Here is a 260,207-nt window from a genome sequence, read left to right as displayed (position 1 = left end):
AAATAAAATAAACAGAAATTAATAAACGTATTTTGAAATTCATATGAATGTCATAGCGTTGGTTGTACTCTGTCAAACTGTCACAGAATGTCTTTGCAAAATGTTCTAGCAACAAGGAAAGTTTTTTATCAAATATGTGACATATTCAATATGTGCTGGCTCTAAAATAAATGCTGCTTTCAAATCATATTCTCTTTAGTTACATCAAAAAATTTTTGGTCATCGCTAAAGGCTCTAGCAACAAGGCAACAATACCAAAGTTTAAATTAAAAAGAATAAGTGACACAGACTGCATGGACAGAAACAATAGATAGAAACTGATAAAAACTAAATAATGAAAAAATAAATTAAGAAACGTTTTTTTTATTTTAGACAGTGATTAAAGTTAATTGTATGTATCACTTATTTATTTAGTTTCTCACACAAAAATTATGGCACAGGTGTTTTTGAAACTACGGAAACTGTTGTTTAAATCTATAAATCGGTGATTTCCACTTTTTCTGCAAAATCACTGTTACAGAGCTTGCGACAAAACGACAATAAATTTACACTTGTTGAAAACTGCTATCCCAAATCCCAATTCAAACAGGTCACGTGACCGATGATACAATTAATTGGTTGCCGATGAGTGATGACAGATCGTTTTGGGGACATCCAAACCCAAACACGCAAGTTGTATGTATAGCTAAACTGTATTTCACCATAGTATACTAACAGTATACTATGATTTCACATAGTATACTATGATTTCACACACACATTTGCGTTTCGACGCTATTACTTATGAAATGCCCCAAATTGGATAAATAAATTATTTACCGCAACCACAAGATGTCGCTTTTATTCGGTATTGTCAAATGTTTTGGACATTCACGTTCACCTGTTGTGCTAGTAAAGTGCAACGAAAACAAAGCAAGTTTTGCACAGGCGCGATTAAAACAGCCGTTGGTTTTTAAAGGCTATTTGGATTTAAGTTAAGTTGACCAAAGATGTATGTAATGGCTTAATCGTAATGAAATACAGAAAATACAAAAACGACAACATTTGGGCAATGTTTATATCCAGTGCCCAGTGGTGGGATTCAGCCGGTTCACGCCGGTTTTATAGAACCGTCTTACGAAATTTTATGGGATCACCGAACCGGTTAGCATTACTGGTCACTGTCAATGGACTTTTTGTAACAGAACCGGCTGAAAAATATGAATTTTGTGATAGAACCGGCTGACAAAAAATTTGAATCCCACCACTGTTTATATCCCCGTAGTAGGCCTATTGACAAAGTTGCATTTGGTAAAAAGGAGGACATGTCCTCTGACAATTGCTAGCTTCGTAGTTGACTAAGGTTTAAGACAGGGAAAACACACAAACGAGAGATTTATAAAAAAAAACTTGAATTTCTCTAAAAGGTAGGAATAACGGAGATGAGATATAAAAAACGAAGCGCTGCTGGGTGTTTTAGTTGATTACAAGTATGGACGCCAAGGATATAAATAAAAGACCCCACAAGCAAGCCAAATGTTCGAAACGAAAGAGTGATTTTCCAGTTTTAACAAATCCCACAGACAGAGGAACTTCTTCCAAAAAAATCTTTTCCGTCAATAGGCCACTCTAATTTGTCCAAGTCTCAAGCAGACTCAAGCACTGACGGAATAATTTAAAACATTTGTATATGCTGGAACTGTAGATAGTTTTGGGTGCCATTTAAATGCTGCGTAGATACAAATATATGCCCAATGCACGGATAAAGCCTACGAATTCCATACGCCTTTCAAAAACAAACTGTAACTAAAGTTCTTATGACACAAAGTCCACCAACGGTTTTGGAAAACGGTAGGTAATAAACAACAACGCTATTTCCACACAACAAAAACGTATTTTCAATAAAAATGACGCAACACCGTGTTCCACAAAAGTCAGGTTATAGGAACGAAAATAACAAAACAGCGTTGTCAAACTAAACTGGCAGTCAAGTAGGCTACGTCATCCAACTCAAAAGCTTGAGGAAGATCTGTCCTATAAAATACAAGTTGTCCAACCCATTGTTACGTGAATGAACCCCAGCACGACGCAATTTGGTGTCCAAAATAATACTACGGATTTCAGAAAAATTACGTAAATTGTTTGATTTCTCCAAACTCGGAGCTTAAAACGGATTTGATGAGTCAAATTAAACGAAACTTTAAATTCTAAGATTTAAGCGTAATATTACAATAAGTTACATCGTTATTTTTCATGTAAATTTCATGTAAAATTTGATTGTCTGGGAAGTGCACAGCTGGCGCTTAAACACACAATATAGACAACCACTAGGCCAGTGGTTCTTAACCTTATTGTAGTCACGCACCCATTTTATGAATTTTGTAAGTCTGCGGACCCCCAACGCCATTTACCATAAGTCTTTTTATGTTTCACGTTTCTTGCATTATACCCTGTCATGCTTTTGAAGCATTTAAATCCGCCTTCACAGTCCTTTAAAATCAATGACGTTTCTGTATTGTAGTGGCCAACGCATCGAATTGATAATATTTCTGGTATATATAACTTTACAAATAATAATAAACGTAATAAACAGCTAGCGTGCACTCGTATGCAGGATTGTAAAAACGGTTGAGAAACTTAAAAATATTCTTCTGTTGGTTAATGATACTTAACATATTTCCCTCCGTGGACCCCTGAAACCATCTCACGGACCCCTTGGGGGTCCGCGAACCCCAGGTTAAGAACCACTGCACTAGGCAGATTACGCTCACATTTTAAACAGCAAACAAGGACCCTTCTTAAAACATTTGCTAATAAATTCTGCACAATAAGTCTTCTACAGGTGGGATTCAGCCGGTTCAAAAGAACCGTTTCATGAATTTTTATGAGATCAGCGAACCGGTTAGCATTGCTGGTTACTGTCAATGTACTTTTTGTAACAGAACCAGCTGAAAAACATGACTTTTGTGATAGAACCGGCTAACAAAAAAATTGCTGGGCGTAAAGCAGTGTGTTCATCGCACTTCACCTTTTTTCGGGCCGTCAGTGATATTTAAGCGCAAGGAACTAGAAACAAGGCTCGTCCCATGTGAGCTGAATAACGAGTTATTTCCCCAGCTTGCAAAACGACACCAGTAACACATTTGGATGAAAGCATGTCGCAGTTAAAACATAAGCAAACTAATCGTTGGCCCCTGTAAAGCTAAAAACGTATATTTCGGGGTTTAAGGGGTGGATCCAGTTAAAAGGTACGAAATTATTAAGAATGCTTTACAATGCCAACCAACAAAGTATGAAACTCCTAGATCATATACTTTAGTCAACAAAGTCGTTTTCTTAAAATTACGTTTTTAGGCCTTTGGATGAATCGCTGGGTCATTCGGGGACACACTTCAGCAGGATTAAATTTGGACAAAAGAAAACCAACCCAGTGCAAAAATTGAACAAGTACGCAACACTCTTTCTTAACCAAACGCGTGGAACAAACGAGCGTCTAGACAGAAAAAAATACGGACAAAAGCAAGATCTGTCTACTACACAATATAAAATTCACGGTTGCGTCAAATCGTTTATATTATGGAACGCTGGAGTCGTGTTTCGTATTAACTATTTTTTTTTCATTTTTTTTCACGGGGTTCGAACCCAGGACACTCCCGGGGACGAATCCCGATCAAGTTTTTTTATGTATGTATATGGGTCAGGCGCGCCAGACCATTCGGCCAAGTTCCTGCTCCAGGGTAAATTTTTGAGCACAATTCGGATAGCTGTATCCACCAAGTGTCCAAATTTTCAAGCATAAATACACTTCTCAAATATCAATGCACCATTTCAATACTCTGAGAAGATTTATTTGCACATATTACAACAGGCACCAAGCACATGGATTCCAAGACCAGACAGAAAACTTCTTAGATTCATTATGGTAGAAGTTAGTCGCCATTGTCTTGAAAAACAGGTTTAGCTACTTAAATTCCGCCACGAAGACGCAACACCAAGTGAAGAGTGGATTCCTTTTGGATGTTGTAATCGCTCAGGGTGCGTCCATCTTCCAACTGCTTGCCGGCAAAGATCAAACGTTGCTGATCTGGTGGGATACCTTCGAAAAACAAAACAAAAATGAACAAAAAACACTATGTGGTTTGCTGTAAAGTAATGTTCTGTTGATTAGGCTTTTGTTACACACCTTCCTTGTCTTGAATCTTCGATTTCACATTTTCAATGCTGTCAGATGCTTCTACTTCAAGAGTAATGGTTTTGCCAGTCAATGTTTTGACAAAGATCTGCATTCCACCACGAAGACGCAACACCAAGTGAAGAGTGGATTCCTTTTGGATGTTGTAGTCGCTCAGGGTGCGTCCATCTTCCAGCTGCTTGCCGGCAAAGATCAAACGTTGCTGATCTGGTGGGATACCTGGGAGGACAAGAAAAACCTTTGAAGTAACGGAATCAGGTGCAGCCAAGAGCCTAAAAAGTATTTTACTTGCTGCGGAACAGAGGATGGTTTATTGTTAAGTAGGTTATATTACGTACCTTCCTTGTCTTGAATCTTTGCTTTTACATTTTCAATGCTGTCAGATGCTTCTACTTCAAGAGTGATGGTTTTGCCAGTCAATGTTTTAACAAAGATCTGCATTCCACCACGAAGACGCAACACCAAGTGAAGAGTGGACTCTTTCTGGATGTTGTAGTCACTCAGGGTGCGTCCATCTTCCAGCTGCTTGCCGGCAAAGATCAAACGTTGCTGATCTGGTGGGATACCTGGGAGGACAAGAAAAACCTTTAAAGTAACGGAATCAGGTGCAGCCAAGAGCCTAAAAAGTATTTTACTTGCTGCGGAACAGAGGATGGTTTATTGTTAAGTAGGTTATATTACGTACCTTCCTTGTCTTGAATCTTTGCTTTTACATTTTCAATGCTGTCAGATGCTTCTACTTCAAGAGTGATGGTTTTGCCAGTCAATGTTTTAACAAAGATCTGCATTCCACCACGAAGACGCAACACCAAGTGAAGAGTGGACTCTTTCTGGATGTTGTAGTCGCTCAGGGTGCGTCCATCTTCCAGCTGCTTGCCGGCAAAAATCAAACGTTGCTGATCTGGTGGGATACCTGAGAGGACAAGAAAAACCTTTGAAGTAACGGAATCAGGTGCAGCCAGGTGCCTAAAAAGTATTTTACTTGCTGCGGAACAGAGGATGGTTTATTGTTAAGTAGGTTATATTACGTACCTTCCTTGTCTTGAATCTTTGCTTTTACATTTTCAATGCTGTCAGATGCTTCTACTTCAAGAGTGATGGTTTTGCCAGTCAATGTTTTAACAAAGATCTGCATTCCACCACGAAGACGCAACACCAAGTGAAGAGTGGACTCTTTCTGGATGTTGTAGTCACTCAGGGTGCGCCCATCTTCCAGCTGCTTGCCGGCAAAGATTAAACGTTGTTGATCTGGTGGAATACCTATGAAGAAAAACAAACACATGAAATAAACAAATTAGACGTTGGCAGGAAACTTAGGGCAGTTTACTTGGTGTGAAATAATGCTTTCGTGAATTGATCTTTCGTTACATACCTTCTTTGTCTTGAATCTTTGATTTTACATTTTCGATGCTGTCAGATGCTTCTACTTCAAGGGTGATGGTTTTGCCAGTCAATGTTTTGACAAAGATCTGCATTCCACCACGAAGACGCAACACCAAGTGAAGAGTGGACTCTTTCTGGATGTTGTAGTCGCTCAGGGTGCGTCCATCTTCCAGCTGCTTGCCAGCAAAGATCAAACGTTGCTGATCTGGTGGGATACCTTCATGAAAAACAAAGTTAAATGAAGTAATCACATGTTAGCAGGAGCCTGAGGGCAGTTTATTTTTGTGTACAATATTGTTTTCATTACATACCTTCCTTATCTTGAATTTTTGCTTTTACATTTTCAATACTGTCAGATGCTTCTACTTCAAGAGTGATGGTTTTGCCAGTCAATGTTTTGACAAAGATCTGCATTCCACCACGAAGACGCAACACCAAGTGAAGAGTGGACTCTTTCTGGATGTTGTAGTCGCTCAGGGTGCGTCCATCTTCCAGCTGCTTGCCAGCAAAGATCAAACGTTGCTGATCTGGTGGGATACCTACAAGAAAAACAAAGTTAAATAAAGTAATCATATGTTGGCAGGAGCCTGAGGGCAGTTTATTTTTGTGTACAATATTGTTTGTTACATACCTTCCTTATCTTGAATTTTTGCTTTTACATTTTCAATGCTGTCAGATGCTTCTACTTCAAGAGTAATGGTTTTGCCAGTCAATGTTTTGACAAAGATCTGCATTCCACCACGAAGACGCAACACCAAGTGAAGAGTGGACTCTTTCTGGATATTGTAGTCACTCAGGGTGCGCCCATCTTCCAGCTGCTTGCCAGCAAAGATTAAACGCTGTTGATCTGGTGGAATACCTATGAAGAAAAACAAACACATGAAATAAACAAATTAGACGTTGGCAGGAAACTTAGGGCAGTTTACTTGGTGTGAAATAATGCTTTCGTTAATTGATCTTTCGTTACATACCTTCTTTGTCTTGAATCTTTGATTTTACATTTTCGATGCTGTCAGATGCTTCTACTTCAAGAGTGATGGTTTTGCCAGTCAATGTTTTGACAAAGATCTGCATTCCACCACGAAGACGCAACACCAAGTGAAGAGTGGACTCTTTCTGGATATTGTAGTCACTCAGGGTGCGCCCATCTTCCAGCTGCTTGCCAGCAAAGATTAAACGCTGTTGATCTGGTGGAATACCTATGAAGAAAAACAAACACATGAAATAAACAAATTAGACGTTGGCAGGAAACTTAGGGCAGTTTATTTTTGTGTACAATATTGTTTGTTACATACCTTCCTTATCTTGAATTTTTGCTTTTACATTTTCAATGCTGTCAGATGCTTCTACTTCAAGAGTGATGGTTTTGCCAGTCAATGTTTTGACAAAGATCTGCATTCCACCACGAAGACGCAACACCAAGTGAAGAGTGGACTCTTTCTGGATATTGTAGTCACTCAGGGTGCGCCCATCTTCCAGCTGCTTGCCAGCAAAGATTAAACGCTGCTGATCTGGTGGAATACCTATGAAGAAAAACAAACACATGAAATAAACAAATTAGACGTTGGCAGGAAACTTAGGGCAGTTTATTTTTGTGTACAATATTGTTTGTTACATACCTTCCTTATCTTGAATTTTTGCTTTTACATTTTCAATGCTGTCAGATGCTTCTACTTCAAGAGTGATGGTTTTGCCAGTCAATGTTTTGACAAAGATCTGCATTCCACCACGAAGACGCAACACCAAGTGAAGAGTGGACTCTTTCTGGATATTGTAGTCACTCAGGGTGCGCCCATCTTCCAGCTGCTTGCCAGCAAATATCAAACGTTGCTGATCAGGTGGGATACCTTAGAAATTAAAAAAATTATTAATCCAGACGGTATTTTACAACATGTTTTTGTTTCTTTTATGATAATGTTAGAGGATTAATACCAACGAAAATCATAATTGTTTTTTGCATTCTTTTTACACACCTTCTTTGTCTTGAATTTTTGCCTTCACATTTTCAATGCTGTCAGAAGCCTCAACTTCCAAGGTTATAGTCTTTCCAGTAAGTGTTTTCACAAAGATCTGCATCTGTTAAAATCATCTAGTTTAACAAATACGATAGATTATCTTTTGTCACTTTTTAAAACCTTGGTTCTAAACGCAGCGATGGTTGATGCGAAATATTGCTTATATAACGACAATATGTAATCAGTATACATACCTTGTAGACGTTTTTTCAACAAAATTCTGTATAGATACGAACAAACAGCTCAACGTAATTCTCTAAAACTTGTGTTAACTGTCGCTTCTCCTACAAAGCTTTTATATGGGCCGATCATGTGATGTGTGACGATGTCACGTGATTACTTGAAGCAATTTCATTGGCTGTCTAAACAAAGGTCGAGAACGGAAAGATCCAGAAGGCAGTTACGTAAGCCGCATCGCGTCAGAGAACGAGAGTTGATTACAAGCGCAAACAGTTGAATTGCACCATAAGTCATTTGATAGTAAGAGCATACGCTTATCTATTATTGTGTGGCGTTCTTAGAAAGGTGCTCCTTTTTTAAACACGAAATAAGTTAAGGTTCGAAATTATGAAAATGTTTGTCCTTGAAAACTTCCAACTCAATACTATATATTTGTGTTTGATTACACGAAACGAAGTGGTGATACAGCTGTTTTTTTGACCAACTGGATCACTAAATCGCCAGCGGAAATGTCTAGCACCCTCGTGGCGTAATGTCCTACATTGAGACTTCGCCGTTTTGTGTCGCGCTGGTGTGAGAAAGCTGATCGCACTAAGCCAGTTTCGGTACCGCTTGTGCTTTCATAGTGACAACTATTTCTGCCAACAGATTTACGCCATTGCCAGACATCATTTGTTGCTATGTAGGGTTGATCAAGAAAAAGTGACGGAAACCTGTAATCACCTACATCACAATATAGATAGTGACGTCATAAATAGACTGATTGCAAAATCGTTCAGTTTATTTGGTGAAATGAGTGAAAAATCAATCTGGACTCTTCAGGCGCCAGTGAATAGCATAACTTTAAACAAACCTGTTTCCTTACATAATCAATTTGAAAAATTAAATACGAAAAGACGTTTGGTGACCGTGGGTGACGGACCTGTGATGCGACCGTCAATGTCGAAAAACTTGTGCACCTGTCCTATGTTTTAGGGGTTTTAGATCGCGCTGGTTGGTCGAATACACTTTGAATGCGTCAAACAAATACGTGGACACATTTCTGACTACAATGCGCGTGTTTGTGGTAGGTGAGGTTGACGCGACAAGGAAAACAACATGTCATGCCCAGTCAGATCCGATGCTCAAAACGACAAACTGTCGGTTGCACGACCACGCAAAACACACACCAGTGGTCGGGGCGTTACAACATTACGCAACTTGCCAAACGATTAAAGCAGTTTTTCGATCTCAAATAGACCTTCTTCACGAAGGCCTGAAAACCTACTTTTTTAGACATTCTCAGTCCACTTCAGTCTTAGTAATTGTCTTCATTGCCTTTACACAAGTTTAGTTCTGCTAATGTTTGCGGTACGCCAGGTGTCTTATTTTTTCAAAAAAAAAATCAATATTTTTTTGTGCGATACTGCATGCTGTAAAGTTGTTGATATACGCTGCACCAAGGCAAAACAAACATTTCGTTCAATTGTAGATGAAAAGTATTTGAAAAATAGTATACAGAACTATTAGTAGGAAAACGATAGTCTGCTGGCTTCAATACTTGTTGCTGGAGCGTGATGTAATTTTGAAGGTTGTTTTTTTCTTATTTTATGTCGTCGAATCTTTTCCTCCTCCGCCCATTGTAATCCCTCGTAAATTCCATGACCGTACAGTGCACACGAAGGTTGGACATGATATGGCCTTCCTGATATATCCAGTTCCAATCTGCAATCGTTTGATCACAAATGTTGCTTGATTTGTAATAAGTATAACGACAAGCTCTTCCCTGTCCTGAGCTCCACTTTAATACACCTATAGCCTACTGTAGGCTAACTTTTAAATCTAACTTTCGTGGGTAATTTGGATTTTAAAAATGTTCAGCTTCAGCCCCGTTTTGAACTTGTACTTTGAGTTATTACCGTTATGGCGACAACTTTGCATTTCCAATCTCAATTGCTCATAAATGCGTAATCACATTGAGTTATCGTATTTCCTTCTTTTTAGCAAGAAAAATGTTTTCTCTTTATTACCAGTCCTATCGTTTTCTTTGTTTAATTTCATAACTTTATATAGCACTGTTGTGCCAGATAGCGTATCAACATTGGCCTGTTGATTATTCACGTCTGGAAATACATGAACCTGTAAGTCTGTTCTAACGTTTTTACCTTTGTACTATTTCGTAGGTGGACATTGTGCCTTCCAAATCTTGCTTGTTGGCATAAATTAGTAAAATACAATCGTCCATAACAGAATCCATTAAAATACTTTGCAACGCATCTTTTGCCTCATCAATCCTTTCTCTGCAAATCGAAACGTTGGGATTTATATTCGCTAAAACAAAATGATTTACATAGGTCACGTTATCACGCTATAATAAACCCTTTGGTCCACAGCTGGGCGCATACCTTTCGTTTTCTAACCGCAAATGTCTTAGCGTAGGATTTATTACAAGCTGGGGGGCAAGGACCTAAAGGATGTGCATATTTAGAGGACAGGAATCACATTCCGATGATATAAAACTCCACCCGATAACAGACCGCATGCGGTCGCGTTTACAAGTATATTCAAGATTTGAAACTTTTTGACCCCAGTAGGAAAAAGGGACGTTTTGGTTCAAATCAGAAGATTTTTTATTTTTTGGTTCAAATCAGAAGATGCCTTTTTCAAGCAAGTAGACGTACCCCGTGCCCAGCTAGCGGACGTTTTTTATTGAAATTTAGTGGACGTGTAAAAGGAACCTAGTAGTAGCAACATCGAAAATGAATGTCTGTGGGTTTGTAGTATTTAACAAAACATAAAAAAAATATATGGAGGCGTATTATTTAACATTGGTTTTCTGCTGTAAAACAAGGAAAAAATTGAAAAACGTGACTAAGAAAACCAAGGGGGGTGAATTAACATAACTTTTCGACGACACAACTTGGGAATTTATTTGAATTTATTTAAAGAGGTAATTAATTGGCACATAAAAAAGAGAATTACCTATCCGATGAGTCCACTACATAAGCTAAAACGCACTGATTTACAAAGTAGTGTTTCCAAAACATCCTCAACTTTTCTTGTCCTCCAACATCCCACAAAGTAAACTTTGTGCGCCTGATCTTGACCAAAAAACACGTTGTTATCCTTACATGTTTAAAACATCACAACACTTCGTTGTTAATAAAATAATCTATAAAACACGTATATGGAAAACGTGGCAAAATTACAAAATATGTTGTAATTTTTTGTGCACTATCACCACGGTGATAATAGGCGCACATTTTTGCATACCTTTATCTCTTCAACGTTGAACCCAATGGTAGGAATAGTGGTTACAGGCCTACCAGACTTTAAATAATTGAGAATTGTTGTCTTTCCTGCCGCATCTGGCCCTAAAATCAAAACCCGCAAACGCCGTTTCTTCAAATATCTCGTAAAACGAGATCCCATTTTTAGAAATAAATGCTTTCTCACAGTTAAAGATAGCTTCTGATACATACTATCTGTCGTATTATTGCAAAATTGACAATGAAAATGGTTCTGACATCATAAAGATGGAAAACAAACGTTAAAACCACTTCCAGCACCCAATTTATGATCACCGGGAATCCGGGATTTGTTAATCGTTTGACAACCGGCGACTAGAAGTGTTTCCTTTGTTAAAGTATTTCTTTTCCTGCAAACACTATGTGGGCTCAAATCACGTTCATTAATGTTATTGGTGGTTGTTTTCTAAAGAAAAATGTGGAGATTTGGCCTTGCACACCCGCATTTTGTCATCAAAACCTTAAGTCCTAAACTGAGAAGTAAGCCTGCAAAACCCATATTTCACAGCGCAACTGTCCTGGGTTGGGCAATTCCTCACGCGACGAGTGCGGCACACTGGTGTGCAAATTGTTGTGAAGGATTTCTATTTGCTGCAAATTAATTATAATACGCATGACTGCGCCTCTATCCCTAAAGTTTTGTGAAAAACACGTCTATATCATATTGCCATGGTTTTTTATTCTTTTCGATTTTCCACAAGGCTAAGCACAGTAAAAACACTTAGAAATCGCACTTGGTAACTTTGCAGGCGGTATTATTGTATGAGTTATATTGCTATACAATATGTTTTTACCGGTGACCGGCAATTTTAACAATCTTTCATTTTATTGCTTTATGGTTACACTAACGCTAAATAGGCATTGTATGATGGTGATGGATGACATGCATGCCACATACTGTTCCGCATGTGAGAAATATCAAAAGTGGTATCTAAGAGCAGATAATAGTGTTATTTTAATAGCAAATCACTTCTACCCAATCAAGAGCAGCACGAAATTGCATTTTCTGTACAAGGTATATATCAGTTTAATAATACTGATATTATGTGGTGACATCACTGACATGCTCTAACATGCGGTTTTTAGTGTCGCTGGTCATACAATAACATTAAAACTATTGTTAACATACTCTTTCTACAGTTTTCAGGTCCATTTGTTTCTGTACATTTTTTTTGTTTTGTTCAACATCAGAAAATTGCTGAATCTCTTTTAGACGGCACAGGCTTTTATTGTTATGTTTCAAAACATAAATAGCACTAACATTCAGTATTTTTCTATTGTTTTAGCAGTTGCCAAAAATTATTGTGTTGTAGTTTTGTCTATTTATTAGTGCTTCGAGTGTGGTTGCTAGTTCTATTCCAATGGGTGTTGGTGTATGTACATGAAAAAGGACTCATCATGGCTACTAAGAGACAGTTGGATTCAAGTGGAACATCCGATCAAGATGAACCCCAAGCAAAGAGGCCAAGTGCCATTCTTCCAGCTGTTACTTTTGGACCAGTAACATCATTGGTGTGTATGAATCACATCACAGCAAACCTTGTAATAAAATTAATAAATTGTAATATCTAACTTTTAAAGGATGAGCTGGACCTCAAAACTTTACAATTCCAAAACAAAAAGTTATGGGAACGCATTGAAGTTCGCAGACAGGCTGAATCTGAGCTCCTGGAACAAATTCAAACTATGGAAGCCAAGCAAACAGCCACTGAAGCCACCCTAAGTCTAGTGAACAGATACTGGGACCAGGTAGACATCGAATTTAACTGCTTATTTGCAGTAGTTTGTTTTTTGTTCACTCGTGGGGTTTGTCTATACACTTTTGCCAGTTACGGTTGTGGTAACACCTGTATGATATCAGAAGCGTTAGCAGTTGGGTGAAACACCATCAGTTACCCCACTAGCCCCTTTAAATGGGTAATTGAATAAGTTGAAATTTGTAGTTGTTAGATAATACCATTTTAAGTCATAGATTGTAGTGTTTCACTCCACTACTACTAATTTTTTAAACAATGCCTGAATTGGATGAAATTTTACAGTTTTAGCACTGTCAGTTTAAAGTGTTGAGTGTTGTGTTTCACCTTATAGTCCTACCATTTGCCCCCTCTGTCCTTTAAAATATGTCCAACTTGAACAGTGTCTGAATTGAATGAGGTTTGAAATTTGTATACATGTACTTAACAGAGCATGATGATTTAAACAGAATATCGATCACTGTGTTTGTCGTTACAACAACAAACTTTCTTATTGTTATTTCCTAAAATGCATTACTTACAACTTTGCATGTGTAGAGCATGGTCTTCATGTGGGGACAAAATATAAATAAGTATAGGGAACATTAGGATTTCAAAATAGGTTAAAGTGTATGTGCAATAGCATTATGTACTAAGCCACTTTTATAGTAAACATTTATTGTCACTAAAATTTAAATATTAAGCATAGTTTTTTAGTAGTAACTCTAAGTTTGCTTTTGCAGCTTGATGAGAATATGAAAGTTCTCCTGCAACGCGTTGGTGTTGAAAAAATTGAACAGGATGAAGCATCTTTACAAGATGATGTAGAAAGTGACAAAATGTGTAAGATATTGTTGTTAAGTGAATAATAAACCAATATATGTTTATGGAACTTGTAATTTCTCTTTTAGCATTTTTGAGGCTATTGGGTGACAAAGAATTTCAAGACATCAAGGAAAATGTGACAAGCCGCTTGGAGTTTTCCAAAAATTCATTCGCCAAGGCAATTGATGCCATAATGCAAGAAAATGATGCACGACAATTGATTCTTGAGTATGTTACAAAAAATGTGGTTGTAAGCATTTTTGCCTTGTTTGCATGTAACAAGTACAGGAGAATTTTAGAATCAGGTGGGTTTAATTTTTTTCTCTTTTTGTCACAGGGCAGTTGAGAAATCAGAATCTGTGGAAGAAAATGTCAAACAGACACTAACTCATTTGGAGGAAAGTAACACTTCCTTGCAACAACTCACCACAAAACTTCAGGTATTAACTTATCAATCAAAATGTAAGGTTCAGTCGGTTGGGCCTGTTTAACACCAAAACATTTTGGGGGCATAGTGTTTGTTATGACTCTTTTTTGGTTTCCATTTTTAAAATCTTATTTTAAAAAGGCTGAACATCACAAGTTCACACATGATCGATTGAAGCTGGAGGCAAAAGTTGAAGAACTTGAAGATCGAGTTGAAGAATTACAGGAAACTGCGGAAAATGCCAGATGGGAATTAAAGAAGACAAGATTAAGGGAAGACAGGTAATTCAAAAATACATTCATGGGTGACAGGTTTGTATTTATTTGTTAATTTTCTTGTTTTCTGACATAGACTTACAAAGCATTTGGCAGAAACCCTTGAAAAGCTAAGTAAAGGTGCTGTAATTGAGGAAAAAGCAACTACCTCAACATCTGCAACCCAGGACAAGGAAAGTAAAGTAAGCTAAGCATGTCCAATGCCTGCTTGACAGTTTCCCAATATTTTCAGCTGTTGCCTGCAAAAACTAAAATGAAATCATTTCATGCAGTGGTTTCCAACCTTTTATAAAAGCGACATAAATTTAAAATAAAATCAGCATTTACTTGCAACTCCATTTTTTCCGATAGGGAGAAAACTATTTCAAGAAATGCTTGAACTGAAACTATTTTTCATGGCTGTATATTTATGTAGACTTTGGTCGCAACTATGCGGTTTTGGTTTATCGCTCCACAATGATTACATTGTGGCACGAGGTAGCAAGCAGTATTGCAAAACATGAGCAAAGGTTGCAAACTAGAACGAAAAAGTATCATTTTTATGGGTCCCCTTCCCTGAAGGGGACACATATTGTTTTTGTCCGTATTTTTTTTTCTTTTTTCTGTCTAACGCTGGCTTGTGAGACCCGTTTGGTCAAGAAAAAGTGCTTGAAATTTATTGAAATTTGGACATATGTTAGATATTAATCCAAACTTGGTCCACCTGAAGTTTGACCCCAAATTACCCAGCGGTTCACCCACAAGCCCCCGAAACGTAAAATTTTTAACGCTGGTTTGTAACGCTCGTTTGGTCAAGAAAAAGTGCTTCAAATTGATTCAAATTTGGACATATCTTAGTTATCAATCTGAACTTGATTCTCTAGAAGTTTGACCCCGAATGACCCAGCGGTTCACCCACAGGCCCCCGAAACGTAAATGTGTCTAACGCTCGTTTGGTCAAGAAAGACACTGTAGGCAGAAGTACCAAGAAAGTAACTCACTGGTTTACGATAGCGGGAGGGCTCAGCTTGACGTCGGACAGATGTTATACGAGACGTCGTTTCAGTGATTAGAAATCAGCTGTTGTGCACAGCAATGCTATGTCATTTTATTAAGTTATCACTCACGTTTTTAGTTTTGGCGAAGGTTTTACACCTATGACGTGATTTAAACCTAATAACCGTGCTTCGGTTTTGTATATGTCAAGCAAAACTTTGTTAATCGAAGTAAAGATGAAAAAGTTAACTTGACTTTTTTGCCAAATAAATGTTTTTTTAAATGCTCGTTGTCAGGTTGGCCGCCGCATGATCACGGGTTACTTAAGGTCAACTAGTAGGTATTACAAACACAGTTCAGACCTTTCTTTCGTCATAACGTAGCGTTTTTTTGACAATCAATTTAGGAGTCAATACTCATGTATAAATTAGGCTTAACAGTATTGTTGAACACCAAGGACGGCGTGCTATTGAAAACGGTGTCAAAAGTCAAACAGTCGTTTGGCGTGTGCACACTGAGAGGTTACTACAGGTCAATGGTACTCGTTTTGCGAAACAAAGTTAAATGAAAAACAATTTGTTATGTACACACTTGTAGCAAATTGCTTTTTAATTTAAAGTGTCTGTAACACAACTGTTACAGCTTTCTAAAAAAAAATGTGTTGAAAATCCGACCTTGGACGACAATATCTGGGTCAAAGCAAGAGATTAGATTAAAGTATTTGTTACGTTTTTTAATGTTTTTGTAATTATATGACAATAAGAGTGCAAAAAGAATACGAACAATTTTTTTTGTTGGGTTAATGCTTTCTAAAAAATTGTCCTTAAGAATCTAAAAATCACCGCAACATTTGTTTACTGTAAATCTGCACAAACGCGCGTGTGGGGACCCATTTGTTTTTGTTTACAAAAACAATCATATGTGTAGATCAAATGATGTGTATAGTAAATTGGTAAATATCGTATAGAATATATAAAATGGAAGTATATCAGAAAGCCACTCTTCTAGTTTTAATTGAATTTGACTATAGCAACCCCAGAAAAAGTTTAGGCGACCCCACTTGATGTCGCGGCCCACAGGTTGAAGACAACTGATTTAAAGGATTAATATATCTTTTAATTCAACTTAAAGTTGTGATTTAGGGGGTTATTTAAACATATGTTAAACATATGTTAAGAAGTGTTTACCATTTATAAAACTGTTGGCTTGTATTTTTAACTTGTAGTGTATTTTTAAAGCCAAATGGTTCTGATGAACATCAATTAATTGCTGAAAGTCGGCTTGTAGAACTTGAAAAAATGAAAACTGCTCTCCAAGAAGCCTTAAAGGAACTTGAAAAGGCAAAGACTGATGTAAGAGTTTGATACGATGGTGTTAAATTGTTATATGACCCATTTTGCTGAAGGTTTTTTTGCACATTTTTTTCTCTTTTTACTCTATAATGCAGGTTTCATCTTCCTGTTATTATGGGTCCCCTTCCCTGAAGGGGACACATCTTGATTTCACTATTTCTTTTTTTTTCTCCGGTGAAGTTTGTCCATGCACTTTTGGCATGAAATCTTTGATGGATTTGGATGAAACTTTTACAGGTGGTAGATATGGTCAAGTAGATGTGCCATCTGCTTCGTTTGACTCGATAGCCCCAGTGGTTACCCCGCTAGCCCCAAAAATCTAAAACGTTAGTGTATGTTGCTGCGCACCACAAACGAAAAAATTTCTGTGGTGTAACAGTATAATAAAGGCAACAGAACACATTGTACTTGTGCTTGTGCATTGCTTGGTGGACGTTTTTGCACATACCAGTTGGAGAGGTGTTAACAGCCGTGTGACGTCAGAAGCCTTAACGAATGTTGCTAATAACACCTCTAGTGGTCAGAATTTTAAACATTGGCCGATTTGTATAAAATTTTACATTAATGTTGATTGGAACACTATATACGGATCTGTTCATAAGTTTAATGGTGAAAATAACGGCCCAAATAGACGTAAAAAGCGACATGCTTTATTGTTCAAACGTTAAAGCATGTCGATTTTTACGTCTATTTGGGCCGTTATTTTCACCGTTAAATGTTGATTGGGTCATTGTGGTTTCATGTTTTATACTTTTGGGTGTTGAACCCTATCAATTACCCCACTAACCCCCTAAAATGGGTGAATTTTTTTAAACAAGTTTAGAATTAACTGAAATTTGGACAGCTTGTAGAATTTGTCATTTGTAGGTGTCAATTGTTGTGTTTAACCCTGTAGACCGACCATATACCCCATGTACCCCTAAAATGGGTAAAATTTGTAAACAATGTCGAAATTGGATGCAATTTGGATAGTTAGTAGATTGTGTCATTTTTAGGTGTTTAATGTTTATAGCTTGAACATTTAAAAATGGGTGAGTTTTTTAAACAGTGTTGGAATTAAATAAAATTTGGACAGCTTGTACAATTTCCTAATTATAGGTGTTGATTGTTGCATTTTACTATATTTTGCCACTATTTACCCCTTCTTTCCTATAAATAGAACACTAAATAGGACAATGTGTTAATTGAATTAGATTTGCGTAGTTTACATGGTTAATATCATGATTATTTAAGCCAAGAACTGACCACAATATTTTTTAAAACACCAAACTGACTGATGGTTATCTCTTGAAATGCATTGTTTTTAACTTTGCGTGTGTGGGGGACCCATGAGTTTCTGCTTGCAGAAACAACCAAGGTTATAAAAGACAGTGGATGATATGGGACCCATTATAAAATAAGTGTAGGGAATATATTAATGTTTCAAAATAGGTTATAGTGTATGTGCAATGGCAATATGTGCTGAGCCACCCTTCTAGTGTTCAAGATAAATTGCTTTAATTATTATCAAATTTCTGCATGTGAATGATGTGATATAAAACTTTCCCAAGTTGATCCATGTAATTTACCCACATGTCTCCTAAATGTGAAAATTGAAAATGCTTAAGCACTTGACTCAAAAGTTCAGATAAGTATTTCAAAGCATTTTCTAACTTTTAGTTAAATTTGCCCATATTAACTGTATTGCCCCAAAATATTTTATTTGCACAGGCCATAAACGTCAAATTCCTAAAACACAACATTTTAAACAGTTGCTATATATAGGAAAGCTTCATTTTATAGTTTTTATTAAAAGATTCATAGCATAATGGACTTCTTTTGCAAAGTTATTTTGACCAAATGATCTGCCATTTATTGCGAGATTAGTGGCATCATCCTACCTTCTTTTTGCCCGGGGAGAGAAATAGCAACTCCCTGTTGGGTAAATTAAACTTCAAGTTGCAAACTTGCAACAAAAAAGCAGGGTGATCTTTTTACCTCACACTTTTTAACCTTCATGTTTATGTGAATGTATGTGCAAGAAAAATACTCACACATTTTTACCAATGTCTTTGAAGTAATAATATTGACTCTTCTTTTGTTTGCTTTAATGGTATTACACCATGTTTTCAAAAATGCCTTATTTTATTTTTGAGCAAATGAGGAAAATGTAAGAAAAAAAGCAGATAATCGGTAATACATAGAAAAGTCCCTTTAGTTTTTCACAATGAGTATCTAATAATTTCCTAAATCACAGACGCTAGTGCCTGAAATAGCTGACATGATTGTACGTGTGATTTTTTGTGTCATTACTATCAATACTACAGAACAATTCATCATATTGATTGTACTGTATTGATGGTGCAAAGAGATATAGCATCAATTTTGTCTTGTTGCTGACTTACTTTTTGTCTTTTTTATCTGCCCAGATATTTTCCAGCAGATCCCAGTAGCCCATTTATTCTCTAGTGTGCAGTATAACAAAGGGATACTGGCACCCACTTTAACCACAGAACAAATGGTATCAGGTTAGCTGGAATTATCTGCATAAAATAATGGATTTTATTTCCTTTACAGCTGAAGAACATTCCAGAGTCGCTCATAGTTCAAACAAGCGAGTACAAAATTCTTAAATCCCAATTTTCTGTTCTGTATCATGAGAGCGTGCAGATGAAGGTTATGTTGGATGAGTCAAGGGCACTGCTTCAACAATCTAGAATTTCACACACCAGACGAATTGAACAGATGGAGGTAACACATTAAATTTATTTCTGATATGCATTGCTGTCAAATATTGGTGTCCTGAGATGTTCGCCTGACATAACTTGCAATAGATGCTCGGTGTGTCACATAATTGTCAATCTGACCAACGTTCATAATGCTTTATGTACTGTTTAGTTTCTATTTACGTTTAAACCAGTATCCAAAAAAAACTCAATCACTGATGTTACAACCAGTTATTTTTTCGCATTCATTATTGCCACATGGCATTTTGGAAATTGAAAATTAGTTTCGCGAGTAGTTGAAACAAGGTTTGAAAAACCCTTGGTTTGAAATTTTTTATGTTTCTGTCGAATAGAAACATACATTCAGTTTCAACTGTGGTGAAAGAACATGGAAATTAATCTCCGTTGTATTAAGTTGGTAACCTGCACGATTTAACTTCATCTTATCCCATATGACACCAAAAATATGGAATTTTCTGTCAATATTTGTTATATCATATAATGTGGCATATCTGAAAACATTTCGTCTTTGTTATAACATGTAAATGTAGTTGTTGGGTATTTTTTAAGTACCTTGTAAGTTGTAAGTAAAAATTGTACCTTGTTTATTTTTTTGTTACATAAATTTTAAATATGTCGGGCAGTGCGATGAACTACAGTCCCAGAAAAAACTTCGAAATGAACTTATTCAGCTGGAAGACACTTTAGCCAAGGTAGATTTATTGTTTGTACTTATTCTATTCAAATCTCCCAATGAATCAAACAACATGCACATTTTACCATTTAGATTGGTTCTTAAACCCATACTTCGGGATATTTACTATGACTATTTTATTATGTCTGAATCCAGAAAGGTAGTAAAATACCTCTTGATAACCTGGTGCGGTATGACACCTTTAATGGGCCTGGTGTATTGTGATAACCTTGTTGGGAAAAAAATTAGAACCATCCGTGACTTTTCATACCTTCCACCAAATAGAACTATTTGTTGCTCTTTCTGTGTATCATTGTTACAATCTTTCTTCAGCATCATAATAAAGGTTCATAAGTCATACACCAACAGTGACATAGTGAATGCCATGCAGTCAAAACATGTAGTAGTAAGAAAAAAAGTTGCTGTTTTATTTTAGCCTACTTAACTTTAATTTATTCTCATTGTTCACCTGTCAAGTTGGAATAGCAGAAGTCCCTCCTGACTACTCTCGTGTAACAACACAAAAATATGGCCCCAGGATGAGAATCTCCGATTTAGATAGAGTGTATCAGCATTTTAAATGTCTGGTTTATCACAAAATAATATTTACAGGTGCGTCATGATTATGAAGCTTTACATGCTGAATTAGAACAAAATCTTGCAGCAAATGAACAAGCAGGGCCGGTGAACCGTGAAATGCGTCACCTTATCAACAGTTTACAAAACCATAATCGTCAGCTGAAAGGAGAAATACAAAGATACAAAAAGAAGGTGAAGGAACTACAGAATGACCTGTCGAAGGTAAAAGCCATGACTTAAATATAGTGCAAATTTGGCTGTTTTGTGTGTATTTTTTGCCAAATTTGAATCCACCGACAATGTGCAACTCACTGTTTTGTTAGCTGATAATACGTGGTTGTAGCACATTTAACTTTGATCCTCTCATGGCTTCCTCCAGTTTTTGCACTTTATAGGATTGCATAGCTGTTTGTACATTGATGTTACTGTTGCTGTTTCTTGTTTAACCTTGTGTAATATATTCAACTTAAATTTCTATTGTTTTTACTTACAGGCTAAACAAGAAGAATTGAGGAAAATGCAGGCTGGAATCAAACAGGAGGCTGATGGAAGTGAAATTAAAACAGAACCTAGTGAAGATTGTCTTACTGAAGTGAAAAAAGAAGCATTTGAAGGTGGTAAGAAACTTATCATCAAAAGTTTTGAACATTTGGTGCAAAACACTTGATAAAAATACTGTAAGTTAGGCTAAGATTTTTTTGTTTATTTAGATCTGAAAAAGGAAGCTTCTTTTACATCTCAAGAAGTTGAAGATTTGAAACAAAAACTACAGAATCAGGAGACAAAAATTGATGACTGTAGTGTTCAACTAAAGTATGTTGGTTGTCTGATATGTGTGTGTAATCTGTAGGAACAAAATTGTTATCATTTTAAAATTGGTAAAAATTACCAGTGTTTGTTACATTTCTTACCAAAGAATCTCGCTATTTGTTATTTGACAGATCGAGTCAAGATCAGGTAAAGGAACTCAAGCTGTTGTTGGATATGTACAAGAGTTTGTCAAAGGAACAAAGAGAAAAGGTGTGAATTATGGATTTGAGCATCTTTTTTGTAAATGCAAAATTTTTGTTTTGTTTTTACACTATCTCTTGTCTAGGCTGAGATCATGGCAAGTGAGAAGGATGCGAGGTCTCAATTCCAGGAACTTGAGGATCAATGCAAGACACTTAAGGAGACTGTTGCATCTATGGAGAAAAATGGGAAGATATTTGATGAAGAGCTAGCATCCACAAAGGAAAAATTAGAGAAAACATCAAAATTGTTAGAACAAGAGGAGATACGTGCTGACAGAGCTGAACAAAGAATGCCAAGAGGTCCAGATGCAGAAACTATGAGAAAGATTAAGGTTCTGTGATAATGATATGTCTTACTTCTGAAATATACAGATAAAGTCATTATTCTTATGCTCCAACTTATGTTGCGACTAAACTGGTTTGTTTGGCCCTGTTCATTTTTTTAGGTGAATTGGAGTTTTGTGAGCAACATAACAGTCGTATAATGACTTGATTGGAATACCATTTTTAACTAATTATGGGTCCCCTTCCCTGAAGGGGACACATATTGTTTTTGTCTATATTTTTTTTTTCTTTTTTCTTTTTTTCTTTTTTTCTTTTTTTCTTTTTTTCTTTTTTCTTTTTTTCTTTCTAACGCAGATTTGTTCCCACGTTTTGGTCAAGAAAGAATGGTTCAAACTTTTTAAATTTTACACATATTACAGATATTGGTCTAAAGATGGTCCATGTGAATTTTGACCCCGTTTGATCCCTCGGTTCACCCACAGCCCCCCAAAACGTGAAATTTTTAGCGCGGATTTGTTCCCACGTTTTGGTCAAGAAAGAATGGTTCAAACTTTTTCAAATTGACACACATAATAGGTATTGGTCTAAAGATGGTCCATGTGAATTTTGACCCCGTTTGATCCCTCGGTTCACCCACAGCACCCCAAAACGTGAAATTTTTAGCGCGGCTATTGTTTCCACGTTTTGGTCAAGAAAGAATGGTTCAAACTTTTTCAATTTTACACACATTACAAATATTGGTCTAAAGATGGTCCATGTGAATTTTGACCCCGTATGACCCAGAGGTTCACCCACAGGCTCCCGAAACGTAAATGTGTCTAACGCTCGTTTGGTCAAGAAAGACACTGTAGGCAGAAGTACCAAGAGAGTAACTCACTGGTTTACGATAGCGGGAGGGCTCAGCTTGACGTCGGACAGACGTTTTACGAGACATCGTTTCAGTGATTAGAAATCAGCTGTTTTGCACAGCAATGCTATGTCGTTTTATTAAGTTATCACTCACATTTTTAGTTTTGGCGAAGGTTTTACACCTATGACGTGATTTAAGCCTAATAACCGTGCTTCGGTTTTGTATATGTCAAGAAAAACTTTGTTAATGAAAGTTAAGATGAAAAAATTAACTTGACTTTTTTGCCAAATAATTTTTTTTTTTTTTTTTTGCCAAATAATTTTTTTCTTTTTTTTAAATGCTCGCTGTCAGGTTGGCCGCCGCATGATCACGGGTTACTTAAGGTCAACTAGTCGGTATTACAAACACAGCTCAGAACTTTCTTCATAACATAGCGTTTTTTTAACAATCAATTTAGGAGTCAATACTCAAGGCATGTATAAATTAGGCTTAACAGTATTGTTGAACACGAATGACGGCGTGCTATTGAAAACGGTGTCAAAAGGTCAAACAGTCGTTTGGCGTGTGCACCCTGAGAGGTTACTACAGGTCAATGGTACTCATTTTGCGAAACAAAGTTAAATGAAAAACAATTTGTTATGTATACACTTGTAGCAAATTGCTTTTTAATTTAAAGTGTCTGTAACACAACTGTTACAGCTTTCTAAAAAAAATTGCCCGACCTTGGAGGACTATATCTGGGTTAAAGCAAGAGATTAGAAAAAATGTTTCAAACTTTTTCAAATTTACACACATTACAGATATTGGTCTAAAGATGGTCCATGTGAATTTTGACCCCGTTTGATCCCTCGGTTCACCCACAGCCCCCAAAAACGTGAAATTTTTAGCGCGGATTTGTTCCCACGTTTTGGTCAAGAAAGAATGCTTCAAACTTTTTCAAATTTACACACATTACAGATATTGGTCTAAAGATGGTCCATGTGAATTTTGACCCCGTTTGATCTCTCGGTTCACCCACAGCCCCCCAAAACTTGAAATTTTTAGCATGGCTATTGTTCCCACGTTTTGGTCAAGAAAGAATGGTTCAAACTTTTTTAAATTTACACACATTACAGATATTCGTCTAAAGATGGTCCATGTGAATTTTGACCCCGTTTGATCCCTCGGTTCACCCACAGCCCCCAAAAACGTGAAATTTTTAAATCGGCTATACTTGCTAAAGCAGAAGCCCTATGGTGCAGAAATATTTGAACATTTTAACAATTGTTTAAGCAGGCTATTCGTTTAGTATTCAAAAATTTTGCCAGTTACCTTTACAACCCATAATATGTGTACGCTATCAGTCAGATATAAGTCCCAAGGGAGGAATTCACTGGTTTACGATTAAGGTCGCAGAGCGGGAGTGCTCAACTTGACGTCCGGACAGACGTGTTTTACGAGACAGTCGTTTGGGTGATTAGAAATCAGCTGTTTTTGTGTGCAGCAATGCTGTGTCGTTTTATTGACTTATCACGCGCATTTTCAGTTTTGGCGAAGGTTTTACACCTAAGACGTAATTTAATCTCAATAAACGTACTTCGGTTTCGTTTATGTCGGGCAAAACGTCGTTGATCAACATAAATATGAAAAAATATAACCACGGGTCACTAACGGTCAACTTGTAGGCATTACAACACAGTTACGAATTTTTCGTCATAACGTATCTTCTTTATTTTTGACAAATCAATTCAAGAATCAGTACTTAAGTCATGTATAAATTAGGCTAAACGGTATTGTTGAACACTGAGGACTGCATGCTGTTAAAAACAGTGTCAAAAGGTCATTAAACGGTCGTTTTTGCGAAACAATGTTAAGTGAAAAACAAGTTGTTATGTATACCTTTGTAGCAAACGACTTTTTTATATAGTGTCTAATATAACAGTTAAGGCTTTCTAGGAAAATTTATGTTTAAATACTGAACTTGAACGACAATATCAAGGTCAAAGCAAGAGATTAAATTGAAAGTATTTTTCCCGTTCTTTTTTCACCGTTTTTTTTTAACTATATGTCAATAATGATGCAAAAAGAATATGGACAAAAACTTTTAAAGTCAAGTTAATGCTTTTATCTACAAAATCTAAAATTAACCGCAACATAGGTTTACTGTAAATCCGCATAAACGCGCGTGTGGGGACCCATTCGTTTTTGCTTGCAAAAACAATCATACATATAGATAAATTGTGTATAGTGTAGTAAGTTGGTAAATGTCGTATAGAATATATAAAATGGAAGTATATCAGAAAGCCACTTTTCTAGTTTTCCACAGATGTGTTAGTTCAGGACAAATAAAGTAAAATACAGAATCCTAAGAACTTTGGCACATTTGAATACAAATTTGTTGTTTGTTTTGAGCAACAACAACTGACACTATGTTGATTCTTATGACATCTAATAATGTGTGAATTGGCTGTACTAGTTTAAGGCAGGTGGTATTTGCTAACATTCCATGTCATTGTTTATCTAAACCAGGGGTGGCCAACCTTCTACATACCATTCGCCAACTTTTTAACATACTGTGTTGGATGCGCCATAAATGTCTCGTAACCCCACCTTCTATGACTGCTTCTTGTATATAGAGAAAAAGAGAAAGAAACAACTTTTGCATGAGAAGGATAGTAATAAGAAATAAGAACTAATAAGTAAAAAATAACTCTGATAAACTATATATATATATATAATTAATAGGGCTGGCTTACTTTATTTATTTATTAGTTTATTAATTTGAATTTCGTGATTATCAAAAGAAGGCAATGCGCCCTTTCTAATCATGCAATGCGCCACGTTTGGCGCATGCGCCATAGGTTGGCCACCACTGATCTAAACAATTGTAAAAATAACATGATTGTTAATTGTAAAAATATAGGTGTGCTGGACAAGAGTCTACTCTAGATTATGGCAAAACTATGTTGTTGTTTTTTCCCCAGGTTTTTGTTGTGAAACTTTATCACAATTTTGATTCTACAGTATTTTGCAAACAACATCAATCACAAAATTTGGTTGAACGCTTTCTATAATTTTAGGTTTTGGAAGAAACGATAGCTGAATTGCGACGAAATGTTGCAGCAACCAAACAAGAAGAGGAGGCTTTGTTATCAGAAATGGATGTCACAGGGCAAGCATTTGAAGATATGCAAGAACAGAACATGAGATTATTGCAGCAGTTGCGAGAAAAAGATGATGCAAACTTTAAACTTATGTCAGAGGTAAATATTTAAATAACTTTCGGTTTGTGAAGACATAAATTTAAGTTGTTGTTATTTATTGTACTTTTCTTATAATTGTTTCAGAGAATCAAAGCCAACCAAATGCAGCGATTGTTGCAGGAGGAAAAAGTTGTTCTTCAAGATCAGGCCATGACCTTACACAGTCAGGTTAGACATTAAACCAATGTTTTAACCATTAAACCATTGTGTTGGGCTTCAGTCAAATGTGTCTTTTTTAACACAATAAGATATTTTGTGACATGCACTATTTGTTCATCATATTTTTTCCCCTGCAAACATGACTAATAAAGTCTTTGTTCCCTTAATACCAACAAATTCTCAAAAAACTGTGGGCTTATCATCGGAATTTAATTAGAAGCTTGATATATTTCTATTAAAATATATTTTCCACATTATGGTGGAAAGAGTGGATTTTCATCAGTTTCCGCTGATTCACTACAATTTATCATCTGCAGGTTGAGGCACAAAATCAGGTTGTGAGGAGACTGGAAGAAAAAGAAAGAGCTTTACAAACAAGTTTGAACACAATCGAGAAAGAATTGATGCTCCGATCACAAGCTATGGATCTTCACAAAAGAAAGGTTTTTATATTTTTTTGAAATATTTGTGTTTGAGTTCAGTTTTTTAAATCAAAGCTGTTGATAAGAATACTACTTTTTTGTGCTGATTTGTTTTAAAGTTTAAAGCAATGTTATTTGATGTGATGTTTCCCTTTAAAAATGTATCAGTATACTAAAACAAAAGTATTGTACACATGTTACTGATGATAGGCAGTTGAAATGGCTCAAGTGACGGAGGATGCAAAAAAGGAAATGGAGAAGCAAAAGGAGCGTTTAAACATTTTGGAAGAGTCAGTTGATCGAAAAGTTGAAAGTTTGGAGGAAGAGCATTTTAAATTGAGCAGATTACAGGTACAAATAAAAGTGTAATGGTTTTTTTGCATTTTATTTGTAGTAAAGAGAGCTTTTTAAGCTAAACTTTTGGGCATTTGTGTGATGTTGGTTTTGAACAAATCAACATAGTTCTGACATAATGAATTCTTTTGTTCTGTACTGGGACGGTTTGACCAAACTACTTTTGTCCCTGTTGTATTAAGCTAGTAACAAAACAATTTTTTATCAGGAGGATGGAGCACGGCTACGAAGGAAGCTTGCAAAGCATAAAAAGACAGAAGGATTGTACAGTGCTGATGAAGTGCTTATGGAGGAAATAAAAGAATACAAGGTTTTTATGTGATTTGATGTGTACAATTTTTGTCAGGCACAATATCTAATGTATTTTTCCTAAAAATCTTTATAATTCGAGTACAATTTTGCTACAGCTTAAGGAGCAATTATTGGTCAGATGTTTTTTTGATTCTTCTTAACAATTCTTTGCTGTGGCTTGTGTTTCTGTTTATTTTGACCTGCTGTGTTATAAAATATCGTTTTAATAAAAGGTTTGTTATGTTATTAGGTTTACGTTTATTATGTAATTGTGCATTCCACACGTTACAAGAAGCATTGGTTAAAACAATTGTAAGTAAAGTGATATTACAATAACATTCTTACCCACTCTGAACCTATCAAAGAAATTTTACTGCAGTATTTCTGACCATTGTGTATTCTTGCTTCATTGCCTTTCCATCCATTTAGATCAGTGGTACTCAACTCGTTTCAGGCCATGGACCACCAGTCTAATTAAATAAATATCTTGGACCAGTCCATTGTTAAATAAGGATAAAAACAACATTCGCAACAAGCATGTTGGCTTGAAATATATTCTTTTTAATACACAATTTAATTTTAAGGAGAGATAACCAATGACTTGGATAAACTTTTTTCGCGCTGAATATTCAGTAAATTATATGCGACTACCCTATCTTCAATTTGACACAAACTTTAATTCACGTCTTGTGGACCATTAAAAAAGTCATCATGGACCACCAATTGAGAACCTCTGATTTGTGACGAAGTTACAAACACGTGTTAACACCAAGAAAACCCTTTTTTTTTTCAGACAAAGCTTCGTTGTCCATGCTGCAACGTAAATAACAAGGACGCCGTTCTCACCAAATGCTTTCACGTTTTCTGCATTAAATGCATCAAAACAAGATATGAGACCCGACAACGAAAATGCCCTAAGTGCAATGCTGGCTTTGGTGGCAACGACTTTCACCGAATCTACATTGAATGAAAAAAAAACTTGGAAAACTCACAGTTTTGTCGCTTTGGTTATTAAGACGTTTTCTTTCAAAATCGTTTCGAAAAATCAACTTGCGAGAAATAAAGTATGGGAGCCAATTACAGTGTGTGCTTTTATATTCGGTCAAGGCCAAAATGTTTTTTTGTTTAAATCTGCCCCTGTTTAATTGTTTTTATAACACTGACAGAAAACTAAAAACTAAAAAACTGAGTAACAAAAACGTAATTTGTCCGCGTCGAGTAGCCTATTTTGCATCGAAACAATGGATTCGTTCCAAATCATCCAGGTAATTCCGAGTTTACGGGGAATATTGCATTTACACATTTGATATGTATCTCTAGTTGGAATTTTGCGTTTTTACACTTATAGTCTACTAAACTATTAGCCTTTGCCGCGAATTTATCAATATTTCGTTTTATTTTATAACATTCCTTAAATGTAAATCGTTTATTAATATATAATAATGGGTTGCACAACAAGTCTGTTCTCATAAAGGCAGGTTATTGGTAAATCACCTGTTTTTACCCTGTAAGTTAACGATTTAGCACAAACAATTTCAAGATTATACAACATTAACAGACGAAACAAAACTACATGAATTTTACTGTTACTCTTATGCAAAGTAATGCAGTAAACGAAATGAAGTTGCCAAATCGCCAGGATGGTTTGCAATACCTCCAGTTGAAAACGGTATAGCCTACTACTGGCTATTGTAATATAATATTTAGTTGAACACAGGCTAAGGTAAAGTTGTGGCTATTTTCAACAAACTCGATACTTACACGTTAATGATTAGACAGTGTCAAGGTTGTATTTGTTTTTCTACTGGCCCAGACTAACTTAAAAGATATCAAGTATCAATCAACACACCAGCTTGAAATCTCGTACCGAATGGCAATCATTGTTTACACAATCACTTGTAACGTTTACTCATTAGTTTAATCAACCAACTGTGCGAATCGACACTTTGAGTAAGATTGTAGCAATCTAGAGCAGGTGATCAGCCTATTTGTTTTTGAGCGCATTGCTATGTGTAGGCTATAATTTTCAGGTAGCCTACAGTGTTAGTAAAAATTTGTTGCTAGGAAAAATGGTTGCCAAAAAGACAAGATGGTCGAAACTGTTTAACATCGAGGTAGAGTCAGTAAATGCAATCAGCCAATAGTACATTTTTTTGCTGCGGAGTGGATAGGTTAAAACCTTATTTAAAATCTCAAATCTCCCTGCAGGATAGAATTTGTTGGCTCATAACTTGTCATAAGGGAATATCTGATGACCCGGTAATTCGGTGTTATATTATTATTCAAAACTAGTTAAACCCGCCTTTTTGGTATACGAGAACTGTTCCTAGGGGGTGCGGGGATGCTGAATCATTAAGACTGGTTAGGTCTATTCTATATAAATACAAAAACCCATGGGGGGGGGGGGGGGAGGGGTGCGAAAATTTGTGGTGATTTGAAAGGGGTGCAGCAAGAAAAAAGGTTAAGAACCACTGCTCTAAACAGTCGCGCTGCAGGACTTTTTATTTTGGGGGCAGGATGACAGACACGCAGCCGTTGGTAAATGCGACCGACATAATAGGTAGCCTATGGCTAAAGCATTCGATACAGCTTTCAAGTTGATCACTGCACCATCCGCAACAACCTTTAATTCCAGTTACTAGGGTAAAAAAGAGAACACTGTGTTTATAGCGTAGCCTATGACAAGTGTTAACAATACAATACTAAACAGAAGCGCTATCTTTGAAATTTGAAAACCAACGCAAAAGAGGGCAATCATATTTAACAGGTCAAAACAGATAAGATATATGTACCTACAAGACAAGAGTTGTTTGTTTTAGTTCCCCTTTAAATAAACGTAAGTCCACGTTAGCGATTTCCGGTCACTTGTGTTATCTTCGCAAACTTAGCTGAGTATTGGGCAGGGACAAAAGAAAGATGTATTTAATTTGGGGTCAGGCGTCATGTCTGCCAATTACTGACATCCCGCACGTGCCCAACAATCGTGTAAAATCGAATCGCGACACGCAGCCGATCTATTATTCTGTGTGTATCCAAAGAGATTATGTATCATAGACAATATTGTGTTACATTTTTGATGATGTTTCAAGGCGGTACATAAATAGACTACAAACATATTTGAAATTAAGTTGCTTTTTAGTGCAAATTGTAACAAATAGACATCACATAAGATATATTCGCTTGGCTACAAATAAAAAACGCATACGAGTGATCGACTGCCAAAGCAGACGAAAGACTACCCATTATGTGCACGAACATGATTTAATTTAGCAAATATTAGATACTTTTACATGTACCTGTGGATTTGTTTTTGGTTCAGACCTGGAATGGGTCAGTTTAAAGGCCGTTGTTTCACTTCGCTGTTTGGCATTTAAAGCGTTGAAGGTGACCACCTGAAATAATGGTTTCGACTTAAATCTATCACTGGCAGTCAGGCATGAATATGTGCCTCCTGTGGTCACAAAACCATTGTTTTGAAACAAAAGAAAACTGGGTGTTGGATACCATTTAACGTGTAACTTTGTTTAGTGTTGGACTCAGGTTTCGCACTCAGTGGTTAATGATCCCTCAGAGGGCAGGCCTCCTGAAACATTATAGTGTAAAGTTTTCCAAGATTCATTCATTCTTTTAAAATTGGGCCAGCTCTGGGAGGTTCAGCTGTTATTATGTACCATCGCCTTTTGGCCTTACACATAATCTTAGCTGTTAGATTGACACCGGTTTTGAAGTTTTGAGACAGTACTCTAGATTCTAGAAAACTGATCACCGACACCAAAGAGTGTGGTTGATGTTTAGAAAGCACTCTGCTTTTGTAAAATGTGACCAATTTTTTTTAAATATTGCAATAGTACAAATAGATGGAACAAACGCGTTATAAATAGCTAGTTTAGTCGGTTTTGTTGAATCTAACTGATTTTGTTGAGCCTGTTGCTTTACAGAAAAATTGGTCTGCTATTACTTCCACAGCCCAATTAAAACAGGGAAAGCAATGAAGGCTTAAATGACAAAACAGACATATGTGTTCAACTTTCGGACCAAACGAGCAAACTATCGACATCGGTCTTCAAAAGACGTAATTGAATGAGGAAGGATAAACTTTATTAATATTTTATCACTGTTTTGATTTGAAACACAAACACTGTTTTACGTGTAAGGTTTTTTTCTTACCAGTGCTAGTTTGGCGAGACAATGTACTGATTGTTGAGTAACAGTGATTGTTGAGTAACTTTTACCGCAAAAATCTAAAGAAAAGCTTTTGAGAAATACCAACGCAGTGTCATTTTATAGTTGCGTGTTCATGTATGTGCTTACTGTACAAAACATGTAATGCGGTTTTAAACCGTGTGGATGCTTCACATAAGCCGTTTTTAGAAAGCACCAAGTGGCAGGTATGTTTTTTCTAGACATAAAGTTGTACATTTAGGTTTTTGACTTGAACTATTTTTAGCCCTATGCACAGGGTTGCCATACCGTCCTTATTTCTAAGATTTGTCCTTATTTTGAAGGGCTATATCTTAGAAAAGTTCATTGTCCTTATTTCTAAGAAATGTCCTTATTTTTGACTGTAGTCCATATTTTGTCTTATTTTCCACATTTACTATAGTCAAATCCCTGCTACAAATGGAAGTGAACCTAGACCCGGCCTGTTGTAAGATGCACTTAGTATTTTCTACAAACAACGAGTTGCTGGAACAGATTGTTTCTGGCCAAAATATTGCAAATATTATGTCATGGCTCGTATAAATGCAAAGATTTGTTCAAAAACGTTTGTTTCGTTTAGCATAAAAATTTAATTTTTCGGTTGTCCTTGTTTTGGGTTTCAAGTCGATGGCAACCCTGCCTATGCAGTTTTAGCAATGATTCTCGTCACCAGAAAACTGCATGCATGCGCAAGGTACATCCGCATCGAGTTAACGCCTATACAGCCATTGATTTTGTAATTCGCCCGACTGACGTGTGGTGAAAAACACCTGTTGTACCATTTTTTAAAGGCGAGGGCAAAATGGCTGTGCTAGCTGGTCAGGTTGTTAAACAAGAAATTTATACAGATTTGTAAAGTTTTAATATTTAATGACATGCCAATAACATTTTAGAACATTAAGCAAATATTTGCTCGCACAGATTAGTAGTCTGAAGTTGAGATACAAAATGCGGCCAGCAGGCGAATGTCAAAAGACATCGATTCTATTCGCGCAAAGGCTGATTTGTCAGTAAATATTTCAGGGTCGTTCGACACACCTGAGAGAAAAAGTTTTAACTTTAAACGATTTCAAAGCCCAAAAAGTGATTGAGCGAAGTATTTTACATATTCTTCCTATCATATTTACTTCTCTATTTTACTCATTGATGTAACCTATGCTTTGTTTTCAGAAAACTGTTAGGAAATGTCATATTAATGAATTAAAATTGTTGCGATTTTTATCCCAGTGACAGGTCATGATGAATTCACGTTCATACAAGAACATGGAAAAAAGGCAAGTTATTGATCCTTATAGTCTCGCTACCCAAAGCACACAAAAGCAACACGTGGTGCATATTTAATACGCGCAACATTAGTGCTGAAAATCGCTGCTTTTCTGCAAACTTAAAAAAAACGGATAATCTTTAGTAAAAAGTTGCCAAATCAAGAAATATTCAGTGCAACACCAAGAATAAGGAACACAATAAAACACTTTGCTTTTTAAGGGGTGGTAACAAAGTAGTCGAAAGGGTCTATGTTTAAAACGTATTTTTCATGTTCTCAGCAAGCGGATTCGGCGCGAAAAGAAGAGCAACGTTTTACCCGCATTGATGCCACTAAAAGACATGGACAAACATCCGGTAAATTATAGTTTCTTAATTACGTACGTTAGGAAAGAAACCCCCTACTGGGTCTTGCATTACAAAAAAACTTGACTTTGCGCCCGATATACCCCTGCCAAACGGCCACCGGAGTACACTTGTTGTTTAAGTGCATTACTAAAATATATTTGTTTTTTTATAAGTTTGGCGCATGATTTCACTACAATATATTACATCCGCCAAACCACTTTGCCATAAAAGGTGCAAAATACTTGGTATGTGGCCAACGCTACTAAATGTGGATGGACTATTGTAAACAAAGAATTTTTATTTTTAAATTTATTTACTCGGACGAAATGAAAATTGTGTGCGCCAAGTCCTTAGATACTCGAGTTTTATTAAGCCCGTTCTGCTCTTCTCATTAACTGCGGTATGCCAAACCATTTTTTATGTTCGCCGACAAGACAAGACATGACAAGAGCTGGCTGTCCTGCAAGGGACTGCGCAAACACGGCACCCCAGCTTTAGGTGCGATGTTTGTGTTCAATTATTTAGCTTTGTTGTCTGGCTAGAGAGGAGCAGCACTTCAACGCTATTGGCCTTTTTTCGCTGTAAGAACATTAACCAAACCTTCAGATGCATATTTAAAAATTTGCCTATGATTTTTTTTTTCTTTTTCGGCTTTATCTGCTTGTACACAAGATTCGGAGGGTGGCTATTATCAAAACAATTAGTAAACACCTTAATGGCTGCTCCGATATACTTAAATATTCCAAATTGGTAAGAAATGTTTTGCCTTGTTCGGTTTAAAGGGCATTTTGGGCGATCATTGAGAACTAATTCACCCCAACCAGCGAGGCATCTTGTGTTTTCTTTGTTACGTATATGACGTCAATGGCTGTGCATTGGGCTTTCTCGTTTGAGGGATTAAGATTAAAGCTGCTGAGCAACTGTGCTTGGCCTGTTGTGTTTTTGGGCAAGTTCTTAAAAAACATTTTGTAATGGGTCTGATTAGACATTCTTGACTTAAGTACGTCAGTTTAAACCATCGAAATCGAGCCTTAACATTTGTTGCAAGAGAAAAACAACCAGGTTTTCTAAATTTATTCTGAAACATGGTAAAGTGGTAATTCGAGTAGTCGATATATTTTTAAACCGACCATGTTAAGTTATAGAAAACGTTTCGTGTAAATTAGTCCAAAGCAAATAAACCAGACGGTATATGGCATCACCCGTTGCGGCAAGCCGCTGTTGTCGTTTCACAGTCGGAGGGAGTGCAGAGAAAAAGGAGAGCACGGTCATGTTCTCTGTGCGTTGGAATTTGTCTACAGCGTGGTTTTCCAAAGCAAGTCGTGGAATTTTTGGATGGTTAGATTCACGTTGTTGCCGGGGTATTTTTACGCGGTTAGCTGTAGTTTTGTCGTATTTTTAACCTTTGAGGATGATAAAGTAATTACGTGCGCGTGGAAAGCTATGAACTACTCTGACAGCTCTGTTTGGTACTAAGCAGTTAAATTACTTGGTTTGCTGAAGTACGGCAGACTGTGGTCCACAGAGTTAGTTTTTACAATTCTTGTCTCGCATAGTGTTAAAGGCACTTGGCAGTGCTTGTCTAAATATTGTGGGTTTATAATGGAGATTACATTTATTTGCCGTTACGTAAACGCTGTATCAGGTAGTTGTAAATAGAAAGGAACGAATCCTTACTTCAGTGAGTGAACAATATGTGCATTCAACTTGAATTTTGGTGTTTTCTGTTATCTTGTTTAACTGCCTCTTAACTCGATTTTTAGTGTTTTTCTGTTATCTTGTTAAACTGCTTTGGCGTAATGACACCTAAGAGTAGTTTAAATATGACGGAAACAAATAAAAAGCAAATTGAAGTGCGCTACCCACCAAGGCTGGTCTGCGACGGTCAAAGAGTTAAACACGTGAGAGCTTCAAAACCTCGACCAATGATTGATCCGTGGGTTACAAAGTCGCCCACGATGTCCCCTATTCCACATAGCGTGGTTGAAAGACGACCTGTTTCGAAAACGAGTCCTGCGACACCGCCTGGTTCCCCCTCCCCGAGTCCGGCGTCAATACGTCGGCCCGATGGCCCTCTTCTTTTACGAAATAGCCTCCATTTGGGGCCACTAAAAAGCGCGAAAGGCAAACGGGTTTCTGGAAGGAAGAGAACGGTGCTGGCCAGCGTTGCTATGGCTAATGTATCTCACAATTTGCGAGAGAGGCAAGTTTGTGGCGATTGCGATTTGCCTTTACTAAGCACAACTGATAAGATAACCTTCCAGGAAATCTTCGGCTTGCGTCCTAATGGATACGAGGTAGGCAAAAATTCACCAGATAAGTTTCCCTTGCCACATTTTTAGATATTACTATGTTGTTTTCCGATAGTGTTTTACTTTACTGAAACCGCAGCTGAACAACCCACATATTCCATCGCTGCTAACATGCTAACAACCCACATATTTCATCGCTTAATTTATCCGATTTTTTTTAATTTAAATGTGCTGCTTTGTGATAGCACCCTTGAAAACGATTGCGGTTTGTTGACAATGTTTGTATATGCGATAACCCATACATTCTGCACTTGTTGAAACCCAATTATTACACTCTTGTTTGTTCAGTTGTGGCATTGCGTCATGTTGGAACGTGTTGAGGGCGGGCCTTCGCATTTTCGCGTTCATTTTTTTTGAGACGCATGTCGCTAAAAATAAGCGTTTACTTAGAAAATCATTTTTCCCATGCGATACGTTATGCGACTTAGAAACCAATAATGTATCATATTTTTTTACTTAAGTGCTTGCAATAGCTTTTGCGGGATGCCCCTAAACGATTTTGGATTAAAGTTGTTTTTGCATGTTTTACAAGGAAAATAGTTTGCTTTATTGAACCAATTTCCTTCCAGTAAAAATTATTAGGCTTGTATAAACCTCCAATAGGCTACAAATCTTTTAGCACGACTAAGCTGGGTTAATAACCTTTAGACCCATAAACCCACACTGCAAAGATTACGATGCCAGGTAGTGAACTTTTTGATCACTGTCTCGCAGACTGCAAGCTGGTTCAACCCACCCCGTGACTTCACGGCACGTCTGGACCCGAAATCGATAAAAATTGACAAGAGCTAACACGCCAAAAACTAGGCCACATTACAGAAAAACAATTTTGATGAAAAAACACTGAAAATAAATTTACTTTAATACACTTGACTCAATGTACGATTACCTATTATTTGTAAATTTACAGTATCCAGGCAGGTGCGGCGGATGTGTTAATTTTCCAGTGTATTGGTTTTAGCGACCCTATGGACAGTTTTGTTACGCATAGAAACCGTTCACATATGAATAAAATTACATGATTTGTCCAATAAACAGAGTAAAAAACACAGTTATGCTTTTTCAGACTTCAAACAGTTTTAGCAAAAGTCATTTTGCCTCCGGAGAGAGTGGATTGTCTTCCAATAAAAACTTCCAACAGGTAGAGCATCAGGGTTTATAACTAATGTTTGTAATTTCAATAGCAATAAATTATCTGGGACTCCCCACTCTCTTTTGTGTATAAATGTGCCGTATTATAGTTCGGGTCATCGTGCGGTTGATAAGTTTTTCGAACTAAAAGCGTGTAATAAACCGGCCAGTTGTCTGTTGACTCCCATTGTCTTCGCAAACAAAAAAACGGACGGGGCTTTACGCGCCCTGTTAATTTGAATTTACGTTTACTGAAACGACCGGGAAAAACTGGCAATTTGATTGCGGTCCTGGATTGTGATTCTCCCGTTGATTAAGAGTTACCTATGTTTCATCTTAAACACTTTCTATCATTTAGTTCGGCCTTTCTTCCAAGCGAAATACGGGCAAGCCCGGAGCTGTTCACCACACGCATGAGGTAAGTTCAAACCAACAATATATTTTACGCTAAATTTAAACTTTGCTAGCTATACTATTTCTTCTCTTTTACTGTTTATGTTGCAATTTAAATCCGACTTAGCCAAAGATATATTTACGGATAAAAGTATTTTTTTTTCAAAACTCATACCTCATTTCTTCAGCTTTAAATCCCATTACGAACTTAATGTAGACATAATTACTACTTTTAAATGTTTTTTTCTAGAGTTTTGCTTCCGGGGTCGGCCATCTTCCACATCTCATTGATTCCCATCATCACCAGGGAGTTCACCCCGGAGGAGGTGGATTAGGAGGAAATCAGGTTCAACTTCCTCCCACCAAACTTCCATCAGCAAAAGCTCTTGGTTTTAAGCCTATGAATGGTTCGGGACAACTTGCTTATCACCATGGATCAAAACCACAAGGTTTATTATTGCAGTTTCTAATAAACGTTGCATCAAATTAGTGTTTAATATCTCCGAACCATCAGAAAGAGCTAGTTTCACGTTTTTAATGACAACATTAAATTCACAGCGAAGACGCGTTTGCGTAGTAGATTTGTTTATGTTTTTGTTTTATTTAAAAGTGTTTTTGTTTTATTATTTGAAAGTAACAAAATCGCGATGTGTAAACGAGCGACAAGACGTTTGTATCAAGCATTTGCGTAATTAACACTTTTCTATTTTTGTATGCTTTTTGTTTTTTGAACTTATTCTATCTGTTGTTTTGAATGCAGAAAAATGTATTTTTTAAGGTTTAACGACTTTTGGTCTGAATACATGTTAATTCAACAATTGTGTGACCTAAAGTGTGGTTAATTTTGAATGTAGGTCACCAGAACCTTTTTAGCAAACCACGCCACAATCGCCACCACGCGGCGCCATCTTCACAAGGACGTGATTCGTTCGACTTCGCAGGTGCGGTTGATGGAGTCAATACTCGCGAGAACGCAGTTGGGCGAGTTTATGAAGGTCACAAACTTCCTATGAGCCCTGAAGGTAACGAACATAGATTTTACATTCTTCTTAATTATAAATCCTAACTGAAATCTTACAATCGTAAAATTTCCGGATATTGTTTATGAAATAAACCGTAGGCTACATATACATTTTTTCGTGTTTAAAGTTTTCAAAGGACGCAAAGTATATCACTTCATTTTTGCACAGAATCTGTTCGTGCTTTTGGTTCGCGAATGACCACCTTCGAACAAAACGAGATTCTGGATTATTCAGATGTTTGGTTTCTTGGGTTGGATGGCAAGAAAATTCAGGGAGTACAGGGCGCGTCACAAAACTGCGGATATGATGATGATAATGGCTCTTATATTAAGGTGACTTTACAAAGACTGGTTTGTTTTAAATCAAACCTTGCTTCTTGTTGAAACACCACTCCATCTTGAAACAAGTTTTTTTTTCCATTCAGACATGTAATTGTTATTATTTGTCATTGCAGGTTTTGCACGATCACATGATGTACAGGTACGAAGTTCTCGAGGTTATAGGGAAGGGATCGTTCGGACAAGTTGTGAAAGCGCTTGATCACAAAACAAACACCCTAGTTGCTGTAAAAATTATTCGGAACAAGAAGCGGTAAGTTTTACAAAAGGTGATTTTATTAAAAGTTTGCGTTATTGTAAAAGTGCAAAACAGGCACCAAGTTATTTGGACAAAAGCTTGTCTTTGTGGTTTGTGTATTTACATGGTAACATCTCTTGATGAAAAATGGTTGAAACATACTCAAGCCCTGCATATTTAATGTGGCATTTGTAAGCATTTATTTTTGTTTTTGCAAAGCATTTACTGTTGTCCTTCTAAAAATGTAGATAAATATTTTGCTTGCTGTATCGTAGCGAATGGTGCTAAAGAATATATCAAAACCACTCTAAATTTTGCGTTTTTCTTCTGAAGATTTGGACCATTTCTTATACTTCCCGCATGTTAAACATGATTAAGGTACACGCCTTAATGTACACAAACGTCGTTTTGTTATTTCATCTCTTTACACAAAATTGGATATGAGTCGAATGACTGGATTTGTCCTAAAAATTCCACGTTACGCTGAAAGTAGTCATGTATTGTTCACTAAACCACAAATCGTGTGCATACTTGTCCAAGTAAATACGATCAACGTGGTACAGATATTTCGCGTTATGTTAGATTAGGGACATTCATACAAAATAAGCATTTGTGGACACACAGTTTGAACAAATGTACAGTTTATAAAACAAATTTTCAGAGATTATGCTTCGCCTTTAGATTTCACCACCAGGCATTAGTGGAGGTGAAAATTCTCGATGCCCTGCGACGCAAGGATAAAGACGGAGGTTACAACGTCATCCACATGCTTGAATATTTTTACTTCCGAAATCACCTTTGTATTACATTCGAGTTGCTTGGGTAAGTTGAAAACCGTTTGAAGACGATAGTTTGAGAGCCATATGGGGGTAATCGTAGAATTTTACGACATTATTTCCAAACTTTATGATCGAAGTGGCTTTGTGCAAATGTCATAATTATTAATTGATGATCAAGTTGTTTAGCTAAGCAGCTGGAGGATCTGCTTAACCAAGAAACTAATTCCTGGTTGTAAGATAAATTTCTAGCCCATTGCGCTGTCGGTAACCCCTACAAAGATTTTTTAGTGATCTTTAAGTAAACTTCAGTGGTTACAAAAGCGCTTTAAAAGTTTAAAGTTAAGAGCAAAACTATGGGATCTTGTTGTTTGCTCTCTGACGTCACATTTTGATAGTAGTAAAGACAGCCTGATCTCGTTAAGAAGGTGAAAGCAGACACATTTTTTAATTTTGCAAAAGGAATATAGACCCTTCCCTCATACATCTTTCACCGATCACATATAGGCCCACGAATTTTTACTCTCTTGTACATGGCACATCTAAAAAGTCGATGCATTTGTAGAATGAACCTGTACGAGTTGATCAAAAAACACAACTTCCAGGGTTTTAACCTTTCCTTCATTCGACGAATCGCTTACCAACTTCTAAAATGTTTATGTCTCACTCACAAGGAAAGGATCATCCATTGTGATATGAAGCCGGTACGAAATTTTCTTTAGCAATAAGAATGACATTTTTTCCGAAGTAATTTAGCACTTTATAGATCTCATTGACATTATTCCTACATCTTTTTAGGTTTACCATCTTATGTTTTAAATTATAGAGCAGCGGCCGCAACAGTTGATTGATCTTCTAGGTTTAGTGTAATAAATAATCGAACCCATCGGTGTAAGATCTTAAATATTTGCAGCGCCATCTGTCTGACGAAGTTCTATGCAAATTAAGTTGTAACGGTATTCACATAAATAAGGCTGTACGTAAAAAGTAATCAAGAGCCATTGTCGACATCTTTACTACATTGATCATAGTTTTAACACCCACCCCATGGGGTGCTGTTAATTTATTGTTTTGCATTGTATCTTATTTTAGGAAAACATATTAATTCGTCAAAAAGGTCAAAGTGCAATCAAAGTGATCGATTTTGGCTCCAGTTGTTACGAGCATCAAAGAGGTATGGTTAATCAATAGTGCTGGTTGTGTATCAATAATGGAAAAAAAATGTTGTTGTCATACTTTTAATGCGACTGCGATTATAAACATAACACCAAAAACAAGCTTTGTTTTATTTTAAAAATCCGGTTGCCATGTGGTTGGAAACACAATAGAATCAACTGCTGCAGTTTTACCAAAAAATATATATTCTACGTTGTGCAGTTTACACATACATTCAAAGTCGTTTCTACCGTTCACCTGAGGTTATTCTGGGCCACCAATACAGCATGGCGATTGACATGTGGAGCTTTGGTTGTATACTCGCTGAATTATACACAGGATATCCACTTTTCCCCGGCGAAAATGAAGTGGAACAACTCGCATGCATTATGGAGGTTTGTTATTTTTCGGAAAATAATTTTAACAACAAGTGGAGAAATGCAATCGCTCACAGGCAATAATATTTGGTTTTCATTGCAATTGTATGGTACCGAATTCAATAACAAATAAATTGCGTGAAATAGTATTTCAAGTTGATTTATTTCTAATACAATGGCGTATTTTTTACGTTGTTAAAAAAACTAAATCTAAACTGACTTATTTTTTTAACATTTTTCTTTCAGGTTCTTGGTCTTCCTCCATCGGATTTCATTGAAACCGCGCAACGTCGAAGGCTTTTCTTCGGTGAGTTTAAGACCTTACAGTTTATTTGTTTAATTAAGGTGGTGATCTGAAACAGCCCTTGACGCACATTTCTGCAGAAGGACTTTGTAGTATATCGGACCAAGAAGTTTAAAAATGTGCAACTGACGAGTTTTTTTTGATGGTTTGTTTTTGACAGAAAACTCATCTTAGTTTTTACATAACACAGACAGATTGAGAATATGTGTGTTGGATACCGTTTATCGTGCCATCAAGACTACCCTGGTTGCAATGTATAAAGTTGCTTCTATAAACAACCCAATGTGTGCCATCGGTTTCGTTTTACCTGTCGAGTTCAAAAGGTCATCTTTTACCGCTTATGTCCAGGAATGTTTTATGAGATAATATTTAGTTGGTAGCCAGGTTAAACCAACTGTCTCCTCGTAGTTACCAAATGCTTTTATGTCCCGCTTTTGTGTATCTGCCGAGACCTTTACTCGGGCACAGGCTTTGATTTTGGCAAAACCTTAAGGGGTTTTTCGACAATAGTAGGTTTAAGCATTGTATTGTTATTGCAGTTTAAAATGAATTCAAGTTCATTACTCAGTATTGTGAAATTGAGACAGCCGTACGTATGATTCAGGACTTTTTATGTTTTAGTCTTTTTTGTATCCAATGGGGTCAAGAAAGAGGAATAGCCAAAAGGTTTTTTTAAAATGGATAAAAATACGACTGTAATACACATGTGTGTGTTTTTCAGTGGTTCTGTTTCATGGTTTGTTGCCATTATTTGCGCAGACTCAAAGGGAAATCCCCGTTGCATCACAAACAGCAAAGGTCGAAAACGGAGACCGAACTCGAAAGATTTAAGCACTGCTGTGCGAACCACCGATCCCGTGTTTCTTGATTTTCTCCGCCGATGCTTAGAGTAAGTTCAAAAGTTTGAAGTTACTTAAAAGACAACTTGAAAGCCATACCACATTTTCACTTTGAGTATTTTAAACCAGGGCTTTCCCAAACTGGGGGTCTGTGCGAACAAGACAAATTTAAATTTTGTCATTTTTTTTTACTAAAAACACATAATTGTCACTGAAAACACACGGTTTCCAAAGTAGCGTTTTCAACGTTGACGGCAATCAAAACAAAATACCGTTCCGGCTTAGGCAACATAGAAACAGCTTTAAGACCAGCACTATCAAATATTGAGCCACAGCTGGATTTTCTTTGTAGCAGAAAGCAGTCTCACCCATCACACTGAATAAATGTTTGCTTTTTTGTTTTGGGTAGTACTCTGAGTACCGGTAGCTTGTTTTTAGTTTTCGCTCGAATTAAGCCTTTAATAAAAACAACAAACGTATATTTTTCACTGTTTGTCATGTTAAGTATGAGGGGTCGCGGAAAATTTAAGGAGATTAAAAGGGGACGCGATCAAAAAAGTTTGAGAAGCCCTGTTTTAAACCATGAATTCCGTTTAAAGCTGGAACCCAAGTGCTCGGATGACTCCAGATGAAGCGATGCACCATGAGTGGGTGGTAGAAGGGCGGTTTGAGAAAACTAGAGGACAGTCCCGTCATGTGGCTAGGCGAGCTGCTTTGGCGCTTAGCAACACAAATAATAACAACAATACCGTGGCAACGCAAGGTGCTCTGGCGGCTGCCAATCCGGATACTGATGAGACTAATAAAGCTCATATGACAGTTAAAACAGGTGTGTTGGTCAGTTTGCCTTGTTTTTCCCCAATTCCTATTCGAGCTTAAATAGTGCGAACTTTTTGTTGCTCATTTGTTTATGTTTTCTCAAAACTGCATGCAGAAAAACCCTCACTATCAAGTGGCGACACAAATGCAACTAAACGAAAATCCGGCAAAGGGGCCAAACCACCGACGACGAAAGAAGTCACTATAAAAGGGGAAGTGAGTGAGGTGAAAACTTTGAACAAGAACACTGAAAAATCTCATTCAAACGACGACACCAATAACAGCTCAACAGCGACGTTCAGCGGAGACGAATCACAAGTGGCGCGTGAGCGTCTTCAGCCGATTGGGGCGTCAAACACAAGCATGTTGGCTGATGATGGCGATACAGGTAAGATTGTGAGTTAAGTTGTCCAATTATGTATGGAAAAAATTATGTATGGATTAAACCAGGTTGAAGGGAAAGCACGTATACAGTAATGTTTTTGTTGGGTCCAGGGTGTGCTTTTTTAGACAAGCGCATTCTGTGATGTTGCTTAATGACAAAATGTTGTTTCACGTAAAGATAAATCGCCAGTGAAAGAAATATCCAAGCACATTACCAAACAGGACAACATTGCTGATGGTAAAGAAGATGAGCCCACTGTCACTGAAAGCAACAAACTTCCTCCTATCGCTTGACGTCACCAGCCTATCGGACAGTGCTATATATTACCAATGAGTTTACCTGTTGCAAATCACGTGGATTTAGTGCCAGTCTGTAGTTTGCAATTGATTGTGTCGCGACATAAAGATTCGGGTCGGATTTTAAAAAGTTTATGCACATATACTATTCATACGGGATTCCTTTTTTATCAGAATCTATGGTCTTTTTTGTTTTTAACACCCTTATAGTGTTAATTGTTTTGTTTGACATATTTAAAAGTTTTTGTTTTTCTACCATTTTAGGTCGAATATTAACAATATCAATGCCTAATTGATTTCGTTTTTCTATCGCTATTCAAAATGGTGTTTAATAAAACCTTTTTATAAATTTTGCGGATATGACATTGGAACGCCGAACCGGCCTACTCAAGTAGCTAACTGAAATTGTCATTTTTGTTCCTAAAATAAAGTTTCCTTATTGCTCTGTCCCTAGTATTTTTCAACAACTTGATAACACCTAAATAATTTTTCGTGTTTTTTAACTGCCATTCGGAAGTGGACGAACATTTTTTTATGTCTAGACTACTTGCGATATGGTTTCGGATTTTGCTTTCACTGCAGATATTCTGGATTTAACAATTGAGACTGCGGTTGAAACGAAATCGGGCTATATATTAACAGTTACACGTTTTTGAATTTTAGTGTTTTTGTTCCAGTTTCTTTTTCAAAAAAGTTACTACATTATCCGTGGTAATTTTTGATCATTGTACTAAAACTCGCACCGATTGCCGTGTGAAAAGTAAAATTGTTCTTTTCCTCCAATTATATATACCACATCCGTTAGCTAATGTTATCTGCACTCTATGTTTTTTTTAAGAAAGCCATTATTGACCCTAATTACCTTAACGTCCAGACAAAAGGGCCATAGCTTGTTTAGCCACACCCCAATGATGTTTGCGTGCAATAGTGATGATGAGATTATAGGAGATACAAATCTAGTATCAGCGATAGCTTTTGTATAAGTCCAAAAATTGTTTTTGTTACAGTGCACAAAATCACGAATTGTTCATTTTGCCATATACTGTTCCGTGCGTTACCTTTTTTAGACGATAATACTTAATCGTACTACTTCGAGACATTCTCATTATTGTGTTGCCACCCTCTTATATAGCATTTGTAATAAAATTATAGAATGGATATTATGTTGCAGTATTACATGGTACAAATAGTCATAAGAAGCGATTTCAATAAGGTTGCTGAAACCTGATACCTTCTGGATAGAGTTTTCAACAATTTGTGTTTTATCAAGGTAGGATCATAAAAGTAAACTGAACCAATCCGGAATGTGCACGAAGGCTACTGCATATGATGTTTTCTTGATAATCTTTAATACTTTGCCTTTTTGTGCTTTATGACGTAACCTGTTATAGTTGTTTTGTTTCTGCGGCTGAGTTCAAAGAACACTATATATTTTTTTGTTACACTGTACAGTATGGTTAAAATTTTGGGACGATATAGCGATGGGCGCCGGCACCGGCACGTAAGGGCAAGAGGGTGCACTAAATCAGGGCTACTCAAACTTTCTTGCTCTGCGACCCCATTTGTAAACAGAAATTTCTACGCGACCCCTTGATGAGTATAGCTCAGGGGTACACAACCTTTTGCTATGTCGACCGCATATATATCTATATATACCATCTAATGGCGCCTGAAAAGCCTAAATTAATTTCTAACTTAATACACAAATTGATTATGACGTCAATTTATATTGTGATGCTTGTGGTTTTTGGTTTTTCGCATTGTTTGCACACAATAGGCATAAAAAGTCTGGCACATATGCCTACTAGACTGGTAATACTCTTTCAAGTTCCACAAAATGTGTTTAGAGTAGTTTGAAAATCAAAAGTTTTGGCAAAAGAGTTTTTATTTACGTCACGGCCGCCAGTACATATATATTCTAATAAACATGTTCACGGCCGCACAAACTCGTCTCTGTACGGCCGCAAGGCTGTGCACCCCTGGTATAGCCTCTACACGGGAATAATGTGGAAACTATAAATGTGCGCACGTATACCATTTATTGTGACTGACATAATAACGCAAAATGTTTCGCGACCCCAAAATTGACCCCAATTTGGGTCGCGACCCACAGTTTGAGAAGCCCTGCACTAAATGGTAGCCTACCATGGAAAACGTTTTTTTATTGTGGAGTGATGTAGGCCTTTTTATTTTTGCAAATATTTTTAGCCTATGGAACTACACAATAACGAAATTTGCCACAGTTCTAAAAACTAATTCATGTTGCCTAAAAATCCGTTCCACGACAACAAATACTTTAGCAATGCAACTAAATCTTTGGGTATGTTCATAACTTTTCTTATGTTTAAGGATTTTAACAAATTATTTTAGTGTTAATGATGATAACATTTCAGCCCTGACATATAAGTTTCATAGAAATCATATGTAAACAGCTGATTTATTACGTCACACGTAAGGCATGTTTTTTCATCTTGACGTTCATTTTGTCCGCCGAGGAGGAAGGTAGGTGAACGTTTTTTGTTGTCATGATGTATCTGTGGTAATCAGATAATATGTGTGGATAAATGCAGATTTATATTACCCCTTCCACAAAGAACCCTTTTTCTTTGGTTACGAATTTAAACTTGCCGCCTTGACTGTAATGTGTCCTCTGTTTACAAATATTTTTCTACATACTAATTGCAAAATTCTAGGTCGTGTTGATATTCCATATTTTATTCCAATTGAGCACTTTTTTTACTGTTTCTTGATAGTCTGTACTAGTATCGGACTTTTCATGTAAAATTCATATATAGCAAGATTACTTCTTTGAGAACTTTTTCAAAATCTAATCTTAAACACGATTGTAGATAAACTACAAGATTGTAAATGGAACCAGAACAAAGAGCCAGAGGAAGAGCAAGGGGTCGTGCACGTGGTGTTCCAACTGATGGTAAGCCACATGTTGTGCACTGTACTTAATTATGGGAGTTTCTGTAACCAGAATCTAACTTGTACTGTAAAACTTTGATGAGTTTAAATCTTTGGATTTTAGTTTGATTTTTTTCTACGTTTATGAATAACATTAAACAATACAGACAGATGTTAGCACAAAAATGCATCACTTAAAAAGGGTGGTACTAAATACCACATGTGATCACATGTTACCCCATGTTATTCCACTTAAAATACTGCATTGTATGTGAAATGTGGAAATACAAGCCCAACAAGAGTAAAATAAACCAGATTCTGGTGTTATTTAATTTACAAACCCTCACCCAACCTGAATAGTTCTAACCGTTAGCACTTCCGAAAGTCTGCAAAATTATATTTTCGTATAAGCATATTCAAGTCCTTTACATCTTCCTGTCATGTGATAACATGTGGTAACATGAGCTATCATGCAGTATTTAGTACCATCACTTAAAAACGGGTTGATTTGTCACAATAAATTTTAAGCATTGTTCTAAATGGGTAGTAATTTAACTCTCTGAAATGTCTTCTCTCTATTTATTCCCAAAACTACTCTGTTTTATGTTGCTGTGTATTGTCTTGCATCATGTTTTACAGTTTTCATCAGCAATAATTCCAGTTTTATTCGAATCAGTTGATTTGCACATGTGTTTGTTATGTACATATAGTACAGGGGTGGCCAGACCTGCTTCATGCTCGAGTCGCATATCACAAATCTAAGTTTTAAAAGAGCCGCAAGAAAAAAATCAAAAACAAATTTATTCACTTACAATAAAGTCTACGCTATCAAATAATGATTATTGTGTGGTGCTGCTGTGTGTCTCCACCTGGGCTGCAAGGTGTTTGAAATTAAGCTGATATGATGGGAAAGTTTTTGTGTTTAGCTTCGCAATGCAGCTTCAAGTTACTAGTTTTGTAATGATTGAGCGAAGCTGAACAAATAAGACACACAGGTTTACCTCCATTATCAAAGAAAAATTCTCCCATTCTGTTTTAAAAGTTACATTTTCCTGTTTATCTTTCTTTTTTTGCAGCTTCTCAACAATGTTTTTTTGTTTAAACTTTGCAGTTATTGCATGTGCCACATAAAAGAGCTGCAATCAAAGGCTCAAAGAGCCGCAATTTTGCCACCCCTGATATAGTATATTGTGGACTGCTTACAGTGATATGATTTTTAAACAAAAAACAGCATATGTATTTTTACATTTATTAGTTTGACAAGTGTACATAATTTTAAAAAACGGTTTACTTTTTGGGACAAAAAACTTTAGAGGAAAACATTTAAGTACAGAGCTACATGATTTTTTTGATTCGGAATACAATGAATTCGGCCAAAAGCATGCTTTAACTCCAGATCTAAAAAAAGCATGCTGATTTACTTTTTGCCTATGATAAAAAACAATTTTAACAGGCGACTCCCGTGGTCCCCCACTTCGACCTGGAGGTGGGGATGTAAAGCAACTTGGTGCTCAGCCAGGAGCAGGAGGAGAACATGCCCTTTTATCTAGGGGAGTTAAAAGAGGAGCAATGCAATCAAGAGATGGAGGTTAGTGTTTGTGCACAAAGAATCATTTGGTCTAAAAAAAACGAATTACAACTAAAGTTTTGCTAGTTGCAAGAAAAAAATTACGTATTCCGTATATTGGTCTTATATAAACATAAAAACATACTGTATTGGTAGTTTGATACCGACTACCAGGTACTCATCCCATCACTAGATTTTCCTTTTTACCTGTAGTTTGTCCCCACCCTGTTGCTAGATGCGCCCCCAAACCCTGCTAGCCCCTAAAGGGTGAACGGTTTTCATGTGCTTATTACACCCACCAATAAAGTATATTGTCAAATGGGGTAAAAAACATTTTGCTGAAGTTGGGGTAAAAAAAGCAATACCCTCACAGCTAAACCAAAAAAATTTTTTTGAATGCTTTGTTTTTCATAGGATGTATTTATTCTCTGCCTAAAAAATAAGCCATAAACCATTCTCAGATTTTGTTTCTAGGCAATGTTCTGCAGGTTGAAACAACAGTAGTCAAATTTGTATCTTAAAAAGTCTTCAACAACCTTTAGAAACTTTCCTGCATATTTTTTATTACAAGTTGGGTGTCAATGACCTTTGTTCTGTGTTGTGCCATAACTATGACCTATTAAACAAAAAAGACTCCAGTTGGCTAGCTTCTAAATTTTTTCAGATATCTTGTTCGTTTTTACCCCAAACGGTTCTATAGGAATGGGGTAATAAAAAACTATGTATTTTTTACACCCCAAAAATTTTTTTTGCCCAAACATTTTTATTTGTCAACTGGAAGTTTAGAAAATAAAAAAAGAAAGCCTAAAACATGTACTTAAACCAAAGTTACATAAAATTGCTTTGGGGGCCCAGTTTTGGAGGAATTTTTACCAAAAAGTATACCTGCATGGCTAAAAGTACAAATTGGGGTCCAGGCCTAAAGAAAAATGCTACAAAGTAAGAAAAAGAGGTTATCAAATCATTATGTGGTAATTCAATCAGTTTGGGGTAGAAAATTAAACTTTATTTCAATAAGGTTCTAGGTTACATGACCGGCCAGCAAGTGGGTGAGCTCTATTTAAACCTAGTTGCATGCCAACAAAAGACTGGTAAATGAAAAAATACCAAATCGAAGACAATAAATGCAGTGCAATAAAGGTACAAAGCCATGGAAAGTCTTAGCACCAATTTGAAAGTGTTTAATTAATTTACAAACAGTTTACTAACTGCTGTAAGTTTGGTTTGTAAAATTTCGAAAACAAAGAATTTTATGTGGCTTACTGTGTTTTTTTGGCTTATTTATTGTAACAGAGTTATTAATGGAATTTCTGTCTTATCTTTGACTTTAAGATGGTTTATTAAGTTCATATAAGTGAATTGAAGTTCCAACTGCCACTTAACTTTTTTTTAAATGGTCCTAATGTCCACTTGTTTTTTTTTACCCCGACATTGTTTTTTTTTTGTACCTTTTTTGGGTTAAAAAAGAACAACAGTTTTTGTCAAATATTTATGGGTCCCCTTCCCTGAAGGGGACACATATCGATTTTACTCGAATTGTTTTTGTTTTTCTTCTTTTTTTTTCTTCCCAAAGTTTGACTCGTTTTTCCATCAAATGTGTGATGGATTTGGCTGATATTTACACAGATGGTAGAGATAGTTATGTAGATGTGCATCCCACTTTGTTTTTGTTGATAACGCCAGTATTTACCCCGCTAGCCCCCTAACCCCAAAGTTTGTCCGACTCGTTTTTCCATCAAATGTTTGATGGATTTGGCTGAAATTTACACAGATGGTAGATATATTCATGTAGATGTGCATCCCACTTTGTTTTTGTTGATAACCCCAGTATTTACCCCGCTAGCCCCCTAAAATGGGTGAGGTTTTAAACAGTGTCAGAATTGGCTGAAATTTGGATTTCTTGTATAGTATGCCATTTATAGGTGTCGATTGTTGTGTTCAACCCTGTAGTCCTAACATTTACCCCACAAGCCCCTAAAGTGTAAAACGTATTTGTATGTTACTGGGCACCACAAACGAAAGATTTCTTTGGAACAATACTGTTACAAGGGCAACCAGTTGTATGTTGCTTGGTGGTCGTTTTTGCGCCATGGCAGTTAGGGGCTTGTTAACAGCCTTATGACGTCAGAAACATTAACGGTTGTTGCTCAAAACACCTCTAGTGGTCTAAATTTTAAACATTGGCGGATTGGGCTGAAATTGTGCAGTACTATTAATTGAGTCATTGTGGTTTTTATATATTTTTTAGTTTGTGTGTCGAACCCAATTAGTTGCCCTACTAGCCCCCTAAAATGGGTCAGTTATTTAAAACATTAAATAGGACATACTTCAAACAATATCTGGGGTGAATCTAATTTTATAGTTTGTATTCTACATAGTATTATTATTTAAGCCCAGTGCCGATCACTGTGTTTTACCTTACAACACCCGACTTTCTCATGGTTATCTCTTGAATTGCATTATTTTCAACTTTGCATGTGTGGGGACCCATGAGTTTTTGCCTGCAGAAACGACTAAAGTAATAAAAGAAGATGGCTAATATGGGACCCAATACAAAATAAGCATAGGAAATACATTATTTTTAAAATAGGTTATAGTGTATATGCAAGGGCAATATGTGCTAAGCCACCCTTCTAGTTTTTTTTGTTTTTTAGTGAAATCAAAAACTTGTCACATAACTATAAAAGTAGTCCTATCAGCTTTGTTGAGAAGAAAAACTGACCTTTTGTTGCCTAAAATAAAAGTTTGGCGACAAAGTTTCAAAAAATTGTTTTTTTTTACCCCACTTGACTATACTTAAACAAGTTTAGTCGTTTTTAAAATTTCACATTTTATGAAAGTCCTTTGGTAAAACACTTGGGCATCTGGGGTAAACCTTCCAGGATCAATGTAAGAGTCACAAACTAAACTTAAAAAGTTTGAAGCACTGTTGTTGACCAAAAGGGTGGAACCAACCAGTTTTAAAAAGAAAAAAAATTCTGGATGAGAGCAATTTTTTCTCTCTCATCAATAAAGAGAGCCTTGTACAAATAACATAGTAAATAAACTGAGTTTACTGGGTGTCGCAACAACTAAAAAACTGATTTAGGTTATCTTGCATCCATGTGGGCAGTTGGTTTGATGAAGTAAAATTTACCAGTGACAAAGTAACTGAATAAAATATAGTCAAGTGCAGTAAAAAACTTCTGGAAACTTTGTTTGCGGAACTTTGGTTTTTAGTATCGGAGATGAACTAAATAAATCATCTTATAGTCAAGGATAACACAGAATTTTCATTTATAACTTTGTTTCAATTACAATCAATAAGCCAATGTTTCATATAATGCCGAAGCTGAAACTATTTTCATGTAAATATGCCCGCTTAATTTTCAAGTAGACTTTAAATATTAGCATTCAGCATGCATTACTACGGTCAAATGTTGGAACCCAAAAGTTTCATTTAATTTGGCCCATCTAATTTGAGTTAAAGCTCACCAATTTGCAGAAATCAATAAATTTATGTGTATTTCCCCGTACCTGCTGTTTTATTTCGGACACAATATGTCATTCATGGGGCTCTATCTTGTAACAATGAGTTGGACAACTTGCGTTTTATACAGATTATTGCATCACAATGATAAGATTGTGACATGAGCTACCAAGCTGAACTGCAAAACATGACCGAAGGTTGCGAACTAGAACAAAAACATATCATTTTATGGTAATTAATTTAAACGCCAATAAATGGAATTTATAGCGACCCCACCTGGAGTCGCGACCCACGGGTTGAGGACCACTGATCTATAAAATACAAGCCATGTTATCTGCAAAGTATTACAAGTTTCGTAAAGCTTTCACATTGTGAAAATGAATTTGGTTTGTCATAATTGAGTTCACTCGCAAGAAGCTGTTTGGGGTAACATTGCACAACAGGATATATATATATCTGAAAAAATATACAAGCTAGCAAAGTGGAATTTTTTTTCAATAGGCCACTGTTTTGACACAATATTTTACAAAGATCATTGACACTAAGCTTGTGGTACAAAATCTGCAGAAAAGTTTCTGAAGGCTGCCCAAGACTTTTAAAGATATGAATTTAACTACTGTTGTTTCGAATAGCAGAACATTGACTAGAAACAAAGTCTAAAGGTGGTTTATGGCAATGGTTTCCAACTGTTTTCGACGGAATTCCTCCCTTTACAATTCAAAACATTTTCATTCCTCCCTAATCTACCACAGAGTAGATGCTAAACCATGCAAAAATAATTTAAAATTGGTCTATTATCAACTTTACAGGTCATATAACCAGAGCTTAAGTGTATATTGCCAAACCGCATGTAAAAAGAGATTCCTCCCCAACTTGGAACCACACTGGCTTTTTGTTCAGGCACAGAATGATTAAATCACATAAAAAAAGAAACTATTCAATTTGGTTTTGGTCTAAGGGCATTGTTTTTTTTAACCTATTTGACTATTTCCATTAAATATTTTATGCCGTGCACTGTTTACACAAAAATCCCTCTTTTTGACTACACAATTTGGTTAAAATTTGAGTCAAATGAATTTGTTTTGTTGTTTTCTATTTTTTCTCTGAAGTTTGCCCACCCTCTAATCATAGGCGCCAAGACCTAGGGTTTTTATAGCATGGTGGCGGCCACCGTGGATATTTTGGTTAGTTTGTCGCTGTAAACGTACTAAATATCGTCAAATTGTCTGCCAGTGAATGTTGGACCATTTCTGTGTGCAAATGTGTTGTAATAAATGGTTAAACTTGACTAAACAATTTTTAAACATTGTTAAGCCAATGATAGACGTTACAGCAACGTGTTGAAATCATCAACTAAACATTATTTCAAACATCTTTTTTTCTGATTTTGACGAACGTTGCATTTTATGGAAAGTTTGTTTGGCTTTGATATTGAGTTCTTGTAGTTGCACGCATTGGTCATGTCATATTTTATGTCCGCCACCTTGCATTTTTGTAAAACTTGTAAAACTAAAACTGGGAATGAATTGTATGATGTAATGGATTATATTTTACAGATGGTACATATGGTCATGTAGATTGTCATCTGTTTTGTTTGTCCTTATCACCACCACAGTATATATTATATAGTCAAGTGGGGTAAAAAAAAACAATTTTTTGAAACTTTGTTGCCAAACTTTTATTTTAGGCAACAAAAGGTCAGTTTTTCTTCCCAACAAAGCTGATAGGACTACTTTTATAGTTATGTGAAAATTTTTTGATTTCACTAAAAAACAAAAAAAATATTTGACAAAAACTGTTGTTCTTTTTTAACCCGAAAAAGGTACAAAAAAAACAATGTCGGGGTAAAAAAAAACAAGTGGACATTAGGACCATTTAAAAAAAAATTGGTGGCAGTTGGAACTTCAATTCAATTATATGAACTTAATAAACCATCTTAAAATCAAAGATAAGACAGAAATTTCATTAATAACTCTGTTACAATAAATAAGCCAAAAAAAACACAAGCCACATAAAATTCTTTGTTTTCGAAATTTTACAAACCAAACTTACAGCAGTTAGTGAACAGTTTGTAAATTAATAAAACACTTTCAAATTGGTGCTAAGACTTTCCATGGCTTTGTAGCTTTATTGCACTGCATTTATTGCCTTTGATTTGGTCTTTTTTTTCATTTACCAGTTTTTTGTTGGTATGCAACTAGGTTTAAATAGAGCTCACCCACTTGCTGACCGGTCATGTAACCTAAAACCTTATTGAAATAAAGTTTAATTTTCTACCTCAAACTGCTTGAATTACCACATAATGATTTGATAACCTCTTTTTCTTACTTTGTAGCATTTTTCCTTAGGCCTGGATCCCAATTTGTACTTTTAGCCATGCAGGTATACTTTTTGGTAAAAATGCCTCCGAAACTGGGCCCCAAAGCAATTTTATACAACTTTGGTTTAAGTACATGTTTTATAGGCTTTCTTTTTTATTTTCTAAACTTCCAGTTGACAAATAAAAATGTTTGGGCAAAAAAATTTTTGGGGTGCCAAAAATACATAGTTTTTTATTACCCCATTCCTATAGAACCGTTTGGGGTAAAAACGAACAACAAGATATCTGAAAAAATTTAGAAGCTAGCCAAGTGGAGTCTTTTTTGTTTAATAGGTCATAGTTATGACGCAACACAGAACAAAAGTCATTGACACCAGACTTGTAATAAAAAATCTGCAGGAAAGTTTCTAAAGGTTGTTGAAGACTTTTTAAGATACAAATTTGACTACTGTTGTTTCAACCTGCAGAACATTGCCTAGAAACAAAATCTGAGAATGGTTTATGGCTTATTTTTTAGGCAGAGAATGAATACATCCTATGAAAAAGAAAGCATTCAAAAAAAATTTTTGGTTTAGCTGTGTGGGTATTGTTTTTTTTACCCCAACTTCAGCAAAATTTTTTTTTACCCCATTTGACTATATTTATACTGCTGACCCCCAAACCGTAGAATGTTTTGTAAGCAAGGTTGAATGTGAAGGTGGGCTATGTCAACAGCGTGATGATGCGATGTACTTTACTTGTTGCTCTAAAGCAGTGGTTCTCAAACTCGGTTTTCGGGGCCGCATGCGGCCCCCAACTACTTATTTTGCGGCTCGCACCAGACCTCAGAAAACCACCAAACATTGCTATTTTACCTTTCAAAGTCATATTCTTTAGTGATTTTCTCAAGGTTTCGTTTTTTTTGCGGCTCCCCACACACTTAAAAAATACTTTTTGGCCCCGACAATAAAAAAGTTTGAGAACCACTGCTCTAAAGAGCTCCAGTTGTGTTTTATGGTTCTTAATTGGATGACATTTTTAAACAATCAACTGGATGAAGCTTATACAGCTAATAGAATATGCCATTTTGAGTCGTAGATTTTGTGTTTTACCTCGTAGTCTCAAGTCTCAACACTTACTGCCATGTGGACATTAAAATGGGTCACTTTTTAAACATTGTCTGGATTGGATGGAATGTACCCCTCCAGCTTCATAAAATGAACAAACAAAAAGTCTTGAATTGCATAAAATTTAGACATTTTGCCTTGTGCTGATTAAACTATTCTGGGGTGTTGGTTTTGTGTTAGCACCACCACTTATTCCACTAGCTACCAAATAGAATGATTAAATCACATAAAAAAAGAAAAAAAATTAGAAGTCAAATTTAGAAAATGTTTATGTATCCCTATGTTTCACCTCAAAGCATCAAGTTTTACCAGCTTATGTAGTAAAATGCATATTTAACTACTTGGGGACCCATGAGTTCCTGCTTGCAGAAACAACAAGGTTATAAAAATGATGCCAAAATATAGGACGCCAATGTTTAATAATGCAGTGAGCATATACGCCCTCTTTGTAATAGGTTACAATGCATAGAATGGTTTTATGTGCTGAGCAACCTTTCGAGTTTATTTCGGTTTGGATTTAAAAAAACAACAACCTTGCGCTCGCAGGCGATGGCATATTACTGGCCGTCATCCAATCTGCTTCCAGGCACAACAGTGGCTAGTTTTACGGACTACGATTCATTTCATTTCTTGCTATGTCACGATAAACTATTTAATGAGTCGGATAAAACAACCGAAGGCATCTCGCTTGGAGATAACCACTTTATGTTATGCACAACAGTGAACGAGACGTTCTGGCGTAATTGATCATAATAAAAATACTTGAACACCGGGGTCCGGACCAATAAACAATTCTGCGAATATACACAACTTGAATTTTCCGATTTCCTTAACTCCCCAAGGGGCACAGTAGCCCAACTGTGCTAATGGTAGCGGCGGGTGGCAAAATTTAAATTTATATTTCTAAAATTTATCTGTAATAAAAAACATTAGCGTGTTTGACGCGGTTTGGTAAAGTTGAAGCTTTTTGGTAAAACTGCGATTCACTTACTGGTTGTGCAAGGTCACAAACGCACCAAGGATATTTAGCAATGACCAATAATTTACTGGTAATTAATTACACATTTCACATCACTAGCCCAAGCATTTTATTGCATGAGGATTTACCACCTTGCAAGTTAACTTGTTTAAAGCAGGGGTTGCCCAAAGTTCGATGTTACAATTCAGGCAGTAGGCAACACCAGTGGTGGGATTCAGGCGGTTCACTCTGGTTCTATAGAACCGTCTCGCGAATTTTTATAAGATCAGCAAGCCGGTTAGCATTATGGCTTACTGTCAATGGAGTTTTTGTAACAGAACCGGCCGAAAAATACGACGTTTGTGATATAATCGGCTAACAAAAAATTAGAATCCTGGGCAACACCAATATTTATTTTAGAAATGTTTGCCCTGTTTTAGTGTTTGAAACGAGTAAACTCACTTATCTGGCTGTGGTGAGTTTTTTTTTCGAAAGTCAATTTGGAGTTTGAGCTGATTCTGGTAGGCTGTAAGAATAAACTCGTTACATGGTGTAGGCCTGTATTAGCATGTCTTTAATCCTGCCGTACTTCTTTATGTATTATTTCCAAGGTATCCATTTTTGGTATCGGCATAAATGCAACATGCGTCATTTAATCAGGATTAGGAACGATCAAGTGGAAACGAGGCGAAAAATCCGATAAAGATTAACCTCGTATTTCGTGGTAAACGCAACGGTCATATTGGATATTTTTCGCCTGCCCCAAATAAAATAATTTAATGTTGTCCATTGTTTTTCGAAAACTAAAAAACTTAGGGAACTTTAACGTAGTTTTCAGTAGGAAGCGTAATTGTATTTACTTAAAATAAATAATATGTGGCCCAGTTAGCACGTTATTTATCAAACTTGCGCTTTATACATCGCTCTACGAGCCAGTCACAGTGGCAGTTAAAAGTCTTGCAACATGTTTTTGTTTGGTAAAACCGAAATAGTTTATCCGACTCACAAGTCATGATGTGACGATTCGTTTCGCAAACAAACTGAGTAGCGCAACAAGTTGACGTTTCTAATTCTTTTTTACGATGATTCACAGAAATTAAAATTTATGCAAAAAACTGTTTGCGATTTGTCTGCGTTACTACAAATAGTGGAACAATTTATATTGAGTCTTTAACGCGAGTAAAAGTCAAGTTTATTTGATCGTGCCAATGTGTTTCTGGATGTTTCTAAAAACCATCGTTTCTGTGAAAAAGCGTTATTTATCACCCTCAACTTATTACACCGGTAGTAGATTACATGCGTCTTATACAAACAATTAAATCTACCGTGCTCATGTTTGCATGCGCTGTTTTTCCCTCGTACTTGCAACAATGGATTTCCGCCATTTCGCTATCGCCTCCTATTAATTCGAATCTTCAATATTCGACCTTTCTTCCACAACACTGTGAGTTACTTGTGCCTAATCTCCTTTTTCTAATTAATTCACAACGTGTGATACAAATCCTTGATATCCGGCTCCTTATTGGTCAGCCTCTTAAGCTCAATCCGGTGACACGGCCATTATGATTTTGTGCGCTTTGTCACAACGCTGAATTTCTTTTTTCTCGTACCGCTTGAGCCTTTATATGGCGGGTGGGGATTGGGAACTGGTAGTTGTGTTCAGTGTGTTGGCCTGGAAGTGTTCTAACAATGGTAAGTAAATGGCCTATAACACGGCGACTAAGTAAAGGCGCGTTTATGTTACTGATTTCATTTCCATTTTAGGAATGGCCGAAGCAACAAGAGCTGTGGAAAGAATGGGACTTGGGAGACAACAACCAGTCCTACTGGCACGGAGAAGCACATTTGATCCTTCATTGTTTGAGCCGAAGACCAAGCCAGCGCATATCACGAGCAAGAAAGGTGCGTTTATTCTTTTCGAGGTTTGCGCAAAGTTCCAAAACCTAAACCAGTGTAAAAAATATTGTTGAAGGGACGGGAGGTCGACCTATTCACCTGATTACAAACTTTTTCCCGATGGGATGTTCAAGAAACTGGGCTTTGTACCAATACAGGTTAGTTTATTTTTATTTGTTATATTTTTCCAAAGGGAATGATAATGTTTTAGTGCACTACAGTGTTGTATATATGCCTTACAAAGCAGATTAACTTTTTTCATGTTTATTGAACATAATTTGTTTGTTATCTTGTTTTAAAAGAGTCGTTATCTTTGAAACGGTTTGTTGTACTAGCCTTAGAAAAACAAAATTGCATACATCGCAGAGTTGATTTCAATCCCGAGGTCGATCACAAAGGAGCAAGAAAGGGAATGCTGAGGGACCACAAGGACTTGTTGGGGGATATTTTTATGTTTGATGGAACTGTTCTGTTCATGCCCAAACGTTTGCCCGATAAGGTACGATTTTAAAACGGTAACTTGCATCAATTACTTTACTACGACATTTACTTATGAAATACCCCACATTATTTGTGACCAAATTCTTCTTTGTTTCCTTGATTTCTGGTTAAAATTCTTGGAAATTGGAACTGATTATTTTGCGTTCACAGGAAACTGAGGTATTTTCGAAACGTCGTACTGATGATAGCAACGTTCGTCTCACTATAACTTTGACCAACGAGTTGCCACCGAAATCGCCCATTTCCATTCAGGTCTACAACTTGGTCTTTCGAAAGTAAGTTTGTAGTTTAAGTGTTTGCAAAATGTCAAATCGTTGAACAAAATTGATAACACGTTTGCGACGTTGGGCCGCTTTGTTGTTTTGTAATGTAAATGATATAATGTATTTGTTGTTTTGAAATGTAAATGTCGCACCGACGGAAAATTGTGTTTTTGCTAGCACACAATAATATGGCGAAGTTTATATGGAAATAAATTTGCTTGAAGGGTTTTGGATAAGATTGGTATGAAACAAGTTGGTCGCAACTTTTACAATCCAAGCATGGCCTTCACTGTCGAATGTGGAAGAGTTACTTTCGAAATCTGGCCAGGATTTGTCACCAGCATTCTTGAATACGAGACACAAGTGTTGTTGTGTGCGGAGGTTTCCCACAAAGTAAGCCGATGAGATGTTCCTTTAGAGTCCTAGCTTTGGTTTTATCCGCGACTGTTGTAGAACTAGTGCATTTGGCAATGAAATTATTCTCTTCTACCACAGTGATGTTGTATTATGTCATGACTCATATTACTTTCGCCTATAATTTCTGTTGTGCGTTTCAGCTAATGCGCAACGACACAGTGTTGGACGTGATGAACCAGATGTACAGAGACTGTCGTCAGCGTGGAAGAAACTTTCACGAAGAGGTGCAAAAATTCTTGGTGGGACAGATCGTCTTGACAAGGTTTTAAAAAACATGATTTATTGACTTGCTGTGACCCTAATTGCTGTACTTAAGGCTGTACGGTGCATGAAAGACAAGTGAAAAATGTCTTTTAGCTGCGTGTGCAAATTTGCAAGCTGATAAGTAACGTGGTTTCCATCGTCTAAATCGAACTTAGCACAATTGCTTATTCGAGCGTTGGTCGATTGACGGAGATTATCTCAAAACTAAGCCGGTAAAATTAATTGCGTGTGCGAAGCAATGCCACATGTTACACAGGATCAAAGGGGATTAGGTCCGGACATATTTTATTTGTTCGATTATTTTTTCCAAACAACCTAGCACAATTTGACGAATTCTGTTTATTTATTACAGTGCGCATTTCTAAAAGGAACCTAATTACTTTTGTTGTCAGCCAATTTTTGTTTGTTGTTCGTCGCACCAAGGTCATGTTATTGATTTTATTTCCAGGTACAATAACAACACTTACAGAATCGATGGTATTGAGTGGGATTTGAACGTGAGCATGACGTTCGAGCGCAGAGGCGAAGCAGTTTCCTATGCGAAATATTACAAAGAGGTACCAATTTCTTTGTTAAAAATAAGCTTTTTGCTGTTTTCTGTTGAAGGACAGAACTGTGTTTTACTAAAATTAATTTTGCGTCTTCATCGCCTGCAATCACCTGCTAATTTGAGTTTTATAAATCGACTTGTTTGCTGCAACATAATTATCGCCTCGCGACCTTGGTGAAGCATGTTATCGATTCGCTGTACACTACCTCAATTTCTGCCATGCATTTAGAAATCTTCTGGTTGTAGAATGAACCTGTGCAAAATTTGCTTCGTGCAATGTTTTAATTTTGTTTGTAGCAATATAACATCGACGTTCGGGATTTGAAGCAACCTTTGCTTTTGTCCCGGCCCAAGAAGCGAGAGATTCGTCGTGGTGGCATTGAAATTATTCATCTCGTTCCAGAATTATGTACAGTTACTGGACTCACTGATGAGGTATAACACATTTCTGTTCTTTATTGGCAATTATTTACTAAACCTGTGTGTTTGTGCAGTTACGATCCGACTTCCAGACAATGAAAAGATTGGCTACGTTCACCAAACAGGGGCCACAAAAACGCGCCCAGGTTCTGCAGGCTTTTATCAAGAGAATGACTGGGTTGGTAGAATGTTTTTTTATGTGGCTGATAAATATTGATTGTGTTATTATACCGCCAAGAAAAAGTTTGTTGTATCAAACATTTCCGTTTTAGTGGTTGTAGCAGATTATTTTAAACGTGTTTAAACGTTCAGAAACAAGGACATCCAAAAAAAGTTTTCAGAGTGGGGACTGATGTTTGAGGATCGTTTGCTCGACCTGGATGCAAGACACCTTGATTCGGAAAATATTATGTTCGCTGATGTATGTGTAGCCCACACAGTTTGTACTGTTTTGTAGTCAGGTTTTCAACTCAACTCGTGTTTTGATAGAATAAAGTTGTGTCATCTGGCCACCAAGCATCGTGGGACCGCGAGTTTCGCAACGCACGTCTACTGCGCTGCGTTGAACTTCGTGATTGGTTTTTGGTCCATTGCAGTCGCGACAAAGCCTGTGCCAATGATCTCATTCAGAAAATGTGCCAGGTTGGTTAAAAAATGGGAAAATTTGGCATTTCACTCGTTTAATTTATTTAAGTTTGTTACGTTGGTCAGGGTTTATTAGTTAATGAAATGTAGGTTTTTCCAACCAACACTTTGTCAGTTCTGTATTATCACTTTTTTGTGCGTAGGTTTCACGGGCGATGGGCTTCAACATGGCTCGTCCAACTGTGGTCGAATCTCCAACTGACCGCACTGACCAAATACAAAAGATTATTAAGGACATGGTGGCTCAGAATCAACGTACTCAACTGGTGCGTATTGATTTTTTACCATGTTACCTATTCCTTAACTTTGCGAAAGCCAACTTATTTTTATTGCCTACTGCAGGTGTGTTGTTTGTTGCCAAGCAACCGTAAGGATCGTTACGATGCGGTGAAGAAGCTGTGTTGTGTGGATTGCCCAATACCAAGTCAGGTATTTAGTTACGGAAAAAGATCTGATTTAAACCTGGTGCTAATTGTTTTCATGTGGTCAGGTTGTTCTGTCGAGGACTCTATCAAAGCCACAGAGAGTAATGAGTATTGCCACCAAGATCGCAATCCAGATCAACTGTAAACTTGGAGGGGAAGCTTGGGCCGTCAGAATCCCTGTAGGTTTTTGCTGTTGTTGTCGAAATAATACTTACAATCACGTTAGTGTCAGCAAATGTATTTCAACAAGAGGAATTTTCCGATTCCTAAAAGCTGTTTTCCTGTCTAGCGAAACCAGACACACCTCGTACTCACAAACTGGTTAAAAAATTGTTTTGCCTGTAGTTGAAAGATTGCATGATCATCGGAATCGATACTTACCATGATTCGTCGCAGAAGGGGAGATCGGTTGGAGGTTTTGTTGCCAGTATCAACTCCACATTCACTAGGTTAGCCTTGGTGTAAAGCCAGATTTGTTTTGTGACTTTTTGGATATGTATTTAAGCTCGTACTTTTTACATGCATACCTGTACTATCAATGTTTAAAAAACACACATATTTGTTGTTTAGATGGTATTCCAACGTAACTTTTCAACATACTGGTGTGGAACTCATTGATGGTTTGAAACGTTGTCTTCATGGTAAAGAAATCACAAAAAAATAGATTTTGATTATAATTTACCATTCGTTTAGTGCAAACAAAAAGTAGAGCGCTGACAAACCTACTTGTAAATAGGTGCTCTGCAAAAATACCATGCTTGGAACAAGAAACTTCCGGCTCGCGTGATTTTGTATCGTGATGGTGTCGGAGATGGACAACTCGAAATGGTGAAGGAGCACGAACTGCCACAACTGCTTGAATGCTTTAAGATTCCAGACCAACCAGACTACAAGTACGTTTATCCAAACAACAAATATTAAACTTACCAAACCGGACTTGGTTGTTGATTTTTGTTATGATTTCAAGGGGAAACAGTTACAGCTAACATGTTTTGACTTGAGACAGTGTTTTGAGGACTTTAACAGCCGAAATATTTTTTAGGCCCAATCTGTCTTTCTTGGTTGTGAAGAAGCGGGTGAATGCTCGATTTTTTGCTAGCGGCAGAGGCGAGTTGCAAAATCCACCACCAGGAACAATCATTGATGACGTGGTCACAAGACCAGATTGGTAATTGTAGACCTAAACTATTGATTTTACAACAATAGGTAAAGTGGCAAACTATTGTGCATCGTGTCATAGTGCAATTTGTTGTAGCTTGGTTTGATTTTCCAAGCACAACTTATATGGACTACCACACTTTTGCACATCATCGTCGATTAATATTTTTGTTTTAAACAAGTGTTCGTGAGGTCTGAGGTGTTGTTTTTTTCCTTAAAATTACACTTTTTTTGTTTAAGGTATGATTTCTATGTGGTGAGTCAATCGGTGCGTGAAGGCACTGTCAGTCCGACACACTACAATGTGATATACGACTCGTCAAACTTGCAGCCTGAACACATGCAACGGTTGGCATACAAACTTTGCCACCTCTACTACAATTGGCCGGTAAGATATTTTGGTAATAAAGTAAACTTTAAACGTCTTGTCCTAGTCAACCATGATCTCAAAAATGCAATTGGAATATGGCCTTGAATTGTTTTGAGGTTTTCTGTGGGACACACTTTACTTTTTGATGTTCTGATACAATGTTCATCTTTACGCTTTCAGGGCACCATTCGTGTTCCGGCTCCATGCTTGTATGCTCACAAGCTTGCATTTTTGGTTGGTCAGAGCATCCACAACCCTGTTTCCACTTCACTGAATGACAAACTTTACTTTCTGTAAACAAGATGCATAGAGCAGACAGTGGTTGAGTCGAACTGATTTCTTTTCCTCCCATCGTGAAAGATTATTGACTAGTTTCTCGCATGGGCGTGTGTGTTTCCTACAATGTTCGTTTGCTTTGTTGTGGATCGTCAAAAAGTTCAGCAGATTTATTACACTGACTATTTTGTTCGAAAAAAGGAAATTGTATACCAATGTGCCCTGGATTTATTGTGGTACCTTATTTGGATATTTTGGAGTTTTGTACATAATCCCGACGTCCAAAATTGTTTGCCTAAAAGTCAAACCTGTGTTAATCCACATCAACATCATGTGTATATTTGTCTCATTGCTGTTCATTTTTCGTTTCTTTTCTTACTGCTCAAAAGTTCAATTGTTTGTACCCCTGCAGGTGGCAGCTTTTCTTTGCATTAAAAGTTCATTTTACAGACCTTTTGACTCGTTGAATGTTTGTCTATTCTGGCCGTGTTAGGAATAACAGTACAGAGAATTTAAAACCCACACAACAACTTTTTTTGCGAAACAACAACTAAGAATATAACTAAACAAGTTAAAGCTATATGCAACACTGGTGCCTGCCTAAAATGGCGGTAGTATATTTTTTGATCTGACGCTTGTTAGCGTAAGATTTCTGAATTTATGAGTGTTGGTTTCCGATTCTTTGTTTCAAACTTTTGTTGCAAGTGGCAATAAGCTTTCTGTATGACTGAACCTCCTCCGAACTGGTTTCCCGCACAGAAACACACAACAGATGTCTTTTCTTGGTGTTATACTCACCTACACACCTGTACATCCGGCCACGACGCAATGTACTTAGTTTTCTGTCCTAAAAATCACCAAAGAAGTATGTGTAGGTTTGAAGTGTCGAGGTTATTGATATGTTGCGCTTACCGTTTCATAAAAAACGCACTCAATTGTTTGGTCTTGCCCATCTTTCATGACAAAACTTTTTGAATGTTCGCCAATTGTTGTCACCTGAGAATCTAGTCTTCCTGTAAAGTATAAATTGAACTATACCACAGGAGTAGCGTTAAGCAAATAACGAATCCTCTCACCTATTAACTCAAATGTTGGAAGTACCTGCGGCTTCAATTGAGACCAACTAATGATTCCGTGGACATTTGCTGCCACAAAAACCCTATTCTCCTTTACAACTTTCTTTATTGCTTCTCTTCTTGCTTTGAGATCAATGTTTTCCGAAGTGGGTTGCTCACGATCTGGTAGTTGGTCGCTTACAGGTTTGTTAGTTTTTGACGTAGTTTCTTTTGTAGTTGATTGCAAAACTTTACCGTGATTGGTTGATCCTAAAGCTTGAAGATTTTGAGAAAAACATGGTTGATTTTGAAAACCTGGTTTGCAAGAAAAAGGCTGCCATGGTGGTGGCAACATTGGGGCAGATTGATAACCCCAAGGTTGAGGGAATTGAGAGTTAAACGTGCGTCCCCCCGATGCCCCACAAGGGTAAGTGTCATTGGGTGTAGTTGGAAATTGAGGTATCGGAGTTTGAAAGCAATTGGTATTGTTATGGTTGTATACATTTGTCATTGGTTGGTCACTCCATACGTCTGCAAAACATTGCGTAATGAAAACTATTGGTACTTAAAAAAAATTAATTCTTACCGTTGTTATAGGATATATTGGTTTGATGCTCCTTTGTCATCCATTTTCCAGGGTATTTGTTATCATTGCACTCGTTGCAAAATGTTGCTGTTTTAGCTTGTGGTTGATATTCATTTCTCCTTTCATTCAGGCCGCGTTTTTGTAAATAATTTGCATTGCAACGCGGCGTAGGGATGTTATTTGGACCAGGTTGGCGCATTTGCTTGCGATACATAATTCATTACCTTTTGTTGAACAAATCCAGGGTTGTTTACAGTCTGACTAAAAACTACAGGCAGCTAAGATAACTTTCACCCAAAGACTTGCTTACCTAATTATTATATTACTGTTTCCCAATATTGCACCAGTTAGATTTTATACATTAGTTTTACATCAACTGCTAGTAGACATGACCCTGTAACTTTTTAAACTGTGTTTACTGTCTACTGTATAAAATACGCCAGAAACAAGTCTATTGTGAATTTGTGACGTAATAATATGTAATAACCTGCGCTCATTTTTTAGCAACAGTTATGTTTTACGCCAAACTACAATTGTTGTAAATCGCTAAAAGCTGTTGTTAAACTTTGCACGAATTGGGACACAGTCGTTCCGCCAGATCTTTAGCAAACTCTCGGCCCAAAGCATTATATCCCGTATCGGCGATGAATAGGTTGTGAGGATTCCCAGCAATATCGTTTAGTTGTTTTTTGTCCAACCTCCCGTTGATTGATTGAACACCAATTACGTATGTCTATTGTAAAAGAAAAGGTAACTCAAACAGTTGACTATTTATTTACAATTGTGGTAAATTCTTACAATAATATGTTTCTTTCTTAAACGCAGAGCAGTTTGTAGCACGTCGTCGTTAGATCTTCCATCTGTAAGAACAATTATAACTTTTGCAGTAGCATGGTCTCTAGCTCCACCATGTGGCAAAAACATGTGTTCCCCAGCGTATTGAAGCGCCTTGCCAGTATAAGTTCCTTAAAAATATAATTTGGCAGGTTAGGCAACTACAAGTGCAAAATACTTCTAAAATGGCGATGCTCAATATTCCCAATAAGCAACTTGCAAATTAATCACTGGCAAAAACTTTGCTTACCAATCTTCTAACTATTTCAACATTGTCTACCTGAGCCGTTGTACGGTAGAGTAGCAACTTTCCTAAGAAGTGCTTCTTTTCCATAGGTTTTAACATATTGAAACGGAATAGCATTTTGCTTGTCGACGTATTTGTTGTAGCGAAAAATTGCAACACACGTTCCGTTTGCAGAAAAGTCGTACAACCTACAAAACTGACGGTTAAACGCCCTGACCAAATTTGTAGTTATTTTTGACAAAATACCTGATCAGATCTTGTAAAAACGTAATCATAGTCGACCATCCCACTTTACCAACAGATGAAGAAGAGTCAAGCGCAATTACCAGGTCCATTTTCGGAGATGCAGGACACATTTCTATATGTACAGACTTATTATTGATCATACTATGTCAAAACGTTCTTGTATCTTAAGTCAAATCTATCAAAAATTATCTTAAAACAAATCGATCAAAAATTACTGGCACAGCAGGGGATCGGATTGCTCCATGTTAAGCCGTCTCGAAGGCAAGTCGATAGCTTTGATTGCATGGGACGTATCGTGTAAGTTTCTTGGCAGATAAACTGACAAGTAGAACCAACAAAATTGTCATCAGAACATTCAAACGTTCCCATGGCAAGCTGTGAAACTTCAGGACAGCGTAGTTCTTGAGAGAAAAAAAATGTTGTGCAACGGTGAAATTCTCACGTACTTTTCAAAAAAAAAAAAATCGAAAACAAAAGCATTTAAATTGCTTTTCCCAAGCTGCCATAAAAAGCAACTCTAGGACGACTTTGAATGATAGCTTTCCCACAAGATTTATAATTAAGGAAAATTAATTTGAAGGATGTTTGTCTGTTAAAACGTTGGGTGGCCTTGTCAATGATTTGCTATATCAGCATTTCTCAAAATGGGGTTCGCGGTCCTTTAGGGGTCCGTGAGGCAATTTAGGGAGGACCGCGAAAAGGTTAAAGTAATTCTATAATCTTATTTGATGTCAGTTTGTGTCACTAAATAAGTTTTAATCAAGTAGAAATAATGGCCAAGGGACCGTTTTGAAAAAAATATGAAAAAGTTTGAGAACCACTGTGCTATATAAACGTAGACTATTCTTAAACCAACAATCGGATAATAAGGCTTTAAAAAAAATCTTTGGTTTTATTAATACTGTAATTATTTTGACAAACAATGAATTACGAAACCTACTAATACAAGAGGGCTCTTCATTATCCCAGGCTAAATCTTCTTTATCTGAATCACGGCACGTGATGGTGGGAGGACCAATCAAGTCGTAATTTTCCAAACATGTAAATGAGCACACCGATCCTTTAGCACTGTCTCTACTACAATTTGCTTCCCGCTGGCCATTTTTCGTAAGAACTGGGCAAAGTTCTAGAAACAACATAACATTGGACTGTTTTTACTTTGCGATTTGTAATAACGTGAAGGTATGTTGTGACTGGTATCTGAGCTTACAGATGTGAAAAGAGGTTTTCAAAACGGCAAATTTATGCCCAAATTGGCAAGTCAATTAATCTATGGCATATTTAATCGTTTTGCCTAAATGTTAAGACCAGGTAGATTTGTATAACCTAAGTTACAAAAAATTGTCTGAACTTATATTTTGAGCACCGGGCGATTTCCATTTAACAGTGTAGTACCTTCGCAAGCAGGAAAATTTCTATCCCAAGAAATGGTTCCAGTTTTGTCTGGAGAACACACGACCGCTCCAGGGCCAACAAGCCTCCTGTTTCCAGAGCAACCAAAATGACATGTAGTTCCGGCCACAAATCTATCGTTATTACATTCGACATGAATAGATGCGGTGGAATTAATCTGGTGGCACGTTAAACTTTCTGCAAGTAAAAACAAGAAAAAAAACTTTGTTTATTATGTAGTAATTTTCACAATCTTACTTTTACAGGTAGGTGGTTTGGCGCTCCATTTAGGGATTCGGGGTGTATCCTCGCTTTGTGAACAAGTAATTAAATACGGTCCAATAAGATCGTAGTGGTCATCGCAGTTGTACTGACAAACGGAACCAACTTGGCGGTTGTTGGTGCATTCAGAGTGTAAGTATGGACCTCTCGGCGTTTCCGGGCATCTTGTTGCAACAGCTGCAATATTTGTTTAATGAATAAAATACTATTAATAGTTACCAGCAGGTTACAAGCTTTTTGTACTTATTATGAATATTATGTATAAGTTTATATTTTGATAAAACAAATCAAATTTGGGAACTCTGGCAACAGTTTTGCCACGTCGCGCGGTAGGGCTTAAACCAGGGGTTCCCAACCGGTGGTACGCGTACCACTAGTGGTACGCGAAGGGTTTTCAGGTGGTACGCGAGTAGCTTCTGTTTTGTTCACAAAAACCTCAATTTGCAACTTTATATTTTGTTTGTCTGGTTTTGTTTACAAAAAAACAATCCCCAGGCCTATTGTCATTGTTACGTAACTATTCCTGTTGTTTCGTATCATTACCATCTTCAAAATACAGGTCATGTCAATTCTCAACAAAAAGCATAGTTGCTACTTGCTATGAAAAGCCGAACAACGCTGCGGCACAGTGGGCGTTAATTATGTCAAATGATTGCTCTTGATAGATATATCTACTGTTTTGGTGCTTAAGATAGCGTTGAATGAAATATGATTCAAACAAATTAGTTGTTCTGCAAGAAGTGGTACCATAGAGCACTGTAGAGTGTAGAGCACATTAGTGCTCTATGGTGGTACGCGTGGCAGTGCAGAGCGTCCAGGTGGTACGGGATCGTAAAAAGGTTGGGAACCCCTGGCTTAAACCAACCGTTGCAAAGAGGAACATTGGCGCTCCATCGCGAACTTCCAAATCTGCTTCTACATGTCAAGCTACTGCTTCCCACCAAGGTATATCCATCTCCACATCTAAAGTTACATTTCGATCCAAATTGATTGTTACGTGTGCACTGCATCGCTCCATTGTTGGGTGGCATCAGGTTGCGGCATGGTCGGTTAACTTCAACTTGTTCTAATAAATGTTGCACATGATGTGTGAAATAAAAAGCCAATAAGGTTTTCACAAAATTTGTGCCAATTCTGTGAAAATTTCACAAAATTCCAATGTTATAGTCCGTTTGTCTATACAAAAACAAATTAGTGGAGAAATTTAACCCCTACAAAATGTCTTTAATTTCGGTCTAATGTGGCCGAGCCTGCAATAGGTATTTTAAGAATCTTTTGTTGGTAATGCAAGTAATCCGAAAATTCGGTGCCCACCATAACGAAGCGGTTTCGCGGTACGCGAGACATTAAACAAGTTCAGGATATTCGTAAGCTTACTTTTATAGCACACAATCTTAAGCATCTTTTCAAGCAGTAATTCTTAAAAGGTTACACGATACGATTGAAAAACAGCTCGATTTTTTTGCATGGTTTCCGAAACAGCCGACAGACTATCTTTAGTGGTTGTATTGTCTGTTGTCTTCTTGTTCTTTGTTGGTGCAACAAATCAACACACAGCTTGAAAAGGTTGCCCCAGAACATTTACCGCCACATAACAATCCGACCTAACACGACCCGCTGAAGTTGAGCAAGCACCTGATATACTGCTTACATTCAGCACGTATCGTACATTTAGCACTTTGATAATTTACGGTTTTGGAAAACACGCTGGTCCAAGATTCACATACTACAACAGAGAACGTATGATAGAAACTAAGCGTGGCCAAATTTCTACCTATACATGTTGGTTGACGATGACTCCATTTTCCACGAGAACGGTTGTTCTGGTCCACAGTGCAAGTCGCAAATGTGTTTCCGCTCCGTTGAAATCCTTGGTGGCAGTAAAACCTAAATAAAATCATACAAAAACAATTGTTCAATAAACATATTTTAAAAACAAAAATTCATGCATGTGTTTAAATGCCAAATATCATTTTCACGAGTGTTGCTTAGCAAGGTAATTTGATTTTTTTACGGATTTTACGGACACCTATGTAAAGTCAGTCCTGAATCAAGCCCGTTTGTCAAAAACAGAACTAAGCTTGAACACATCATGAACCCGGTCCGAGTTACAACTCTTCAAAGAGCTATGATAGTTGTCTCAAACACAAGTTTTACTTAATTGCGCGGTTTACCAGAGCATATTTTTGTATCTGTACGGGTTAGAACTTGAGGTTACATCCTATAATCCAAATTCCTTTATGAGTATCGTACAAACAGTCCAGGTACAAAATCGTTGACATTTTTAAGATTACGAATCACAAAGTTCGTATGGTTTGACCAATATTTAGATATTTTAGATCTCATTTATATGTGTACTAATAAGAAGTAACAAGGTCACGAATTTACTTTGGGTTGGTGTAAAAAGTTACAAAATACAGCACGTACAATCCATTGAATTTTTAACATCAGACAACATTTTTAAGGTGTTTACCTGCATATGCTCCCCATTGTATTTGACTTTGTGCAGCTGACGTATCCATTCAACAACCGCGAGTGGTTCGGTTGACATTTGATGGACGAACATGAGGTAAGGTAATTATTCCAAAGACCACCCTTTTCTTTAAAGTAAAGTACAATTTTGTGTAGTGCAGAAGTTGACATGTTTAATTTGAACCAGTCTGACGGCAAAGCAAAACCTAACACCAGGTATTAAGACATTTTGGAAACATGTGCCTTTATGTTATCTGGATTCAAAAATTCCCTGATGAAATTTGTTTTCGTAAAAGGAACATGTATGAAAAACGTAATGACATTAAAACAAAAGTGTTTGATAAGGAACTTTTGTCGCATCCATAAAACAAAGAGTGTTTATCCCTCATTAATAACAAAAAGGAACTGATAAATAAATTAGTGCGACAAGCATGGTGGTTTAATATATTACAAATAAGCATGCAAAAGTACTGAATTTATGACGTCCGTGGTTTTAAAATCAATTTAAATCACTGCCCGGGGCAGATCAAAAGGTAAAACCTAAAGTCTACCATTTACGTCAGAGATTTACACATGTTGCAACATACGACAAACTGAAGTTGTCGCCTCTCTGGTAAAATATCCTTGTCTGCACCGCAGTATACATCTACTGCCCACATTGTTTCGGTCTGTGCACCGCATCGATCCGTATCTAGGAGCTCGGAGGGCTGGAACACATTCTCCTGCTGAAGTTGAATCTGTTTTTGAACAAACGTATTAAAAGTAGAATATTTAATTTAAAGCGCTTTGATCGTGCCGTTTAGCTCATGAAATAGATGTGTGAAGTTACGACAACATGAAAATAAGCACTTTGTACTTCCATACTTTATACATAAAATGTAAATGTAAAATAGGCTGCTGAACAAAAGTGTATCAACTTGCCTTGCAATTGTACGTCGCTATTTTGTAGCGTCGACGCTGTTCCGCTACAATGTTTGTCGTCGACGTTGCATCGATCCTCAGTACAACAGCAGTAACACATCGAGTTGGAAACTTTTGCTTTGCATGTATCCTGTAAATGTTTTTGTACTTGTAAATTCTCTTCTGTTGTGACAAGCAGAACACTTTTAACGATCAAATTATCCGACAGGAATTTTATTGAATACACAATGTCCAGGCTGATCCGTGCAATCGGTTTTCTTTTTAGTCACACGTTGTGTTGCGGCAAACTTGCGTGTTCAATAACTTGTTTATAACCGCAAAGACCCCGCCCGTATATTTCACAAATTTGTATGGCAAAATTCTGAATTTATTAATTTCTTTGATAAATTTGAGTCATGATCAATTTTCACGTCTTTAGCGTGTAGCATGATATAAATACTTGGTTGATGCCCGAAATACAGCAACCTAAATGCAATTAAATGTCACCATTAATTTATTTTTAAAGCTATGCGTTTAAAATATAAAAACAGGATCGGCAATTAAAATATTAAAGAGGTTGATTAATGTAGCCTATATCATTTGACTAATGATAAGTATTTCCCCAGTAGCTAGGTCTTATATTGTACACCAGTGGTTCTCAAACTTTTTTTGTTGCGGCGCGTCTGGAAAAGTTTTCTGGACTTGCGACGCACCAGCAAATAAAAGGTAATGAGGAAACTTATTATTAAAGTTGTGTTTATTGATACAACAACAAAATGGAACTATTCCGCGATGCCCTTGGAAAATTGAAACTACTGTTGTACAGTATACCGGTGGCCCGAAATGTAGGTATATTTCCAAAAAACAAAAATTTAATTTTATTCACCATATTTCTGTTGTTGTAGCAGGCATTCTTCTGTTTACATCGCTTAGTAATTTGCACTCTGCGTCCCGTCGAAATCCATCGAATTTCCGTGGCACATGCATTCTAAACATGTTTATAAATTATTTATCATTAAACTGTTAATAGTAATAACATTTAACCTTTTCAAAAGGCAACATCTCCAAACTAAAGTATAACAATAACCGGCAAAATCGAAATCTATCATTTTAATTAGCCTATACATCTTCCAAGTCGACCCTATGAACTTAGTTTAGTTTAGATCAGTGTTTCCCAACCTATGGGTCGCGACCCAAAGTTGGGTCGCCTGTAAATTCTGTTGGGTCGCCAGTTTTTGTGACAATTAGAGCATCTACGTTTCGTAGCGTTATTTTGTTATTTCCCAAGGATATGAATTGTTTCCCAATAACAATTTCATGACTATTTGGCGTGATAGTGAATTATTCTTTTTGTGACGTCATAATGGTTGTGTGAGATCACTGTTAAGCGTTGTGTGGCTCATAATGCTTTGAACCAGCTCTAAAGTTGGCGGAAAAACGAATAATTTTTGTTTGATGTTTTTATTTTTTCAAACTAGCGTAGTAATTTTCGAAAAACTTTCCTGATTTACAAACAAAAATACAACCCAAATAGTAAGAATGCATATGATATCCATGGGTCGCGAGAAGCCACAAAACAAAATTTTGGTGAGTATTTGGGTCGCGACAAAAAAAGGTTGGGAACCACTGGTTTAGATGCATCACCTCGTTTCTGTTGCATGTTTTGACTTGACCGGATGCTGAACATACTTCATGGCTAGGTGCGTTTACGCAAGTATAACACTGGAGTCCTGTAAGCGTAAAACATTTGTACATATTACGGAAAAATGGGCCGGTATTAGATAAAAGTCAAAACAACGCTGCACGATAAAGTATACGTTTTCGATACGCTTACGATAGAAATGACACAAAAACTTGTTTTAACTCACCAAATGCTTCGTTGGTGAAATAACCGACATACCACAAAACAAAAACTTGTAAAAACATCACACGCGGTGTTCAATTGTTCAAGGTTTACGCAATTTTAAAAGTTGAAAGCAATGAAAGGTCTTTCAATTAACTAGAAGCTGGGATAAAAGTAACTATAAAAACGTACTTACAACTGGACTGTGTAGTTTTTCGTAAAATAACTATCAGCAATAATAAATGTAATAATATTGTGCCCCGAAGAATGGGCAAGCTTTGTTTTGGATTTACCGTGATAAATTTTACGTTTGTGACAGCTATCATTTAACAATCAATATTTATCCAAATTACTTTACGAAAGCTGCCCCCTGTCACCGGCGAGGCGTCTTGCAACATATTGCTGATCGCATCAGCCTGAGCAATAAAGCAGGCATATTATGACGATGAAAAAAATCACGTTTGTTTCAACACATATCTAATCTAAAATAATGTTCCACTTTCGTCATATATACGTTACAAAACCTACTTATGAAGCTTCCTTCTGAGGAGCGCTAGTTCAGCTCAAAAGAGTAGGCTATCTTTACTCGACAACGTGATTGAAATTTAATTATGCTAACGAAACATAAAAACATCACTGCAATTCGAGAAAGATAAAAAAGCGTGTTCGTTTTTTCGTCATTTATCTCAGGCGAATATTACATTAAACCCGCTTGCGTAACCTTTCTTTCCAGCCTCAGAAACTGCACAAGATTGTAAAAAAAGATGCACAAGATTGTAATTCGAGGTAGACTAAAAAGCGTCTTTCGAACATTTCTTCGTTATTTTTTCAACAGCGAATACCACATTAAACCTAGGTTTCTGATTTTTTTTCGTTTCCACCAGGACAACAGCCTGAAGGAAATTTCAAAAAGAACGAGGAGCCGGAGACTGCTTTTTTAGAAAAAGTTTTGCTGCCTTCTAACATTGCGCGAAGAAATTGTAACGTTTTGCATTTCATGTAAACAGGAAAGGCTAACCTAAATAGCAATACAGTAAAACAAATGGACAATAAAATCCCTCGTTAAAACAGACTCAATGATTTCGGGTGAAGGAATATGTGTTTCGCCTGAACAAGGAGTGTCAAACATGCGGCCCTCCTAGGGTTTTTGTGCGGCACACGAAGTAACTTTTAGAAGTTATGTGTTGTGAGTTTACAAGATACAATCATTTTCTGTTAGTGGTATCAGGGTTGCCAGGAAGTGTCGGTTGGATTCGGACAGTATTTGTCTGAAAATCGGACATTTTAGGACAAAAAAAACGAAAGCGTATAATTGCTAACAAGGTATCAATATCGAGGTGGCAACTGCCATTTTTGTGCGTTTACGTTCCCTACACTCAAGCGTTTTACAAAAATGCAAAGTGGCGGACGTAAAATATGACGTCACTTATACGTGCAACCACAAGAACTGAAATCCAAACTTAAGGCCGATGCACACACGATGCGATGGTTGCGATGTTTTGTCGCAAGGCCAAAATAATTGACGTCATTTCCGCTCTTCAACGACAAATGCGACGAAATCGCAAAGTTAAACTGTTCGCTACAAAATCGCGGTCATCGCAGAGGTCAGCGCGATATTTTCGCTATCTTTGCTGTCGGTCCACAACGAATTAGCAAGTTGCAAAGCTGTAGTAGTTTCTTTTTGTCCACAGCAAATTAAAACATAATATTGCAGTGAAAAGTTACAAGAACAAGAACGACAATGTGAATTCTGGATCAGTTACAAGAACAAAAACGACAATGTAAATTCTGGGTCACCAGGTAACTTTTACAATAATGTTGTGTTATAAAACTTTTGGATAGATTAGCTTAGTAGATGTGCATCACCTTGTAAGCTGGATTGGTTTTGCTTAGAGAAACAGCAGTAAAATGATTGTTATGATGTTGTAGATACTTCTAGTTCCACTGACCAGTGTTGAAAAAAATGTTGAATTTTGATTTGCTGCTCATCTACATAACATGGACAAATGATGAAACAAATCCTAGAGTCATTTATAAAACCTTGAAGGTAGAGTATGTTGTACATATGTTAATTTAATTGTATTACTGAAATTTTTGTTTCTTTTAAGCAGCACACCTGGCAATGTACCAATTCAAGTGCAAGCTGAAAGGGTGTTGTGGAATTGTGATGAAACATTAAATTTATGCAGTAGTTTATTGCAAAATGTTTACATAATAGCAATTTTATGAAAAAAATGCCTTCATTACTGTAACCCATCCAAACTGTTCCATTGAACAATTGTTTTTGTTTTCTATTTATGTTTATTGTTTAATAAAAAAAATATCATGCCATGTTTATTGGACAAAACTACAAAGTTGACCAAGTAATACAAAGATGTTGTCAATCCACAGAAGGCACGTGGTTTGTTAGACAGTTACAACTGCTGGATTCCATGTTAGCCTTACTGGTTGTTAAGTAAGTGCATTACTATCAAGTCGTCAGCTGTTTAAGAGCCCGCAGGCAGTCAACCAAGCATGACGCAGAAATTCAAGGCAAGCGGGCGATCGTACCAACGAGCAGTTAACTAGTGTGTTTCAGGCTTAATACAGATGTAGCGCGCTTGAACGCAAAAATCGCATCGTGTGTGCATGAAACGTCGCCGCCATCGCAATGAGCTGGTTATCGCATTCATCGCAAATCGCATCCATCGCATCGCGTGTGCATCGGCCTTTAGAGCCCAACAAACTTTCCATGTTCGAAAAAAAACGATATGTTTGAAATAATATTTAGTTGGCAATTGCAACACGTTCCTGTAGCGTTTATCATTGATTTAGCAACGTTTAAAAAATGTTTCGTAAAGTTGTTGCTTAATTCATATCACCTTAGATCAGTGCTTGTCAACCTTTTTTGAAACGGTACACCCTTTTAACGTTTACACAAAATTTGTACACCCCAGTAAAAAAATTATTCAACCCTGTAACACACTGAATCTGTGGTCCTAACAGAAATGATGATGAGCGCAATATCAACAAGCCATAATCCACAATTCACTTTCTACATCTGAAAGAACCATCATTAACAACGATTATCAAGTGAAATATTAAATTATGATGTCACAAATAGAGTTTTGTAACTTAAAATCTGTGAACACTTGAGATGCATGTTGTGCCATGTATTGTACATTCCAGTCAGTCTGTTCTAAAACTGAAACCTGCCTGTTGTGATACCTGGTCATAGGTATATTATATTTTTTGTCTGGTACACCCCAGTACACCCCATCAAAGTGGTACACCCTTTAAAAATTATGGTACACCCTGGGGTGTACAATACACCCGGTTGAAAAGCACTGCCTTAGATAACCATTTATTACAATGCATTTGCTTTGCACACAACAATGGCCAGACATTCACTGGTAGACAATTATGTGTTTAACGTCATAAACAAGGCACTAACCGAAACAAGTTGCAGTTTTAAGCCACGTTTTGTCGTAAAAAAGGTTTGCAACCTTCAAAAAAATAGGAAGGAGACAAAAAGTTGTTCAATCAGCAAAATTCGGACATATTAGGACAAAAAACTAAATGTCCTAATGATTTTTAGGCGTCGGACACAGCATGTGAAATTAGGCCAATTTATCGTTTTTTATCCGATTTTTAGGCCACCTGGCAACCCTGAGTGGTATATGGAACGTTTCAATATGATCGAAAAACAACAACTTATAGAATCAGCAATTGCGATTATTGCGTCATTGTAGGCCATTGTTTTCACACAAAGCACAGTTGGTTCTTTCACTCTGCTGCATTGTGTATCTGTTTGTTATTTATTAGAACGTTGTTTTTTTGTTGTAGTTAACGGCATTAATGAACGTTTCACTTTTTAATCATGCAATATTTTTGTTGTCATGTTACACTGTAACAAATGTTTCGATAGTGCGGATCTCGACTTACTTTAAAGTTAGTTTTGGGCCCTCAAAGTTGTTTGAGTTTGACACCCCTGGCCTAAAAGAAATACATATTTCAGTTTATGAAAACACAAAAGAATCACACACCGATTTGAAGATGAGCTAAGTTAAACATTATTTATTGTACCATTGCCACAGATATAGCTCTTGCTGATGTGTATGTATTTTTTGCTATCCTTTTTTGCAAAAAAAACTTGTACCAAAACGGAATTGCGCAAGACACCGGTATATTGCTGACCAAGCGTAGCGTAATTGAATGTCGTCAAAGTCCGTGTACGTGATTTTTTCAAACGTCATTCAAAAAACGTTTTGAGTACATTGCGTGTGGCATTGCACTGAATTACATCAATTTTTTATGACGTTGTGTGTAATCAGCATAGTAAAGTTTCCCAATGAAAAGTATAAATGGGATTGAAAAGATGTGTAGACTGCTGCGTTTATGGACTTTTTGTAGTCAGTCAGTAGCCACGGCTTGTGTCTTGTTTTGCCTGCGTCTTGCTTTTTGTCTGTATCTGTATCTGTATCCGCTAATCAGCAAAATGTCCTTCCGCTGATGAGCTTATATTGCGGTACATGTAATGCGTTACAAACACAATGCGTGTAGTCAGCAATCACCGGTTAGCTTGTGTCCAATAGTTGTACTGCAGTTCAAAGGCTTTTTTCAACTTATTTTTTTATTTCAGTAGTTCAATTGACTTTGACTTGTTCACTGCACTTTTTATTTGTTTAAAAATGGAAACGCCTCCAGAAGAGTCGACACCATTTCTTTCTACACTTGATTTGTTTCTGTTATCCGCTCTTGCTGGTTTTCTCGTGTATTGGTTCTTTTTCCGCAAAGATGAGACACCAAATGATGAGGAATTTAAGAAACTGACTGTTGTGTAAGTTTGCAGCATTCTGGTAAAGGCCTGTGTGTTTAGAACCAATTCTAATCTGTTGTCAAATGTTTTACGTTTCTTCATGTTAGTGCTTAATGTTCCTGGTTAATCAATTATGTTATAATCTGGTGATTGTTGAATATTTTAAAAACCTAAAGTTTTAATACATTTGGCAGGCAACCGACTGGTATTCAACGATCAGCATCATTTGAAGCTGGGTTTATTGCACGGATGAAAAAAGCAGTAAGTACATAGCTATGGTTTATGATGTCAAAATTTTAGTAGTATTTTACCCCATTTAAAAAAATCTTTTGTTTAATACTTTGGTGTTTCTAGGGACGCAACATTGCTATCCTATATGGGTCACAAACAGGCACAGCTGAGGAGTTTGCTGGTCGTCTAGCAAAAGATGCTCAGCGGTATGGGATGAAAGCATTGGTGCTTGATCCAGAAGGTTTGTTAATGACACAGTAAATGTGGATGTGAATGGCTAAAATTTTTACCTCCTGCTTAAACTAGATTTTTACCATTACCTTATGTATATATTTAGAAATGAATATCGATGATCTCCCTCAGTTGACTGAGATTGAAAACTCCTTGGTTATCTTCTGTATGGCAACATATGGTGAAGGTGATCCCACTGACAATGCTCAAGATTTCTATGATTGGCTGCAACAGGGGGAAACTAAACTTAATGGATTGAGATATGCTGTGAGTTATCAACACTTTTTGATCTTTTTTCAAATGATTACCTAGGTTGTAATCATTTAAGTGTTGAACTGTTTTCACAGGTATTTGGTCTTGGCAACAAAACTTATGAACATTACAACCTTATGGGTGAATATGTGGATAGAAGAATGGCTGAGCTTGGTGGAGACAGAGTATACACTCTAGGTCTTGGAGATGATGATACAAAGTAAGAGACAGACAAACATAGTGGGTGGACATATCCTTAATATCAAACTAGCCTCTTTGTTAATGCTTGACAGTGAACTTATTATACTTACATTAACATGCGATACACACTTTGTATTTATCAGAAAAGTCAAAAAATGCTACCAAAAACATATAATTGTACAAACTATTTTTACAATTTTAATAAAAAGCAAATTGCCAGCGACGTAGAGTAAAACGTATTCATTTTTATTAAAACAAACGTTTCGACAAAACTATTGTCATCATCAGTGTAAAAAGTAATGCACAAGTGAAAACAAGCGCGTTTATATACAGAAAAAGTAAAGAGAAAAGTTTAATCAACTGTGTCACGCTGATATTTTTACAATGTGTAGCATTGAAGAAGATTTTGTGACATGGAAGGAAGGCTTGTGGCCTGTGGTTTGCCAGAAATTTGGTGTTGAAGCTTCAGTTGAGGATGGATCATTTCGTGCTTATACATACATCAAATATGATTCTGATGAAATTGATCCCAACACTGTGTACAAGGGTGAGGTGGCCAGACTACATTCCTACAAAAACCAGCGACCGTAAGTGCCTTTGGGACACTCAAAATGTATTACAAAAACATTGCAATAGAAAGTTGTGGCCTTTTAGTGTATCAATGGAACTAATTTAAAATCACCTGAATTTCAACTAAAATTTGAGTATTACATCTTGTTTGACAAGAGGACTATTTTGTATTGATTTTTTAGACCATATGATGCAAAGAATCCATACTTGTCACCAGTGATTGTCAACAAGGAATTACACAAGGGTGGTGATCGTTCATGCATGCATATTGAATTCGACATAACTGGATCTAGAATGAGGTATTTATACAAAATATATTGTGGAAATACCTTGTGACATTGGTAGAATTTAATTGGTAAATATACTTTTCCTGTGGTTGTGGACACATCATTGGCAAAAATTTTTGTTAGTGATCTCACTGCTACATGTTATTGCTCATACTGCTGTATATGACATGAGTAAGGCTGTATAATTTGCATCTAATAAACTTAACAAATTTCATACTACACTGCAATTCCTCCATTTCTACAGTTTTTAAAATTATCACCTAAAATCAATAAACCACCTGCCTAAAATACTTTAACCACAAGCAACAACAAATGTTGGGTAGGTGCTCCTAGTTAGTTAGTGCTAAATATTGCAAATATATATTGACCCAACAACAACATGTACGCAGGTATGAAGCTGGAGACCATGTTGCTGTTTACCCAACTAACAATGTTGAAATGGTTGAAAAGATTGGAAAGCGTCTTAACCTTGACCTTGACACTCTGTTTACACTCAACAATGTAGATGGTAATTTTTTTTCATATAAAAGTAGCATAATCTTAAACTTTTTCATGAAATGTAAATATTTAAATTCAGGCGTAGAGTTAAAAAATACCGGGGGTGCGACTTTTGATCATCGCGCCGTTACCTTTACCATACCTATATTGCAGTGGCTATAAGCATCCGCTCACCCCCTACTCCCTGCCAGTGATTTAAACGTTTAAAAGAACTTCGCCATCTTAAATCAACATTTCTTTCACAATCAAAATCTGGCAATTTTAAAGACTGTTTACCTGTTGGTTTTTTTTTTTTTTTGGGGGGGGGGAGTTAAATATTAATTTTACTCCCATTAATTTCCACCTATAAAGAAACACATTTTAAAGTGTTGCTTTGTTGTAATTTTGCCATTAACATTGCAAATTTGCAGAGGACTCAAGCAAACGTCATCCTTTTCCATGTCCAACCACATTCCGTACAGCCCTCACACATTACCTTGATATTTCACATCCTTTACGAACCAACATTCTGCATGAGTTTGCCGAGTACTGCTCTGATGAAAAGGATAAGGAGTTTCTTAACCTACTTTCCTCTGCAACACCAGAAGGAAAGGTTAGTCGAAATTGTGATGTCTTTGTCATTTTTTAGAGTTATTTACTGAATGATACATTACTAGTGCGAATATGTAGCACTAGCAGTCAGTCAGTAGAATTAACATTTACTTCCACCTTGCACAAGAAGCTATCAAATTTCCTTCCGGTATGTGACTGTTATACTAATAACTGCTTGTTGCATTAAAACAAGTAGCTGGAAAATTACCAGAAAATTGATTTAATGTACATGTTGTATTGTATTCATTATTTACATTTAATGTTTTGACTAAAATTGAACCTATTCTTACAACCTCTTTGTTTCGTATTGTACTCAGTACATGTTATATATTTATGCAGAAAGAATACCAGCATTGGGTGATGGACAGTCGGCGGCATTTACTTGCAATTTTAGATGAAGTACCATCTTGCAATCCTCCAATTGACCATATTTGCGAGTTGTTACCACGGTTACAAGCTAGATATTATTCCATTGCCAGTTCTCCCAAAGTAAGAGCCATTTTAATTTGAGAACAGCTGTACAGTACCTCATGGCTATGACTTTACCTGTTTTAGAGTTTGGCAAACTTTATTTAATTTTCCTTTTACATGAATTAACAGTTTTGTGATTTAGGAACATTCAAACAGCATCCACATATGTGCTGTAGTTGTTGAATACAAAACACTGGATGGTCGAACAAACTATGGTGTGGCCACAAACTGGCTGAAAAACAAAATTCCTGTTCCTGCAGAGGGAGTTCCCCAACCAACAGTACCAATTTATGTGAGAAAGTAAGGGTCATTGTTGTTTTTCTATCTCACATCAAAACTGAATTGAAGTTGAATTGTTTTCATGACTTTTACAGATCCCAGTTCCGACTTCCATTTAAGGTTTCTCATCCTGTAATCATGGTTGGTCCTGGCACTGGTCTTGCTCCATTTATTGGTTTCATACAAGACAGAGCTTTCCACAAAAGAAATGGAAAAGATGTTGGCAAAACAATTCTATACTTTGGTTGTCGCAAGCAATCTGAAGACTTCATTTATGAAGAACTTCTTGAAGATTGGTAGGGTCACAAAGCAGTGTGTTCCTTGTAAAAAGTACATCTTGGTAAAAGCACACACATAAATTCAAAATATTCACAAACCAAATGGACTTTGGTACTTCAAAATGGCTTCCACTAAGAAATCAGTAATCTTTAAACAAGGGTCAATGTTCTTACGTTTGTGTTTGGACAGGAAAAAAGAGGGCGTTTTGACCGAACTTAACCTCGCATTTTCCCGGGATTCGGAAAAGAAGGTGTACGTTCAGAATTTAATCGAAAACAACAAACAATCAGTGTGGGACGTGATTGACAACCATGGTCACATTTACGTTTGCGGGTGAGTTATTACATTACATCATATTTTGCTTATGTCATACATCTTCTAATGAATGCCACTATTGGTTACAAATACGATTTGACGAAGCAAGGATGTTGTCCAACGGGTTAAAATATAGATGAACTGTCAGTTTAAAATAAAAACTAAACACCCCATCGCAGTTACCGATTACTCTTCTGTTTTCTTTCCGATTCGTATGATATCATTTGTCAATTAATCATTAATAAAAGCCAGTGCATAAGTGCAATTGGTACTTTCAGTTAGCGCGAAACTGTATAATTATCATAACTCGCCCTCATTTGCGGTTTGATTTGTTTGTCAAATGACGGGTCAAACACCAGAACTGTGTTACAGGAGAAAGATGCAAGTGTCGAAATATCGACCTTGACTGAAACGTTGCACTTTGTCCCCGTTTTTGCTGTACAAGTACGAGTAACGTGGGGGTTTGTTTGCACAGTTTTGAACATGTGCTTCAATGAATGGTGCTATCTGACATTTGTTCATTCTTAACCAGGAACATATTTACAGAAAGCTTTTCTAGCTACCGTTGCCGTTTTGACGCTAATTAAAGTAGATTTTCCGTTATCCCGCTATTGTAGACAATTTAATCCTGCGCCGATTCTGCGCTGAATGAAAGCAGACATATTTATTTAATGTGAGTTTGCTTTTTACAGTGACGCGAGACATATGGCACGTGACGTCCATGACGCAATCGTAGACATCGTTTGTGAATGTGGCGGAAAAACGCACCAGCAAGCTGTCGACTTCGTGAAGGCACTGATGAACAAAGGGAGGTACTCAGCCGATGTTTGGAGTTAGGTTCCCTTCTTTCCACTGTGACGTCAAGTAAAATGGATGACGTCAACCAGCACCAACCTCACTCCAAAGCATAGTCTGTGGTCTTTGGCGTCTTTACGTATTTTTGTGTACGGTTAGAAAATTTCGAGTGCAATCTTGAAGTTTGTGATTATTTATAATTACTGCCGCAGGTAAAATTAATCAAAAACCAATTGTTATTTTTGCTTCTTAGCGCGCACTGTCTTCTTAGATAATGGCCAAACTGCATTATTGTACGTGGATGGTAATAAAATGTAAAGTTTGCCCCCAGTTAAAATGTGTAATGTTTGTGATTTGGAAATGTCTTTATCCAAAGTAACTTTTTTCTGTTGGGTGTATACAACATAAACTAAAAAAAATAGTCGGTGACAGTATTTCAAATAGTTAAATACTCTCTTACACACCATATGACGTCAAGGTTGCGTATACAGCAATATTAGCTGGGCGTAATCTGCAACGTCATGCGATTTTGTATCCACGATTAACAACCAACCAAGTGCGTTCTTTGGAAATATTGGATAAATGTAAGCCCTAAATTGTCAGCATACAAATGTATTTGATAAACTAGCACCAATGCCAAAAGGTTTCACTTAGCTTCAACAAACCGATCTGCTAATAGTAAACATATCAGATTGCACATTGCTGCCTTTTCGCCGTACGACAATGTATTTCTGCGGATATGGTAATGTTACTTAATCTGAAAACATGTTTGTCACACCGACCACGGAAGGAACTGGCGTCTGTGGTTGGTTTATCAAAGGACAGTCGTATGGCCTGGCTTGTTGTGACGCTCTCACATCTCTGCAGTGTCGACTATTTTTCAGACGATTTTGTTTGACGGTATATTTTTATGCGTCGCCGACACTTGTTAAAACCATACGCAGCAGTTTGGTGTTCCGCAAAGTAATTTTGTACTATTTATTTAAAAAAAGATGTTTTCCCAACGATAAATCACTTGAAAGCACCGTGTCTTTATGTATCACTGGGGTTTTAGTAATACATTGCATTTGCCGCATCAGTTTTGTGACTTATAGCATACTTTCGAACCTAATCAATTTGTCTACTTTTGCACTAAACTTCATAGCATCGTCTCACGACAAATGTTTGATAAACATATTAACGCAATACCATTCCATTTAATTATTCAGATTTGTAAGTCTTGTTGCTTCTATTGTTTTACTGTAATGATCGTGACAACTTTGGCTGTTTTTGTGGTCTGTAGATAATTTGCAGTTTGTATTTTGTTTAGTGATGTTGTTTATGAGTTGATGGTTTGTGACATGTCAACCAGCCCGTTGTTTGTGCAGTAAACTTTGCATCATTAAGTCATTTGTCATGCACAGTTTATAATGTAATTATCTGAAGTTGTAATACTTGTGTGACGGTTCCAATACAATACAATGCAAAAAGTAAAAACGATTTGTTTTGTATAAGTGCGCGGTTTTGTGTTGTATGTGCTATGAGGCAACATCATGTTCACAACATCAACGACTGATAATACACATAAAAATGCGTTGGTCTTCTGCCAGGTAACTGCATAGTTTATCTAAACATTTCTATGACTGTATAGGTTGATAGATCTTGAAATGATTTATGGGCCTGAAACATAACTGTGAAGCAAATATAAACATATTTATCCTGGTTTCTGAAGAGCGAAAATGTGCTGGTGCGAAATTTGTCTGGCTTCTATATCGGGAGTCTCCAAAGTTTTTCCAAGTTGTTTGTGCGACATTGCTGAATCTTTTAGCGTAATTTTTTATAGAGCTCGGGCTCGGTGAAAACATTGTGGCCATGGGATTCCCCGGGGCCCCTTGGTAGGCTATAGATGGAAATCAGAAACATCATGTTTTGGAATCAAAGCAACAATACAAAATTCATTTATAATTGCCCATTTCAATTTTAGCTTTTTCATCGTCGCACAAAAACGCCACCCGGTGAACATTTTGCACATCACCCGGTGGACTTGGTGCTCATGATTAATACGCATTTTTTAGGTTGCAGCATTTATCTAGGACAGGGTAAACTTTTTTAACCATCAGAGCTATGGCCTATGGATTGGAGCAGAGGTGAACCAGGTGCTAGTTTAAGCTCGCTAACCCGTCTTCTTTAGACACCATTGTGATTTCGACTCCCATGACCAGTCGTTGCCGTTTTCATTATATTTAGGTGCAACAGCAGCGTCTTTACATTCGGGTATTTTTTGCGCAGGCTGTTTGAAAATTGAACGACAAATTTAAATAGAAGGTGGCTTAATTAGCACATATTGCCATTGCACATACACTGCGACTCATCTCTTCACACATTTTCTAAAAGGTCTTAAATCAGTCAGTATCGTCTTTTATAACTCTAGTTGTTTCTCCAAGCAGAAAGACATGGGTCCCCCACACATGCAAGACTTACAGGATGAAACACAGCAATCACCACTTCTAAATGGCAAAGTGAACAAACTGTCCAAATTACATCCGATTCAGACATTGTTTAAAAAATTCACCTACTTTAGCGGGCTAGTGGGGTAATTAAGTATTGAGGCTACAGCTGCAGGGTAAAACACACACTCGGCAGTTAATTATGGTAAAATGAACCAACCGTCCGCTTTTAGGGGGTTTTTAGCGGAAAAAATGCTGGGGCTATCGAGTCAAACAATACAAATGGCACATCTACATGAGCATAGGCGCCGAGTAGGCGGTGGCGGGGTGGCGTCGCCACCTTGGGTTTTTAGAGCACGGTGGCGGCCACCGTGGATATTTAGGTTAGTTTGCAGCGGTTTTGCACGAAACATGGAAAAGTCTGATCAAAAACAGGGTATATTCTGCTTTAAAAACAAGCGTGCTGCCGAAAAAGCAACAAAACATTCCTTAAAACTACAGCCTGGTTTCGTTAGTACAGTGGTTCCCAACCTTTTTTCACCAAAATTTTGTTTTGTGGCTTCTCGCGACCCATGGATATCATATGCATTCTTACTATTTGGGTTGTATTTTTGTTTGTAAATCAGGAAAGTTTTTCGAAAATTACTACGCTAGTTTGAAAAAATAAAAACATCAAACAAAAATTATTCGTTTTTCCGCCAACTTTAGAGCTGGTTCAAAGCATTATGAGCCACACAACGCTTAACAGTGATCTCACACAACCATTATGACGTCACAAAAAGAATAATTCACTATCACGCCAAATAGTCATGAAATTGTTATTGGGAAACAATTCATATCCTTGGGAAATAACAAAATAACGCTACGAAACGTAGATGCTCTAATTGTCACAAAAACTGGCGACCCAACAGAATTTACAGGCGACCCAACTTTGGGTCGCGACCCATAGGTTGGGAAACACTGCGTTAGTACCTCCTTTATAACATAAACACACAATTGTTTGCCAGTGAATGTTTGGTCATTATTGTATACAATGCGAATGTTTTGCAATAAATGGTTATCTTGGGTCATATAAAGTAACAACGAAACATTTTTTTGGATGATAAACGTTACAGCAACCTGTTCCAAATCAAATATTATTTCGAACAATTCTTTTTATTTATTTTGGCGAATGTTGCATTTTGTTGGAAGATTGTTGGGTGTTTGAGCTCTTGTGGCTGCACGCATTTGTGACGTCACATGATATGACGTCATATTTTTCGCTTGCCACCTTGCGTTTTTGTAAAACTCGGCGTCTAACATGAGTACATACCATCTGTGAAGTTTTATCCGAATCCATCAAACATTTCATGCAAGAAGTGCATGGACAAACTCCTCGGTAAAAAAAAACACACAAAAAAACACAGAGTGAAACAAGATGCGTAGGGGACGGGGGAAGGGGGAAGGGGGAAGGGGGAAGGGGGAAGGGGGAAGGGGGAAGGGGGAAGGGGGAAGGGGGAAGGGGGAAGGGGGAAGGGGGAAGGGGGAAGGGGGAAGGGGGAAGGGGGCCCATTAGGGAAGGGGACCCATAATTACCCCCAATTAAACGACCATTTCATTTGTTGACAACAGGGAGTCGAACCGGAACTGAACCCGAACCTGCGAACCGGTTTGAGCGGTTAATTTCATTAAACCCGAACCGAACCCGAACCGCTAATTACGATTTTCTAAAAACCCGAACCGGAGTTGAACCCCATATTTTGTTTGGCGTTGGACCCGAACCGGAACCGAACCAGTAAAAAATGCAGTCTGTTTTATGTTTTGTGATTTTTTCAAAAAAGCGCACTAAAGAATACGCGAGATAACACTTATAGGGCGTGTCAAAAATAACAGTGAAAGGGCAAAATTTTTTTGATAGGTAGATAATGGGTAGAATTAAATTAAAACGAATAAAAATTTGAACCGGTTTAAAAACCGCAAACCGGTTCGGACCGGATAATTTGCCCAAACCGGAACAAAACCCGAATCCGAAAATATACATTTTTAAAAACCGGAACCGAACCCGAACCCTTAAAAACAAAACGAAGTAAACCCGAACCCGAACCCATATGACAAGCGGTTCGACTCCCTGGTTGACAATGCTCCATAAATTCTCGTGCGAAACAGCTACATTTAAAGGTAGCTGTTCTCTAGCTCCATCTGTTTTTAACGGTTTGTTTTGATTGTTGGAAGTTGGAACGATAAAACCGCGGGTGATATGAAAGTTCTGTAGTAGTGCATGTACTGCTTAACCTTAAAAACGGTGGAAATGTTGTTGAGTAATTAGTAGGTTTTTTTGAATTAGTATGAGTTACACAATTCAAGTTTTCCACCATTTTTAACTACTGTCAATCAGAGTTTAGTGATATTGATGTAGCGAGTGGAAGTCGTGTTTAAGTTGGTGTGGCTGTGGGCCTGTGGCACAGTGGCTATGGTCAAAAAAGGTTATGATCACTATGGTTACAGACCTACTATATGTATTCAAAATCTGTCATGTTTTCATGATTTAATACCTATATCGGTAAACGATTGTTGTTGTTTTAAAACAAATCAACAATTATAGGTGTCTACTGTCTATACTTAGGACGTTGTTTTCTATTCATTTTTAAAGCCTCCAAACTTCATATATTACGAAAGTATTATTGATTTTTGAAATAATGAGTGCATCTCAGCAAACAAAACCAATACGTAAGTTGCTCTTGTAAAACTGATGGAGTTACCTTTTATTATTTACAATGGTTTCTTCACTTGTTTTTTTCTAGTTTGGCAACATCCATTTGTCAACATATTTAAACAGTTTCGAGTTGAAGACTGGAAGAAATCAAGCAAAGAAGGGGATGTAACATCAGTCATGGATAAACAACTAAAATGCACTGTCTTTAAAATTCAAGGTTAATATATGTGCCCTAAATCTGTAAAAACATGCATAAAATGGACAAATGGACATAAAACATTTTTAAGCGTCACACGAACAAACTATTTTTGGACATTTTTCAGTCTAAAAAAAAATGGAATGAAATAGTTGAAAACATTAATATATTGGATAACACTGCTTTCAGTAACAAATAAGATTTTAATAGATTTCTAGCATTGTCATGCACAACAGCATTTTGTTTACAAGCCCTAAGCCACAAGATAAGAGTACCAGTATATTTGATATTTTATGGCTCAGTAGTATGTCCTGGTGCAGTGGTTGAAAGATAATGATTTGAAGCAACATTTTTGCATCTCTTTGCTTTTATGACAGCATTACGTTATTAGTGTTAAATTGTTTTCAAAGGTTCAGTACCAGCAGGAAATTACATCCAGTTTCCAAGAACAAGCACTCAATCTTTGGGTTTAACTGGGAGATATTTTTACATTCTTTTCAAGGTGGCTTTTTGTTTTATTTCAGTGTTTTATAGTTTTTGAAATGTCAATAGTAACACTCTGTATAGTCAATAAAAGGGGAAATAGCTAACAGTTTTGAGTCACTAACAAGACTAAATCCTAAACCTCACACTTTGCCCAATTGAAAAGTCCAAAATGACCTAAAGTGGCTTTTATTGCTTTACCATTTGATTACCTTTCTAGGAACATTAAACCACATTCCTATTTAAAAGTGAAAAGTGTTTTTTCTTTTCAGCCTATTCCGACCAAATATTTTGTTGTACATATCGACACTGTATCTGAAGATGGACTAGTTGTCAGAATTTCTTTTTCAAATCTTTTTAAGGAATTTAAGTCAACTTCAACATGGTTACAATTCCCGTTTGCATGTCAAGCTGCCAAAGGTTATAATTTTGAAAAATGTTCCTCTCATAATATATTTTTATACAATGAGAATAGTTGAGTTTATCTTTTGCACTAAGAACCTGCACGAAGTGTGAATTTGTGCAAGTATAGAGTTTGAAGGTAATTGGATCATCGGTTTCTTGGTTCTTCCTGAGATGTTTTGATTGCCTTAGTCTTGTGAAAAACACAATTTATAGCTACATATAAAGGGAATTGAAGTGTTAAACAATGTAAAGTTCTTTGCAGGAAGTGTAGAACATTTTGCATCTGTTGGAGCAAAAAGTGATTTTATGGGGCCAGCCCCATTATCACAAAGATGGACAATGTTGGTGATGGACTTACACTACATATTATCTATGTACATCAACAGGTAATGAGTTACTTTTGCTTTTGCAGCAAATAACAATGATTCTTATCTTGTTAAAATGCCTACCATAAGCGCAAAAGTGTGTAGAAGGCAGGAACTATGAACAGATACACCTTATGTGGAAATATGATATTTCCAAAATATAAAACATAATAATACACCTTGTGTAGGGTAACAAGAAATTGTGTTAAATATTCATCTTTCAACAAAACTATGACAACCTATTATTTGCAATTAGTCATACAAAAAATGACGTTTTTGTCTGTTAAGAAAATTAAATTGTATATTAAACATAATATGCCAATTCTGGAGTTAAGTAAGTTTATTTTATTTGTTTTTTAGAAAATATTCACACTTGAAAAATATTCGTCTTTGCGCAAATCTTTTGGTTAAAAATTGTTTTACTTCTGATATTTCTTACGATCCACGATTGTCGGTAAGACAGGCCAGAATGCTTGGAATTAAATCAGTTGATGAAACATTTGCTCCCATACCAAGAGAAATGAGTTACTTTTTGCCTAAAACAAAGGTGAGCATTTATTGCAAATTTACATAATCTTTGCACAAACAAAATATTACAGAATTTCTGTTAAGCAGATATTAAAAAAAATGAAAATTGTTATTGTCTGTGTTCGGCAAAGGAGAAATTTTTAGTAATTGCTAGTAAGGAAACTGCATAATCGATTTTTTGATTAACATTTCAGGAGTGGGATGATTTGTATGATATTGTTCGATTTCCATTATCAAAAGAGACTTCATCACCCAGTCATGCTCCAATTCTCCCATTCGATTCTATTCAAAGAAATGTTGATGAAAACGCCAGTCCAATTTTAAGCACAAGAATTAAGTCAAAACCTGGCATAATTACTAGTCCCAGAAGAGGAAAGGTTTGTAAAATATACCATTTTTGGCCAAAACAATCAGTGTTTCAGTTTTGTTCAACAAAATTGTTTTACTCTTGACATCAATTGCTCCTGGCAAGATATCTTTTCAAAATTGCAATTCTTTAATAGTCCTTATTCATCTAACTTAAAGGCAAAGAGTAGCAGATTCGGATCAACTATAAAAAAAGCAAACAAAATACTCTTTCAGCATTGGAAGTCAAAACCTATTACATGCCTGCAAAAAATATTAATTTGTAAACTATTCAGAAATATATTTTTACAGACAAGAACCATTGATGCAACCAGAAAAAGTGGATTGTTTTCTACTGCCTCAAACAACATTGCAGTTGCCACCACTGTACGTGAAAGGCCTCGAAAACCAAAAATCAAAGTGACAAGAGAACTTCCTGCTGTCGGTGTTTCTCTTGATAGTTCTATTGCAAGGTTCAATTGGTCATTTTTTCTGTAGTTAGTGCAGTATTTTTTCACACAAATTTAATCATCAAAAATTTAAAGTAATGCTTTAGGGCAGTGGTTCCCAACCGCCGGTCCGTGGACCGGTGTCGGTCCTATCAAGCTAAAATCGCGGATCCCTTGGAAGATTTTGGTGTTTTTTGTTCGTTTTCATTAACAAGCAACCAAAACAGGGTGCAGAATATACAAACCATGTTTGGTCCAGGACCAAAATTTAAATCCCTTCGTCTGGGTAGCGACATCGGAAATCAACAATAAAGAGTCATTACACTGTGATGGGCCATTGTTTGCCAGTGACAATTTACCTCTGTTACATCACAATGGGGTTAGTATGTCACAATGCATTTCGGTTTGTCTATGAAGAATGTTTTTAAACAAGTTTCATGCTATTTTAAAACACTGAATCATTTTTTTAAATCACGCTTCATCAATTTTTATGTACGCAAAATTAGGAAGTGCGGACCCCGGGTTGAGAACCACTGCTTTAGGGTGACACTTTCAAACTGTGGCACATTCTCTTCGGCATTTTAGTGTTTTAGCCAAATTTATATGAACTGTTCTAACTGTTTGTCATTGATTTCTCATATTTTATGCACCAAATTGATATAGTGGCACTAATACACCAAAACAATTGGTAAATAATTATAAAAACAGCAAGTTTTTGTTTGTAGTTGTTCTGATCCCACAGCATCTGTTGTTGAGGCAAGTAGTGGTGATATTCATGTGTTTGCATCTTCTAAACCTGAACAGGAGGTTGTAGTACATCGTCATTTCACTGGCAAAAAGAAGTCAAGCATTGCATCAACCAGCCTTAACACTCGCAAAACCACCATATCGAACCTAGGTAAGATATATATGTACTGGTGTTTTAGTTATACAGTCTATTGTTTTAAATGTTAGATTGCATTTTGCATATAACTAAGATGTTTGAAACCTGTTTTCTGCTTACTAACAAACAGCCATACGTTTTTTGTTTTGGTGCTTTATAATGAAACATGGTTTCACTGTTGTTTTTATTCATATGTGCAGATAAAAGTATAGATTCAAGGCAGCAATCAGTTTTGATTGGAGAAGAGCTTAATCTTAAAACAAGTGATGAAACGTCTTGTCTGGAACCTGATCCAATCATAAAGCTCAAAAGGATAATTGGATTTGGTAGTGGTCTCCTTCCATTCGCTGAAAACAAGGCATACAGGTATTTAGTGCATTTAGGTAAATATGATATGTCAAGTTAGTTTTCTGTTTGTTCTGAATTTTTTTTGCAAATGTACAGCACACATCTTACAGCTTAGATCTGAAAAAAATAATTTATTCTTCTCACTGGATTTGTTTAGATTTTGTAAGGAAGTATATATTTAAGGTTTTGTATTTGTAGACATATTGCTTTGTGGCATCCAACCTCTTCTCTTAATGGAGGAAATGATGTTGTTGTGTATGCTGTCCATGCTGTGGTCGTGGCCATGGAAACTGCAAATGGACATCAACATTTTTTTGTGGGTCACACTGAGAAAGTTACATCTTTGGCCTTTAACAGCAATCAAGGTAAGTTCCTGTTTTAAACCAAAAATAAAATCAGACTTGTTTTTGTGGGAATTAAACTTGCGAAATTTTCCAAATGCCAACTTGTTTTACAAATTTATTTTGGAAAAAAAATTATGATAAATATTTTAATAATTTCCAGGTTCTCCATGTATTTTGGCATCGGCACAATCTGGCCCAGGAGGAATTGTAAGAATTTGGAAGTTTGAAACACAGAAATGTGTTGCAATTATAAGAAGCCAACACTCAACAGGAATGAACATTCTTGCTTTCTCCAAGACTGGTGGAGTTCTTGTTGGTGTCGGAAGGTATGTGATCTTTATTTTTTCCCATTGAAAGTATTTGCTTATGTTAATAAAACTTTTTTAGATTGTATATTTGTTATCTTTGGAACAGTATAATTTGACTCAAAATTGTTTCTTACCAGCACTGACATACAAATATTTAAAAATGCATGATTTAAAAACTTTTAGGTTGTAAACAATTATTTGAGTAAAAGTTGAGCTAGTTGTGCAAACACATTTAATTTGTGACCAGGGCTATTTATCTATTAGCATGTTTTAAAACAGACATATATATATATATATATTTGAAGGGATGGTCATGGAAAGACACTTTTTATGGTTTGGAATACAAGTGCTGCTTTACGTCATGGCTCAGTAAGCGTCATTGCGAAGGCACATACTGATGTGGAGGTATGCTGATGATTTACAATATAGTTTCATTAAAACAAAACTAAAAAAGTTGTTTGGTAGGTTTCTCGTGTAAGAGTAAGTCCCATAGATGATACTCGAATGGTAACATGTGGACGTGACAACATTAGGTTTTGGCGAGTTCGCTCTAATCAGCTGCGATCATGTCCTGTTGCCATGCCAACTGAGCACAAAGTTGAAGAAATTACTGATGTGACATTTGCTCCAATGGGCATAAGTAAGTTTTAATAAACTGCAAGTTTTTGTTGTCAGTTATAACCTTTTAGGATATATCAATATTTTATTTGACTAATATAACAAGTAAAAGGCAACATTTTGTATTAAAATACAGTTTTTGTCCATAAATTATCTTGTCTATAAAACGTTTTTGCCATTTTCATGTTAATTAATTCCAGTTTCCTCAAAAAACTACAATGAAAGTTTGGAGAGTGGCAGTTTGTCTGTTTATTCCTGCACTAAAGCAGGATATGTTCTGGAAATTGACTTTCAGAAGGTGGCAGTGAGGAGTGTACACAGATTGTACCCCTCAAACTCTGCTGATGAGAATGCTGAAGAAATAATCAACAAAGGTAAACAAAATTCTGATTTAAAAGAAGAACAAAAAAACCTGTGATGAATTTTTTTTTATCTTAACTTCCAAAACATTTTGCTCAAATTTGGCTTTTAAAAGTCCATTTGCTTTGTGTAAAATTAATTGTTGAAAGAATAAAAAAGGTTTGCAGTATTTTTTATCTGAGTATGATCATTAACATTTTCTGTGACATTGCTTTTCAAAAGAAAGACATTTTTACATTTTAGCCTTGGTTATAATTATAAACTTTCTTGTTTAATCAAATGTTGATACTTCAGGAATAGCCTTGAATACCATAAGGTTTACATCAACATTTGTGGCAAGTGGTTCAGATGATGGAGTGTTAAGGTTATGGCCACTTGATCTTTCATCTGTGTTTCTTGAAGCTGAGCATGAAGGTCCAATTACTGACATTGACCTAACATCAGGTGATTTGAAAGTTCCACAGTTTTATTTTTTTATCATAGTGAAACATTCTGCCATTTCTCAATATATTGAAATGTATAAGATGCATCTTGTTATGTTTTGTTGCAGATGGAGTTAAAGTTTTAGCCACAACTTCTGCTGCAACCCTAGGATTTCTTGATATTTCTACAAGAAAGTACAACACCATAATGCGGTCACACACCGATATGTACGTTTATGCACTCAAAATATAATTACATTGTATGTCATCTTCGAATTGAATGCTTTAAAATACGATCTGTCCATTTTTATTTAAAAATAGACAGATTATTATGACCAGATAATCTTGCAAGGATTTTATGTTGAGTGTTGCAGTTTCTAATCCAAAGAAACATGATGCGTTTGTTTCACGGTGTGTTTTTACCTATGTTTTCTTTGCCCTTGGGCAGAATTGGGGATAGTTGTATGGATGGCCTTCGTCGTACTATCTGCACATGTTCAGATGACTGTTCCATTCGCGTTTGGGATATTGACACCTTGCGTCAGTTGTATGATTTCGCAACACCTGAAGATACTCCAACTGTTATTTCCTGCCATCCTATGTTGGAGGTATGTGCATTGAAATCTTTCAATTAATTTTAACATGTATGGTTTTGCTTTTATAATGAGAATTTACTATGTTTAATTTTATGTCAATAAAGCAACAATTTTCAGATATTTGCTTGTGGGTTTGAGAGTGGAGCAGTGCGAGTGTTTCATGTTGGAAGTACGAGTGTATTGTCAGAACATACCAATGTTCATCCAGGATCTCAAGTAACAAGTATCGTATTTACACCTTCCGCTGATAGACTTATCACACGCTGTGAAAAAGGTATATAATCAAAAGCAGACTATGCTGTATCTGTTGATTGTGTATGTACAATGTGATCGGTGCTTGGGAATGATCAACTTTACCCTCAGGTGCCTCTTTAAAAATACTTGAGGGCGTACCATTAATATTAGTTACAATCATAGTTGTGAAATGTAGGAAAACATAGCATAAAACAACTCTTTATGTTATCTGTCTTAGACTATGCACTTTTGCTTCCGTATATGTGGTTGCACTTGACCACAGACATCACTTAAACAATTTGCTGGAGTCAGCATTATTGTTGACATATAATTAGGCAGTAACTTGGCTTGCATTAAGATTTTAAAAGCAGTTGTTTTTTCTGTGTATAATTTTAATGTAATCATATGCATGACTTATCAACATATAACGGAAAGTCATGTAACATAGTTTTTTAGTCGAAAAAACCAGCTTATCTTATCTCAATAAAAATGGTATTCCATACCTGGAAATTTTTTTATATTTTTTATTTTAGGAACTGTTGCTGTTTTTGACACATCAGATGTTGAGAATGTTGGTGCACCTCTTTTGCGATCATTGCCCAATGTTGCAGCTCATGGCAAACATTATGGGCCACAAGCCTTATCTGTTAGCCAAGATGGTCGTCGTGTAGCCTTTATAGGCCCAAATGAATTTACAGTTACAATGTCAAATGCATCTACACTTGATGAACTACTTCGTACAGATGTTTCAGGCACTAAACTGGATCCTGACATACTTGGACAAAGGTTAATAAAGATGTTAGCATTTTCATATGTTTACAAGATATAAAGGAGTTGTATGGACATATTTTCTATTTTATTTTCTCTTATATGAGATGTATTAAGTGTTTTTTCTCACTCGATTATTGCACTTTTTATGAGAGAAAAGATTTTTTTTCTGTTTTAAATGTCACTGCTGGAACTTCTTAAAAAATAATTTTCTTGAAAAAGATTCTTTAGGTTACACAATAGAAACTTATGAAATCAATTCAGACATTTATATTGGTTTTATTGTTTTAACTACTTTATTATATAGGCCCAAAGTGGATGTTCCATTACGCATTACCTTCAGCCCTTCTTCCATTGACCAACTTCTGGTAGTGACCATGGGCAACCGTTTACTAAAGCTTGATGGGAAATCAGGAAAATTGCTGTCAGTCACAGATAATATTCACAGGTGACCAAACAAACATTCTGCCAGTTCTGTCTTCTTTTGTGATATTATTATAACATAACACATCAATTTATGTTTGTAGAGGAAGTACTACCAGCTTGTGTGTAGGTGATGACTGCTGCCACCTTGTGACAGCAGGGGACAAACTTGTGAAGGTTTGGGATTATAAAATGTCAAAAGATTGCCAGGTAAAGTTGCAAAATTAGGCAAAAACTTATTTGCTCATCCAAAAATTTGTTGCATTTTGAATTGTTTTTTTTTCTTGCAAAATAGGTATCTTTATAACAGGGCTATTCAATTAGTTAAAAAATCAACCAGGTCTGCACACATCTGTCAGTAATGCAACATGTCTTAGCCAATTTTGGTGCGGTCCAACATAAACACATTTGTTCAAGCTAAATGTATGTCAGCAAACCAAAAGCCTGTATCAGGCACTAAAAGTTAATTTGATCTTTGCGAAACTATATTGGCACAACATACAAACCACATTTTATCTAGTTTTGTAGGATCACTATGTGCAAACAATGGCCGTTTTGTTAATTGTTCAGTGAAATAATGAACGATTTTTTCGTCACACTTGCACAATCTGACCTCACTTTTAGGAAAGGCTTTTTGGGATAGCCTCGCTGTTGTAATCCCCCAAATAATTGCAATGCGGACCCCAGACTAAACACTGCTGCTACATTTCAATGATTAAGTAATTACCACACAATTGATAGTGTATGTAGCCGTAATAAAAAGACCGTCGAGGTCCACATCCAACGCCTCAAAGGTCCGGATGTGGCCCGCAGTCCGCTATTTGAGTAGCCCTGCTCTATAACATTAAAATGTTGCGTTCACTATAAAAACAGCGGATATGCAACTTGTTTCAATAACATACCATTGTTTTTTATTTTAAATGGTGTCTACAGTTTCCTAATTGGTACACAATCATTGATTTCAAATTGGCTATTTATAAAAAATATATTTACTCTCAGGTTTTTTGTTTGTGTATCAGGCTTTCATTGGACACAGTTCCTCTGTGAATCGAGTTATGTTCACTCCTGACCGGCTTACTCTTATAACTTGTGGCGAGGATGCAGTTTTTCTGTGGGACTTTCTTGGTTGTGGATCGCCAAGAGATCAAATGGAGGAAGATGATCAAGTGGAAACATTAGGAAGGACAACCAAAACTGACCTTTTTTTGTTTGCTAGAAAACATGGTAACTGATGTTAAAATAAGTTTGATTTATTTAGATGCAATACTTCAATATCCATTTGTCCAAAGTGTCTAAACAAATATATGATTAAATTGTTTAGGATGTTAGGTTTAGCTTTTTTTACTGTATGCAAGTGTATTTAATCAAGTTAAAGTCTCAGCTTTTGCAGTTTGCCAACAACCCAACCATATTTTCACATATGATATAACAGCTATAATGAGCAGAAATATTTTGTCATTTCAGACTATTAGACCTAGACAAGGTTTATTTGTTCAACCTGTAATTTTTCTTTTTTTTAGGTGAGGAAGAAGACGAAAAAGAGGAAAAACCAAGGACGTCTTCACCCTCCATGATTCCTCAGTCTTTTGTTGAAGATGAGTCTGCCTGGGTTCCCCCAGAAATCCTTAGAACATCTGACCTGGATGCAAGTGAAGTGTCAGAGTTTACTGTTGATGCAAAAATGATGCGAAATCTTCAGGGTGACAAACCTGAAGAGGAAAAAATTGCTGCTCACCCTAGCCAAGAAGATACATTAAAACAAATTTCAGAAACAAACTTAAAAACTCTTGAAAAGCATACAAAATCGTTGGCAGCTTCCATAAATGATTCTGTGCCTGTTCGCGTGGCATGGCGAACAAAGCCAAATGACTCAACTGAATGTTCCAGAACTCACACACAGTGCCCAACTTTGCCTTCCTCTGTAAGACAACAACAACCTGAAACACAGGTGGTGACATTTCAGGAACGTCCCAATGTTATGTCTCATTTTGCCAGTCAGATGGATGGCAGTCAAGCTGCTACAAGATATTTTGCTCCACCTGAAGGCCAGGAGGGCTTAAAATTGCAAAGTGTTATTGGGTAAATGTTCTTTCATAGTTTTGTCTCATAAACTTGACTTATATAACTCGACCTTTTATATGACTACAGTGCATACCCTCCATAATGTTACAAAAAAGGGTGGAGCAATCTTTGTCTAGGCCTTGCTCACTGTATTTTGTTGTAAATTATGATTTATGACAGATATTATTATTGACAACTTCTCCATTGGCCCCACCAGCTTTGCTAAATTGCACAAAAATTTAAACAATGAATTCTTATTTTAATGAAGACCATATGTGAATCAAATAATGGTTTTCTTTTTAATGTTGTTTTTTAAACAGTTACAATGGAAATGCTCGCCATAATGTTGCATGGAACCCAGACACCGGCAAGCTTGCATACAGTTCTGGTTGCCTTGTAGTATTGGAAAGTCTTACTTGTGGAGATCGAGATATTTTGAAAGGTCACACAGAAGAAATTTCCTGTCTGGCAATGCAACATGATGGTCTGGTAAGATTTGTAACACGCAGACTCAGTCATGTGCCAAATCCAAAAATTCAGTCATGTGTTTAGATGAATAAATTGAACAAGACATAACAGAACCAAACAAATGTCTTGTTAAATATTTTTAGGTTAATCTGTATGTTATTAATGCAATGAACTATATTTATTTTTGGCAAGTAACTATAAGTTTTAAAACCTGGTTTACTATTTTTCTGAGAAAAATGTCAAGCATCTACTGACAAAAAGGCTAACTATTTATTTTGGAGTATCTAATCAGGTGTTGAGTCTTTTTTTGCTTTTAGCTAGCATTATTTTTTTTTCTGTTTGGAATTAATGCTCAGAGTTGCTAACTTCTGCAAAATATATCAGAGCAAAAGTTAAGTGGTTTCTGTTTCAAGATTCTGGCTTCTGCTTCTGGAAGCAATGGAATCCTTTCCAGCCATATTTGTTTATGGGATGTGCAGAGCAATTCATGCAAAGCTACTTTAAAATACCATGAACATGATGTTGTGTCATTGGCATATTCAAGGGATGACAGGTAAACAATCTGCCTGTTTTCGAAAAGTAAATATTATGACTTACAAGCATACATTGTTGTAAAAAGGTGGTGGGTACAACAACATTTTCTGTTTGTGCATTCTATTTTATTTGTAAAATGTGATTCTAACACATCTTCAGATTTCTGGTGTCAATGGGAGATTACAGAGAGAATTCGCTTGTTGTGTGGAGTGGATTTAATGGTTTATCTGCACCTGTTGTCCTTGCTTCCACCAAAACAATATCCCCTGTTCACCAGGTTTGTGTAACTTGAAGTTTAGAAACTTGCTTGAATCATTTAGTGCATTTGAGCTTAAAAACAGATTTAAGTGCATTTAAGCAGACTTGGACAACTAGATAATTCTAGTTGTCTAATTGGGCAAATTAGAGCAAAATGGCGGTAATTTTAGTTCTAATCTGATTTAGAATTATCGAGTAAGCTCTAATTCTAATTCTAATCTAATTTACAGTTTTCCCAAAATCGCTAGTTTGTCCAACGGCACTTTTAGGCATGTGATCTGACCATGCATTTTGTAACCTAAGCGCCAAAATCATGCAATTAACAAGACCAAACTACATCACTGAAAAACGTTTATTAGATAAATTTGGCACTCAGTTTCTTTTAAACATGTTTGAGATGCACCGAATCGAATTGTTCTAAACGTGCAAATCTACAAGTTCAAATTTGAAACACACTAAAGTTGGTTGGCTTAAATCTAATTCTAGTTTGCATTCTAGTTTAATTTCTAGATTTTGAGAAAATTCTAATTCTAATTCCAATCTAATTTGCAAAAAAGGAGATGCTCTAATTTTAATTTTAATCTAATTTGAAAAACCGAAAAAAAATCTAATTGTCCAAGTCTGCATTTAAGCTTTAAAAAATCATTTAAGCTAAAAACAGATTAAAATAAAACAAGTTTTCATGGCAGAATTTTAAATATGAGACCATCATCATTATTGGGAAAACAGTTAACATTAATTATGGGTCCCCTTCCTTGAAGGGGACACATCTTGATTTTACTCAATTTCTTTTTTTTTTTCTTCCCTGAAGTTTGTCCACCCCTTTTTGCCCTGAAATGTTTGATGGATTTGGATGAAACTTTCACAGATGGTAGATATAGTTATGTAGATGTGCCATCTGCTTCGTTTGTCATGATAACCCCAGTATTTATCCCGCTAGCCCCCAAAATGTAAAATGTGGTTGGTGCGCACCACAAACGTTAGTTTTGTGTGATATTTTAAAGGCAACCATTTATACATTGCTAATGTTTGTGGGTTGTTTGGTGGATGTTTTTGCAGTTGTCAGTCAGGGGGTGTTAACAGCCTTATGACGTCAGAGGCGTCAACGGTTGTTGCTCAAAAGCCCCTCCAGTGGCCAAATGAAATTTGGTCAGTTTGTCCATTGTGCCATTGTTAGGTGTTGATTGTTGTTTTCCAACCTGTAGCCCCAACATTTACCCGCTAGCCCCCTAAAAAGGGGGAATTTTTTAAACAATATCTGAATTGGATAAAATTTGGAAAGCTTGTAGAGTATGCCATTTATAGGTGTTGATTCTTGTGTTCGACCCTGTAGCCCAAACATTTACGCCACTGGCCCCCCAAAATAGGACAATTTTTTAAACAATGTCTGAATTGAATAAAACTTGGGCAGCTTGTAGTGGGTGCTATCTATGGTTGTTGATTGTTGTTTTCCAACCTGTAGCCCCAACATTTACCCCACTAGCCCCCTACAATGGGTGAATTTTTTTAACAAAGTCTGAATTGAATGAAATTAGGACAGCTTGTGCAATTTTCCAATAATAGCAGCTGATTGTTGTGTTTTAGTCTAATTTTTCGCTATTTACCCCTATATTTTTCAGATAGAACATACAATAGAAAAACCTTTAAAAATCCCCGAATGGAAGAAAATGTAGATAGTTTGTACTCCACATAGCATGTTTATTTATGCTTAGTACCAATCATTGTGTTTGACCTTACAATACCAAATTTTCACATGGTTATTTCTTGAAATGCATTATTTACAACGTTGCATGTGTGGGGACCCATGAGTTTCTGCCTGCAGAAACGACTAAGGTTATAAAAGACAGTGTGTGATATGGGACCCAATATAAAATAAGTGTAGGGAATGTATTATTTTTTTCAAATAGGTTATAGTGTATATGCAAGGGCAATATGTGCTAAGCCACCCTTCTAGTTTAAAATGCATTCTCCTAATTAAAGATTTATGTGTGATGATAAATATTATGCTGTTGTGTATATCTGTAGGTTGTTTGGGACCCTCACACATCAAATGAGTTTGTGACTGTTGGTCATGATGCAAGCATTTTGTTCTGGATGTTGGAAGAAGATGGAAAACATGTAAAGCTATTGCTTATTAAACATAAATTTCTGTTTTCCTATTAGCAGTAAGCTACTTAATTATGTGACAGTAGTCTTTCCTAGATATGCCAGTGCAGACAAAACACTGGAACTAATATCCGTTTTAGTACTTATTTACCAATATTTTGAATTTGTAGGTGACATTAAATGTACATGAAGCCGATATTCCAGAAAATTTGCAAATGGATGAAATAAGAGACAAACCAGTTCATTTTACTGCTGCATGTTATGGAAAGGAACACATGTTATATATAGGTGTGCCTGTCTTATTTTCCTTACCAATTACTATACTTTGACTTCACAAAATTTAAACTTACTAAAATCTATTTCTTTGGATTTGATTAATCCAAATGGTGTAGAGAAGCAAAAACTGACATAGTGTCGAGCCCTAACAAGCTTGTACACTACAGGTTCAAGCACTGGGGTTGTATCAGTTTGGGACACTTCAGCGAATCGCTGTTTTCTGCACTGGAAAGCTGACTCAGCAGAAATTTGTTTGATGCAATCACGTGCCTGTCGCCTATTGGTTGCTGGCGCGTCACGTGCTGTCCGACTTTGGTCGCTTGCAGGCGTGAAGGAGATGAGATATTCTGATAATGATGGAAAACCGGGAAATTTATATTTGGAAGATGAGTTAACAGTTCATGCTGAGGTTGGTAAAGTGATTTAGCTAGTAATATAAAACTTGGACAAAATTGGCGACGAGTCTGAAACACTATGTACTATGTACCGATCCATTCCTCATCCATATTGTTGCTCGGTGCTGGAGTGAATTTAGCTGAAATAAAGCTGAAGTTTTTTGACATTAACTGAGATGCTCAGCCAATCAGAACACTATATTTGACCCACTCCTGTAGTTATGGCAACGAAAAGTTGTGCATTGCTGTTTTGCAGGTAATATCTGGAATGTTCGATGACGCGCTTGACATGGGAATAGTGGGGACAACATCCGGGACAATTTGGTATCTCGACTGGAACGAACGCTCGACGGTTCGCATGGTATCCGGTCACAACGAAAAGGTTGCAGTTTTATTAACTCTTGAACTTTCAATTCACTTCAACAGGCTGAAGGCATACCTGTCAGCGATATCGTGCAATAAGCTATAGTTCATTTTTAAATTTTTCAATATATTTTGCTCGATAAATATTTTTGATGTGAATTAAAACGCAAAATTATTCAACGTATTACTTGGCCTGTTGATACAGATAAATGACATAGTGTTCGATGAAGGCAATTATTTTGCGACGTGCAGTGATGAAGGAACTGTGAGACTGTGGTCTGTGCGAAGTAAAGAACTAGCTGTACAATTTCAAGTAAGTCAAGTTGACTTAAAAAGCGACATGCTTTATTAATCAAACGTTTCACCAAATGCTAATGCCATCATCAGTGATGTGAGAACATTTGCTGAAACAGATCCGTTTATAGTGTTCTACGGCGTTTTTATGTGTTTGTAAAAGTTTGTGCAATGTAAAATATCAGCAAAACAATCTCAATATAACATTTTTTAATTTTGAACCAGGTAATAAACCAATCTTGCGGATGCTTAACCTTCAGTCATCTTATGGCTGAGTCATCCTTTGATGGCGTCTCAGTAAAGCCGAACAAAATGTTAGCTGCTGGTTACAGCGATGGAACGCTTCGTGTGTTTGACATTGACAAGGTAGTTTGTTGTGTTAGAATCTTTAAATATAGGTAAGGTGCGAGCTATGTGCAAACATTTATATAACGATGGGTTAGCCGTGCTGACTAATGTCAAATTCATGCAAGTGCCTTGGTCAAAACAGCAAGCTTTCGTGAAGTTGGTTAAAACAATGTAAAATCCCGAACAACCTTAAACTTATCCAACTCAAGTCGACGCCTTGTGTTGAAATAAAACTTGACTAGTACATTTTCCATCTTTCCAACATAATAATAAACCTTGGAAACAAAAGCGACCAACATCTTAAAAAAATTAAAAAAATCTTTTTATGTGATTGAGTTTTATTTCATCTTTATTGCAGTTGATCCTAAAACTTCGTCTTCAACCCCACACACATTCTGTGACTGCGGTTGAGTTTTCAGCTGACAACGACACACTACTCTCTGGCTCCACAGACGGAACTGTTGCTGTCACGTCACTTGCAACTGGCGTCACGCTTCGTGTACTTCGTGACCACAAGGGTTCCCCTATCAATAATATCACTGTGTCGCTAAGAAAGGTAACTTGTCCAGCATATTTTAGGATATGCAAAAAATTTTGTTATTGTGGTGCGTTGGAAATCTTTATTTGCTATGACAAGATCAACTGACAGTTTGTTATGTATAGGATCATCCAGTAGCCCTCACTGAGCTCGACGGTGCCTCTAGTGTCAGTAGTGATGGTCAGCTTTGCATGGTGTGTGGAGGTGACAGACGTGTTAGTGTGTGGAAGACCAATTGGAAACACGATGTTTGTGAAATGATTGACTGGTTGACCTTCCCTGCACCATGTTTTGCACCGGACGGGTCAAAACTTGCTCAAAATGACAAGGTGATTTTGTGTTAAAATGTTTCTTGATATCGTCCAGTAGTTGTGAAGTCGGGGCAAATTTTTGGGGTGAAATGATACTTATCATTGAGAAACATTCGTTGAACCAACAATCTAATTGTACAAACATAATTTTCCAAAATATGAGTACATCGACATAGGACAGTGGTTCTCAAACTTTTTTACCCGCGACCCAAATCTGAGTTTTATGAACACCTCACGACCCAAACCTCAAAACATGTATTTTTACTGATGTGCATGAAATAGAAAAAGACACAGACAACCATTTGTAGTACACAGTTCTATGAAACCATGATTGATTACAAACAAATGGTTTATATATTTAACTGTGCTGTTCGATAACGAGACGTACTGCCATTTCGAGGCCACGTCGTCGCCGCATAGGAGTCTGGCCATGTAAAAATGGCTGCAGGCTGAACGAGCTTGATTCGTTCGACAACACTGTATAACACAGCACACATTGCGGCTTTACAGCACCATGATCATTGATAGAAGTGAATCCCAAATCTAAAAAATTTTCATTGTACGAATCACGTTCAGTTTCGCATCATCAACTTGTCCTCTTATTTCCCGTGCTATGACGTTACAATCGCCATGTGCGTAACAGTAAGTCTGTATGTGGCAATGATTGGTTCATTATATTGATTTTACTCAAATTGTTTTTATTTATTTATTATTTTTATTTTTATTTCCAAAGTTTGTCCGACTCGTTTTTCTGTCAAATGTTTGATGGATTTGGATGAAATTTGCACAGATGGTAGATATAGTTATGCAGATGTGCATCCCACTTTGTTTTTGTTGATAACCCCAGTATTTACGCCGCTAGCCCACTAAAATGGTTATTTTCCCCCAAAGTTTGTCCGACTCGTTTTGCCATCAATGTTTGATGGATGTGGTTGAAACTTATACATATGGTAGATATAGTTATGTAAATGTGCATCCACTTTGTTTGTCCAGATAACCCTAGTATTTACCCCGTTAGCCCCCTAAAATGGGTGAGTTTGTAAACAGTGTCAGAATTGGCTGAAATTTGGATAGCTTGTAGAGTATGCCATTTATAGGTGTCGATTGTTGTGTTCAACCCTGTAGCCCTAACATTTACCCCACAAGCCCCCAAAGTGTAAAACGTATTTGTATGTTACTGGGCACTACAGGCGAAAGATTTCTGTGGCGCAATAGTGTGACAAGGGCAACCAGTCAGGTGTTACTCATGTTTGTGGGTTGCTTGGTGGACGTTTTTGCGCCATGGCAGTATGACGTCAGAAACATTAACGGTTGTTGCTCAAAACACCTCTAGTGGTCAAAATTTTAAACATTGGCAGATTGGGCTGAAATTTTGCAGTACTATTGATTGAGTCATTGAGGTTTCATATTTTTTTAGTTTGTGTGTCGGACTCCATTAGTTACCCCACTAGCCCCTAAAATGGGTGAGTTTATTAAACAGTGTCGGGATTGGGTAAAATTTAGGTAACATGTGGACATATGCGTCGATTCCCGGGGTGGCGGGGGTGGCGTTCCTCCCCACTAAAAATCTCTGGGCTGGCAGCCATTATAAAATAGCTATGCTGCCACCCCAGAAATTGCCTAGCCGTATTTATATTCGTGCACTACAGGTATGGGTTTCTTTCATTTACATGCGCTCTTTCTAATGGTCGGTATATTTCGAGCATGTGCAAAGCAAGCTCCGCGAAATCTCTTTTGTTTTTACACAACGCATGGGGAAACCCGTTTGCGCCACTCGCTTCAGTGATTTCAAGTTTGCTCCACCAGAACAAGTCTGAACAGGACGTAACAATGGCAAATTTCACGTTTTTATGTGTTGTGGGTGTTAATTAGCAGTTGGAGATTATATTGTTCCACAGAGTTTCATTTCCATGCACGGAAAATTTAATTGCAGTGGCCACCCATGTGCGCAAATTTCGTGTCGAAACTGCAATGCCGATTCGATACTCTTGCAAAATTGAACATGAAAAATTAATTTACAGATCTCTGTTTATGTATCACACTTTCATAGTTGTTACGTCTAAGTTAAGCAAGATTGCGTACAGAGTAATATACGTGTTTATACCCTGCCAATATCAGAGAAACGCCATCTACAAACCTTAACGAGTATCGTGGTGTGGTTTGATCACGTAAGGAACCTGACCAAATTTTGCCACCCCACAAAAGAAAAATTATGCTAAAAAATGGACGCCTATGCATGTGGACTATGCTATTTGTAGGTTTCAATTGATGTGTTTTACCTTATAGCCCCAACATTTACTCAACTAGCCCCCTAAATTAAATGAACTTTAAAAAAACATCCTAATTATATGAAATTTGCAAAGTTTCTTGAACATACTAAGTCCTCAAATGTTATGTTTTGCCTTGTAGCACCACAACTTAACCAACTAATCCCTAAAATGGGTGACCCTTTTAACAATGTTCAAATTAAATGAAAATTGGACAGCTTGAATTTGCTATTCATAGGTGTCCATTTTTTGTTTTACCCCATTATGCCACTATTTACTCCTTCTTTTCTTTGAAAAAGAATGTTGGGGTGAATCTAAATTTATATAGTTTGTACATAGTATTATTATTTGAGACCAGTGCCGATCACTGTGTTTTACCTTACAACACCCGACTTTCTCATGGTTATCTCTTGAAATGCATTATTTTCAACTTTGCATGTGTGGGGACCCATGAGTTTCTGCCTGCAGAAACGACTAAGGTTATAATAGATGATAGCTAATGTGGGATCCAAAACAAAATAAGCATAGGAAATATATTAATGCTTTGAAAAAGGTTATAGTGTAAATGCAACAACAGAACGTGCTAAGCCACCCTTCTAGTTTTACTGTACAACGTGGTCGAGTGAGGTGAATTTATTACTGCATTAAGCAAATTCGTTTGTGTTTACTTAATTCAGTAATAGTTCGTTTGGGCAGAATTGAATTAACGTAGCGCGACCCATTTTTTGACCCTGCGCGATCCATATTTGGGTCGCGACCCATACTTTGAGAACCACTGACATAGAATGTATAATTCGTTAGCTGTCCATAGTTTTTACATTATTCAAGGTAAAAAACAGAAATGAGGTAGCATGTATTTTACCCCCCCCCCCAAAAAAAAACATTAGGAATCGCTGATCTGACATGTTATCATGTTATCATTGAGCGTATACACAGGCCAGCATCTCTGCAATATATGATGCAAAACTGTGCACTTTCCAAATTATGTAAGCTTGATAAATGTACGCATATAATGACAAACAATCAAACGAAACAACCACACATTTTAAATTATAGACTTTGACAAATTTGGGTTTACCAGTAATTTTGACGATTGCCTTTCGGGTTTTATATCGGTTTAATCTCGGTTTCAGAAATTGGTTCAATGTCTTCCACCCAGCAGTTGTTATTTCCATCCAACGGAAGCCGATTTGGTTATGTATTGTGGTTATGGAATGAGCAAGTGCATACAGATGTACAGTCTTACACAGAAAAAGGTAGTGGTGTTATTTTATGACGTAGCAGCCTATTGGTCGCATTTTTTGGTCAAACAGAATATTTCGGCGTTTGTTTTGCGAAAAAATGTGTGACGAAACGTTTTACGATTTTTTGCGTATAGTCCCATGCCTAGTGTTTTATTTTTTTGTTTAAGTTTAACCGAACGTAATTGTCTCTGTTCATATCCCCAAAACAACATAGCGCGAAATTTGTTCAACGTTTTAATTTCTTACAATTTTGTTTTTGTCATAAAAAGTACCTAAACATAAAACTTATTGTGAACAGGTTGTTAAGTCTCTTCCTCTGCCAAACTGGGCAACATGCATGGCAGTGTCGCCAGTGGGCGCCCTTGTGGCAACAGGCACGACTTCACGATTAATGGAACTGATAGACGCCGAACACGGAACTTTTCAAGACTTCACTGGTCACTGTGGTACGATATCCAACGCTAAGTTTTCCCCGGTTGGAAATTTGCTTGTGACTTCATCGGGGCGCGAGTTACTTGTTTGGACGGTTTGCGTGAATGAAACGGAAGAGAACGAATAAATTTTTATTGGTATATATACTTTGTATTGTTTGCCTGTTCCCATATCCTGTTTCGAAGAAGTCGTATTGTTTAATTTACAAGCTGTATTGGCCGAAGATTAGAACAATATATTTTTAGCTGAAGTTATGCTGCTTTGTAGGTGTAACGACTTTATATTTTTTATTATGCTGCAATGACGGTTTGCGTGCATTTTAGTTTAAGTGAGGAATTCGCTTCTTCGTTTTGTAATAAAAGTAACTTTGCTGGCGTATCGTGATCAAAATATTAGCAGGAAAGACCATCTAGTTGTAAAAAACGAAGAGAAATCAGAACCAATGAAATTGACGAATGGAATGGATTGGTCTCAAATGGTTTTCGAGTTATAACATACAATTTTTACAACGGTATGCCTGTCTAACTTTAAGAGCACCTTGCATTACTGCTATCGAGTAGATGCTTTGAAATTCGAGATACATCAGTAGAAAATACGTTCACAACAGAGAGAAAGCGAGTTAAGTATTAACAAAAGCCACAAAATTCTACAATAAACTGAGCCATTCAGATCAAGCGTTGTTGTGTACGGCCCGTCCAGCCTTTTTCAACACAAAATATATTCAGTATCCATTGTTCTGTTCTTGCTAGCTGGCTTCTGAGTGTAGATAGGAAATTGGACGCGTCACATTTGGTTAGTAGTGTTGATATATAGAACATAGTGCTGCATTTTTGGCCAAGCGTTGATTATATAGTAGTGATAGTGTTTTAGGCAAAAAACAAGCAAATTTTCTTAGTTTTCTTAAGAGTAAGCCACAGCTTTGATCAATTGACACGGGTCAGTTTATCTGTATGTACCTAAAAGTATTGCAAACTAGAACATTTGTTCAAACTAGATTTCAAGAATGACTGCATGGTTGCATATAACAAATGGAACAAGCTATCGTGATCAGTGATGCGAGTTGTCGCGATTTTTAAGACGCCTTGTGGAGGTTCGAAGCTGTTGCAAGTCTTACAAAATGCCAAGCCAGTTTTGCGTCCAGCTGTCAGCCGAATACTTCTATTCGAGAAACGTTGGGCGTTTCGCAGCCTGTGTACAATGACAATTAGTCTAATGGTTCTGTATCAACTGCACTTGTTTTTGTTTGTTACTCGAACAAATCTGACAACAAGCCATAATGAAATCGAAGGAAAGCGACTTGCAAGGTTTGCCAAACAAACAGTTTCTAACACTATTTTAAAAAAGAAGGTTGATCGCAACATTTTTGGAGGTGAAATATTTGGAAACTCTCGAGTAAAGAAATTCGGAAAGAACCGTTCAACGTATCGCAGAGATATTTTTACCTTTTCACCAAACAATGACGGTAAGCTTTTCTTTTCCGGTTTTAGTTTTGATATTCATTGTAATTTTGAATATGCAAATCAAGACGTCCACAACGCGGGCATAAAACTTCAAGTAGCTCATGCTTGGAAAGCAAAAGTTTGTAATGTTAGGCAACTGTTAAATTCCATTCTGCCAATATTGCTAACAAACGTAAGCTGCTTTGGCAAATTAAATGTCCCATTTATTTTAAATTAAAGGGAATGCAGTTCACTTATCTTAAATTGTAAAACAACTACATAATAGAGATTATTACGACGCTACATTTTTAAAGCTTTTTGGTGTGGGTTACCAACAATTGTTCACGTACAGTGAAACAAATCGAAAAAAAATTGACTCTTAAGATGTTTTAGTTCGTGCCGTAAACGTTTTTATTCCGGCTTCCTTTTCAAACAGCCTTAATACAACAGCATGTCGCGACCGAATAGAATTTGTGTGGACCAACAATGTGTCACTGAGATCACAAATTATTTCCTGCAGGCGCTAAGGGTGCGATATTCTATACGTACAAGGAAGTCGTTTTGAAACGTCTTGTTCAAATCTATATTGTTTGAGGACATTGCAGTGTATTGATGAGTTCCAACTTAGCTGAACAATATATATTTAAAACTTATTGTGCTTTAGCTTTTGAATTTCATTACACAAAACTGCTTAATGTGTACCCATATCTATACGACACGTAGGCCCTTCTACTAAATGTCTTTCCATTTCAGTCAAAGGCGTCCTTTATTACTGACAGAGATTACCACATATGCAACGGTTTAAATTTAAAAATCACAGTAATAGACACCAACTGTTAACCTTAACCGATCATTGTCGTGTTTTTTGAAATACGAGATTCGTGTACACAACAATAGATGACGTTTTACCACCATTGTTTGCCTGTAAACCCCTGTTCAAGCAAAGTTTTATTATGCGGCGCCTGAGCCAACCTTCAGTTTCATAATCCATTGTACAGAAGAGAGGTCCAACTAACGGGAAGTTTTGCACCACACGGTGACTGTTGGTTGCACAACTCACACACACATGCACACTCTTTCGCCAGTCATGTTATCGGTACAATGCGACGTAAAAGACAATACTGTGACGTAAACGTGCGATCTTCCTTCCGTGTCGTTGAAAAATGTTTGTCGAAAATTCAAGAAATTTAACACGAATTTCGCTAACATCAGTTTACTAAACAAAAGAAAACAAAAAGAAGGAGATTCAAACTGTTATCATAACATAAAAAATATTGCTATACAACTTGTTTGTTTTTCAGTTTTTGAATAGTAAATTATTGTAGTCAATCGTACATGGCGCAGTTAAACTACCGGTGTGGTAATCATGTTTTTCTTCGCAGAGGTAACTGGTACAAAGGCATCAGTTGATTACCCAACACTTCCACGGCCACCAGTGAAACCAACAGCGACAAAGTTACACGATAGTTCTGCACAGCATGTATCGAAACCACTGTGTCCAGTCCAACCACCTGGCTTACGTAAGTTGATTATTGTACTCTTGTTTGGGTTGCTGCTTTTAAAGGAATCTTAAAAGAGCTTTTTATAAGAAACACTGATATGAGACGGTACTGATTGTATCTGCTGATGTGGTAATAATGTAGTTTCACAAATACAGCACATCACATTTCTACAACATTGAAAGTTGTCTACGCATCTGCAAAAACGGTTGTACTAAAAACAAATGATATCATATCATTTACTTCGTAACCAAGCTTTTTTATAGTAGGCGAATTGGAGTTTAAGTTCAACTCCAGTCCACCGACCATGGAGCATATTTCACTGCACAATCCACAGCTCGAGGTCGGTGGACGTTTTGAACCCCCAAACTGCTTATCGAGACATCGTGTGGCGTTTATAATTCCCCACCGAGACAGGGAAGCGCACTTGCGCGCTCTCTTGTGGCATGTCCACCCAATCTGGCAAAGGCAGCAACTTCACTACAAAGTTTACGTTGTTCACCAGGTATAGTTTTTGAGTTCATACACAGTATTATTTATCCAAATAAAACGCCTAATGTTAAGAAGAGTTGCTTTATTCACCGCTTACGAGTTAATTGTCATGCTCCTGGCCCAATGCCTTTGAGGCACATGCCGAATACCTAGATGTCATGCCGTTACGTCATTTGGCCCGATAAACCACTATCCATACAACATCAGGTTTAACAAACAAGCACAGACTCATCTGGTTTACTACATTTGCATTTTAACCATGGTTTTCCAACATTGTCTCCCGCGACCCGATAATACTCGATATTGGGGGTCAGAAAAGTATACAATTATTGTAAATGCAATGTTTTGTGTTAAACTAATGAACTCGTAATTCCTATTCTTTTCACGCACCTAATGTCGTGCCCCCACTTTAAAAAGATTTTAAAATATGTATTACATGCATATTAACTTTAAAATCCACGCGTAGTCATTATGTCTCTCTCTATTCTATAGTGACGTAATAAGACTTTTTTCATAAAAACCACTAATTATTTGACTTAAGGCTGGGGATCTTGCTTTCAACAAAGCAAAACTGATGAACATAGGCTTTCTTGAAGCAACCAAAGAAGACGATTACGATTGTATTGTTTTTCACGACGTTGATATGTTACCAGAAAACGATAATCTGCTGTACACATGTAAACATACACCTCGGCATTTGTCTGTGGCTATTGACAAGTTCGATTATCAGTAAGTAGTTTGTGTGATAAACTTACCATTCACTATATTACTTTTTTGTGGCTGTCTGTAAACTGTGTGTGTAAAACCATTATTTTTTGCTTTATTATGCAGTTTTTTGTAATTGTCTCATGCAAAAAACCTGAGGTCTTGGAAACTACAATTCGAGTAATTGGTTTTATTTATGTAGACTTCCATATTTGACCATCTTCGGTGGCGTTACCATGGTGACACCAGCTGAGTTCCGTGACGTCAATGGCTTTTCGAACAAGTATTGGGGTTGGGGAGGGGAGGATGACGACATGTTTCGGCGGTTATTTTCGAGGGGTTACACGATAACTCGACCCCCACGAGAACTGGCCCGATATAAGATGAGCCTTCATTTTCGCGACAAAGGAAATAAACCAAACCGTATCAGGTGAAAGTAATTTTAAAACAATTTCAACAAATGTCAAGGCCCAATTGTTCGCCTCATTCTAAAAAACGGAATAGGCTTTGTTTGCCAATTGGCAACATCTTGTTCTACTAAAAACGCATGGTAATGTGTCACTAACCCAGACGATATGTGAACAGGCGCCTCATGTTGGATGAATCGTCAAAACGAATGCTTGATGATGGCTTAAACAGCCTTCAATATTCAATAGTGGATGTGAAGAAATATGCGATGTACACAAACATCACAGCAGATGTTGGCACTGCGATGTTGCAATGCGACCCGTCGTTAAGCACGGTATTATGTGCAGCAGTATCTGGCCTTTGCCAGTATTTTGATATTTTCTGCACATACTTGCAATTTCAATCAACTGATGACGGCACATTGTTTTTGTGACGTAACACAGGTTCGTGTCTTAATATTAGTTCTTTTTTAACAGCAGGGAAGATATAGGCTACACCAGGTGTGGCCAACACGTCGATCGCGATCGACTGGTCGATCGCCTGCTTTTGACTGGTCGATCGCCACTAAATTCTCCACAACTAATCAAACGCTTATTAATTGAAAAACAAATTAAATATTATAAAACAGCACTTCTGTCATTTTGAAACAACGCACACATGTGTAATAAGACAATACCTAAGTAATTGTCACTTTCTTTGTTGCGTAACAATTGTTATTTTGGCACCAAATTATGTCGTAACAACTACAATGTTTGTCGTCACAACTTGAGTGTTTGCTTTAACGAAGCTGTTGCTATTGATTGGGGAGATTTAAAAGTTCCCACTGACTACTTTGATAAAAATTGTGTGCATATGCGACGTTTTATTGTTGTAATAACTAGGTGATGCTTGCCAACAAAACTCATGACCATAAATATGTGGCAATTGTCAAGCAAATCGCATGAAAAAATTTGCGTTATTGCTTTGTGTTAGTGTCAGCCTAAATTACGACTGATCAGTCGATCGCGTACAATTAAGGAAATTTTCGTCGATCTTAACGACTGGCAAGTTGGCCACCCCTGGGCTACACCATTCAACGTCGTAAATTTTACCAAACTTTTTTCCTTAACTTGAATTTTGCATTTGAGTTGCCGTGTTGACATTTTAGCACGAAACGTTTGTTGAATTTCTTGTTGTATTTTGATTTTTTATGTAGGCAATGCTCGTTTTGTGTCTGATTTTGGTCGATGTTTTTTTGGCTGTAGCTTAGTCTAAACTTTTAGCTTACCTATTTTTTTCATAATGATACCTTTGACGTGTTTTGTGTTTCACATTTATAAGAAAATGTTTTTTTAGGAATTGGTTTGAACGTTGAGCTGACGTAAGCTCATTTTAAGAACTAAAGGTAAATATATTTCAATACCAATCAGGCTAGGGCAGTGGATCCCAACCTTTTTTTGTCGCGACCCAAATACTTCCCAAAATTTGGTTTTGTGGATTCTTGCGACCCACAAACATACATTCTTACTATTTTTGGTTGATTTTTGTTTGTAAACCAGGGAAGCTTTTCGAAAATTTCTGCGCCAATTTGAAAAATCAAACAAATAATATTCGTTTATTTTTAACCAACTTAGAGCTGGCTCAAAGCATTATCAGCCAGACAACGCTTAACAGTGATCTCACACAAACATTATGACGTCACAATCAGAATTAACCACTACCACGCCAAATTGTCATGAAATTATTATTGGGCAACAATTTATAGCCTTGGGAAATAATAAAATAACGCTACGAAACGAAGTCAAGGAGTAGATGCTTTTATTGCCACAAAAACAAGCGACCCAACAGTATTGTCAGGCGACCCAACTTTGGGTCGCGACTCGCGACCCATAGGTTGGGAAACACTGGGCTAGGGTACTTCGTATTTGCCGTTTATCTTGCTTGACTTTAGCGTACCTCAGATTTGACTTGGTATTCAATTGTTGACAAAAAAGTCAGTGTCGACTATAAACGTTTTTTTTTGTTAATTGAGTTTCAACAAAACAGTATTGGAAGTTTTGTTTGTAAATCGATTGTTTTGTTAAAGAAATTCCAAATGCTTTTTGAGTACAAATCGAGGAAAAAGCTTTACAAAAATGATTTTTATTTCAAAACCAACAAAACACTTTAAGTTACACAAATTCACGATAAAATCAACAATAAAAAATAAAGTACGTTTAACGCGCCAACGGAATAATCCACTGGGACATTCTTACTCGTTTGAACAATATGTGTTTATAAATAAGCAAAAATTCTTGTTTATTAAACAATTTAAACTACAATAACAAATTAAGCACGGTATATGTGTAGTCATTTCTTGTCGCTTGTTCCGCCAGGTTTTTAATTAAGAAAAAGGCCACCTCCCCTATTACACTTGAGGACTTTCCGCTTCTTGCATCGAACGCAAACATTCGCAAGTTGTTTGTCTGAAAATACAAAAAGAAATATATGAATTGAGATACACAACTTACCAGATGCTGGTGACTGCATCAATAACTGAGTTTTAGGCCAATTTATCTGGGAATCCCCGACCTCGAGGGAGCAAAAACTAACGCCACAACAGAATTATATGCTCGTGTTATGAGAAAAGTAAAACTACGAATCACACTAGTCAATCTCTTAAATCATACAATATCTGAATCATGAACAATGACAAGATTCAATGGTAACCAGGAGAAATTCATCGAACTTATAATTTCAACAAAAGTTGTTTCTCAATTTGTAAAAGTGGAAATATGCGAAATTTTTAAGATGTACTCGCAATTATGTTTGTTTTTATTCAAATTATTCTGTTTGAAGCGTGACTTTCAAGCAGTCAAAATCAAGGCACTATATTATTATCCAAGATTGTAAAACCTTGTAACAAATGCCCGAATATTGATGAAAATACGACACAAATGAGTCCGATTGTGAAGTTTGGACCAAGTCAAATCCGTTTTGTGTAAATATAAATCCAAAAATCCCACCCCGACTTAAAACTCCGATTCGAACCAAAACTTCTATGTACTTACATGGTATTCTGATACACAAGACTGTGCACATTTCAGGAAGACATTTAAAAATTTTTGGTTTTCTGCTCATTTTCCTGCTAATGAAGTCGTTGGTAATGAATTCAAGAGCTTTAATTTCATCTTCAGTTGCGGAACTGTTTTGCTCGGCGAAACGATCCATGTCTTTAGCAGAAATTTTAGGGCATCTTTTTTTGTGTTTCTGTAAAAAAAGTTAAAATATGTCAACTTAAACCAATTTGAAATTGTCATTTGGCTAAAATGTAAAAATTGAACTTCGCAGGGACTATGATTATCCTGAATTTGCGTAGTAGTCCACTATATAGTAGTAATTGTCAACTTTTACCGAGCACTTAGTTCTTTTCCTCCAATTATACATGTCGCTTTTCAATAATTAAATTTTTTAGGCTTTCGTTCCTTTGTTGGCAAAAATAAAAATCTTAATTGAATAATTCAAAACCCTGATACAGATTATTACCCTTTAAAAACGTTTACATTAATTTAAATATTAAACATTAATTTAAACACAATAAACATTAGTAATTTACAAATTTAATTTTAATTTATTTGCTGAAATAGGATGTTGAAAACAATGTTGCCAGCTTACCTTATTGCATTTCGTATAGTCAGCTGCAAAAAAAAACATTTTAAGATTATTTTGTTATGTAAACCCAAATTGCCGAATTGACTCCAGGATTTTTGCTACGCTGATTATTTTACAAGTTAATTTTTGGGGCTATAACAGCAGTTTACAAGACTTACGGTAACAGACAGGAACCTTAGCGTCCCATTGGTTGTTTTTGTCGCACGTGATTGTGCTTTCTCCCACCAGTGCTGTCCACGGTTTGCATGTAAAGGTGCATGTCATTTGAACTCCCTTTGTTGGTCGGGAACATCGGAGTTTTCCAAATTTGGGGACTTCTGGTCTTGGACAATTGCCTGCATTTAAACAATAATGCAAGCAATAAAAGTTTGTTTTAAAAGTGCAAATTTAAACGTTTAATTTACCATAACCAACGGCGCTAAGTTTATTTATAGTTTATCAAAACAAAAAAAATCCATTTAATTTTTAAAATGTCCAGCATGATATGACAATATGTAATTTTTTAGGGACCCAACCTACCCACAGATTAACGTATCACTTACCTAAACATTGTCCAACAGCTAATAGTAGTACAGAGGCAATGAACAACTTCATTTTAGCTTCTCTGGTCTTTTTGTCAGTGCTACGATCTAAACGCCATCGAAAATCAAGTGATGTCGATTTCCATTTCATCGGACATTTATATACAACTGAAAACACGGTAAAGGCGCACTCATGTTATGAGAAAGGGCACAGGGAACGTTCGACACTGTGTCAAGCTGGCGATGTGTTTGTTCCCACAACACAAGTCTGTGCTTTGACCTAGCAACAGAAGTGCACATGCCTTGGTGACGTAACAGCCAGACGTCTCGACAAGTGCGTTTGTCTAAAATGCACAAACATGCATTTCTGTTGGTTCTGAAAAATTGGCACAAGAAACAATTTTGATGTAGTACGCTTGCTTACTTTTCATCAAACATAGCTGTACATTATTTTTCACTTGATTTGCCAAGTTGCAAAGATAATCAATCTTTTTGTGACAACACAGAGCTGATATCCTACAATCCATTTCTATTCTATTACAAGGCGTTTCTTATATAGTTTTTTTTACACCCAAACAATTTGTTTGTTAATAAATCGGGTTTGCAGAAATGTTATTGCCTAACATTTATTTATTTGTTCGTTTGCCCTTTTGACCAAATTAAGTTTTGAATATATTTAAAAACAAATTATAGGTGACACCAAACCCATTTCTAGGGTGTAACTTAATTGTCACTTAAAAATACTGAGGGTGGTGATTTTTCAAACTCAGCCCGAGGGGCCAAACTGAGTTTCTCATCATTTTATTTCAAGCCTGTCATCAGCAAGTCGACAATATGTCCTTTGTGATCTCACACCGGTAACTAGTAAATCGTGAAATTAGTCAAGGTTGCATAAATACGAGGCTTTGATTTCATTGATGATTTAAGCCAACACGCCCACAGTACTGCTTCGGTCTGCAAAAAAAAACTTTACCGTGGTATTTTGCGCACATTTTTTCTGTTGAATGTGACCACTTAAACTTTGCCAAAGCTTTTATTGTGAAACCAATCAAGCAAAAGATTACAAAAGATCCAAAATAAGGTCATGGTTCGTAAAAAAATCATAGAAAGTCTGTGTTTGCACGACCCCAGACGTTTTGGGGGTTAATATATTTTGTTGGTCAATCATTTATGACATCTTGGCCATGTTGTATTTTTTCACCCGCATAGGCAAACAAAACATGAAATTATATCTAAGGTGTCGTCACTCCAGGGCTGTGCTAATTTCCGAATGTCCATGTATGCAATGTGGGAGATATCTTCGCCGCTCAACTATTTGTCAGCAGCTAAATTGGATACTTTCTCCTTTTGTTGGAAGACATGGTTGTCTCGCCGTACAGGAATCCACTGCTCTAAACCATTACAACTAGTATGTCAACCAATTCCCGGGTGCACAAGAATTTCCGGCAGATATTACGAAGTTACAATATGTAAATCAAAATCACTGACGCATGCGCAATTTATATTCCTGCTGGCGTCATGTTCAATCAACACCATTTTTTAATCGTGCATACTATAGTCTCTGTTTTTTGTTTCTACGGGAAACCGTGGTTAGTTTGAGGTGATTCACCAATTTTAGTCGTTAGTGGGGCCAGATGGTCATCGCGGCAGAATACAAGTTTCTCATAAGGTCGTGGGGACGCTTAAAGGTCAAGGTAAGGGTGTGGTTGTTTCACAGTAGAAATTTGTAACCGTGCTTTAGATTTTACGTCCAGAAACAATGTCAAAGTGGTGTGTACGATCTACGATATGTTCATTTCGTTATGTGGAGGTCTATTAGATCATATTATCACCATTAAATCTTGCCAAAGGTATGTAGTATCATTTTACATTACACACCAAGCAAAAATCCACAATTTCCTACTAAACCAAAATCTCTCACGACTCTGTTGAAAGCAAGTGTTTGGCCAAACACTGAATTAGTCAGAAGTGTAATGGAGTCGTAAATCAGTAATGCTGAGTCATACATATTTTGTTGTCTCAGATGATTGCGTAACATACTTACAAATCTTGTAGCTTGCTAACTTAAGAAGCATAAAAACAATAGATTGGAATATTTAAACAAGACATTTACGCAATTACCGTTGTCCAGTAGAAACATTATAGACAACGTATAGTGATTTGTAATGGAAATCATACATGAAGAAGACATCTAGAAGTCATGTTGTGTTTGAAGCGTATCCAACATTAAATATAACAGATCGCACAATGCTACCTTTTGCCGTGGAGTAATGTATTTTTGCGGAAGCGCTGATGTTACTTATAATCTCCAAGCGACTGAACCCGCGGGCACGGAAATAACAATCACCTGTGGCATGTTTATCAACGGATATTGGTATATAATCTGGCTTGTTATTACTATCTTAATCTCAATACATGTCAACCGTTTGTATGTGGAGATTTTGCGCGATGTTTTTCACGTTACTCACCTTTCATTTTTGTTGAAGAATCGATTTGGACGGAGTGGTACTGCCCCTTGCCTGGTAAGTAACATCAGTGTCGTATTAAGATAAAAAATTTGGGAGGGGCTAAATAATTTGTTGCCCAATCCCGTTTTTTGCTAACGCTATGCGTAAGGCGTGTTTTTGCCTAACATGCGATTTTTCAAACTGGGGTAGCTATTTATTTCTACATGAAAATAAATATATATGGACTCCGGCTTACAACTCAGTTACAGCAGTCATTTTTCCTTTGATAATTTAGTCACGATGAGACACAAAACCACCCTAAATTAAAGTTTCTCAACATACAACTTCAAAAATGTGGGGGGCATGTCCCTTTGCCACCTCCCTGGCTATAAGCCAATAAGTAATATCAGTCTTTCTACTAATGGTAGCTGAAAATGCTACAGTTTTCTTATCAAAAACTTTAATAAAAAACGTCAATAAACAAATGGACTCCAAAACATGTCATACTGCCCAAAGTACTTTAAAATTAACACCATTTTTAGTTTTTGCGCAGGGTATACCTTGTTGATAATCTTAACCACTTTTTGTTGCTATCTCATATTGCAGTAACAGCTAAACTCAAAAGAAGCTGTTCTCTAGCTCCACCAGTTGTTAACAATTTGTTTTCAATTTACCATCATGGGAGATAATGCTACACCAATACACCGCAAACATTAAATTAATTTTTAGTTTGTAATTGAAAATTGTAAATGGAAAATGTTTCGGAACAATTGGTTAAATCTTTGCTGCAACTTGTTTGCAAAGCACAAGTTTTACCTAGATTAGATCACACGAATACGACGACATCATTTTTGCATAGGCCTACCATAAGTCCTCTTATTGGAGGACATGTCCTCCTTTTTATCAAAAACCATGTTGTCTTCCGAGGACAAGAAAAAGTGCCCAAATGTCCTCCCTTTTAAAGAATTTCTGATTTACCAAATGCATATGTCACAATTATGCATTTAAAAACAGCCAAATGTACAGCTTCAGCTTAAATTTTAAAGAATACAGGTGGATTTTACATTTTTTGAAAATACAAGCTTATTGTAGTGTTGTGATGTGAAAAACGTTAAACTTTATCGAAACTATTGTATACCGTCTAATTTCTGAGTCTTTTATTTTTTGATAGCCCTGAAAGTATTTTTTCATGTTCTTTTCAACAATGCGTCCTCCTTTTGGGGGATGGAAATATGGTAGGCCTATTTTTGCAGCCAACACAAAAAATGATGCCGAGTGACGCCCATCCATTTGTCATCATGCAAGAATTTGAGGCAGATGAGTAAGATAGCGTCTAATTACTACGGATGTTTTTGGAGTAATGGGTGAATCGTTTTGACTTCCTTTGTAGAGGAAGCTTAAATTTACTTCATTTGTCTTAAATGTTTGGGCTTTACATGATTTTTTGTGTGTGGATAATGATTTCAAAAATTTTGATTTGAACTTTAGGCCTGGGGTTAGACTTATTGTTTCAAACAATGCATAATACAAACTTTACACGAAGCGAATATTAACATACATTATGACGTAATAAACAGAACTAACAAAAAATCTCGGGGTGCACAATCCACGGGCGTAATTGTGCGAAGACGAATTTTTGCATTTGCGAACAAGAATTCAAATATATGTAATGGCGGGAGTGAATTAAACCAAAATCGTTTGCTGGAAACTTGACTTTTAACACCGGTCTCAATAGAGTTTGTTGGGCTGAATTACCAGCCCAGTAGCCGTATTCGTCAGACTTTTTGTGTGCCCATTGCGTGCTAACAATGTAATGCATACCGGCACCACACACCACCGCAATACAAATGCTGACGTGATAAAAGTTAAGACTAATCTCCAAATCTGTTACAAATCGATTTGTAATCAACTTCTCAAACGTCAGAAATAGGATTTGGTGGAAGTAGGAAATGTAATGCGGCAGTCGATCATAATATTCTTTGTATCATTTAGCGCTTTGTTTGGCGACTTGTCTTTCTTGCTAAACGTTATAGCGTGGTAGGGATTATTCTTTTTATATTGTGGATTGATATTCTTCGTTTTTCCGCACTCTTAGACAAACATAAGACGAATCACATGAATCGGTTTATTGTACACATACACATATATGCGACAGAAAATGTTATTTAGCTTTACACAAAGTTTTTGTGACACTTTTTTTAAAATTTTACGCAAATAAGTTTTACGGCATACCAGATGGATAATTATGTGCAGGGATTGAAAACTTCAAAAATATATGTGTATTTTTATGTAAGTGTATTTTTGTCAAAACAAAGATTCGATTTTATTTTGTTAGGATTGCATTTATGTCCCATTTATCGTCCAAAAAGTGTATCACCGCGCGGACATTTCAACTTGTTGATTTTGCATCTAATGCACGTGTTACACCACTTCCTTGCTGAAAAATATAGTATGTCAAAAATATAAAGAAGAGTGTTAATTATTATTTTTCTGGCAACAACAAATCTTAAAAACAAATTATTCTGATTACTTAAAAACTTTGAAGTTGTAACAATATACTTACGTTTAAGTACATGGCAGGGAAATTTACAAAATGCATCGTTGCACCTGTAAACTACACGGTTCCCTCTGATCAAACTAAGGGCAAAATTTTCTGCTTCCATATTCTTAATCGTTTGGACAATATCATCAGGAAGGTACGAAAGAACGGCCGATGGATCAAAATTGTTATACTCGTCGCGTGACAGTTTATGGCATTGTGCTCCAGGCTGGTAAAAATAAATGTTGTTAAGATTCGCGACAAAACCAGTACTTTAAATTTGCTTCTTTAAAAAGTCTTAATGTAGATCAGGGTTTAAGGTTTTTAAACAGATCATAAGTTATAATGATCGCGATGTAATCATTGCTCTGTCTCTGTATTCTTTATCAAAAAAAACTTACCAAGTCGCACTTGGTGTGATCCACTGAAAAACAAAATGCATATTTGGTTGATGACATTCGATATTATTATAAAGATTAGAAATTTATTTTAAGGGCAATGTTATTTAAACAAGCGTGTTTTAGCTGGAACAAAACTTTAGCACCGACGTTTATTTATTTACTTTGAATGACATTTTAAATTCCAAACAAACGAAGACGACTCACCCAAACACAAGGGTGTTGGGTTTGTCCAATTTTGGTCTCTGCAGACTGTAGTATTTTTTCCCAGTAGACCAGTCCACTCTTGGCACTTGAAATTACATGTAAGTTCACCATTTAGTCGTGTGCATGAAACTGCTCCATGTTCTGGAGGCACCAATACTGGACATTCGTGATGGCCTTCATAAAAAAATGAAAAAATGCCAGAATCTTGAGGTGTAAGTTCCACGAAGATTTCAGCTTTTTAACTCATATTGTTAATTTTATAAGTTGTGCCATCGTAGCAGGTCTACCTACCTACTATAGGTTCACAATCCACCAACGGACCAGCCCAGAAACCCAGGTCATGGCTGCATGTTGTTGTAGGTTCACCGGCCAATCGTTGGTAGCCAGGTAAGCACGCCATGCTGCATGTGGTTATGCCAGAGTCGACTGTGCAATCAATCGTGGCGTGGGCTAGCTCTGGAATGTTGTCACATTGCCCTGTTCGTTGCAATGCAAACAAAGTTACTGATAAAATTTGTACACTAAAGTTTTTAAACTCTTGGGAAACCTTAATGATTATTTTTCTAATTTGCGTAAAAAAAACATTTCCTTCAGCGACAATATTTTGTCCCCTTTTAAGGGCAAAATCGTATTGAAGTGCGTCAGAAACTCTCGTAAACTTGTTTTGAAAGTTGTTCAGGAAGTAATAATTTCTGTTTTAGGACATCGAGAATTTTTCATGGTTAAATGTGTGAACTTTCTCCTAGCACGATCAGCAATTATTTTTGGCTAGGATTGAACAAATTGCCTTGAACATACCTAAAACTTGAGTTGCCGATATAAGTAACACAAAATAATTTAACATTCTTCTAAATTTGTATATGTCCGTACAATATCTGATCTTTCTGTAGATATAAGAGTCATTTGCAATTTTTGCCCGATATCAAAAATATGTTGTATTGCATATCTTAGATTTAGTGTGATTTTTTTGATAGCGTAATGTTTTTTACTTCACAGTTAATTACACAAAAGTACTCGTCTAAACTTAAAACCTGCTCAAGTCATAAGAAAATTAATGTCACATAAAACTGCAGACACAGGCGTAATCAAACATTATCAAACGACCAAAGATTTTTGGGTTTAAAATAGAGGCAATAACAAAAGACAACCCATTTTGTGTCATATAAAGCGAAAACAGGTATAAGCTACGTAACGTAATTATTTGGTTCGCCTGATCTATTTGAAAATTTATTTTTACGTTGCAGTTAATTACGGTTAAATTTAATTAATTATTTGGGCTTAAAGTTAATTAATTACTAGCGCTCAATTTATGAATATTTTGACAATAAGAAACAACTTTCAAGTAGTCACTACTATCTGCTCTACAGACTCACATCGACATTAACCCCGTGCATATTGAACACTGAAGCTCTTGGCCTGGCCGCCTTTCTTAAATTGACTGCTTTTCACCCAAGCGGAAACATCCATAGGCCCGATTAGAAGAGAAAGTCGTTGGCAAACAAGTGATGACGTACACTGCCCATTTTGACGTAGTGTTTGTCGTGTCGTGTGGAAATTTGACTGGTCAACATGATTCAGGTAAACCAACAACTTAAAGTGGTGACTTTCGGCGTTGCAGTAACTCGTATCTATTTATTGAAAGTGTAAAATAAATAAAAAGTGTTTGCGTGCAACTCTTACTGACTGCATTCTTGTTTGTCCAGGCAAAAAGCAGATCAACTCACCTAATATTTAGATATAGCCTAGAAAAAAATTTCTCATTAACAAAAATTGTTACTATTTTAGCGTTCTTTTCATGCGCTATTATACTGTAATCCATGTTTAAATGTTTAAACCAATTAAAGTACTGATTTTGCTCAAATTTGAGGGTCCATTTGTTTCCAACCGCTAGTGGCTTCGTTCTACTAAATTTTACCGTTATTATGACGAACTTACGGCCTATTAGGATTCACATCATCATAAAAAGTAGGCATATTTCACTGGTTGTTTTTATTAAATTACCACTCTTTGGTTTTTCTGCGTGTTAAAAATTAATTGTATACTACCTCCAAACTTATTTTAGTTTGAGAACTTGCTTCTTAAATTTCAACAGCAGTCTTCGAAAGAGGGTTGTTACATGGGGTGCGTTTAGTTTATTTGAGAACTGCCACTAGGTACTTATTGATTTGTGCAATAGTGCACAACTTAACGGGGGCATGGACAAAAAGTTCCGATTTTAGCCCTGGTCACACCATATTCAAGTAAGTGTTGTGGAATTAAATGTAAAGAACTTGTTTACGAAACGCTCATTTAATGAAGCAATCTTCATTTATCAAAACAGCAGTGAACAGATAATGCGTCTCAAGAGCGAAACGAAAGCATTAGGTTTGTGTTCTTTTAGCCACAATAACCGCGCACACTTAACTCGCATGCCAATGGCGACTTCCGCAAGACTTCTGGTTTGGCATCTTAAACGTTGAAACGTTGACGTTCACCTCTGCTCGCAAAGTTAAACACACGCTTCAACGATGGACGGGCGCCACCTAACGGCTACAATCAAACGAGCATTCGTCACGCACGCCACACAAAAGAATCTTAGCAACTGCACTAAACACCTAAAAAACAAAACAATGGAGTGTTAATTTTCGGTCCTATTCACTGCGCATACTAGTCTATAACGCCACGCAAAAACAAACATATGTACAGTAAATGTCACGCAAGTTCCAAAACCCACGAAATGTTCAAAAGGCCAAAACGGGAAAAATCTCAAAGCCAGTAGCTGAAATAATAGAGCTTACCTCGGCATCAGAAATACAAGCGATTGTTTGTGCACAATTCAATTTATGTTTAGTCGTGTCTGTGATATAACTTGTCGTGGAAATACTTTTGAAATAAATAAATTAACTTGGTAACCTGAAATTTCGCCATTAAGAAAGAACAAACTTAAAATGTTCTCGACAGTTTGGCAAGTTCCACATCAAAGTTCAAAATTTATTTACCCAGTGGAAAACAAATTGTGTAGTTTAAAATGGCATGCAATAATATCATAGTCTTTACATACACTTTTAATGTATGTGCGCTTCAGCCCAGTATATCGAAATGGTCGAAAAACTACCGTGGTGGCGGGAGGTCGTTTGTTTAAAAAACACTTTGGAGTTTGGATCCCACAGGTGAAACTGATTGACTGTAAAGAAAATAAACTTACAACACAAATATGACAGAATGTACCCAAACGTTTCATGTGCAATCCAAAACTGATTTTAAGTTAAAAAAAAAAGATTTGAACTGTGAAGTCTTGAAAAATAGTAGCGCCATACTGTGCACACCAAATATAAAGGCGTCCGTAGAACCGGCGTAGTTGTATGTAATTTAGCATGGCATTGGCAGCAAGTACGGCCGTGTGATAAAAACGTTAGCATAAAACGAACCTTTTGCGACGCAGAGCAATAAACGTTTGCTTTTTCTTACCAAAGTTTTTTGTTCGCTATCAGCATCGTTTTTGATTTGCATAAAAGAGGTGCAGGCGTAATTTACAAGAGCTTTTACCTTCGGCCCAGGGATAGTGAATCTTGTTTGTGGGTGCATCTAAAATATACATGATCGCTTGGTACATTATTATCACCGCTTTGCGCAGATTAATATCGCTTACTGCACATTTACATCAACAAAGGTGCACCAAGCGATATAAATGTGTGCGTGGGAATTAAGAATATCAGTCGCAAAAAACACACAAACCACTAAATTTCGACCAACCGCAAAGCAACATCCAGTTCGGAGGTTAAGACCCCCAGTGGGCCCGGAATAGTCAAGATGTGGGATCACCAAGATATCGCCAGGAAATAGGGGGTGCCAAGTATATTATAGTTACTCGCATTAACGCAGAGAAAATTGACGAATTAAAACAAATTTAGATTGACTAAAGGTCGCACAATTGAACGTTCTGAATAGGGTAGTTGTAAAAGATTGGGAACCTGTGATCTAGTTGCATGTTTACAACACGTGTTTTATAATAGTAGAGCAACATAAAACACAAATCACAGAAGAGCGAATGAAATTTATTTGTGGTTTCACTTGTGACAGCAAAAAGTAACAGTCGACCGAAAATGGTTTTATCAACGACGACGACACAACGTACGTTTAAAATTACAGGACATCCAGTACAAGATCTAACTCGTGGTGCAGGCTGCAATTAGAAAAGCCATTGAACTTGTAGTCCACAGTGTCCATGTTTTCATGTCCATAACTGACTATTTATAATAGCTGGTGAGAGAAAACAGAACGAGGAGAGGGTGGTGGTTGTTATGCTTCTATTTTAATCAACTTCCTCCATCTTGGATTGGTCATCCTCATTTTCGTCACCTTCAAGCTCCGGCATATCTTCTGTATCATCAGCAGCTTGAACTTCTTCTTCACTATCATCGATGCCTAATAATATTGTTGGTAATCAAAAGTATTTAACTGAAGATTGCTTTACACCTAATGAACTAAATCTTGATTTGACGTCACAAATTACCAACATGGTAACAAATGCCTCCATAGCAATTATAAACAATTTACACCTACCGAGGCCAAGCTTGATCATTCGGTGGATTCTTGCTGCATGGATTGAGGGTTCCTCAAGTGAGAAACCAGAAGCAAGTAGAGCAGTTTCGTACAGTAACATCACTAAATCTTTCACAGATCTGAGCACAGTTGAACAGAAAAATAATCAACCATTTTCATAAGCTCACACTAGATGTCCAAGGGTACAATCTTACTTGTCATTTTTGTCGGCTTCAGCCTTCTGTCGCATCTGTTCCATGATGGAATGGTCAGGATTGATTTCCAGATGCTTCTTGGCAGCCATGTAGCCCATAGTTGAGGTGTCACGGAGTGCTTGGGCTTTCATGATTCGTTCCATGTTGGCTGACCAACCATATTGTGAAGTGACAATACAACATGGTGATTGAACAAGTCGGTTTGAAACAACAACCTAAGGATGAAAGCAATGTAAAGGCATGGAATGAATAAATAGTTACACTTTACACACACCTTAATTTTCTAGGAAAACGTACCTTTTCAACTTTTTTGTCCAAGATCTCTTTGATGATTTTGCATAGGTTTTCAAACTTAGCTTTCGATTCCTCAAACTTCTTTTTCTCATCTTCATCTTCAGGCAATTCTAGACCTTCTTTGGTAATAGAAACAAGATTTTTACCTTCGTACTCCTGCAAGATAAAGTTTGCATTAGATTTTGTATTGATTATTTTTGTCCTTAAGGTAATTAACACTTCTTATTTGCTCAGACATCCAAGGAAGGAACTAATGACCGTCATGATCATGCTTAACATAATATACATTTAAATATATTATGCTAAAGCAAAGGTCCGGTGGAAACTGCGAATGTTGGAAAACATCATCATCGCAAGATCTCCTGTTAGGTAACAAAAATGGATTTTGACTTCATACCTTCAGCTGTTGAACACAGTATTCATCAATTGGTTCCACCATGTACAAAACTTCAAAGCCTCGTTTGGTGACGCGTTCAACAAAAGCAGAATTGGCTACTTGATCTTTTGATTCACCAGTGATGTAATAGATGTCTTTCTGGTTTTCCTTCATTCTTGTCACATAGTCACCAAGGGAAGTCATCTCTTCACCTGTTAGAAAGAAACATGTTAGTATAAAAGTGCTAACCTCGCACATTTTTGTTCACAAAAACAAATAGGCACCTGACTGTGAGGAATGGTAGCGAAGGAATGAAGCAAGTTTCTTGCGATTTTGGGAATCTTCATGGATTCCAAGTTTCAAGTTCTTTGAAAACTGTTCAAAGAACTTTTTAAATTGCTCCTTGTCCTCGCAGATTTCAGTAAAAAGTTCAACACATTTTTTCACAATGTTTTTGCGAATGACTTTAAGAATCTTGCTCTGTTGCAAAGTTTCACGAGATATGTTGAGAGGGAGATCCTCACTATCCACCACTCCCTTTACAAAGTCTGCAAAACAAATTCAAATATATTCATTTTAGTATAATATGTATGTGGCATTTCTTGATGGACAGTATATTTGGATACAGTCTCATAGAAACTGCACCAGATTCCCCCAAAAGACTTACTCAGGTATTCAGGAATGAGGTCCTCGCAGTTGTCCATGATAAAAACTCTTCGAACATACAACTTAATGTTGTTCTTCATCTTTCTGTTTTCAAACAAGTCAAATGGTGCTCTCTTGGGAACGAATAGAAGTGCACGGAACTCCAGCTGTCCTTCCACCGAGAAATGCTGCAAAAACATTTTTATGTTGAATATTGCTGGAAACAATTTTGTGCAAATTTGGTTAAATATAAATGCTCAGACATCCAAGGAAGGTACTTGCAAACCATCATAAGTCAAGCACTTGTTTTATCTGCATTGTCAGCTACAGCTGCACATAAGCTTATGTGCAGCCACCATCAATGTAGATAAAATAGTTACTCTGGTCTGGTGGAAACTGCGAATGTTGGAAAAATTCATCACAGCAATGTGACTTAACAAGACTATTTTTTTAGTAAATTCACCTTCACAGCAAGATGGTCTTCCCAGTCGTTGGTCAAACTCTTGTAAAACTCTCCATACTCATCTTGTGAAATATCATCAGGATTGCGTGTCCACAAAGGTTTAGTTTTGTTTAGTTCCTCCAAATCAATGTATTTTTCCTGTTAATTTAAAGGTATGTGAATGGAAAGCATATAAGGTAAGTGGTTATAGTTTCTCTTCTCGTACCTTGATCTTTTTGGTTTTCTTCTTGTCCTCCTTTTCCTCCTCCTCATCAAGATCTTCTACCTTAGGTTTGTCCTCATCCTCCTTTTTTTCCTCCTCAGTTTCTTCTTCCTTCTTTTCATCTTCCTCTTCATCATCACTGATTTCCTTTTCACGCTCTTTTTCCACATGCAGAGAAATCGGATAACCAATAAACTGGCTGTGTCTTTTCACAATTTCTTTGATCTTCTTTTCTTCCAAATATTCTTTTTGGTCATCCTGCAAGAAAAGCGGATGTTTACCTTGTGCACATGATATTTTAAATACTTAAGTCAGTTGGACAAGTAAACAACTGAAAATAGAAAAGATCACAAAATAAATATACCTTCATGTACAGAACGATCTTTGTTCCTCTACCAATCATGTCAACAGTGTCGCCGCTCACAGTGAAAGAACCTCCAGCAGAAGATTCCCACACATACTGCTCATCGTCATTGTGTTTTGAGACAACACGCACTTTGTCAGCCACCAAGAAGGCGGAGTAAAAACCCACACCAAATTGACCAATCATGGAAATATCAGCTCCAGACTAACAATGCAATAAACTTAAATTAAGTCTCGTGAGCAAAGAATAAAAAAAGACATTTTGCAGTGCAATGAATTGTGTCCTATACCTGAAGTGCTTCCATGAAAGCCTTTGTTCCAGATTTGGCAATAGTTCCCAGGTTGTTAACAAGGTCGGTCTTGGTCATGCCTACACCAGTGTCAAAGATGGTCAATGTGTTGTCATCCTTGTTGGGGACAATTTCAATCTTCAATTCCTTGCCACTGTCAAGCTTGCTGGGTTCAGTCAAGCTCTCATACCGAATTTTGTCCAAGGCCTAAGAAAGCAATTATCATTGGGATTTTTATCAAAATCAAACATATTTAAACAAATACCAATCCAACATGCATTAAATTCTAATGATTAATATTTTTCCATGTTGAAAACACAACAAACTTACATCAGAAGAGTTGGAGATCAATTCTCTCAAGAAAATCTCTTTGTTACTGTAGAAGGTGTTAATAATCAAGCTCATTAACTGGGCGATTTCGGCTTGAAATACGAAAGTTTCAGGTTCATCTTCTCTAACTTCATCTGCCATCTGAAAAGAATAAGCAAATTTTAATGTTGAAGTTGTCCTAAGCATTTGACAACTACGCAAACTTACTTTGTTGGTTGATGTCGAAAAAATTTGATTGGTTAGAAAGACAATTTTTTATCCTACTCTGTAATTTTAAACACAAAACAAAAAATACGTTAACTGAGCATTGTGTCCTATACTCTTAATCATACATTTGAAAAAGCTAAACGTAAGAAAACTCATCTACTCAACAGACCTATGACACTCACACTAGCTCAAAATCATAAGCAGACGCGCCACTCCACATGTAACACGCAACCATGCAGGAGTCAATAACGGTCTGACAGCACGTGCTCGCATTTGTACCCGCCATGTGCTCAAAGACTTCTTTTTTCAATCATGCCGGCCTTTCTGGAACCGTCCATCTCGTATTCATCCGCGTTCCACAAAAATGATTAATATTTTAAATAAAACATAGTTAAACAACTGAAAAAAATATTTAGTTGATTATCTTTAAGACTGTAGCACAATAAAACAAAAAAAAAATTGTAAATGTGTACTGCATTTGTTTTTTGTGCAGTCCTATTTCGCGGACGTCGTGTGATACTATTTTCATTCGCGAATATTCGTTTTAGTGTATGGTAACCGGCGTTTCGAAACGGTTTCTTACCGAAATGTCTGCAATGTTTTGTATCTTAGTTTTAAACCATGACATTTGAAATCAATCGGTTGGCCTAACCCAGTGGTTCTCAACCTTTCGTGGACCGTGACCCTTAAAAGTAACTTTTGGACCTCGTGCCCCCCTTCAAGTAACCCTGTAGGACCTGTGGCCCCCTTAAAAAATGTAGGCTAAATGGAAATCTCATGTTGGAATCCGGTACTAATTCAGACTTTAAACAGGTCGAATAGAATAAACAAGAATCCACAATCGTAAAAAAACGTAATATAGACAAATAGTTTGTGAAATAGTCGATTTAATTAGGTAATAAAGTTAAAAAGGAAATGGATTTAGTGGGTGATTCTGGTGAATCTACACCTGTTTCCCCCCAGAACACAGCTCGTGGCCCTCCTGGGGGGCCCTGGGCCCTGGTTGAGAACCACTGGCCTAACCCAACCCAGCTCGGAATGCTTGGCTTGATACACAAACATTAAAATCCTGTTTTGGATTCGTACTGGCAATGGCTTGGGTTGGAACCACGTCTGGACGTGCACATTATTTGCGAGTGTTTTTGTGAAGGAAAATGCGTTAAATTGAGTTATAATCGTTCGTCGGTCAACATTATGTGCAGGAGGGTTTTGGATCCATTGGTATTGTTCCATGGGAGGTGTACAAGTAATGATCAAGTTTACCGTTCAGGTGTAGCCTAGCCTAAGCTGTGACACCCCTACCTTTGCTTTACGACACACCATTGCGGAGAACTGCAGGCTACCTATGCTTATACCACAACAAATTAGTATCTGCCATAGGTTATACGGGATCAATTCGGTTGGCTATTGTTAGCCTATATAGTTTCTACAATTCCATCATTAATCAAGTTCTTAAATGCAGGGCAAAAAACGGTAAATAACATTAACAAACTAAGTTTCGACAGCCCAACTAGCCTACGCTCACAAAACCATACACAGCGGAAGAGGCAGAGATATATTAACGGATGTTATTGTTTTTCACAGCTGTCATCATTAGAGTTGTTTACGAAGTTGTATGGCAATAAGAAGTAGCCTCGACCAGACTGGGTGCTTAGGCAATATGGTTAAGCGCGTCTATCTATATTTCTCAGCCTGAAATCAGGACGCTAATAAACAAGGAGGTAAAAAGACGGATAATTTTTTAAGCATTCCATACAAGCCAAATTTCAGCCTAGCCTAGGCCTACATTCACACTTCGGTTTTACCCATTGTATCGAAGCAAATTAACCTTATTAATGAAAACAATTACTCCAAATACCAAAAGTTAGTTAACTAACAAAATACCTGGGACATTGACCACAGCGCTTAATCAGAAACAAGACCAAAGCATATGCTATGCGAAATTGTGATCAAATAATTACTTTAACAAGATTGCTGACAAAAATAAAACCGTATAGCCTAGTTTACATTTCTATCATTGTCCATGCATATGGCGATAACTGAATTTATTGTTGCTAAAATAAAATCGTGTATTGCCTATAATCAGGGTTGCCATACCGTCCTTATTTCTAAGATTTGTCCTTATTTTGAGGGGGTATGCCTTACAAAAGTTCATTGTCCTTATTTTTGACTTACGTCCTTATTTTGTCTTGTTTTCAACAATTACTAGTCAAATCCATGCTACAAGTAAAAGTAAACCTAGACCTGAGCTGTTATGAGATGCACTAAGTATTTTTTTTATTAACAAGGAGTTGCTGGAACAGATTGTATTTGGCCAAAATATTGCATATTATCAAGATTTGTTCAAAAACGTTTGTTTCGTTTTGTATGAAAATTTTATTTTTCGGTTGTCCTTATTTTTTGTTTCAAGTCGATGGCAACCCTGCCTATAATGCATTTCGACTGGTTGTTTGTTAAACGTTGAAAGTTTTGCCCAGCCGAAAGCTGCAACACTTTTAAGTCATGGAGCAAAAACAAAAAGACACTGTTTCTGCACACATAACTCGGAAGCTTCATTAGGTGATCTGAACAACATATAACCAACGTCCATATCAAGTAAAAAAAGTAGTAAAATAGTCATGTAGATTATTGATTGTAACATGATGTGGGTTAGGTACAAATGTCAGCAACCATTTTTTGCGAGGATAACTTTTACATCTGACTTTACATAACAGAAGTCGCATTAGTGCGTTTATTACAAGTTTAAACGAAATATCAAATTTTGCAACGAATCAATATATGTTAGTAAAAAATATCAAAAGACACAAGTAATGAATCACATGATACATATCGATGAAATATACAATACAGCGGGCAGCATAAAATTGGTCATGTCAATATGAATCACATCGATAGAATTTAAGTTCCATTATCACATAAAAGCACCTTCCAATTCACGTTCGCAACGTAAACAAATGTTAAACGACTGCCAGCACACGACAGGATCGAAAAATGAAAACGCATTTTGTACCATATATGAGATTGACTTAGCACATCACAAAACCACTATTTGGCAAATAGAAAACGTACGTTTTGCGTAGAAATGTAGTGGGACTGAAAAGGGGGAAAATGAATAAGTTTTTTTACGTTATTACTTTTTAATTGCGTTTAACAATAAAGAATGAAGGTGGCAACTGTTCAAAAAGTCAAATTTAACAAAACATATGAGAAAAAACAATTAAAAATAGAATTCTGTTTTTTGCCGTTGACAATCATACCGTATTTTTATTGTTTGGAAACATTGTATATTTGGTAAAAAACTGCTTGCTGTGGTGAAGAAAATAATAGTGTTTAGTGTTTAAATAATAGTGTAAATTACAGCTATTTACAAAAGCAGTTGTCGACACAACTGGAGCAAGATTGTCACAATTTAAGTCAACAGCTGGTGCTAAATTTGATCCAGGAAGTTAGGACATGTTTAAGCGACGTTCTGTCATTGGCAGGAAAATTTTGTCACGGATATGACACACACAGAGCCGTTTCGCTTGACGATTAACCTTATTCGCAGGATTAAGAACGAATGATAAGTATAACCCGCTTGTACCGCTAAACGATTTAGAACATTCGCGGGGTAACGCAAAAGTTGTTCAAAAGGTAATGTCTTTAGAATATGTAAGATTTGTACACATGATGACAAGCATTTTTCAACATAAAATTTGGACGCAAAAAAAAAAGATTTTCGCAATTTACAACATTTATGCGCAAAATTGAAGGTGTTAGTTGTGTAATACTTCGCCGCAGACGCATTAAAGTGATTGAGGACCCATATATCAACAAAACATGTTCAATAAAAAGTGAGAAAACTTGTTCCTTTAGTTAATGTAGGTGCAAAATTACAATTATTTGTTCAAATGCAAAACCAACAAAAGATTACGTGCAGCTAAAAGTAACCGACATATTTTCGATGCCAGGATCCTATTTCGGTAATGCTCAATGTTAAAATCATGCTCACACCCAAATCGTACATGGTTTGGGTAGTTACCCAGCAATATCAGAACTACAATGCTTATACATATCACAATGAACAAACGCTTTACATAGAAGGTATGACGTGATAATGAGATAGGGCTTCATACATTTGGTGATAATACTGCATTTTTCCAAAGAAAGTGTTCTCGCACTTTCTTAAGTTTGACAAAAGCTCTTGGATTTACCTCACAGACATAATGAAAGTACATGTAGCGGGCTTTAGATCACTATAAGATGGCATCTGCATTAGTCAAGCCACGAAGCTGGAACCCATTGCGGCTCAGTGTCCAATTTGTTGATGAGCCGAAGCAGTTCAGCGTATGATCGGTTCAGATCGAGATTTCGTATCGTCTCATCGAAGTAATGTGCGTATCGCCGCTCGATGTCGCGCGCACTTTCGATGATTTTGCGCAGTTCATCCTCCTGCGTAAGCGTCACGTGACATTAGTCAACCATAAAATGACTGGTTTGTATTTGAGCGTTATTTAGGTGCCAGATTTACTGTCAATGATTGTGCGAGTTATAAACTACGAATGTTTCGAAAAACTGCACAGTAGTAAAACAGTGAATATGACAAAAAATTGTTGACCAATTAATTAGAATACAGAATCTACGAGGCAAAAATCGTCAAATTTCCATGGTACAGTATTAACAAGTGATAGTCAAAAATCATTCTTTACCTTTGGAACTTAAGATAAATATAAAACACAAACAATCATCAATTCCTATTATTGACAACTTTTGTAAATCATTCGTATTTACATCTACCAGCAAACAGAAAGTGGAAGGTGTTGAAAAAATTGAAGTCGCGCCCACCAATTGCGTTGGTGTCAAAACACGCAAATTACCTTGATTTGTTTTCCCTCCTTGGACATATTTTGTCGTAAGCGCTCCAGGGGAGGTGGCCCGATGAACAAGATGTAAGGTTTTAAGCCCGACGTGTACAAAGTACGGAGTGACTAAAAGTAACAAATAAGAGAAATAGAGATACAACACTTTGTTTTCTTGTACATCTTAACATGTGCCTCTGTTAAGAGTTTGATGTCAGCGAAACATATTTGAAACTAGTGTTGTATTCAATTTGGATCACATCTGGAGATTGTACCTATTTTACTGATGAGAGTGAACAATATGTGCCTTCCTTAGTCAACAAGACAAAGTTACATTTTTTTGTCATCGACTTGCGATTCGAATACAATGTTGCATAGTGCATGGTAATTAATTTTGATTCAAAATAACGAGAAAATGGAACAATTGCAATATACACCATTTCTTACGGTTCGGACAAATTGAAGTTTATAAAATTCCTCACCTCAGCATGTAAATTGAGAACGCAAATTTTTCCCATATCAATCACTTTGCTAACAGAATCCACAGTGGTTCCGTACAATGTTTTCTGATATGATCCATACTCCACAAAACGCTCTGTCTCAACCATCGATTCAAATTCGCTCACAGAAATAAAGTGATAATCACGACCCTCTTGCTCGCCATCCTGTGGTGGACGAGTTGTATCTGCAAAAAATTTATGCATTTTTTGGGGGAAAACTCTGCGGTACCAAGTTACTGTTTGAAAATGTAATACCCGATTTTGAACAAAAAAAGGTACACATTTTTTGAAATTTTATAGTTTTTGCATGTTTTAAAGTTTTTTCGTACGTGATATCGCAGAAGCAAATCTTTCCCGATCGTTGTCAACTAACTTCTGGCGTAGCTCGTGACGTCCAACGTTAAGAGGACCAATCAGGACGATTGGTCGCTTGCGCGTTTCAGGTTGGTGATATAATGCCATCTCCTCATATGTCTGAATAACTTCGTCCTCTGCAACCATTTATTGTTTAAAATGAGCACTAACTTATGCCTTCACAAACTTATTCGATTTACGGGAAAACGAGAAAATTAGGTTCAGGATACAAGTACAAGTCAACCACACAAAGTTTAATGTTAGAAAATATGATCTTACAAACATTTGTTCACAAAAATGTCAACCTTATACGAAGGTATTGTCGTGAAGCAAAAGAGAAAGGTTAGTGTCGGTGTTAACAACGCACCCTCAGTTGCCTTGTACGTGGACTGATCCTTTTTTTCCTTTTTCTTTTTCTTCCTGCCACACAGTAAACTCTTCTTATTTTCCGGTGCATTGCTCTCCTTATTAAGCGAAATTCGCAACGTTTCTCGTCTAGAAAAGAATATTTTATTTTTTAATTGAATAAAAGTGGAATGGAATAAATCGTATGCCTGCGGCGAAATCAGATTCGGGGCAAACCTGTCGACAAATTAAAGCATCAGAGCGATACTTCCAAAAGCGGAACAATGAAACCTGACGCATATGTAAAAACCAGATTGGAAAGTGCGACTCTAATCATAAACCTGCGGTAATTACCAATTTAAAAGACACACATGCAATTTGGTGGTTAATAAGAAAATTTTAAAATATTTTTTAACAAGTCCTCAAAAAATTTATTGGTTCACAAGCACCTAAAACTGATTTGTTATTGCATAAAACGTTTGCAATCCTGATGCATATAACTCCAATACAAGTGTTTCAATGCAGTTCTTCTATGATTTTAGCGAACCTCAGAACTCTACATAATAGGTAGAGCATACACGATATAACAAGTCGGCGCAGTTGTTATTGCTGCTGGAATTCCAAGAATGTCAAATATCTATGGTTATATAGGTCCTGCTTATCAGGGTGTACAAATTATTATCCACTGGCGTGTCATATTTTGCGGTTACTGCGGCTACTGACCACAAGCTGTATCACGCTTCGGTATTTAAAAGAACAAAAAGGTACGTTGTGTAGACAAATCGGGGTCCAACTGACGAAAAACAATTTGCAGCAATATTTTTGTTACAAATTTTCCCAATTTAAACAACAATCAAGTAAAAACTTCTCACTGATGTTGAAACTGCTGCGACGGTATAAGACCAGCCAGTGACAAATGTGTGTCGTCATCTTCGTCACGGTAGGCTTGCCACCAATCAGAGTCGTCCATGCACATGATGCGCAGCACGTCACCCTTTTGGAAAGATAGTCCGAGCTCACGACAGGGCAGGTAAGGATCGTCAAGTGCTTCGTAGTCGAACAAAGCTCGCACGTGCTTCTGTTCAACAAAATTCATGCTTTGTTTCTTTTGTCTAACCATGCTCACTGACTTAGGCAACGATTAATGAATAAATTTGTGGGGATGTTTTTTTATAGCATAATGTTAAATTAAAGCGTTTTACACTTGTTGAAACAAGTCTTATGTAAAGAAAAGCCCACAATAAAGGTACAATCCACAATGAAATTTAACCTACATTTTCATCACAAAACAAAATTTACAAATGTATTTCTTGTTTGGGTTTCTTTGCAGTTATTAAGAACATATACTTTACACACTTGCCATTACGTTATTTAGAAGGGATACAGCAATTCTTAGTAAGACAATAAACATCTTTGAAAACCTAATCGTAATGTTAAGTTAAAAAAAAATTAAAAAATCCCCTGTCATTTTCAGATACTGCAAGTTAAAGCACTTGTACATGTAAATAAAACTGAAAAAAACACTGCAACATACAGCCATGTTTCTTATCCATACACATTACACAATACAACAATTTACAGCAAAACTATGGTTATTTCATTACTATAAACTTCATTTGGTTTATTTAATGAAAATGCAGCAAAAAAAAAATGAAGTACATACCACTACTGACAAGTCTCTGCGGTCAGTCAACGTTCCATTTGACACAACAGGTTTGCTTGGGTCAGCGAGGACAAACACGAGGGTACCATTCATCGAACCTATGACATCACCAACTTCATTGACATCCAGTCCACGCATTGATCTTCCATTTACTTCAATGACCTCATCTCCCTCATGAAGGAGATTACTATTAGCTGCCAATCCACCACTGATGATCCGACTAATCGTAACTGTACCATCATCTTCACTGCGAACTGTTGCACCCTTAAAACAAGTAAAGAACATAACTGTATATTCAACACAATAAAAAAAGAAAGAAAAGGGTCCAGTGACATGACAATGAAATGTCTTCATTGTATGTAGTTTACATCAAAACACAACACATTCAAACTATCAATACTGTACAAGCAAACTTACCAGGGCATCACTTGTTTTTTCAATCCTGACGACTCGAACTTTCTTGTCAGTGTATTGTGATATCCGATTTAAAATCTCCTCATCTTCCAGGGAGTGGACATTAACATTTTCATGATCATTTTCTTGGGCAGAATTAAATTCTGCTAAGCCATCATGTGCAGAAGAGAGACCCTATGATTGCAAATATTAGAAATGGTCATACACCTCAAATTCAGACAAACTTTCTTAGGAAATAAATTGTAATGAACGTACTGCACTGCATAACAAAATGTAATGTCTTTCTTTAGAGTATTAGTCAGACACACTTTAAAACAGACATTTATGGATTTCTTGTTTAACGACACAGTGTCCTAATAAAGTTTGTGGTGTGAACAGTCATTAAATTCGAGACCGAACCCAAATAAAGCAAGTAAAAATTGACAAAATAACAACAAATATTTTCATCAACTGCTTTGTTTCATAGGAGAGCAAAGCAAGGTTAAAATTCAATGCAAACATATTAGGTTTGAAAAAAAAGCCGTAAACCACACATGATTTATGCATGTACTATATTTGGTAATGATAAGTTTTGCTCAAGAAAGCCAGCAAATAATTTAATTTGGTTATTGATTTGTTAAATGTTCTATTAAAACCCACCCTGTTTTTGTACGAGTTTGATATTTTTGAAACAGGTTCAACCTATTTGAATGCATAAATTTTGGATCTCAGAGTAGTAATTATATTTAAACATGGGGTTTATGTCGTGTGCTAGCACAAATAAATTTACAAAAGTAAGAAAATGTTTAAAGAAAAGGTTTGCATTTATGCTTAATTATAAAATTTGGGTTTAATCAACAATTAAGCATGTGATAACTTTTGCTTGTTATACATTGGATTGGTGGAATAAATGATAAATACACAAGTTCTAATCCAGACTTACTTTGACATCAGGTTTTGACAGAATGCGGATTAGGTCAGTGGCTTGAGGTAGTTCACTATATTGCAATTCATCGCAAATCTAGCAACAATAAATGGAAAATAATCAGAAGGGGGCTTTTACTATCTTCATGCTATAATTAGCACACTAACTATTTAAATTATGGTAAATCAGACACTGAAGGCATGCCTTGGCGTCTGCAAGGTGTTCATTCTATGAAACATGCAAAGAATAATAAAACACTATTAGGTATTAGTTAGTATTTTTTAAGATTAGTTTTTGTTAGAATTTACAGTCACAAGACAATACTGTTTCTGTGGGTAGACCCAACTTTTCAGGCAGTATTATAATGAATGTGGGTCTAATATCTCCAACAAATCATGATTTAAAATTTACAATATTACCACTTTAACTAACAACAAAATGGTTCACTATCATGTTGGAAAATACACCAACATCACAGCATACACTTATTATTCAGCAAAGCGTACACTAAAACAATGATATTGTGTTTTATTTTATACACAAGAATCTGCTATTCAACTACCAGTAATGATAGATATTAAGGCATGTGAACTGCTGCCTTGCAGTTTTATTTTGTGATTGTCACAGGTAGAGCTAATTACACCATAACTGATGTCAGCCGCACATTTAGCTAATTTTAGATAGGTGGCACAGGAGCTGAATTATTTATTTAGCGAATTTTTGGGTTAGTTTCATTGAATTTTGAATGCTCGAAATTTGAGAGGACTGTCTCAACTGCCAACAGAATCAGTCAGTAAATTAGAAAGTAGGAATATATATTTCGCCAATAATGGCATCATCAGTTCCTGAAAAACGCAATAGATCAACACCAAAATATCAAGAATGTAAAACAAACACAATGTTCTAAGCAACTCAACAACGCGAGTGTCGCCAAACACAAAATCGTTAAAAACCTAGGATGACGATTTTAAAGCGAGTTTGCTGCGGCTCGCGGTTAAATGCAAGAAATCCGCGTTTCCAGACTCCATCATCAGCATTTGCATAGAGACTGCAAAAAGCTGGAAAGACAGGTTCAAACCTCCATCGACAACCCGCAGCACGGAAGTAGTCCCCTGGGCAACGTCGTTTCCCAGGCTCCTTCGCTTGACCAAAAAAGAACAAACACTAAAGCCTGAGGCAAGAGTTGTCTACAAGAAGCCACCTACGTTGGGCAACCATTTACTTAATTACAGGCGCCTGGCCCATTATAGCCAGGGGGTCATTGCTAAATCGGCTCCCTGCGGAAGATGTGCTTTATGCGGACATTACGGTACACATACATCTATGGTGTCTACTGAACACAAACTTTGCATAGACGATAGAACAATTGCCCTGAGGCAGTCCCTGGATTGCAGCAATTTTGGCATCTATGTGGCCACTTGCAGGATTTGTAACAGCAGATACGTGGGCCAAACTAAAAACAAATTTTCTACCCGTTGGTCTGGCCATAGAACAGTGTGGAACACGTTTAAAACCAGCGGTGACAATGACAACGCCTCGCTGGGCCATCACTTCGCCATCCACCACCACGATATATTTATGAAGAGACCAGATATCGCGGAATGTTTTACGGTCACCTTTGTGGAGCAACCCAATGTTGATCGTTTGGATCACTGCGAAGCCAAATGGCTGAAACTTACTGGCGCAATGCTTAATATTCAAAAGATGTTGCTGCCCAAGATTCGATAATTTTCGTGATCGTGTTTCATACTTGTGTGTGACTTGTGTGTGTCTGTGGTCAGTTATTGCATGGCCTTTGGGTACGGTTTACGGCAGTTTAATTTTTAATTTTATCTTTTTTATCGTTTTATCGGCTTTTAGTTGCGAGCGCCTTGGTTTCTTTTTGCCACCCCCCTTTTTCTCTTTACTTTTGTCCACGGTGTAGGTCTTGCCAGCTTTTCACAGGTGTTACCTTTAGGCTTTCCAGGCGTTGCTGGGTTTGCAAGGTTTTTAACGATTTTGTGTTTGGCGACACTCGCGTTGTTGAGTTGCTTAGAACATTGTGTTTGTTTTACATTCTTGATATTTTGGTGTTGATCTATTGCGGAACTGATGATGCCATTATTAGGCGAAATATATATTCCTACTTTCTAATTTACTGACTGATTCTGTTGGCAGTTGAGACAGTCCTCTCAAATTTCAAGTCTTTTAACAATTTGCACAGTTATCGTCGGTATGCATGGCGGCTGTTGGAGGTTTAGATATTGCCCACCCACGACAATTTCTGATGAATTTTGAATGGTAATACATAACCCCAACCCTAAGAGCCCTAATCGTAGGCATATTTTGCGCAAACCATTTTCAATAGGATTTGTGCTCTTTACGCCACCCAGACATTTTTGTTTTGTTAAAAAACTTTTAACAATTGTGATGAAGATTTGTAAAAGATGACCTACTACAAACGTAAAAATAACCCCTTACTAGATTTGTAAAAAAGTATATACATATAACTGTATTTAATATTAGAGTATAATGGTTTTATACCTCAGCAGACAAGCTCTGCAGATTTCTCGTGACAGGTGGACTAGTTGATTGAGTTGAAGTTTTCTCAGCCATTGTGTTGTGTAAATCTAGTGCATCCTTAATAAATACCAAGCAATAACAAGGAATGTAAATCACCTGTGTCTTTTAAACATTTATAACCTTGTCTAACCTGAAATGTTTCTTGCTGAATTAATTGTTTTAAAAATGAGAGATCATTTGTAAGGGTCGGGTCATCCAATTTGTGAGAAATAGAATTCAAAGACGAAAACATTCCGTTTATACCTAAGAATAATAAGTGTGAAAAACTTTACATGACATATTTTAGTAAAAGAAACATTTTTGTTGCGGATTTATTAAAATTCAGTTCAGATGTAACCAAAGCCTAAAACCCATACCTATAGATGGTTCACCCTGTGATGCATGATCCCAATTATCAATGTAACTATCCCGCTCATAACCAAGGTTTTCAACTCCTTTTTTGTTGGCTCTTAGTTCATCCTCTGTTGTCTTGTGTTTTAATCTGTCACAATAAAAGCAAATTATTATGTGTTAATGTTTCAGCAGCAAAATTTTAATTTAAAACCACAACCATAGGGAGCCATTGATAATTTTAAACATGACATCGACATGTGAGGATCATGTAGCTTACAACCCCCAACAAATTGTTTTCCACACTGGGCTGCAATTTTCTAGCACTATTAATATTTTTAGTGTTAACTGTGATATAATAAACCACCTAAAATAACTTAGAGCCGCAGTTTGGTAACTGCTAGGCCACAACCAAATACTCTTAAAATTTTATTGAAAATTGTGAGCTATTCTATTTTGTTTTGTTATAACCTGTTAAAACCCTGTGAATGTTTTCATCCTATGTAGTTACCGGACAATCATACATAGTTACAAATATCACTCATGCACTATCTATTCATATTTTATGTTTCATAAATTGTCAAGGTGAATTTTAAACACACTGCAGTGATTTGAAGTCCTTTTTTGCCACAAACATATATTTGGAGTTTTGCTGAAGGTACCTATTATGGGTCACCATGTCTAGTTTAGTCATGACTAGTGCAGGTTTTCCGTCCTACAATTGACATGGTTCACTGCAGAGCTAACAGTACAGTAACCTGCTTTTTTAGTCAGGAATATGTTTTTGTGTTTGCTGGAAATCATTAGACAATTTTCTTATAGCCAGGAATATATATGAAAAGTCTTACCTGTCAATTTTAGGAGCCCCCTCTCCAGCCATCTGTTGTCGAATTTTTTCATCATGCTGTCTTTGTAACTTTTGTCTTCTCGCTGACTCACGCATACGGTGAATTCTTTGAAAGTTCATTTCTGGTTGAGGAAGGGTTGATGCAACCTCTGCAGCTGCCTGTACAACAAAAGCAGTCACTATTTGTTGCAAAATAATACCCCAAAAGCATTATTCCAACTTAAATACATTAACACACTTAAAAAGAAAATTTGTGAAAAAGAATACCTCTAGGTCCTTTGAAGTTTTATTTTGTGTTCCTGTTCCATTCAAGGGTGTTGGAGGTGGAGCTTCAAAAGCACTACGGGGAGTGGAAGTTCCACTTCTTGGAGGATGAGCAGCAACGTATGCAGGTGGACAATCAACTGCCATTTCATTAGTTGTCTCGTCTGGAGGGAGAACTGCACCCAATCCACCATTCATGCGATAATGGTTTTGACTCCGTGGCATAGCTGCCGTTGCCATAGTGGCGTTTGGTAACAGATGTGATGACTGTTTATAATTGGGTGTTTGAGCAACACCTACAGAGTTAATGTTTTGTGTTTCTTTTGATTGTGGTTTGGAAAGAACAGTAATGTAAAGCTTTAAATTTTTCAGAACATTGTGCGCTTCGTGTTGAAGAAGTTGGTGTTTAACACAGGTTATAGATCCATTGGCTGCAAGTCGAGACAAACGAGCTTCTCCAATCCTCTCTATTGCTAATGCAAAAGCCTCCTGTCCCTCAGTGCACAAATTCTCTAAAAAGTAACAAACATAAAAGTCCAAACAGTAAGAGTTGGCTATAATTTCTGAATTATCAAAAAACTAAACAACACATAACTCAAACTTCTATTTTCATCAACTTAGGTACTTTTTTCATAAGCGACCTAAATTAACTTTGACAAAACATTCATTTAGGTGTCGACAACAAAGACTAAGAAAATAGAAATGTTTCAGGCAACAATCTAAAGACCCCAAAATATTTTAAAACCATTGCTCTTATTTTAGAGTACCAAAAATCAGTGTTTCATACCATTATTCGTTCTGAGCAAATTATTTATTTCGTTATTTCGTTCCAGACCGATATTTTCATTTCATTCCGGTCTGACCTAAATAAATTTATAACGGCATTTCGGTCTTAACAAAAGAACATTTTTTTTTGGTCTTTACAACTATTAAGCGAAAAAAGAAAGAAAGTTGCAACACACAAGAATTATTGTCGGTAGTTGTTACATCGCATAACATTTGTCAATGATGGTCAAACGGATGTAAATTGTAGCATCTTCAATTTGTATTATAGCCTAGCTTAACCGAACAGCGCAAAATGTTTAGCAATTGTCACAGGTCAAATGTCCAGAACGAAATACTGTAATAAAATATAACGGTATTTCGTTCCGTCCTGGTATTTTCAATATTTCTATTTCGGTATTTCGTTCCAGGATTTGAGCCAAAAATTATTTATTTCGTTCCGGTATAACGTTCCGTTCTGGTATGAAACACTGCCGAAAATAACTAAATCCTACCGAATGAATTGTGACCACGCTTCACTCGTATTGTGATCTTCCTTGACCTAATGCACTAAAAAACAAAAAATTTATAAGGTGTAAAAGTTATAAATTAATGGAAAAATGGATGAGTGTACATATTATAATTAGATGCCACCCCATAAGCTTAAACCGACACAGACTTAAATCAGAGATCAAACATTCCTTAGGGTCTGTGTTGTGTCATGTGACAATGATAGTTGGGAGAAAGGGTTTTTAACATAGCACATGACTAGCCTAAAAAGGATAAAATACACACAAAAGAACTGTTGTATTAAACAAATATGAAAAGTTTACAACACATTAAGATGATAACTTAATGGAGATGCATTCATTACAAAAGCAACCCCAAAATACCAAGAAGCAACCTACCTGGTCAATGTAGAACAAAACCTCTAAAACTGATTTTTCAGAAAATTTGCAGTTATTGATTTCACTAATAACATCTAAGGATGACAATTCATCAACACTCTCTTTAAAGGGCGAACCTACACAAAAATGTAATGGCTGAGTTGACAACATGGTACAAAATTAAAGTTTAATTTAGCCTCAAGCATGACCACTTAATTATGAGTTAATGTCGGAAGACCACTTAAGAAGTTATTATGCTTGATTAAACAAATGAAATCTGATTGTACAAAACTATTTTATAGTAGTATCATGAACATTTTGTTCAAATAAAAATATATTATAGACTTAATACACACCAAACTAGAATTTAACAAAAAATATATCATCCATAAAAGTCAAAATTACTAGCTAAAAATAACAGGCTGGATAACATACCTAAAAGCTGTATACTGTCTTTTGAGTTAGATACTACCAATATGATGTACCCTGCTAAATTGTCCATGACGGGCACAATAGTGGTACTAAGTTTATGGATCAGACACATAAAACAACATTGGACCAAATGAATGAGGGGTAAAGTATGTACGGGGTACTCAATACAGCTTGTGTAAGTGGTACTCCAGCCAAAACAAATAGCTACCCACTTTCAATTGCAACTTTTCAAATAGTGACAACAGAGGGAGGTTTAATAGCAAAAAGTTGTTTTGTGACAAACAATCTGTTTGCCACATATTATTGGGTGATTGTTATGCACCGATTGCCTAGTTCCACCAGGGAACAAAACATTTATTAGCAAAGTCATACAGCAGGGGTGGGCAACCTACGGCCCGCGAGCAACTTTTGAGCTGCCCGCGACTCATATTTTATTTTGATCGGCCGGATGAACTGTATGCGTTAAAGCCAAATTTATACCAAAAGGTTGTTACATTAAACGTTGATAGTTATTAGTTTATTACAAAGAGAAGGCATTGCTACGTACAAAGACAAAATCTTTGTGTGTTTGACTTTGCCTAGCACTGCTATGTTATTGCATGACCACCGTTGCGGCCCGCCTCCGCAATATAACACTACTTGTTGGCCCGCGCATGCAAAAAGGTTGCCCACCTATGTCATACAGGATGGTTTATATTTTCATTTGCTGTACAATAGGACAGTAATAAAAGTTCTTAAACTTATCGGGGTTGTGCTCCCCTTGTTATGCTATTTTTACATTTTTTTTGCCCCCTAGATAAATTTTAAGGGAAAAAATCAAATATAAGGATAGAGTTGTTTTAAGGTGTTTAATTCTTGATTTTTTACATGTAATAAGTTGTGTGTATGGCACAGAGCCAAAGTGCCAGTATACTTGTAAACACACCGAACTGTCATCATTAGGGGGTTTAGCTAAGAATAGTGGTGGCAGACCCTAATAAGAATTATGGTGCACGGACCATGATTTAATTCTCAAATTAAAGGTTTGCAATCTGCACAGGATCATTACTAGAAGGATTTTTTTCGAATCAAGCCCTGCAAACCAATTGTGTCGCATCCCCTGTCAACTCTTTCCACCACACCGGTTTAGGAGCTGAATAATTTCAGTCAAACCAAGTTGGCCCTCTGACTTATGAATGTTTAGTAAAGGAGGTTTTGATAATTATATAATTAACACATTTTGTAATAAAAAAGTGCTGTTTGTAAAATTAGCAACTGATTGTATTTTGATTGATTAGGTGTGAAACTAAAAGATGATTTTCAACCAAAAAAGATTCTTTGTTTGCATTCTAAACATACAAAAGTAACTTACCATTTAATAACCCAAATGTTTAGCAGAAAGATAACTTTACAGCAACAGGACAAAAACCCAAGAGATAAATTTTATGCAAACATTCTGGTCCCTGTTTCTAAACATGCCAAGCAATGATTAATTTACAGCAATACTAAGCCTATGATATTGTTTTTTTTTAATTATAATGCACAAAATTTCAAAAAAAGAGATTTACAACGCACAAGATTTATGAAACTACAAGACAAAAAGCTGTTTGCAATAAAAGTATTGTGCTCATCACAATTCAAAACCCCAATGGATAAACTAAACCCCACCCGAACAAATATGGCAGCATTATTATGGTTGCCTAATTGTAAATGTAGTCAGAGTCTAGAACAGTGGTTCTTAACCGGGGGGAAATTTCCCACTAGTGGGAAATTTAATGTTTTCGGAGGGAAATTGTGTAAGCTTTCAAAGAGCAGACTCGGGCACGAGGGTCAAATTCGGCTTTGAATTAACCGTTGAAAGTTACTAAGATTGATTTCATCAAGGTTTACAAGGCATATTCAAATCTGTTACATCACAGAGAAGACTGAACCATCAATGACTTTGCTATTGTGCGCGAACAAAGGCCCTTCCTTTGTTGATTGTGATGCAATAAATGACTAATGCAAGCAGAGCAGACTCTTTAGTATTCCAAAAAGTTTAATCTCTCACAGAAGCACTTTTTAAACTAAATAAGATTGCAGTATACCTTTAGGGTCCAGACCAATTCGCTCCACAAAATTATTTCATTTAAAGAATTTTTTTTGTTAACGTAGGGCACAAAACAGGATTACAAAAATAACAGAGGGGGAAATTCGAAGTTGGTGATTGACTTTAGTGGGAAACTACAGCAAAAAGGTTAAGAACCACTGGTCTAGAAGTTTTAGAAATATCAGTAACTATACTTCAGGTAAAGTAATAACAACAGAAAAATCAAAATATAATGCAGTAAACCAGCAATACTTTGAAAGATGTTTTTTCAATTCATTTGTTTAAAAAGCGGTTTATTTATTATCTGAGTTTGAGGCGGTTGGCTGGTTTGCCTTTAATTGGACTGGACACTGGACATTTCACATGCAAATTCTTAAAAAACTTTCTTTTTTGTCAGACAATCTGTCTCAAAGACCAAACTCTATTTTTTATCACATCGTATTGCTTTTGTCAAGCTTTCCATTGATAGAAACAGTTCAGCATAAACCGTCAACAATAATCGTAAACAGCACCAACAAACAAAAACAATTGAAAGCAGTCTATAATGTATCGTACTCAGTATCTCACACAAAATCTTTTGAACTTGCTAAACTCAGTTCTTAAGACATTTTGAACTTGCTAAACTCAGTTCTTAAGACAAAAGTTGAAAACTTTTGCAATAAAGCACCACCATAACTATTTTTAAATTTATTTGAAATGAATTACATTTCAAACCAAACCAAAAAAGCACAACAGAACGAACATCAACATCTATAATAACTATGACGTCATTTTTATTTGTCGGTTGTTGAAATAGTTTTTGTTTCTCCACGCCTACTTCAGTTTACCATGCGATTTAGGTACCACACAAAAACACAAATGCCACCGCTAGTTGTTCGACCATAGAAATTTAAATCATGCACTTTTAAGACCACGGCAAAGTATGTTTATGGTTTTTGTTTTGGTTATCCTGGGTAGAGCTACTAACACCATACGTTTCGCCTGATCCAAAAGTGCTTAATTTTCGACAGGTGGCGCAAAGAGCACTTTTTTCATTTAAAACGGTATATCTTAAAAAATGCTAACGGTTAGGGCTATTAGGGTTGAGGTAAGGTATTAGTACTTAAAATTCAATAAAACTAACCCAAAAAATTAGTTACTAATGTAAAAGTTTCATGTAAATATTTCCCAACCCAACCCATTTAAAGCCGCTAAATAAATAATTCAGCTCTTTACGCCACTTATCGAAAATTAAGCACTTTTGGATCAGGCGAAACATATGGTGTTAGTAGCTCTACCGTTATCCTGACTGGTTTCTTAAAACACGAGCAACATTAAAATGTTTATTTGAAGGCTGCACTGATGATACCTTAGTAGTCGAGTGTTGGTGAAACTAAAACTACCGAGAAACAAAGTATTAACAATGTTTAATGACGTCACAACAAATAATGTCGCATTGCAACACGTCAGTATGTTCAAAATGCAAATTGTAAATATCAACACCAATTCTTTTTATGGCCCTAACTAACAAGTTTGATTTTAATGTTTGTCGCATTGTAGCCTAGAATCCCTGGATTGTTAAAAAATGCACATTGCGCGGTACCCAAAATCCAACCCGTCAAATTCGAAAAAAGGAAGCGAATTTTTTTACCTTTAGAAGGTACGAATTGGCAAAAACTTAAAAAAAGAGGGAGACATGGAGAGCACGCATATATGCGATATTCGCTGTTTGGACTATTTTTCATTCGCATTACGCACATTGAAGATGGTTGTCGATACAACTTTTAGATTTAGCTCGCAAGGTTAATTGATACGTTTACTGTTTTGCTGTTGGATTGAAGCGAAGATATGTTGTAGTTTTTCTCCTTATCTGACCTTCTTAGATGTTAAGCAGGGGATTTGTGCATGTATGAACAACATCCAAGACGCAGACGGAAACAACCTCGCCTACGTACACAGTTGTTTGCAATTTAACTTTGGTAACTTTAATTTGGTTTCGGTCGAGTTCGGGCCTTCTTACAACTCTGTCACTAACAACCTAGCCTATGTAACATTTATTTGCAACTAATAATTTGTTTGTTTGTTTTCATGTAAGAAGCATGAAATTTACACGTAGCCTACACATTGAAAAATAGGTTTTGGTGTGAGACTGTTGAAACGCTTGGAATGAAAATTAGGGCATTACTTGGGAGAAGACGTATCCAAAAGAATAAGCTACAAGGATCGTGCAATGTGTTTTGGCTCCTACTTGTCTTGTTTAATTTAAGAACCGCTGGGTTAACCGGTTAATCGTTATCCGGATAATTCAACCTTAGTTAAACCAAATTTCAAATCTCCAACTGCCTATAGTGTAACAACAAAAATTAAAACACAAGCTCGACAACGTACAAACACATACTCAATACAAAATGACAAAGAAGCATGTTTTCTTCAAGCATATATTTTTCTTGCACCACACAATAGTTTTAAAAATTACCGCCTGCAACATTTTCAGGTGTTACGTGACACTAAAAAGGTCAAAGAACAATGGTCTACCTACGCTGATAACGACCGCATTGTTTCTTTCAGCGATCCCGGAACATGAGGGTTTACCTTTATAACTTTGTAACGAAACAGGTTTATGACCCCCAGATTTCTTTCACGAAAAATATTTTTCAATAGCTGTTACGTGATGGAACTAAAGTATTTTAATTCCCACCAAAAATTGCGTTATTGTATATACATAAATTTAATCAAGTCGTACCTTTGGTTGCTGTTAGTAAACTGCACTAAAATTTTCGCAAAGCGGTGTAAAAAGAAATATAGAAAAAAATGCTACAGGTTGTCAAAAAGCGTGTGTGTGATAAGCAGGTTGCTTTTCTTCTTTCTATTTTTGTGAACTTGTAAAATCTGTAATGGATTGTAACAGATTTTAACAGTGGGAAAATGATAATATTGAATTTGTTGTTTATGACAAGTTTATTATTTTGCGTTGATGGAGAAAACTGGGAAATATTTCAAGGAACAGAATACTTCATCAATCTAACTGCCGTGGCTTCATACAAAAATGCGGAAAAGGATTGTGCCGCGTTGCATGCTTGTGTAGCTAATGTCAAAACAATAGAAATCTACAACTTTTTAAACGAAGTATTAAACCACAAAGGTATACTTCTTTTAAAATAATTGGACTTCAAGCAAATATTATCAAGATAAAAAATGCCTTTTCAGAAGTTACCTGCCCTTTGTTTATTGGTGGAATGAGAATTAAAAACTACAATAAGTTTCAGTGGAACGATGGAAGTGAAGTTTCTGTTCCGGCTAATATATGGTTTCCTGGACAACCAAATGATTTACATGGAACAGAGGATTGTATTACCATGGGTTCCAACGATACGCGATCCTACCTATGGCATGATGTACCATGTACGGATCACAAAGCTGGGTACATACGCGAAAAGGTTCCACCAAGTAAGTAAAATACGTTTAATATTAACTAAAATCAACACAAGTTTCTGTCAAAAACGTGTCTCCAACATATGCAATTTTTGTGACCAGATGTCTTTTTTGCGCAAGAAATAGAAATCAAATATTCAACCGATAAAGAGATGAGCCATAAAGCACTAGCATTTGTAAACAGTAAACTCCCTTTTAGATATTAATTGTTTGTTTTATAATGAAGTTTTGCAAAATATTACGAACACAAATCTAAATTGCATTCGAATGTACAACTAAATCGAATTAGCCGGCTTATACAGCGGTTCATACGGTCATTTTTTCAACACAACATTATAGCTTATATGGGAAACAGCGCCACTTGACATATGGAAGAGCAGTGAGTTATAGTGCAAAGCTAAAAAAATCTCCATTCTGTTTTGCTCAATCAAACCACACATTAAATACCTAGTGGTCTAGGAGCATATCATATAAGTAAATACGACAGTTTACCAAATCGTAAAACGTGTGTATTAAAAACATGAGAAAACATAAAGTTATCTTATTATTCCAGGTCCGAGTACAATCTCAAGAAACCAAACATCACAATCCGACATTTTAACCACTACCTTTTACAATACAACACATGGTGAGAAGCAACATGCTTAAAAAACGAATATGGATTGAACCTTTTTTTTCTTATCAATTGTACAGCAACATCTACACAAGCAAACACAGTGATCATCATTGCTGTGCTTATAGCAATTTTTATCATCCTATTGGCTGCATGCAGCGCTTTTGTTTTGCGTTGCTCTTGTAAACAAAAAAGGTAATGGTGTTCTGTTCTTTAAACTATTTTGTGTAATCGCATACAGATAACTGCGAATTTTTGTTTAAAATATTTCCCTCAAAGTGATTAACTAGTGAATGATTTTAAGAATGCCAACATAAATGTTTTAGTACGCCTTTTGTTCATCGTTTAAACTACATCCTGCAAACGGGTGATTTAAAATAATGGTTCTGTATTTAAACAGTCTATACCAGTGGTTCCCAAACTTTTTCATATTTTTTTCTAAACGGTCCCTTTGCCATTATTTCGAGGGCTCGCGGTCCTTAAGCCTAAATGTGTATTTCATAAAAACGAAAGTTGATTGCAGGATTTTAGCTAGTCATGCAAAATTGCGCATAATAATCATCGAAATACAGCATGTGACATCACAAACAGGACAAAAACATTACGATTGTGCGCGAACAATTGCATTTTTTATAGTTGTCATTCAATAAAGGCCATTGTTTAGCAATGGAGACAGTCGATTCTCAATTCTACTTTGATTTAAACTAATTTAGTGGCACAAACTGACGCCAAATAAGATTATGGAATTACTTCAACCGCTTCGCGGTCCCCCCAAAATTGCCTCACGGACCCCTAAAGGACCGCGGACCCCAGTTTGGGAACCGCTGGTCTATACGCTTAGAAAGGCTGACATAAACAGATTGCTCAAATAATGTTTTTTACAAAAATTTGTTTACATTCTGCCTTTTTTTCAGAAAAAAAGAAGACAAAATAAATCTGACCAGTGTGATTGTTAGTGATCCAGCTGGTAAGAATCATCGCATTTCTACGACTTCGCTTATGCAAAAAACTATTGTCACTGATTACTTATCTTAATTGGCGTTATTTTATACCACGAGAATCTTTGGGTATTAGCCTATGGGCCCTTTTCCCTACCCCTAAAGGCGATGCGCATTCTTGTTTCTCTATTTTGGCCAAGAAAGAGTGCTTTTAACGCTTTCATCTTTTTACTTACAACAGATATAAATCTGAAGTTGTGTAGGGTTGCATTTTTTCAAATGTCATTAGGCGATTACACAATTATATAGATTGAGCAAATAGTGCATGTGGTTAACTTGTACTGAATGTGGCATATATAAATTACAAATTGGTCACTTTTCTAGTTTTTCTTCACAAGTTTTAGATTATGTTTTTTACCTTTTTCAGATATTATTCCTCAAACTAAGGAAAAGTACAACATGTCAAAAATAGGCGTCGAAGTTTTGCCAGTGTCTTAAAGTACATGCGACGAGATGCTAGATCACATCAACTAAACTTTCGAAAATTATAAAAGTTATCAAACTTCTTCTTTCTTTAGTGTTAAACCGCATTGTTTATTAATAGTTAAGTTTAAAAAGTTGGTTGCAGATTGTTATTGCATGGTTGTTTGCTTCACTAAACGCGTTGACCAAGGCTCGGTGACTGCGAATTAGTTGAAGCAGGTGGTCAAAATTGGATTAGAACCGAAAGCAAACGCGCAAACCTCGGGATCGTCTTGGTGACTTAAAGTTAAAGTTACGAAATTAATCTTAATCGAATGAGGGGAACAATTTATTCATTGACATGTATAAAACTTGTAGATTTGTGCCGTATCCACACTTTTGCTCAATTTACTACAAAACCATTTTTTGATTTCCTTTTAAATTCATCGCATCTTATCGCTAGACGACAGCAGAGAGTGGTGATCCGCAGATTAGTTATGTACCACGCTTATGTTTCTTACACATCGGGACATTTCTTGTTTTGACTGCATTCTGCACATTTTTATTGTCGGCAAAAACGCGTAGTTGCAATGGTTTAAGTTTAAAACCACGTATGTGAGGGCAGTTCAAAAACTTTTTATGTATGTTTCAAATAGTTGTGCATTAAAATTTCTTTGATTTTGTTGTTTAAAACATTCACTAATTCACTTTATTTTAGTGTTTTTTTAAGCTTTTTTAACTCGGAGTAAATCTATAAAATATCAAGAAACAAATTACGAAATCGTATTAAATATATTACTCTTTGTAGTATTTTTGGACGCACCTATGGCTACCTTCCAGGGCGCACCGTTTAGAAACCGATGCTTCAGAGCAGGGGTGCACAACCTTATTGCTAGACCGTCGCTTCGCTAATCCTTATTTCACCAACGGCCGCCAATACCTTGCTTGTTTTTATTTCAAAATTACTGAAGTAAAAAAATATGTTTTTGTCATATATTTTGGCGCCTAAAACAGATTAAAATTCTAAGTTGATGCACAGATTGATCTGAACACCAATCTGACAATCAGTCTTAACTGTTTATGACGTCATAATAAACATTGTGACGATTGTGGTATCTGTTTTTTTCGTATTGTTTGCACACAAAAGGGGTACAAAAAAGGCTGACCCATGTGCACTGGCTACTAGGCTGGTGATACTCTTTCCAGTCCCACCAAATCTGTTTAGAGCAGCTTAAAAATCAAAATATTTGGCAAAATAGTTTTTATTTTTGTCACGGCCGCCAGTACATACATTTTAATATACATGTTCGCGGCCGCACAAACTCGTCTCTACGGCCGCAGGTTGTGCACCCCTGCTTTAGAGTTAGATTGTTGGAAAACTTTCTACTGCATAGGAGGTGAATGGGTTTTTGAAACTGTAACATGACCTAGAAATTAAATCCGTTCGCATTATAATACGGAGCCTTTCAAACATGGACTCAAAAGCTAAAAAGATATTGATAAATTTTACCAAACAAGTGCTTTCTACCAGCAGGTTTGCCACTGTTTGCAGTTAGGTGTTTTGAGATCCATTTTGACTCCACATTATTTCGGTGTTGGAGATCCGCTTCCGTCTACTTACCTCCTCCACCTATCTTAGAGATTATCGTGTACGCAAAGAGAGTGTTTTTTTTAAATAACTGCGTGGGTTAACAAAGCCTCCATTCCGTTTTGCAAAGGGCATATCGGGTTGGTTCTTTCACAGTTGTTACGCTGTTGTTTCTACATTTTGTCACATGGTATTTTTGGATTGATTTTTTAAAACGAGTAGGTTGTCGACTTTTACTTTTATGGCCGGTTACAGGTGCATTTCCCAACTTTTAAATTTTGTGTCAGATTTTTAAAAGTTTCAGGTTTGATAAATGTTTTTAAAATAAAAATTCGACATTTAAGCTCATGCAGCTCATCAGAAATCTCCTTCAAAAACTATATATGATATCGATCATCGCGTACTGTGATTTATATATGAGTGTGCCGTGATCGCTGGTCTGCATAGACCAGCAGTGGTTCTCAAACTGTGGTACGCGTAACTCTACTGGTACGCCGGAACGTTTTAGGTGGTACGCGAGTAGCTTTTTGTGATACCTAATTTAAGTCCGATCTAAAATTGCAACTCAATTGACCCAACTGATCAGCTCTGGTTTGGGCGAAACTCGTGGTTTGGACATTCTTAATGGGCCTATTTCTTGGTCTATCTATTCAAACAGGGTTGCGACCCCCAAGGTGTACGTGAGTTGTTTCAGGGGATCCATGGAGTCAAATGCGTTTCATATCATTAACCAACACAAAAATATTTCCAAGTTTCTTCATCATTTTTACAATCCTACATACAAGTGCAAACTGTTTATCACACCATAACTTGGCTAAGAACACTTACTTTTTGTGATTGTTTTATGACATCATAACACCCACGGAAAATAGACTTTGTAGGACCAGCGTTGTGTCAAGTTATAATTTATAATATATGCCAGTAAATTTGTCCATTTGTTGTGTTGACCGCTGCAATACATAAACTTCATTGAAATTGGACCGTGAAGGTGAATGAAAATGCTTCAAAAGAGTAATAACGTATATTGCAAGAAACGTGAAACATAAAAAGTTCATAAAAGGGGTCCGTGACTACAAAAAGGTTGGGAACCACTGGTTAGGTGGTACGCAGCGATAGAAAAAGTTGTCAGGTGGTACGCGATCCGAATAAGATTGAGAACCACTGGCATAGACGCTTCAGGGCTGATCCCAGTTATGAATTTATGTTCATCTTAACTGATACTGGCCAATCTGGCGATCCCCTACTACGAAGCTGACATGTGCAGCATACGAGGCAGGCAACGGTGCTTGTGATTCGACTTTCGGCGGATTCTCCACTGACCCTGTGTATCTCAGTTGGTAGAGCGCGAGTCCCGGAAAGACTCCTGTCGTGGGTTCGAATCCCACCGCAGGCTAGATTTTTCTAGCCTACGCCTTGCCGTATGGTGGTGAATGCGTGGTGACCGGCTGATTCGGTATAGCGCCTTCAATGGCCCTAGCGTACTGTGATTGATATCGATCACTTCAGGAATATTGGCCATTGTTTAACTGGTGATTGGTTATTTGCATTCTACAACGTGTGATTATCTTTATCATGAGGAAAGGTACTCCATACGTAGCCAATTTGGATGGGTTGAAAAAGCAAAGAAGCTTTGAAATCAGGAAACGCAGCTTAATTCCCACGACTAAAAATTTACCACCAAGTGGAAGTTCCGTCAACGGAGGTGGAGTAGTTTTTGTCGAAAATAGATACCACACATGTCACATTTTTGTATCTCTAACGACAATCTAGCATCCATGTGCCTATTTTCGAACCTTAACAACTTTTCTATTCTTCCACATTAGTGGTCGAATAAAACCCACTTTTTTACTCACTTATCCTGTCACATTGAGTTGGCGGTTCCTTCCATCTGCTATATTAACCCATTAGCCTTATCATTCCACAGCAAAACAGAATCGAAAAGAAAAATAAGAATCTACACAAAGCAAAGAAACTGAAAGAAGTAAGTAGTTAAAATAGCCGTTTCTACATGTTTCTAACATACAGTACTTGGATAAAAAATAAAGCGTGTTTAATTGAGTCGCCTAATATATCGTTACGTTTACATTCCAGATGAAGACTTATGTCGTCGCCTTGTTACTTTTTCTACTTTTTGTTGACTTGAGCCAATCGATTCGTTGGAGGAGACGTCACACAGGAGTCCATACAGGCTACTACTATGCATGTTACCGCCGTCGATTTGGAAAGGATTACCAGAATGTTCCATCAGGTGAAATGAAAACGCCTTTAATTACATCCGAGATACTGTGGTTAGGTGTATCTACGAATAGAAACAAATTACATGTTATATTATATACGCGTTATTTTTGTTGAATAAAGCTGAGAATACAGATGAAGCAGTGAATGACTTCATGAACGACAACAGAGACATTAAAAACATCCAAGATCTAGTTGCAGCGATGGATGGAAATGTTGAGGAAAACTAGATTTCGGAGCACGTACAGGCCAACTGTTCGGGTAAGTCTACACTGTAACATAAAAGAACAATAAGCACTTATGTAAAGTTTGTTCAAAAAGGTCTTTCGGTGTACTGCATGATTACCCAAATTTCTGTCAAAACGTTATTTTTTCAGGTTGATGATCATACCCAGAAAATCTAATATTTCGAAGCAGTTGTTTTGAAACGAAATAAACTTGGAAAACAATTTGTTTCTGATTTTTGAAAAGAGGTTACTTATAGTGACTGTGTTTAGGTTACGGAAAATGCACGATAAAAACCAACTAAAAACATTGTGTAGTTGGTAGGAATTGACTTCTCAGCTATATCAACAGACTTATGTTAGTTTGAGTTTGAAATATGAACTAATGTAACAGTTGTGCAAAATTTGTAAAATATGAGTTTAAAACCGACCCTTTAAAATCACAAAAACACTGTATCAATGTGTAAAATATTGCTACACAACAAAAAGCAGTTGTTGTCTTTAATGTACAAATTTTCAGTATCAACTGGCACGTTTTTTTCATGGGGTTCGAACCCAGGACACTCCTGGGGACGAATCCCGATCAAAGTTTTTTTTGTATGTCTGTATATGGGTCAGGCGCACCAGATCATTCGGCCAAGTTTCTGCCCAACTGGCACGTTATTAAGCTTCTGAGGACGTCTCATCACATGGGCGACACCTATCGTTTATACTAAATCCACACATCACAGCTGTTACGCACCTTACGAAATCGACAATGCGTAACGACAAGTGAACAACATTTTATCGTTTTAAATCCTCAAAAGCTTTAAGAATCGTCCTTTTCGAATAACTTGCAGAAAATGAGAGTCAATTAGGCAAAACAAACGCTTCGTTACAAAAACCATTATTTTCTAAATGTGACAATTAGAGACTCTTAAGGTTTCGTACGTTGTTCTAATTAAGTCTAACAGAGAAAATAAGTCAAAATTTAATGTTAAAACCAATACCGGAGAATTTTGATAATCGTAAGTGAAAAGATAAAAAATAAGTTATCCGCCAAAAACTCAAATAGTTAACCATAATATTTGTTTGTATATGGGTGATTGTCAGCATAATGGTATTGTTCCGTTAACTGTTGTATGAATAAGATTGACAATGGTTTTGTTACAAAAACACACACAACGCTTTTGTTACATTAAAATACGAGAAATTTTGCCAGTTGCCGGGTACTTTAAAGAGCTGACAAAAAAAGAATGACACACTGCTGCAAGTGTTACGAAATTATTTCGGCAGCTTTGGGAATTCGGCTAAAATATCTTTCAGGTGGCGACGTTAAATTCCAATAGACCGATTATGTCTAATTCTTTGTTTTAACAAAAACTGCCTCCCTAATTCGAAAACGGGCCGAACCCTGCAATAGCGGCCCACCACTAAGCCAAAGAGAGACTGCAAACTGGTTTTACTCATGGACGCCTTGTTTGTAGAAAACGATACACAGAATTTGCATAAAACAACTCGTACTTCCAAATTCGAAAAGTTTCACTTCATTCAAAGTAAACGCCAGTACAACACGACGTAAACGAACACGTGATCCCTAGAGGCTCATCCGGGCATCGACAGAGGTAACAAGCGTGAACACGAAAACAACACTAGAAAGAGCAACCTATAAAACATAGGAAAAGCATAGTCGTGTACAACAAATGAGCGCATACTGTGTGGTGAGAATAATTTGCAAAACAATTAAGTGAAAAATAAGTGGCAAAACATAACAACGATAAGACACAACAATAATTATTGTTATCGTGTGATTAATTATAATTATTCACACGATAACAAACTGAAAATAGTTATCTGCATGAAGGTGTGTGATGACAGGTTTTTTTTTAAGGTTTGGTTTGGGTGACCGCTAAGTAGTTTTAAGAGACCGCAAGTGTTTCATTTAAATACCAAAAACTGTAGTTGTAGTTGCAAGTCCAAATTTTGGGAAACCGCTGGAGAAATTTGGGGGACCGTTTCGGTCCCCCAAAACACCTTAAAAAAACACTGTGTGATGATACAAGCAAATATATATAAAAGCAGGGGTCGGCAACCTTTTAGGCGACGCGTGCCAATTTACTTGTTTTGTGTTAATGCCCTCGCGTGCCAAAGTTTTTCTAAATAATAGTGGTTCGTGCCAGCAGATATCAATAATAAAGAGAAAACAGAGCGTTTTGTGCATGTAAGGCTAAATTTTATAACAATGATACGATAAAAAATATAAACAAGCAGTGTAACAGGTTAAATTGTTACTTTAATATAAACACGCAAATCGGTTGGCGTGCATGCCATGAAAAACAACCTCGCGTGCCAACCTTGGCACGCGTGCCAGGGGTGTAGAAGTGAATAATGTGATGGAGATTCCGATCATTAAGTTTCAAACGATTCTCTTTGAAGAAAACAAGTCGATTCACTCGAAACTTAATTTAAAATAAGATCAGCTTTCCCTTTGCAATAAACTTAACTTACACTGGCTCGGAAGTAGATAGAAAAAAAACTGAAATGGAGCCCAACGTTTGTAAATACCTTTAAGAAGTAAACAAATTTAAACAAAAAGGATTTGTTATTACAGGAATCGTAAAGACGAACATAATGCATTGTATTTTGTTTATTAGGAAATCAATTGCACTTAAATTGTTTTAAAAAGACTTTTTTGGCATAAAATTAACCAGCGTTGCACTGTCTTTTAGTCAGTGGAGGGCGTGTCTATGTGCAAACAGGCAGCACATCAGGGTAGAGCTACCAACGCCATACTTCACGACAGACCCACATTTAGCCGATTTACGATAGGTGGTTGGTATGAGGTTTCATAATAATAATAACAAAAGAATCAACCTAAAAACCTAGGTACCTTAGTCTCATTATAGTATTTTAAATAACTACGCTCTTCACGTCATCTATTGGTACTTAGCAAACCGTCACTACCGTGAGTTCCAACGTTAGTAGCTCGACCAACAGTTCCTAATCTGCCTTTCTTGCGCTCAAAAACTCCAAGGCTCCAAAATAAAAATAAAACGATTTATTTTGTTGAGTCATTATAGACCGGCAGCCCAGCGACATTTGGGTATACGAATTAGATACCAATATCTGACTATACAAGTGTGTAGAGGGTCACCAGAGGTCAATGAAAATGGGAGTCTGCCGGGTCCCACCCACCCCCGGGGGATCCCGAAAGGTGCTAAAAATGGGTACAAAACAAACGGGAGAAATACCACTTGATTCCACCGCCATGGGATGCCCATTGAGATCCTCATACAAATTCCACAAACGACAGACATTTTTCCCGCCTCATTTGGCCCGCCAGACCCCCCACAAAGGGCCCAAAAAGGGGGGCAGCATATACGAGTGAGATACCACTCGCAACTAATGCCAAACGAACAAGTTGAGTTTATACAATGCCAATTGGGATACGACAGACTACTGTTCCACCGCACCGCTAGTATCAGACTCCCTAGAAATCCGGCAGATGACCCTTCCCTGTGGCGATATTCAACAGCATTGTAGATGTAGATGCTGGTGCAGAAAATTTTGTCACTGCATTTAGGAGAGCTTCAATTTGTTGGTTATCCTTCTTTATCCTACTTGAATGAAGCTGTTGGCTTGGTGTTCTTCTGGTAGAAGTCCTGTCATCCGTCTCAACTCGGTCACTGACATCCCTCGCTGGGTAGAAGTGATGCACCAACGGCGTATGGCGTTGGTGGAATTATGGAAGCCAGTTATCCCTTTCATTGGTGATGCTGCATCCCTGTTTACAGTTTGCTCAAGGGACAAGTATACCGCAGTTCGAGAAAAGTTCTTCAATGTCCGTCGAATGGAAAACTCTCCTTTTTTTAGAACGAAAAAAAACTTTTGGTCCAAAGTTTTAAGTTTTTCCAGATACAGTACTCCCCAGCGAGCATAGTTTGGACGATTGAGACCAAAAAAGACATCAAGAACTTGAGGAAGAATTGCAATGTATCCTTCTACATCATTGGTACGCAAAGCTTTCATTGATGTAAGTCCCCATGGCACAGTAAAACGATAACTCTAGGTGAAAGTTACCCAGCATTATTAACAGACGATCAAAACGTGGAGCTTCAAGTGACTGGATAGAGTAGGCCTTGAGTGCAACTGCTAGATCATAGGAAACAATTGCATATTTTTGATTTGTTTTTTTACGGCGACCTTCATAGTTCTCATCATAGTTTCGCGAACAACATCATTTCTTGTTGGAGGCAAAGCTATAGGATCCAACGATCCATGTCACAGATCTTCTGCTTAGGTAGGTCATCATGGACAAAATGTGAGAAGAATCCAACAAACAGTCGCTGTGGCATAACTTGAAACCTCATTAACCAAAAGAAATCAGTTTTGCGTTGAGTAGTTGCAATAGTTCCATGCTGGTCATCTGATGCTGACAGTTGAAAAGTTGCTTTACTTAGCTGTTGGTGCATTGGTGTAATTTCACGTTCCCTTTCACCGAACAAACGCCTGTTCCTCCCACTCCTGATAGAAATCGGTCTGTATGGTACTGTTTCATCTGTTGTAATGTTTTGGTAGCAAATCCCGACAGTCGCATGTAAAGTATCTTTTCCATCCAAAGTGTCCATATTGACATCGTAGTTATCCCACGCAAGTCCTGTTCCAAGATCTGATTTCAACTCAATACCATCTGGTGCATCGTTCTCCTCAGTTGAAAATGCTAATTCTGTTTTCAACGACTTTACTTCGTCGTAACTCAGGCTATATCCCAAACGGTTCAAATCCGAAGAATCAGTTTGGATCCTGCAAGGGTTCCCATGCCCAAACCAAGTACTGTGTGCTTCCATGGATGTACTAAACCACGGGATGTATTGAACACGACATCAGATGACATGACCTTTCTTTCTATGATATCCTTGTTAGTGTCACCGGCAGTTTTGCAAAGTCCACAAAGCAAGGTCGTAAAAAATAACAGCAGATCCTCGGGTAGACCTGGTGAGCAGGTCTTTAAAGATTCAATGGATGTAGGGCTAGGTGTTTCCCATTTCGGCATGCGCAGAATTTCATTTCTCAAGTCAAGGGCTGCACTTCTTATAGTGGTTCGGTGTTTATCTTTCTCATTTCGCAAACATGCCTTTCCATCTTCCTCTGATAAAACAGACCTGTACAAGAAGTTCCCTCTTTGACTATTAAAGACCGAGATGGAAATTTGATCCCCAAACTTGTCTTTTATTTTCTTTGTTAAAGCCTGTATTTTGTAGCTATCCAATGTGTCTTCTGCTCCTCCATATCCAATATATTCTGTCTTGTATAAGTCAAACAAAGACGAAATAAACATTGCCTGTCGATTTATGATCACCTCTGATTCAATGAATGCCACGATAGTGCTAAAGGTCATTGAATGTAACTCTCTGTTTCTAGAGTTTGCTGTCTGCAGAGTAGGTTCCTCGACTCGGACCTTAACACACCTGAAGAACTCATGACGACAAGATTTGTGATATTGAGCCTCCATGTCTATATGATCAATACCATCACTGGGTAACGCTATGACACGCTCGTTTGTGCTGTGTGGAGCTGCTTCAGCTATTTTGTCACAACCATTTTTAGTGAGACACTGTGATAGTTGCTCTACTCTCTTGCCTACTGTCTTAGTCATATTTGCACAGAAGATACATGATCTTTTCAGTAAACCTTTAGAGTCACTAGGTGGAAGAGAGCTTCGTTCTCTTGTCTCTGGCTTTTTGGTACGAGGCTCGTCTGTACTTGACAAGCTGGTCAGTGAACTTTTTGTAGCATGGTTTTGTATGATAAAACCCGTTGTATCTGCCTGACTGCAAATTAACGTCTGTCGTTACATCTCTATATTTGTCAGTCTGCAATTGCAGTCTGGCCTCAGCTGCTTTTTTGAAAGTTTCCCAAGTTTTATCATCAAACTCTCGCGACTTACTTTCATCTGATGTTTTGCATATAATGCAAAAGCTTCGGGGTTGTTGTTGTGGAACAGTTTCCTAAAAAAACACACACGCGCAAACACACATTAAATAAGAAAGTATACAAGATAGGCTACATTTTATTGGAAAATTTAACACAATTACCAAATTTGAAATACATTTTGTTCTTAGCATTCTGATTAATAGGGCACCTACAATATTACCACACAAAGTAGATTCAGACTTTTCTTGTAAAAATATCTTGAAATCAGTCAAAGCAGTGGATAGAAGTGACCATTTGCCTTTGCGAATCCGAAATTTCACCTGCCATTTCAGTGTGATAAACACCAGTTGTTAAGCTACACCAGGGGTCGGCAACCCCTGGCACGCGAGGTGTTTTTTCATGGCACGCCAACCGAATTGCGTGTTTATATTGAAGTAACAATTTAACCTGTCAACCTGCTTGTTTTCAGAGTGTCGTGAAATATGCAAAAAACATATGTTTATTAGCCTTATATGCACAAAACACTCTGCTTTCTCTATAATATTGATATCTGCTGGCACGAACCACTATTATTCAGAAAAACGTCGGCACGCGAGGAACTTGGAACACTTGGAAATAACAAGTAAATTGGCACGCGTCGCCTAAAAGGTTGCCGACCCCTGAGCTACACGAACAATTATATTTTAGTAAAATAATCAAGTATTATTCATAAACTTGTCAAGTTTTGGCATTTACAATGTATATTCTTTCTATAATAAGGGCCACCAACCTTTTCACACTGAGATATACTTTATGGGAAATGAGTCATATGAAAAGTTATCCGTTTAATACGCTTTTATTAAATAACGTGCGTTCTGGTTTAGTCTTTAGTTGTACACTAATATGATTAAATAATCACACTGATCTATTTGAAACAACCTATCTAATTCCACATACATTGTTTCTTCACTAATTACAAGTAGCAAAGACTATAACGCACATCATGCGGTCAAGCACAGCACAAGGTAATTGCATCACAATGGATTTGACGTCATAACAGTATTGTCACGTCAATGACACAGTAGAACTTTAGGGAGTCTGATACTAGCGATGCAGCGGAACACTAGTCTGTCATATCCCAATTGTATAAACTCAACTTGTTCTTTTGGCATTAGTTGCGAGTGGTATCTCACTCGTATATGCTGCCCCCCTTTTTTGGCCGTTTGTGGGGGGTCTGGCGGGCCAAATGAGGCGGGGAAAGTGTCTGTCGTTTGTGGAATTTGTATGAGGATCTCAATGGGCATCCCATGGCGGTGAAATCAAGTGGTATTTCTCCCGTTTGTTTTGTACCCATTTTTTAGCACCTTTCGGGGTCCCCCGGGGGAATACCCAGTGGGTGGTACCCGGCAGACTCCCATTTTCATTGACGTCTGGTGACCCTCTACACACTTGTATAGTCAGATATTGGTATCTAATTCGTATGCCCAAATGTCGCTGGGCTGCCGGTCTATTGGAGGAATATGGTGGGATTCAGGGGTCCAGCATCAAGACGAGCACAAAGGCACAAGCGTTTTCCGCAAACATGTCTTTAGTTACGGCAACAAACGAGAAATTGGCAGTTGACTCTTTTTGAACTATTATAGGACTAGAATCATAGAAACATTTAATGCGATCAGTAGATTCAAAGTTCTGTAAGTGCATCATCAAAACCAATAAATATCACCAAGCCACATTGTCAACGAACTGCGAGACCTTTAGCAACTAATTACTAATCTTACCGGAAAAATACATTTAGTTCAGAAACAAAACGTGGGCTGACGACTGCGGAATTCAGGGTCCAGAAATGCACCACTCACACAGTGGACAACCGGCAACAGTTCAGTCAGCATAAATTTCCTATTCGTTAACGAAAAACAAACATAACCGGTGAACATAGGCGCCGAACACGGGTATGCCGGATACATGAGAACCGAACCAATGTTAGTGATAAAAAAGTTTAGTGTTGGTGAACTAAATTATAAGAATACAATCAAATCTTTGTTCTAACTGCCTCTACTCAGTAAGTCTACTGCAAAGACGACGACTGTTTAGTTTCAGACGAAACAAAAACAACGCTTGTTGTTACGTCACAAACCTAAGGTTGGTACTTCTGTAAAAAATAACGTGTTTTTTCTTGTGCAAACTCGCAGTACCGATTGGTCTTTCTCTTTTTTGCTTATTTGTCTGTGTTTGCACAAGCATTAAGGGTAGCGTGCGGTCTATTTTTTGATTTTACCTGCTACAAAGCTGTAAACGGGCCTGAAGCTGGAGCCCGAACCCGAAAGTACAAACCCGAAACCCGACCCATACCCGGATGTTTTTTGTGAAGCCCGTTTAGGCCCGAAAGTTTGATGGACAGGCGCATACATTAAAGCCTCAGAAAAGACTAAGACAACCAACACAATTGACAATTGATCTCAAACAAGTGTTTTGTGGCTGTTTAACATTAGGCCAGGTCCAGCAACTGGTTACTTAGCAAGTTAAATTTCTTAAAAAAATACTGACATAGAGTGTAAAGTCAGGCCTAAATCAAGCCCGTTTTTTTGGAAAAAAACAAGTCCGAACCCGGCCCGACTTACAACTCTGACCTCTGACCGGCTAGCGTAGCCGTTAGAGCAGCATCCTGAACCTTAGGTTCGAAGTTATAGCGCGACAGTAGCATAATCTCTGTGTGACTGTATTAAACCTTTCAACAGAGGCATGGAAGCATAGGCGCCGAGTTTTGCAAAAATGCAAGGTGGCGGACTTAAAGTATGACGTCATTTTATGTGACGTCACTAATGCGTGCAACCACATGATTTCGAACTCAGCCCAACAAGCTTGCCATAGAATGCAATGTTTGTCAACATCATAAAAAAGGAAATTTTTGAAATAGTATTTTTTTGGAACACTTTGCTGTGTACGTTTATCATTGGTTTAGCAGCGTTTAAAAAATGTTTTGTCAGTTTGTTGGTGCTTTGTATCACATAAAATAACAATTTATTACAGTACAATCGATTTGTACACAATAATGGCCAAACATTCACTGGTAACAATTGTGCGTTTGACGTCATAAACAAGGCACTAATCAAGCAGGTTGCAGTTCGCCAGCACGATTGTTAAAATCAAAATCGTTCCTGATTTTTCTCAGATTTTACGATGTTTCGTACGATACCGCTACAAACAAACCAAAATACCCACGGTGGCCGCCACCGTGCTTTAGAAACCCAAGGTGGCGGCGCCACCCCGCCACCGCCCACTCGGCGCCTATGCATGGAAGTGTTGTATCAAATAGCCTATGAGATCAAGTTGCAAACGATTCTCACCGACGCAAGGAATTTGATCTGCACCGCATAACTACCATAATTTCCTCTTTTTTCCTCCAGCAAGGCACGTAAAATTAGTGTATAACTGCAACCTCTTTTATCTTGCATTAATCTCATTCAGACTCCCAAGGAAGAAACGAACAAGTTGAAGGTATAGCACAAGTTATTGTAAATTTACATGTTAATCTTATTATCGTCCATATTTTATAAAAATTTAGGTTGGTTGCAAAACTCGGTAAACTTTAAACTAACCAGCTTTTAGTACTCAGGTTTTGAATTTCTGTATTTTTAAATATCGCAGAAAATGGCTAAAGCAAGTTTTGCCATACTGCTGCTTTTGCTTCTCGTGATTGATCTCAGCGAATCAAAACCAGGTAAGTAATCACAAACGAAAATTAAAGATAGTCTGTGTTTCGCGGTCTAATGAACCTTTGACTTTGAACTTTGCAAAATGTGTTCGGGCCCCAGCTATAAACGCTTGCACAAATCTGTTTTGCAGAAGGACATCATGATGGGGACCATGACTGGGAAATTCCAGAGAAAGTATTGTCTGCTGCTGCAGGCAGATCTGCGACATATCCCTTACTTGTTTTCTCGTCCGTGTTATGTGCTGCTGGTGCGACTTTATTGATGTGATCTGTATTGTTTTAAGTTAAAATGCAAAGCTTGTACTGGCAAATAAACTTTCAAAACACAAATCAATGTTAACAGCAGCTCAAGATTTCGTTTTGCTAAACTGTTAAATTGGATTTAGCATTGAACTAATCTTGGACCGCGAGTTCAATTTGTTTCTTATGAAAATGAAATGGTTTGGAAACCATATTGACCTATATAGGCATCTGAAACATTCTATGCGGCCTACTCAGGTGTCTATAAAATGTTAGTTGACATTCATAAACATGAACGTTCCTCATCCATAAGCTAAACCTAAACAGTAAACACAAAAAACTAAACGGATTCTGAAGTTTACTCTTCATGATCAGACTAAGTTCGCATTATTTCATCATAACTATGTTTCACAAAGGTTGACTTTTTTAACGTAGTGATATGGGTGTGAGTTAAAGTTTCATTACTTTTCCTGTGTTGAACACTCGACGGGTGAGTAAAAAGCCCCAAAAAGTTTGTCATATTTAACAAGATAATAATATTTTTTTATTTGTTAATGACGGCCACATCTGGCCGGCGGGTCGCTTGTTGGAGACCCCTGACTTAAAGCTACCGGGAAAAAGAGAAAACACAAAAATATGTACATGTACAATGGCAGTGTATTAACCAGTATTTAAATCAAATTTTCTTTATATCTGCATTTAAATTTTATATGTTTTTCACGTTGGCAGAACGTGAAATTTAGGAAACTTGTTTCTGACGTGGTTGTATCTGTTTTTTAAGTTGAGTCGGTACTCAAAAGTACAAGGTATATGTTAAACAAAGCGTGGGACAGTCTCTGAAGTCTAGAGGTGCATACAAACTGCAGATTGTTTAGCCAACCTCTTGGATTTTAGAACATTCGTTTTTCCATCCTTTTGCTCCAAAATCATTTTCTAATTTTTACTCTGTAAAAATCACTTAACAAATTTTACGCTACTTTTAAGGTCGAACGTATTCCAGTGTCTTTAATTCAATGACAGTATTTGAGTCTAATGTTAGTTGTTGACTAGGATCCATGTTATTTTACAGTAGTGTTACGGATAATATTACTTATTTCTTTTTAGGACTGTTTTGTCACTCGTTTTGTTTGTTGTTTTGTCATATATGTTGTTCGTTTTCCTAAAAATATTAATCGGTTTATTGCCCAGTTTGGTTACTGCTTTTGTTTGTTGCTTTGTCACCGCTGTTTATCTCCGATTTGTTACGAATGATATTACCTTTATGTATTAATTCACTATGCCGGCATTACTTTTGTTTGTTACTTTGTCATTGTATGTTATTCATCTCCTTTGTTATTGTTTAACTTAGGTTTCCCAACCTACTTTGCGTTTATTCGTTTACTATAACAGTTTTTTTATTTTATTGTTTTCCGTTTTTGCACTTCGAACGCAACCCGCCGCGCTGACTTGGCATTCCAGCGCGTTGCCCTAATTATAGACACCTTCGGGACATTTGTCAATTAACCTTTGGAGTAACTGGTGTTTTATGGCTCCCTATCGTAAAGGCGGCGCAACTGCGATTGGGCGGACTTGTTTGGTCGGCGTTTGAATAACGTGCTCTTTTCCTGTGCAAACTTGTAGTACCGATTGGTCTCGTTTTTATGGTGTTATTAAGTGCAACTTTTGCCCAATTTTGTTGTCTAAAACTGTGCGTATTTTTTAAACCGATTTTATTACAAGTACGAAAGCTAGATTGTTTATTTATCTCTGCGTTAGCGCAAGCATGTAGGGTAGCGTGCAGTTTATTAAAATGAATAAATTTATTAATTTTACCGGCTGGCCGTTGGACAGCACCCTAAACCTATGGCGCAGAAGTTATAGTGCTGATGCAGTAGCATAATCTCTGTGTGACTGTAACGGTGTGCTTAAACCTTTTACCAGAGGCATGGAAGTGTTGTATCAAATAGCCTTGTAGATCAAGTTGCAAACGATTCTCACCGACGCAAGGAATTTGATCTGCACCGCATAACTACCATGATTTCCTCTTTTTTTCTGCAGGAACACACGTAAAATTAGTATATAACTGTAGCCTCTTCTATCTTGCATTACTCTCATTCAGACTCCCAAGGAAGAAACGAACAAGTTGAAGGTATAGCACAAGTTATTGTAAATTTACGTGTTAATTATATTATCATCAATATTTGATAATATTTTGTTTTGTTGCCAAATTCGGTTAAACTTTCAACTAACCAGCTGTTAGTAGTCTGTTTAAAAAGGCTTTGAATTTCTGTATTTTTAAATATCGCAGATAATGGCTAAAGCAAGTTTCGCCATATTACTGCTTTTACTTCTCGTGATTGATCTCAGCGAATCAAAACCGGGTAAGTAACTAAAAGCGAAAATTAAAGTTGTCCGCATATCGTGGTCTAATCAAATGAACCTTTGACTTTGAACTTTGCAATATGTGTTCGGGCCCCGCCTTTAACGCTTGCACAAATCTCTTTTTTTGCAGAAGGACATCATGATGGGGATCATGGCTGGGAAGTTCCAGAGAAAGTATTGTCTTCTGCTGCAGGCAGATCTCCAACATATCCCTTACTTATTTTCTCGTCCGTGTTGTGTGCAGCTGGTGCGGCTTTATTTATGTGATCTGTATTGGTTTGAGTTAAAATGCAAAGCTTGTACCCGGAAATAAACTTTCAAAACATAAAAAAACGTACACAAATCTTTAATGTATTCACGAGTTATTTAAATTCGCCAAAATATTTTAGCATTTGAGGTATATGAGCGACGTAAATTATAGTTTATCAGCGTTACAATTATAGCCGGTCGGCATACTGACGTTAATAACGTACAGATTGTCATTTATGATTTATAATTTTATAATTATCAAATTGTTAACAATCAGTTACATTTAGTGATCTTGTTTTTGAAAAAACCTAAAAGAAAGGAACAGGTGGTGGAAACTATTATAAATTTAGACAAATTACATCAACTTACAATTGTTTTTTGCAACACAAGTAAGATGATAGAACTTCGGGCTCTTGGTAGTGCCACAGAATTCGCTTTGTGTACCAATATGGAACCATTGGCTCTAGTTTAAAAACCGCGGCCCTACTAATCAAATAGTAATGTTAAATAAAGGTAAAAAAATACGTTTATGTCTATTTTTCGGCGCTTGGTGCAGTCTGTAATATCAACATCTTAAAAATGTATTTTGACATCGAAGGCCGCACATAGTGCTCTAAATCTAAAAAGGCCGCATGTCTTTAGGCCGCAGGTTCCCCAGCCCTGGTTTAGCACAATAAAGAATGTGTCTCTCCGTAACTGTGTATTTGTGCGTTGAAAACTATACATGAAATATAGGCATGTACTAACTGCTAACACTTGTTTCCGCAAGAACTTTAAAAAGCCAAGTTGTGAGAAACGTATGTTTAATGTCATTTTGTAGACCTGCTACCAAAGAGAGGAAATGCCAATTGACGATAACACAAAAGCAACTATAATGTGACAAAATATTTTGGCCATGCACAATTTCGTCGTTTTGTACACTTGGTTTTCCTGATTTGGCACCATCACGGGCATTTCTGTGTATTTGGTTTGTGGCACGTCTTTACCATTCCCTTGCTTTGCCGTGTTGGCTGAAGGACGGCACGTGGATTTGTGTTTTAACGCACTTCTATTGCTGTTTAAATATAGTTTTAATAAAGTTGCGCCGCCCAAAATTAAGTCGTTATTGCAGGGTTCGGGCCCAAAGTAATAATTGATGTGACAGAACAAACAAAAGAGGAAAACGATACGTGTACAAGTTAAATCATAAGTTTGTCCCATAGTGTACAAATAAGTATTTTAATCCTTTATATTACAACAAAATACAACAAAATCACTTATTTAATTATTTTAATCAGATTTGAAAATTGTTTATCCAGTATGTATGTTAGAGGTTAATGTTCTGATACTGTGTAGTTACACAAGTGTGTAAAGATTGTTGCAGTAGTTCAAACTAAGTTCTCACAAAACTTATTCGCTATTTCTGCATTGCCGCTCTGCTTGAACGATTTTGCATCGATTGCCTTGCGTCGCACACAACAGTGTGTTTCCTCGCTTGTATGAAACTGAGCGGATGTTGGTTGTAATTACATCTCGCAAGCGAACGGGAAAAGGGAAAATTGATCCCCACCATTTGTGATTTATGGTAGGCGTATACGACATATATGCCAGGTTTGGCACTTCTCCCTACTGGTCCCATGCTAACAAAGAGACGAGAAATGTCTAAAAATTTCGTTGTTTACTATCTGTGTCCTGTTTTTAAACTTACTGTTGCTGTGTAATAGGTTAACGCCACCACAGGTCGCAGGGGTTGAATATGAAAACTCTATTTAATTTCACAATTAGTAACTGAAAACTGTATTTTGATTTCACACCAATTTTTGCCTTACGAACCAATGATTATCACTTGATTTTATAATTATCTGTAGTATTAAATTAGTCTTAGATATGGAAGCATATTTCATGTTGCTTCGGAAAGTTTTACTTTTAATATTGCAATCCAAAAATGTAATCTGTCTAATCCAGGGATCACCAAACTATCTGTCCCGCGACGTTATTTCATCCGACCCGAAAGATATTTACAGGTTCTTATATATATCTTAAATACATAAAGCTTGAGTTGACCGCTGAAAGTTATTTTGCGGAAGTATTCCCGCAAAAGCATGTAGCATTAATTTCACCTAGTTTCGCAGGACGCATAAAAATGTTTTTTTGGCAGTTCGTTATATTACATACAAAACTATATCAATGCGCTTATTTTTATTGTGCGCAAACAAATGTCTCATTTGTTAGTTCTGAAGGAATAAATGAGTATTGCCAGAAGATAATACTCTACAGTCTACACCAGTGGTTCTCAAACTTTTTTGACCGCGACCCAAATCTGGGCCGTATGAACATCTCACGACCCAAGCCTCAAACATCAAAAATGTATTAACGAGACGGACTACAATTTCGAGGCCACCCTTAAACGCTAATTGTTACATCTCCCGTTAAGTTACCGGGATGCAAGATTAACTTCCTATTATTTCCCGTGCTAGGACGTTGCAATCGCCATGTGCGTAACAGTAAAATTGGAAGGCTATTGTCTGTATGTTGTAATGATTGGTTCATTTTACTGTACAACGTGGTCGAGTGATGTGACTTTATTTTTGCCTTAAGTAAATTCGTTTGTGTTTACTTATTGCAGTAATAGTTCATTTGTGCAAAATTGAATCACCATAGCGCGACCCATTTTTTGACCATGCGCGACCCATGTTTGGGTCGCGACCCATACTTTGAGAACCACTGGTCTACACAGTGGTTCTCAAACTTTTTCATTATTTTTTCAAAACGGTCCCTTTGCCATTATTTCGAGGGCTCGCGGTCCTTATAGGCCCGAATGTGTATTTCAGAAAAACGAAAGTTGATTTCACGATTTTAGCTACTTATGCAAAATTGCGTGTAGCAATGATCCATGACTGTTCGTGACACCACAGACAAGACAAAAAACAAATTGAACAATTTGAGTTTTAGTTAATTGTTATGGAATAAAGGCTATTGCTTAGCAATGGAGACTCAATTCTACTTTGATTTAAACTGCATCAATGGCACAAACTGACGCCAAATAAGATTATAGAAGTACTTCAACCTTCCGCGGCCCCCCTAAAATTGCCTCACGGACCCCAAAAGGATCGCGGACAGTTTGAAAACCGCTGCAGTCTAAAATATTCCAAATAATTTTACTATTAAACAGTAGCACTGTCTGACTCTAAATGAGATTGTTGTAAGCCCTTAAAGAGCCCCGGCACCGGAAAATTATTTTTTAATATGTTGTTTGTCGTATTTTTATAAACACGATTTCAGATTTAAAACCACAAAAATCGAAGTTACTAGTCAAATATTTACGTTTTAAATCTAAAAACACTGACACCTTGCGGATATTTTGTCACTGAGCTCAAACGCCATGTGACGTCACCTCGTACCAACTTGGTTTGGAGCTTGTTAAGGTTCTGCGACGCCAATTACGTTAGTCAGTTTAGGTATTTTGGTGTTTAAATGTTTTCATTTTTATACTCAAGTGTGCAAAAATGCCTGCAGTGTGTTCTTTGTATGGTTGCAATTCAAGAGGAAATCAAAAGGCCAGCAATTTGACACTTTTTCGCTTTCCAAATATAAAGCGATTGCGGTCAGCTTGGATTAAATTTGTTAACGTGAAAAAAAGGGACCAACGAAATACAGTGTTCTTTGTAGCCTACATTTCACAGATGAATGTTTCACAAATAAAATGCAGCAGACAGGAGTATGGCAAAAATTCTGGTGTTAAAGCCAAATGCCATTCCATGTATTCATTAGAACAGTCTTCTTCAGCAAGAAATGGCATTGAGAGCAGTTGTAAGAAAAGTAGCATATGGTATGGTTTAATTAATTGTTTTCTGACATAATCTCATTTAACATGATAGTCTTTAATATTACCATTATGTCATACTAATTTAGTTTATTGTCATGCCATTTACTTGGTAATAACAAAAAAGTGTGGTTATGAAAAAAGGTGTGATAATATCAATATATTTTCATTTGGGAACCACCCAATCTAAGCTATGAACCAAAATACATTGTGTGTAAAGGAAAACTTCTTTACCTCTTAAATGGTGTACCAGAAGTAAATTAACTGCAGATTTCCCTGGACACTCAGCTAAATTTGGTACATACACAATGATGAATGATGGATCTTTGCAACAATAAAATTGTTGCTATTAACCTTGTTAATGTATTCAGATGGTAATTTCATAATATTTTCTAGAGCAATGAAGTGGTAAACAGCAATGATATGGAAAAAGAAGGATTCTTGGGATGCATTGAAAACATCACAAGCAAAGGATTGTTTATTAAAGCCTTTGTGACTGACAGGCATCCACAAATCATTAAATACATTAGTGAAGAATCGTCAGAAACAAAACATTATGTTTGGCATGTAGCTACAAGTATGATAGAAATAAAAGATGAGCATACACCAGTATATTTGTGTTTATGGTTTTCAATTCAGAAATCCAAAAGAAACTGACAGCACTTTCTAACAAAGCCTATTGCAAAGAGTTGGGACCTTGGGTGAAAAGCATATGCAACCACATGTATTGTTGTGCAGCAACATTTCAAGGGAATTCACAACTTATAGTTGACAAGTGGCTGTCAGTCCGGCAATGTAACTCTGAAGTCTTCCCCAGCACCATTCAACAAATTTTAGTAGGCAGTATACCTGTAACGCATAGAGGTTGCTAGTTGCATGTTAGTAGTTAGTACAGTAAAACTTACTCGTGACGGGTGTTAATTACCCTCATCATGATTTCCCAATTGACGTTTAAATCGATAACATGCTGCTTCTAATACACGTTGAGACATATAGATTCAAATCCAGGATATGTTTTTATACAAAGCAGATTCGACTCAGAATATTCGTTGAACTTGGCTAACTGCTGTTGCACTTACTAATTTCATGGCAGCAAACGCATAATTTTCTCTCCTCCATTATCACATAGTTGGTACATAAACACCTACAATAATTCTGTTACGTGGAAAATACCTTTTGTCAACAACAAAACACCTACCTTTTTAAGCAAACAGTTGTTATTTATTGCTTAACTGTCAACTAAGTATCTACGTTAATTTTATCAGTTGTAAACAATAGAAAAATGTACGCATCAAAGCTAAAACAAGCAATAAAAACAACAGCTGACCAACGCCATTGTTAGAAGTTGGTACGAGGTGACGTAACAATCGCTGCTACATATCAAACCAAGGTGTCGCTCGAGAGCTCGTTGTTGGATTGAATATCTCGAAAACGACAAATCATAGGACAAAAAAAAATCAGTGATTCGAAATCCCTGATTTTTGGCAATTCTAAATATCTAAAATGTAGAAAAAGTCACATCGCCGCTGCCGGGGCCCTTTAAGCTCTTGGTGGCTCCGCAATAGCGCATCGCGGGCCATAGTTTTGAAACGGCTTTGTGTTAGTGCTTGTGAGCATGTGGCTGTAAAAAATGGTGATCCTGGTGTAATCTAAATTGTACAATGCGATAAAAAAGAGAGCATAACTTATTTCAATTTATTTGAATTTATTCAGTAAAACACAGACGTTCCTGTTGCATGTATAAATTCAATGGTTACAACTTAGGAACTGTTTTTGTTGTCATCAGTGATGTCTTTTGACAACCCACCCAGATCGGGAAACTCGTTTTCAACATGTATGTCTAAAATACATTGAAGGTTACAGAAAGCAGTATTTTACTGTTGCTTTAAGCAAAATGGCATACACTATGCAAACCAAAATCGACCTGAATATCATTTAACTTTTTCTTACCCCATTTAGTCTCTTGTGGTGAAGCTCCATCTTTGCCGAAGAAACAACGGCGGCGGCGGCGACGACGATGAAACCAGCTATAAACCATATTGATAGTTCAAAAAATATATCTATAATATACAAAAGAGGTTTTAAAACGTGGTACTTGCCACCACACGGGTGTATTGTTAAAGAAAAAAAATAATTGTGGGATGATAGCACTCATACTTTCTATGTTTTCTCCATGTACGAATTCTTCGTATCTTCCAGGCTACGCTCTGTTCCAAAAGCAGAAGGGCTGTGCACAAAATGGCAAGAAGTATGGCTGCTTTCATCTGGAAGGTATTGTTTACAAAAGTTGCAGATCACAGTATAAAGTAACACCGAATTTATCTATTTTATTTAAATATTATTTTAATGAACTTACGTTTATAGTGTTGCAGTGCGAAGTCCTGTCTTGACGATGATCTTTACAGGCAATTTGTTACATACTGTTGTTGATCACTTAACGGATATGTATGTCCCAATATAGGCAAGGTCCCATCGGATGTTTTGAGGTGTAGGAGGCAGCTGCAGTTTATAGTGTTGAAATATGCATACAAAGGTGCTTTGTACATATTTGGTCATCACTATGCGCGTCGAAGTGTCCAAAAATATATTATAACTTACTATCCTTTCATTGGTAATAGATATGTGCAAAACCGAATCACAAAACTCATTTTTTTAGGTTTTTTTGTCAAACTTTTTGGCACACCCTAGTAAATTGTAATATTGTATGAATTCATATGAATTTATGAATTCATTCATTAATGTAGACACCAAATTAGCTGACCGCAGACAGATGAATTTCACTCAAGAGAAAAATAATAAATACTCAACCGAGCCCCGTTTATTACGCAAGCATTGTTGTTTAAAACAGTGGTCGGCAACCGCCGGGCCGCGGCCCGGTACCGGTCCGCGAGGAGTTCGTTACCGGGCCGTATACTTTTTCAGGTTAAACGCTTTGAAACACTTTCCCCATGCATCCTGGGGATGATAAACTAATTTGAGCGTTTTTGTTGCTAAATATTTTGCAGTTTTTCGAAGGCCGGTCCGCGATAAAATTTCAGGTTCAAAACCGGTCCGCAGTGTAAAAAAGGTTGCCGACACCTGGTTTAAAAGAAGACTTTAACCAACCAGAAATAAAACCGTTTCTTTTAGCAGAAAACGTTTTTTTTTTAAAAGAAAACGTTTCATTTAGAAGTTTTAGCAGATTAGGCGTAGGTATTGCGCGAGCACTAGATATTTTTTCCCTTTTTTATTGCCTTTTTCTTGAGCTTGATAGGTCTCGTTGCACGTGTTTCAGAACTTTTGTGGTGTCTGTTGAATGCACATTTTATTTTTTCTGAATCTGTAGCAATAATCAATTCCACAAAAGCATTTCCAAAACTTAAATTCGAATTCCTTACCAAAATATGTTTTGTTGAATCAGCAATTTAACTGGAGGTCCGCATTAATGTTGAATCGAACTGTTATAATACCGGTGTAATCCCATTTTATACGCCAGTAACATTTACCCACAACCATAATAAGTATATAACTTGTAACTTTTATGATGCAATTAGAAATACTTTGATTAAAAATTTAAGTTAAAGGTTTTTTAAATGACTTCTGTGTGCGTCGATAAATTTTTTTCTCTCAAATCGGATAAAAATTTTCCTCTAAGTTTATGCTGGGACGACTTTAGTTTGCGGTTAGCTTTAGAGCAACGTTCGATAGAAATATTATATGATGAGCGGGAACTACGTCACAAGAAGAATTTGAATCAAACGCGTGGGTAATTTTATGCATAGTGCCAGTTATAACTGGTCTCAAATATATAGCTACACAACTATGTTTTCTCGGGCAAAGTTTGAACGGACATTGCAAACGCGTTTTTACATTAGAAAAAAAACATAACAAACACTTATCTTTGATACATGGGAAAACCACTAGGTTCAGTTTAGTAAAATACTAAGTCACAAAGAGCATTCGAAAATCGAAATTGCTGATTAAACCAAGTACTAACCTTTGTTCGAAGGAAACGCACTTCCGTTAAATCTCACGATCACGAATACAACGAGCACCAAAGGTGATATTCATTACTCATTAACGTCCTTTATTCTTTGGATTAAGTTGATTTCAAATAGTTTATTGGTCTAGCAGGTGCTTATAGTTAGTCTCCAAACAGTCAAATTCTGCTGGATGATGCTTCTACTTCAGTTGTTGACCTGTTGCTCTGTAGTGGTATGCGTGGTTGGTGATGTTGACTTCAATATGGTAGTGAAGAAAAGCAAAGATTCGGGTAACAAACAAAATCCACCAAAAGTATGAATAATGAGTTACGTTGTATCAAACTTGATTGACAAAAAACCGGTTGCATGTTTTCATTAGAATTCTTTGCCAAGCGTTCGGTCATTTACTGGCTCTTATGCCTCTATCCATCACAACATGCGTTTTCAAATCGCCTGCTACCATGGATTAAGTTATAACTCGTTAACAAAGTCAAAAATTGCTTTGTGGTATGGGAACTACGGTTGTTGGTGTGGTATCGGAGGCCATGGAACACCTGTGGATTCAATTGATGCGTAAGTAATCTTATTGCTTTTAGACACAAACATGCTAAAGAGATAGGGCATTCAAGCAAGTAAAAGTTATAATTATTGTTCCAATTTATTTCTTGAGTCTTTGCTGTAGTTGCTGCAAACAACACGATCTGTGTTATCAACTTGCACTTAAGAAGTCAGGCAAACCTAGATGGTTAGACCCGCTCGGACTGTTCACCAAATACAAGACGAGCTGTAAAAATATGAGAACAACATGCTGTAAGTGATTTCTTTGTAATTGCCTTAAAATAAATACTGTGACTACTAAGCATACATTTTTACGTCATTTTTTACTGAGTGGAACAAAGTTTTAATGACGGAAATAGCTGGATTCGATCATAATAATACTTTAACAATAATACTAATACTCAAACAAAGACATAACAAAAGGCGCTGATCACGATACCAGTTATACGCCCGTTATGTAATGTGAGTATATCGATATTAAAAGCAAATATACACACGATTTTAAGGTATATACTTGATGCTTATTTACCAGATGATCATGGAGGAAATCGAGAATATTGTGAGTGTGATCAAAAATTATCGGCCTGTGTTGTGAAATACGACGATGATTGGACGTTCTGGAATACTTGGCCCTTCTTTCGAGGGTCATGTTAACCGTAGCACTTGCTTCGCTTATTTACCTTCATTTGGAGGCTGTGTTTCCATACAAATTTAAAATAACAGAAAGGAAATGGTGTGTGTATATAAAGTTAACGCAATTTGTGATGCGTCTTTTGTTGTTACACTCTAGAAGGGGTAGTCATGCAAATTTTTCGTTTATTCCAAGCCTAATTATTACGCCTTACATTTTTATTTTAATAGTAACGATGAAACTATTGCGGTTAATATAAAGCATTTTTCTTGACACTGCTGGCGCAATTTTTTTTATTGGTAAAAGCAAAAACGTTTTTGACTCAAATCCCTTCGCAAGGTTCGACTGGATTGCATGTCACAGGAAACTTTGAACAAGTACAAGGTAATCTGACCACGATAAAGTACAAATGATTGACAGCCGACAGGATGTTAAGTGAAACTTAATCGCACAGTGACGTAAGCAAGTGTGTCAAAAGGGAGTTTCACAAATGCAATTTTCGCTAATGCTTCTTTCAAACTCGTACATAAAGTAAAGGTCGAAAGTAATGTTCTACCACTACGATTAAGAAGATCAGGATTTCGGGTGGTAAATGATTCATAAGTCGAGTATTTTAGAAAGTCCAGTATCAAGCGATTAAACGAAAGAATATAACTCACATTTAAGTAGAAATCTTCGATCGGATATTTATCGAACAAAGGGCACGATAAAAAATGCTTGCTCAGTTAATTTGTATGCTGATGACAGGATACGCGATTAATGTGTTGGCAAGCGACGATCGGACCTACATTCCTGTTCAGGTATTCGTAGAAACGTTTGTAGCATAAAATGAACACAAGATGTGTAAAACGCATAACAGATATATAGTTTGTCGCTCGCTGATAAAAGCGAACCGCTTGTTGCATTTTTATATTTCCACATTTTCATGAAAAAATTGTTACCATCTCGAGTCGAAAGATAAAAATTAAATATAAGCATGTTTGTAATAAAATCAAGAACAGTGTAGCAAGATATGTTGATCTATGTATTAGGCACAGATCGTCAAAGAACACAATCCCCAATCTCCTACAAATCAGACCACTGAGGCCGAAACCCTTGTAAAATCGTCAAGAAATGTTGTACTTTACAATATGCCATTTACTCTGGCCTGTTACCAGCAGCAGAACCTTGATTGGAAATCCATGTTTCGACTGTTTGGGAAATACGTCAATTACGGTTGCTGGTGTGGTTTCGGCGGGTCAGGAGAACCCGTTGATGCAATTGATAGGTAAGTGCATGGTAAAATATAATGAAACTACAAGATCGATCTTTATGTGGCTCGTCTTAATGTAAAAACATATGTACTACAAGTTTTGCACCTAAAATATCAAAAATTTAGTAACATAGTAAGAACAATTTGTTGACATAAGTATTTCAGGACAATATCCTCTTAGATAATATTTTCAGGTGCTGCAAAACTCATGATACATGTTTGCATGCTGCCGCGATTTCTCAAGGCTACAAAAGTTTTGTCAAATTTCTTACCTTTACTGCTACGTACACCGCAACATGTGTTAATCACAAGATCTCATGTTGTAAGTAACTTTCTGTTATCACATTTGTTTTTACTGCATGTTTATCTGGTTTAGTGAAGATTTCGCCAGGACCATTTTTGATAACAATATATCATTTATAACCCTCTGGTAAATTCTATAGAGCTACTAACACCATAACTCACGCCGGCCCAACATTTACCCAAATATCGGTAAGTGGTGCAATAAACTAAATTATTAATTTAGCAACTAAAGAAGGGTAGGGTTGGGAAGTAAGTTTTTATTTAAAATATTACATTAGGAACTTTTATGAAAATGCCATACCTCAAACCAAATAGCCCAAATTTAAAGCATTTTTGGAGATATACCGTTTTAAATAGGTGTTTGTGCTCTTTGCTCCATCTATCGAATATTAGTCAAATGTGCGACCGACGTGTGTCTGGCTACTAACACCATAACTCGCGTCAGCCGCACACTTAGCTAATTTTTGACAGGTGGCGCAGGAGCTGAATTATATAAGCTTATTTAGCGTCTAAAGAATCCACTCTGGATTGGGAAGTAAGTTTTTGAAAATTTTACATTAAGTTAGGAACTGAATTTTAGAGTTAGTTTCATTGAGTTTTTAATCTTAATACCTAACCCCAACCCTAATAGATTTAACCGTCAGCATACATGAGATAAACCATGTTATGGATTTGTCCTCTTTGCACCACCTATCGAAAATTAACTAAATGTGCGGCTGACGTGAGTTATGGTGTTGGTAGATTTTCCGCTGACGTAAGGTGTGGTGGTGTTAGCAGTTGTTTAACTTTGCTGGGAGGAATTGCATGCTTTTTTGAAACATGGTTGTCTGATTTTACTGTCTTGCGATGAATGTTTACAAAATGTCATTTTTTCAGTTTCAACGACACCAATCGGTTTGAAAACTTGCCGGTGTGACCGAACTTTCGCTTCATGTGTTAGCAAAGTAAAAAATCAGTGGAGTTTCTGGAGGACCGGTTGGTTTGTAAGATCCCGATGCTAAAATCTTGCCGCTTTCGTAAAATGTTTGCTTTTTATGTTTCGCAACTAAATACCCTAACACAGAGCAGTACATGTCTGAAAGTTAGAAGTCGAAAATAAAACTGCAAGGAATAATGATTGTCCTTGCTTCTTTCCTTTCAGTATTCCGCTGTTTGAGGCCATTGGATTTTTATGGAGTTTTTTACTTTGATGATAGAAGCATCTGCTTGGAATTTTTCGGCTAGCTGCGTGTATTCCTAGTAGTCACATTAAAACATGTGGTATTTGTCTTCTAAACATGATGAAATAAAATTTATTTGCGCGCTCAAAAAGTTAAGTTTTGAGGCACTACAAAATGCTTTGAATTTTAGCTTATGATTGTTTCCAAGAAATTAAAGTTTTAAATTTAGCAAGTACGAGTAGCAAGGAAATACCCATTTGCCACTGATTCTAAAAAAAACTGTCATCTCCTTATACACTTTACACAATTACTGTTGGCCCCGACACTAAAAAAGGTTGAGAACCACTGATACAAATAGAAAGCGGATCACATCTGCCAACGCAACCTTATCAAACAAAACCAGGTCAATAGCGTAAATAACCTGTGTTCATTGGTGGGGTTACACGTCTAATTTCACAGCGAAAGTAAATGTTTGTTTAGGTTTCTGATGAGGGAACTGTGTAGAACTGTAATAGCAAATTCCAATGTTTTTTAAGATCGGTGCGACCGCCTTTAAGATCAAAACAAACAACTTCGGGGTGAAGTAAAATTTAAGACCTTTTAAGATAAGCCCTGGTTTTATCGGTAAAACCGTTGCCGCAGTAAATATTGCTTATATTATAACGTTGAAAACAAAACATCGCATAATATCCAAGCATTTTATCCAACCCGAAACTTTTTTTCATCATGTAGGCCTACTGAATTTTTGTATTATCTTACCTGTGGAATATCAATAATTTAGTTGTCAAATCTATTGCCGAGGGCAACCGCAGTGCCAATGAAATTTTGTCGTTTTGAAAAGTTTACCAACTTCTACTTTTCTACTTTTCATTAAAAAAATCTCTATTTTGAAGTGATTTTCGCAGGCAATGTTGTTTTCCAGTTGCCGATCGAATTTTAGTAGCCAGGTTGTTTCAAAAATAATTTAGCAAATTATGGATAGCCTATTTTCGGACTTTTTCTGTTTTCACTTTCCTGGCAATAACTGCAATGGTTGCCTGAATTACTTCACGCTTTCAACAAAATATGTTTTCACAGTGACATCACTGATAAACTGATTAATTAGTGCTTGATAAACATGTTTAAGGAGCTTCGAGGTCATAACCACTCAGTAAGCCAACATGTGGTCCTATAAAAGGCACCACTGTGTGGAAATCAAATCAGTGGGCAGGAACTTAAGAAATAACTATTACGAAATAACTCGTATTATATAAAGAAGATGTCTTTGTCAAAAAACGCAATGTTAACTTTTGTGATAATGCTTGTGGTTTGCGTGGCGTCAGGCGTAGCAGGACGTCGTCGTGGTAACAAACTGGCAAAGCAGCTGAAAAGAAACAGCGATCAACTTGACAAAATGGTTTTTACACGGTAAGAGGAAAATGGAAATGTGTTTCTACATAGTAAACGCCAAGTGCAAAAGGTGTAATCCTTGCTTTATATAATAGTAAATTTTTAGGCTGTATAAAAATATAATCATTCTGTCCCTAATGCAGTATAATTTGTGATAAAGTGCACACATTTAACCTGTAGGTCGATAGCCGTATAATTTGGTATGTTGTAAACTCCTATTTTTTGGCATTTTAGCAAGCAACTTGCAAAGACTTTTAAGGAGGGTTGTGGCATAGTGCTGAAAGTTAAATGTCAATTAATCGTGGACAGGTGTCACACAAGCTTGCTATCCAAACGCAGTATCGATGACCAAGGTAAGTGGATTATTTTATTGTACTATGAGTTTTTAACACAATTACATGTACTTAAAAGTACAATTATTGTATAAGTGAGATGCATAAGTTTAGAGATCTATGATACGACAAACATACAGTTTTCCTAAATTATGTATCGGCTCTACTCACCTAACTGCTCCGCAAATTACAAACGCCATGCAGATGGAAGATTGTTATTGTTAACACAATCAGTAGCGTAACCAGCAAATAATTATAAGTTATGCATTTTCAAAACATTAGGACGCCAGTGGCCATCACCCCTTCAAAATCAGATCGGTTTCCTGATATTCTGCCCTCTTTACAACACAAAGTTTTATGTATTGACGCTCAAAATTATCTTGTAGAGAATACAAAGAAGTCACGTAGAAGATTTAAAACGAGAAAACAAAGAATAGCAAGACGACGAAGTAGAAGACGAAATCGCAACGGAAGAAAGAAACTGATCCGAAAATTAAAAATTAGCTGCGAAATGTGCCGATCATTATGCTGGGACTGAAATGTTTTGTTTCAACAAGCTTTTACACAAAATCGAATCTGCACTTATGACTTGTGGTTTCCTTTCATAACCAATCATGTTTTCCGCTTGCTGATTCTTTTTTATGGTATTATCATTTTAAAATTATGGGCAAGGTTATATGCAAAATATATAAAATTATAGGCGAGGTATATAAGTTCAAACCTAGCCAGAATCAAACGATTTTAAAAACTAATCTAATTAATGTATGTGAAAAAGTATGGTAACATGATTGTTGTGCGCACATTCGTGTAAAAACATTACGACATAAATGTAATGTAGCCTGTACAGTATACAGTATGAATAGTTCATAATACCAAAGCCTAAAATCGGCACTCTGTTTTGTCTTGTGACCTAAATGTATTCTTTAATTTCAACGTAAAATAAATAAACTTTTATGTGCTACAATTGTTTGTACATTTTAAAATGACATGAAACCTATTTCAGGTCACTTTTTTTCAAGTGACCAGAGTGTTGCAATAGTTAATTGTCATCCATGCTAACACTTTAAGGTTAATTGGCCGGTTGCTGGAGCTGACTGACCCAACGTAATAATAGATCACGTTTTTTCAACTATGGCATAGCGTTTTTAAAATTGCTGCGATGAGTACAAAATTAAAACAGTAAAATTTAAAGCAATGAAAAGCTTTTGATTTGGTAGATCAGGGGTGGCCAACCGGTCAAAGCCTAAGAGCCACGTTTGTTATTGTGTAACCACAAAGAGCCACATTATACATGGGGCACACGTACACGTTTATTGCTTTCGTCCATTCCTCACACAGAGAGACGTGTGCTTAGTCAGATGTATTCTAAACAGGGAGTCGAACCGGAACTGAACCCGAACCCGCGAACCGGTTTGAGCGGTTAGTTTCATTGAACCCGAACCGCTAATTACGATTTTCTAAAAAACCCGAACCGGAGTTGAACCCCACATTTTGTCTGGCGTTGGACCCGAACCGGAACCAAACCAGTAAAAAATGCAGTTTTATATTTTGTGATTTTTATCAAAACAGCGCACTGAAGAATACGCGAGATAACACTTATAGGGCGTGTCAAAAATAACAGTGCAAGGGCAAAATTCTTTTGAAGTTTGGTAAGGCCAGGTAGATGATGGGTAGAATTAAATTAAAACGAATAAAAATTTGAACCGGTTTAAAAACCGCAAACCGGTTCGGACCGGATAATTTGCCGGAACAAAACCCGAACCCCAAAATATACATTTTTAAAAACCTGAACCGAACCCGAACCCTTGAAAACAAAACCAAGTGAATCCGAACCGAACCTGAACCCATATGACAAGCGGTTCGACTCCCTGATTCTAAATGTTGCACACAAACATAACAATGACACAATTTGACTCGTACAGACCACGCGCCAGTCATTTTCAACCATGAATAGTTTGCACTGTCTAACACACACAAACTCTCATTTCAACGAATCCCACAAACAACTAAAATGTCCTTTTTTCTCTTTCTATCAGTAACATGCGGTGAGATGCATGTCTGGGGAGGTACTAAAATCTTTTTTCTCTGTCATTTTGAAGGCTAACTTGACAAAAAATATGTACTTAAAAGATTTTCCCTGCTGAGAAACAAAAGATTTTCTCTGCTGAGAAACAAAAGATTTTCTCTGCTGAGAAAGAGGTATTTTCATCTAACGCGCATGCGCCTCGAGTTTTACAAAATGGCAAGGTGGCGATACTAAATTCACTGCGACGCCACTAATGCATTCAACACCAACAATCGCTCAATTCAAACCCATGACCAAAAGACAAACTGCCCATAAAATATCATGATCGTCATAACCCGAAAAACAACAGATGGAAAACTTTGTAAATTTTGGGACACGTTGTTGTTGCTTTGTGTCTCATTCGCATTGTACAACAATTGAATATTTGTCAACATAATCAAGCCGTTTGCCACATGAGGTTGCAGTTTCAAAGCCACAAACTAACCAAATATTCACAGTGCCCCCAAACTTCGACAACAACGTGAGAGCCGCATAAAGCCAGGCAAAGAGCCGCGGGTTGGCCACCCCTGAGGTAGATCTATATTAGTTATGGGTCTTAAGGACCAATTGGTACATTGTAGGAAATTTGTTCAATTGGCGCAATGAAATGGGATAGTTGTAACATTTTGCACAAACATCATTTAATTCTATGACATACAAATCAGTAACAAGTGATAGCGTTGGGAACTATATGGCATCGAAATTTGATAGCAGGGATGTACGACCTGTGTGCAATTTTTTAAAGCGACTGCTAACTATGTACTAGGGCAGGGGTGGGGAACCTTTTTGTTGGTAAGGCCGCTAAACGGTTTATCGACACTCGTTTAGGCCGCATAGGCTATTTCCCAGGCCAAGGACAGTGGTTTTTAAATTTTTTAAATTACAGAATGGTCGTTTTGCTAATCCCTCGTAGAGTTGTAGGACTTACGGTCCAAGCTAAATATAATTCTTTTCTACATTTCCACCTTCACTATAACATTCAGGATTTATTTAACCTAGAAACTTGCTTGTTTACAAATATTAATCTAAGAGCAGCTTGACGTCACTGACGAGTTTAATATATGCGATTATGCGCAAACAATTGTTCTTTTGCAACACAAGTAAGATTTTAGAACCTTGGGCTCTTGCAGTCCTACGAATTTTTTGTATTGAGTTGTCGGATTCTTGTATTGAGCGCTTTGAGAGCAAGCGAACCACAGAATGGAATTGTTTAGTTAGTTTTACGCGTCAACGAGCCGTAGCCGCTTATGTCACATGGTTTCGTTTTTTTGCGCAGTTTTACCCAAATCCCAAGTATCACATTTTAATTTGTCGACTAATGGTATATTTGTGGTAAAAGACTTGAAAGTTCTAAAATGAGGTCTTTCCCATCAAGAATATACCAAAGCATGCAACGAAGCAAAAATTCAAGGCCCTAAAAATTGCTGCTGAACTCATAATCACTAACATGAATTCAAAAGACGGTGCAGAAACAAGCCAAATTGCTATGACAAGTAACATTGTATTGTATTTTGTGTTGCATTGTATGAATTTTGAAACTGGACATAAAAACGATACATAATAGTACAAAAACACTACACTACAGCCACCGGGCCAGGAAACGGCTGAAAAAACCTAGCGGTTAAAAATACGTCAAAGTAATATATGTATATCTGTTACGGAATTAATTTGGTAACCTCGAAATTTAGAGAAAGTGGTTTGGGTGCGAGATCTTTAACGCTAAACCTTCCCAACTATCCCGATAGTATTCTAGTATTCGAGGCTACCTCCCTAATTCGTAAAACGGTCCAAGACCCTGCACTAAGGGTTTATCGCTAAAACCAATTGTTACAACGGTGACTCCGCTACTGGCCAAAAATAATATATATTATAATTAATAAAACCTTTGAAAGGTACTGTTCGATCACGTTACGTTACAGCAATAATCACGTTGCGTTATAGCAAAACACAACAGCAGCACAACAGCACCAAAAAATCGCGCACACTTCACCGGGGCCAGGAGAGAACTGCCTCGCCAAACACAAGGAGTAACGACGTCACACGCCTCTAGGAATGTGACCAATCACAACGCGCCACGGGAAATCACTGAAGCGGGGATGCGTTCGAATTTTACCGGTGTTAAGTACAAAAAATATGTTAAAGTGAAAAAGGGATCCCGCTTTAGTGATTTCCCGTGCCGCGTTGTGATTGGTCACATTCCTAGAGACATGTGACGTCGTTTCTCCTAAAATGAAACACGAGAAAACAAAAGCGGTAAAAGGAATAACGTAAAAATAAATATAGATAAACAAAACAAACAAACATTATGAGACAAAACAACTAATATATTATTGGTAAATAAAGTTATTTGTGAAAAGCAAGCGCAATAGTTAAATATTAGATAAGCGTATACCAAACTAAGTGAACACAGGAGTCGGACTGTCAGACACAGAAGAGTGCTTTGCAAGTTTTTATTTATTGAGGGCAAAATAAATGGTTTTTAATGGAAGCAAAATTGTTGGCAAGCATTTCATTAATCGAGCACAGCAGCCACAAGCAAACAAGACATATATTTTCAGTGTATTGCCAAGAGTTTACAATGATTCTATAATTATAAGTTCTCTAGCGAAGTTTATGACTATAAAGTGGAAGTAACAAATTTGTTTCAATACGTTTTTTTGTTTGTTATTTACCAGGTGTATTTGCTACAATACCCTTTTCTAAAATATTTGATAGGTTTACCCAAAAAGGTTAAAACGGGATTTAAAAATAAAAAAATCAAGCTGAATCTTTTTGTTACCGAATTGTTTTAAAAGCCCCGGGATTGGGTCTAGCATTTTGACAAAAACATACTTGCAGGCATAGAGTACTATATCAAGTAATTATGTACACAGGACATAAAATATATGCAGTAGATTTGCGTCAACGATGAAAAATCCCCGTACAGCCACGCAACTATGAACCATTTTGAAACGGCGGAGGCTATGAAAACAACAGATGCGTAAACAATGCAGACATTTTTAAAGTCGCCTGTTTAGACATTTGCTTTGATTATCTCAACTTCCCTTCTTAGAGCATGATCGTTTTTCAGTCATCACGTTTTTCGAGAAAATGGAAGGTCAAGTGCCCCCTCTTACCCTTACGTGGCGGCGCCCATGGCTAGAACTGCAAGTTAAACGCCATTATCGGTGCCAAGTCGGGGGTAACTGGCCACTTCTTCTTTCGAGTAAATGTCTCTCTGTTTTTTTTTCAAAAATTGCTGACTCGTCTTCACACTCTTCAGTATATATACAGATCGCTGTAGTTCATGTCTCCATGCGTATACGCAATTATTTAACTAGTCTTTTGCTTAATGTGCAGTTACTTCAGTCTAATACGCTTTGCCTTTTTCCTTTTTTGAAAACGAGAGAAATGCGTATCGAATAAGCGTATCGAATACGCTTAAACGCTCCATGTGTCGTCATATGTTAGATGCGATAACGAATCGAATCGTATCGTTGATGCGCATTATGTGACGTCACGATTTCGATTCGCTAAAGCGTAAAATTACATGGCTGCCGAACCGAATCACATTCAAGGTTTTCAGTTTTGCGCAAAAACGATATGGTGGTTATTGTAAAGTGATATACAAACACAAGGCCGGTTAACTGTTAATTTTAAAGTATTTTTAGACTGTTAGTCTATTCTTCCAAAAAATCTAAGGTAATTTGTTAGCAGCAGCTGTTTGCGTCGAGTTTAGACATACCAAGGTATGAATTTGTTTATTGTGAACAGTTAAACCCTCAGGAATAGTTGGAAGAAACATTCAAAGTGTATAGATCACTCTAACTTCATAAGTTGTACTGTATTACATTTCCAGGCCATGTAGCACATTGAAAAATTCCTTTATATGACTGTACAAATCTATTAAATTTGTTTCATAAAAAACGACTAATTTGTATAACTTTGCACCAGTTGGACGAAAAACTTAATTAATTATGCAACTTGGTGTATGGAACGTTTGTTCAGCATTAACCTCAAATTTCCCCGTTATTTTCGGCACCAAATTAAAAAAATTACATATGGTTTCAAGTTGACCTACTTATTCAAACCACCTGTGCCGAGCGCATCGAGAATCGGAGAAGTCTAATACGCTTTGCCGTTTTTCTTTTTCGAAAACGAGAGAAATGCGTATCGAATAAGCGTATCGAATACGCTTAAACGCTCCATGTGTTGGCTGTCTGCGTTACCTGGAAAACATTTGTTTTGTGTTTTAAACATATCAAACACGGGTTTAAAAACAAACAAAATCTGTCTCTAAATCATGTTTTTGCACTTCTTATTTTATCTTTACAATTTAATAATTTCTTCTCACTCTCATAACTATCCAATTAAGCTTTTACTTTGCAGAGATATTACTTGTGCGGTAGGATTAAAGTGATTGTGTAGACCAGGGGTCCGCAAATACTTTTTGGTGCGACCCTAACAAATTTGCTCTAAATTCTCGCGACCCAAGCATTTTGTTAGCATGTAAGTTTGTGGAAAATACTAAGAAAATAAATATCAATATTACGACTGCTATAATGCTATTGTCAGTTGTTATTTATGAGACGGCAAGCCGAAGATCTTCCTCTACTTTGATCTGTATTTGGTTTTAATATAAAATAGTGCAGAAAGCGCATGACTGCTTGTACAGGTGCGCTTATAACTTGTTACATTGTTGTATGTAACATTACGTAGTCTTGTGTAACAATGCTACAATAATTAGGAGGATGAAAAAAATTGTATTTTATTAATACTATAGATGCGATGCTTATATTGATGGGAAATTTCAAATATTTCGCGACCCAGACTGGAAGGTCTCGCGACCCAAATTTGGGTCGCGACCAACTATTTGCGGACCCCTGGTGTAGACCAGTGTTTCTTGCAAACAATATAAAAATCAATGAAGGTACAAATTACAGAAAAAATAATTTAATAATTGTACTAGAAAAAAATCGGTGATGTTGTCGCGAAACAAACAAAGAATTCCTGACAACTTAGGTAGATTCAATCCGCCAACTGTGACGATATTGGGTCCATCTCTTCTCTCGACCTTGCAAACTCCTCTTCACTTTGCCCTCCCAGGTATTTGCGCCACTCAGTGATTATCTGAACAAAAGAGGTTTTCGTCGTATTGTGACGTCACAACCGTTTATTGTAAAACGTCGTTAAAAGGAGTAATTGTTTATTACACTTCGGACAAAATTTCAACTAAAACTTCAATCGGCCTGTCTTTGAGAGGTGACTCAAGAGGTGCAAGCGCCTCACAATTCGACAGACCAATTGTGGTCCAGATTATTCTTTTTAAAAGGAAAGTATTTTCTTTCTCGTCAGTTTTTTTTTGTCTTCGCTTGATTTTTTTAAATTCGGATGAGTTTACTTTTATTGACTGTTGTCACGGCCACTGAGTTTGACACCCCTGGGAGTGTGTCCTGATCCGGGGTTTCATGAACGCTTTAGGGAGGGTATGGGCCCTGGTTGAGAACCACTGCCTTAAAAGGCAAACCCCTGGGTTTAGTGGTTAACCCGTTGCCACAGTACATATTCAAGTTTATATTATAACGCCATAAACAAAGCATCGAATAATAAGAAAAACATCATGATTTTTTAACACAAACTGAACCGTGGAATATCAACAATGTAGCCTAGTTGTCAAATCTATTGCCGAGGTGGGCGATGAAACTTTTTTGTTTCAGATTTGAACTCTTCACAAATTACACTGGCCAACACAATTTTTGGTGTCTTTAATGTTAAAACTGATATTGACTAATTTTGGGGTACTGATTTCAAAAATCATTACGGTTTTCTTCAATCAGGTCAACTTTTTAAGTTATTTACAAAACCAAAATTTATGACCATATTGGTTCAATGACTTTAAAATCACGCTTTTATATGTTTGTTAAAGTTTTGTTACATTAAACACATCAATTTTCTACAGTGCAGTCGGTTTTATAGCATAAACATGTGTTCTATGCTTATGCTCTGTCTAAAAATGGTTGGTGTAGGCTAGTGGTAACTTTAAACTATACGTGTTTTATGGAGTGATTTCAGACTAGTAAAGCAAGGTGGTAAAACTAAAATTAATAGTGGCTAGGTCATCTATAAGGTGTTGCATGAATTACCAAGATGTTTTATTCTAGATTACTGGTGAATACCCATTGAACACAACTAAAAAGAAAAAAAAGATCTGTATCAAATGTGCATATCTTGCACACTTAGATGTGACTTTGGGGGTTTAGGACAAGCAATGGGCTCCACTTACCTAATGTTGATTGGAATATTACAGTAATGGACAAAAACAGTAGAAATATACTAACATTACTAGACATAGTACAAAACTAAGTTATTAAGCGGTCTGATAAATTCGGAACGAAAATGAGTATAAAGCTACACTTCCCTTAAAACGTAGGGGATATAAATGATGAGAATTAAGCTGAAAGGTTCCAACAGGATATCAGTAAAACGAAACGTGCCAGGGAAGAGGGAATAATGTGGTCCTGGCTAATTACTGTTGGTAAATTAAACGGGACGATATTGCTGCCAGTCATTTCCAAAAGTTACAGAAGTACATGTGTAGGGTAGGCCTATATCCGATATACCTGACAACTTACAAATTTGAAACCTTTTTTTTTGTTTTTTGTGTGGAATTTTGTTTGTTAGGAGTGTCTACCTGTTACATTTAAAATTAAATCGAAACTTTGTTCTTGCAATAACGGTAATTCCACTTAAAATACTCAAAACCAGTTTCACTATAGTGTATACATATAGATTGTTTTTCAAACGTGGATGTACCATAACATTTAAACTAGACGTGATACAGATAAACCGATTGCATTTTTGAAATCAGGGCACTCAAATTAGTCAAAATCAATTAAAACATTACTGACACCAGTAAAAAAATATTTTTTTGTTGCCCTGTGTTATCATCATTCAAAAAATTTCTATTTTGAAGTCAGGCAATTATTGTTTTCAAGTTGCCGTCCACACGAAATTTGGTAGTCAGACTTTTCTTTAAATATCAATTAATTTGGCAAACTATGCCTACGACTTTTTCCCTATTTTCACTTTCCTGTCAATAACTGCAATGGTTGCCTGAATTATTTGACGCTTTCGACAAAATATATTTTTCAATGACATCACTGCTACTCTGCTAGACCGATCAATTAGTGCTTGATAAAAAATGTTTAAGGAGCTACAAGGTCATAACCACTCAGTAAGCAAACATGTGGTCCTATAAAAGACAGCACTGTGTGGAAATCAAATCCAAGCGACATCAGTGGGCAGGAACTCAAGAAATAACTATTACGAAATAACTCGTATTAAAAAGAAGATGTCTTTGTCAAAAAACGTAGAATTTGTGATAAAGCGTCCATTTGTAGGAACTTGTAGGTCCATAGCCGTGTGATTTTGTATTGCAAACTTCTATTTATTGCCATTCCAGCAAGCAACTGGCAAAGACTTTTAAGGAGAGATGTGGCATTGTGCTGAAAGTTAAATGTCAGTTAATGGTGGACAGGTGTCACACAAGCTTGCGATCCAAACCCAGTTTCGATGACCAAGGTAAGTGGAATTAACAAGTGTTTTTTCGTACTATGAGTTCGCAACGCAAGCACATGTATTTCACAGCCACGTGGCATATTTAAGCACAATTATTTAGTAACTTATTACTGAAAGTGTCGGCTCTAGTTTCTTGGTTTGCAAATTAAAAAATCCAAATGCAGAATCGTAATTGTTAAAACAATCAGTAGCGACATCAGCAAAAATTCAAGTTATGGGGACAAAATCTGCATTTTCAAGCCTTCAGGATTGAAGTCATTGCGCTTATCCCCTTCACGGCGACGCCAGTGGCCATCACCCCTTTAAAATCAGACTGGTTTCCTGATATTCTGCCATCTTAGCAATACAAAGGTTTTAAAAAAGGACGTCTTATATTATCTTGTAGAGAATACAAAGAAGTCACGTTAAAGAATTAAAACGAGGAAACGAAGAATAGCAAGACGACGAAGTAGAAGATGAAATCGCAACGGAAAAAAGAAATTGATCCGAAAATTAAAAATTAGCTGCGAAATGTGCCGATCATTATGCTGGGACTGAAATGTGTCAAATTGCATGGCTTGTTTTAACACACTTTTACACATAATCAATTCTGCACCTATGACGTGTGGTATACTGTTTGTGTAGATTTTTTCATAACCAATCATGTTTTCCACTTGCTTGTTCTTTAAAACTCATGGTAATGTCGTTCTAGACTTGGCGGTGTTATAATGTGTTTTCCAAATCTTGCCAGAGTGAACTAGTAAAATGACACGAACTAATTGTTACGACTCACAACTGATGTACAGTCAGAAATTCGCGCGACTGTTTTAACATATGACATCACACTAGAAGTCCAATTTATGGAAACACGTGAAGTTTATTTGAACGTACGTAATATTTACGTTTTAACCACGACAAATGCGTTAATCACGTCAATCATGTGGCTCAAGGTTTTCTGTGAAAAAACAATCACTGAACAATGAGATAAAAAACTATTGGATGCAAAGTTGTGTGATTTACTGGCGTGCATGAATGTTATGCGCACATTCGTGTACTGTAAAGCAAGATTTGCGACATATCAAAGTCTAAAATCGGCAAAAAGATTTGCTTAGAGGCCAAAATATATTTTTTTTAATTTCAACATTTATGTGCTCGGACATGACATTGTCGCAAACTAATCGGGTCAGATATCCCTACTGTTGCTATTTGTGTTGACGCTGTCTTTGGCACACCGAGAACTTTCGAGATGTTTACTGTATTCTCTCCACAATAGAATGCACTCGTTATTAAAAACGCACCACAGCCCCCAAAACACAGGTTACTCTAGTTCAAACACAAGGCGTGACATGGCGTGATGATAGAACCTATCAGATGCATTGTTACGTCATAAGATGTCTAGGTTGCAATGTACTGAACAAGTTAACTTGTGGCAGACATGAAACCTATCTCGGGTCAGTTTTTTCAAGTGACTAGATTGTTACGACAGTAAAGTGTTGGTCATTGTAACACTTCAAGGTTAATTGGCCGTGTCGTTACGGTTGCTGGGGCTGCCTGTCCAAAACGCAACAATAGATGACAAGTTTTTTCAACTACAGTTGACATATATGTCAGAACCTTATTGGCTTTACTGCCTTAAGTACCTTATAAGTAAAGATCTAAATGTTGACCGGATTTTTATTTCTTTTTGGGACAAAAATTTTGCTGCGCCTGTAAATGTAGTGGAATAGCTTTTAGCAATAAATACAATGACAAATGTTCTGAGAAGATACGAAAGCGTTAAAATTGCTACAGAATATTTCAAATTTCGACCAAAGTATTCCAGTGACGTTCTTAAAGCAGTGATGAAATACTATAAACCAGATTGGAACAGATCGAGTCGACATGATTTGATGGTTGAAGTTGGATGTGGCAGTGGTCAAGCTACAAACCACTTTGCTCCATATTTTAAACAAATCTTAGCTTCGGACGTAAGTCGTCAGCAAATAGAATTAGCCAAGAGGCAAAACCAATTTCCCAACGTGTCTTACGAAATTGGTAGCGCTGAAAACTTATCGTTAGTTGACGCCGGTTCCGTTGATCTAGTGCTTGCCATGGAGTGTGCTCACTGGTTTGACCTTCCCAGATTTTTTGACGAAACGGCAAGAGTACTTAAGCCTGATGGATGCCTCGCAATAGGAGGATATTGGTTTCCGAAGCTTGTTCCGCTTATGGATGGGAAGGATGATCTCAAATTCAAAGTTAGTGATTTGCTGGAACACTTTCTTGTTCATGGAAAGCGTCATGACATGATTCGCTACGCTCAGGTCAAAACCCAGTTCCCAAACGTATATGAAGCAATTCCATGGAATAAGAAAGAAAAGCAGAATGTACAGGTTAGTAAACGTCTAACAGAGATGTTAATGAATGTTAATTTACGATATTAAAAGGCAAACACTGATATATAGGTTTGCCACGTTTTTATCATATAAAATCAGACTTGTCAAAGGCTTTTACGCCGCCACCAGAGAGCTTTAATGTACCGTAAATAAATAAAAATTAAATAAATAAAAATTTTTTGAATTACCTTACTTTCACTTATTTAACTGTCCCTAGCTCGTAAGGAGCAACGTACTAAAACAATATTATTAAGAATGATTATATTTTTCTTAATAATCTTGGTATTTTTTTTCTTAATTAATAAGGTGGCGTACGGGGACTGGAACTTGGCAACAGCAAAGGGTTTTATGCGATCGATGGATTCTTATCAGCTACATATGCAACATATTTTTGATTTATGCCAGAACCAATTCCCACCTCACACACCCTTGGATTTAGATTCTGCTGAAGTGTTTAGCAAACGAGTAAAAGAATTGCTGGAAGTCCCTCAAGCCATAGACGATAACGTCAAATTTCGAGCCTTGTTTGATGTGTTTCTTTTATTAGCTAAAGTAGGGTGAAAAACTAAGTTGGATGAAAATTGACATTTGTGTGTATGACTAAACTATCTTTTGTAACAACCACTTTATTGGGTTATATGGCACTAAACATGCAAAAATTCGAACGCGTCATAGAGATTTGAAAGTCTAAATAGCTAAACTATATTAAGAGACGATATCAGAGAGAGTAACCGAAAATGTATAGGCATGAAGTTACAAAATAATTTTAAATTCCTGTTGAAATATTTTACTTAATTGGTATCCTGAAAAGGACATCGTGATGGAAACCCTTGGCATTTACTGGACACGATTCTACGCTCGTTTCGTCGGAGCCGGAATCAAGTTGCTTTGACACATTTCCTAGAGGAAAAAACACGCAGTCTGTAGTGCTGTCACGCTAATAACTAAAAAAATGAAATGAAATGCGAGACTTTTTACTGTAAAACAAACAAAAAAATGGCGATAACCTTTTATTAATATCATCTGTTGATATTGTTTGCACTATAGCCCGATAAGAGCACATATATACACACACTCGTATTTTCTTATTGTCACGTTTGAACCGCCAAAAAGTTTTGTGAATTTGATTGCATATCTGCAGTGCAGAAAATCACATTTACTGTATACATGTCAGTTATAAAAGAGCATGAAAGCAAAGTTAAAAAACAGGTTAAAGGTGTTACGAATGCAAATTACGCCCAGATTGTAATTGCTCCACTGAACTGGTAATAATGTACGATGCCGGCCACCCAGCCGGTGTAATTTGGTGTTGGAGCGCTGGCCCCCGATTAGGCTTCTGTAGTAGGTTCAAATCCGACCGCAGGTTGATTTTTCTAGCCTTCCCGAAATTTGTCAAAATGTTGTCGCACTATGATGCAAAGCAGTGAAGGAGCACGATTCAGAAGCTTATCATGAAACAAACACAAAATGTTCGTGTATGTTGACTTTGTCTATGTTATTTTGTTAGCGCAAGTAAGTAGTGTTAAATGTTTATTTACAAGGTCACCTTATTGTTTCGTTTTTAGGTTATTTACGAGATGAGAAGATTCTTATTAAATGCCACACAATTATTTATTGGAAGTGCTGTTAAACTTACTTCAATATAGTTTTATCAAAATATTTTAACATCGTTGGTTTTAATACTTGAACATCATGAGAATTTATTTATTTTATTCTTAGCTTAAGCTGTTTTAGCCTTAAAATAAAACTAGTTTTTTTATTGGATTTTGCTGATGTTTATCCGCCTGGTGGCACTGTAACCCAAAGGGTCGTTAAGGCACGGGCAGGAACTTGGCCGAATGGTCTGGCGCGCCTGACCCACATACAGACCTAAAAAAAAAACTTGATCGGGATTCGTCCCGGGAGTGTCCTGGGTTCGAAACCCGTGAAAAAATAATAATAATAATTTTCCAGTAGGGCAGGAACTTGGCCGAACGGTCTGGCGCGCCTGACCCATATACAGACATAAAAAACCCTGATCGGGATTCGTCCCCGGGAGAGTCCTGGGTTCGAACCCCGTGAAAAAAAAAATAATAATAATAATTTTCCAGTATGGAATGCGCATCGCAACTATGAATGCTGAAGATGTGGAGAAAAAACCTATCCCAAGCTATATAAGGATTGAAAACTGCGAATTTTATGTTACCTACAACGGTCAAGTTTTCACTTGTAAATACTGTGGTAAGGAAGGTCACAAACAAGCTGAATGTTCACAAAGGAAAAGCGATTTTCCAGTGTTAACTGGAACTGTAGCAGGGAAACGGTTGGAAACTGGACAGCGTACCAACGCTGATAACACTTCCCCGACTCGCCCTGAGGTGGCCGAATGCAATCAAATAATCACAACAAACGGGTCTGACCTAATTGTTGGTGACCAGCAGGAAAATCGCGAGGATTTGGGCAACCTACCTGTAACAGAAAACGTGATGACAAGCACCCCACATGACAACAAGGCACCTTCAAAAACAGCCAGCAGGAAAAGACTGGAACGAAGCCCTGAGGAGTTTCCACAAAGCAAAAGCTTTTGTGTGAAAACTATTTCACTAATCTGTCCAGGGTGCCAAGCAGAAGCGCATCTAACTGAAGAATCAAAGACGTTTACATGTTGGAGCTGTTCAAAAAAGTTTTTGGTAGCAATTAAATGCTGCACTGACGAGCTCTTCCTGGTCCAGGAAAACACGAAAACGTGTCAATGCCCGGGCTGCAACAATCGAATGAGATGGATGCCTTGTTGCAGAGACTTCCAACCGGAATTCCAAGTGGAAGGTAATTTATTTGAATGTGTTGTGTGCCAAAAGTTTTCATTAACGTGTTTGTGTAAAACCGTTAATTTATTGCCGAAAGTTACAATGTGCTCTTATCAGTCCCAGCCAACCGTTTTTGTGCGAATGTGGTATAGAATATGAATGGGACATTAATATAGGAATACAAGTGCATAAATGAAATAATACTCTTATTTAGGTTTTATGGCTCTTAAAATTAATTCTCACAATGTCCGAGGTTTAAACCTAGCCCTAAAATGGAAAACTATAATTAAATATTTGCACCGTAAAAATTGTCATGTAGCATTCTTACAAGAAACACATGGCTGTGAGAAGCATGACAAATTGTGGGGAATGGAGTGGGGTGGTGAAGCGTTTTGGGCACACGGAAGCACCAATAGTCGCGGGGTCGCAATTCTCTTTGCCAAGCATCTTTCCTATTCTTTAACGAATATATACCGAGACGTCGAAGGTAGATTTATAATGATAGAAGCGACCATCAATTCTCAGCCACTATTGTTTGTAAACGTTTATGCACCAAACAAAGATGATCCAGACTTTTTCGAAAAATTATTTGCCACGCTTAACGGATTTTCAACCGCGTCAATTATAATGGGAGGAGACTTTAATCTTGTAATTAATACAGACCTAGATAAAACCGGAAAATCAATCCACAGTAACCAAAAAGCAAAAGCTACCCTACAACGTTACATTAATCATTTCAACCTCACAAATATCTTCCGCCACAAAAACCCAATGCTGAAAAAGTTCTCAAGGGTTCAGAAAAATCCCCCAGCGGCATCTCGAATTGATTTTTATTTACTTGGTAATGATCTAATACAAAATGTAAAACACGTCGACATTGTTCCTGGGCCCATGTCCGACCACTATATGCTCGCCCTAGAGGTCGCCGTTAATCCCTTACCACGTGGAAAGGGTTACTGGAAACTAAACGCGAGTTTCCTGACCGATTTGAAATATATAGAAAAGATTAAATCCCTCATTGACATGCATAAAACGGATAATCAAGATTCCGCTATCAATCCGCATGTCATATGGGACGCTTTAAAAGCTGTGATCCGAGGGGAAACAATCCGGTATGCATCCGAAAAAAAAAACGGAATAACAGCGCCAAACTAACGAAAATAGAAAAGGATATCGTCACAATTCAAAATGCTGTTTGTAACACGACGGGTGAGGAACGTGATCAACTACACGACAAACTATTCGCCCTTCAAAATGAACTAGATAAACTTCTAAAGCGCCAAACAATCAGCGCCATTACCCGTAGTCGGACTCGCTGGGCTGAAGACGGAGAAAAAAATACGAAATACTTTTTAAACCTGGAAAAACGACAGGGCGAAAAGAAAAGTATAAATCGCCTAATTTCTGGATCGGAAATCCTTACAGATCAAGAAAAAATTCTGAAAAGCTTAGCGAAATTTTATGAACAATTGTATAGAAGGGATGACAAAGTCCAACATCAATGCATCTAAACTAGCATCGTTGGGACTTCCCCAAATTCCGCTAGAAGCCATGGAAAAAATAGAAACTGAAATTCTGGAGACCGAGTTTTTAAACGCACTAAAAGACATGGGCAAAAATAAGTCACCGGGACTCGATGGCTTCCCCGCCGAGTTCTACCTAACATTTTGGGAAAACCTAAAAGGTCTTTTCACAGCGGCGTGGAGTTTTTCGATAAAAATTGGAAATTTGACCCCTTCGCAGTCCAGAGCTGTTATAACTCTTCTTCCCAAAATGGATAAGGACCCGCTTCACCCAGGTAGTTATAGGGCAATTACGCTACTAAATGCTGATTATAAAATTGCCTCTAAAGCAGTTAACAACAGATTACGGTCGGTTTTGAACCATGTAATCTCTCCTGACCAAAATGGTTTCATAGCAAATCGATACATTGGTACTATAATATTCGACTTCTATTTGATATTATAGACAGTGCCGACCACCAAAATATTCCAGGGGCAATTTTGTCATTGGACATATTCAAAGCTTTTGATACGTTAAGTTGGGATTTTATGTTTTCTGCATTAGAAGCTTTTGGTTTTGGCCCAACAATTATTAGACATGTCAAATGTTTTTACCAAAACCCGACATCGGCAATAATTAATAACAGTTTTGTATCTGCGCCATTTAAAGTCGAAAGAGGAGTGAGGCAAGGTGATCCTCTGTCTCCCACGCTTTTTGTTCTAAGTATTGAATGTCTAGGAATAATGTTAAGACAGGGGAACTTTTTAGGTATAAAAGTACATGACAAAGAATTTAAAGTTTCCATGTTTGCGGATGACACCGTTTTGTTTCTCTCCGGCAGCGATAATGATTTTCGCGAAGCATTAAGTATAATCACAGAGTTTGGCGATATGTCGGGATGCAAAATAAATATGAACAAATCAAACGCATTTTTTGTTGGTTCCAAACGCTCCTGTTGCCACAAACCGATGCAACAAGCCGGGCTCTTGAGGCCTTCTCAAAAAACTAGGTATTTGGGGGTTGTAATTCCGACCACGACGTGCAGCGATGAAAAATTGCTGGAATACAATTTTTTGCCTATACTGCAAAAGATCAAAGTTATTGCAAACCTATGGTCGACAAGGAGTCTTTCCTTACTGGGGAAAGTAACAATAATTAAAAGCCTTAATGTAGAAAATTAATGTAGAAAATTATATTCTGGCACTAAACCTTAAATGGTTTCAAAAACTTTTTGATGAAAGCGTAGTTGCGGATTGGAAACAAATCGAGGCACCATACTTAAGGGGACAAAGAGTTAACGCTTTTCTAAATGCAACTATATCGCTTAATCGAGCCGAGGTTAAACGTGTTTTACCCTTGAGAACCTTGCGCCACACCCTTGTCAGTTGCATACACACTTTAAATCTGCTAAAACCAAAATCGACAGAAAGGACACTTTGGCTGAACAAAAAAATTAAGTACCAATCTAAAACTTTCTTTATGAAACCCCTGATCGACTCTGGCGTAATGTTACATGAACACCTATTGACTAATGAAGGAGAGTATGAAACTTACGACAACTTGGCGTTAAAATTTAATTTTCAGGCTAATAACGCAGAGTTCATTCAATTTATAAAACTTGTTTCAAGTCTGCCTGAGCAATGGGACTCAGAAAACTATATCGACCCACAAATAACTCAGTCAGAACATATATTGAATCTTATTAAAGACACAAACAGCGTCAAAACAATTTACACAAAGCTACAAGACAGCGTGGCTCGCGTGCCAGTTAAGTCCCAAGACTTTTGGAAAAACAAGCTTTTCATAAATTTTGTCATACCGTGGCGAGAAGTATATATTAACAACTTTAATTCCACTATTGAAAATAGGTTGAGAAGTTTTCAAATTAAAGTAAATCTGAATGCCATCGTGTGCAACCAAATATTGCACTCCTTTGGGAAAATTGACTCCGACTTGTGCACATTCTGTAAAAATGCTACAGAAAACGTTTACCATGTTTTTTATTCTTGTCATGTAACTAGACTGTATTGGGAAAACGTTTGTGCATGGATTAGTGCTAGAACCCGAGTCCCACTGACGTTACCTCCCGTGAACTTACTTTTTGGTGTCCACAATGGTGGATCCGGCGATAAATTGGTGAACTGTATGTTGTTATGTGCCAGATATGTCATTTACCATAGTAGTAGGGGATCGCCAGATTGGCGATGGCGCCTTCAATGGGCCTGGCGTACTGTGATTTATAGATGAGTGTGCCGTAATCGCTGGTCTGCATAGACGCTTCAGGGCTGATCCCAGTTATGAATTTATGTTCATCTTAACTGATACTGGTCAATCTGGCGATCCCCTACTACGAAGCTGACATGTGCAGCATACGAGGCAGGCAACGGTGCTTGTGATTCGACTTTCGGCGGATTCTCCACTGAGCCTGTGTAGCTCAGTTGGTAGAGCGCGAGTCCCGGAAAGACTCCTGTCGTGGGTTCGAATCCCACCGCAGGCTAGATTTTTCTAGCCTACGCCTTGCCATATGGTGGTGAATGCTTGGTGACCGGCTGATTCGGTATGGCGCCTTCAATGGGCCTGGCGTACTGTGATTTATAGATGAGTGTGCCGTAATCGCTGGTCTGCATAGACGCTTCAGGGCTGATCCCAGTTATGAATTTATGTCTTAACTTCTTAAATAATAATAATAATAATAATAATAATAATAATAATAATAATAATAATAATAATAATAATAATAATAATAATAATAATAATAATAATAATAATAATAATAATAATAATAATAATAATAATAATAATAATAATAATAATAATAATAATAATAATAATAATAATAATAATAATAATAATAATAATAAACATGAATCAGTCTAGTGCACACGGGTCGGCAAACTTTTCGGCGCTGCTGACCAGCATAAGGCAAACATAATCCCTCAGTAATGGATGTTAAGTCCAGCATTCATGCCAGCTTACTTGTCATCATGACGTTAATTAAGTGAGGGACATTAGGTTGGTAACGTGATACCGTCAACAATTAATGAGTTTACTATAAACGGGTAATTTGTGGACATTACACCAGTTGGAAGAAAACTAAACTTATATAGATAGTATATGGCACTGTACGGTATGCAAATGCTTCGCGTTCCACAAAAGCACAGCATAAACAGGAAGAAGAAGGCAAAAACAGTTAACCGTCGGCATTAAAATGACAATGGATTTGCAGGACTACAAAGTGCTACGGTTTGGGGCATATCATTTTGCGGCATTTTTTCGAAAACACACTGCAGCACATACAACAAAATGCTTTATAATACATGGCGTTACGTGTGGCAAATATGACGTCTACATCGTTTTTGTTAATGGTCATAAGTTGATACTTTGCCTTGTTTCCAAATTTAAATGAATTGTGTTTTACCGAACATACATAATCGGAAAAATTAGATGACGCCTATGCTTCCTGTCGGTGTGGTCAGACTGACTATGCATTTCACAAGCCAGATCGTATGTAGGCCTACAGTGATGTAATTTTTCTTGAAATGCTGTCTGCTGGTATGCAGTTTGCGTTTTTGGTAAGCATCGCTGACGAGGTAGGTTTCAAGTTACGCAATGACTATAGTCATGGTTCTTCGTTTGAAGCTCTGTCCGTTCGACCTTAATTCAAGCAGTTTTAGAAATACTGCTTTCCATGATTATAAAAGTGCAAGATGATTAAGACTGAAAAGTCGTGGACTTAAATTAATGCCACGTTAAATATTTATCAAGTTTTGTGTCCCTTCTCTCAATTGAAATGGGCTGGGCCTATGCTGTTTCCAACACAGCTTTCGTATATCCATGTCTTGACATATTTTTTGCCCATTATATGTAATCTACAAGCCTTTGGTGGGTGCAATCGCACAATATTTGCAGCAAAAGTATCCAGATGTTTTGATGTTTCTGCATATTTTTGCATTATATTTAGGGGACTTGTAGTACTTTCAGAAACCTAAAACATTCTTAACCACGAACAGAATCGTCTTTGGATGTCGCAAAAATAGTATTCAACTGTAAAGTTTAAACGATTTGACAAAACTATTGTTATCAAGTCAATGACAATTTTGTTCCCCAGCAAGTTGTTTTAAGCCGCCTCATTTGCACTTCAATTTTTCTGGAAGTAACATTTCGTTTTTTCCTATACACTCTCTAGCCAGGTGCCCCAAACTACGACCCGCGGCGCGTGGGCCAGATCCAGCACGCGACGTCATCTTATCCGGCCCGCGAAGGCCTTTTATCTTGCCATATATCTCATAAAAAATAAATCTTGCCAAACTATTTCTAATGTAAGTGTTCCCGCAACAATATGTATACCTATAGGATTAATTTTCCCTTGTTTTACAGAACGAAGAAAAACGTTCGAAAGACAGTTTGTTACATCACAGCAGGACTAAATATATTAATGCCTTCGCTATTGTACGAACCAATGTCTTTGTTTTGTTAATTGCGATGAAAATAAATAAATATTGCCAATAGAGGAGACTCTTGAATATGGCACAAAATTTTACGTTTTGACAGTAGCACCATATGACTCTAAATAAGATTGTAGTAAGCCATTGAGTTTCTTCTGATTCCAAAAAAGATCTACGCGAAGCACGGCTTTGGAACAGCGCTGCGTTCGGGCTTGTATGCTATATGGCTCTCGCGTGTAAATTTTAATGCCAACCGGCCCGCAGTTGCCTGAAATAACCTCCAAGAAGGCTCAAGGTTCATAACCAAAATACTTGATTGCAATATTTTATCTCGATATTGCTCACTCGCAAAAGGTTGTCACAACAACAGCTGTCACAAGAAGGATTTCTACAGTAGGTGGATGATTTGGAATCAACTAAGGATGGTGCGGGTTCACAAAGGATGCACCCACTGTTCTTGCCTACGGAATATAAATACATCGCTCATCCGGTAAAATTATCTTCACGCTAAAAATTGCAGTGGGTTGTGCGGATAAACACCCAAAACCGGATTTGTTTGCGATTTTAAGGCAGGCTGCCTATTTGGGCACGGAAGATAGGGAAACGCCAACACGTTTGGATTTTACTTCTCAACGGCTGATTGGATATTTCGGTTTAGTTTGAATGCTATATAAGTAGCTGCTATTGTAAACTTTGCACAGTTTGGTACAGCGAAGGTTGATCAAACAAGGTAGGTTTAATAACAAAACATGTATTTTTAAGTAAAATTTGCTTGTAGTTTATAAACGTTAAAGTGTAATATACTATTTGTTTGCGTTTACAGATGAAAATCAAGACGTGCGTCTCCCTTCTTGTGCTTTTTCTTTTGGTAGTTGATCTGAGTGACTCGCTTTTTTGGCGACGAAGAAGACGAAGACGTATTGTAATCTACAGACGTCGAACACCGTACTACCGTCGACGCTGTTACTACCGCCGCCGCAGCAGGCAAGTCTTTAAAGTTTTTATCTGAAACTATGTGCTACTAATACCATTGCTACAAATTATGTTTTGCTTACACAGGACTGGAAAAGACAACTTTATCTCAGGTAAATCTGATATGGTCTACACCTGTCAATATTTAGGCAATCTTGCTACAAAGTGATCAATTTAAATTATTGATCACTCTCTCGTAAAATGTGTGCCAAGCTCGTTTAGTATTTCCATTTTTGCGTATTAGGCCACTTTTAAGCGTAGCGGGTCTATTCTTTTTAATGTAACAAATAGAAAACGAAGATGACAACGAAGACGTAAAACTTGAAGAAGACAAAGAGTTCGAGAGTCTTCCAGATGATTCAGATGATATTAATGATCTGCTTGAAGTAGAAGAGAACAAACTTACCGAATAAATTTAGGAGAAAAATTTAAAGGTACGTTTAGCTGTACGATAGCTTAATTAAAACCGTAGCTCAGTAAAGACGTATAAAATCTAATTTTACTTGTGTTAGAAGCAAACGTGTTAAAATGTTGATTTCCTGTTGCTGATGATTGAGCGTGCTATAATATGCTTATTTAGCTGTTGATTAATTGTTTATGTTTTTACAGAAAAGGACTTCTGACAGGGAAGACGATCTCCTAAATATTGTGATAAAATTATGATCAAAATAAATACATGACGGGGCAGCAGCTTCTTTTTATTGTTGAACACGGGTTAAAGGCAGCTATATGACATTTCTCAAACGAATTTCAAGTGGCTAAACCTTTAGAACACATTGCAGTCAATTTCCAATACAAACAAGCGTGGCGTAATAAATCTGTACCGAATCAAAATAAACCGTCTTGCAAAATAACAACGTCAGAACAAACCTGTATCCCTACCAAAATAACAGAGTGATAAAGTTTAGCAACATACACCTTACGCACAAATATTTTTTTTAACCTGGAAAAACAAACCTATTTCCCATATACCCCGCAAACCCGATAACTGAACAAAAAATACCCGCTCGTAATTATGTAAAGTACAAATATATTTACAGTTGTAACTATTTCAAAACAAAATGATTTGTTGGACTTGTGCTTTACATAAAGGAATTTTTCGTTATCTTCGTTTTCAGTTTTGGATGTCCATCGCGGCGACAAATAAACGCATAAACCCATGCGCAACAAGACAAGCAATTGCCAGGAATTATCAAAACTGCCCCAAACATGCAGAAAAACGTCTTTACGTGCACTTGGTGTACCTGATGCCCCAAACCCAAACAAAACCCCAAATAATTCAATCTCTCCAAAATGTAATACTAGAATCTGGTGTTGTCTAGTTACTACAGAGAAAGAAAAATAAATACCTTGACGGAAGTTTGTAAAGTGAACAAAAAAACAAAAATGTAACGGCGTAATGTTATAAGTCACGTCATATAAACATCAGCAAAAAACAAACGCAAAATAAGTTTAAAATCTAAGTAAGGTGTTTAGCACAAAAAGGATAAAGCAACATATCCTACTGTTGCAAAATATTTGTTTGGGCTAAACACAGACATGTTTCCAATATGCTTCGTTTCCGCTGGATTCTAATTTAGAAATAAGTGGTAACTTATCGAAAAAGCTACTAGCACCAAACCTCGACAGTCCCACATTATGCTAAATTCCGATAGGTAGAGCAAAGAGCACTAAGACGCATTTAAAACGACATATCTCTAAACATGCTGACTATATAGCTATGCTTTTTGGAATGGGGTCAGGTATTATTATTATTTAAAATACAATAAAACTGACTTTAACACTAAGTTTCTATACACAATTTTTTTAAAAAATTACTTTCTAACTCTAACCTACCTCGGCTGCGAAATAAACAATTCAGCTCTTTGGGCTACTGTAGCGAAATTTTATTTGCTTGTTGATTTTTTGTCACCGTCACTTTTTGTTTTCGTTCTTTTTCGTTGTGGCACCTTAATTACGTTTTTGTGTTGTGGCACCCTCGCTGCTTCCCCTTAGGGGTGATTGGTTTGCAAGGCGTTGATTGCGCCGGAATGTGCCTTCTTGTTCCACATGCCTAAAATAGCGCGTCGCTAGTCGTTGATAGGGCTTTTCTCTGGGCGCCGTGAAACGTAGTGGTGTTGTTGTTGGTATTGGTGGTGGGTTGCCACGTGCTCGGTGTAACTTTGCTTTTACATTGTTTTAAATATAAGTCGCGCCCATAGGCTAAACCAGTGTGAGGGAGTATAATTGGCTTTAGTGGTGAGCCGTGATTGCAGGATTCTGGACCGGTTGCAAATTAAGTAAGCAGGCTTGGTTCATAAGATCGTAAGAAAAGTCGTGGACTTAAATTAATGCCATGTTAAATATTTATCAAGTTTTGTGTCCCTTCTCTCAATTGAAATGGGCTGGGCCTATGCTGTTTCCAACACAGCTTTCGTATATCCATGTCTTGACATATTTTTTGCCCATTATATGTAATCTACAAGCCTTTGGTGGGTGCAATCGCACAATATTTGCAGCAAAAGTATCCAGATGTTTTGATGTTTCTGCATGTTTTGCATTATATTTAGGGGACTTGTAGTACTTTCAGAAACCTAAAACATTCTTAACCACGAACAGAATCGTCTTTGGATGTCGCAAAAATAGTATTCAACTGTAAAGTTTAAACGATTTGACAAAACTATTGTCATCAAGTCAATGACAATTTTGTTCCCCAGCAAGTTGTTTTAAGCCGCCTCATTTGCACTTCAATTTTTCTGGAAGTAACATTTCGGTTTTTCCTATACACTCTGTAGCCAGGTGCCCCAAACTACGACCCGCGGCGCGTGGGCCAGATCCAGCACGCGACGTCATCTTATCCGGCCCGCGAAGCAGAGTTGCAAGCGGGCCCGAAATCTGAGCCCGAACCCGGCCCGAACCCGAAAGTATAAGCCCGAAGCCCGACCCGAACCCGAAACGTTTTTGCAAAGCCCGTTTAGGCCCGAAATTTTGATTGACGGGCCTATCCAAGAAAGCCTTGCAACAAAGGATGAGAAAAAAAAAGAGAAAGGCAACAAACACAATGAACAATAGTAGACAATGGGGTAAACAATACGTTTTAGAGGAGGGTGGGCATTAGGTCAAAGCCAGAGAATCGTTACTTAGTTGAATGATTTTATTTAAAAAACAATGGCGGGCACGGAACCTAAAGTCAGGCCCGTTTTAAGCCCGTTTTCTCACAAATACCTAAGCCCGAACCCGGCCCGAACCCGGCCCGAACCCGGCCCGAACCCGGCCCGAACCCGGCCCGAACCCGAACCCGGCCCGAACCCGGCCCGAACCCGGCCCGAACCCGAACCCGGCCCGAACCCGGCCCGAACCCGGCCCGAACCCGGCCCGAACCCGGCCCGAACCCGGCCCGAACCCGGCCTGAACCCGGCCCGAACCCGGCCCGAAAAGCCCGGCCCGACTTGCAACTCTGCCGCGAAGGCCTTTTATCTTGCCATAAATCTCAAAAAAAATAATCTTGCGTTAACTATTTCTAATGTAAGTGTTCCCGCAACAATATGTATACCTATAGGATTAATTTCCCCTTGTTTTACAGAACGAAGAAAAACGTTCGAAAGACAGTTTGTTACATCACAGCAGGACTAAATATATTAATGCCTTCGCTATTGTACGAACCAATGTTTTGTTTGGTTAATTGCGATGAAAATAAATAAATATTGCCAATAGAGGAGACTCTTGAATATGGCACAGAATTTTACGTTTTGACAGTAGCACTATATGACTCTAAATAAGATTGTAGTAAGCCATTGAGCTTCTTTAGATTCCACAAAAGATCTACGCGAAGCACAGCTTTGGAACAGCGCTGCGTTCGGGCTTGCATGCTATGTGGCCCTCGCGTGTATTTTTAATGTCAATCGGCCCGCTGCAGCCCGCAATAACCCCCAAGAAGACTTAAAGGTTTAATTAATCAAAATACTTGATTGCAATATTTTATCTCGATATTGCTCACTCGCAAAAGCTTGTTACAACAACAGCTGTCACAAGAAGGATTTCTACAGTAGGTGGATGATTTGAAATCAACTAAGGATGGTGCGGGTTCACAAAGGACGCACCCACTGTTCTTGCCTACGGAATATAAATACATCGCTTATCCGGTAAAACTATCTTCACGCTAAAAATTGCAGTGGGTTGTGCGGATAAACACCCAAAACCGGATTTGTTTGCGATTTTAAGGCAGGCTGCCTATTTGGGCACGGAAGAGAGGGAAACGCCAACACGTTTGGATTTTACTTCTCAACGGCTGATTGGATATTTCGGTTTGATTTGAATGCTATATAAGTAGCTGTCAATGTAAACTTTGCACAGTTTGGTACAGCGAAGGTTGATCAAACAAGGTAGGTTTAATAACAAAACATGTATTTTTAAGTGAAATTTGCTTGTAGTTTATAAACGTTAAAGTGTAATATACTATTTGTTTGCGTTTACAGATGAAAATCAAGACGTGCGTCTCCCTCCTTGTGCTTTTTCTTTTGGTAGTTGATCTGAGTGACTCATTGCTTTTTTGGCGACGAAGAAGTCGAAGACGTATTGTAATCTACAGACGTCGAACACCGTACTACCGTCGACGCTGTTACTACCGCCGCCGCAGCAGGCAAGTCTTTAAAGTTTTTATCTGAAACTATGTGCTACTAATACCATTGCTACAAATTATGTTTTGCTTACACAGGACTGGAAAAGACAACTTTATCTCAGGTAAATCTGATATGGTCTACACCCGTCAATATTTAGGTAATCTTGCTACAAAGTGATCAATTTAAGTTATTGATCACTCTCTCGTAAAATGTGTGCCAAGCTCATTTAGTATTTCCATTTTTGCGTATTAGGCCACTTTTAAGCGTAGCGGGTCTGTTCTTTTTAATGTAACAAATAGAAAACGAAGATGACAACGAAGACGTAAAACTTGAAGAAGACAAAGAGTTCGAGAGTCTTCCTGATGATTCAGATGATATTAATGATCTGCTTGAAGTAGAAGAGAATAAACTTACCGAATAAATTTAAGAGAAAAATTTAAAGGTACGTTTAGCTGTACGATAGCTTAATAAAAACCGTAGCTCAGTAAAGACGTATAAAATCTAATTCTACTTGTGTTAGAAGCAAACGTGTTAAAATGTTGGCTTCCTGTTGTTGGTGATTGAGCGTGCTATAATATGCTTATTTAGCTGTTGATTAATTGTTTATGTTTTTACAGAAAATGACTTCTGACAGGGAAGACGATCTCCAAAATATTGTGATAAAATTATGATCAAAATAAATACACGATGGGGCAGCAACTTCTTTTTATTGTTGAACACAGGTTAAAGGCAGCTATATGACATTTCTCAAACGAATTTCAAGTGGCTAAACCGTTAGAACACATTGCAGTCAATTTCAAATACAAACAAGCGTGGCGTAATAAATCTGTACCGAATCAAAATAAACCGTCTCGCAAAATAACAACGTCAGAACAAACCTGTATCCCTACCAAAATAACAGAGTGTTAAAATAGCAACCTACACCTTACGCACAAATATTTTTTTAACCTGGAAAAACAAACCTACTCCCCATATACCGCGCAAACCCGATAACTGAACAAAAAATACCCGCTCGTAATTATGTAAAGTACAAATATATTTACAGTTGTAACTATTTCAAAACAAAATGAGTTGTTGGGCTTGTGCGTTACATAAAGGATTTTTTTACATTATCTTCGTTTTCAGTGTTGGGTGTCCATTGGGGAAACGAATAAACGCATAAACCCATGCGCAAAAAGACAAACAATTGCCAGGAATTATCAAAACTACCCAAACATGCAGAAAAACGTCTTTAAGTGCACTTGGTGTACCTGATGCCCCAAACCCAAACAAAAACCCCAAATAATTCAATCTCTCCAAAATGTAATACTAGAATCTGGTGTTGTCTAGTTACTACAGAGAAGGAAAAGTAAATACCTTGATGGAAATTTGTAAAGTGAACAAAAAAAACAAAATTGTAGCGGCGTAATCTTATAAGTCACGTCATATAAACATTAGCAAAAAACAAAATAAGTTTTAAAATCTAAGAAAAGGATAAAGCAACATATCCTACTGTTGCAAAATATTTGTTTGGGCAAAACACAGACATGTTTCCAATAAGCTTCGTTTCCGTTGGATTCTAATTTAGAAATAAGTGGTAACTTATCGAAAAATCTACTAGCACCAAACCTCGACAGTCCCACATTACGCTAAATTCCGATGGAGCAAAGAGCACTAAGACGCATTTAAAACGACATATCTCTAAACATGCTGACTATAGCTATGCTTTTTGGAGTGGGGTCAGGTATTATTATTATTTAAAATACAATAAAACTAACTTTAACACTAAGTTTCTATGCACAAAATTTTAACAAAAAATACTTTCTAACCTACCTTGGCTGCGAAATAAACAATTCAGCTCTTTCCGCTACTACTCGAAAGTTAGTTAAAACGCCAAGAGCGGAATTACTGATTTAGCTGCTAGAAAAAATAGGGCTGGGAAGTAAGTATTTGAAAATTTTCCATGAAGAACTAAGTCTTAAAGTTGTTTTTATTGAACTTTTAATGATACAACCAAGTATTTTTAGAGATACACTGTTTTATATAGGTTACTGTCGCTTTAGCGCCACATATCACAATTTAGCGGAATGTGGGGCTGCCGTGAGGTATGTTGTTGTAGTAGATTTTCCCTTCTTGGTATATAATACAGTGTCTTGGGCAGGAACTTGGACGAATGGTCTGGCGCGCCTGACTTATGTAACAGACATGAAACAAACCCTTGATCGGGATTCGTCCCCACGAGTGTCCTGGGTTTGAACCCCGTTAAAAAAAAGTAATACAGTGTCTTGTTGGCTGCATTTTAAGGGTTCAAATTACAGATTACTTGAATACAATATTCTGTCTTACTTAACGTGCCCTAAAAAGCGTGCCACTGTGTTAAACAATTGGTTACTGTCAGTGGACTTTTTGTAACAGAACCGACTGAAAAATAAAACTTTGGTGATAGAACCGACTGACAATAAATTTAAATACCATCAATGCTCTGCATATTAAACAAAATAAGGATTTTGAACTTGGCACACTAAGTGTTAAACCTTGAATTCTTGTATTGGCCTGTTAACTTTTGATAAAATTAATCGCATATGGCATCAAACTTAGTATTTTCAAACTCCAGTGGCGTATGCTAATCTCACGTGTTTGTCACGACAGTAGTGTTTACAAATTAAACCATTTGTTAAAGGAACTAGTGATGCACCGAACCCGCCTGAAAAGGTTCGGGCCGAAACCGAATATTCGGCCACGAGGCCGAATAATTTCGGCCGAATCAGGCCGAACCTAAAATCCCCGTTTATATGGATGTTTCCAACTGAACCTTGCGTCGTTGATGCGAGTGAAGTGCATTATGTTAAATCAAAATCACTTTCACAATGCGAAAGTTTTACTAAACTTGTAATATTTGAGGCTCGTATTTTATAAACGCAGCAATTAGTTAATTTATTACGTTTCGCATAGGCGAAAATGATAGTTTAGGCCAGGGGTCTTCAACATTTTTAGCTCAATCGCCCCCTTTCCAAGGCACTGGCTCAAAATCGCCCCCCTATGAGATTGTTATTTGTATAAAAGTTCTGCCTTTTGAGCAGATGTAGGCAGTTAGATTCTCCAGCAACACGAAAGATTCAGTTAACAGTTAAAACCTAATTTCATTGCAACTACAACACGCAAGGTCCATTTCACGCAATTAAAACGCATCTGAAAACAATTTGTAACATCATAGACAAAACAATATTACGATTATGCGCAAACAATCGCTTTCTTTTGTTGACAACAATAGGGCATTACTCGGTAGAGGTGAATCCTAAATGATTCAAATACTTCGCGGTTTGGGAAGCGCTTGTAGGCCTATAGGTAGTGTAAAAGCGAAAACAGTTCGAGGTAAAGTTCGTTACCGTTGTATTTAAAGTATGGCCTGTCACCATACATAGCCACAATAAAGTGTTCCCTGTGGCTAATTAAATGCCTAACATTGGTTTCGAGATCACAATGTATTCAAATAGCAGCATGTTTAATCTGACGTGTCCATTGTCCCTGGTGTTTGTTTGCAAGACGAATTATATCTGCTTGTAAGTCAAAGTTAGGTGAGTCTCACAGATATGGTGCATATTTATACTATCAGTAATGTTGAAATCGCCCCCTTTTGAAGTCAAATCGCCCCCTAACTTCCAAAATTGCCACCATCGCCCCCTCGGTAGACGAAATCGCCCCCGTTGAAGAACCTTGGTTTAGGCATTAATTCCATGCAATCAAAAAGTTCGGTTTCGGCCGAATTTTCAAAAAAAGTTCGGGCCGAAACCGAAACATCGGAAAACAGCGTATTCGGCCGAAATGTTTCGGCCAACCGAAACTTCGGTGCACCACTAAAAGGAACTATAATAATGGCAATTATCACACTTCCAATTGTCGGTAAATTTGAATACAGTTTGAATGTAAATCTAAGGCCCGAAATCAGATCGACGGATGTTTTCACATCACGTGTCAAACTGAATGAACAGCTAAGAAATATATTGTCCACATTTTTTAGGCTTTTTAGGGTCTTACCATGGTATTTTTGAGGGGCATCCCTTCATTCATTTGTTTCTTTTTCATGAACTAATATAAGTATTTCTAGGCAAACTTCGTTACAACAGGAAAAAACAAGTGCCCACATTAAGTTTTGACTTGAAAAACATGGTTATTGTTACAAACTTTATAACATCTATTGGTAAAACAACAAAACTTGACGGAACAACCCACCAAATGTTTGTTGTAATAGGTTGCATTGGTGTTTTCGTGTGGAAGTATAAATATGTATATAAACGACGGTGGCAACACATTGGATTGTAGTCGACTTGTGAAACCAACAAGTCAAACGTAAGTTTAAAAAATGCTAAAGTGATGGTCATTTTTGGTTATCTAACTGTACAATACCGTTTCAGATGAAGGTGAAGACATGTCTATGCTTGCTACTACTCTTCTTGTTGGTGATTGATTTCGGGAACTCGCTAATTCGAAGGCGTTTTTGGCGTCGCCGAATTTGGCGTCATCGGCGTCGCTCGATTTGGCGTTTTCGGCGTCGATCGATTGGTTGGATTCACCGGCGCCGACGATTGTTTTTCCGCCGCAGAAGGTAGCATAGATTTATCGAACTAAAAAACAATCCAGTTGCGACTTTTATCCTAATTCTGCAGTATTCTATCTCTTGTGGTTGTAAGCATTTTAGCAAAACGTATAATAATTAATAATTTTTTTCCAGGCTTTTCGGGAAAGATGAACAGGACAAAATGCCAGGTATTTTACGGGTTTTGCTTGTAACGTGAACAACAGTAAAACAATTAAAATATATCTTAGAGCAAGGAGAAGATGTTGAAGAGATAAATTTTGAGGAAGATCCAGATTTTGCCGATGATCCAATGGACTTTTTGGAAAAAATGGAGGAAGAAAACTAAGTTAGAAGGTGCTTTTTTGTGTATGTAATAAATTTCGGAATTTTTGACACGATAAAAAAGTTAAAAAATAGATTCGATGCAAAGAAAAGTTACATTTATTTATTCTACTTCGCTGGCAGTTTGTTTCCAGTAAAGCTACTATTTAAGTCCGTGTCTTGTGTACCTAAGTTACATTTATGATTTTATACAACGACTAGCAAAAAAATACAAGGAAATAACATTAAACCTGTTTTGTGCAGACTGAAAGTGTCGCCAAGAATCAACTGGATCATGTCAATGGGTGACAGTTTACCAGTTTGAAATAAAAACACGATGCTTATCATTTTTGTCATGTGTTCATTTTTCGGCAGTGATTCATTTCACTCATCTACTTTTATCCAGAAACAAGTTTCGGGGTTTATTTGTCAAACTTGAAATTTTCATACAAACCGACAGTCAATATTATTGCGATCATACAATGCTAAAACATGTTTGCAGATGAAGTGTTACTATCTCACTTCCTCTCTTGCGTCAAAACTAGTTTTACTTGATTTTGTTGTTTGGTCCATCTTTTTAATTTGCTTATAAAATGCAGTAAAATAAAAAACAACAACATAAGAATTAAGTAAAACTCTCACACCAAATAAAAGAGAGTTAGGAGCAGATGATGGATCAAAGAACAAAAAAAGTTTTTCGGGATCAGAACTCGGTTAATGTAAAACGTGTGAAAATCGGTTTGTTCCAGTCAAAACACAGTGTAAAACCGGATTCAGAACGCTATTTCTACATTGAAAGAGTCTGTTTTTGAAAAATACGTTTCGACATTTTGCAATTTAGTTAAAAAAAGCGATCATGATGTTGGGTTTGGGTTTCCAATCGAAAATGTAAGCGTTACGGCTAAGTTTTTTTTTCTGAATTCAAACCTAGTATTCCCGCTATTTTGCACAAAAAGTATCCGATTCGATATCCGATACGTAAGAGATACTTGCAGTGATTACTTAAAGTTCTATTTAGGTGTTTCTCTTAAATTTTATTCGAACATTGAAATAAAACGTTTGTGGGTCTTTGTTATACTGTCTGTTGCCACTAAGCACTTTTTAACAAAGTCTTTAGGCATGTATTGATTGTGTTTCATTATACAGGAAAAACTGACACACATGGCTAATGTAATCAATGAAATTAAACAAAATATTCGTTGCAACGATGCTAATAATTAGTGCTAGACATGTGAATCGCTTTTTTGCCTTATAATTTCATTCGCTTAACGACACAAACAATTGTGTTGCAATAACATCTGGAGTCGGTGTCGACCGACAGTTTTCAAAATATTGAGGTAGGCCAGGGTTTTTTTAAGGTTTGGTTTGGGTGACCGCTAAGTAGTTTTAAGAGACCGCAAGTGTTTCATTTAAATACCAAAAAAATAGCCATATTTGCTTAAACGAAATATTTATTAGGCTACTGGCAAATTTTGGGAAACCGCTGGAGAAATTTAACACCTTAAAAAAACACTGGAGGTATAGGTACTACCAGCATAACGCACCCCAGACCGAAAAATTATCTTCTGCCATCAATGATTTTCCCTTTGTCGTGGAAAATCCGGAAAAATGTACAATGAGAAGTACATATTTAGCCAAAGATATTCCAAACATATATCTACTCCACTTGACATAAAACTTGATGCCGGACTGTGTTTCTGTCTTTTAATTTTTAGTGCATAACGCTTACACGATTGGCAGCATTTAAGTTCTTCATACAAATAGCCAATCGAACAAACACCCGTTGAACTGCAGTTTTTAGTTCAGTTTAGATCAGTGGTTCTCAATCTTTTTAACTTTGCGGACCTTTTCGGTGCTGTAATCTAATTGCGGACCCCTTAGAAGTTTTAGGTTTTTTTTTCATTTTTATTTACGAGCAACCAAACATGGTGCAAAGTTACAACCACATTTGGTCCAGGACCAAAATTTTAATCCCTTTTTCTGGGTTACGACAACGGGAATCAACAAGAAAGAGCCATTACAGTGTAATATGACGTTTTTTCCACTAACAATTTACGTCTGTTTCATCACAATGGGGTTTAGATGTCATAATGCATTGTAGTTTGTTGCCTACGAAGAATGTTTTCAAACAAGTTTCATGCTATTTTTTAAATGCCAAAGCGTTTTTTTTTCAATTTGCGATTTAATAATCTCGTTTTGTGTTAATTAAGAAGTTGTCGCGGACCCCCTGAAAACGCGTGGCGGACCACCAGGGGTCCGCGGACCCCCGGTTGAGAACCACTGGTTTAGATTATGACATAACTTGATATTTTGTTTTCCGTTTCATTTTTTAAAAACAAGTGGCAAATTTGTTCGTGCGCTTTCATGAATAAACATTGCAATAGTTTGAGTTTCTTGTTGGACAAACTATAGAACAGTTTAATGCGACAGCTTATATAAGATGTACCCACATGTGACAATTGTTTTAAAAAATGTAATAATGTTTTGTATACTTTAAACAAATACCCACATGCAATTTTGGTCTTAAATTTTTTGAATGTTTTGTAAACTCAGATACACTCATGCAAATCGGGAGTTAAATGTACAACAGAAAACATCCGAACAAAAATAAATATGCACATTAAATCGTGCGTAGGCTACAATAACCCACGGTACTGCCCACAAATTGTGTGTTGAGATAAGTTCATTTGTTTCTTATTCTTGTCCCACGTACGGAATGTAGATGTCCATAAAAACGGTGATGGTAATACGTTGAATTACATTCATCTTGTGGAACCAAGTAATCAGAGGTAAGTTTTTGTAATTTGGTAAAGCGGTGTTCATTATCTATTGTATTCTAAACTGTTTCAATGTTTCAGATGAAACTGAAGACTTGTCTAGTTTTGGTCGTTCTCTTCTTGTTGTTCGTTGACTTTGGCGACGCCAAGCGGGTCTACCCACGGCGTTTGGCGCGGCGCTTGGTTCGCTCATTCCGAAGACGATTTTCCTGCCTTCGCATAAGGTAGTATATTTAATAAACAAACAAAATTAGAATGTGTATGCTTTTAGTCACTAAATGCCGAATGTGTCAACATAATTGCCATTGTTGTTGCCCACATTGGAGAAAAACGTAAGACATTTTTTGCAGACGTTTAAGAAAATTCGCACGTGGAGACAATGACATTGCTGGTAATTTACTCATTTTATTCCTCGAGAAATGTACAACCAGTAAAATTTTTAAATATTATGTTTTCTAGAAAAACAGGAAGACACGGCAAACACAATGCATGAAGAAGACAAAGATTTGGAAAACTTAGTTATCAGTGATCTTGCAAATCTTTCAGAAGAAGAAGGTAAAGAGGAAACAAAATAAGTAAAATATGCGCCTTTTCGTGTGTATATTGACAATTATATTTCGAGTCGTGGCATAAATGTAGGCAGCTTATAGTAACGAATGGAAAATATAACAATAAAATGTAGATTAATGAACAATATTTTTTACAGACTGAAAGTGTAAAAGGAAGCAACTGGATCATGTAATTGAGTGACAGATTGCAATAAAAACAAACGATTGCTACATTTGTCAATTTCCGTCTATGTTTGATTTGAGTGACAGTCGAATATTCAGTTACTTGGTTAGTTTCATATATTTGACCTGAGCATAAAGCGATCGAGTGTACCTGACTGAAACATTTGGTAATCATACCCAAAAAATTAAACTTTTAAAAGCTCAGTCTTTTTGAATTAGAAACAATCTTCTTTAGTTTGGCTAACTGGTTTGAAAAATCAAAATAAAAAAAACACAAATTTGACTGTAACTGTAGTTAGTACTGTTCATTCATACATAATAATAAAAAAATACGACACCGCGTAAAATGGATTTTAATTTCACCTCAAATTGTAAAACTTTACGCAAAACCCTTACAACAAGTATATGTACACAAGACCACCAACCAAAACCTTATTTGGGGGCAATCGATTGTAATCAATTGTAACGGACACACACAATAGTTCCAAAATATTTTACGTCAGTAAAGGTTAAAATTCACATAACATTGTGTTTACTTTAATTAATGACATTAAAAGCAATACACAATTTATGCACAACCGAAATAACGATATTATTCTGTAATAAGAAATCTGTCAGTGCTAAAACTTATTAACCTATAAGTAACGGTCCCCGATGTAAGCTTCAACAGAAATTTTGATGCCAAAGGCAGCGAAGTCGAGATCGGTCAAGACCATCACTTGCACATCATCATTAGTTGCAGGAAAAGATTGACTTAGCTGTAGCCAGTGGAAATCGTCCCACTGTACAATAAAAAAAATTGTAACTTTTTCATAACTTTTCTTGCTTTTTTGCACGTTACATCTAAAAAGGATTAGGTGAGGATTCAGGATTAAACCTTCTCACGAAATGACAAATAAAAATGACTATAAACTTCTTCCCACGAAGTCTAATTAAACCTTGCGCATAAGCAGGAGGCATGAGCATGTTTTTACTACAAATCTTACAGCGTAATATCCGACATAAACAACGTATGATGTTGCACGTTCCACTTTCTGCATCCTTACGTAATAAGTTCCATTGTCAAACTATAAACAAAATAGATTTTTAGCAACAAATTTGATTCACAAAACTACAAATCATTACCTTGTCAATAATGCCGTAGGCCAGATCTAAAAACACAGTATCATGAGTAAGTTGAAACACAGGATAAAGAAACATAAAGTCTTACCAAGGTTATGATTCCAGTAGCAGTGTTCTGGATCGAGAGGTTTCTTTCTTTTGAAACAAACAAAACAACACGTATTTTACCATACAAAAGGTTGAGCAAAATATGTATAAACGTACTGATAGTGGAAGTATTCGCAGAAGGCTTCATCTTGTCCTTCTGAACACAAAGTTTTGTTGTCACATATGAACTGTGGAGATATACAGAGGAGAGAGTCCGAGACCGAACATTTCGTTTCAAAGAACCAGTTTAAAGTGCAACCTAAATAAAAAGTGGACGTCGTTAAATTACAGAACATACTTGTAAATGACATTTTCTTCATTTTTCTACATGGTCGGGTGTTTTAGTTCAAAAAAAGTCTTCCATTCAAATTTACAAACATTTAGTCTCCAATATATGATTTATTAACGTTTAATTTTGGAATCAAACTTAAATAAGCGATAACCAGTCTAATTTAAGTCATATGTTTGTGATGTAACAATAGCCCGAACTCGTGAGGCCAAAACGTACTGTTGCATTTTTATCCAATTCGTTTCCTAAAACTTGGCATATTTTTTTGGCCGAAATCGGTGTCAAATTGATTTTGAGGATTTTAAAAACTAAACTAGAAATAAAATAGAAATCCAACAAACTTGATACTTTCTTACATTTTGTCATAAAACCAGCTTGGCCGACTAATTCTTGGCTTCCAACAATAGTTTTAAGCGTCACTATGTATTTATTTACTTCCATCATTGGAAACATTATCTTGACGGATGACACAAGTTCATCACCACTAAGTGTTGTTGATGTTACCGGTGGTCCTTGAAGCCAGCGGCCAAACTGTAATTTGATAAAACGTAAGTTACTTATTTAGTAATAGAAACGTAGTATTACATAGTAATTAGTAACACCTTTCGAAAATTTAATTCGGTTAGGACCTAAAACACCAAAAAAATATTTGTACCTCATCCGTGAAAGTATTTACGACGATGATGTCGTAAAAAGCTTGCAATGAAATTGGGCTAACACTTATTTCCACAAAACCATCGCCAACCTGTAAAACAGTTTTAAGATGAAGCTCGTAAGATGAAATACATTTAAGTCGTTTAAACATTTATCTTTGCAAATACGTTGATCATGCATTACGTAAAAGCATAACCCTGCAATGTATTCGTATCTAAAATCTTACCGAAATGACTTTGACTGTTAGGTTTGTTGGTAGTTCGATTGAGCTATAAAGTAAAAACGTCAATAAAGGTAATAGCTAGTTTTGCATACAGGCTTACTGCAAATTTTTTAAATACGAAAAAATACATTTTTACTGAAGCTTGAGTGGAAACCGAACAAATAAAAACAGAGCCACTGCACCTGTTATAAATATTCTGATACGCCGGTGCATCCGGTTCTGAAGAAAAGTATCAGTAAAAATCATTACTTCGAAAAAATATTATTTTTTTTAAACATACTTTTAAGTAGGTTTACTTTTCCTATGTTTTGCCGATTTGGGCGCAAAAATGCAAAACAGATTTTGGAAAAGGGTATTTGTAGAGTTTAATGAAATATAGCTGGTAATTACCAAAATACTCATGCAAAATACCAAACATTTTATTACCTTGAGTTGTCAAGTTTTTCGATGTTTCGTTGACTCTGTGAAAGGTGGCGAGCAGCAAATTAGTTCATAAGTTACCAACATTTAAGGCAAATTTACGAAAAATATATGCACAATTTGATTGCGTAGCAGCAAAATTTCGTGGGTTTTATTTTTAATACAACAGTGTGACGCAAGCAGAAGAATACGTGCCTTTGAAACAGTTCGCAATGTTGCTCGTCCGTTCCATCCCAGCAATCTTCTACTCCATCGCACATTATCTCCTCTGTCAGGCAAGTTGATAGAGTTTTTCCAGGTGATAGGCAATATAGAGGAATGATACATTCTTCAAGAGTATAGTATTTTGAAGTAGGTGTTTCATTTCAAAAAAAAAATAGTAGCGTACCATAAACGAACTTACAATTACATGTTTTAGTCATTTTTATGCACAATTCCACATTAACAACATGAAAAACTATTGCGCATTTTCACCTGCGTTTTATAGAACTTACAGTATAAAAACGTAAATTATGTGAGCTGACCTGGTGTAAAAAACTTTGTAGAGCCACCAAAAGTTGTCCCGTCCAAACCTTTAGCTTCGACAACAGCTTTGTGCACAGCATGTGGTACAAGGTTTGTTTTCATTATCATGACTTGCAAAGATTCTGATGTGGCGGAAAATATAGCCTCAGTTGCTGTGTTTTCGGTCTAATACATGATGTCATGTCATAGGTCGAATGGCAAACGTAATGAATAGGAAAACGCATACCTCGTAGCACGGAAGTATGGTCAGTTTGTAGGACGCAACACCTTCGATTCTACTCATATTGAATTTTACATGTCTTTCCCCAACCTATAATATAAGATCGTGTACTTAAACATTTTTTAAACTGTTGATTATTCGGCCATTGAACTTAATACAAGAAAATAGCTTTAAAACGGCAATATGGGTGAAATGGGTGGCAAACTTCCAAGTTTATTAGTCATTCGACTTACCTCCTGGACATGAAGATCAACTTTTGTGGCGTTAACTAAAAAACACAAAGTATACCAAACATATCAAAAAATAAAACTATACACATTAACAAGTAAATACTTACAGAGGTACGAAGGCAATTGTTTATCACAAAAATCTTCTCGATATATTGCGGAGCTGCAAAGAATGACTTTAGTTAAAAAAAGACGAAATTTGGTTTGGTATAGATGCTAAATGGGAAAAAGTAACAAGCGTTTAACGCAATTTATTATACCCTCCGGAATCTGATGTTATATTGTACACAGGTTGTGATTTTTTTCTTACTTGCAAGAATTTTCGTCTTCTCCGAATAAGCATTGTAATTCCCCATCGCATATATCCAGAGGTGAGATGCAAACAAATCCATTGTATTTGTAATTTCGTGGTTGGCATGAAAATATCTCACATGCTAAAACATAATAAAACTTGTAGTTTGTAGACAAAATTAAATCAAGCATTCAAGACTATATTCCCAAATAATCTCATTTTTAACTATACTGATATACAAAAAAAAAACTAAATATCGTGCTCAAAGCATACTGACATTTTGCTCTGATATGTCAAATTAAACAGCTTATAGAGTCTGCCTGCAAATATTTTGGTTGGAAACACTGTTAAATTTGCCACGAGATAACCAAATGGGGTTTCGTACCAAATAAATTGGTCGTTATAAAGTTTAAATATTTACAGCCTGTTTGAAAACTCGCGTTGCCCATAATTTCTTGTCCACCGATGTTGATTTTGACATTTAACACATACGAAGAGTAAGGAATCATAAGAAACCGCATCTGCACCACTGAAACATCTCCGCTGTAAGTAGCATTTGTTGATGGACCGTTCTGATATTTCAACACAAAGTGTAAAAGCATTACAGCAAACTACTAAGTAAGCTACCAAAATATAGCATCGTTAAAATAAACTGCAATTGCATTTTCAAACAAACGTTCACATAAGTTAATTTTTTGTGTGCACAAGTGTTTACATTGGTTTTAATAACTTAACTCATTCTTTTTTTTCGTCATTTGTCACAATGGGTTTATCAAATTGTCGTTATAAGACGCACATAACTGTTACTCAAGCACAACTTTTCATGTATTTTTTACCTCCGTAGATGTTATGGAAACATCGTACTGTATATTTTTGTCCAATGCTGGTAGGCTGAAATCAACGATTCCATCTCCCACCTGCAAGAGCATTTACTCGTAAAACTGTGCAAATAACGATAGTTCTTAAATAAGTTTCCTGAATCGCTATTTTGGTTTAATATCAACACAGCACAACAAACAAACACATTTTACCTTCAAATTTTGAACGTCCAACTTGGTTGGAAAACCCGCTGAAAAGGTGAGCACCTCAAGTACTAGCAAACATGTCACTAAGTTTATATTCAACATGTTGGCTTTAAGCGTCTGTGGCATGAAATGTAGTAAGTATAAAAGCCCAATCGGGGATTATGCCTTCAAGACCTGAACATTGTTTAAACTGATTTTTTTTGTAATTCCAGCCCAGGTTTTATTCAAACTTAAGCCTGAAAGCGATCCACTTTCAGAGATAAACAGTAAAACAAATTATTTTACATTTCCTCCATTGTTTCAGCGTGAGCGTCTTCTCAAACTACCTATACCGCAATAAAACAAGTAACGATTCAGTAACAAATCAGTTAAATTGCGTTATCCGCATGAGTGAAAATTACTTTCCAACAAGCCAATGTAAGTTAATTGTGGGACACAAACGCAAATTCTATTGGTAAAAAAATTACTTCCACATAACTGACTCAACGACTCCGACTAGATAAACAACTTGAACTTGAATCGGTTGAATTATAGGTGCATTACTGCTATTTATACCATAATTGGATGCAAACGAAGAAAACTTAGCAATCTGAATGCAAATATGTTTTCACTTGTGCGATTAGTAGATTTCGAACTGAAGTGTCTTGTTTTCTATCGCCAAATAAGCATTTACGCCCGCGGGCATTTGAGAAAATTGTGGCTGTTTTGATGAAAAATGATGTATGCACATTAGTTTGTATGCACATGAGATTGTTCAAGTGCTTCGATGCCAAACAACTATTTAATATTTGCATAAAACCGGATTTTGGCGCGCAAAAATGCAGTTAATTGAAAATTAATTCCAGCTGCAGTATCTGATCGCACACTGGTGTCCGCAGCACGGCGGTCATAAACTGGAACAGGGGAATGTGCCTTCTTGCCGGGTTTCGTTTGGTGATGAGACGATATTTCGGTTGGCTCAAAAGTCGACCTACCTCAAGAAACCGGTGATTTTAATGTAAAATTGTTTTACATTTAAGTTACAATTAAATATTTGCTTAACTAACTGATGCACTAATGAGGAAAAGCCCCTTTTTGCCAAATGCGTAGAGCTGTCTGCGCTTTATATAGTATGAGCAGTGTTGCCATACCGTCGCTATTTTTAATATTTGTCCGAGTTTTGAATGACAACGTCTTAATAAATATGGTTGTACCCAGAGATGTACCGAATATTCGGTTTGCCGAATTTATTCGGCCGAATCGGTCATTTTTGCAAAGATTCGGTTTCGGCCGAATAATTTGTTGCGATTCGGCCGAAACCGAATCTTTTACGAACACAAATTTGAAGCGTTAAACGTGTCTTTTCTGCTTATTAAGGTCTACGCAATCTTTCAAAAGCCCAAACATAACGAAAGTATCTTTTTCAACACATTATCGTTTTTCCCACGGTAGTCAAAAAAATTACTAATTCATTGGCAGGTTGCCAATCATGCTTAAGGCAATTTTGAACCCCACAGAACTGAAATGAGGACGAAAAACAACTATTTTGCGCTGGTTGCCTGGTAGAAAAACATTTTTTCACGTCAAACGCGTAGCGTACGACTTCGCGTGACGTCATAAATGATTCGTTTGATTCGGCCGAATTTATTCGGCAAAACCGCCGAATATTCGGTTTCGGCCGAATCGAAATTTAGCCGATTCGGTACACCACTAGTTGTACCCATTTCTATAAAATGGTGATGTTTATGGCTTATGGCCCCATTTTGTCCTTAGCTTTATCAACGTTCTGTATTTTATTTCACCTTAAATGTATGTAACTTATACACAAGATAAGAACGAACTTACAACCCAAGAAAAAACACTGTTATCATATTAGCACGGTAACTATCAGTTGATGAGAGTAAGTTTTCTTGTTTGGTCAAAAATTGGCTGTTATGAATTCCGTAGCCTAAACACAATATTTCCGGAAAGTCGTTTGTTATGACAAGGAAATTAACCTCTTTCCCGTTGTCCTAAGTTTTAGCTTAAGACATAAATCCATCCTTCAGTAGGAGGTAGTTACTAGTTTTGAGGCATCACTAGTATAATTATCTTTGCAACAAGTGTCGTTTGTCATACAAAGCCATGTGTATGACGTCACAAAATGAATTGTAAGTCTTAGGTTAACGTTTGTGGTCATATATGGAAGGCCTTAATGCTGCCATGAAGCGATGAAAAGTTGATAACATGCTAAATGCTGTCGATCCCAAGTATAAAAAGTGGTCTGTGGTCAGAGAGGAACTGCAAAGTGTGGTCAAAAATGGAGGTGGGGCCATCAATAGAAATGACCACTCAATGTGTCTCACACATGGGTTTCACCACCAAGTGACGTTTTCGTTTCGTGATCCGATCCGCTGTGTTGCGTATCGGAGCAACTCAGTTCGCGAAGAATTTTTAGGTAAGAATAAGAAAGGTGTCGTAAAAAATAAGTATAGTTAAGAAAAACATGGTTGTTGTGTCTTTAGTGAACCATGGGACTGGACCTGGAAACGTATTTCATCTGCGAAAACACCACAAAGCTGACCAAGACTTTCCTGTGTTGGCTACTAAAGGTAATGTTTCCTACCACCACAGTTTGACGTTTAGTTGCTTAAAAATTAACAAAAACTGCCAATGTTTCAAAAAGAAAGCGACGAAAACGAAGTTTAGCATAAGAATTAGGCAAAATGAAAATTATGTGACCTAACTTAACCCCTACTTTAGATCAGCCGTAAATAAATTCTTTTTAAAGCTTCTGAAAAATCCAATGAGGTGTACAACACGAGGTTTCCTGTCAACGGTCCTCCCCTACAGCACATTGTCTGGGTTCCTAACTACAGGTAGAGGGACAACCTAACTATTAGCATTTAAAACATTGATTTTGACCAAAGAAACGTAGGCTTTTCGTAGCTTTTGGAAGTGACAAAAACCTACGTGTCTTTGCTGACACGATTCACCGATGTAAAGTTGTATCAGCACCAACAGTGTGCGCAATGCCTGTTCTCTCAATGGTTTACCTGGATGAAACCGATGAGGTAGTAACAGGTGGAATTGGGGTCATTCAACCGTGGAAAATTCGGCTTTCCACCAACCTAAAGTCGTCGCATTCGGACGGTTTGTGGCTGTTAGAATGGTAACTAAAATGCTTTGGACTTGATTTGGTAGCAGTGTTATCACCTGACTGGTAGGCCGCATTTTCGCTTCAGACCACGTAGCTTTCTTTGCAGTCGTCGTTTATATGAAAACAATACTAAGTGGGTTTGAATGTGGTAAAGGGAGTACGGTCAAACCTCATTATAAATGATTTAAACGTAATTAAATCTCATTATAAAGTCGTTGTGCAGTCTGAAACATAGCTGCAAGGAGGTACTCTGCTTAGTTGCACAGAGAGTGCTCGTTTTGGAAAAGAAAAATTATTTAGAAACAGCCGCATCTGGCAGAGTTCGCCGCGGAAGCCTGAAACTTCACGGTGGAATTTCTCAACAGAAAAATCCTGAGGGTTATGGACCAGGAAGACAAATGCTTCAGGTGAAAGAATTTTTTATTCTTTGTAATAGATTTAACCCTTTAACTGCTGAATTCTTTTTGACAAAAATTATGGTTTAGACATGCTCTTGCTCTTTAAGGTTTAATGCAAAATCGATAGAAGATAGGCAACAACTTTCTCTGGGAAAGTTGTTGGGTATAAAATGTTCTACAATTAAAAAAAATTTTTTTTTCAATGACGTCATCACTTACGAAATGACGTCATTTCAATTCTGTCTTTTCATAAAATTGCAGTTTATTTATGTTTTTCGTTACAATTATTAGTTCCAAGTTGTTTTACAAATAATTCCTTAAAAAAATATTGATGTGTGTTTTTTCGATGACGTTATTAATTAGCCCATGACGTCATAATGAACAATTTTAGTTTCTTGTTTTACTGTAGTAAAGGACAAAATTAATGTTTTTGAGGGTATAAAACTTGTTTTTAATAACAATTATTGGCAATCTTTCCAATTTACTGACTTATTCTAATGTTTACCAAATACCTGTACACATAATGCTTTCACAAGTGTTTGTACATGGGATGTTTATTATGTATCATTACACCACAACATGTAAAATTTTGAAACACAGTTCACAGAAGTTAGCAGAAAAACCACAATTCCAATTTCCAAGCATTCCAAAGGAACTTTGCACTGATTCTTCTGTATTTGTTGTCCATTTATGAGGCCAAATCCTCCCATCATTTGACAAATATAAATACAGTTGATGACCAAATACAATCAAAATATAGGTCAGCAACCATAAACTTCCCGAGTCAAAAGGCTTCTACAACAGTTGTTTTCGTGACAAATAACTGCTGTCACCACTAATAGTAGCTAAACTGACTGATACAGCACTATATTCAAGCAAACCAAGGCAAATTTACTGCACCCAACTACCCACTTCCAAGCCCAATTCAGCTGCACACATATCAAATTGTAAACAAAGATCGCCGCAACACGCACGCAAAGCCCTGAAATCAACTCCAAACAGCTTTCTGTGAATCAACCAAGCGTAAAATAACAAAAAACGGCTCAAGAACAAAAATTAGGAAAAAACATGTTTTTTTCCGAATTTTTACTTTCTCCTTAGTGCAATTAATTTTTTTCAAATACTGACATATCATTTTTTTCGAATAAATTGAATCCAATATGCATAAGCTTTCAAACGCACCCCAGTTGGAAAAAATATTCGCACTGATATGATTTTTATCGCTGTTTACAACGAGGCATGTCTCGGGGCGCATTTATGCGCCCCCCGCAGTTAAAGGGTTAAAAAGCAATTTATAAATGTAAAACGGTACTAAATTATGTTTAGGCTCTTCCACCGTTCTCATGTAACATTCACAGCGACGATTGGGTGTTTCATATGCGAGTTTATCGGGACAAAGCATCAATTTCGGGAGGCAAGCAGCGCCTTTTGGTGGCCGTGTGTCATGATGGGATTTTTGCCATTGATTACATGAAACGTTGTCAATTGTGGGGGGTGCGCCTTTATGACCCACAGGTCAAAGTATTGGATGGTTTTGACAAAAGCTTACACAAAACTGATTTGCCAGATGAGGGTGAGACTTTTTAACGTATTTTGCCTTTTCTGTCAATCATGCAGATTTCAATCAACAAAAACTTAAATTACGCCGTAAGTAGGATCAAGATCAACAAAGTCGAATGCTACGGGCAAGACGTATCATGTGCACGGCCACGTGTCCCTGACACGGTGCGATTTCTTTGCGCGTTTCGGATATTTTGTCACCGGGGGAGGAGAAGGTACGATTCGGATCATGCACATGGTGAGAGGCAAAAGATAAATGTTAAAAACGTCAAATGCAGCGTGGCTGTGTTTCTATGTGATAACCATTGATGCCGAAATACATATCTAGAGTTACACCTTTTATTGTACAGATGCTTGGTTCTGTCGTATATTTGTGTAACATGGAAAACATGCAAAGGTATTTCAGTTTACACTGCATGTAACAGGTCAACTTCGGTCTGGTTCATGTGCTTCGGGGTCACTTAAGTTCAATCACAGGACTGCTCGCTCATCCGATTCACCCCATGCTTATTAGCGCCTCTACTGATGGCTCGATACGAGTTTGGTGCTTAGAGACTTTTACGATGACACAACGAATTGACACTGGACAGAAGATTGAAAATTTGTTTCTTGGTTCTGATCCGAGTTTGATTTATTTTCAAAGCAAGCAGCAGGTAATACCGAAAATCGCTTGTTTAGATTTTACCATCTGTACTTTTCTACTATTTATCACTTAGTAAGTTATAAAAATATATGATGATGGTTTTTGGTTTGTTTTTGCCAGCTTACCGATTGAAAAAATGCATCTTTACCATTTTACTAGAACTTTGAATAACGTTTTAATTGATTGTTTAAAATTCATTAAATCGACTTACTAAACACGGAATTGTTTTAACTGAATAAAATGTTTATTATTTTCATGTTTTTAGGTGAGTCTGTATCGTCTGACAAACGTTTACTCTCTCTATTCTGTCCTTCATTCGTCCGCCGTAAAACTGACCAGAATCGAGGGAGTCCCAGAAGCGGGAATTCCCGGGAAAATTCTCGCGTCTTTGGAAGATGGATCAGTTGCCGTCTTATCACCACTTACAGGACTTCTGTTAACCATGATTTATCCAATGACCACCTTTCAGGTAACCAACTTGTTGGCTTGGTTGTTGTAACAGCACAGATAGCTTTGAAAATGCAGAGACAAATAAAAAGCGACTAACTACGCACAATACTATTTTTTCTCAGACATTTACCGACATGACCTTTGACCCATTTTTCAATCTTGCTTACATCAAACTGACCGATGGTCACGTGATGCAGTGTAACTGCTCGACCAATCCCAGCCTTCCTACCCGACGTTACGTTCCAGGGCTTCCATATGATCAAGACGTATTTAGTTTGACGTCAGTGACTTTTAGTTTAGGCCGACGAGATGGCATTACAGCAGTATTTGCGGGTCTGCGGGACGGTCAAATAGCGTTGGTTCACCCGAATAGTCTTCGGTTTACAACTATGCAAGCACATACAGGTTTGACCTAGAATGGTTATTGGTCACCACAAAACATTGGAAGTACACCACACATTATGCAATTTTATAGAAACTAATGATTAAACTGAAAGGCGTTAGGTAACAAAAAACCCCGTTTTTTAGGCGGTGTGCGGTATATTGGACCAATCGACAAAGGTACAGATAGTAGTTTGACTCCAGGTACCGTTACATATTTACATGTTATTTTCAAATATAATCAAAATTCTAGCAGTAAACATCAATGTTTTGTGCAGAGGAGATTGTAGTAAAATGCAAAAAGAATCTAATAAGTGTGGGATCATCAACTATCCGTACCTGGAGAATTGTTGCTGACACAACCCGCTACATTAGAAATCACCAGGAGCCAATTTTATTACGACTGGAACCAGAGTTAAAGATCGCTCTTCCACCTTGCATGGCTGACTCTGCATTTCTCGCGGTCCTTCGTGATAGGTTGTGTGTATGTAACAGCGACAACCGGATTTTTGTGCTCTTACTAAAAAGTACGATTTACAAGAACTCAATCAAGCGCAGAACTGCCTTAACGCAAACCTCGCAAACTGTAAAGGAGCTATCCCGGGTAAGTGTATTTGTACATTCTATATTATTTAGTCTTCAACTTAATTGTGTTAGATGCGATATTGTGCATTCTTTATTTATGAGTCTTCAACCTTGATTATGTTAGATACGATACGGCACTTCAATGTTTGGAAACCGATCGTCAATAACCCCCATTAACGAAGCAGACTCACTGAAAATACATCAACATGACGACGACCATGCGTCATCAGTGACATCAATGGAAAGTTCGACTACTTTGAATTGTTTTGTTAGTGCAAGTGACGATGGATGTGTCAAAATTTGGGATGAAGACAACAGGTAAAAATAATGCTACGCTTTTCTGCTTTAATGTTCTATAATTAAATATTATATGTTTACACTACGCAAATTGTAATAATAAAATATTAAAACAATATTTGCAGACTGATAAGAGAATTGTGCTTTGCTCCTCATTACCCAACAGCGGTTTGTTTTCCGAATGATCGCGATTTACTGGTGGCGCTAAAGGGTCGAGTTTGTTTTGTTGAATTGTCCAAGTTCATGACGCGTCAAATGATAAAGGATCGACGAATATACGACTTAAACTTTTTTGATGATGTCAACGAATGCGCCGTGCCTTATGATGACGACCTCAGGTAGTAAGTTATAAACTTAAAACCTGTTTATTCTTTAAAAATATTTAGTTTTTAACTCTCTTCAACAAACGAACCGCGAGAAATGTGAATTGACAAACATACTTTTATTAAACCAAGGACTACCAGCAACCTATACGACCTTAATGAGGCTCCACTGGAAGCTGTTGAACGAAAACATTCACCTGATTTAAAGCCGAAATCTATTCTTAAACCTAGACATGAGATACCAACTGCGGAAACCGATGCCAAGATTTCGGTAAAGTTTACTTTTTATTTTGAGTCCAAAATGTCAATGAATATTTTTTTTTCATATTGGTGTAATCATATCTGTATAGTTATACCGGAGCCTAATCCAAAAATGTTTACGAAGTCATAAAGCATTTCCATATGATACAGACAGCGCCTGTTGATGGCCACATGATCAAAATACAAGTGACAGAAGCCGAAAGTACGTCATCTACGGACACTGCTAAAATCTGGCAAAAGAAATGGAAGTTGGTTATCAACAAAGTGATCAAACTTAACAGAAAATTGGCAACTAACGTTAAAAATGAAATAATAAGTGAGAAAGAAGTGGAGTCAGGAAAGGTCTCTACAATAGCAAAACATCAATCCACAGAAAAACTAAATACACAAGTTAACAACGATTTTGATGATGAAATAAATGCTGCAAAGAAAGAAAGCAGTCACTATTTGAAGATAGTTGAGTTTGCGGGTATGTTTGATAAAAAAATTGCAAGACGAATTCTCGAAAGTAAATACCCAATTGCTCCGGACGGCTATATCCAAAACTCCGTGATCAGACAAAAGGTTCGTCCTCCAACTCCCAAAATAAAAACCATTGCAGAATGGAAGCTTCATCCTGCGCCTATGGGCGACTTGCCAAGCCATTCCTTGCATGATGGATCATCTATATCATCTCCTTCCGACTCCCGTTGTTATATGGACTACGAGAGCACAGATTCTTTTCGATTTTCCGATTTTAGTAGCCTGACTTCATTTCCGGACTTTTCGGATGATCGCAAGACTTCTTCAAGAATGACGTCTCCGGATGTCCTCAATATGTCATCTCTAGCAAGTCGAACCCAGGAAGACGCCACACGGAAAGTAATATTTTTTCAGGAGGTCCAGGAGCGGGAGGAGTTGCACGACATTGACGAGAAAAAAAGAAACGATTTGCCGTCCATCGCAAAAAAATCAGACAAAAAGCAAGTTCCGGTGCGAGCGTCCAAGTCAGACTTGACGTCATCAGTTTCAAAGGTTCAACGCGAACCTCCAACCAGCGCGGTGCCATCAAAGCGTGAAGATTTAAAAGCGAAGTTGAAAGAGCAGCGACAATCAGCGGTAATTCGTGCATCGGAGAAGGTGGCAGAAATTCCGAAAGTTTTAAAGGTGGTTGTCTGCAGGTTTATGTGTTTTGTGGTTTAAAAACTACAATTTTCTTTTTGCTTATTATCCCACAGATCAATTTTTGCTAGGTTACTTTTACTCCTCTAAAGTAGAACGATGCGTTATAAACATCAACTCAAAACACTTTTTAAAAACACGAATAATAAAGTCCAGCATATTTAGGATATAATCTCAGCTCATTGGTTCCGCAAGAAATTGACAGAGGTGACCCCAGATTCAGTGATGAACGCCCTTTTAGAACAAGGAGATACAAGTAGACTTTTTGCCCACGAAAAGGCAATAGAAAACATGTTAGTTGTCGTGCAAGAATATTCAGTCTCTGCCAGTAAGATTATGCTTTCTGTCGAAATAATATTCGCCTAAATCGACTTTTTAATTGAATCAAATGCTTTTCCTTGCCAGGTGGTGGAGAGCATAATCTCACTCCAAAAACGATGGATAAAGTTCAGGAACACCTTGCTAAGTTTTTAAAACCATCTTATGACGTCACAAATCCACACGCTAATCATCCTAATCGGGTTCAGCTTGCTGACAACGCCTTAGACGCCATTATATCAGGAATCCCTCCAAGTGACTTAATACAGAAAGAACTTTTTCGCCTTTTAGCAGACAATAACGATGGACTTCGAGACAAGGCAAAACTTATCCTGGAGGTAAAATTTGGAATCGATTCTTGGGAGAAGCTTTGCGATGAGTTGAGTGAAATGACCGGGGGTGAAAGCGTGATCCCAGACCCACAGGAAAGAGTCAAAGAAGAAAAGGCCGCCATAGATTCTGTGAAGCAGCGAATTGAAAATGTAAGGGTTAGGTTAAATTAACTATTTAGGCATATCATACCTTTATTGATCCAGCAAAAAACAAAGCTTGTAAATCTCAAAACAGGTGTAACACCAAGTTTTTTTATACGCTGTCTCTCTACAATGTCCCCCAAATAGCATATAGCCACGACTTTGGTTTTCAATAATCCCCAGTAAATACAGAACTTGGTCTGTTTGGATTTAATGTTTGCACTGCGCATCTTTCATCGCAAACTTCAAACAAAATATTGACTTTCCGCCATGGGGAACCCCCTACGGTGACGACTAGGTCAGCTTTTGTGCCAGGCACGATCGTTTCGGGGTTAATGTAGACACGACTTGACAGGTACTATATCAAGTAGTAGACTTGTGGTGCTTTATGACGCAAAAACGTGACGATTGGTTCTATATTGGTTTGAACTTTCAAGGTGCATTTTTTTAGTTGGCTGTGTGCATGTATTAGGTGAGTAGCAAATCTTTAACGGAGCAGTCCATAGTTATGCTTAAATGGTATTAATAGCTAAATATACGCATTAGCAAGCATAAAACGAGGCATACCTTTTCAATTTATGTTTTTATGGTGTGTTCATTATATAAACCCACAGGTAAAAACAGTTACCAGTTAAATAATTGTTGCATCTTTGTCACTAAACAAAGAAAAACTCAATTGATGACCACCTTCCGACAAGGCAAAGTTAATTGTGAAAACAAAGGTTTGTCAACAATGAAAACTCGAAGATATTCACAGGGCGACGTATCCATAGCAGCCGCCCCACGGTTGGCGGAACGCTTCGGCTTCGAAATAATAAAACCTATGTCACCCTCCCAGCAACAAGTAGAACAGTCGTCACGTCGCTCTTCGCTCTCCAGTGTGTTTGGAAAATCTACCACGTCCCTACCGTCGCTAAGAAAATCAGTAACGTCAAAACAAAGCTTTAAAGATCAGAAAATTGATGACAGGTTGGTGAAAATAAATGATATAAATGAATTTAGATATTTGAAAGAACAAGTGAAACAACAAGTAAGCTGAAAATAAATGTTACTGATCTTTAAACGTTAAAGACAAATGTTACTAAATCTTTATTTTTTTATATGTTACTAATCATTTTAGATTATGCTTTCAATTAACAATAAATATCCAACTTCTGGAATTCGATAAAGATTATTGTTTTGGAATAAAAAATACACTTTATGCTACAAAAATGCAGTACCACGTTCAAACAGACGATAAACTGTTTTTACAAACGAAATTTGGGGTAAAAGTGAACCTTTGTCGCCAGAGTTGTGAAGTTCAAGAAACCAGCACCAACGGAAAAACGTCGCATTCGCCGCCGCAGCAAACCAATACTGCAACATCAAATGCCCGAAAACGACGATGGCGTCGTGGAGATTCTTCCGCCACCGAAAATTGATTGGAGAAAAGCGATTCCTACCAAATCTCTCGAGCGACGCCAGATAGCGGGATTAATAAAAATGATGCAGAAACTAAATTTACATTCGTATGCATCTCGCTTCTCTTCAAGGAATCAGACGGGAAGTCGTCGTTTGTCTAGAGCGGGTGGGCTCAAAGTTTAAAAAGTGTGGGAAGATTTTGATAAATAGTTTGCATTACAGTGTGCAAGTATAGAAAAACATATTGGAACCAATATAAGCAGTTAAGTTGTTTTCCAAGGCATAAAATACAAGATTTGTTTACAGAATCTCGACTGCTGCCCCCTATTGCTGCAAAAATTTTTGCACCCACACCATTGGAACGCGAGGAATCACCCGGGCGTGAAACACGTGACTGCTTGCCTTTTCTTCCGTCTGCAGCCCGTTTAAGTCGTGGTAAAAAATCATATTTATTTTTATGTTGTACCTAACTTTAGTTCATGACGGTGTACAGAGCGAAAACCGGTAAAGAGTTTGCTAGCAAGGACGTCACGCGAACAACAGCGACCGTATATGATGAGTCCTGCAACAGAAGTAGTGGCGCCCAAAAGATGTAAGTTATGCAACTGTGGTATGTCATCAAGTAGAATATTAAATATTAAATGACACATCAAGCAAAAACAAGTCCAAGTTTTTGCTTCGTAATATTTTGCTCTTAAGAGGCCATATCAAATACACGACATACGCCTTGTAAATCAATTTAAATGCAATACAACGTGAATGCGTAAAATCATTTGTTTTAAGCAACAAACTCGTTTTATGCACGATTTGTAAAGCATAACACCCTCAAGATGTTTGTATGACGATCTGGAGTTTGCTGTGTTGTTTATTTGCCCATCTGTTAAGATCATTCACTTCTATAGCTTCTCTGCACGTTCAACAAGTTTCAAGTACCACTTGAAAGGTTGTTACTCGCTACTGTTGGAAAGTGGTCGAAAAAATTCTTCTGTTCATTTATGCGGTTTTAAGCTTTTCAGAAGGTAGCACGGTCACGCAGTTTTGAATTGTAAAATGAAAGCCTAAGAATAAATGTGTTTGTGTATAACTCAACATAAATATGGGTGTTTCCAACATAGGAAACAAAAAGCATCCGAAATTCCAAATGCTTTCCACGTTTTAAACTGGTATTTTTTATGAATTATTTTTACAAAATAAAACTTATTTATTAATTTACTTTTAATACTATTATTATGAAAATTGTTTGTTGTTTTTTACAGCAGGTGAACCAAAGCCCAGATTATCACTTCAGCAACCTCAGTCTTATTCAAACTATGTTGGAATGAAGAGTATTTTGTCGAGTGTGTCACGAGATTCAGTACCTACATCAACAAACTTGGTTGAAATGAGTTTATCTGGTTCTTCTGTTAATCTTACTTCGATGCTCAGTGTGGATGCTGAAAAACCATTGAAAGATAAAATCGAACGAAAATCGTCCACTAGGAGTAGAGAGAATTTAATCACGGAAAAACTTGATTATAACAGCTCTGACGACGTATTTAACAGCAGTCAATCACAAACAAGAAATTGCCAAACTAAAGCTCATTCTGACTTAAGAAGTAATCATGATCCAGAAGAAATATTCAAAGAACCCAATCACACCAGCGACAGTAACCTGACGGACAAAAGCCAAATGCATCAGCCGAAGGAAAATTTAACGAGCAAACTCAATGATCCCAGCAGCCAGTCGATGAGTGCCGAATACCCAAGTAGTGACAACATTTCGAACATCAGCTTCAGACAAGCGACCAACAACAACCAATCATCAGCAAGCGATTTCCAAAAGATCCATCTCAGGCAGCGTAGTAGCACCAAACAAGTAAATACCAGCAGTAGCGAATCGCTGATTCTTAAAATTCCGAGTGGTGAATATGTTTCAAACAATGTCAGAAGAAAAACTTCGACCACAAGCAACCAATCACTATCAAGCAATTTTCAATCAAGTGATTATCGCATAAGCAGTCTTAGTTCACTGAATCAACATTCGACGAGGAGTTTGCAGCGCATGTCAGCGTTAAGAGTGCTGCACAAGTTAAATCGTTCATCAACCAGCACTTTAAAAAATTCTGGTAAGTTGCCGATCAAATGCAGTTTTAATTGACAGCATTTATTATTTTCGATTATATTGTTTTACAGATTACTCCGTGTCATTTCAATCACAACAGTCCATTACATCCGATTTTTCAAGCTTTCGTGAAGACTCTATGACGTCACCACGTTATATGACCCTTGACAAAGAAGTACGAATTTCTTCCGAATCTTCTAGACGTCAATCAGACGTGCAAGACTCAGGATTTATTGAAGGAGAACAAGCCCAGGAGAGCAACAGAGACGAGACAATCCACGATCAAGAATATATACCTCAAGAAAAGGTTGTGAAAACTAAAATCGTTTCTGAAAAGAAAATCGTTCATGAGACAAATGATACTGGTGAATGGAGAACTATAATAAGGAAGTTAAAAGAGAAGCGAACACAAGGTGAATAATTTATGTTTATGTAAACATTTTCAGAGCCAAGTTTAAAAATAAATTACCAGAATAAGTTTACTTAAAATTTTATGACTTTACACAGGACAATTAACGGGTTTTCAGGATAATTGACCGGTTTCTAATAGTAAGCTAATATTTAGATGCAGATTTCAGATTTAGGCAACAATTAAACTTCATAGCTATTCAAAATGCGTTTTTCAGACGCAACAAGGGACAATAGTGAAGACAAAAAAGACAAAAATGACAAAGTGGAAGGTCCACAAAACATGCAACGCAAACTTTACTCGGAAAGTATTGTCCATGCAACAAACGGGGAACGAATTGCGTCACACTACACCATTTTGAAAAACAATCGCGCACTCAAAATTCACCCGTCGAGAATTCTCCGTCTGATGCGGAAATTGAAACCTGCTCTCGAACAACAGGTGGCAGGAGAGAGCAGGTACCTTTCTGTGCCCAATGTTATCAATACACGTAGCAAGCAACGTTTTCTGTTTTATAGTTGTGTCATTGACAATAGAAAAATATCAACTAAGTGTTCGAGTAACAGCTAGCAGAAAGTAAAAAATCCTAAACACTTGATTTTGCTACAGATATGGCATAATGTCGTTTCACTGGATGGATGGAGCAGCGCATGTGACAAATAGCTACACGTCATCACCTACGGTTACTCCACGTTTTCAACAAGGCGAAAAATTCTCAATTCATAGCACCTATTCACAAAACAACCTTGCTTCAAAGTCCTCTGAAAGAGACGTTTCTCGCGGCAGACGTTTGTCCACGTTGTTAAACAAAGCTTGTTCCAAAGAAAGAGAAGAGAGGACAACATTTCAAAAACAGCAAAAATTGGATGAGCTAGAGACTAAAATTACAACATTTGACAATGGGAAGACTACCTTGATGCTGAAACTACCATCATGTGAAAAGCTGCGGCGTTCACCAGCAGAAGATGCAGACACAAAACTGGGGGGTGTTATTGCCCCACCAGCAACTCCTGTAGCAAGCTTTTAGGTCACTTGTACAAACGCCAATAGCTGAATAGCTGTAATTAAATTCAACGTTTTTATTTTATACACCAGGAGTCGAGATTACTAATGTATCGTTGAAAACATCGAAAAATGGCGATGCAGTATCATAAACGTCAAATACAAACGAAACCTAGGTGCCCTGGGGTGTAAATGAAATAGGGTCATGTTAATGCATTTAAGCACCATTCTAAAGTACAAGACACTCAAAACCAAGACTTAGATTTGGACAACGGTTTAAAGTTACCGTCGTTACAATTATATTGGCTTTATTAAATTAAACGACTCTACATTGTTAGCACGACCCTGCAAATTTTCACAAATTTGCCGCGCTGTCGGTCGATCACGTGGATCCTGTTCCCAGCAAGGGACCATGACGTCAACGAGCAGTTGTGCACTTAGCAAATCCCTTCCAGATACGTCCGGGCGCTCATCGTTCACTACTTTTTCAATGAGAACATCGTAATCCTTTGCCGAGTACGGCCAAGGCTGCTTGCGACATACCAACATGTAAATTCACATTCCCAATCCAAATATGTCGACACTGTCATGTGGAAAATATGGACCATCATCTGTGAACGTTGAGTATAGCTCCTTATCCGTAAGTTTGTTTCGATGTACCCCATCGTAAAAAGAATGGTATCGGATGGTGTCAGGGCAGGTCTTCCGGGAGTAGCGATAGGGTGGTGACGAAGTTTTTCTGGAGGTGAACACGGAATCCAGAAAAGATTGATTGGGCAACCAACGACAAACTTTCCATTTTTATCATACATTTTGCTACATCCGAAATCAGTAATTTTGCATCTCATGTCACTAGTAAGAAGTATGTTGTCAGGTTTAATGTCATTGTGTATGATACAGTTTCCAGAAGGTAGATTATGGAAATGACGTAGACCCAACGAAATGTCATGACACATACGCTGACGCAAAAAGAAAGTCAAATCAACGTTATGGTTAAGAAGTAAGGTTTGACGATTTCCACCAGGAAGATATTCCATCACCAGATTTAATTGATCATGAATGGTTAAACATCCCAACATATCGACGATTTGTGTATGTTTGCAGGCGGCTTTGTGAACTTTACCTTCATTTTGAAACCTAAATATATGTGTCAATCAGCTTTTACACAAAATTATTTTCCAAGGAATTAATAGTTTTCCTCTGTAACAATTTGAAAACCTAGGCTTACCATTTTTGGTCAAAGCTGCGGTTAGAAGTTTTAAGAGCAACTTCACCGTAACCAGAGATTTTTGACAGTCTGACGTCACCCCACCATCCAGAGTCGATGTGAATAGGAGCCTATACACAATAGTCCACAATGTAATTTAATATTTGTAGAGACATTCCTTCCTTACATATGTTATCGCGATGGTTAGAATGGATACTCAAAAAAGCAAACATCACCCAACACTTTGACTAACAGCATTTTATACCTTTTGGTGCATATAGCAAGATTTACGAAATAGTACTTGAAGCTACTATTTTAGCATCTTCATGTTTATGCGTTTTGCGCTTAAACTCATCTCTTATATATAGCAACTGAACAACAAACACTAAACCAGTGTTTAAACTGAGGTAAAAATGCCTTTACCTTGAAATCATCTTCATTCAAGTTCCTTCTTGACAAAACAGAAAATATGTTTCCGGCCATTGACAGGTGTAAATATATAGCCAAAGTTGGAATAGCCCAGTTTACTGAAGTTGTCACGTGGTATGCTTGTTAAGTCCGATGAGCAATAATTTTTTATCCCACTCTTGTTGTGTCAAACCAACCATGTAAACGATAATGGGACCCAACGCAAAACAAAGTAAGTAGACATATATACTTCAAAACACGTCTTAGTGTATGGGCAAACATCATATATGTGCTAAGCCCCCACCCTTGTGTATGTTTGTGTGTAAATTCAATGCATGGCTCAGACATGATCTAAAAAATCAAGTAGAGCGTCAGTTACTTTAAAGAGTGTGTGATGCAAACTATGATGTTCTCTGTTGGTATATTTTTAACAAACAAAATTGTGCTGGCGCTAACCGATGTCAAAAGCGTTGCATTACTGACGTTACAATAGTGCGTTGTGGATGTGTAGCTGCAATGAGCTACGACGCTACAGACGGCATACGGCTTCTAGCGGTCTGTATTTCACATCGAACAACTGTCCGCATGCGCATCATACACGTAACGAACAAACTTATTTGTGTTCTTATATTTGCCTTCAAGCAAATATCAAGTTGAGAGTTGTTTACCGACAAGTACGCAATTTTGGAGGTTGCTACATTGGCGAAACCGGCGACACCGATAAAATAACTCGGCAGCATAATCATCAAAAGTGTGCCGACTGACTAAATTTCACATATAAAGGAATGTTTGGAGTGACGTACTATATTGTTTGGACAGTCGAAAATGTTGTCATCGTGACGTCAAATTGATGCGACGTGATTTTGTGTGGTATTTCAATAATGCAAGAAATAGAACACTTAACAAATAGTAATGAAGGTTAATTTCAAAGCGTTACTGAAACCGATTAATTTTTAATTTCAGCTCGTTTATGTGTTCGTCTTTATCGACGATTAACAAACATCTAACGAATAAATTTTAAGGTTGCAAAAATAATGTCCTAACGTTGTAATAAATCGCTTTGAGTTTTGAAAGTTCTCGGACTGCCACCTGATTGTCGAAAAATACAATTAAACAAAGCCCAGGACAAAAAAGTATTAAATCAGTTTATTGTATCAAATTCAGATGAATCGCTGTCTATTTTTTAAGTTTTGGTAATTTGCTTCTCTTCTGGCAAATTAGTATTTTTCATTAGCAACACTTTTCGTCTTTTCCTTTTGGCTTGTCCACCAATTTGATCAAACCATTTATTTAGAACATATTCTTTTGCTGGCGGGATGCGGCATTCTTTCTAAAACTAATTCAAATTTACCGATAACTACCAAAACACACCTTCTAAAAGGGACATATAAAATAAAATCCAAGAGGTTTTTGCTTGTTGCTTACAAGCGGCGGGAGCTCACAGCGTCCTAGTGATCAAACGGGCCGAAGTCTTACTCGTTTGCGGAGGGGTTCGGGAAGTGAGATAACTGCGGATTATTGTCATGCCATCTTGGTTTTCGTCAGGAAAGAATTCGAAAGAAATGTTTAAAAAAGGAAAGTCAAAACAGGACCTATTGAAAACAATGTCATAACACTGTATGCTGCACATAATTCGACAAGTGGTCTTATTTAACAAAATTTGGCCAATCGCTGATTTTAAAATTCCGAGTGGTGAATATGTTTCGAACAATGTCTGAAGAAAAACCTCGACCACAAGCAATCAATCACTATCAAGCAATTTTCAATCAAGTGATTATCGCATAAGCAGTCTTAGTTCACTGAATCAACATTCGACGAGGAGTTTGCAGCGCATGTCAGCGTTAAGAGTGCTGCACAAGTTAAATCGTTCATCAACCAGCACTTTGAAAAATTCTGGTAAGTTGCCGATCAAATGCAGTTTTAATTGACAGCATTTATTATTTTCGATTATATTGTTTTACAGATTACTCCGTGTCACTTCAATCACAACAATCCATTACATCCGATTTTTCTAGCTTTCGTGAAGACTCTATGACGTCACCACGTTATATGACCCTTGACAAAGAAGTACGAATTTCTTCCGAATCTTCTAGACGTCAATCAGACGTGCAAGACTCAGGATTTATTGAAGGAGAACAAGCCCCGGAGAGCAACAGAGACGAGACAATCCACGATCAAGAATATATGCCTCAAGAAAAGGTTGTGAAAACTAAAATCGTTTCTGAAAAGCAAATCGCTCATGAGACAAATGATACTGGTGAATGGAGAACTATAATAAGGAAGTTAAGAGAGAAGCGAATAAAAGGTGAATTATTTATTTTTATGTAAACATTTTCAGAGCCAAGTTTAAAAATAAATTACCAGAATAAGTTTACTTAAAATTTTATGACTTTACACAGGACAATTAACGGGTTTTCAGGATAATTGACCGGTTTCTAATAGTAATCTAATATTTAGAAGCAGATTTCAGATTTAGGCAACAATTAAACTTCATTGCTACTCAAAATGCGTTTTTCAGACGCAACAAGGGACAATAGTGAAGACAAAAAAGACAAAAATGACAAAGTGGAAGGTCCACAAAACATGCAACGCAAACTTTACTCGGATAGTATTGTCCATGCAACAAACGGGGAACGAATTGCGTCACACTACACCATTTTGAAAAACAATCGCGCTCTCAAAATTCACCCGTCGAGAATTCTCCGTCTTATGCGGAAATTGAAACCTGCTCTCGAACAACAGGTGGCAGGAGAGAGCAGGTACCTTTCTGTGCCCAATGTTATCAATATACGTAGCAAGCAACGTTTTCTGTTTTATAGTTGTGTCATTGACAAAAGAAAAATATCAACTAAGTGTTCGAGTAACAGCTAGCAGAAAGTAAAAAATCCTAAACACTTGATTTTGCTACAGATACGGCATAATGTCATTTCACTGGATGGATGGAGCAGCTCATGTGACAAATAGCTACACGTCAGGCCTAACTTATCATTTTTGGTCAAAGCTGCGGTTCAAAGTTTTAGGAGCAACTTCACCGTAACCAGAGATTTTTGACAGTCTGACGTCACCCCACCATCCAGAGTCGATGTGAATAGGAGCCTACACACAATAGTCCACAATGTAATTTAATACTTGTAGAGACATTCCTTGCCTTACATATGGTATGGCGATGGTTAGAATGGATACTTGTTACATAGGCCGATATGACAATATAATGACGTCATAACATTTGGGTTAAAATTAAGTCACTTATGTCATTGCAATCAAAATGTTTTAAGCCATAGGATAGGTAAAATGGTCTTACAGCGCTTTTATTTAAACTCTTGTTTTTAAGAGCAAACCGGCATCGATTTGAAATGGAAAATTTTACGTACCGTCCCGGCGTTGGTTCGTGCAACGCTTTAACGCATTGCTGCATAGGTAGACGTTGGCTCGTTGTGTTTCTGCTAACTATTTAAGTTTCTTTAAGTCGCTCGCATCTCCCTTAATTGAGTGAATCGCCATTTCTTTTAGTAATCGCTTTGTCACGATTGCACACGATTTCGCAAGCGTGGTCGACATTTTTTGGGGTCTTGTGAGACCCGTCTGCAGTGTATATAGCGTGTGTCTTTTCTGCCGAAATTCAGTTCTTATTGGTGTCGTGTCTTCTTATGTAACCATCGTATCACGTATAAGATGACCTAAGTTCGAATTAACATATTGTAAATACATCCTATAGCAGGGCTACTCAAATGGCTGACCGCGGTCCACATCCGGACCTTTGAGGCGTTGGATGTGGACCTCGACGGTCTTTTGATTGCGGCCACATACGCTGTAAATTTCTTGATCGTTGATATGTCGGACAGATAACTCGAGTCCGCATAGCGATTCTCGGAGTACTGCGAGGAGCCTAATGTATTTCCAAAATTTTTTTAGGTCAAATTTGGCAACTTTGTGACGACAAAACGGTCCTTTATTACACTACAGTTTGTATGTCGTTTTTGCGCCTTATGCTGCCTGTTACAAATCTAATGTATTGTTTTACGACCATCAGCTAGTAATTAAGTCTCATTTATTTCACACATAAGGATTGCCTATCTTGAAGTAAAGTACAACGCCACTGCATTTTATATGGTTAGAAATATATTTAGCAAAACACTAGTTAAATAATTTAGCATTCGCATTGAGACATAAAATACAGCGATCTACAACGTAAACGCACGCGAAATACACAGTTGGGTGTGTTAGTCTAAACTCTTACACTGTATATATACTGAAGTTTTTAAAAAGACAGAGAAAGACTGCAAAGAAGAAGTGTTACACCCGACTTGGCACCAACATTGCAGGTGTTGAACTTTGCAGTTCTAGCGAAGCATAAAACATTGCGTGCGCACCAGATACGATGGTGCGCCTTGTTGACCGAGGTGGCGCTAAGAATAAAGTTGTCCATTACGAAATCCCATCAATCTGTGCATCAGCTTAGAATTTAATTTGTTTTTAGACTCCATTAAATGATATGATATATATATATATATATATATATATGTATGACAAAATTATATTTCTTCACAGTAATTTTGAAACAAAAACATGGAGGGTGTTGGCGGCCGTTGGTGAAATAAAGATTTGCGATCAGGCCGTCCTATAGCAAAAAGGTTGTGCACACCTGATTTAGGCTAACGGTACTCCAAAAAAAGAAGTGCAGTAAAGCATGAAACATTGCGTGCAACCCAAATACGTGCTTGTCGACCTACTTTGCGCTGAGCATAGTTTTCCATTGCAAAATCGCGTGCCAAAGGACCTACCTGGAAGGTCTATATTTGTCATGTAATAAGATCCAAATACCTCCCTGGAAGGTAAATGCGTTGCAACAACGGAGCAACGGAGCGAAGCAATGGGCTAAATGCTGCTGATTTCTATGCAACAGCAACCTGGGGATTGTTTTGAGCGGTACCACACGCTTCAAAATTACAAACTGTGACTTTTTATGTGCAATATTATCATTTTCGTTTGTTGACTGAACAATAAACTTCATGCTTTTTTAGTGTATGGTTTTTGTTTATTTTAGAATTGATGCAGCAAGCTTAGTTTGGTAAAAATGAGGCTGTTTTGGTTTTGGCATTGGTAACACAGAAAAAGCCATATTTGAAATTTCCATAAAATAATAAATGATTTGAACTTACGATAAAACCTTCAAGACCTTATTTTGTATGCATTTGGGGTTTTTAAAAAAGCGAAAAAAATTGGATCTCTTTGAGACATTTTGGGATTGCTGCAATTGACAAATCGACAATATTTAAAAAAGAGAGAGAAAGACATTTACTCGAAAGCCCGTATTTGGTTTGCACGCAATGTTTTATGCTTCGCTACAACTACAAGTTCAGCACCAATATCGCTGCCAAGTCGGGAAAGGCAGAGACATTTACTCGAAAGAAGAAGTGGCCAGTTACACTCGAATTGGCACCGATATTGGTGTTGGACTTGCAGTTGTAGCGAAGAATAAAACATTGCGTGCACACCAAATACGGGCTTGTCGACCAACGAGGCGCTATGCATAGTTTTCCATTGGGAAATCACGTGTTTGGACGTTGTATATTCCAAAATGCGTCTCAGTGTATGAGCAAACGCCATATGTGCTAAGCCACCCACCCTTGTATGTTTTATGTGGAAATTCAATGCCTGACTCAGACATGATCTGAAAAAAATAAAATAAACAAAAAGACCGAAATGATCTGTCAGTTACTTTAAAGAGTGTGTGATGCAAACTATGATTATCTTAGTAGATATATTTTTAGCAAACAAAATTGTGCTGGCACCAATGGTGTCAAAAGCGCTGACGTTGCATGGTGCGTTGTGGATTTGTAGCTGCAATGAGCTACGACGCTATAGACGGCTTACCACTTCACGCAATCTGTTTTTCACATCGGACAACTTTCCGCATGCGCATCATGCAAGAAACGAACAAAAAGCAAATATCAAGACGTTGACTGTTGTTTACCGACAAAGACGCAATTTTGGAGGTTGCTACATGAGCAAAACCGGCAACACCGATAAAATAACTCGGCAGCATAATCATCGAAGTGTGCCGACTGATTAAATCCTCACATATAAAGAAACGTTTGGAGTGACGTACTATATTGTTTGAACAGTCGAAAATGTTGTCATCGTGATGTCAAATTGATGCATAATTTTGTGTGGTATTTTAATTATGCAAGAACCAGAACACTTAAAAATAGTAAAGAAGGTTAGCTTTAGAGCGTTACTGAAACCGAATAATTTTCTCGTTTATGTGTTCGTCTTTATCGACGATTAACAAACATATAACGATTAAATTTCAAGGTTGCCAAAATAATATCGTAACGTCGTAATAACTCGATTTGAGCTTTGAAAGAAAGCCTAGGACAAAATTAACAATTATTACATAACTACATATTTGTATTACGTAAGTTCGGTTAATGGACTACAGTTTAGTGTATCAGACTCAGAATCGCTGTCTATATTATAAGCTTTGGTAACTTGCTTCTCTACTGAACAATTAGTATTTTTCATCACCAACGCTTTTCGTCTTTTCTACTTGGCCTGTCGACCAATTTGAACAAATTATTTATAACATGTTATTTTGCTGGTGGGATGCGGCATTCTTTATAAAACTAATTCAAGTTTAGCGATAACTACCGAAACACACCTTCTACATGGGGTATATGAAATAACTTCCAAGAGCCGATAAGAACCGCATTTTTTGCTTGTTGTTTACATACGGCAGGAGCGCACTAGTAATCAAACGGGCCACAGTCTTGCTTGTTCGCAGAGGGGTTCGGGAAGTGAGATAACTGCGGATTATTGTCATGTGATCTTGGTTTTCGTCAGCGAAAAATTCGAACAAAATATTTAAAAAAGGAAAGTCGAAACAGGACGTATGCTGTTGGAAATTACAGACGTCATTGTCCGGTGACTCACAAAAAAACTTAATCGCATACAATCCCTACATTTTCACTTTGGGACGTCGTTATTAACATTTTGGTCGCATTGTTTTGAGGAGCGATCAAAAACGAAAAAATATAACTTAATATATGAGCTCCGCTGAAACCAATAATTAAAAAAAAATTAAACACATAAGAAACTATTACATAACTTTTGCCAAATTCAAGAAAGAAAACAGCGATTCATTTCCATTGTATTCATTAAATAGCGAAGTAATTGTTGCCTTTATAATACAATAACACAAGAAAAAAATTACACAAAAATCGTTAAATTGGAAGTCTTGTGATAAACGCACTACATTTTTGTAACATAATGTATGATTCAAAGATAGCCCTTTTTCAAAGTTGCACTGGGGGCGCCATTCTTTGCTACACGTACATTTACTGCTGGCTAACGAACGTACCAAGAAAAAGAAAAAGATCAACACAATCCAGTAATTATAAACACGGAAAACAAACAAAAGAAGACGTTAGTTCTGCTTAATTTGCAAACATATTGTGCTAGCGATTAAACCTGCACCAAAAGCGAGAGCTTTTCCTAATACGTTAGAAAGCTTATCATACATTCCTTTTTTCACCTTTTTGTCAGTTGTGTATATACTGCAAACACTTAACTCTATGCATTACTTAAAGTGTGTTTGTATTTCATCAATACTTTTTCCTTTTGTTTCTGGTAAGTAAACAAGTTGGAAAATGAGGTAGAGAATTGAGCATCCAAGCCAAATCGTCATCGAATATGCTCCCAATGCAACCTGGAAGAATTAAATGTACAATTTCACGACGACGCTGTCCAAATAGTTGTTTGCAGTACAACGCAGTCAAATGCGTTCCACTAACCTGCAAATAGGGGGGAATGAAACCGATAAACCAACTCAGAATCCACATGACAAATGTAGCGAACGCCAAAACTGTGGGGCGAGTTGGTTCAATTGTCAAATCTCCAGCAAGCACAAGTGCGGTTAATTGTGTTCCACCGAAAAACCTTGGGAAGATGGAAAATAATTGCGTGAAGTGGTATGATTCACTTGCAATTTAAAGAGTCAATGTTTAGTTTTGCAATCGATTCTTCACTTGTGTTTGAATCACCCACACAAAATTACAGAAGAGCTCAAATTTGTTTGTAAATACTATTTGCAATTGTATTTTTAGTTGATGGAGAACTTACGCGACCAGGAAAACTGCAACGGATACGATGGCAATGTAGGGCATGACTGTTGGTGCAAGATGAAAGGTCGCCTGGCTAATAGTAAACAGGGCCAGAGAAAATATGATGAAGATTGTTGCACCAATACTGACCCTTGTAGCGCCAAATCGTTTCACGAGTCTGGACTGGAAAATATTGTGTTAAAAAGACATTACATCACTTGATAGCAAGCTTTTGCAACACAAGGTACGTCGATTTACGGAGACAAAATAAGTTTTCTTTTTAATTCTTGTATTAATAAGTCTAAGTCTTACTGGGCAAAAAGATTAAAAAAAAATATGCTTAAATTTTAGTTTTTCTTCAATTTAATAGGTTGTGGTTACAACAAAAATGGAAAGTAAAAGCGAGATCTTAAAACTGCAGCTTTATAGAGGATATAACAAGAAATGTACAACGGGTCAAGTTTTTATTCTCTCCAACACATCGCAAATTAACAGTAAATCTTGTTTCATGTATCGGATCTGATAGCAGTACTTTTTGTCTCAAATTTCAGGTATTGTTTACAAAAACGTTGTGGGTTATTTTTTCACTTTAAAGATACTTACCCCGAAAATTCCTGCAATTACTTCCAAAGCAACAACTCCAATTGTACAAAACGTCACATTTTCTGCACTGATATTTGCCTGAAGAAAAACTTGGTCGGTGTAAATAATAAAGTTGGTGGCACCAGTGAACTGAAGACCAGCGAACACTGCTATTACTGTCAAAGCTTGGTTTCTACACAAAAAAATGTTTTTAATGTGGGATAGGAAGAACAAACGGTTAGACATTTATTTACACTTAGGATTTTGCGATGCTTTCGTCTGATGTTTTAGTTATGCTCTTGCTTATTCAACTGAGTAAGGCAAGTCGCTCAGCATCCTGAACTAAATTTGCTACACACCTGTATTGCTTTGTGGTGAAAAGTTTTCTAGTTCCAACAATTTTGGTGCTTTTGTTCACCTCTGTTTCAATCGCGTACAGCTCCGCTTTACATTCAGCCTTATTTCAAAAAATATCAATTAATGTAGTCGTTGTTTTAAATGTTAGGCGCATATTACAGTAACCAACTCACCGAACTTCCTTGGCGCAGTTTTTGTAATGCCTGCATTGCTTCCTCAGTCTTTGACTTTCTGATTAAGTAAAATGGAGATTCCGGAATCCAATGGCTTGAAATGAGATACATGATGGACGGAATGGACGAAATAGCGTAAAGAACAGGCCAAAGGGCAATATTCCCAAGTACCTGATCATACGGACTTTTATTGAAAATTATCGCAAATGGTTTTAAACATTTAGCCAAGATTAGGGCACCTTGGGATGAGCAAAAAAAACACCCAGAAGACATCCGACTGGCAATGCTATTCCTCCATAACTTTGCCACTCTGCAGCCGTTTTGCGTGAACTCAGTTCAGATGTCATAGTGGGTATAAGTGCTAAAAATGATACAACTTGTTGTACAAGCATTTTTAACAAGCTTCATTCTTCACATAAATTCTTTTTTTTAATACAACAAGCACCTATTATTTACCGTAGTACATTCCTATAGGGAGCCCGATAACAAAGCGACCAATGATCATAGTCTCGTAAGACCACGTCATTCCACCAGCCACTGACAGGACAAGAATTCCCAAAATGTACGTCACGTGACAAACTTGCATCAGACGTTTACCAGACATTAAAGAGAGAAGAATTTTGATACTGGTTCCTCCGACAAGTGCTCCGGCAATAAAGATGGACATTGTTAAAGAAAAGAACACAAGCCAAGTGTCCTCAGGAAGCGATTGACCATGCCGTTCCTACAGGAGATCAACAAACAATCACGATAACAAAATTATATGAGAAATATGTGGTATGGTTGGTTGGGTCACCTTTGTATTTTGCTGTAATTTATAATTATTAAAGTAACTTACATCAAAATATTCTATTGTGTTTGGAAAACTTGTTATAAACACCTGATTGTGCCATTGAACAAGCACCTTTTTTACGTGACCTTTTCATTAGTTTTTCTTTTTGGCAACTTACCGTGTAGGTGGTGTTATACATAAACCGAAGAACTGGGACGATTGGTCCAGTAGCGCAGAAGTGGTATCCAGCGGTGACAAAAGTCATCGGGTTTATAACAAACAACACGAACACTGCCCACCATGAGTTATCCTTTAACGAGTAGTTTAGTAGGCTTACTGACAAGTTTACTAATTGATGTCATTTACAGCAAAATGAAAAAAACTTACAAGTTCTTTAACCATCTTTCTGTAGCACTTCTTTATCATCTACCTGAGAAGAATACACTGTTATTTCTTATACTGTTCAAACGTGCTAATATATATGACTACTATAAAATAGTGTCTCCACTATAATGTTTCAATGTTTGACAGGTACCTAGATAGCTGTAACAGCAAACCACCTTTGACCAATTTTATGTTTGCTCAAAGTGTGTTCGACCTCAAACCTTTTTCGTGGTCATTCAGGAAAAAAAGATGAGATAAGCATTTTCAGTTTGGTTGCCATCAGAGCGTAATCTAAATAATTGTCAGGTGTAAAAAACCTTTACGAAGTTGTGAATTGCTTATAATCCGGTTGGGCAGACATGTTAACGTTCGGGCACATTGATAACTAATGCATTGAGCCGCTATAGGTTTGAAATATAACGAATATAAAAGGTGACGTATATTACAAAAATACCGTCACTTATGTTTGTGGTTACTTCATAAAAAAATGTCCTAATACATGTGACATACCACGAGCGGCGCAAGAACTTTAAAATATGCACTAAAATGCTTGAAGTATATGTTACACAGAAATATATAATAAACATCAGCCTGTTGCTTTTATGAATTTCTTGTTTCTTAAGAATCGAAAGAAAAAGATATGAGAAATTTTTAGTTGTGAAATTAAACCAGTTTCGCATGTGTTTGTGTGTTGTTTAAACGGAATAAGGGTTTGAATATTGCGTTTTCCGCTTCGTGTTGCCAATGGGGACCGGCAACATAACGTGCTTAAACCACAACTACAAAAAACAAGCCGATCCAAGCCTAAAACATGCCAAATCACACAAAAACACCCGTGAAGCAAAGTATACAACACAACAAATATGTGTTGCACCTGACATTTCATAGGTTACCCAACCTTTCGTGATCATCCATAGAGTCAAAATTATAAGCCGGAACCAATGTTTATTGTAATTAAATATAAATAGACAAGTGATTTTAACGGGCACTTGGACTAGTAAGACATGTAAGTTAGTTAAAATACTCATTGCATACACACCTAAACGTACTCAAGTGTGGGCACTCACATTGATTTAAACATTATAAGATCAAAAAATTTAAGGTTGAGAAGTTGCTGCAGATAGAAAACAATTTTAAACATGAAGAGATGCAATCGGATTAGCTATAGAAATATCCACGGTCCATCGTCCTTAAAGGGTGTTAAAACTACTGCGCTTGCTACTCAAAAAGCCGAAGCTGCAGCCTTTGATGCTTTAACAGCTTAAATGGCGAAGCGTCATTAGGTCCTAAGTGATGGACTTGTAAATGAAACTCTGGCCTGATAAACCCGCGAATTGAAGTGCGGAACTAGGGAGCACGTTATTTTGTTGAAACAACGGCTGTCAGGATCAATCGTTTCTAAGTTACACTACCTAAACGACAGTGTTCATTTTTGTATGTACGATAGTCTTGAAATCTCATACTGTCTCATAACAGAAGCAGAATAGAGCGGTGCTTGTCGCACATGATCATAAATCGTTCTGTTTTTTTTTTTTTTGTTTTTTGTTTTTTTGATAAAAAGCCAATGTTGTGTCAGTAGTTCATACTAATTATTCGAGAATCCAAGGCTGGGTAAAGTTACCCAGGTTACTAGATGGTTTAAATTTTAAAAAAATATATGTTACAAGTAGAATTAGCTCATTTAATCAGAATGTAGTTAAAGCCAATTAAAGTAATTAAACACAGAGTTGTAAACGGGCCTGGAATTGGAGCATGAATCCGACCCGAACCCGAAAGTACAAGCCCGAAACCAACGAAAGTTTGATTGACAGGCCTATATATTAAAGCCTCAGGCAAGGCCAACTGGCCAAGACAACAAACACAATAGACATTTGGTCTTGAACAAGGCGTTTTAGGGCTGTTTGACATTAGGTCAGGTCCAGCAACCCGCTACTTACAATATTTGCTTACATAGCCTAACTGACCACACAGCATCAGGTAAAAACTACGACCAAGCTGTACAATATACCGAAATACTAAGACATTTTACAATGGCTATAAAATGTTTTCTGCGTAGTGGTCCCAGTTTCTTGATACCTATTTTTTTACACAAGCAAAACTCTGAGTGTATAGGGGAGATATTGCCTTTAATTCAGTGGTTCTCAACCTTTTTGCCTTTGCGGACCCCTTTTGGTACTGTCAAGCTAATCGCGCCGATAGGCAGTGGAATATAACCACACTGTTCCGCTATGGGGCAGTAAAGATGTATATTTAAAAAACTATTGAATTCTTATGATTGCGGTTGGTTTTAACGTTATTTGTGATTTTAAACCTTCACCTGACCCGAATAGCCTTAACCGCCGGCATTTCTACAAGTCTGCAAAACAAAAGATACAAAAACCAACGGTATTCGAACCCAAAACGTGTGCGTACGAGACATTGTTGCTAACACTAGACTACAGCAGCAGTACGATTGCAGTGATTTGAACAGCACTTATAAACATTTAGTCATACATTGAAGGTACTCAGGAAATTTATGTTTTTTCAATTATTTAAGAATTTACAAGCATTTTCGGCGATAAAAATAGGTTTGGTATCATTTTATCATTACCTAAAACTGACCCGACCAAATATTCAGGATTTAACAAATACCGCCCCCCAGCGGAAACAAGTGGTTATATTCCACTCATTATCAATTCGTCTCGCGGACCCCCTGAAAACGCTTTGCGAAGTTTTTTATTGAAAAACTGGGTAGCCTACTTGCGAAGATTAATACCCTTTAACCCAGGGGGTGGGCACCCTTTGTCACTGTGGGGCCAAATACTATTGGTATGATTGGATCGCAGGCCGCACCTTTATAACACAAGGTGCTTTTACTTTTTAATTTTTTCATGTGGTTTGAAAATATTTGAAAAAAATGAAATATGACCTGTAAAGTTGATAGAAGAACAAATTTAAAAAATGATTTTGTACAGTTGAGTATCTACTATATAGTTTTAAGGACTATGATAAAATGCAACTCAAAATTAGGTTTTGTTTATTGTAAAAGTAAATAAACAAGCCCACCAAACAAACAAATGGCGGTTAACGAAAGAACGCAGTTCATCCATAAAAAAATCTGCCGCAAATTTCTGATACTTTTGATGACTTTTTCTATTTCTTTACTCCTCCGACCAGAATGCGCACCTGTTGTTTAACTTCGGACAATGAAACAAGATTTGTTTTATTGCTTTGAAAAAGCCACTTAACTGGTTTACCATGTTCTTGCGGACGAATTGAATACGTTCCGTATTGATCTTCATAGGTGGACAGTGTGGTACTTGCAGCCTGGTTTAAGGGCATGATCCTCTTAATGTGCTTACGCGCAGCTTAACTTTAAGGTTTGTAGAAACAAAAACAGGAAAAACTGAACATCATGAGCTGCACGTTGTATTGTTTTGTTCTGTTAACCGCGCCGAACAAAACTTCTGGCTAATTCAAACGATCATTTTCAGATTTTAACAGAGAATAAGTCCCACTTAAAAATCGTTTCTTTGGACACAATGTCTTTATATTTGCTATTGTTATATCATAGCCATTGTGTTCACAGTTAAAGTTGCAAAATGGATTTGGGTGTAAGTCAGTGGTTCTTAACCGGGGTTCGATCGAACCCCAGGGGTTCGACAACGCCGAATCAGGGATTCGACGAAGGTCTTTTTAAAGTACAATTCAAATACTCGTTTTTGTCAAACTTTAGGGTCTATAGTCGCTTAAAACGACAATTTGTATTCGCTCAATATCAAAACAGTGGAAAGTTAAACTTAGGCGGGGGTGTTTTAAACTGCTCTAAAAAATTTTTGTGGTACTAAAAAGAGTATTACCAGCCCAATAACCATATGTGTCAGACTTTTTGTACGCCTATTGTGTGCCAACAATGCGAACAAAACAGGTACCACAAGCATCACAGTATAAATTATGACATCGTAAATACTTAAGACTGATCTTCACACTGTGCAGCTCAATCTATGCACCGAGCTAGAAATTATTCTGGGCTTTTTGGGCGCTATTAGATGGTAAATAAATGATATAAACCACGTATTTTAAAACAAAAATAAGCAGGTAAATGGCGGCCGTTGGTGAAATAAGAATCTGCGATGCGGCCGTTCCAGCAAAATGGTTCTGCACCTCTGCACTAAGGTTTCATTTTCTTTTTTTGACGTAACAAAGAGCATTGTTCGTAAGAAGAAACACAATGAAATTTTTTTGGCAGCAAAAACTTATTACCTGATCTTTTTCATGTTTGTGTACAGATGCTAAAAATACAATGCTTAATTTTGGTTAAACCTAAAAACTACCGGAATTAAAGCAATCATGAAAAAAGTTGCTTGTATTAAAAGTTATGATTTCAGAATTTAACAAAATTACAAACAGTAACTGTTGCCACTATGTTTGAACAAAAACTAATTATGACCAACCAAACAAATGGGTTAAAAACCTGGTATGTAACTTTGGGGTTCGACCGAAGGCTGAAGAATATCGTAGGGGTTCGGCCGTTATAAAAAGGTTAAGAACCACTGGTGTAAGTTGTTAAGGGCGATTTTATTTGCACGTGTAAACGTTATGGAAGCATCGACTTAAAGTTCAATCGTTTCCGTTCGTTGTTAGGTTTGGGCGTATTACAATACGCTTAGGTTAGTCAAATGGCAAATTAGGCAAATCATGAAGTTGTCTAAAACACAACCACGCGTTGAACAACAGAAAAATGTTATAAGTGATGAATGAGGTTTTCATGTGACTAATGAGAAAAAAGTAGGTTATAGGTCATAAAAGAGCTTAAATAAGCTGCACAAGACTGCTGCCGTTAGTTCGACGTCACTTGTTTTCCGACATCCAAAATAGCCGAAAAGTCCTCTTGGTAGACATTTCCAAAAAGTTGCACCATCAGTTTACTTTAACATGACAAAAAGATACATGGTAAACCTCGATTAAACCGGATTCGGTTAATACGGATACTGACCAAAACATGGATACCTTTCAGTATCGAAATTTCACATCAAACCATGTAGTAGTAGAACATGTTGATTTATAACAACTGCTTATTGCTGGCTACTTCTTACACCATTGTTTTCCACTGTTTATAACAGTGGTTCTCAACCGGGGGTCAAAGCGTTTTCAGGGGGTCCGCGACAACTTCCTGATTTTGCAGACAACGATATTGATAAAGCGCCATTTAAAAAATATGTCTCAGCGTTTTAAAATAGCATGAAACTTGTTTAAAATCGTTGTTCATATGCGACAAACCAAAATGCATTGTGACATTATAACCCCATTGTGATGTAACAGAGGTAAATTTTCAGTGGCAAACAACGTCACGTCACAATGTAATGGCTTTTTATTATTGAGTTCCGATGTCGCAGCCTAGTCAAAGTGATTGAATTTTCGGTTCTGGACCAAACGTGCTTAGTATATTCTGCACCATTTTTGGGTTGCCTATTAAAAAAAAGGACAAAAAATATCAAAACCTTCAAAGGGGGGTCCGCGATTAGCATGACAGTACCCAAAGGGGTCCGCAAAGGCAAATAGGTTGAGAACCACTGGTTTATAACATTATGTAGTGTAATAACTCGGTTAACTGACCGTCATTAGGTAAGCACTTAATGTAAAGCGGTAGGTCCTGGGAAACTGTTGATACACAAAAATATTTACTGCTTTAACAAGGTAAATGATGCCGTTTATACCTTTTTTGCTATATGTTTGAATATTTTTTAGCGATTCGTCGAAAAAAATAGTTTTGTAAAAGAATTTAGAATTAAACAAGAATAAATCAAAAAAAGGAAGATCGTTGTTGGATTTAAAGGAAATGATAAGGTTTTTGATATTGGACAGTGCAGTAGTTTTTAATCTATCAAAATGAATTTGCGATACTTCGTGACAAATGCAGGTCTAGTTTAGGGTTCACAGGTTTTGTTCTAAACCTTTGTCGAAATTGGGTTCTATGGCTAAAATGCTAATTTTATAACTATTCAGCACCACGTCTGCACATAACAATTTTATGAGTTTTATCTACATAAAACGTTGATATTTGTATGCTGGGTATAGCTTGTTTGAGCCTATTTACTGGTCACTTTTAACTTGAACAGCAATGTTACATAAAAAAACGAATTCATTTTTTTTCTTGCAGACTTAAGTAGCAGTATGAACACAAATCTTGCGAGTAATTGATTATAATTTTGCAAAAAAGAACATTTCTTGTCAAAGGATGTCAAAGGTATCACCACATGCAATATTAAACTAGTTTGCAATTCAGTGCATAAAGAAAATAGTTCAGAAAGAAAGTGCATTTGCAGTATTGCTTCCGTTCTGGTCAGATTTCTTAATCCACCATTATGATGATAATCTTATAATAGTACTCAAAATTAGTAGATTATTTACCTTTGTCAAGCTCTTTCTAAAATTAATTGAATTCACCCTAACATGCCTGTCATAAATATTTAGTTTGGTTGTCCTAAAATTGCGATGACTTTTGGCAATGACAGTTGGTTGGAATCCAACAGGTATAAAATAATCGATTTATGACAAATATAAAGTATCTGTCCTCGACGCAGTAGATCTTACTTTTCCGTGCATCTGAAACAAAAGTGAAAAATGGGTGGTGACATGTATTATTAGGATATCCGATATCACATGACTTCATGAAATAGGCATCATACTGACTTGCCACAACCACATGCATCATGACATTGTTGAACAGTACACAACCTTCAGGTTTTTAACAGCAGGGCTTCTTTATGTACAGAAAGGTCCAAAAACAAACATTTTTACCAAAAAAATGATGCAAAAAATCTCAAATGTTAATTGTAACTTACCACCGTTTTAGGCTACAATTTTAAAACGTATAATCCACTACCGTACGGAGTAATTATGCGTATGACACACATATCAAAATGGGCTCGGTTTTTAATGCATAAAAATCCACAATCAAAAAGGATTTGCTGACTTTTTTGGGAATGTCGGTTTGGGAATGTCCGATAGGTAGCGCAAAGGAGCATAAGCCTTTACAACGGCACTAATTGCTGAGTCAGCAATTTGCTAAATCAACAATTATTGTCATTGCAAACGCATATGCTTTGGTAAATGTCACGACGAAATCCCATTACATTACTGATAATAGCATGACGGAGCGTTTCATGAATCATCAGCAGTGACTTTTAGCGGCTGCATGTGGGAATCAATACATTTATCGTGAGATTTTCTGTCAATTATTTGCACTATAGCCTATATCTGGTTACAAAACTTTGCTAATTACGAAAATGTATAAAAAAATGACCTGTTGTAAAGCCGGTGTTAAAAATAGATGCCATTGCTAACTCATGTACATTTCATGCGAAACGCGGTTTCACGGTCGAATCTTTTTCGACTGCGTTGCAACTCCAAATGTACGCTATGTACCGTATAAAAACTGCGCAAAAAATAAAGACAAGTTTGTGTGTTGACTAGCTTTGTTTTACGTGTGCACTTAGGCTAATGATTCCGCTGCACCTTGACACCAAGAAGCGTACAATAGTGTTAACTGCCCCGTGCGTCTATTTTCTCATACCACTCTGTTCTCTCCAAAATAATTAGAACTGTATTTTCATGCAAGTGTATAGTAACCAAAAAAAGGCTTGGTTGTACAAACCACCAGTGTTCAATATAACATTTGGCTAAGTTTGGTATTGTTTACTTGGATCAACACCAATAGAGTAACGAAAACAGTGACCAAATATGCATTTTTAGAAGTTTTAGATTTATCCCGGCTCGAATTTGGGGCCAACAAATAAGACTAAACATTGACTGCAACACTTTATGTTTCTATGGCGGTCGCCTAGAGAAGTACTGACCAAGACCCAATGTGTGTGTGTGTTTTTTTCTGAAGAACGTTGCACAGTTTCATTAAACATAATTGATTTGTTCCTTGGTATAAAATCGAGAAATTTAAAAAAAGATGAAACAAATATTGCTTTACAAGAAAAACTCAATGAAAGGCAATGGTTGTCAATCGATTTAGGCTATTATGTCAATGGATTTCATAAGTGAATCAATGATTGTTGCTGCCAGTTGCACAAAGAAGGCGAAACTTGTGCAAATATGTTTTACTGTATTCTGCATCGGTATACGATACAGCTAACCAATAACGTTTTCAAGTTTTGTCTTGTTTTTTTTTACAACAGGTGAAGCCACTCGCTGCCACCTTAGTAGCTGTTGGTTTGAACGTAATTAATGTTTTCCTGATAAAAATGCCTTTTTGTGACATTCATTTTTAGGTTTTCACAAACCGATCAAAACTTCATAAATATCACTAAATGTTTTTGGTTGGCTCTGAATTGTAAAGCGGGTGGTGGTGTTCGAGTTTGATTGGGGTTCGAGTATTGTTCTAAATCTTGGTCTCGCTTACAATTCCAGGCTGGCTAATTTGCACTAAAGAGCGCCCTGCACTTAAAACCAACCCCACCTTTTTCACTGCGGTGACGTGTCGACCGCCGAATAAAAAACAGTTGAACATTTATAACAACAACAGTACCAGGAAACTATGAATTCTATTTTTATTAATATTCTTGTTTTTAATTCACGCGAGATCCGACAACAAATCGAATTCGAAGTTTGGTATGCCGAAAAATAAAATACAAATATTGTACACAGTACCAAAACAGATAGCTCTAATATAGCTCTTAAGACGCTTGAATAGCACAAATCTATTTGCATTGCATTTTTGTCCAGTATTTGTTAATAAAATTTGTTGCTGGAAATGCGACTAATGCGACGCTTGGTTCCAGGAACCGTACCGCGTTTACCCGGGTGTTGCATATAGAAACCACAATTTTTCATTTTTAGTAAAGAAGCAGTTATGTTAATATAAAGGCAGAAAAGTGAAACACTTCAATCTATACAACCGTTCAAATATGATTAAAGAATGAAATAGCAGATAAAAGGTCGTGCATGTAATATACAAAATATTCGTTCAATTTAGAAGTTGAATATCGTGACGGTCGCTGCTGCTCAATTTCTGATTTAGAAACAGTATATATCGAGATGGTTAGTGTATTTTTTCACAACACATTCAACATGCATTTTTGCTGTTTAGAACTTTAGGTTCCTATAACTTCGAGCAACACATCGACTTTGTTTGTTTCAGGTTGTTTTTCCCATCGAAGCTGTAATAACACAGACACAGAATTACACAACTAATAAAGATCATTAAGTACGAAATTTGGAAACAAATACCTCCGAAAAAAAATCTCTTCCATTTTTACAGACACAAAATATTTTGTATATCGCATAGCCGGGAATCCAACACACCGAGCTGAATGATAATAGATGAGAAAGAAATTGAGCCCATCCCGGGTATTGATAATTTTGGTAAGTCAGTGGTTTGTTAATTGCAACATAGTAAACAAAGACAATCTAAACCAAGATAAACTGATCAAATTAGTCTACTTCAACGCTGGCCAAGCCACCACTCTACTTACACCACACAGCACAGGAGTTACATATTTCCACAATATTTTAAACCACAATTTTCCGTTGCGGTTTCCAATCATAGATATAATATCTTCCCAGTATCGGTCGAAGCCGTATACCCAAGCTATACCGACGCACTCACACCCGTCAATAAAAAACATACACCAACCAGTAAAGGCATAGTTGTTGTACATTTCGAAAACGTATACTCCACCCTGCAACAAACATCTGTAACTAGATTTGAATGATAACAATCGTGACAGTTATTTTTACTACATCCATCATATCTTATAATCTTTAAAAAATACCTGTTATTTTACATTACGTTTAAAGTTAATTCTACAAATAAAATATTATTGAGATTTTTTAAGCCTCTGCATTCTTATGATATTAACATTACATTACCTCTGTAACCATTGACAATCCAATCACTCCGAAAAGTGAACAGAAGATCACATGACAAAGTGTACGCTGCTTACGAAGTTTTGGAAAGTTGTCGAAAACGAAACTCATAATGCTTTCTTGACAAACAAACTGAAAGTCAACAACAACAACAAAGTGTGAATACAAACGGCAAAAATAAAAACAATTTTGTTTTCACATAACCTGTGAATCAAATCCAAGAAAAAGTATGGTGATGAAAAACAGAGCGCACCATAATTGTGGTAAAGGAAGAAGAGAGAGAGCTTCAGGATAAGCGATAAAAGCCAGCCCCGGTCCTGAACTCGCTACTTTGTCAACAGTCGTATTCTGAAAAGAAAATCGCAAAAAAAATCGTGAAAGTCTTTTGCCGTGGTAAATGTTTCCGACCTGTAAAAGTGCCATGGCGCCAAGGGTAGAAAAAACTGCAAATCCGCTTGCAAAACTTGCGATTGAGTTCATAGCTGCCACCCAAATAGTGTCTCTGTTAAGTAAATTATAGGTATTTTTGGAGGCAAAATACAGATGCTGTCCTCACTTTACCTTAGAAAGTCTTGGTGATAATCATTATAACTTCCAAGTGTTGCCAAAGCTCCACACCCTGTGGCATATGAGTAAAGAACTTGTGTGCCGGCACTAACCCAAACCTATAAAGTAGATAAATGTTTGCGTGCTGACACGAACCAGTAGCTCTATTCTTGTGTATATAAAACTGACATTTTTGTTGCATGCTATTTACCTGAGGATCTGCAAGGCGGTGCATTTTAGGAATCAAGTAATATCTGATACCATCTGATGCTCCGTCTAGGGTCACTCCTCGGATTAAGATAATAGCGATTAGTAAAAATGGCATCGTTGCAGTGACGTATACAATCTGCAATTAAGAATCAAATCGATGTTAAAACGCATTTGGTGTGATCAATCACAAAACTTGTGCTGCTATATAAAATCTAATGCCAAAGCACATAAATATTTTTCCTTATGTTACCCAAAGTAGTCCATAAAACATGCGCTAAGCTTTTCAAATATACATTCAGTTGATTATTGTTGTGTCTTACGTTCATACCTTGGCAGTCCATTTTACACCTTTGAATGTGCAAAGAAAAATTCCAATCCAGAGAATTGCAAGATACAAAACTAAATCGAGACGAAATCTTCCTGGATTTTCCACACCAGAAGAAACGTTCAAAACTCCCTTTCTAAAACATATTCAGCGAACAACGAGTAAAATCCAAAACAAAGACCATTCTTTCTTTTTAAGACGACAAATACTTACAGCCAATATTCTGTTGCAGAGGACACGGTAGCTTTTGATGCATTATGGGTAAGGTTTGCCAGAATCACGCGATTCGTGGAGGTCACATTTTTTAT

At 36.9% G+C, this 260,207-nt stretch overlaps 27 protein-coding genes, 8 long non-coding RNA genes and 1 other non-coding gene across 49 annotated transcripts in view; 22 read left to right on the top strand and 14 right to left on the bottom strand.

Annotated features, from left to right (window-relative positions):
• Positions 1-3,811: 3,811 nt before the first annotated feature.
• On the bottom strand, positions 3,812-7,855 carry LOC145216275 (polyubiquitin-A). Of its 4 annotated transcripts, XM_080084489.1 has the most exons (13): positions 7,764-7,855; positions 7,528-7,630; positions 7,174-7,401; positions 6,850-7,077; positions 6,526-6,753; positions 6,186-6,413; positions 5,866-6,093; positions 5,544-5,771; positions 5,204-5,431; positions 4,857-5,084; positions 4,510-4,737; positions 4,163-4,390; positions 3,812-4,075 (listed from the first exon to the last, which is right to left on the bottom strand). In XM_080084489.1, exons 2-13 carry the CDS (start codon positions 7,628-7,630, stop codon positions 3,945-3,947), a joined length of 2,514 nt encoding a protein of 837 aa, XP_079940615.1. In that variant the 5' UTR covers positions 7,764-7,855; the 3' UTR covers positions 3,812-3,944. The 4 variants fall into 4 exon arrangements, with proteins under 4 accessions (XP_079940615.1, XP_079940617.1, XP_079940616.1 ...); XM_080084491.1 differs by lacking the exon at positions 4,163-4,390; XM_080084490.1 differs by lacking the exon at positions 5,204-5,431.
• Positions 7,856-8,512: 657 nt separating this feature from the next.
• LOC145216322 (ADP-ribosylation factor 4-like) lies at positions 8,513-11,575 on the bottom strand. Its single transcript, XM_080084493.1, has 4 exons — positions 11,002-11,575; positions 10,711-10,829; positions 9,894-10,028; positions 8,513-9,453 (listed from the first exon to the last, which is right to left on the bottom strand). The coding sequence occupies exons 1-4, from the start codon at positions 11,206-11,208 to the stop codon at positions 9,255-9,257; spliced, it is 660 nt and encodes a 219-aa protein (XP_079940619.1). The 5' UTR covers positions 11,209-11,575; the 3' UTR covers positions 8,513-9,254.
• Positions 11,576-12,305: 730 nt separating this feature from the next.
• On the top strand, positions 12,306-28,295 carry LOC145223023 (E3 ubiquitin-protein ligase BRE1B-like). 2 transcript variants are annotated; one of them, XM_080089313.1, is made up of 21 exons: positions 12,306-12,548; positions 12,618-12,785; positions 13,513-13,612; positions 13,681-13,822; positions 13,932-14,034; positions 14,163-14,302; positions 14,373-14,478; positions 16,510-16,623; positions 19,180-19,353; positions 19,973-20,041; positions 20,635-20,823; positions 21,095-21,218; positions 21,312-21,414; positions 21,543-21,621; positions 21,698-21,946; positions 25,809-25,991; positions 26,076-26,159; positions 26,468-26,593; positions 26,783-26,923; positions 27,135-27,236; positions 28,011-28,295. In XM_080089313.1, exons 1-21 carry the CDS (start codon positions 12,435-12,437, stop codon positions 28,185-28,187), a joined length of 2,787 nt encoding a protein of 928 aa, XP_079945439.1. In that variant the 5' UTR covers positions 12,306-12,434; the 3' UTR covers positions 28,188-28,295. The 2 variants fall into 2 exon arrangements, with proteins under 2 accessions (XP_079945439.1, XP_079945448.1); XM_080089322.1 differs by having other exon boundaries at positions 12,369-12,548; positions 21,095-21,215.
• A 2,900-nt stretch (positions 28,296-31,195) lies between these two features.
• Positions 31,196-44,571, top strand: LOC145239369 (dual specificity tyrosine-phosphorylation-regulated kinase 4-like). Of its 3 annotated transcripts, XM_080102697.1 has the most exons (18): positions 31,196-31,605; positions 32,645-32,691; positions 32,962-33,037; positions 36,407-36,481; positions 36,830-36,889; positions 37,115-37,313; positions 37,719-37,886; positions 38,055-38,218; positions 38,341-38,477; positions 39,144-39,284; positions 39,804-39,942; positions 40,331-40,412; positions 40,616-40,788; positions 41,017-41,077; positions 41,834-41,963; positions 42,513-42,742; positions 42,848-43,120; positions 43,295-44,571. In XM_080102697.1, exons 2-18 carry the CDS (start codon positions 32,654-32,656, stop codon positions 43,408-43,410), a joined length of 2,262 nt encoding a protein of 753 aa, XP_079958823.1. In that variant the 5' UTR covers positions 31,196-31,605; positions 32,645-32,653; the 3' UTR covers positions 43,411-44,571. The 3 variants fall into 3 exon arrangements, with proteins under 3 accessions (XP_079958823.1, XP_079958815.1, XP_079958809.1); XM_080102689.1 differs by lacking the exon at positions 31,196-31,605 and having other exon boundaries at positions 32,593-32,691; XM_080102683.1 differs by lacking the exons at positions 31,196-31,605; positions 32,645-32,691; positions 32,962-33,037 and adding an exon at positions 34,149-35,325.
• Positions 44,572-45,884: 1,313 nt separating this feature from the next.
• Positions 45,885-63,380, top strand: LOC145222441 (piwi-like protein 1). Of its 2 annotated transcripts, XM_080088569.1 has the most exons (23): positions 45,885-45,915; positions 46,263-46,345; positions 47,777-47,911; positions 57,508-57,645; positions 57,716-57,797; positions 58,006-58,138; positions 58,291-58,415; positions 58,628-58,796; positions 58,961-59,082; positions 59,533-59,641; positions 59,932-60,069; positions 60,129-60,232; positions 60,367-60,475; positions 60,544-60,696; positions 60,843-60,965; positions 61,042-61,128; positions 61,190-61,303; positions 61,470-61,573; positions 61,695-61,765; positions 61,861-62,017; positions 62,167-62,292; positions 62,523-62,670; positions 62,833-63,380. In XM_080088569.1, exons 2-23 carry the CDS (start codon positions 46,282-46,284, stop codon positions 62,947-62,949), a joined length of 2,628 nt encoding a protein of 875 aa, XP_079944695.1. In that variant the 5' UTR covers positions 45,885-45,915; positions 46,263-46,281; the 3' UTR covers positions 62,950-63,380. The 2 variants fall into 2 exon arrangements, with proteins under 2 accessions (XP_079944695.1, XP_079944704.1); XM_080088578.1 differs by lacking the exons at positions 45,885-45,915; positions 46,263-46,345; positions 47,777-47,911 and adding an exon at positions 57,239-57,435.
• A 1,641-nt stretch (positions 63,381-65,021) lies between these two features.
• Positions 65,022-72,949, bottom strand: LOC145206175 (P-selectin-like). Its single transcript, XM_080078506.1, has 16 exons — positions 72,811-72,949; positions 72,587-72,672; positions 71,829-71,930; positions 70,964-71,093; positions 70,630-70,779; positions 70,044-70,170; positions 69,345-69,457; positions 68,436-68,636; positions 67,547-67,747; positions 67,292-67,486; positions 66,837-67,022; positions 66,112-66,297; positions 65,897-66,008; positions 65,684-65,838; positions 65,368-65,534; positions 65,022-65,302 (listed from the first exon to the last, which is right to left on the bottom strand). The coding sequence occupies exons 1-16, from the start codon at positions 72,866-72,868 to the stop codon at positions 65,129-65,131; spliced, it is 2,343 nt and encodes a 780-aa protein (XP_079934632.1). The 5' UTR covers positions 72,869-72,949; the 3' UTR covers positions 65,022-65,128.
• Positions 72,950-74,087: 1,138 nt separating this feature from the next.
• LOC145233985 (uncharacterized) lies at positions 74,088-75,116 on the top strand. The gene is made up of 3 exons (XR_013861233.1): positions 74,088-74,585; positions 74,715-74,832; positions 74,897-75,116. It is a non-coding gene; the product is annotated as an uncharacterized LOC145233985 (long non-coding RNA).
• Positions 75,117-77,405: 2,289 nt separating this feature from the next.
• On the top strand, positions 77,406-84,160 carry LOC145234806 (NADPH--cytochrome P450 reductase-like). The gene is made up of 14 exons (XM_080099543.1): positions 77,406-77,604; positions 77,778-77,844; positions 77,938-78,055; positions 78,152-78,312; positions 78,393-78,517; positions 78,891-79,085; positions 79,251-79,367; positions 79,745-79,863; positions 80,264-80,445; positions 80,784-80,933; positions 81,058-81,215; positions 81,290-81,490; positions 81,663-81,806; positions 82,481-84,160. The coding sequence occupies exons 1-14, from the start codon at positions 77,456-77,458 to the stop codon at positions 82,623-82,625; spliced, it is 2,031 nt and encodes a 676-aa protein (XP_079955669.1). The 5' UTR covers positions 77,406-77,455; the 3' UTR covers positions 82,626-84,160.
• A 3,415-nt stretch (positions 84,161-87,575) lies between these two features.
• LOC145223717 (WD repeat-containing protein 90-like) lies at positions 87,576-108,047 on the top strand. Its single transcript, XM_080090112.1, has 37 exons — positions 87,576-87,715; positions 87,790-87,918; positions 88,308-88,399; positions 88,653-88,800; positions 89,048-89,171; positions 89,511-89,697; positions 89,873-90,055; positions 90,336-90,496; positions 91,198-91,370; positions 91,556-91,721; positions 91,902-92,068; positions 92,208-92,373; positions 92,661-92,760; positions 92,821-92,995; positions 93,174-93,347; positions 93,628-93,777; positions 93,884-93,983; positions 94,204-94,363; positions 94,469-94,625; positions 95,119-95,371; positions 95,661-95,801; positions 95,881-95,986; positions 96,796-97,000; positions 97,297-97,855; positions 98,158-98,326; positions 98,719-98,858; positions 98,999-99,116; positions 101,123-101,215; positions 101,374-101,491; positions 101,647-101,888; positions 102,131-102,256; positions 102,443-102,550; positions 102,757-102,897; positions 103,238-103,435; positions 103,543-103,746; positions 107,129-107,251; positions 107,538-108,047. Exons 1-37 carry the CDS (start codon positions 87,685-87,687, stop codon positions 107,796-107,798), a joined length of 6,048 nt encoding a protein of 2,015 aa, XP_079946238.1. The 5' UTR covers positions 87,576-87,684; the 3' UTR covers positions 107,799-108,047.
• Positions 108,048-108,415: 368 nt separating this feature from the next.
• LOC145209137 (beta-1,4-galactosyltransferase 4-like) lies at positions 108,416-113,226 on the top strand. The gene is made up of 6 exons (XM_080079385.1): positions 108,416-109,133; positions 110,493-110,630; positions 110,876-111,114; positions 111,643-111,830; positions 112,009-112,236; positions 112,392-113,226. The coding sequence occupies exons 1-6, from the start codon at positions 108,725-108,727 to the stop codon at positions 112,645-112,647; spliced, it is 1,458 nt and encodes a 485-aa protein (XP_079935511.1). The 5' UTR covers positions 108,416-108,724; the 3' UTR covers positions 112,648-113,226.
• A 1,093-nt stretch (positions 113,227-114,319) lies between these two features.
• On the bottom strand, positions 114,320-116,516 carry LOC145206017 (uncharacterized). The gene is made up of 5 exons (XM_080078497.1): positions 116,387-116,516; positions 116,003-116,179; positions 115,848-115,870; positions 115,244-115,442; positions 114,320-114,658 (listed from the first exon to the last, which is right to left on the bottom strand). The coding sequence occupies exons 1-5, from the start codon at positions 116,514-116,516 to the stop codon at positions 114,573-114,575; spliced, it is 615 nt and encodes a 204-aa protein (XP_079934623.1). The 3' UTR covers positions 114,320-114,572.
• A 4,424-nt stretch (positions 116,517-120,940) lies between these two features.
• On the bottom strand, positions 120,941-123,094 carry LOC145205546 (E-selectin-like). The gene is made up of 6 exons (XM_080078282.1): positions 122,755-123,094; positions 122,248-122,433; positions 121,957-122,130; positions 121,753-121,775; positions 121,376-121,580; positions 120,941-121,249 (listed from the first exon to the last, which is right to left on the bottom strand). Exons 1-6 carry the CDS (start codon positions 122,798-122,800, stop codon positions 121,167-121,169), a joined length of 717 nt encoding a protein of 238 aa, XP_079934408.1. The 5' UTR covers positions 122,801-123,094; the 3' UTR covers positions 120,941-121,166.
• Positions 123,095-125,974: 2,880 nt separating this feature from the next.
• Positions 125,975-129,948, bottom strand: LOC145229121 (heat shock protein HSP 90-alpha-like). 2 transcript variants are annotated; one of them, XM_080094400.1, is made up of 13 exons: positions 129,863-129,948; positions 129,656-129,796; positions 129,326-129,532; positions 129,037-129,240; positions 128,676-128,930; positions 128,471-128,608; positions 128,030-128,195; positions 127,647-127,910; positions 127,384-127,574; positions 126,990-127,142; positions 126,693-126,907; positions 126,499-126,617; positions 125,975-126,360 (listed from the first exon to the last, which is right to left on the bottom strand). In XM_080094400.1, the coding sequence occupies exons 2-13, from the start codon at positions 129,794-129,796 to the stop codon at positions 126,248-126,250; spliced, it is 2,166 nt and encodes a 721-aa protein (XP_079950526.1). In that variant the 5' UTR covers positions 129,863-129,948; the 3' UTR covers positions 125,975-126,247. The 2 variants fall into 2 exon arrangements, with proteins under 2 accessions (XP_079950526.1, XP_079950515.1); XM_080094389.1 differs by lacking the exon at positions 129,863-129,948 and having other exon boundaries at positions 129,656-129,856.
• A 2,631-nt stretch (positions 129,949-132,579) lies between these two features.
• LOC145223579 (protein PALS1-like) lies at positions 132,580-146,449 on the bottom strand. The gene is made up of 17 exons (XM_080089987.1): positions 146,316-146,449; positions 144,554-144,669; positions 144,161-144,215; positions 142,887-143,395; positions 142,621-142,778; positions 141,799-141,923; positions 141,573-141,685; positions 141,404-141,499; positions 138,899-138,976; positions 137,980-138,150; positions 137,563-137,826; positions 136,772-136,977; positions 135,922-136,049; positions 135,530-135,691; positions 135,183-135,385; positions 134,719-134,829; positions 132,580-134,293 (listed from the first exon to the last, which is right to left on the bottom strand). Exons 4-17 carry the CDS (start codon positions 143,121-143,123, stop codon positions 134,117-134,119), a joined length of 2,229 nt encoding a protein of 742 aa, XP_079946113.1. The 5' UTR covers positions 143,124-143,395; positions 144,161-144,215; positions 144,554-144,669; positions 146,316-146,449; the 3' UTR covers positions 132,580-134,116.
• A 2,274-nt stretch (positions 146,450-148,723) lies between these two features.
• LOC145209132 (ladderlectin-like) lies at positions 148,724-153,568 on the top strand. Of its 2 annotated transcripts, none has more exons than XM_080079380.1 (6): positions 148,724-150,153; positions 150,219-150,458; positions 150,997-151,071; positions 151,137-151,251; positions 151,971-152,023; positions 153,265-153,568. In XM_080079380.1, the coding sequence occupies exons 1-6, from the start codon at positions 149,937-149,939 to the stop codon at positions 153,366-153,368; spliced, it is 804 nt and encodes a 267-aa protein (XP_079935506.1). In that variant the 5' UTR covers positions 148,724-149,936; the 3' UTR covers positions 153,369-153,568. The 2 variants fall into 2 exon arrangements, with proteins under 2 accessions (XP_079935506.1, XP_079935507.1); XM_080079381.1 differs by having other exon boundaries at positions 148,725-150,153; positions 152,422-153,274.
• A 230-nt stretch (positions 153,569-153,798) lies between these two features.
• On the top strand, positions 153,799-156,728 carry LOC145209133 (uncharacterized). The gene is made up of 4 exons (XR_013855014.1): positions 153,799-156,025; positions 156,136-156,292; positions 156,403-156,540; positions 156,657-156,728. It is a non-coding gene; the product is annotated as an uncharacterized LOC145209133 (long non-coding RNA).
• Positions 156,729-165,809: 9,081 nt separating this feature from the next.
• On the top strand, positions 165,810-166,437 carry LOC145209344 (uncharacterized). Its single transcript, XR_013855076.1, has 3 exons — positions 165,810-165,890; positions 166,041-166,113; positions 166,239-166,437. It is a non-coding gene; the product is annotated as an uncharacterized LOC145209344 (long non-coding RNA).
• Positions 166,438-168,364: 1,927 nt separating this feature from the next.
• On the top strand, positions 168,365-169,041 carry LOC145209343 (uncharacterized). Its single transcript, XR_013855075.1, has 3 exons — positions 168,365-168,475; positions 168,635-168,707; positions 168,839-169,041. It is a non-coding gene; the product is annotated as an uncharacterized LOC145209343 (long non-coding RNA).
• Positions 169,042-172,153: 3,112 nt separating this feature from the next.
• On the top strand, positions 172,154-173,368 carry LOC145209410 (uncharacterized). The gene is made up of 2 exons (XR_013855094.1): positions 172,154-172,765; positions 173,156-173,368. It is a non-coding gene; the product is annotated as an uncharacterized LOC145209410 (long non-coding RNA).
• On the bottom strand, positions 173,364-174,291 carry LOC145209411 (uncharacterized). The gene is made up of 2 exons (XR_013855095.1): positions 173,665-174,291; positions 173,364-173,608 (listed from the first exon to the last, which is right to left on the bottom strand). It is a non-coding gene; the product is annotated as an uncharacterized LOC145209411 (long non-coding RNA).
• A 2,692-nt stretch (positions 174,292-176,983) lies between these two features.
• Positions 176,984-178,099, top strand: LOC145205859 (acidic phospholipase A2-like). Its single transcript, XM_080078486.1, has 4 exons — positions 176,984-177,034; positions 177,101-177,294; positions 177,404-177,531; positions 177,812-178,099. Exons 1-4 carry the CDS (start codon positions 176,984-176,986, stop codon positions 177,931-177,933), a joined length of 495 nt encoding a protein of 164 aa, XP_079934612.1. The 3' UTR covers positions 177,934-178,099.
• Positions 178,100-178,345: 246 nt separating this feature from the next.
• LOC145209316 (basic phospholipase A2 10-like) lies at positions 178,346-183,334 on the top strand. 3 transcript variants are annotated; one of them, XM_080079591.1, is made up of 6 exons: positions 178,346-178,710; positions 178,942-179,177; positions 179,357-179,484; positions 180,342-182,032; positions 182,249-182,367; positions 182,733-183,334. In XM_080079591.1, the coding sequence occupies exons 4-6, from the start codon at positions 181,884-181,886 to the stop codon at positions 182,882-182,884; spliced, it is 420 nt and encodes a 139-aa protein (XP_079935717.1). In that variant the 5' UTR covers positions 178,346-178,710; positions 178,942-179,177; positions 179,357-179,484; positions 180,342-181,883; the 3' UTR covers positions 182,885-183,334. The 3 variants fall into 3 exon arrangements, with proteins under 3 accessions (XP_079935717.1, XP_079935716.1, XP_079935718.1); XM_080079590.1 differs by lacking the exons at positions 182,249-182,367; positions 182,733-183,334 and having other exon boundaries at positions 178,371-178,710; positions 180,342-180,582; XM_080079592.1 differs by lacking the exons at positions 178,346-178,710; positions 178,942-179,177; positions 179,357-179,484 and adding an exon at positions 179,564-179,654.
• Positions 183,335-193,226: 9,892 nt separating this feature from the next.
• Positions 193,227-195,446, top strand: LOC145235160 (uncharacterized). 2 transcript variants are annotated; one of them, XM_080099570.1, is made up of 3 exons: positions 193,227-194,184; positions 194,251-194,319; positions 194,629-195,446. In XM_080099570.1, the coding sequence occupies exons 1-3, from the start codon at positions 193,693-193,695 to the stop codon at positions 194,881-194,883; spliced, it is 816 nt and encodes a 271-aa protein (XP_079955696.1). In that variant the 5' UTR covers positions 193,227-193,692; the 3' UTR covers positions 194,884-195,446. The 2 variants fall into 2 exon arrangements, with proteins under 2 accessions (XP_079955696.1, XP_079955695.1); XM_080099569.1 differs by having other exon boundaries at positions 193,231-194,319; positions 194,629-195,445.
• Positions 195,447-196,433: 987 nt separating this feature from the next.
• On the top strand, positions 196,434-203,121 carry LOC145205711 (uncharacterized). The gene is made up of 2 exons (XM_080078475.1): positions 196,434-197,127; positions 202,989-203,121. The coding sequence occupies exons 1-2, from the start codon at positions 196,434-196,436 to the stop codon at positions 203,036-203,038; spliced, it is 744 nt and encodes a 247-aa protein (XP_079934601.1). The 3' UTR covers positions 203,039-203,121.
• Positions 199,794-200,858, top strand: LOC145237035 (uncharacterized). Its single transcript, XM_080099741.1, has one exon. It carries the CDS (start codon positions 200,091-200,093, stop codon positions 200,856-200,858), a length of 768 nt encoding a protein of 255 aa, XP_079955867.1. The 5' UTR covers positions 199,794-200,090.
• Trnas-gga (transfer RNA serine (anticodon GGA)) lies at positions 201,035-201,108 on the top strand. The gene has a single exon. It is a non-coding gene; the product is annotated as a tRNA-Ser (tRNA).
• Positions 203,122-212,987: 9,866 nt separating the features above from the next.
• LOC145209286 (uncharacterized) lies at positions 212,988-213,849 on the top strand. Its single transcript, XM_080079550.1, has 4 exons — positions 212,988-213,208; positions 213,335-213,369; positions 213,430-213,535; positions 213,767-213,849. Exons 1-3 carry the CDS (start codon positions 213,018-213,020, stop codon positions 213,525-213,527), a joined length of 324 nt encoding a protein of 107 aa, XP_079935676.1. The 5' UTR covers positions 212,988-213,017; the 3' UTR covers positions 213,528-213,535; positions 213,767-213,849.
• Positions 213,850-217,645: 3,796 nt separating this feature from the next.
• Positions 217,646-219,313, bottom strand: LOC145205622 (uncharacterized). Its single transcript, XM_080078389.1, has 7 exons — positions 219,164-219,313; positions 218,865-219,039; positions 218,337-218,478; positions 218,221-218,267; positions 218,136-218,161; positions 217,997-218,077; positions 217,646-217,792 (listed from the first exon to the last, which is right to left on the bottom strand). Exons 1-7 carry the CDS (start codon positions 219,311-219,313, stop codon positions 217,646-217,648), a joined length of 768 nt encoding a protein of 255 aa, XP_079934515.1.
• Positions 219,314-219,386: 73 nt separating this feature from the next.
• On the bottom strand, positions 219,387-219,846 carry LOC145221091 (uncharacterized). The gene is made up of 3 exons (XR_013858595.1): positions 219,812-219,846; positions 219,568-219,604; positions 219,387-219,431 (listed from the first exon to the last, which is right to left on the bottom strand). It is a non-coding gene; the product is annotated as an uncharacterized LOC145221091 (long non-coding RNA).
• A 469-nt stretch (positions 219,847-220,315) lies between these two features.
• On the bottom strand, positions 220,316-222,202 carry LOC145205516 (uncharacterized). Its single transcript, XM_080078286.1, has 8 exons — positions 222,101-222,202; positions 221,906-221,986; positions 221,491-221,641; positions 221,088-221,211; positions 220,888-220,940; positions 220,784-220,818; positions 220,557-220,640; positions 220,316-220,495 (listed from the first exon to the last, which is right to left on the bottom strand). The coding sequence occupies exons 1-8, from the start codon at positions 222,194-222,196 to the stop codon at positions 220,316-220,318; spliced, it is 804 nt and encodes a 267-aa protein (XP_079934412.1). The 5' UTR covers positions 222,197-222,202.
• Positions 222,203-224,140: 1,938 nt separating this feature from the next.
• Positions 224,141-225,038, top strand: LOC145225254 (uncharacterized). Of its 2 annotated transcripts, XM_080091950.1 has the most exons (3): positions 224,141-224,510; positions 224,578-224,664; positions 224,844-225,038. In XM_080091950.1, exons 1-3 carry the CDS (start codon positions 224,300-224,302, stop codon positions 224,933-224,935), a joined length of 390 nt encoding a protein of 129 aa, XP_079948076.1. In that variant the 5' UTR covers positions 224,141-224,299; the 3' UTR covers positions 224,936-225,038. The 2 variants fall into 2 exon arrangements, with proteins under 2 accessions (XP_079948076.1, XP_079948070.1); XM_080091944.1 differs by having other exon boundaries at positions 224,578-224,911.
• A 190-nt stretch (positions 225,039-225,228) lies between these two features.
• LOC145225233 (uncharacterized) lies at positions 225,229-243,615 on the top strand. The gene is made up of 23 exons (XM_080091925.1): positions 225,229-225,619; positions 226,937-227,183; positions 227,266-227,408; positions 227,596-227,823; positions 228,079-228,282; positions 228,386-228,668; positions 228,792-228,848; positions 228,923-229,248; positions 229,354-229,547; positions 229,652-229,864; positions 229,982-230,120; positions 230,261-231,256; positions 231,437-231,599; positions 231,677-232,071; positions 232,820-233,031; positions 233,352-233,629; positions 233,770-233,898; positions 233,957-234,055; positions 234,720-235,568; positions 235,636-235,977; positions 236,191-236,431; positions 236,583-238,334; positions 243,139-243,615. Exons 1-22 carry the CDS (start codon positions 225,611-225,613, stop codon positions 236,998-237,000), a joined length of 6,165 nt encoding a protein of 2,054 aa, XP_079948051.1. The 5' UTR covers positions 225,229-225,610; the 3' UTR covers positions 237,001-238,334; positions 243,139-243,615.
• Positions 230,116-230,693, bottom strand: LOC145225268 (uncharacterized). The gene is made up of 2 exons (XR_013859839.1): positions 230,627-230,693; positions 230,116-230,340 (listed from the first exon to the last, which is right to left on the bottom strand). It is a non-coding gene; the product is annotated as an uncharacterized LOC145225268 (long non-coding RNA).
• LOC145225244 (uncharacterized) lies at positions 239,936-242,820 on the top strand. Its single transcript, XM_080091932.1, has 4 exons — positions 239,936-240,486; positions 240,554-240,895; positions 241,109-241,349; positions 241,501-242,820. Exons 1-4 carry the CDS (start codon positions 240,423-240,425, stop codon positions 241,625-241,627), a joined length of 774 nt encoding a protein of 257 aa, XP_079948058.1. The 5' UTR covers positions 239,936-240,422; the 3' UTR covers positions 241,628-242,820.
• Positions 243,616-245,747: 2,132 nt separating the features above from the next.
• LOC145234786 (solute carrier family 2, facilitated glucose transporter member 9-like) lies at positions 245,748-249,028 on the bottom strand. Its single transcript, XM_080099525.1, has 10 exons — positions 248,964-249,028; positions 248,755-248,886; positions 248,261-248,528; positions 248,044-248,165; positions 247,805-247,975; positions 247,634-247,731; positions 247,296-247,467; positions 246,712-246,875; positions 246,384-246,528; positions 245,748-246,298 (listed from the first exon to the last, which is right to left on the bottom strand). The coding sequence occupies exons 1-10, from the start codon at positions 249,000-249,002 to the stop codon at positions 246,170-246,172; spliced, it is 1,440 nt and encodes a 479-aa protein (XP_079955651.1). The 5' UTR covers positions 249,003-249,028; the 3' UTR covers positions 245,748-246,169.
• Positions 249,029-258,043: 9,015 nt separating this feature from the next.
• Positions 258,044-260,207, bottom strand: part of LOC145205431 (sodium- and chloride-dependent GABA transporter 3-like) — a 3,330-nt gene continuing 1,166 nt past the window's right edge. The window contains exons 3-12 of the mRNA XM_080078188.1: positions 260,113-260,207; positions 259,903-260,035; positions 259,576-259,710; positions 259,380-259,483; positions 259,227-259,320; positions 259,023-259,166; positions 258,822-258,950; positions 258,425-258,631; positions 258,180-258,359; positions 258,044-258,109 (exon numbers count right to left, since the gene is read on the bottom strand). The exon at positions 260,113-260,207 is cut by the window's right edge and continues 197 nt beyond it. Of these exons, the coding sequence (XP_079934314.1) occupies positions 258,044-258,109; positions 258,180-258,359; positions 258,425-258,631; positions 258,822-258,950; positions 259,023-259,166; positions 259,227-259,320; positions 259,380-259,483; positions 259,576-259,710; positions 259,903-260,035; positions 260,113-260,207 (1,287 nt within the window). The remainder of the gene's footprint in view (positions 258,110-258,179; positions 258,360-258,424; positions 258,632-258,821; positions 258,951-259,022; positions 259,167-259,226; positions 259,321-259,379; positions 259,484-259,575; positions 259,711-259,902; positions 260,036-260,112) is intronic.

Source organism: Phallusia mammillata, chromosome 1 (assembly GCF_965637545.1).
Source record: "Phallusia mammillata chromosome 1, kaPhaMamm4.hap1.1, whole genome shotgun sequence".
NCBI classification, from domain to species: Eukaryota; Metazoa; Chordata; class Ascidiacea; order Phlebobranchia; family Ascidiidae; genus Phallusia; species Phallusia mammillata.
The sequence above is the reverse complement of the archived record's forward strand: the minus strand, read 5'-3'. Positions and strand labels throughout refer to the sequence as shown.

What these genes read in the sequence shown, in the direction of transcription:
- LOC145216275 (XM_080084489.1), bottom strand. Translation starts at nt 7,630, where the DNA reads ATGCAGATCTTTGTGAAAACACTTACTGGAAAGACTATAACCTTGGAA. An exon ending in AAAAATTCAAGATAAGGAAG is followed by an intron (nt 6,754 to 6,849) that starts GTATGTAACAAA and finishes TTTTCTTCATAG; the next exon opens with GTATTCCACCAGATCAACAG. An exon ending in AAAGATTCAAGACAAGGAAG is followed by an intron (nt 5,085 to 5,203) that starts GTACGTAATATA and finishes TTGTCCTCTCAG; the next exon opens with GTATCCCACCAGATCAGCAA.
- LOC145216322 (XM_080084493.1), bottom strand. Translation starts at nt 11,208, where the DNA reads ATGTATCAGAAGCTATCTTTAACTGTGAGAAAGCATTTATTTCTAAAA. An exon ending in TCAACGTTGAAGAGATAAAG is followed by an intron (nt 10,830 to 11,001) that starts GTATGCAAAAAT and finishes TTTTTGGTCAAG; the next exon opens with ATCAGGCGCACAAAGTTTAC. An exon ending in GTAGTGGACTCATCGGATAG is followed by an intron (nt 10,029 to 10,710) that starts GTAATTCTCTTT and finishes TTCGATTTGCAG; the next exon opens with AGAAAGGATTGATGAGGCAA.
- LOC145223023 (XM_080089313.1), top strand. Translation starts at nt 12,435, where the DNA reads ATGGCTACTAAGAGACAGTTGGATTCAAGTGGAACATCCGATCAAGAT. An exon ending in ACTTTAAACTTATGTCAGAG is followed by an intron (nt 25,992 to 26,075) that starts GTAAATATTTAA and finishes TAATTGTTTCAG; the next exon opens with AGAATCAAAGCCAACCAAAT. An exon ending in CCATGACCTTACACAGTCAG is followed by an intron (nt 26,160 to 26,467) that starts GTTAGACATTAA and finishes TATCATCTGCAG; the next exon opens with GTTGAGGCACAAAATCAGGT.
- LOC145239369 (XM_080102683.1), top strand. Translation starts at nt 34,828, where the DNA reads ATGACACCTAAGAGTAGTTTAAATATGACGGAAACAAATAAAAAGCAA. An exon ending in TGCGTCCTAATGGATACGAG is followed by an intron (nt 35,326 to 36,406) that starts GTAGGCAAAAAT and finishes ATGCTTTTTCAG; the next exon opens with ACTTCAAACAGTTTTAGCAA. An exon ending in CTGTTCACCACACGCATGAG is followed by an intron (nt 36,890 to 37,114) that starts GTAAGTTCAAAC and finishes GTTTTTTTCTAG; the next exon opens with AGTTTTGCTTCCGGGGTCGG.
- LOC145222441 (XM_080088569.1), top strand. Translation starts at nt 46,282, where the DNA reads ATGGAACCAGAACAAAGAGCCAGAGGAAGAGCAAGGGGTCGTGCACGT. An exon ending in TTTATCAAGAGAATGACTGG is followed by an intron (nt 60,233 to 60,366) that starts GTTGGTAGAATG and finishes TTAAACGTTCAG; the next exon opens with AAACAAGGACATCCAAAAAA. An exon ending in TTTGAAACGTTGTCTTCATG is followed by an intron (nt 61,766 to 61,860) that starts GTAAAGAAATCA and finishes ACTTGTAAATAG; the next exon opens with GTGCTCTGCAAAAATACCAT.
- LOC145206175 (XM_080078506.1), bottom strand. Translation starts at nt 72,868, where the DNA reads ATGTTTTTACAAGTTTTTGTTTTGTGGTATGTCGGTTATTTCACCAAC. An exon ending in CAATGTTCCTCTTTGCAACG is followed by an intron (nt 67,748 to 68,435) that starts GTTGGTTTAAGC and finishes CAAATATTGCAG; the next exon opens with CTGTTGCAACAAGATGCCCG. An exon ending in TCCGATCCCCTGCTGTGCCA is followed by an intron (nt 66,009 to 66,111) that starts GTAATTTTTGAT and finishes CTGTACATATAG; the next exon opens with AAATGTGTCCTGCATCTCCG.
- LOC145234806 (XM_080099543.1), top strand. Translation starts at nt 77,456, where the DNA reads ATGGAAACGCCTCCAGAAGAGTCGACACCATTTCTTTCTACACTTGAT. An exon ending in ATTGGTGCTTGATCCAGAAG is followed by an intron (nt 78,056 to 78,151) that starts GTTTGTTAATGA and finishes GTATATATTTAG; the next exon opens with AAATGAATATCGATGATCTC. An exon ending in TCCTACAAAAACCAGCGACC is followed by an intron (nt 79,086 to 79,250) that starts GTAAGTGCCTTT and finishes TTGATTTTTTAG; the next exon opens with ACCATATGATGCAAAGAATC.
- LOC145223717 (XM_080090112.1), top strand. Translation starts at nt 87,685, where the DNA reads ATGAGTGCATCTCAGCAAACAAAACCAATAC. An exon ending in AGGCACATACTGATGTGGAG is followed by an intron (nt 92,761 to 92,820) that starts GTATGCTGATGA and finishes GTTGTTTGGTAG; the next exon opens with GTTTCTCGTGTAAGAGTAAG. An exon ending in AAATTGCAAAGTGTTATTGG is followed by an intron (nt 97,856 to 98,157) that starts GTAAATGTTCTT and finishes TTTTTTAAACAG; the next exon opens with TTACAATGGAAATGCTCGCC.
- LOC145209137 (XM_080079385.1), top strand. Translation starts at nt 108,725, where the DNA reads ATGCGAGTTGTCGCGATTTTTAAGACGCCTTGTGGAGGTTCGAAGCTG. An exon ending in CTTTTCACCAAACAATGACG is followed by an intron (nt 109,134 to 110,492) that starts GTAAGCTTTTCT and finishes TTTTCTTCGCAG; the next exon opens with AGGTAACTGGTACAAAGGCA. An exon ending in AAGTTTACGTTGTTCACCAG is followed by an intron (nt 111,115 to 111,642) that starts GTATAGTTTTTG and finishes ATTTGACTTAAG; the next exon opens with GCTGGGGATCTTGCTTTCAA.
- LOC145206017 (XM_080078497.1), bottom strand. Translation starts at nt 116,516, where the DNA reads ATGAAATGGAAATCGACATCACTTGATTTTCGATGGCGTTTAGATCGT. An exon ending in TAAGGTTCCTGTCTGTTACC is followed by an intron (nt 115,871 to 116,002) that starts GTAAGTCTTGTA and finishes TTTTTTTTGCAG; the next exon opens with CTGACTATACGAAATGCAAT. An exon ending in ACTATACGAAATGCAATAAG is followed by an intron (nt 115,443 to 115,847) that starts GTAAGCTGGCAA and finishes CTTTTTTTACAG; the next exon opens with AAACACAAAAAAAGATGCCC.
- LOC145205546 (XM_080078282.1), bottom strand. Translation starts at nt 122,800, where the DNA reads ATGTTAAATTATTTTGTGTTACTTATATCGGCAACTCAAGTTTTAG. An exon ending in GGATTGTGAACCTATAGTAG is followed by an intron (nt 122,131 to 122,247) that starts GTAGGTAGACCT and finishes TTTTTTATGAAG; the next exon opens with GCCATCACGAATGTCCAGTA. An exon ending in TCCCTGCCATGTACTTAAAC is followed by an intron (nt 121,250 to 121,375) that starts GTAAGTATATTG and finishes TATATTTTTCAG; the next exon opens with CAAGGAAGTGGTGTAACACG.
- LOC145229121 (XM_080094389.1), bottom strand. Translation starts at nt 129,841, where the DNA reads ATGCTTAGGACAACTTCAACATTAAAATTTGCTTATTCTTTTCAGATG. An exon ending in TGATCTCCAACTCTTCTGAT is followed by an intron (nt 129,533 to 129,655) that starts GTAAGTTTGTTG and finishes TTGCTTTCTTAG; the next exon opens with GCCTTGGACAAAATTCGGTA. An exon ending in CTTTCATGGAAGCACTTCAG is followed by an intron (nt 129,241 to 129,325) that starts GTATAGGACACA and finishes TTGCATTGTTAG; the next exon opens with TCTGGAGCTGATATTTCCAT.
- LOC145223579 (XM_080089987.1), bottom strand. Translation starts at nt 143,123, where the DNA reads ATGGCAACGGCAGCTATGCCACGGAGTCAAAACCATTATCGCATGAAT. An exon ending in TGCAGAGCTTGTCTGCTGAG is followed by an intron (nt 138,977 to 141,403) that starts GTATAAAACCAT and finishes TATTGTTGCTAG; the next exon opens with ATTTGCGATGAATTGCAATA. An exon ending in ATTTGCTTCTGCGATATCAC is followed by an intron (nt 135,386 to 135,529) that starts GTACGAAAAAAC and finishes AATTTTTTGCAG; the next exon opens with ATACAACTCGTCCACCACAG.
- LOC145209132 (XM_080079380.1), top strand. Translation starts at nt 149,937, where the DNA reads ATGATAATATTGAATTTGTTGTTTATGACAAGTTTATTATTTTGCGTT. An exon ending in CGAAGTATTAAACCACAAAG is followed by an intron (nt 150,154 to 150,218) that starts GTATACTTCTTT and finishes ATGCCTTTTCAG; the next exon opens with AAGTTACCTGCCCTTTGTTT. An exon ending in TGCTCTTGTAAACAAAAAAG is followed by an intron (nt 151,252 to 151,970) that starts GTAATGGTGTTC and finishes CCTTTTTTTCAG; the next exon opens with AAAAAAAGAAGACAAAATAA.
- LOC145205859 (XM_080078486.1), top strand. Translation starts at nt 176,984, where the DNA reads ATGGTAGTGAAGAAAAGCAAAGATTCGGGTAACAAACAAAATCCACCA. An exon ending in CCTGTGGATTCAATTGATGC is followed by an intron (nt 177,295 to 177,403) that starts GTAAGTAATCTT and finishes TCTTTGCTGTAG; the next exon opens with TTGCTGCAAACAACACGATC. An exon ending in AAATATGAGAACAACATGCT is followed by an intron (nt 177,532 to 177,811) that starts GTAAGTGATTTC and finishes CTTATTTACCAG; the next exon opens with ATGATCATGGAGGAAATCGA.
- LOC145209316 (XM_080079590.1), top strand. Translation starts at nt 178,624, where the DNA reads ATGCTTGCTCAGTTAATTTGTATGCTGATGACAGGATACGCGATTAAT. An exon ending in CCCGTTGATGCAATTGATAG is followed by an intron (nt 179,178 to 179,356) that starts GTAAGTGCATGG and finishes TAATATTTTCAG; the next exon opens with GTGCTGCAAAACTCATGATA. An exon ending in TAATCACAAGATCTCATGTT is followed by an intron (nt 179,485 to 180,341) that starts GTAAGTAACTTT and finishes TCATTTTTTCAG; the next exon opens with TTTCAACGACACCAATCGGT.
- LOC145235160 (XM_080099569.1), top strand. Translation starts at nt 193,693, where the DNA reads ATGACAAATGTTCTGAGAAGATACGAAAGCGTTAAAATTGCTACAGAA. An exon ending in AAGAAAAGCAGAATGTACAG is followed by an intron (nt 194,320 to 194,628) that starts GTTAGTAAACGT and finishes TTAATTAATAAG; the next exon opens with GTGGCGTACGGGGACTGGAA.
- LOC145205711 (XM_080078475.1), top strand. Translation starts at nt 196,434, where the DNA reads ATGAATGCTGAAGATGTGGAGAAAAAACCTATCCCAAGCTATATAAGG. An exon ending in ACCGGAATTCCAAGTGGAAG is followed by an intron (nt 197,128 to 202,988) that starts GTAATTTATTTG and finishes CTTGTTTTACAG; the next exon opens with AACGAAGAAAAACGTTCGAA.
- LOC145237035 (XM_080099741.1), top strand. Translation starts at nt 200,091, where the DNA reads ATGAAACCCCTGATCGACTCTGGCGTAATGTTACATGAACACCTATTG.
- LOC145209286 (XM_080079550.1), top strand. Translation starts at nt 213,018, where the DNA reads ATGAAGGTGAAGACATGTCTATGCTTGCTACTACTCTTCTTGTTGGTG. An exon ending in TTGTTTTTCCGCCGCAGAAG is followed by an intron (nt 213,209 to 213,334) that starts GTAGCATAGATT and finishes ATTTTTTTCCAG; the next exon opens with GCTTTTCGGGAAAGATGAAC. An exon ending in TGAACAGGACAAAATGCCAG is followed by an intron (nt 213,370 to 213,429) that starts GTATTTTACGGG and finishes AATATATCTTAG; the next exon opens with AGCAAGGAGAAGATGTTGAA.
- LOC145205622 (XM_080078389.1), bottom strand. Translation starts at nt 219,313, where the DNA reads ATGTTTAAACGACTTAAATGTATTTCATCTTACGAGCTTCATCTTAAA. An exon ending in TAAATACTTTCACGGATGAG is followed by an intron (nt 219,040 to 219,163) that starts GTACAAATATTT and finishes ATCAAATTACAG; the next exon opens with TTTGGCCGCTGGCTTCAAGG. An exon ending in TGCGAATACTTCCACTATCA is followed by an intron (nt 218,268 to 218,336) that starts GTACGTTTATAC and finishes TTGTTTCAAAAG; the next exon opens with AAAGAAACCTCTCGATCCAG.
- LOC145205516 (XM_080078286.1), bottom strand. Translation starts at nt 222,196, where the DNA reads ATGTTGAATATAAACTTAGTGACATGTTTGCTAGTACTTGAGGTGCTC. An exon ending in ACAATTGCCTTCGTACCTCT is followed by an intron (nt 220,819 to 220,887) that starts GTAAGTATTTAC and finishes TGTGTTTTTTAG; the next exon opens with TTAACGCCACAAAAGTTGAT. An exon ending in TTGATCTTCATGTCCAGGAG is followed by an intron (nt 220,641 to 220,783) that starts GTAAGTCGAATG and finishes CTTATATTATAG; the next exon opens with GTTGGGGAAAGACATGTAAA.
- LOC145225254 (XM_080091944.1), top strand. Translation starts at nt 224,300, where the DNA reads ATGCTAAATGCTGTCGATCCCAAGTATAAAAAGTGGTCTGTGGTCAGA. An exon ending in AGTTCGCGAAGAATTTTTAG is followed by an intron (nt 224,511 to 224,577) that starts GTAAGAATAAGA and finishes TTGTGTCTTTAG; the next exon opens with TGAACCATGGGACTGGACCT.
- LOC145225233 (XM_080091925.1), top strand. An exon ending in CGATTCGGATCATGCACATG is followed by an intron (nt 227,409 to 227,595) that starts GTGAGAGGCAAA and finishes TGCATGTAACAG; the next exon opens with GTCAACTTCGGTCTGGTTCA. An exon ending in AGTAGTGGCGCCCAAAAGAT is followed by an intron (nt 234,056 to 234,719) that starts GTAAGTTATGCA and finishes TGTTTTTTACAG; the next exon opens with CAGGTGAACCAAAGCCCAGA.
- LOC145225244 (XM_080091932.1), top strand. Translation starts at nt 240,423, where the DNA reads ATGTCAGCGTTAAGAGTGCTGCACAAGTTAAATCGTTCATCAACCAGC. An exon ending in CAGCACTTTGAAAAATTCTG is followed by an intron (nt 240,487 to 240,553) that starts GTAAGTTGCCGA and finishes ATTGTTTTACAG; the next exon opens with ATTACTCCGTGTCACTTCAA. An exon ending in AAGAGAGAAGCGAATAAAAG is followed by an intron (nt 240,896 to 241,108) that starts GTGAATTATTTA and finishes TGCGTTTTTCAG; the next exon opens with ACGCAACAAGGGACAATAGT.
- LOC145234786 (XM_080099525.1), bottom strand. Translation starts at nt 249,002, where the DNA reads ATGATAAAGAAGTGCTACAGAAAGATGGTTAAAGAACTT. An exon ending in TTTTTTTTGCTCATCCCAAG is followed by an intron (nt 247,976 to 248,043) that starts GTGCCCTAATCT and finishes CCGTATGATCAG; the next exon opens with GTACTTGGGAATATTGCCCT. An exon ending in GTTGCAGTTTTCCTGGTCGC is followed by an intron (nt 246,529 to 246,711) that starts GTAAGTTCTCCA and finishes CATCTTCCCAAG; the next exon opens with GTTTTTCGGTGGAACACAAT.